Below are 260,163 nucleotides of genomic sequence, written 5' to 3'. Positions count from 1 at the left end.
ATAAAGCTTAAAAGACAACAATAACAATTTAACGGTTATTGAACAAGGGAGCTAAATTGAATGCATTTTTAATACTAATCAAATAATTGAGGGAAACCCCTTAATAGTCTTGTGATAACAAGCCAATAGTGTGTTACTCTCCAAATAAAAACGTTTTCGTTGTGAAAAGTGAAAACAAACCAGATAAATTTCTTTTTTTTAATCACTGAAATTCTTATTAAATTAGACCAGATTGTTCATCGGATGAAGCCTGCACAATTAAAATTTCATTGCTGTAAGTACAAATATGTTTGCTTCCAAATCATTTCACAGAAAATGAAATCCCCTTCCCACAGAAGCCTGCAGCTTTCAAGATTTCACGAAGTTCTTTCGGTATAGGAAAAAGGCATGCTGAGCCGAGGTAGTTTTTATTCTTCACAACTAACAGCTCCCCAGGCAAGGAAGAAAATGAAATCCTAATGAAGTTCGTTCTATCCAAAACTCCAAAAGTGGCCTTTTAGGACAAAACCGCTGATTTTATGTATGTAGATTTTATTGAAAAACCACACTGCTCTTTATACCAGTACTTAAGTGATCTTGTCAATTTCAGAACTGCCTCCTAAGGTTTTGAAAGGTCAAGTGCTTAAGTTTGGCTTATATGGTCTTCTACATTTAATGCCGTACAGAAGGAGCCCATATCAATGGGTTTTGTATAAGAGGCCCAGAAAAATTAACTGGCTTGTTCAAGGTTACACAGAGTCTTTGGCTGGAGATGGAACAATGGCTACTAAACTTGCTGGCTATTTTCTACCTTCACTGATCTCCATACGTCTGAATACTGCAGGAGAGGAGAGTGCTGTAGTGCTCAGGTCTTGATTTCAGGCTTCCCATGGGCATCTAGTTGGCCATCACGAGAACAAGGTGCTGAACCAGTGAAAAACATTTCTGTACCCACTTTCTCCATGCCAGGAATCATTTTATAAACCTGGATCATGCCACCTCTTACTTGCCTTTTCTCTTAAACTAAAAAGTCCCAAATGCTGCGACCTCTCTTCATAGGGGAGTCACTATATAACTATATTTGGTTGCAAGGAAGTGTCCCTTTGCGCTATCCCACTTCCCTCTTCTGCCAGCTCATTCATTCACTGATTAATTCATTCATATGCCACTTTTCCATCAATAAATCATGCTCAAAGCAGCTTACAACAAAGAAAAAAGGGAATGTATTCCAAGCAAGCATTACAAAAGATTACTTTAAAAACATGCACCACCCACGGGAAAAATAACAAGGGGGCTTCATAGTTTCACCTTAGTCCTAGAAACACCCCTTCCATGATGTTGCTCAGTTTCCCTCTCCTGCAGCTTTTTATAAGTCTCAGTAGTTTCCTTGTTCTCTAGGACCTTACACTTTTCATCAGTATAGCATTGCTGGCGGAAGGGGGAGTTATTTAACACGTTTCTCCAGTGCCATTTTCCTGATCTAACTTGCCCTCTAGCTGCTATTTGTCAGGTGGCAGGAAGCGGAAATCAAGAATTATGTGGGGAGCTTCCTGTTGCTGAACTTGATTGACATAGCCATTTTGGGACAAAAGGGCAGGAGCATAGTTAGACCCTCCAAGCCTCCCCATTTCGCCCGCAATACTGTTTTGGCCACACCCAACTGCCCTACTCCTGATGTCATGCATGATGTCAACTGTGGGACAGGTAAAGACATGACTGGGCCAAAGGAGGTTTGCAGCTGCTTCTAAGAGGCAAATCATCCCCCCAACTTGGACCATTGGTCTATCTTTGCCGGTGCCAGTTACTCTGTCTGGCAGGGATATTTCTCAGAACTTAAATCCGGTGTCCCTTAGCAGGAAATAGCAGGGACTGACCCAGAGGCCTTCTGCATTCAAAGCAAATGCTTTGCTACTAATGCTCCTCCTTTGGATGATGATGATTTATTACTTATACCCCACCCATTCAACTGTGTTGCCCCAGCCAGTCTGGGTGGCGTCCAACATAATATAAAATAAACACAGTGAAGTATCAAACATTAAAAACTTCCTTACACAGGGCTGTCTGCAGATGTCTTTGGAAAGTTGTGTCGTTGTTTATCTCCTTGACATCTGGTGGAAGGGCATTCCGCCACTACTGAGAAGGACCTTTGCCTGGTTCCTTGTAACTTCACTTCTTGCAGAGAGAATGCTTAGAAAATTTCCATTAGTGGATCTATCAGTGGCGGGAATCATGACTATTACTACAGTTGCATAGTGTTTGCCCTGTGGTCTCAGTTTCAGCCTTTTACTGTCCCAATGATCAGATCATAAAAAGATCGGAGCCACCAGGATATGACTCCAAAATCCTATAAAACAGAATAGGTGGGGCAGATGCAAATGAAATAGAAGTGTGTGTGTGTGTGTGTGAGAGAGAGAGAGAGAGAGAGAGAGAGAGCACACTTCTGGGAAACTGCTATGAAAGTGACAAGGCAACATTTTGGAGCAAAGAGTTTATACTGGAGGGAGTCCTTGAGGTCAAAGGTTATGTGAAGCAGCACACTCTGCAAATGCGTATTAGCAAATGAGGCCACAGAAGGTACAGTGGAGTCCTTTAGTTTTGGAGCAGCCTTCTCTGTGCAGGATGCAGCGGCAGCAGCAGGAAAGAGGCACGAAATGAAGATGTGTGGCTGCAATCAAATTGCCCCGTAAAAGGAATCACAATAAATTCTGCCCTTCCCGATTACAGGGGACAGGCAAACCTTCGAACCCATTAAGGGCTGCTCCTTTTCTTGATGAATTATCCAGGATGCACCAAGCTATTTGCTGAGCTCTACTGTATTACACTAATTATAAATTAATATATTGCTCATTACACACACTGAAGCTATGTAGTCAACTAATGCACTGCACCAAGGAGGCTATTTTGAAGCATCCTCTGGTGTTCCAGTGATCTAGAGGCTTCATTTATTCATGGATTGGTTGAAAGGCCACTGCTGAAGGACTGTTCCCCGCCCTCCAAAACTCTGAGCTGCCAGAAAGTGCATTACCACTCCAAAGGTAACGTTCTGTACATCGGGCTATAGCCTCCTCCTTTTGAAGCTTTTATAAGGCACTGCAGCAGGGAAATTTCTGTGTGGAAGTGGAGCAAATAACATTCTTTCATCTTCTTTATTCCGGGGTTTGAACTGACTTTCAGTTTTGTATGGTCTGCTTAAAACACACACACATACACACCAGTGTGTGCTGCATTTCTAAAGTAGGGCACTTACTCAAGCCAGGCATAACTAATCTGGATTAAGGGATCCTGAGTCTGCACTTGTACTTATGAACCACTTTCCTAGATCAGACTAAAATCTGCTACAGTAGAACCTCGGGTTACAGCGGGGATCCATCCTGGAGGACCCACCGCAACCCTAAAACGACACAATGCAAAGCATCGCATCTCCGCACGCACGCGATTTAGTGGTTCTGTACGTGCACAAACAGCGCAAACCCAGAAGTCACCCATTCCAATACTTCTGGGTTTGTGCCAATCTCAAGCCAAGGGTGACGTAACCTGAGGCTCCACTGTAATTCAACATTCTTTACAACAATCCCAGCTTCTAACAGGCACCACCAGGCAGTTCAATGGAATTGAGGGATCTGCTTTGTAGGCATCTCTCTTTGCCTCTGCTTATGCTCTGCTCATCAGAGGATCAGCATGGCTGGGCATTTGCTGAGGGCCCATAACCAGAAGGGGGCCCGCTGGCAGCCCACTCGTTCACACACCTCACATTCTGGCCTAGACAGATGGTGGTGGTAAGAACGAAGAGCAATAGATGGCACTACCTGCTTGCTCATCAGCTCTCTGCCAGGGAAGTAAGGAAGGGGTAGCAATGATGAGGAACAAGAGGGACAGGAAGTGATAATGGAGAAGAGGAGATAGTCAAACTGAGGAAGGGGATCCAAGGAGGATATCTTTCTTGCTCAAGGGCCCTCAAAATGCTGGCAGGAGCAAAAGAAGAGCCCTGCTGGGGAAGGAGCTAGAGAGACCCCCTTGGTCTAAGTGTGTCCATGAGGATGGCTTGCAACTGACATGACCTACTTAGCATGGCCCATTTAGCTGTCCACAAGGTGCTTTTCGAAGAAAAGTCAAACTGTCCACTTTCGACAGACTTTGTGGTTGGAAGTTTCCTGGTAGTGCTGGTGCCTTTTGGGAAACACAAACGTTCAGACTTTGTGGTTGAGGGGTTCCTGGCATTGTTGGAAAGGCAGTGTCCAGGAGGGAAGAGGTTCTGACAGAGAGTAACCACCGAATCTGCTAAAATGTTTTATTTAGGAACTAATCCCCTCAAGCCTTGAAGACTGGCCACAAGCCGTTTCCTGTGAGGCCCAACTAGGTATTACCTGCTTGACTTTAGCAAAGCATGTCTGTGATCACACATTCCTCATGTGTAATGATGTATAACTGTATAAATATGTGTCGTGAGCTCCTTAGAGTCAACAGATTTTTCAGGTATTAACCTATTCTGTGCCTTCTGCCACGGCTGAATAAACACTTTGGCTTTCCACCCCAGTGTGTTCCTTGATTATGCTCACCCTGCTCAATTGGACACTTGCCCACAATGCTGGATCAGGCCAAAGCCCTATCAAATCATATCATCCTGTTTCTGGAGTGACTGGTGCCTGTGAGAAGCCTGCAAGCAGGAGCTGGGTGCAGCAGCACTCTCCCCACTTGCGATTCTCAGTAACTGGTATTCAGAAGCAAGGTAAAAAAGAAAAAGGTAAAGAACCCCTGGACAGTTAAGTCCAGTCAAAGGCAACTATGGGGTTGCAGCACTCATCTTGCTTTCAGGCCGAGGGAGCCGGTGTTTGTCCACAGACGGCTTTCTGGGTCATGTGGCCAGCATGACTACACCACTTCTGGCACAATGGGACATGATGATGGAAACCAGAGCACACAGAAACACCATTTACCTTCCCGCTGCAGTGGTACCTATTTCTCTACTTGCACTGGCATGCTTTCGAACTGCTAGGTTGGCAGGAGCTGGGACAGAGCTCACCCCATCGCAGGGATTCGAACTGCTGACCTTCTGATCGGCAAGCCCAAGAGGCTCAGTGCTTTAGACCACAGCACCAGTGCCTCCGAGAGTGGATGCAGATCTGTAACTAAAGCGGAGATTACAAAGATAGCATCAATCTCCTGCACTGTCTTATTGCAAGGAAACTAGACCCCGTAGTACTGCCCTTGGAACTTCTCACTGCTCAGGGAAGGGGGCGGTGCATAACACTGTTTTCCAGGAAAGAAACATTGGCTTGTATTTAATGCAGCACTAAGTAACAGTCCCATCAATGCAAGGATGGATGCTTGTTCAACAGGACTTTCCCCTCTCCTTCCCCTGTGCATGTCCTGCACCCTCTTCAAATCTGATCCAGAGGTTTGGGGGGAAACCCAGAATAGAATTAGAGAGTATATGGGGGGGCTGTAAACCTTTTTGCTGATGACACCGTTGCTTAGTGGTGAATTGAATACAAGCCATTAATACCAATGTGAAGGGGAAGAAGGCACACTACTGTGGGGGAACGTAAGAGCAAATGTCTCTTTCTCTCAGGAAAACTGATAGACCAGACTTCTAGGTGCTAGTGCTGGCAATGAAAATGTGTCGTTCTAGATCCGTTGGACTGCTATTATGGCATGCCATCAACCTCCTCTTCAATCACAGTGACATCCGCACACTAAAGTTATTGTGCATTTTCTAACACAATTCTTAATGCCTGTATTCCAGAAAGCAAGATGTCCATCAGCCTAGCCTGTATCATCAGGTTGTTTGTCAGGAGAAAATGAGGTAGGGATAGATTTGACCTTGCAATGGTCCCAACCAAAAAGCCTACATGAAAAAATCTACAGACAGACGCACGTTCCGCGAACCCCTCAAAACAAAGCCTGAATACAAACAGTTTTGGGAAGCCCGTTTTTCTTCTTGAAATGCTTTTGCACTTTGATTAAAGGTCTGAGCAAACTCAGGAATAAATAAATAATGCTAAGAGCTCTGGCAGCCCTGCTTGCATGATCCTGGGATGTCAATAAACTAGCAAATGATACACAGGGCTGACAGGAAGAAAATGACCTGTGTCTGATATTGCATCGGTGTTTCTGTGTTTACTTTTACAAATTGCCCAGGAGAGCCTTGTGAAAAAGCAACAAAAAAAACCTGGGTGGGGGAGAGGAAGAGGAGCGCTGTAAGAATAGGCAAACTGGAGGCCATTAATCATATTTTCAGTCTGCTTGTCCACTTATGATCAGCCATATAAGAGCTCTGCTACTTCAGTAAAGCAACCTATATAATGCAGGTAGGAAAGCAGACAAGAATGATAAAGGGCATCAATGGATGCTCAGGAGGAAGGGTAGTTAATGGAGCTGGAACTTCACATTACAGGTGCTTCCAGGCTGCCACTATGTTTTCTGGTTGGATTCAGCCCCATCCCAGCAAATTATGGCTGTACAATTAAAGAATGGTTTGGAGCTCTTGTGAGGTAAACCTGCTTCCCTAATAGGATCTGGACTTTTTGCAATAAGAAAAGTGACTAGAAAAGGCACCATGAAGTGTAGGATATGCAACACTGCCTAATCTCTACACAAATCCAGGGGGATAATGGGTCACACTGCAGGATTCTGAATCATGTGCAGGATCACACTGCAAGTCTTTGGACTTTTAGTAGAGGGATCATTTTGGAGTTGCAGATCATGGAAATGCATATAATGACAAAGTGTGTCTATAAAATGGTCTGTTATAACAACTCTGCAAAACATGGACTACTTTTGTTATGATTTGGCATTATCATTACCAATATGCAAAGTTGGAAAGGCATATTGTTGTGCAAGTTGTTAATTGGGGTGTGTGTGTGTAAACTTAGGTGTCTTTTCTCACATCCATTCATCCATTTTCCAGAGTGCTTTCTTTCTTTGCTGCCTCTGCTGCAGTCTGCTCTACTACACAAAAACTTGTGCCATTATTAAATGTGTTAATCTTTAAGTCACTTGGTTATTTGTTCATCCAATTTCCTAAAGGTTTTTATTTGTTTTAATTTGATGATGAAATGCAAAGAAAGGGTGGAGAGTCTGTAGTCTGGTTTTGCTGTTAAACCAATCGCATTGGCACAAAACTCATTCTCTCTCTCTTTTCATTAAAAAAGATTTGTCATTACAGTGGTACCTCGGGTTACATACGCTTCAGGTTACAGACTCTGCTAACCCAGAAATAGTACCTCGGGTTAAGAACTTTGCTTCAGGATGAGAACAGAAATCGTGCTCCGGCCGCGCGGCAGCAGCAGGAGGCCCCACTAGCTAAAGTGGTGCTTCAGGTTAAGAACAGTTTCAGGTTAAGAATGGACCTCTAGAACGAATTAAGTACTTAACCCGAGGTACCACTGTACAAATACATTGTTATAAGCATGCAAACTCATGCATGGTGCTGCTCAGTATAGCTCTGTGACTTCAGAATGCCATTGCCAGAGGCCCCCTGGCTACCCTTGCAAGCCTCACAGCGCCAGCTCCCCCCCCCCTTCTCTTTTTTTTAACCAAGCCCTTTCCCCTTGTTTCACATTTGCCTGGGCTGTAAATAAAGAGGAATAATGAGCTGGATCTCTCAGTTCTCCTTAAACTGCTATTTAACCATAAAGAGGGAAGGAATGTGAGGCCCTCTAAGGATGCATTGATAGATTTATCCTGAGCCAACATGCGTGAAAGTGGGTCCAGCAGCCTGAATAAAATTAAACCCTCCAAATGACAGCAGAGCCAATAGGAAAAGATGGCGCGACTGATATGGGCTGCAGAGCATCAACACAGAAGCCAGGTCTAAGCTGAGGCCACAATTCATCACAGAGTTAAGTGCCCTTAAATTCATTCAAATCGGTGGGCTGACGTACATATAGCTCAAGGGGCAAGAGTCTAGAGCAGGGATGGGGAATCTACAGCTCTCCAGACATTGCTAGACTGCAGCTCCCACTATTCCCCATCATTGACCATGCTGTCTGGGGCGGGGCTGATGGGAACTGGAGTTCAACAGGGTCACATGTTGATATGGGCAAATGGCATCCATTATGGTTTCTCTCAAGTTGTCTAATCCTCTTTTCAAGCCATGAAAGTGGCCGGCCATATCAATACCATATCTTGTAGGAGCAAACTAAGGTAAAGGTAAAGGGACCCCTGACCATTAGGTCCAGTCGTGGCCGACTCTGGGGTTGCGGCATTCATCTCGTTTTATTGGCCAAGGGAGCCGGCGTACAGCTTCCGAGTCATGTGGCCAGCATGACTAAGCCACTTCTGGCGAACCAGAGTAGTGCACGGAAACACCGTTTACTTTCCCACCGGAGCAGTACCTATTTATCTACTTGCACTTTGATGTGCTTTTGAACTGCTAGGTTGGCAGGAGCAGGGACCGAGCAACAGGAGCTCACCCCGTTACGGGAATTCGAACCACCGACCTTCTGATCAGCAAGTCCTAGCTCTGTGGTTTAACCCACAGCGCCACCTGCGTCCCTTAGGAACAAACTATTGCACCGTAATAGTGCCATGCAAAATCCACACACAAAAATGTAACACAAGGAGGTTAGGTTCTTGCGCACTTTGATTGTGTATATGGTTGCTGAGAACACAGACTGGGCTGGGCTGTTTTAATTTCATTAGTTCTTCCATATTTCCAACATCCTGGTCTAGAGGAAATCAATAACGACGCTGCTTGCTTCTTCCACCCCTGCTTTTCTCCCCTGATGTGCAGAAGCATCAGTCTTTGCATCCATGCACAGTTGAAGCAAAGATTCTCTATTGTTATCAATTCACAGCAGCACTGTTTGTTTTTCATAAAGCTGATGCCCCAAGCAATTTTTTTTAAAAATCCTAATTTGCTTGGCCTTATCACTGGGGCCAGTTGCAGGAGCAGAGAATTCAATTAGTTCAACACAGCTGGAAACTTGGTGCATCTCGGACTCAGGAAGGCGACTGTGTTGCGTGTTCTTTTCAAACTGGAACTTTGTGGCTTTTCATGCTGGCATCGCAGGGGGTTGTATCAGCAGTAATTATCTGGATCTGCCTCTGTGTATTTTCATGCTAGTACTTTGACACTGCTTTGCTGTAGGAGGTGTACAGGAAATGCAGTCATCAGAACTTGTGAAAGCTCTCTTGCTTCCTCCCTCCCTCACACACCAGCAGCGAAGGAAGGGAGGCAGGTAAGGTAAGAAGGCATGGTTACTAACCATGATGGTTATGCCCCGAATACCAGTTGCTGGAGGGGAGAGTGCTCTCGTGCTCAGATCCTGTTTGCAGGTTTCCCACAGGCATCTGCTTGGTCATGGTGAAAACGGGGGCTGGCCTCACTGAGCCACTGGCGCAATCCAGCAGTCTCTCCATAGGCATGTGTATAGGTTTAGAAGAGATTAGATAGTTTCAGAATAGGCAGAAAAAGCACTCTGAGATAGTTGGACACCTTGTAAGTGCAGGGTTTTCTCTCTGTTTCTGATGCCAGACAGCAGATCTGCTGCTTTGTAAGAGGGCCTGCTAATGCCCTCCAGTGATGTACTATCTGTATATTTGTGAACCAAGCAAGTATTACAGAAATACCCAAGTCCCTAGAGTTTTGTCATATGAAGAAAGCCAAACCAGATGCAGCTTCTGCCTGCATCTATCTTCTGGAAGTGGTAGTGTGTGGTGACTGGCTCCATTGAGGGAGGGTAGATTCATCCTCTGCAGGCAGAAGCTGCAGGTCAGTTCCAGCCTTTTTCTTCTGCCTGTGTCTGTCTCTGTCTCCATCCAAGCTCTCTGGCCACCTTGCATGGAGAGAGATCTGTGGGTGTGGGGGACTGCTTTTGTGGCACGCCCTCAGCCCTCAAGATCTGCCCTGCTTGGCAAGGTCAGCTTGGCATGGGTCTTTTTATCTGCAGGGGAAATATCCCTTTTTTTGGCTTGTTGACCATTCTTGTTGTCATTGCTTTGTTAGCTTTTTACCGCTTTACCTCTTCCTTGTCCTTACCTGTTTGTCTTGTCATTTCAACACCCACCCTTCTTCCTTCATTGAAATAAGTAAATAAATGAATAATTCCTGAGTGCAGACCCTAATAAAATGTGCTGGGCATACCTATGACAGCAACCAATACCTGCCACCTATCTTAGTTGTAGCAGGAGTGCCTAGCCAAATAGTGAATCCAGCAATGCTCTGGCCAGGGTAGCATCAGGCAGCCTGACAGTGAACATGTCACTGTGGCTTTCCACAGATGTGTTGGCATCAGGCCTTTCCTATTCTGCTGTTGTTACAATACAATAACTGCAAATGCTGCCTCTGAGCAAAGAAGGCATTAAATACGGCAAATAAATAGGGATCAAGAGAGGGCCCCAGCACTGCAGGTGCCGGAACACTGATTGCAACTCACCAAACTTGGAGCAATTCTCACTCCTGGTTGCCTCATTAAAAAGCATTTCGGAGCCCAGCAGTCATCCCGGCTGCCTGATTACATTTGCACATATGCAGGGTTGTTAAAAAAAGAGAAAATATTTAGAGAACGCACCGGTTTGGCGCCTTTTGCAGTCTTGCATTTTAATCAGCATTCCCGTGCAGCCCCTGGGTGCTTTGCAGAGCTGGATGTAGCAATTCTTCACTACGAGAGACGGGCTTGTGAGAATTAGTGTTATGATTCAAACAGCCTGTGTGCCAGGCACCTACGGATTGGCTTAGGGAAGGGCAGGCTGAGAGAAGATCATTATTGGGAAGCAAAGAAGAGTGCACTGCTGCTTGGATTCCAAAGCACATGGTTAATTAAACTTCAAGGCATATGCCTTGCCATTAGAGAACCCACCAGGAGCCTGAACCTCAGTCCCACATCAGAGGCTGCAATCAGTGGCAACATTTAGGAACAGGCTATGAAGCACAGCAGCTGAGACTGCAGGCCAGGAAGGTGGGTTTAACATCTGAGAGAGAAAGTTAGGTGCTTGTTAAAGGGCAATGGTTCTCTTGGAAGCAAAGGGGGGGGAGGCAACTGGACATTTGATCCCTCCACTTGTCTAATAATATTAAAATGTATAAGACAATGTAACCCTGTCCTGCTAGTTTGCCTAGTGCTTCACCAACAGCAAGCAGTTGTGTGGGATGAAGCACCTTGCATTAAACAGGTGAGTGCTGAAAAATGGCACCTGCACATTTAATTCCATCCTCTAAACTGGGTGTGAGAACCCTTTGGCCCTCCAGATGTTGCTGAACTTCCATCAGCCCCAGCAAGGATGTCCAGAAGCCAAGGATGATGGGAGGTGCAGTTCAGCAATATCTGGAGAGCTAAAGGGTCCCCACCTGTGGTCTAAGACGGCCTCACCTGCTACTATCATCCTCAACTCCCTCCCTGCCCCATGCTGATCATTACAATGTACAAATGGTGCACAAATGTCTCAGGGAACCAATTGCTTGATGGTTTAGCAAGAGATTCTCTGCACAACAGTTTCTACTCAGGGGGAAAGACTTTCTTACACTTTGTTCCTGCGCTGTTTCCACGGTACATTGTTTTTATTTTATTGTTCTCCACCTTTGGAACTTGCTTTTTAGTTGCAAAGCAGGCTATAAATACACATGCACATACATGCATGCCTCTCAGCCTAGCCTGGCTCACAGGGTTGTTAGGAGGACAAATGCAGGGGGTGGGAGGTGGGGGGTAGAACTTGAGTGAAGGTTGAATATAAAGAGTGAATTCCATGTTGCACTGTTATGATTGTTCCATAGGACAAACATTTCTGCTTTCCAGAGAGTAATCTCTCCTCTCCCTCCCCCTCCCATGTTTCTGGGGGTTCCCCTGATCCCCCAGAGGTGATGGGGGTGTGGAGATGGAGTGAGGAGAAGGGGGGAAAGCCCCATTGTGCTAGCAGGACTTGTTGCCCTGGCTCCTGTTAGTGCAACAAATGAGCTGAAACCAGCCCAAAATGTGTCAACACACACACACAAATTACCAGTACATACAAATGCAGCCCATCTTACGCTCTAAGGAGAGCACTGCTGGGTCACACCAATGGTCCTGTTTCCCACAGTTGCATTTGGGAAGCCCACAAGCAGAGCACAAGCACAATAGCAACTGTCCTGCCCAAGTTCCCCAGCAACTGGTATTCAGAGAAGTCTGCTGTCTCAGATCTTGGGGGTAATAGAAATCTCATGACCATGACTAGCAGCTAATAACTCCCCTTTTAAAACCACCCGAGTTAGTGGCCATCTCTACATGTGATGCCAGCCAATTCCTCAAATTACAAAAGTGGGGAGGAGACAGGACATCCCTCTCTCTCTACTTCCTCCAGCACTGCCTTGCACTTCTTGTTCATCTATATGAGTGTTGCATCTAAAGTATGATGCGATGTGGAAGACGTACTTTGGACAAGTCAGAGGCATTCCTGGTTTTCACAGTATAAGCATCCCTCTCAGCATGTGCTTCCTATTGTGGCAGGGGAAGATGGCTAGATGGCTTAAGGCTGTCTTGTTTTTCTCTATTTATTTATTTAATCATATATCAGGAAAAGCTCTTCAGCTCCTTATTGTACTTGGCTACTCTGGTCAAATGATGTTTCCGCTCTCAATCTAGCAGTTCACCAAAATACTTTCCAAGAAGAAGACTACATACACAAGCCCCTTCTCTGATCATGTGAACATCCAATGTCCCAAGTCATTATTATTATTATTTGCTTTTGATTGCTTGAATTTGTCTATCACTCCTTTCCCTCACTCTTCAGAGAGATCTTCTGTCCCATTCAGTTTGCAACTTCATCACACATCCACAGAAATAGGCTGCAGGTGGATTTCTTCCCATTGCGTGCACAAAAATTCACAAATGCAAATACTCCCAAGGCTGTTCGTCTAATAGTAGAATATTGCTTAGTCTCCATCAAATGGTTCCCAAATCCCAAATAGGTAAGGATATTTGGAATAAATAGCCTCACCCTTCATTCCCTTCAGATCTCTTTGGCTGTCTGATCCTACTTCCAAATAACTGCTTCTGACAGCTGTAATCTAAACCATCCTGCCCTGTTTTGCTCTGGGACCCACTTTGGGTCTGCAGGGGATCATCCAAGTAAATTGCAAAGCAGAACAAAGCTAAACAATACAAATATCTGTCATCACATAGCTCAGATATCCACCTTGCCAGGAACAGCTCTGTATTGTCAGTGGAAGTAAAGGTAATATAGCAGCAGACTAATATAGGCTGACTAAATGCCCCAAGGCGTCACAAAGTGCATTTAAGTCCGTGCTTCGTGGCATATTGAGAGGCCAAATGACCACTGGTCTTCATGTGGGCATTGCTGAAAATCTAGCTAGAGAGCACCATGGCAGCAGCTGAGCAAGTTACAACAAATAACAAATAGATTTATGGGCATCCCATAATAACTAGTGGGCTTATTAAAGTCCTCATCAAAACTTGTCTGCCCTGGAATGCATAGTTTTCTCCAATGTACACAGTGCTATATGCAATCTTACCTAATGTACATATTGTTAACACTCCAATCTCCAAGTGCTGAGAGACTCTGGGGGTTCCGGGTGCTTTTCTGGGGTTTGGTTCCCTTGGAATGAAGGAGAGGGGAATACCTGCTCCTTTTCCTGGAGAGCACCATCACTTAGCTCATTTGTTGAGATGCTGATGAGCAGTCAACTGGCCAGCTAAGCTATTACCTTGGCAGAGGGGCTAGTTTGGCAGGCTTCCTCTTATACATTATGCCCTCACAGATATAGGATTAAAGGTTTGGAAGGGGCCACAGGTTTCCAGCCGGACTGACCCCCTGGAAAAATCATAACAATAGTTTTACAAGCACCCCACCCTAATATGATGCATTTTGCATGTTATGTTCATCCATACATGCATTTTTGCACACATTATTGGTTGGAGACCTGCATCACAAAATTCGGGAATGTGTGAATTTCGAAGGGCAGCTGTGTGTTCACTTTGTGTATTGTTCCAGGAAGTGCAAACTGGGTAGATTGGTTTTTAAATGTGCACTGAATCTAATCCCCCCCCCATGGTTAGTGGAGGATCCAAATGGGCTCATCTTCTGAGCACACGCAGCCCCAATGAAGACAAGCGTTTGGAAGTTTAGTTCTTTACTGGCAAAGCACTCAATTACATCAGTTCCTAAGGTGCAAGGGATAGATGCAGCAATCCTCCTAATTGCCTAGCTAGGCACCTCCTTCTTCAGACTTGTGCTCCAACCCAGATAGTTGCAGCAACAGCCCAACCACATTTAACACCCCCCCCCCCGTCTGACATAGTGCACCTAAGCAACGTGTGATTTTCCCTACGCGGCAGCTCTAGCTGCTACCATCACTTTAAGCCCCTCCATGTCATTGAAGAGTGGGGAAGGGGGAAGGGGACAGAGGAGATTCTAACTGCCCAACTCTCTCTAGGACTGCCTCTTCCACCTCTGCACCTTCCTGCAACTCTCCCCCACCTCCTCTTCTCCCATCTCTGACCACCCACACTTGTCCTCTTGCCCCTTACCTGCTCTGCCCACACTTCTGACTCCTGCCTGACAATGACATCTCACTCTCTTAATAGAGATTGACCAGAACTATATCATTATCATTATAAAAATTTGCATACTGCCCTTCATCCAAAAATCCCAAGAAAGTTCACAACAGAAAAATACAAAACGAGAATACAAAATACATAATAAAACAAAAACAAACCCAGGGCCGTCTTTTCCTTGGGGCTTAGTGGTGCCTTGCATCAGGGCGCCAGCCTCTCAGGGGCGCCCAGCGGGTGGGGGAGCCTCTCCTTTCCCTGCATGCGTGCCAGCTGCGCCCCACCAACCATAAGGCTGGTGGGTGTGCAGCTTCCCTCCCAAGCCTCCTCAGGAGAGGCTTAGGATGGAAGCTGCGTACCTGCCAGCCATATGGTTGGCGGGGCGCAACTTCCCTTCCAAGCCTCTGCAGGGAACGCTTTCCTGCAGCGGCATGGGGGAGAGTTGCAACACACACACACACACACACACACACCCGATGGGTGGCAGTGCACAGCTTTGCCTCCCCATACGTGGTAATTTGGGGGCGCTGGGCAGATATTTGCGCCCCGGTGCCGCATCTGCTAAAGATGGCCCTGAACAAACCCTCTCCAAAAAAAGCCATAGAATGTTAATCAGCTGAACACCTGGTTCAAGAGAAACAGTTTTGCCTGGCACTTAAATATATGTAATGAAGGCACCAGCCAAGCCTCCCTGGAAAGAGCATCCCACAAATGGGGAGCCACCGCAGAAAAGGCCCATTGAATTCTACACCAGCTGAAGTTTCCAAACTTTCTTCAGAGACAGCCTTGCATATAACGCATTGCAGTAATCTAACCTAGGGGTTACCAGAGCATAGACAACAGTAGTTAGGCTATCCCTGCTCAGATAGGGGTTTAGATGGGCCACCAGCCAAAGCTGATGGAAGGCATTCTGAGCCACTGACGCCACCTGAGCCTCAAGTGACAGCAATGGATTCAGAAATACTCCTTAACTGCATACTTGCTCCTACAAGATTTTATTTACAGTCAAGCAATATTATAGAATTGTAGAGTAGGAAGGAATGCCAAGGGTAATCTAATCCAAGCCTGTGCAATATGGGAATCTCAACACAAGTCCCCCAACCAATTTGAAATCATACTGGACCCTGCTTAGCTTTGCAAATGTGCTAGCAGTTTTATTGCTGTACCACTAGGATTCATACAAATAACAAAGACAAATAGGTGGTTAGGCACATAGATGGCATTGTATATGGAAAGGCAGGGGAAAGAGTTGTGAATTTTATGGACACAAAAATTAGGTTCTGATTTGCTCCTCTATTATCAGACAGTTCCTCCCTACTATACACTAGAGAGCTAGGCGGTGGTGGTTTTAAAAATCAATCTCTTGTTGCCGACTCTTCTGGCTCAAACTCTCCTAAATTACCAGCATGTTAATCATTGATGAACATGGCGCCATCTGCTGGGAACTTTGATTCATTGATGCTACAAAAGTTCTGGAACAGAATTGTCAAAGACATATTCAGAACATCATGGAGCTCAAGGATGGTTCTACTGCGAATTCTGGGTGCAGAAATAATCACCAAGATTAGATACTAACTTTTACGTGCATGGCCCCACACAGCTGCTTTGCAGTGGCTAGAACTCAAAATGCACTTAAATGGAAAAGCAATAGTCTGCCTTCATCTTTGGGTAGGTATAGAAAGCATCAGGAATATTTACTAGGAGTAATATATCGACTGAGCTAAAAGTGATACCAAGTCATAAATGTAATCACACTTTTATGCCCTGTGCAATTGACATGCAATTAAAAATATCTCAAAACAGGAGTGCCCCACCAGATTTGAGACGGCAGGCCGGGTTGGGTAGGGGGAGTCCTAGGATGGTGGTGTTCATGCATTGAGGGCTGCATCACCTCATTCAGGGGCTGATAGCATCGCTTCCCTGCCCCGAGCCCAGTGGACGTGTCCTTTCAGTCAGGGCACACCAGCCTTTCTGAAGGAGGCCAGAGAAGGGCCACCATAGCAGCTCTCTCAGGTGGATGGGGGTCAGTTCAGGAGTAGATGGCCTTTTCTCCCTGATGGCCTGGGCTTCCTGGGACATGAACACATGGCTGACAAGATCGTGCTGTGTGTTATTCTGCCCAGTCCCAACAGCTAATGGGGGGAGGACAGGAAGTAGGTACAGAGCAATAGGGAGAGAAACGGGCAAAACAGAGAAGTAGCAGCTTTGTGGGTTCATTTCTTTGTACCCAGTGAATGGAATAGTCTGCCTTTCCAAGTCTGCCTAAAATTGGGCTTGGAGGTAGCAGGGGCTTCCCTTCTTATAACAAGCTTGATGCATGGAGGCCATTTTCTCCCCCCTCCCCTCCCTCCACACCTTAATGGAGCATGAATCACCTAGCTTGTGAGGAATCACTCCTCTGTGCAAGCCGTTTGCAGGTGGTGGGAAGAAAATGGGGGGCACCGCCATTAAATACAGATGAAAATGGAGAGACATCTGCCCAAAAAGAACATAAAACAGGAAAAAATGAGCTCCTTGAGGCCCTTTGACTCCGTTCTTCCCCTTTTGAGAGAATGAAAGCTTCAAGTACTTTGGAGGAGTCAGCCTGGAAGGGAAAAATGAGTTAGCTGTTTCAGAGTTGGTGCGCAAAAACCTCTTGCTAGTTACAGGCCAAGGGTTCCTTGCCTGTGAGGGGTGGACTTGCCACGGGCAGTCTGGGGCACCTACCACAGCGTGATTGAGTGGTTCTGAAAGGAACTGCCTATTTTGCTTGTGGTAAATGGGTCTGGTGAACGCTTTGGCCCAAACAGGAAGCAGCCATTTAGAGCACACAGGGTGGACACTGGTCATCACATAGAGGTCTGCTCTGCATTGCCCCTGTGAGAGTGGGAGGTGCACACTCTGAAAACATCAGACACATCCCCATCATACCTTTGAAGTGCTTGCCTTCCACCCAAGAACCCTGTGAAATGCAACTTATTCCCAGTACTAATACGGCATACTATATTTCCCAGCATTCTTCGGGGGAAGCTGTGTGCTTTGAAGTGTGATGTGGTTGTGACCATACATCCCAGTTTTGTAGTTACTTCCACTACCCCAAGATCTCCCTAGTTTTGAAGCTAGATGTATTTTGACGTTGCTGGGTACTTCAAGTGCAAGGAAGTGATCTTCCTCAAATAATTCCTCCTCACCACCAGCTGGAGTCTAATTCTGTTACTTCCATGGTCCTCGCTTTACAAATCTGTGCCATGGTGCCCAAGGCCATGAACTTCAGCCTTCTGATTTTAAGAATTTTCTTTCACTAAACAGGAGAAAGAAATAGGCTCATATTATAGTTGGTTCTTTTTTCAGCACCTGAGTGATGGACAGCATTCTTCTAACAGGCACGGGTATCAGTTCCAGAGAGAAATAGGCAGAAGGAGAGAGAGAAATGCTCTTCCCAAACTCTTTTTTCAAGCTGAGTTCTCAGAGCACAGGCAAAGGGGTTCACTCAATCTGGCATGTAAGCAGGAAACAGTACTTAGCACTTGGCTAGGCTGGGGAAATCTCTGGAAAAGCTGTAAAGCTGTGGCTTCTCCCTTCTCCCTTGCCAGACAGGAGGAAAGACATGTCTGTCTCTTCAAGCAACAGCAACATGCAAAAGTTCGTGTGTTGTGGATAAAGAGAAGCTTCCTTGCCATGGAAAGAATTGGCCTTGACAAATGAGTTCCCAGTGTTGTTTTTTGTTTTGTTTTTAAGGAGGAAAGGGGTTAGGGTTCACTCTGTGATAGCTGCTTGCTTGAAAGTCAAAGAAACACATGCAGAAAATATATTTTTGGCTTCAATAGTTATATCAAGTGTTTTGGCATTCTCTAGTGTTCCTGTTCTTCTTTGGCTCTCTTCATTGGGTAAATTTTCCTCAAATTAGTGGGGAAGCTGGGTTTTTAAAAAAAAAAAACTAAAAAAAACCTACATGGAGATCTGCACACTCTGCAAAAAAAGTGTTATCTATAACACTGGAACCACTTAAGAATCAGATTGTTCCCCCTCCACACACAAAAAAAATGTTGGGAATCTGAGGTGAGATACCCAGGCAACAGAAGTTCTAGTCACAGAGGTAGCTTAAGGTCCAACAAGTTTACTGTTGCAGGAGATAAAAGCTTCAGCAATAAAGTTCCGGACATTGATATATACATACAGCTTGTAGCCTTTGCTGATGCAGATAATATACAAAGCACAAAGTGTTTCTGTTCCAGCAATTCCAAGACATAACACAGACTTTGACTCACTTTGCAAAACTCAGTGACTGTCTGATGAGCTGACATGATTCATTCACTTATATAGATGGCACTGGCCTGTTGCCATAGCTACTGGCTCAGCTGCCCCTGCCCCTGTTGCCTTATCTCATACATGGATTGATTTTTGCCCATGAGAAAAATTAACCTCCATGTCATGTTCTACAAAACGTCAGGGCCATATGTTGAAATGTCTTATCCCTGGGCCCATATTCAACAAAACTTCTTTTGTGGTTCCTTAAAATAAAGAGAATAGAAGTCCAGCTATGCACCACTTCGCTTGCATGAGGCACTGTTAGCAAACGTACAGGAATTCTAGCTTTTTACTGTAATAAAATCCCCTGCGGTTTGATTTCAATGCAAAATCCAATTCCTCTGGGGAGGACGGAGGCAGGACAGAGGAATTGGGGAAGCATGACGATTAGTTCTGGAAGAACGGGGGATGAGACTGACACAAGAGTGCTGACCCATGTAAGACATTTGAAGGGAACTAGGAAATTGGAGCTGACTCAAAGGCGCTTGCCAAAAAGGAGGCAATGGGAGGCATGGGAATGGGGTGGAAGATGAAGGCAGGGCTACAAAAGGGCTTGAAGAATGGGAAGGGATGGTGAGGGTGTTTGGTTTTTTTGCAATGTATGGGGGGGGGAGGAAGATTTGGTTTATCATGGGGAGGAGTTGTGTGCAAGGGGGAGTTGCACAAAAGGAGAGGAGGAGGCATGGACCTGAAGGTGAGAACAGGAGGGCAAAGCAGGGCTGCAGAATAGCAGAGAGAAGTAACTTCAGAAAGGGAGTTAGGAAGGTGAAAAGTGAGTTTATTGCTTTGAATACTACCCCCCCCCCAAATAAAAATATATTAAGAGCTTTTAACCTGCCCCAGAATTTAGTTATCCAGAACCCATTTATGCTGGGAAAACTTCTTTTCAAAAATTGAAATCTTTGATTTCCCGTAATCGATTTTTAGACAACTGTGTTTGACCCATGTCTAAAAGGTAAAGGTAAAGGGACCCCTGACCATTAGGTCCAGTCGTGACCGACTCTGGGGTTGCGGTGCTCATCTCGCTTTATTGGCCGAGGGAGCCGGCGTACAGCTTCCGGGTCATGTGGCCAGCATGACTAAGCCGCTTCTGGCGAACCTGAACAGCACACGGAAACGCCGTTTGCCTTCCCGCCAGAGCGGTACCTATTAATCTACTTGCACTTTGATGTGCTTTCGAACTGCTAGGTTGGCAGGAGCAGGGACCGAGCAATGGGAGCTCACCCCATTGCGGGGATTTGAACTGCCGACCTTCTGATCGGCAAGTCCTAAGCTCTGTGGTTTAACCCACAGCACCACCCGCCTCCCTTGACCCAGGTATAGAGTGGAATAAATAACTGTATCATCGGCATACATTAGGATACAGATTTTTTTATCTCCTAGTTTTGAAATGTGCCCTTCTGGGTCATTGAAGACATTTTCAAGATCATTTAGAAACAGACTGAACAAAGCAAGAGGAAATAGATTGAGAACACGGCATTGGAGGAGACAGGTTATCTACTCCTTATGGCATTTCTTCAACTTGAAGATCCACACACACCTACCTGATTTTTATCCCGGAGTGGAGAAAATACTGTATTACTGAGATCATCTAAGAACCCACTCAGAATTTATTTCTGTCCTGGGAATATACTCTCCAGTTAGGGAGAGAGTATCACGCCAGAAACAGTGGCATTCCTTCTTCTGGCCGCTAGATGGTAGCATACAGCAAGACTGGAGGTAAAGCTCTCCAAATAACACACTATCGTAAGGCTTTAGAAACCTGGTTGTGCCATCTCACACTAGGCAGTGGCAGTGAGTTCAGCAATATTATGTGCTGTTGAACAGCCTCTACTAAGCTTAAGCGCACACATAATAAAGAAGTAGGATACCTTGTGTTCTAAGTCTGAGGACTGCAAGGACAAGAACATGCAGACAGTTTGGCTTGCTCCCCCGCCTCTCATGCTCCATTCTATAGCGTTGTTATAGTGTTGTCTGCAGTGTGGTGCCCAGTGCAGCCAAACCGGTCATGCTACCCTTAAATCACCTCTGATGTAGATTAACAACGGGAGGCTCCCTGCAGACATCATTTTCATTGTGCATTCACAATAATTTGTATTCATAGTGGACTCCAACAATTCGGCCCCATCTAGCATGGCCAATGGTGAAGGAACCGATCCTGCCTTATATCCTGCTTGTCGGTTCAAGGGGGAAATTGGCATAAAAGGAGAATTCCTAGATGCCAAGATCCACATTTGAGGCAAGTACACTTCTGAAGTTTGCATACTGGATGTGCTTCCTTTGGTTTGTTAAAACCTTTGGGCTGTTCCATATAAATCTCTTTTGAGATCTAGTCATGCAAAAATGTGGTTTTAATGTCCATTTGTTTGGAAGCTGCTATGCTCAAAAGCATCCTAATGGTGGTGTAACTGCAAAGGTTTCATTGTAGTCTTTCCTATACTGTACTTTTGTGAGTAACCATTTGCCACAAGTCTTGCATTGTAGCACGCAATTTCCCCTTCTGCACGCTGCTTTACCTTAAACACCCACTGGCTTCCAATTGCCTGACTGCCAGGGGGCAGCTTGGTGAGGATCTGCTTCTGATGCAGTGCATCAATCTCTTCCTGTGCTGCATCCCTCTTACAGGCAAGCCTCAGCAGCTGGAATCTGCTCAATCTCTTCCCAAGTGGAAGGTTCTCGGGATTGCACTGACTTTGTGAGGTGGGGCAATTGTGGGGCTGGAACACCTTTGCTGAGCATTTGATGCTTCACTCTGGAGTCTCATCAGTCTCTTCATCACTCTCCAATGCAAGCATCTCATCATCAGTCTCCTCCCCTCTGGCTCTGCTGCTTCTTGGAATCTGTTCTCCTGCTTCTCCTTCCTGTTCAGCTTCTATGCTAGGTGGTGTGACAGTAGATCTGGACTGTTATATATCAATTCAGGAAAGTTTACGAGGGCTAGTGTTTCCTCCTCTGAGTCATCAGAAAAGCCTATCGCAGTTCCTCTCTTGTTAGCTTTCCTGTGTTCATCAAAATGAACCACACGTCTTGTGCTGACTTTCCCTGTCTTCAAGTTCATTACTTTGTATCCGTTGCTCCCTGCAGCATAGCCAAACATAAGTCTCTTCTGCTATGGAATCTAATTTGTGATTACTCCCCTTGGGTACATGTAACATGTAAAATTGGTTTACATAGAAACTCTTCAAAGGTTAGGTTCATGTGCTGTTCCATACATCGGTCAGAAAAGTCACAGAGTCAGTAAAACGCAGTTTAGTTCCAAAGTGGTGAAAGTTCCTAAATTATTGGTATAGGAACACAAGAGTAGTTGGCAAGAGCCATGCGGTCAGAGCTGGAGCAACCAGCTCAAAACCTCTTCACACATTGAGCGTCTCATGGAGACGGGGGAGGGGTGAACAATTGCCTTGACTTCCTATATCCTTCCAGGGTAGAGGAAGTGGACATAAGTAAGCCTGGCAGGACAACTTAGTATATAGTATTAACCCGTTCAGACTTAATCATGTTGGTTATGTGAGGCTGGTTCTCTGACACTACTCTCTGTCTCCCTGATTTCTAATTATAAACCACACCTCCAAAGTGAAGATGCAGAAGGTGTTTCATGCACTGCTCAGGGTTGTCATGGAAACCCAGATCTTCACACAGGTCCTAGACACAAAAGCGTCTTTTGCAGGAACATTGGGAGAAACTCCCAGTTATGCACAGTAAAATGTCCACTGGGAAAATATCACTACTGCCTTTTTAAAAATGTAACTCATGCCTTGGAGAGAGAGAGAGAAAGAGAGAGAGAGATACAAGTGTCACACAGATAACACTGACAATATTTAACCCAAGGGAGTGGGGCTTATGGCATGCACACACACACACACACACACACACACACAGAGGTGTGGCAATGAAATGACAAATTAATGGTCATTTCCTTGTGGCCTGTAAGGAAGAAATTTACAGCAGAATTGTTAACTGGTGTGCTAAATGCTAGTGATCTATCTGAAACCATCTATCTCCTATAAAACAAAAAGAAATACGTTATATGCATAAGGGTGCTAAATTTGCAGCAGTTGCACAGAAGCCAAAAAGGAAGTGTGTTGAAATATCTGTTATAAATTGCCAGCACGTCCATTTGCATCATTTTATTTATGTCTGTCGTTTGGCTGAAAGGAGTTACGCAGTAGCTTCTGCTTTTATCGTTATTGTCTTGTTTTAATCTTGCATACACATGATACTGCAGTGACCTTGCTGATTAAAAGCTATAAATCTGATTTGTAATTCATTGCCATAACACACACATTTGAGAATCCATAAATTCAAAATAAACGTTCTGTAACAACAAACAGGCAACAAAGCAAATGAAATCACCTCTCCCAGGACAAGCATTTCTCTTAGACTTATGAATTTGTTGGGTGAGTTGCACCCTGAGTGAGGATGGATCCAGGCATCAGGAGCGCCACCATTTTATTTTGGACTTTCTTTATTTGGGTGTGTTCCCCCCCCCCTTAAAAACACAAAAGATGAGGAATTATAAGGTGGGGTTGTGGAAGGAACAAAACGCTTTTTCATAAGGGGTGGGAATGTACTGTTGTGGGTACATTCTGGGATTGTGTTGTGGAAGAATATAAAAATAATGAACCAAAATAGTACTAAAGACCCACAATTACTATTTTTTTGGTCATAACTGCTTAACAGATAGTGTCAAAAAGGTGGCAGCCAGAAGAGCACTGTTTGAAAGCGGGGATTTGAAAGCATCTCCTTCTTTAAAAAGAGTAACTGTGCAAATGCGAAAAGCTAGAAATGAGGATATATTCTTATTATTTAATAAATTTCTGTATCGCCCTTCATCTGAACATCACAGGGCAGTTTACATATGCTTATAGACCTGGAGAATAAATGGCACCCTATTATTGACCCTGTGAATAGAGGAAACTAGCTGGATACCATCAAAGACTCATGGATAGCTATGGCATGATATTTTTCAGAAATGAGGTTTGATATTTTTAATTATTGGTTGTAATTTTTAACTTTTGTGTAGTTTTATACACAGACTGCAGACTAGATAATATATGACATGCGAAGTGTATCGCTTCTAGATAGGCCCTAAGCGCATATTATGTTCCACAACAGTGCAGCCCTAAAGACTGCACCAACTTTTTCATTACACACAAGGGGCAATTTACAAGGCAAAACACAAAGCAGCTCTTGAGAATACATGTTGGCCATCCCTAAGCATTCACAATCCAATCCATGTTTACTCAGAAGCAAGATGCACTGTTTTCAGTGGGGCTTACTTCCCAGCAAGAGTGTTTGGAATGGTAGTATAGCAACAGAATCATATACATATCCACACAGAGCTAAGTCCCATTTGCTTCAAAAGAGCTTACTCCTAGGAAGCATAGGATTGCTGCCATCTTCATCTTTTTTTAATGGAACTGAATGTGTACTTGCTGCAATGAATAGAATCATCTATCATCTTCAATGAAGGATGCCAGAAGAGGGTTGCATAACTGACAGTTGTAGTACTATTAGTCTGATAGTTATCATAGATCAAAGGATGTTCAAGTAATTATGATTATCATTGCTGTTGCAATAAATCGCTACTGAGGAGATGATGAGTTGTCTGCAGTAGTAACACAGCTGTAAGAAGAAGTAGCCCTCTGGGCATTGGGATTTTTATTATTTTTACTGCTGCTGTCCCTTAGCAATGTTTGGTCATACTGTCTGTCTGTCTGTCTGTCTGTCAGAAAGGGTCACCAATGAGGATGAACATGCCCTTTTCCTAGTCTGAGGGTGTGTGCTTTCCAGAGGCTTCCCTTGCAATCGTGGGATGTTAAACAGACACCCTATTAAGCATCCAGAGAATCCAGAAATATACTTGGAGTCCTGTAGTGATTTCATGCTCTTTATTGCAGCTTGTAAAACAGTGATTTAATTGCCCCCCAAACCACAGGCTTTTATATACATTATTTACACAATGAGTCCCATCTGATTGGCAGATTCTGCTTCCCTCCTGGAGCCTGATTGGTCTTTTTCTGCAAGCCAATCAGTTGTTGCATTCTACAATCCTACCAGCCTAATAGGCTGATTCTGCTTCCCTCCTGGAGTCTGATTGGTCTTCTCCTGCAATCCAATCAGTTGTTGCATTCTAGGATCCTACTTACCTATTGTTGTAGGATCTAAGCTTAGTACATAACATGCTCCAAAACCCTAACCTCGATTTGATGCCATTTCCTCTCTAGTTTCAGTTGCTTAAGAAAATCATATTCATTGGTAAAACTGAGAATTGTGCACACTAAATACAGTGGTACCTCAGGTTACATACGCTTCAGGTTACATACGCTTCAGGTTACAGACTCCGCTAACCCAGAAATAGTGCTTCCGGTTAAGAACTTTGCTTCAGGATAAGAACAGAAATTGGGCTCCGGCAGCGCGGCGGCAGCAGGAGGCCCCATGAGCTAAAATGGTGCTTCAGGTTAAGAACAGTTTCAGGTTAAGAACAGATCTCCAGAACAAATTAAGTACTTAACCCAAGGTACCACTGTAAATGCACATTAACTCAATTTTCGCAGTTCATTCAACATGTGTGTTTGTGGTGCACACACATACTGCACACTGGAGCAGCAGTGATCCTTGAGCCTTTTCTAAGAACTGGGACATGCAGAGTGCTAATGAATATGGAAGTGCCATTTCTTCCTTAAGATATGCAAGCAACTCCACCTCGTTTCCCTTGTTATGAAAATCCGTCTTCTCTATTTTGCAGAAGGACCACTAGAAATGGAAAGAGCCAATTCCATGCACGCTTCATTGGCTAATGTTTTAGTGGGCTGGAGCAACAGCTCAGATCCCTTTTGTAGCCGACTTCTCCTTTTTCTTACTGAAGACACTGGCCGTCATGTTCCCCACAACTTTCCTGTCTACCTCTTTTCTTAACTAGGCATTTTCATAGCCTTCTCCCATTACCCTGACTAGCCACCACTGTTTTGTTGTTCTGCAGGGTTTTCAATCCAAGAAAGGTGCTGCTTTAGCACATTTATCTCTGGGCAGGTACAGCAAGGGCATAAGCAGCACAAAAATGCTGAAGGATCAGAACTGGGCTTGGTAGGGAAACAAACGCCTCATCATTTTTCTTGCCTGCACTCACAAGAAGGATGCCAATTTGTTCAATAAAAACTTTGTATGCCTGTTTCACACCTAACAGGCACCAGTTCAAAGCAACTGGCCAGAAACCAGAGCTGCATATGAAAAGAGAATATGTCCAGTACTCTTCTCACCTTGAATGTACTATTTCCTCTCAGGTCTGGCAAGGAATTGAGTCATTCACCGTGTCCTTTACAGCGTGATTAATGGCAATTGAGGAAGCACAAACTAAAATGATTAAAAAACAAAAAACAAAACCCCTCCAAAGAGGTTCTCTGTGAAGGGAGACAGACGCGTTTTAAAACACTAGCACAGTATTTCTCCAGAACCATAAGAAAGCTTGGGTTATGGCTACCTTTCTCCTTCCTACTCCCTTCCTCCCAGGGTATAGGGCCATGTGCAGTTTTGCTGCAATCTGACAGCAACACAGGAAGGGATACATACACAAGCAAATTATCACCATGTACGTCAGGACCTTAACCACCATTTGAGTGCAGCAGCAAGCACACCTGCATTTCACTGTACAAAGCCTAGAAGCCCTATTGAGTTCAACAGATCTTGCTTATCTTAGCTGAGACGTCTTATTCCCAGCTAAGTGTATACAGGAATTATACCAGAAAGATATGGATGTCTCGTACACCCCAGGTAGTGTGGTTGCTGACCTTGAGCCAGACATCCTGGAAAGTGAAGTCAAATGGGCCTTAGAAAGCACTGCAAATAACAAGGCCAGTGGAAGTGATGGTATTCCAGCTGAACTATTTAAAATTTTAAAAGATGATGCTGTTAAGGTGCTACACTCAATATGCCAGCAAATTTGGAAAACTCAGCAGTGGCCAGAAGATTGGAGAAGATCAGTCTACATCCCAATCCCAAAGAAGGGCAGTGCCAAAGAATGCTCCAACTACCGCACAATTGCACTCATTTCACACGCTAGCAAGGTTATGCTTAAAATTCTACAAGGAAGGCTCAAACAGTATGTGGATCGAGAACTCCCAGAAGTGCAAGCTGGATTTAGAAGAGGCAGAGGAACCAGAGACCAAATTGCAAACATGCGCTGGATTATGGAGAAAGCTAGAGAGTTCCAGAAAGACATCTACTTCTGCTTCATTGACTATGCAAAAGCCTTTGACTGTGTCGACCACAGCAAACTATGGCAAGTTCTTAAAGAAATGGGAGTGCCTGATCACCTCATCTGTCTCCTGAGAAATCTCTATGTGGGACAAGAAGCTACAGTTAGAACTGGATATGGAACAACTGATTGGTTCAAAATTGGGAAAGGAGTACGACAAGGCTGTATTTTGTCTCCCTGCTTATTTAATTTATACGCAGAATACATCATGCGAATGGCTGGGCTGGATGAATCCCAAGCTGGAATTAAGATTGCCGGAAGAAATATCAACAACCTCAGATATGCAGATGACACAACCTTGATGGCAGAAAGTGAGGAGGAATTAAAGAACCTTTTAATGAGGGTGAAAGAGGAGAGCGCAAAATATGGTCTGAGGCTCAACATCAAAAAAACGAAGATCATGGCCACTGGTCCCATCACCTCCTGGCAAATAGAAGGGGAAGAAATGGAGGCAGTGAGAGATTTTACTTTCTTGGGCTCCATGATCACTGCAGATGGTGACAGCAGCCACGAAATTAAAAGACGCCTGCTTCTTGGGAGAAGGGCAATGACAGGCCTAGACAGCATCTTGAGAAGTAGAGACGTCACCTTGCCAACAAAGGTCCGTATAGTTAAAGCCATGGTTTTCCCAGTAGTGATGTATGGAAGTGAGAGCTGGACCATAAAGAAGGCTGATCGCCGAAGAATTGATGCTTTTGAATTATGGTGCTGGAGAAGACTCTTGAGAGTCCCATGGACTGCAAGAAGATCAAACGCATCCATTCTTAATGAAATCAGCCCTGAGTGCTCACTGGAAGGACAGATCGTGAAGCTGAGGCTCCAATACTTTGGCCACCTCATGAGAAGAGAAGACTCCCTGGAGAAGACACTGATGCTGGGAAAGATGGAGGGCACAAGGAGAAGGGGGCGACAGAGGATGAGATGGTTGGATAGTGTTCTCGAAACCACAAACATGAGTCTGACCAAACTGCGGGAGGTAGTGGAGAACAGAGGTGCCTGGCGTGCTCTGGTCCATGGGGTCACGAAGAGTCGGACACGACTAAACGACTAAACAACAACAACAAGTGTATACAGTACTACAATCTTAGCTTTTCAAAAACAACAGCAGGCATGCCCTGATCTCTTGTGCCTTTGGAATCTAATCTTCACCCTGACTGAATTTTGCAGAATTGCTGGGACTTCCCTTTTGTGTGTTGCCCACACATCATGACCTTTCCTCCAAGAATATCAGTGGCTGTCCTGCTTATCCCAACACGTCTCTAATGTAGGTTAGGTAGACACTAGGTCAGTCACTTATCAGGTGACTTGCCCAGGATCTTCCAATTATCTTCATGGCTCAACAGGAATTTCAACCCACACCTCCCTGGTCCACATCCCATATTCTTTTCACACCAGCTCTCACCAGTGAGAAAAGAATGGGAGTATTCACACCTCTCTAAAATGCATTAACCATTAATTCACTGGTCTTTTGTCAATGTTGCTTAGACAAACCAGAGTGATATGCAACTAAGCCAGACTCAGAGCAGAGTCACTGAAAGGGGTGAACATGACAGTTAGGTCCATTAATTTCAGCTGATCTACTCCAATTAAAGTTTAATGGAATACCACCCATAGTTATTGTCCTCAAATCTCTATCTCCACTTCTGGCTCCCAAAACTTGCTTGCTCTACCAAGCCACACTCCGGTCCGGCTGCTGACTTGGGTTTTGTAACCACAGCAAAACATGCTGTGTAGGCAGGAGATTTATGTGTCATGCTGAGCAACAAACCAACTAACAAGGTAGACCTACAAAGAGGACTCAGAAAATACTGCTCCTTTTAGATAAATCAAACAAGTACTCTTTCATGAATTCCTGAGCTACCAAATGACTCAGCTTCACAAGGGGAGCTTGCAATTATCCTTGTTCACTAGACTATCCCAAGATCCAGCAGCCAAAGACTCCTCTCTTCATCCCCTGCAGTTGAGCCCTCCATGTGAAACCCAGAGTCCCTTGTAAACCCAGAACAGAGCAAATACTACACACTCCCAATTAGACAACAACTCTGGCATAGGGAAAACAATAAAGAAAGGTGCTAAGAACACCGTCTGTGAGCGCATGTGCATGTTTCTTGACTAGGCAATGCAGTGCTAATGGAGGAGGAAGGTGACAATGTCACTCTATGGCAGTGACATCTTTGGAGCCAAGACAATAAGTATTATATAGAAAAGGTCTGGGGGGACAACATAAAATGGAACATGATGCAGTGGAGTCTGCAGAATAGTCATAAAGGAGTGTAGTAACATGGTGCTGAAAGCAAAGGAGAAATCATAGGGTCACTTCAGTAATGTACATTTCTGTTTCTAAGGATGCAACCTAAACTCATTTTGAGCATCCTTTGCTGTCTGAGATGACCAGTAGCTGCTGGGGGCCTGTGTGGTGACTCTAAAGCAGCGAAGAACTAGGATACCCTGTCTGGAGTAATAGTGATTTGGATGGTACAGTAGTGCTTACCAGAGGTGACGTGGTTGTGGGAGGGAGGCAGGTTCAAGACCTGTTACAATTTCTGCAACAGGGGCCCTGTTTCCAGCATCCTAGAGTTACCTAATCAGCATGAAAGGGTAGCTTTTTAGGAACTTAGAAATCTTCACACCTTTTGTATAGATGGGAGTCAATTGGCCCAAGAGGGAGTGAGTCTGTCACTGGGGACCGGCTCCTAGGATCACCCTAGGCCAGGGGTCAGCAACCTTTTTCAGCCATGGGCCGGTCCATCATCCCTCAGACCATGTGGTAGGCTGGACTATATTTTTTTTGGGGGGGGGAATGAATGAATTCCTATGCCCCACAAATAACCCAGAGATGTGTTTTAAATAAAAGCACACATTCTACACGTGTAAAAACACGCTGATTCCCGGACAGTCTGCGGGCCGGATTGAGAAGGTGATTGGGCCGTATCCAGCCCCTGGGCCTTAGGTTGCCTACCCCTGCCCTAGAGAGATAGTGTGTGGGGAAAATATTTGAGTCATTTTGTTTGGTCCAAAGCTAAACCTTTAGGAATAGTGAAAACCCAAGGTACTTCAGTGTCAAAAGAATGGTGTGCAAGTTCAGTTACATACAATGGAAGTTCAAGAAACAGAATCATAGAGTTCAAAACAAGATAGTGGAGCACTCCAAATCATTTGTCCATGTACAGTGGTACCTCGGGTTAAGTACTTAATTAGTTCCGGAGGTCTGTTCTTAACCTGAAACTATTCTTAACCTGAAGCACCACTTTAGCTAATGGGGCCTCCTACTGCTGCCGTGCCGCCGGAGCATGATTTCTGTTCTCATCCTGAAGCAAAGTTCTTAACCTGAAGCACTATTTCTGGGTTAGCGGAGTCTGTAACCTGAAGCGTATGTAACCTGAGGTACCACTGTACATGCACAAAAATAGTACTTGTAGAGAAAAGGCAACACATGGATAATGTATCCGTAGTTATAATCAATGTATATTCTCAGAAGCGACTATGCCTGTGACCTCACGAAGGGGCCCTGCACTTCTGAATTTGCTGCCACGCTACTGGCGCTCACCTTATTGAAAACTGAGGCAACAAAGGGCTTAGGGCAATTGGATTTGGTAGGCTGCAATAGTACACTGGCTTGTCCGACACAAAAAGGGAATCTTTTTGTAGCACCTCAGAGACCAGCAGCATTTCCCCCCCACATTCCTTGCATTTTTATATCACCCTCTAAATTGAGCTCAGGCCCTTACACTACAAAAACCTAAAGCAGTATAAAAGGTAAAGGTAAAGGGACCCCGATCATTAGGTTCAGTCACGGACGACTCTGGGGTTGCAGTATACATATGATCATATAGACATCACTTTCCCCTTAAAATAACTGTGGATTGCCTGAAGATCATCGATGCTGTGTGCACGAATGTAGCAGCAACGAGAGCCCGCAAACATTTGGTCCACTAAATCTCAGTCCACACAATAAGAAGCCAACGAGGGGCAGCCACTTTGCGGCGGGCGAGGCTCTCCAAAGCAGCCGGGTGGGGGGGAAAGGGCGCGCGCAAAAGGGACTCCTCCGAGGTGAGGTGCTAAGGAGTAGCTTTCGCCCCAGAGGCCACTGGGGTGGGGAGGACACCGAAGGACGGGGCTCTGAAGACGCCCGCGAAAGGGAGGCCCTCGCTCGGCTCGGGGCGCTCCGAGAGGATGCTGGAAGCTGGTTGGGGAGGGGGAAGGTGCTCGCTCGGAGATTCCCTGACTTGGCGGCGGAGCTGCAGCCCGAGCCGAGCGGGCGGAGGCGGAGGAGGGGAGCGGAGCCAGGCAGCGCGCCTCCCTCTCCCGCCTCCCCGAGCCCGCGGCGCCCGGCAGCGGCTCCTGCAGCATGTTGGGCAGGGTGCGCTCCGCGATGGCGCAACTCGTCGGGGGCCTGGGGGGCGGAGGAAGCCCCTCGAGCCCGCCGCCCGTCTCGGCCTCCTCCGGCTCGGCGGCGCCTCCGCCCCCTCCGCCGCCCGCTGCCCCCGGGCCCAGCTCCAGCGCCGCCGCCACCAGCACCGGTCCCTGCCGGGAACCGCCCCGAAGCAGCTTCTCCAGACCGGCTTTCCTACAGCTCACGCCCGAGGAGCTTCTGCGGGCGGATGACCACACGGGCCGAGCCGTCCAGAGCCCCCGCGAGAGCCGCCGCCGCCTGCCTTGGAGCACCGGCTACGCCGAGTAGGAGAGGGCGAGCGAGAGGGGAGGGCAGGCGGGGAGAGGGCTGCTTCGCGGGACCGCTGGGAAGCATACCCCACCCAAGAGATTATTATTTTTAAGTGGGGGGGGGTGCGTGCTTGTGAGTCTTGTAGTTATGTCTGTCTGTCTCTCCCTCTCTGCCCTCCGCAATCTCGGGCGTGTAGCGGGTGGTAAAGTGTCTCTGAGCATGTTCAGACAACTTTGGGATTTAAAGATAAGGGCTTTCAGAGCCAAGGCGAGCTTACTGTCTATGTATGGTTCGGAAAGCGATCCTCCAGCTACAGGGGCAGTCTACCACTGAATACCTGTTGGTGAGGGCGTGTTTTTTCTACCACAGTAGGGGCGCACGTGGTGCTTGCGGGCTTCCCGCATGCATCAAGATGGTCCTTGTGGAATAAGGATTCAGCACCAGAGCCCCTCCTATAATCTAATCTTTAACGTCGAGGTAGATTCCAGCCTTTCTTAATCATTCTAGCCATAGCTCCCTTAGTATGAGGGTGTCGAGAAGGGAGGGTGTATTCACGTGTAGATGAGGTAACGCGATGAGACTCGGGCTCTGGCCTTTCCAATCGGCTGATCAGTTGATACTGGCCCTTTCCTCAAACGCGATCAACCGCACCCCACATCCCCCACTCTTGCGCCGTGGGTTTTCGTGCAGCTGCGCCGCTCACCCTCTTGCAAGTTAGCCTGGCGCGCCCCGCTCTCTGAGGACTTGTGAGCTCAGGTAAACGGTCAGGTGGAGAAGCCCCGTCGCGTAGCCAGTCAGCTGTCCAAGATGCTTAACTCACCTTGGACGGTCTGAGGATGCTCTGCGGCCGCTCATGGAGAAGACGGGGCGGGGCTATGGGGCTGGGAGTAGTTCTTTAAGCTAACCAAGCCTAGTAGGGTGTTCTGTGTCCGGTTTCGCAGAGGACAGTCTTCGTTTGGTGGGCAGTGAAGAAGAGAAAGAAGATACAGAGGAGAAGGGAGGGTGTTTGAAGTTGCCCATCACCAGGAGAGTAGACAGAGCAGGCATACAGGTTAGCTCCTCGCTGTGCTTAAATTGTAGCAATTATTTTTAAAGTTTGTGTTTAGTTATATGCAACAACACATGCAAATTTTCTGCAGTTTTTATCCAGTATGTTTCTTCTTTTTGGGTGATGTGCAGGAGGGAAAACGTGGAACACTGCCTGTGTATCTATTTTCCGCTTCTGCTGTTAAAGGCATATTGAGACTGTTACCTGTTTACATGCAACCTGATCCTTATGAGGAAGTGAGCTCAGCTGTGTACAGCAGAGCTTTCCAAACTGTGTCGCGACACATTAGTGTGTCAGCTGCAGTGTGTAAGTGTTGCACAAATTCTTCCACGCTCCTCCCAGGGCTGGAAAGGTGTTAGTTTCACCCCCGGCTTGCTAGTCAAACTGATTAACTGTGTCGTGAAATGAAGCATGTTTAAAAAGTGTGTCACCAACATGAAAAGTTTGGAAAGCTCTGGTGCACAGTGACATTTTTATGTTCTAGGAACTGTGCATAGGCTTGCTGTGGGAGAATCTGTCTCTCTTGAATGATTTACATTAGGTGCAGCTGAGAGTCCAGGAAAGGCTTGAGTTCTTTGCCGCCTTCTTTAAAGGTAAGGCAGGCAGGTGTTGGATTAGTTGCTGGGAGAGGTCAGTGATGCTATCAGACTGAGTCTCCTAACCTTCTTTTCTTCAGAAAGTTTGTAAATGATCATTTCTTGCAACAACACCCACCCACCAAAATTTGTCATTACAAATGGACAGCTCCTGTCTTTTTCTTCAGCTTTGTTCATAATAAATACAATATAGAGAAGATTAGTATAGCTCGTGAGGGAGGATGACCTTCGAATTCATGAAATATTCCAGATTTTGCCATATACAAGATGATTAAACACTGAAAATCAGGATCTCTTGGGGTCAAGCCATCATGAGTTTAAAAATAAAGCTCTCCATGTTCCACAGTCCCCATCAAATTACCATCCCCACTTTGCTACTGTTAAAGGAAAAACAGACATTTTAAATGCAGTCTTGCATTTCATGTTAACCCACTTTTGGCTCTCATGCACACCCACACAAGCAGCTCTCTTGTCCTTGCAGTTGGAAGAAAAAGCTTGAAAATATGGCTAAATGTATTTTTGGAGAGAATCCAGAACATACAAAAATAGCAAACTACTTTAACAGAAAATACACCCTCTGATGTCTGGGGCTTGTGTGGGTGAATTTTTAATTTTTATTCTCACTAAGATCACCACACATTATTCTGAACAGGTTCCTGTGGATAGGAATTCAGCAGCTAAAGCTTTTATGGGGTATAGCAAGATGCAGTATTTGGGGAAATTTGGCATCTAGCTGGTGAAATACAGGAGTTTGGACAGACAAAGGTGCTCATGCTTGTTTTAGCTGGGTCTCTTTTTTAAAAAACATATGATTCATAAGGTTTATATAACAAAACACTGAAACTGCATAAAAGAGAGCTTTTATTCCTTCCCTCTTTTATTCTATTTTTATTCCTATGTACATTTCACATATCTACATAAAATTATAGTTTCGGTTTCCAGTAAGTGAAACGTTCCACTTTTCATAAAAGTGGATGACTCCTTGCCGCTCTGTCCCTGACCTTAGCTTGCCTTTGTTTGGCAGGAAAACACATCTTGGTTATAAGAAGGTTACTAGGGCTCAGCCCTGAGATAATGATACAGGTTCTAAAAATAATTATCTAGATAGGGGAGGTGCCCTTTGCTGATCTGGTTTTCTTTTCTTTCTGAACTTTTTATTTAGGGAAGGAGAGACCTTGACCATTGTTGTCAATTGAACACTTGGAACTGTTTCCTCTGGAGAAGCCCCATTAAAATTACTGGTTACTCTCAAAGTTGCAGGTTGTGTTTATGCAGTGAATATTTACTTAGATAAATGCTGCTGAATTCAGTAGGGCTTATTCTCAACTAAGCATACATAGGATCTCAGCCTGAGGCATAAGTGCACTTTAATGGAAGGCTGGATTAAAATATGCTTCAAAGTAAAAGTGTTTAAAACAGGGGTATTTGGCTGTAAATGGAAACATATATTTGTAGCTGTGTGGAAACTGTCTGGGCATTACCATTTGCAGGATTTGGAACTTCCTAGATGAAAGTGGTATATAAATGTAATAATTAATAATAATAAAAACCACCATCTTCTAACAGTTGCACATAACTGTTGTACATCGCTTCAGGATGCCTCATGAGAAGCGATTCAGAAATAAAATAAATAAGAAGTAAACAAATAACCAGGACTGACTCAAGGCATTTTGCTGCTTGAGGCAGAGGGCAAGGTGGCAAATCCCTCCATTCAATGCCCAAAACTGACTGGACTTCAACACTGGCAATGGGATGATTTCCTCCAGGGCACTTGAGGGCAGCAGGCTTGTTTAGGATGTGTGTGATAGGCCTGGGGAACATTTAGGTCTAATGTCAAACAGTGAGGAATAGCCACAGTGTTCTGGAGGAATAGCTGGGTGTGGGAAGGCTGCCATTGCTGCCCACGGCACCTGCCATCTGGGATTAGTGCCTCTCTCTGCACATAACTGTCCAATGGTGCCATGGCCCTGCTCAAAATGAGCCAACCTAATCCACTAATGCCTGTTTGTTTTACAGTGGTACCTCGGGTTAAGAACTTTGCTTCAGGATCAGAACAGAAATCGTGCTCTGGCGGTGCAGCAGCAGCAGGAGGAGGCTCCATTAGCTAAAGTGGAGCCTCAGGTTAAGAACAGTTTCAGGTTAAGAACGAACCTCCAGAACGAATTAAGTTCTTAACCCGAGGTACCACTGTACATACTTTCATCATGCATTGCTGGAGAATGTAGAAAGTTAAGGTTCTTTTAAGGGTAGAAATGTACCAAAGGACCACTTCATAGGTAACAAATTGTAAGAAACACAAATCTGGGTTTGATTCCCGCTTTCTTAAGAATCTTACCCATATAATGAACATGTTTGTTGCAGTTATGCTTTATCATTTGTAGATGCACATTTCTTTGTAATGTCTGAAGCTGCCCACAAATCTGTGAAGGCTGAGCTAAAACTCAACGCACTTGGGTGACATTATTTCTGAGAAGGAGTCTAGGTGTGCCATGTAAGCTGCAGTCTAAACTATGACTACTCAGAAGTACGTCCCATTGAATGCAGTGGGAGCTGCTTGCAGATAAGTGAGGTCAGGATTGCAGCTGTAGTCTTTATGGGATAACAGTAAGTTGAATCACATGATATGCACCAAATCACAGCACTGCCAAATTTCAAGCAGCATCTGCAGCAGTTTTTCTTACCCAGATATCAGGGATAATTTTGATTCAGTTCACAATTGGAGGACTTGCTTAATTCCCGCTTTCCCAAAACAAGACATGAACGGAAACAGCCCTCTTTTGAAATTCGCACTTCTCCAAATTTTGCTATGCAAGTTTGTCAGCCATGTAATGTGTATAAAAATATATATGCTAGTGCAATGTGTGCATAGAAATGCATATATTAGTGAAAAATAACGTACGAAAATGCATCATATTAGGAGAAACAGTTTTGCAAGATTTGATGTATTTGCCCATCCCTGCCCTTGACAGTGGCAAACAGCAGGGAACTCCCAGGAGAAGCTTTTCACAGCTTGGAAGTGATCTATCTCCAGCTTCAGGAGTTTGCTGTCTTGCAGTGGGGCCTGTACCAGCTGGCCCTGCTCCTGCCATTGTGTTCCTGCCCCCTGCTCTCGTTGGGGGAAGCTATCCAAACTCATGCAGTATCTCTGTGGGCTGGCATCCTAATCACCTCACTGGTAGATAATTTCCCAATGTGTGGCGGCATGATGGTGGGGGCAAAGCCAGCCAGGATAAGCCCACTCTCCCCCTCCATAATTGAAAGGAACTATTTTTTCCTGATGATTACAGCAGATCCACAGGCCAGTTGAAAAGTTGACAACCCCACTAGTTGTATGTCATGGACAAGCAGATATATGACAACTGAGCTGGATTTAGCCTGCAGGCAAAGAACACACCACCAGGATCCGTATGGTGATACCTGGAGCAGGTTCTGTGTGCTCCACTTCCTTCTCATTTTCTGAGGTACTATATATCTTCCAACTCTTCTTTCTGCTTCCTGCCTTTTCAGAAAAGCTTCAGGAGAAGGAGGCATTGTCTTAAAATATATTTAAGCAGATAAGCTATGGTCTGAAGGCACATGAAACACAGGCAGAGCATCTTTGCTAAAACAGGGGACTGAACTATGTGGGACACCATGTATATTAGTTTGATGGCAGGATATAAATGTATGAAATACATGATTTTCTTAATTATTTATTTTTGCTTTCTGTGTGTGGTTGGGCATTTGCAGTTTAGAATGATGACACTCCTTCAGTTTGTTTGTACTTCTAGTTCTTTTATGTGTTTAAAAATACATTGTTGCTTCAGAGGCACGTGGAGGGTTTTGCTAACCTCTTAGCTCTGGGAAAGTGTACGTGAGAGGAAGTTTGAGAGTTTTCAAGCTCTCAGACTCTGTTCAACCACACTCCTCAAACGTCGACCCATTTTTGCTCTGCAAACAGAATTTCTGCATGCTCTTGTCCAGGGAACGTTTCCTGTTTTATATTTCTACAATGTCCTCCCACAAAGATGGGTTGTTGTTTTTTTGCAACTGACGTTAGTATTGCCCTCATTTCTGTAGCCAGCACAAGGAAAAACTGAGAGATACCGCTTAACAACCGATGGGAAAGGTGAGGGATGAGGATGATTGCCATTGGTGGCAATCTCTTCTCTTTCACAGAGGGAGTAAACAACCAAGTGCTCTGAACTGATCCAAGGTTTCCAGAGTGCCTGCAGTAATAAAGAGCACTCAGGAAACATCAGCCCCAGATGAGAGCTCTTGACTGCCTACTTTCCCCATGGAGGAGGAAAGAAAACTGCTACCAACAGGTTCTGCCCAAATGGTTTCCCTCACTATTATTTTATTTTATTTTATATACTGGACTTCATCAAAAGAGCTCAGGGAGGTTCACAAGGTAAAAATACAAAATAAAAGCACAAATAAGTAGTTGAAACAGAAGCAACGAAACAATAATACCCCCTTCCCACAAACACATTTAAATGGCTGTAGAATTTTAATCAGCCAAAGGCCTGATCAAAGAGGAGTGTTCTTACCTGGCACCTAAAATATATATAATGGAGGCACCAGATGAACCTCTCTGGGGAGAGCTTTCCAGAAACAGGGCATCACTACATAAAAGGCCCATTCTCCAGACTTCATGTGGAGGAGGCACACAAAGAAGGGCCTCAGATGATGAACACAAAGTCCAGGACAGTATATATGGGGAGAGATGATCTTTCAGGTATTGCGATCCTGAGCCGTCACTAGACTCTGAGCTGTTTTTCTTTCTTCCAAGGACAATGCTGCCACTGATGCTGCTACCAACATTTTTAGTGGCAGTGCTGGTGCATGGACCACTAGAAATGGCTTAGTGGACCTGTTGATGCCCACAGACCACCAGTTCAACAAGCACTAAAGAAACCAGCAAAGTGGGATAAGTGTACACACCACACAATTCCAGGGCCAGGTCTTAGGCAAGGAGGGTTACCCAGTCAGCAGACAGCATACTGTGCAATGTGTGAAGCTGTGACTACCAAATATGCCCTCTTTCAGATTGTCTTCCACTTTCCTGCAAGAATTGACATGGCACTAAGTCAAAAAAGCTCTTCTTCTTCTTCTTCTTCTTCTTCTTCTTCTTCTTCTTCTTCTTCTTCTTCTTCTTTTTCGGTGACTACTTGTAGCTGAGTAAGATTGTCTTCCATGAACACAGTCTTAACAGTGAGTCCATAAGTGACTGTAGAGACCAGTTCTGGATCCACACGTCCTTCCACAGTGGGGACACCGGTTTCTGGGCCAGAGTGGGTTTGCCAAATGTGCGTTCCTCTTAGCTCGTTTCTCCTTTTCGCACTGAGTTTGTGCTTCTTCAAAGTCCATGGCACCTTTGGTAAAGGCTGTTCTCCAGTTGGAGCGCTCGCAGGCCAGTGTTTCCCAGTTATCAGTGCTTATGTTACATTTTTTAATATTTGCTTTGAGAGCGCCTTGACGCTGGGAAAAGGAAGTTCACTAATCTAATCAAACACTGTCTCATTGCATCTTTCTTTCTGCCCAGGGTGATAAATGCTGGCAAGAGCCAACACAACGAGGATCAAGCATGCTGTGAGGCAGTGTATGTGGAAAAGAGACGGGCTGTGAGGAATAACCCAGCCCCCAAGGAAACCTCTGGAGATCTAGAAGGGGTGAGCAACACAATGGCTAGAGTTCCTTCTAAATGTTTGCTCTCAGTCCTATATCTACCTTCTTGATCCTGGTTTGAGGAGAGGAGAAAGTGATTTCAGTCACAGCTGATGTATTGACACAAGATGTTTGGAACTTCAGAAGTTCCCTTGAGATTTGTTCCATTCTCCCCTGCAGTATTTATTGTCAATGTTGTTGTAAAAGGAATGAGTGGCACATGAATTTGCCATACGTGCCCTTCAAGCTTTTTTACTCCATAGCCTTTTACACACAGATCCTTCCCTCCGTTTTTCATTCTCCAGTTGCATTGCAGTAGATCAGGAGTCCAGGAAGAGGATGTCCTCTAAGCCTCTAAATTTGCACATTGTGATTTAAGTTAACCAGTGGTGCAGAAGGAGCTGAATGTTGCTTCAACAATTAAAGTTTATGGAATCGTGTAGTGTTACTACCTCATTTCTTTTGGTTTTTAACATGTGTTTTGTTTCCTTCGGCTCTTCGGGGCAATTCTATCTTATATTTGATTTGATTTGTACCTCATTTCCTGCAGGGCACCAAAGGCCTGACTTTTTACTACTGGGGCTTGTTTGATGGGCATGCTGGAAGCGGAGCTGCAGTCATGGCATCCAAGCTGCTTCACTTCCAAATCCGTGACCAACTCCGAGACTTGGTGGACATCTTGCAAGACTCATCCCTTCCTCCAATCTGCCTAGAAGATGGTCCCAGGACAGTTCTAAGAGAACCAAACAGGGTTCCTCTGGCTGAGGAAGACGCTGAGGTCCCAAACAATGCCCTGCCACGCTTCCATATGGAAAAGGCCGTTTCCCATGAGAGTTTGGTGGTGGGAGCTATTGAGAATGCATTCAAGCAGATGGTGAGTGTGCTAGGAAAAAATGGGGGGTATGCTGGAGAAGAAGGTCTGATTCAATGCTATAAAAACATTTTAAAATATTTTGCTGGACAGAAGTGGAGTGCAATACATAGAAAACTGAGTTTGCACACGGGAGATTCCAGGTAAAGAATTCTGCTTGACCTTGAAACTGACCAAGTGACCTTGGGTGAATTATTCACTCCCGAATTTTCCTAAATCTCAGATTTAAATTAGAAAAGTATAGCTCTGATACCCAGCTGGAATCATTTGAGGTCACAAATGAAAGAAACCTAAATTAATTGTTTTGTGTGGGGTTTTTTTTTAAAAAAAACAACACAATTTTTGAGGAGCCCACACAGTGACAGACATGGTATAAAGTGCAAGCTGCAGACAGTTCTAGGATCTGGAATGTGTTCCATTCCTGCCTGGCTGTCCTCCATCCAGAATGTGGATTCACTTCCTTTTGCAGCCAAGATGCTGACAGGGCAACCCATGACTATTTTGGTCTGACAGGGTATTTGCTTACCCAGCTTTCAGATCATGAGTCTGCTCTGCTTGGCTGTTCCTCTGCAGCTCAGCCTTGCGAAGTTAAGGCCCCCAGGCTCCATTGCTGCAGCACAGGAAGTAACAGAGTCAGAAGCTGCCTACACTATAAGCATATAATTTTTCATGGCTTCCCACATGACAAACTGGGTGTAGGTGTGGGGCCTGAGAAGTCGAATAGTGATCCCCAGACCTTCAGTGCACAGAGTAAATGTGCTGTTGCTACTGTTTCACCTCCACTTTTAAAATAAGTTAGCAATAGAAGCATGTAAATCTGCACTATAGAGATAATTTGTCCATCAGTGTTGTCTACACTGTCTGGTAGCAGCTTTCCAGGGTTTCAGACTTGGTACATTCCGGGTTCTACCTAGAGATGCCAGGAATTGAACATGGGACCTTCAGCATGAAATACAGATGTTCTATCAATGAGCTACAGCCCTTTCCCAAATGCCTTTAAAAATATTTACAAGTCTCTCCACCACATTCCTTTCTACCTTGCTGTAATAATTAATCATGTAAACACTATTGTTCCTTTTAATAGTCATTGTAAACAATACCTGCAGGATAGCTCAGTTGGTAGAGTATCAGACTCCTAATCTTAGGGTTATGGGTTCAAGCCCCATGTAGGGTAAAAGGATTCCTGCATTGCAGGGGATCAGACTAGATGACTCTTGTGGTCCCTTACAATGCTACAGTTCTTTGATTCTAATAACGAGGAAGTGAATAGCCCTACTGAACTGAGTGTGTGTGTGTGTATTCCCTGATCCTATCTTGGAGAAGTGCCCAGTGCATTCTGGGATTGATGTGTGGGCAGAAACTTCCTCAACAATGTTCACACACCATGATATTGACATCTTGTGATGAGAAGCCACCACACACAAACAAATTGCATCATTGGAACAGCATACAGTCCTTTGCAAGATTGCATATTAAAGCCATGCAAACTCAGATAAGGGAGCTACTTTAGGAGAAGATGGATGCACTGTTGCTGAAAAGCAAATATGTTCTGCCGGATTCCTAACTGCCGGTGACCTTGGGAGCAAAGGGAAGGGAAGTTTCTACAGATTTTTGTTGGTTTCATGGAGAAGGAGAAGGAGGAGGAGGAGGAGGACAGGTGTAACCCTCCCTCTTAATGTATTGCAGCCCCAATCTCATTCTTTTTCCTTTCTGTGGCAGCTATTTTTTTTTTAAAAAATGCATGTTAATTATTTGCATGCAGTTAAAATCCTCCTAGCTTGGTCTAAATTGGAAGAGGAAGGGAAGGACTAAAGGTCTAAAACAGCTTAGGAAAAATAGGCATTGATTGCCTTTAAAAGCAGATTAGGAGTTAATGTGGTTCCATTAGTAAAATAAGGAATGAGTCTGAGGGTTCTGCTGTTCTCCTTGACCCAAGAGGAAACCAAATGCTGTGAAGCCAATTTCAGAGATTTAGTAAGTTTAAAAGATAACCTCAAGTGAGTAGATCCATACACCAGAGTATAGAAATATCAGTATTATTATGTCAAGTATGTATTTATCTGCAAATGCTTCCCCATTCCTACCTAGGTAAGTGGGGATTGGAAAAATGTCTGCATTTTTTAAAGGGAAATGCTTCAATTTATACACACCCTTTAGAACAGAAGCAATACATGTCTATTTTGTTCTTGACTGAGGTATATGCGCTTCCCAAGAAACATGTTGGAAGTGCAGGTACCTATGTGGGAAGCTATTTGTGAGAGCGACAAAGTGGTGAGTGGGAAAGAATGAATCACTCTCTGCTCCTGATTGCTGCTTCCCCCACATGGCTTTTCCACATCTTAAAACAGATCATTGGGCTTCCTACCATTGCATGCATTTACACTTTGTGTAACATTTGGACCCAACTGCAAAAAATCTTGTAAGGAGCAGCTTGTATTGGCAGGGCACTGGGAGCTACCAGAGCTTTAATGTTAAAGCATTGAGGCAGCTTGGGTGATTGCTGTAAAAGATAATCCTAATTCAGGGATGGAGGACCTGCACTTGGGTTTTGTTGTTGGACCACATCAGCATGAGCTGCCATGGACCAATGGCCAAGGCCAGTGGGATTTTGGAGTCCAACAACATCTGGAGAGCCAAAGGTTTCCCCACCCCTGTCCACCTTGATGCATGTGTGTGCTTCCTGTCTTGTTGTGCTGCACCTCTCTTCAGAGAACTGCCTTCCACAAGTGAGTCTTTTCTTCTGTCTCCCCAGGACATTCAGATCGAGCAGGAACGGGTGGCTCGGCATGCATCAGGAGGCTGCTGTGCCCTGGCTGCGGTTTATCTCCTGGGGAAGTTCTACGTGGCCAATGCAGGTGACAGTAGGTAGGAGAGAGACGAGGGCGGGAAAGGCTACTCTGCTGCTTGCTGGGTCATGGCAGCCCAAGCCATGTCACCAGGAGAAGGATAAGATTCCTTGAGTGCCTAGTGGAAGTGAACCGAAGTCATTCCCAGCCATAGTTGCCCGTTGGTTACGGAATGGAATGCCCTCATGTAAGCAAATGAGCTTGGAAAGGTCATATGAGAGCCCAGGAGAAATATGTCTTTCAGGAGTGTTAGAGAGAAAGCCACTTACCCACCAAAGTTTATCTAGAAATATGCGCCCCTCCAGGTGCTTGCCTACGCCCTATGGTGGAGGCAGTAAAATACATAGGGTGGCACTAGGAAAGGAATAATATTCCCTGGCCTTTACGTAGTCATTATCTGAGTTACCAAACCACTTTGATGCCAAAAGGTGTTTGTACAACCCGCACCAAGCGCCTGCATTTTTTAAAAAAGATAATTTTGTTTTTCAAAAACTTAGCTTTTGAAAAATCATATATTGCCTGGTTGCTCCCATTAGTACCCAGCTGCTGATACTGTGAGGCCAAAGGTCCCATTTGGACCAGCCCATATCATTAAAAGAAAAGATTGGCCACACCAACTTTTACACTTTGAGCACACCCATTTTCACAAGTTGCCCTTGAAGGATGGACCATGAGTCAATGAAGCCTCAGTGTGGAAAAGGCTGTTCATCCTTTCTATACATAATAGAGGTGGGGGAACAAAATTGGGACTGCCAGCCCTGCTTGTGGTCTGCCTGTGTTTTCAGCAGGTATAATAGCATTAGGTATAGGGCTAACAAGTGTTTCCCCATTTTCCTCCCCACAGATGCAGGCTTTACTGTACAAGGGGAAGGGGGGAAGGGGTGCTGTGTCTTAGGCATGGAAAAATCAATGTTTGTTGATGCGTTCCAAAAAAATGTTTTTACTGCTTGTCTCTTTACCTTGGCCTTGCAGCAGCAATTTTAAAATAAATTTCTCTTTGATAATCAGGACATTCATCTAGTACTAATGCCAAATATGAAAACAGCTATATTTCAATGAGTAACTGTTTTCTTTATTTTTAACCCAAACTCTTTAGTAAACGTTGAAAATAAATGAAAGTATTTTGAGAGTACCAGCATCTGACAGATGCTTTTCATAGATTTAAAGCAAAAAACTAATATCTGATATTTTTTGGCCAAACACCCCCCCCCCCAGATTGTTGAAATCCTGCTCAAAATGCCCTTCTTTCACCTTTGGGTCACTGACACCCTTGTATCTCAGGTCTTATTGATTTTAGCATGCGAAGAGGGAAAGACAATATTAGAGGAGTCACCTCTCTCCCCCGCCCCCTTTAAGGCCATGCTGTACCTTTTGTTTGCATTTTCTGAGTCTTTTTATAGTCTCCTTTCAATCCTAATCAGTATGAGGAATAGGCTTTAGTGTGCAACAACCATTCTGTTATGTAGATTCCATCCTGATGAATGTGGGTGTGTTTTGAAACTGTTTTTGTCAATCTGTGGTCACTTTGGTAGGAAATTAGGTTAGAGAACAGGAGGTTTGCTGATGGTACCTATAAACTGCAAGGAAGCCATTCTCAAAGTCATAACCAGCTTGGATGCATGGTGTGTGTGTGGGGGGGAGTGTAATCAGCGAGATATTGTATTGTAATCCAAGTGTGGAGTTGTCTGGGTATATCTACGTTACAAACTTTCATTGGCAGTATACCAGTTTAGTAGAATCCTGAGAATGCAGTTTGGAGAAGGTGATGATTCTCCAATAGAGATTCTTAGCTCTTCTTCCTTACTGAACTGTAGTTTAGGGAGAATAGCCCCCATCATTCACAGGAAAAGGGTTCCATGAGTAGAATAGGCAGTGAGGCTGCATTTGTGGCCCTACTCCCAACACTGTGAGTATTCCTGGAACCAGCCCCAACATCTTGGCACTGGTGGGAATGTCTGAAGAGGAGGAGCCTATGCGCACAGAGTTCCATCTGCATAGGCTTCCACATGATCTGGAACCACAATTGTGTAGCACCCCCAATTTCATGGAGGCCAATGTGCGCACATTTTCCCTTTCAGGGGCATGGCAAAGATACCATACAACATTGGGGCAGGGACAGCAGTAGATAATACATAAAGTAGGCTAAGGAATAGTTGCTAGGCCACTTTTAGACTATAGAGCAGTGTAGATGTCTCCAGTTAATCTATAGTTGATACAGTGTCCATGGTTACAATTGCTGTTAGTGATTCATTTCTAAACGTGGAATACCCTTACTTTCTTGGTGTGTCATCTTTGACTTTTTTCTCATCAAATATCTTTTTGTTGCCTTAAGAACCTTTGGAATATAGATGAATGAAAGTGAAACAAGGATGCCAATTAGGGCAAGGGCTCCCAAACAAGGGGAACTGATTGCAGGTTGTTGTTGTTGTTGTTGTTGTTGTTGTTGTTGTTGTTGTTGTTGTTGTGTTTGAGTTGGCAAGTATTGGTTTTGTTTTCCCCACTGAGTCTTCTGCTTGTTCTGTTCCTCATTCTGATTTCTCTGTCGGTCTTCTTTGTGGTTTTGCATGCTCTGCTCTGTGCATGTTGAAAAAAACCAAGTAGGAAACAATGAATGGATAAAAAGATAGGAAGGGCAAATTTGTTGGTAATGTTTCGTATGCATCAGTTGGGAGCTCTGAGCATGTGTCTGTGGCACATCCTCTCTATCACTGTTGCAGACAAATGCAAGTTTTTCATCAAACCAGAATAATTATTTAAATATGTCATAGTCCATTCTTTAGTGCAGCAGAACCGGGATCCTGATGCAAGACTTAGACAAAATTAGAACTGCCACTGGAGGCTTTGGGAGTTAAGCACAGTTGTTGCCTACCATTGCAGTTCAGTTGAATTTTGTGTCTTCTTTTGTTCATAAAACCTTTTTTGTTTGAAAACAGCAGCACTCTGTTGCTGTTTTCAAACACAAAAAAATTGAGCACTCTTGCTCAATCTCAGTATGTTAGCAATCAATAGTGTTGGCTGGAGTGAGAATTGTGCATATTCAAATTTATGTATTGAGCACTTTGTATCTTATGGTTTTGTTGATGGTTACCGATTATGTTGGCCATGCTTTTCTTCTCATGATCACCCTTCATTCTTTCTGCTGTTTTCTAGATTGATTTTTCCTAATGCTCTGCTTCCTTTCATCATGTGTTTGTGTTGTCCAATGTCCCACTGTTCAGGGCTGGCCCACCCATGAAACAAGGTGAGGCAACCACCTTGGGCAGCAGGATCCACAGGGGCAGTGGGCCTTGGAGGGCTAAATCGGCCAGGATGCCCCGCCAGGAACCTGCTGGACTTAGGCAATCATGCCAAGAACATCCCAGGCCTTCCAGTCAACCGGGGACTTCTGCCCCGGACTACAGACAAGCTCTGCAGAGCCTGCTGATCGGAGTTGTACTCCAAAATATCTGGAAGGCATCAGGTTCGGGAAGGCTCTAATCCATTTTACAGAGAGGTTTTTTTGAAGTGGGAGACAAATCCCAAATACCTGTGCCTGCAACTTCCTGTACAGACAGAGAATTACTGGTACTGGGCTGAAATGTGACACTTGTGTTCAGATCTCTTCTCCATGGACCTCACTGAATGGCCTTGTGTAAGACAAGGCCTTTAGATTTAACCTTCCTTACGAAATAAGGAGCTACAGTAATCCTTAGAACACAGCAGGAATGAATTCTGCCTCTTTAGATTGAAAGGGGTGCAGCGAGCTAGAGGATTCTCTCTTCCTCCAATTGTGGTAGCGCAGTTGACAGGATGCTATCAGGGAGACTTTGACTGATAGGTCTCTGAGCTCCATGATGCAATTGCAAATGCCTCATAAGATGGCATTTTGGGAAGAGGAATCTGTGGGAGAGGGAGCCTCTTTAGGCTACTTAATGTGTGACAATGCATTGCATTTATCAGCTGCCTAGACCATTTTCTCATGCCACACTTCATGCTTATTCTTCTCCCCTAACCACCTGCACAGTAATCACCTTTCTGTATAGAAAATAAGCATACGCAAAGTGGACCTTAGCTAACACTGCTGCTTCCCTTTGCCCGCGGATGTCCTTTCTGCTTTCTCTTCCTATACTGTCTCTTTCTCTCACATGCTCTCTAATGTCCTCATTCCATGTTTCATTGCAGGGCCATTATCATCCGTAATGGGGAAATCATTCCAATGTCCAGGGAGTTTACTCCAGAGACAGAGAGGCAAAGGCTGCAGTTTTTAGTAAGAATTAACTTTTTTTCCCCCTATCTGATTTATTTTAACCCACTGCCCAACACTTAGCACTATCAACCAAACCCATCCAGGAATAAACGTGAGAAGGTGTTTCAGTACGAACAATGTCTTCAAGTGCCCCAATAGCTCACCAATAAATGTATGTCTAAACCTACATACTTACAGTCATATGTACATGTACAGCCTAACAAACCTCAAAATACTGTTTTGTAGTAATTGAAAATACTATTTTGTAGTACAAAATTATAAATGGAAATTTAATTTGAAAAACAGAATAGCAAAACATCATCCACTCAGGAACCAGTATTGATAATGGAAGCTGTACTGCAGTTATTGATGGAGGCGGGTATTAATTACCCTGCCTTGTGCTGAATATTCAGAACTCCAGTGCTTGGAGGTCAAGGACATTAAAAATAGTGCTAAAAATGAAAAGCAACCTGCGTGAACAGGATTGATGTTTTAAGTGATCTGGCAATAAACCTTTGGAGGTGGCAGATATTGTAGCTGATAAACATTCAGTCTCTTCCTTCCATATTTCCAGGCTCTCTTAGTGAAGGTACAATAAAGAGAGGACCCAACCTAGATGTGGTGTTAATTGCGTCCATCCACATAACGTGTGTTTTCCATCCACTGCCATGGTGCTAAAGAAAATGCACCACAAACTGCTCTTTGCATCAGGAGGGAAGCAATGGAGACTTTCCCTCCAGAGCACATAGCAGCTTTGAGGGGCAGTTCCTCTTGGGACCATCACAGGCAGGTGGTGGTGGTGAGGGTTAAACTCTTCCTGCTCACCCCGTGTGGTCATGATGCTGCTCAGACTTCCCTGTGGCTGCTGTTTTACTAATGTGTGTGTGAATTGCATTTATTTAACTAACGTCATCCCTAGTTTGGTCCAGAGGCTCTGGTGGTGCTGGGCTCCTGCCTTTCTGCTTCCAAAATGCTCTTGAGCACTGCACAATAAAAAGTACCGTATTTTTTGCTCTATAAGACACACCTTTTCCCTCCTAAAAAGTAAGGGGAAATTTGTGTGCATCTTATGGAGCGAATGCAGCCTGAGCGGCTATCCCAGAAGCCAGAACAGCAAGAGGGATCACTGGGCAGTGCTCCCTCTTGCTGTTCTAGCTTCTGGCTTAGCCCCTCTGTCCCTTCCCCCACCTCCTGCAAAAGCCCCCAAGAGTCGCACAGAGCATGTGTGTGGCTCTTGGGGGCTTTTCCCTGAGGAGGGAGAAAAGCCTGCAAGCGCCGCACACACGCTCCACATGGCTTGTGAAAGGGAGCTCTGAGCAGAGCCTGGGATGCATACAGGCTCTGCTCAGCGCTCCCTTTAAAGAATACTTTCTTTCTTGCATTCCCCCTCTAAAAACTGGGTGTGTCTTATGGTTAGGTGCATCTTATGGAGCGAAAAATACGGTAATACAGGCCCTGCTCACTTCCACCGTTTCACTTTGCTCCCCCTGCTGACCCCCCGATTCTAGAGTCAGGCTTGCAAGGTAAGGTTCAGCCCCCCCCCCCCCCACAGAGCTCTTTTCCCTAGAAGAGGAAGGAGCTGCCAGGGTTTTGTTAAAATTATTTGCATATTGCATGAGTTCTGCCCTGAGGCAGAGGAGGGGAAAGAATCCCTGGGAAGCACAGTGAGAGTGTCCAAAATGCAAGCAAGCAAGCAAGCAGAGGTGCTGCTGGCAGTGCTTCCTGGCTCAGAGTGGACCTCCTTGGCAAGACACCAGGTGGAATCTTATCTGCTGTTCTATATCCAAACAGCTTCCATGTCTTGGAAGGGAGGAAATTGCACCGAGTAATGGATCCTCTTCACTGGCTGCGATAAAGAAACTGAGCACTCAGAAAACCAATCTTACACTTCCCCCGTGGGCTTGAGCCGTTTGCTTTGAGCCAAAGCCCTTTTATAGCTTAAGCCCTTTTCTGTAAGTAGTGCCAGAGCAACGATCCTTTACACTGGGCCAGTGTGATCTGAAATGCCCCACTTAAATCATTGCAAGAGGGAAACTTGATGTATATAATCTTCTGTAGTTTGGCTTTTGTACCATAAAAAATAGAATTTGTTCTGCCCATTTCCTCTTTTCTCTGGATTAGTTACACTCAAAATACACAAGAGGGTGAGTAAAGGGGGATTCGCTGCATAATTTGCTGCCCATTTGAGTCCTGGGCCCCATTCTTGCGCGGTTTACCAGGTATGCTGAATGTAGATGCTGCCTTCTGAGCTTTTGTTGCTGGCTCTTTGGCTGAGGGTTTGCTTGTTGAGTAATGGCCTCTTTTTAAAGACGTTGGCAAGTCATGGAAATCACAGTGCCAGCTCTGAAAATTAAACCCTGATTAGGGCAGCAGTGCCAGGAGGACAAAGAAAGCCCTTTTCCTTTGCAGGATGAAAAGGCAATAATCTCAAAGCCACCTTTAATTTTCTCTGAGTGTATGTGTGGAAGAGAATGAATTGCTGAAGCAGGAGCATCTAACCTGGTATCAAAATGGGATTCTGACATCTCCAGACATAGCATAGGATTCAGTCTGTATAGGATCTAGTCTATCATGTTTCCCCCCCGTTTGCACAGAAATAGGATAGATTGTCTAGGGTAATGGAAAATTATTGCCTGTTCAGCTAAACTTTGGTGCTTGCACACTCACTGAGAGTGGTGCATTAGTCTCCCTTAAATATCTCTTAAATAATTTCAGCTTCTGTTTTCACTTTTGGATGTTTTTTGTGCCTGGAAGCTTTTTCTGCACAAGACTCAGTCTTGTTAATTCATGCTTCATCTAGCAATTAGGTAGCTGCTTGATAAAACCACTTCAACCAAATCCTTTGCAAGTCACAAAGGTCTAGTTGCTCTCTGCTGAGTGGCTTTTTATTAACCAAATGTGACTTTATAAGGTTTTTCAAAACATTTGTGGCTTGGGGGAGATCATTGTTAATTCTGCCATGAGCAGAAGATGCAAATGTGCCCTCAAGAGTCAACTGTAGTACTGAAAATAAAGTTTTGGCTCCAAACAAGATATTAATCAAGACTGGGCCTTGTGTTTTTTTCTTTATTGTATAATAGCTGCAGGAGTGGGGATCCAGATATGATATGTTGGGCAGAGTGGGGATTTAATCCATGGTCCCAATCTAGATTGCCTGTCCCTCGGAGCTGCTATTTGCTCAAGCAGTAAAACTGTCACTATTGCCAATTTCTAGGGCAAATAATTAAGCTGCTTAAAATTGTGGCTGATCTTTCAACGTGGCGGCACCTACACTTTTGAACTCCTTGCCTATTGACCCTCACAATACTGTTTTAGATGCCTACCAATAACTTTTTCATCTCAACAAGCCATCATTCCTGACCACTGGTCCTGTTAGCTAGGGATGATGGGAGTTGTTGTCCCAAAACATCTGGAGGGCTGAGTTTGCCTATGCCTGTCCTAGATGCTCCATCTGTGTGTGAGAGCGGGGATGGATAGGTGTGTGTTGGGGAGGGGGGTGGCAGGTTCTGCACTTTCAAATGTTCCCCAAATTACCTTCTTTGTAAGTGTAAGAGATACAAACATACAAACATATATCTATAGGAAAGCATGTGGAACAAATCATAGAAGGCTTTGTGAATGCTCAGTGCGCCCCCATGAGGGTTCTTTGAGATCTGGGACTTACAGATTCCTGTTGTTTGGGTGGAGAAGATCCAGGCAGTGTTCATCACTAAACTTGCTCTTCCTTTCCTCTCCCAGGCCTTTTTGAGACCTGAGCTGCTGGGGAATGAGTTCACTCACCTTGAGTTCCCTCGAAGAATCCAGCATAAGGAAGTGGGGAAAAAGATGCTGTACAGGGACCAAAACATGAATGGCTGGTAACTCTTTTCATCTGATCTAGATTACACTGATTGCCAGAATCAATCAGAAATGCAAGACGAAGGAACTTGGTGTTCAAGTGACAGCTAGTTACATCACCACTGCCCTACTCTGCTGGACTAGAAAAGTCTCTACTTCTCCCTTTTTTCTTTTTGTCATGTTACTAAAGCCGGAGACTGACAATGAAGGCATTTTTTAAAAAGGGAGTTTATTTTGGTATTATAGAGGCGTAGATGCTCACACTCATAAGGCTATTGCTTCTACTAAAGAGTTTCTGCAGATTTTTGTATGGCTTAAGTAATCCTGCTTGGTCAAAGATAACAGTGGGAGAAAAGCATATATTTTGTGAGTGTTTGTGCAAATCCATGCCTGTACACTCAGGGAAATTACCTAAGTGAACTGGTTCTGACCTGAGTTTGTTGCTTGCTTGCTTGCTTGCTTGCTTGGCATTGGGATGAGGATATTCAGTTGTGCTTTTCACAGCAGCCAGAGCTCAGTGGTAGAGCACAGGCTTTGCATGCAAAAGGTCCCAGATTCAATCCCCAGCATCACCTGGTAGGGCTGAGACAGTCTGTTGTCCGAAAACCTGGAGAGCTGTTGCCACGCAATAGCAACAGTACTGAGCTTGATGGACCAGCGGTCTTACTAGGGCAGCTTCCTATTCTAACTTTCTTTGTGTGATTTCTTTTTCTAACCAGGGCATATAAAAGGATAGAAGAAGATGACCTGAAGTTTCCACTTGTTTACGGAGAGGGTAAAAAGGTGAGGCACTGAGCACATTTGAAAATCATTGGAGAAGTGGAGAGAATTTTCATTAAACAAGGGCATGAGCCAATGCAATTCTGGGCTGCATCAATAGGAGTATAGCATCTAGATCAAGGGAAGTAATAGTGCCACTGTATTCTGCTCTGGTCAGACCTCACCTGGAGTACTGTGTCCAGTTCTGGGCACCACAGTTCAAGAAGGACACTGACAAACTGGAACGTGTCCAGAGGAGGGCAACCAAAATGGTCAAAGGCCTGGAAACGATGCCTTATGAGGAACGGCTAAGGGAGCTGGGCATGTTTAGCCTGAAGAAGAGGAGGTTAAGGGGTGATATGATAGCCATGTTCAAATATATAAAAGGATGTCACATAGAGGAGGGAGAAAGGTTGTTTTCTGCTGCTCCAGAGAAGCGGACATGGAGCAATGGATCCAAACTACAAGAAAGAAGATTCCACCTAAACATTAGGAAGAACTTCCTGACAGTAAGAGCTGTTCAACAGTGGAATTTGCTGCCAAGGAGTGTGGTGGAGTCTCCTTCTTTGGAGGTCTTTAAGCAGAGGCTTGACAACCATATGTCAGGAGTGCTCTGATGGTGTTTCCTGCTTGGCAGGGGGTTGGACTCGATGGCCCTTGTGGTCTCTTCCAACTCTAATATTCTATGATTCGGAGTAGACCTAATAATATAGGTTGAGGTATGCGATATTGGTGTCAGAAGTACACTTTGGCTTTGACAGAGACGGCTCATTGGTAAGTCTGCACCGAGCAATTTTTGTATGGTACCTACCTGCTTGTTCCCCCACTCCATAGTACACAATGCATGTTATGTTAAAAAAAATTAAACCATCTTTCATTCTGATGGGTTCTAGGGTGATACACAGCAATACAATGTAATGCAGTGCCCTATAAAATAAGAGAAAGCATAAAAACACTTCATACAACGCTAAAAACAGGATGACAACACATAATAAAACTAGAAAGCAAACAAAGCCCATAAAACCAATTTAAAACAAGGAAACAAGGCTCCACTTCCGGAGGCGGCGCGAAACAGCAATGGCGGTCCTCTTCAGTTGTTGAAGAGGGGCTCCGCGGAAAAGGGTCGTGCGCTGCGGCACAGCGACGACCCGTTTAGGAAAACCACGGGTAGAGTGAGCCCGTGGCCGTGGGATTCGGCGGGCACCAGGAGCGACCTCGGATACGCAGAAGGGACCCCGTAAGGGGCTCCGGAACGTGGAGGGGGTAGCGGTGCTGTGAATCCATCGCTCTTTCCGCGGAAGCGAAGCCGCGCGGCTGCTGCTGATGAGCGCTGACCTTTCTTCTTTGAACATTTGATTGGAAACAACAAACTCGTGAGTAAGAAATTTGAGGCTTTATTTGGACATCAAATTGGTGAATTTCGGCTGAAAGCGGGAGACGCTAAAAAGGAAGTCAGTCTTCCGTCCCTGTTTAAAGTACTGAGCAAAGTTTTTTTAAAGCGGAAGCGTTGAAAGGAGTTTAAAAGAAGTTGGAACTTACCCTGCAAGTTTGGATTTGATTGTGAGACTGTGCTATACCTCTCTATATTTTGTGGATTATAAAGTTATAAGCCCCAGCTCACGGGCTGCCTGGATACAAAGTAACATCAGACTGTGGCAACTGTGTATAGAGACATAAAGTTACATTGGGCTACTTTGCAGTTACAAAAAAGGAACTGTTGTTCACACCTTCGCAAAGAACCTTTATCATCTGCAGTTTAAAGTGAATTTAGAGGGTTTCCCCCCCTTATTTTGGATTTTACCATATTTGGGAATTAAATGGTGGAAACTTTTGGGGAGCTCCCCCTGCTGGATTGTGGAAATATAAACCTCTGAGAACTGCTGGTTGTTTTGGAAATCTTTTTGCCTGGATGATTGCTTTTCCCATGGGATTTACAATTTGACCTTGAAACCTAGACAGTTGTGGAATGAGTGTGGCAGGAAAAACAAGGGCTGCCAAGAAAGCAAAACAAACTGAACTATTGCAATCAACTTTGCCTGTGCAGCCACGTAGATCATCTGTTCCAATTGTGACAGGTCTGCAAGAAGGACAATTTAAACAGCCAGTTTTGGAGGATATGGCTGCAGGAGGATTAGACCCTATTTCTAAAGAAATATTGGATCAACTGGCAGCATTAAATAAGAAAGCTGATGAACAAGCGGCTAAATTTGACCAGGTTACAGCAACGATTAATAAGTTGACAGACCAAGTTGCTCAAAACACACAGGCGATAGGAAATTTTGAAAAGACTATATCAGAGAACCGAAAATTAGCTGAGGACGCAAACACGAAAGCAGACCAAAACAAAAAAAGGATTGAGGAATTAAGAGGGGAAGTAAGACCACTGAGTAGACAGGTCACTGAACAACAGGCCTATCTGTCTATGGCGGAGCTGAAAAACCGGGAAAGTAATCTTAGGATTAGAAATATTCCAGAACTAGAAAAGGAAGATTTGGCTGGCTTTTTGACTGCAGAAATATCCAAGTTCTGGGGTTTGGCAGAAGAGAAAGACTTCAAAATCGTCACCGCTTTTAGATTGGGAAGAGTGGCCAAGAAAGATAAACCAAGGGATTGCTTGATCATATTGAGATACAAGCAAGAAAAAGACAACATACTTGGCCTACATTTTAAAAACCCATTGGTGATACAGGGAAAGACAGCAGAAATCTTCAGAGACATACCAAAACAATTGTTGGACTTAAGAACTACATACAAGGATCTGGCAAGATTATTAAGAAACAACACAATCCCTTACAGGTGGGAATTCCCCCAAGGATTATCTTTTAATTTGAAAGGGAAGAAGGTGAGAATCAGAACAGCAGAAGAGCAAGAAAAATTCCTAAACGATCACGGGGAGGACCTTCGAAAAGGGACAGCAGGTACCTGGCCACCCCCCACGCCTGGTACAAAAGATCCACCTCCAGACATAGACGAGAAGGGAGACAACCCCATCGGCTAACAAGCTGATCCAGGATGTCTCTGCAGCTTTTTAGTTGGAATATCCATGGGGCAAATTCCCCTGAAAAAAGGAAAAGGATTTTTCACATTTTGAGGAAAGAACAACTAGACGTCATTTGTCTCCAGGAAACCCATGTGACTAGGCTCCACAGAAGAGTGCTAATAAACAAGCGACTAGGCCAAGAATTTATTTCATCAGCTAAAGAAAAGAAAAGGGGAGTCGTGATATATGCAAAGGAGAGCCTAGCACCAAAATTTGTGTTCAAAGATGAACAAGGAAGAATTTTGGCGATCGAAATACAATCACAAGGAGAAAAATTTTTGATAATTGGAATTTATGCACCAAATGAGGGGAAATCTGAATTTTATGGGAAGCTGCATGAGACAATGCTGGACCATATGGACTATAATAACATCATTTTGATGGGAGATATGAATGGGGTTGTCTCCACACACATGGATAAGTCACAAAATCAAAATGTGACTAAAGATGGCAGACTACCAAAGACTTTTTTTGAACTCACAGACAATATGGACTTGATTGATATCTGGAGGACAAAGAACCCCCTAGGTAGAGAGGGAACATTCTTTTCTGAGGCCCACCTATCCTGGACAAGAATCGACCAAATCTGGATATCTAGAGGACTGGCACCCAAGACCAAAAAAGTAGAGATCTGCCCTAAAACTTGCTCCGACCATAACCCCTTGAAAATGGACTTGAGACTTACACCAGCTGGATCCTTCAGATGGAGAATGAATGATGCATTGTTTAGAGACCAGGAGATAGTGAAGAAGGCCCAAAAGACGATGAAAGACTACTTTGAACTAAATTTGAACACTTCGGTGGAAAAAAAAACAATCTGGGACGCAAGCAAAGCTGTTATGAGAGGGTTTCTGATACAGCAGAATTCTATTAAGAAAAAACTCTGGAACGGTAAAAAGGACAAGATCTTGGAAAGGATAAAAGACGGAGAGAAAAAGTTGAGACTAAATCCAAAATCAAAAGAAGTTTTGAGAGAAATAAAATTCCATCAAGCACAATATGCAAAACTGATAAATCAAGAAGTTGAATGGAAAATCAAACAGATGAAACAAAGATCATTTGAATCGGCAAATAAATGTGGGAAGCTGCTATCATGGCAGCTGAAAAAGAGACAAAAACTGAACTTTGTTACCAATCTAGAGGTTGAAGGAGAATGTATTCAGAAACCAGAGGAAATTAGAAAGTGTTTCCAGAGATATTTTAAAAAATTGTTTTCCCAAGGACCCCAAGTGGAGACTGAAATAAATAAATTTTTAAAAAGCTATGGCCTACAAAAACTAACACAAGACAAACAAACTGACCTGAATTATAAAATAACCCAACAGGAAATCGAAAATGCCATTCAGAACATGCAACTAGGCAAATCCCCGGGCCCAGATGGACTTACCTCCAAATACTATAAGATATTGAAGGAATACCTGACTCAGCCATTGATGGAGGTATGTAATCAAATTATGGAAGGGAAGGGGGCACCAGAATCGTGGAAAGAGGCATTCATCACTTTGATACCAAAATTGGAATCTGAAAAGACTCAACTTAAGAACTACCGTCCCATCTCACTCCTAAACGTGGATTACAAGATTTTTGCTGACATTTTGGCAAATAGATTGAAAAAAGTCTTAAATGGAGTTATTCATAAAGACCAAGCAGGCTTTCTCCCTGGCAGGCATTTGTCAGATAATACTAGGAACATTGTTGACGTTCTGGAACTTCTACAGACAAATTTGAATACAAAAGCAGTTTTGATATTTATAGACGCGGAGAAGGCCTTTGACAATATATCTTGGAAATTTATGAAGAAGAATTTGGAAGGGATGGGAGTGGGAAGGGCGTTCCAAAATGGCATAGATGCAATATATTCAGAACAAAAGGCTAAATTGATAGTAAACAATGTGGTGACAGAAGAGTTTAAAATTGAAAAAGGAACACGACAGGGGTGCCCCCTATCACCCTTGCTATTTATTTCTGTCCTTGAGGTTTTGCTAAATTTGATCAGGAAGGATCAGCAGGTGGAAGGAATACAGGTCGGAGGAAAACAATATAAACTGAAGGCCTTTGCAGATGACTTGGTTTTGACATTACAGGAGCCGGTGTCCAGCACAAAAAGAGTATTGGAATTAATTTCTGAGTTTGGTCGGGTGGCGGGATTCAAGTTAAACAAACAAAAAACTAAGGTTTTGGCAAAAAACTTGACACCTTTAGAAATAGATGGGTTTCAGAAGGAAACAGAACTAAACGTTGTTAATAAAGTGAAATACCTGGGGGTCAACTTGACTGGGAAAAATTTGAATCTGTTTAAAGATAATTATGAAAAATGTTGGTCTGAAATTAAAAAGGATCTAGAAATCTGGTCAAGATTGAAACTTTCCTTGTTGGGAAGAATTGTAGCAGTAAAGATGAATGTATTGCCAAAAATGCTGTTTCTGTTCCAGACCCTACAGATCGTGGACAGAGTGGAATGTTTTGGAAAGTGGCAGAGGGACATTATGAAGTTTGTCTGGCAGGGCAAAAAGCCCCGAATAAAATTTAAAATATTAACAGATGCAAAGGAAAGAGGGGGTTTTGCCCTGCCGGACTTAAGGTTGTATTATGAAGCTGCATCCCTCTGCTGGCTGAAAGATTGGTTTTTGCTAGAAAACACTGATGTCCTAGATCTGGAAGGGTTCAACAATGCTTTTGGGTGGCATGCATATTTGTGGTACGACAAGGTAAAGTCTCATAAGTTGTTTAAAAACCATATTGTAAGGAAATCTCTGTTTTCTGTCTGGACTAAATACAAGGACTTATTTGAAAACAAGACTCCGAGGTGGTTATCACCGATGGAGGCTAAAGCCACAAAAATACTTAATATGGGGGGTGGCTGGGCAAAATACTGTGAAATAATAGAAAGAGTGGGTGACACTTGGAGGTTGCAGAGCTTTGAAAAATTGAAAGGGAAGGTGCGAGACTGGTTTCACTATGCCCAAATTTTAGAGATCTTTAAAAAAGATAAAAAAATTGGTTTCCAGGTGGAAAAATCAAAATTAGAACTAGAATTACTTGAACCTAAGACGAAAGTGCTTTCAAGAATGTACAACTTGCTGCTTAAATGGAATACTCAAGATGAGACAGTCAAATCAGCCATGATAAAATGGGCACAAGATATTGGATACAACATTATGTTTGAGGACTGGGAAAGGTTATGGACCACCGGTATGAAATTTACGGCATGTAGTGCCTTAAAGGAAAATATTATGAAAATGATGTACAGGTGGTACATGACCCCAGTCAAACTTGCAAAGATATACCATTTGTCTGATAATAAATGTTGGAAATGTAAGGAGGCTGAAGGAACTTTTTATCACCTCTGGTGGACATGCCCGAGGGTGAAGGCCTTCTGGGAAATGATTTATAACGAGTTGAAAAAGGTATTTAAGTATACCTTTCAGAAGAAACCAGAGGCCTTCCTCTTGGGCATTGTGGGCCAGAGGATACCTAAGAAAGACAGAACCTTCTTTCTATATGCAACGACTGCAGCAAGAATTCTCATAGCTAAATACTGGAAGGCACAGGAGCTACCCACACTGGAAGAATGGCACACACAACTGATGGACTATATGCAATTAGCCGAAATGACTGGCAGAATCCGAGACCTGGGAGAAGAGGCTGCGGAAGAGGATTGGAAAAAATTTAAGGACTATTTACAAAAACATTATAAGATATATGAATGTTAAAAATTTGCTAAGGTTTGAGGTAAATATGCTTCAGTATTGAAATTCGGAGTTGATAGAAACAAAGTTAATGATTGAGAAAAGTTTTAATTTCAGAGTGAATAATTAGATGAAAATACAAAAACACAGGAAACAAGGTATTAATTTGCTGTTTATATTTATTATAAAGAATGCAGGGATGGAGGAGATGGGGAAGTCCAGTGGATGATGAAAAAAAAAAAAAAAAAGACTTCGAAAAATGAATTTTTTCTTGTTTAATTTCTTTTTCTTTCTGTAAAACCGCTTTTGTTGTGTTATTGATGATGGATTTAGATTCTGGAAAAAAGCAATAAAAAAATTTATAAAAAAAAAAAAAATAAAACAAGGAAACAAGGAATGTCTTGGCCTGGTGCTGAAAGTGTTCTGAAGTCAGGGCACCACCACAGAAATGGCCCTCTCTTTTGTACATGCATAGTTCATCAATTGATAGCACCCAGGGAAAGGCTTCATCTGTAGATCTTAATGCATAGCCAGGCTGGTATGGGAGGAGGCATGTGGCATGCTCAAAAATTGAGACATCTCTTTTAATTGAGATCTGTATTCTGCTTTATGGCTGACTGCCTCTGATCCTTCTTTCCATACTTATGAACCTGGGACCTTCTGCATGCAAGGCAAGCCAGAGTGCTAGGAGCCTATCCGAGTTGCACAGATGCTCATTATGTTGCTATCCTATTAAAAGGCTCCCCCACCTTACTTTCCTCCTAGGCTCGAATGATGGCAACTATTGGGGTGACGCGGGGTTTGGGTGATCATGATCTCAAGGTGTACAGCTCCAACATCCACATCAAACCTTTCCTGTCCTGCACGCCAGAGGTGAGTTCATCAGAGCTCAGATTCTACTTCCTGGAATTACAGCTGCTCAGTAACAGCATATTTTTATTTTTCATCAAATATTCCAAAACGATGTTCCTGGAGCTTTTTGATCACCCTTAGCTCTCCAAACCAGGTTTGGCTGCAGGCAAGGTGCTTCTTTCTGTCACACTCCATTCTGATTTGCAGGATTGTCACACACACCTCCAGCACACACACACACACACACTCCACTCATGTGTCCAGGCTGTACAACACACACACATCCACACAGGTGGTGCTTCTAATTCAGGCTTGAGCGTTTGGACTGAGGTCTTGTCCACCACCATCAACAAATCTATACAGTAGTCCCTTTAGGACACTGGAGGGAGGGCTCACAAGGGATCAGATTCTGAGGCAGAAAAATTCTGGGGCTTTTGCGTGTGTGTGTGTGTTTGTGTGTGTGTGTGTGTGTGAGAGAGAGAGAGAGAGAGAGAGAGAGAGAGAGAGAGAGCGCATTATAGAAAGGTTTGAAACAGTGGGTAAGATTGGTGTAGCTGCAGAAGACAAGAGCTAGTTTTCAAGACAACAACAATTTATTTATATGCTGCCCATCTGACTGGGTTGCCCTGGCAACTCTGGGTGGCTTTCAACAAATAAAAACATCAAATATAATAAAACATCAAACATTTAAAACTTCCCTATACAGGGCTGCCTTAAGATGTCTTCTAAAAGCCAGATAGTTGTTTATTTCCTTGATACCTGATGGGACAGTGTTCCACAGGGCGGGCACCACTACCGAGAAGGCCCTTTGCTTGGTTCCCTGTAACTTCACTTCTCAAATGAGGGAACCACCAGAAGACCCTCGGAGCTGGACCTCAGTGTCCAGGATAATTCTACTGGGTAGCTATAGTGCTGCTGTTCCAAGATTCCTGTGCACGCTTATGAATGGGGTGTCTAAGCGCAGAATTTTTCCTCACCTCTGGGGAGTGACAGGACTCAGAAAGTGCTTCTCCTTGAGGAAAAGCATTTGCAGAACCTCGCCACCAGAGCAGTGAGGCTGCATCCCTTACGTTTTTCTGCAGGTTCGCGTTTATGACCTCACACAGTACGAGCACTGCCCTGACGATGTGCTGGTGCTGGGCACAGATGGCCTCTGGGATGTCACCAATGACCGAGAGGTTGCCAATGTGGTATTTGATGTCCTAATGGGCTATGAGCCCAATGACCCTTGCAGGTGAGTGGGGCAAGGTTTTGCACCTGTGTGCCGAGGAATACTTACACCAGAGTGGTTGAGCAGAGACTTTATTTCCTAAGATTCTGAGGTCCATTGTTTGCTCTCAGTCTGGGGTTGGATTATTCTCTTACCTCTTTTCTATTCTGGGACATGAATGCTTTTTGTTTCTCTTACCTTCAAGTCCCCTGGTGGTGTTAGGTCTTAGGGGCAAAGTATGTGTTTGTTGTTCATGTGTGTCTGTGTAATGAAGCACCAATTTCTTGGAAATTAAAAGCAGCCTTAAGAGGTTGCAATTTTGAGTAGTAGGTGTGGGGAGAAGGAGGGGTTTAACCTTTTAAACTGGTAGCTGTTTTTCCGTTCAAAATCCCATCTCTATGCTGCCCACTTTTTTGCTAATTTTTTTTGCTTTTTTTAAAGTTGGAACTTCATTACATACATTTGAATATAGGCAACCAACCGTTTGCACTTTACTGTTTTTAAAAATGGGTGGGGAACCTTTTCTGGCCAATGGGCCAGATCCTTATACCCCCACCTGCTGCCCGGCCAAATTTGAAAGGTGAGTGAGAGTAAATGAATGACTGGCCTACAATTTCCTAATTACTTGCACAGGGAATGAGGTGGGATGAGATCATTATTGTGAACACCATTCACACTTAAAAGAAGTACTTTTTTTAAAAAAACAACCCTGTACTCTACCACATCTCTTGCATTGTGGGTGTGCATTCTGATGGGCTGGTTCTGTTTCCCAGGTACACAATGGTGGCCCAGGAGTTGGTGGTGAGGTCCAGAGGGGTTCTGAAGGAACGTGGCTGGAGGCTGGCCAATGACAAGCTGGGCTCTGGAGATGACATCTCTGTCTTTGTTATTCCCCTTGGTGGTCCAGGAAACTACACCTGAACCTCAGGTGCCAGGGACACAGGGGTCATGATTCTAGACTTTACAAAGAAGAAGAAAAGCCAAGGGAAATAACCACCATCTTGCAGCAGAACTGGAGGCTGTCCCTACACCTGGAACATTCATAATGATGGAGTCTTCCGAAGAGGATTGGGGGTGGGGGAATGTATGACTGCACCTTGGGTTCTTGTCCCACTGTGTCTCAGCTTGCTGGGTTCCAGCTAGGGACATAAAGAGGTAGCCCTGGTCCACACTTCTGTTAACGACAAGAAAGTCAAGGCAGAGCCGTTCCTCTCAGGATTTACACCCATCAGCCCTGGAGACCTGTAGGAAATCTTGCATTCCAAGGGCTGCATTAAATTTGGGCTTTTGGTCACATGGAAATGTCCTCTAAATTGGGTAGCAGCACTGGAGGCTCCCTGCAGTGTTTAGCCATTTTGTGTGTTCTTATTCCGTCTGTCCCGTGGTTGCAAAGGAGCAGCTGAATTTTGCTTTGTCAGATGCCAAGGACACCTCACCGTCACGACAGTTATGCCTAATTGCCTAGAACACCACTTCCCTTCCCTTCTTGCTAAAGGGAGAACCAAGCAAGTACGGCTGATTGGTTTGTTACCCTTCCCCTGGCTTGCCATAAGGCGGCCCCTGAAGCTTTTGCTCCAAACCACTTGTTGTGTAGTACGGGGGGATGCATCCATAGGGGTTTCTTACACTAATCCTGGATATTGCTGTAACTCGGCCAAGTTGGTTGGTTCTTCATGAATGCATCTCCAAATGGCAATGAAGGAAAGGTGTGAAAATATTCATGCTGTAGAAAATGTCCCTGGGGAAAATCAGCTGTGCCTCACTTTCACCAGATGGGGGTGCACTTAGAAGAACAGACAGAAAGAAATGACTGTGGTGAGACATCTCTAGTTGGTTTAAACAACTGACCCTTAAACAACAAGATACAGAAATCTACTGCAGCATAGGGAGTAACCCCATCCCAAACTTACACCCCAGAGAGGTCACTTTGGTGCTGCAAACACAGCAGAAACATAGAAGACAGCAATTTCTACAAAGGGAAGAACTGTAGAACGGTCTGTTCACCTTCCATGAAAAGTAATATACTTCTTCTTGAGTTGAAGTTCTACCTCTGAAGCCCGAAGCATTGAGTTCTTTGTTCAATGAATAAGAAGCCTTCAAAATTTGTGATGGGGAAGAAATGGATTCATTTTTTTTCTTCATGGAACTGTTGTTTTCCACTAGCTGTGCTGTGCAAAAGCAAGACCATCCCTGGCCGGGGGAACTTGCACCTTAAATTTGCCCTTGTACTCTATCTAGCTGTGAGTTAACTGAGTTTTAAGAAGAAAATAATTTCAGGCTTCATGAAAATACCTGCCACCTCTTAAGCGCAGACAATATACAGTGGGACTTATTTCTGAGTAGACACGTGCAGGATCATTCTGTTGGGCTGCAGCCCTATGCACAATTACTTAGAAGTAAGCCCCTTGGAACTCAGCGGGACTTCTGAGTAAATGTGCTGTTATACAGTTTCTATTATGTAAAGGCAGATCCTGGAAGGTTGGGTCTCTTTGTAGAGTGTGGCATTAAGTACCTGAGAAAAGATTAAAGAACCAACTGAAAAACTGCAACTATTAAGTTGCCATTGTTAAGTAAAAGCTGGCTAAGGCTCTTTCTTGCTGGAAAGCATTTTGGTATTTCCTGATTGTCGTGCTGTCACTTTCTGGTGATTGTGATGTGTACCTTCTCACCAGTGAGAGATGAGTCAAGTGAACGCTTCTCTTGGGAACCAGAGGGGAGGGTGGGTTTTTAATTCAAGAAGAAAAAGAAGAAAGTTGTATCCAGATCCACACTGTATGCTAAAGAATCATAGGGTTGGAAGGGACCATGGGGATCATCTAATTCAACCCTCAGCAGTGCAGGAACACGCAGCTGTCTCTTACCAGGACTGAACCTACAACCTTGGTGCTATCAGCACCACACTATAACCGACTGAGCTATCCAGCTGATATATCCTGCTTCAAGCATTCAACAGATTTGGCAAGGAATGTGTATATTTTGTAAAGTATTAGTTGAGTACTATAGCCCTCTTTACGCGGGTGGCACTGTGGTCTAAACCACTGAGCCTCTTCGCCTTGCTGATCAGAAGGTTGGGGTTCGAATCCCCGTGACTGAGTGAGCTCCCATTGCTCTGTCCCAGCTCCTGCCAACCTAGCAGTTCAAAAGCATGCCAGTGCAAGTAGATAAATAGGTACCGCTGTGGTGGGAAGGTAAATGGCGTTTCCGTGCACTCTGGCTTCCATCATGGTGTTCTGTTGCACCAGAAGCGGTTTAATCATGCTGGCCACATGACCCGGAAAGCTGTCTGCGGACAAATGCTAGCTCCCTTGGCCTGAAAGTGAGATGAGCGCTGCAGCCCATAGTCGCCTTTGACTGGACTTAACCATCCAGGGGTTCTTTACTTTACTTTTTTACTTGTGCATAGAGGGCAAGCAAAGTGAATGGGGCTGTGAGGCCATGTTTTTGGTCCAAACCCCACATTCATTCTACTCCTATTATTCTTCCACTCCTGTGTTGAGCCCGATATCTACACCTGTCTATATAGATATATCTAGATCTTCTCCGTATATGGGGGCTTCCCATGGAACTGGAACTCTTGAGTGCTCAGGGTTCTAAATTATGTGAGGATCCTCCACACAGTGAATAGGTTAGAACAGAGATGTGGCCCTGCAGCCTTTCTTGCCACCCTTGTGAGATTGAGCACCTAATACTTGGGAAAGAGGTGCATCCTCCAAATGGAGCTAACTGAGTGTACCATGGAAGCAAATTGAGACTTGTTGCTGTGTAATGAATGATGATTCCCTGTCTTCCTTCCCCCAACTGCTAAGTGAAAAGAGTTTTCTCAGGTCTTTCTAACTCTAATCTGGTTCTGTGCCAGCTGAAATGTACAAGGTGTATATGCCCTGAGTAAATGCAAAGCAACCTATTCTCTTTGGAAAGGTTGCTGTGCCGCATGGTGGACTACAAGCTGAAAAAACGGAAGCTTGATTGATTTTCTGCCAACTCAAACAATATCCTCCAATCCCAATAAAATTCTGGGTGCAGATGCCATGTTGCAACCATGCTAATATTACCTTAGTTGCTAATGGGACTGCTAATGCAACCACATTGCTTCAGTTGTCAGATGTCAGGGCTGGGCCAAAGTGTTCATTCAAGCAGCAGTTCTGACTGCAAAAGTGGTAATCTTTAGACTAATCTTCCCCAGCTCTGTGCCTCTCAGGTGTTGGACTACGACTCCTATCATCCCATACCGTTTGCTAGGGCTGATAGGGACTGTAGTCCAACAACATCTGGAGTGCACTAGGTTGGGGGAGGCTGCTCTAAAAACTTCATGGTAGCCAGTCTTGCCATGCTGCCCAACAGAGGGCAGCAGTGTTGTTTTCCCTCCAAATTGTTCTGCCTACAAGTCCTTTCAAAGGCCCTACTATACTATCCAGTCCACATGTAATGATTAGTGGAAAACATATTGCCTGCAAGGGAGAGCCCTCTTGTTATTCCCCTTCTGCTGTTTCAGTATTTGCCCCAGTGAGTAATGGTGAGTGCATTCCCTCCCTGCAAAGGGGAAATTGCACAGGTGCTAAAGTGCCTGTGTTTTAAATCATATTCCAGAGAGGCCTTGCCAGTTTCACCTGGACAGCAAGTTCCACCTCAAGTCTCTTAAGCCTGAAAATTCCTATTGTGAGATGCGGATGTGAGGAGGAGCAATTGGCAAGACCCCAAACACAAAGGTCTTGAAATGAATCGATTTCTGCATCTGTATAAGTGCCTAAGTTGTAGACAGAGATCTGGGTCAGAATTCTGACTGGGGTGGGTGTGGGGATCACAAGACACAAGCACTATTGTGGAACAACACATAAAGATACTGTTATACAAATCCATCAGCAACTACTGAATGCAGTCTGCAGTCACTGATGGGATATAAATGAAGGTTGCTGAAAATGCTGCCACTTGAATAATTGGTTAATTGTCGAAAGCATGCAGAAGGCTCCCCTACATCCTCCCCTGAGGAGTATCTAATGCAACCACACAGCCCCACTCTGAAGGTAAGTGGTGCCGGAGAAGGGGGAATTGCATTCCCCCCCAGCAATAATGCTGTATATTTATGTTTACATCTGAATGTTAGGTATGATATCCTTCCCTCCTCTCAGATTCTGGAAGTAAGGTAGCTCTAGAAACATGGGTGCCCTGCAGATGTTTGACTACAGCCTCCATCCTCCTTGATGTTGACTGGCGCTGAAGTGAGTTGAACCACATCAGGAGGGCACCATGTTGGCTATCCCTGATCTAAAACCTGTGCAACAAATTGGCTACAGCTGTGCGTTTGTGCTATAAACTAGCATGATTTGTCTGGGGAAATCCTATGAAACATTGCTCTCGAGGGGGCTTTCTAAATTGAGAGCATGCATTGAAATCAATCAATGCTAATGATACTAAGTTTAATCTCAAAGTGAGCTGTGATCGATGGCCAGCTGATGAGCTGTTTTTTGTTCCTATAAGCTGCTTGGCAGAAGTTTTGCTAGCATCCCCATGGCATTTCAGCACCCAGTGCCAAGACTGTTCTTTCAAAACACTTCAGCTCAACAGAATGCCATGGAATGAGCAATCCAGTTCCACAGAATCCCTTCTGCTTGAAACAATCAGCCCAGATAAGAAAAAAAATATATGGTAGGAGAGTATTTCCATTCAAGGGTTTCTGAGAGCAGCCAAAAATGTTGGTTGCAAAGGCAAACAAACTGCTTGCAAATTGGCTGTGTCCTATCTCTGCTCTCGGAGGCAGCTTGCCTCTGAATATCAGTCACTGGAAATCACAAGTGAAGAAAGTGCTGTGGCATTCAGGCCGGGCTTGTGAGTTTCCCCTAGGACTCGACTGGCCTTTGGCCTGATCCAGCAGGGCTCTTCTTAAATTATAATTTTGCTAGATGGTAATGTTACACGGGGGAAGAAGGAATGTGACTCTGCCATCCTGTGTTTCAAAATCTGCAAAGGTTACGGTTTTAAATGTGCTTGAAAACCATATTTTTTTCAGAGCTGGAAGCTTGGTCCCATAACTCCCGATGTGCAGTGACAAGTTATTACTGTAGTAGCTTCACCGTGAGGCAAAGGTGCTCTGCTCTGCAGTCCCAGACACTTTTGGTTTTGCTGAAGCCAGAGTTGTCCACACTGTGATGCAGATTAAATATCTGCTGTTACCACCACAACCCCTGAGACCAGGCTTCCTCAGCCTTAGCCCTCCAGATGCTTTTGGCCTGCAACTCCCATGATCCCTAGCTAGCAGGACCAGTGGTCAGAGATTGTGGGAACTGTAGTCTCAAAACATCTGGAGAGTCAAGGTTGAGGAAGGCTGCCTGAGACCAAAAGTCCAGCCACTATCCACCATTGCCTAGTTGCAATGCTCACTACAGTGAGCTACTACTTGACTTACAAAATGAATGCCTTATTCTCCCCTGTTGGGACATCCAAATGTGAAGTATCTCAAAGCATTACTTGTTCTGTTTCAATGCTCATCTTGTCTCTAGATTCTAGAACCAGAAGTGCACACAGCAGCAGTGATGCTAGGAATATCGCAACAGTCCATGCTGTTGCTTTCTGTGAGGAGCTTGCGGCTGAGGCAAAAAAACTGGATTTACTGTTTTCCTCAGCAACTTGAGGCCCAGTGGCCACAGTCATAGCTGGCATGCAGACCCTAGATGGATGCCCAAGGATGAATGCAGCTTACTTGACTCCAACCCTACAAATAAGTCCCATTGAGCTCAATGGGTCTTATTTCTGAATAGACAAGAAAGTATTTTAGCAATTAATGTAAAAGAAAACAAAATACGGGCTACCCTGAGATGTGTGCCTTGCTGTATATATTTGACAAGGGATTTCTAGCACCATTTCCTCTTTAGAGGAAGAAGCCTCTGGGGTATTTATTTCCACTCTTCATGCCTCGAGAGAGAAGCATGTCATCATTTTTTCCTAAGGCTGATGAACATAATTGCTTTGCTCAATGTTAATAACAGCAGCCTGTGAGAATGGAAATACATAAAATAGTGACTTGGGCAGTTGCCACCTTTTCCCAAGATTTCTCCAGTGCTTTTGACAACTTCATGATGGGAGGAAGTCCAATGACTGTAGCTTTACCTATCGCAGCACATCCATGCCAGGGGAAACAACAGCACTGAATTTCAACCTCTCATGCACAGAACATGTGACAGAAAGAAAAGCGGATCAATGTGAGTTCAAGTCTACAACTAGGATCTGCACTTCATTCATCCTTCATGACAGTTAGAAGTTGTGAACTGGAGCAGAACATATTGGTTGGGAGAAAACCCCAATGAAATTAATGGTCTTCTTTCCAAGCAAACCTGACTAGGATCAGGCCACAAGAATATAGGTGCCAAATCAATCATTTTGATGAACCTCTCTCCATTTCAGAAAGCTGCATTTCCGTAAAATATATGTTTTACATTGTTTGACATGTAACCCAAATGCAGTAATTTAAAAACAAAAATTCAAAAGAATCATAAGTTTTCAAGAATCTTAAACAAAAATTAAAACATTTCCGTCCCCCTGTTCAGTAGCTAGAAAACACCTCTGCACGTTTACTCATTGGCAGAGGATTAGCATAAATGGCCTTTGAAGTCCCTTTCATTTTAAGGCGAGCCCACTGAATTCACCAGCACTGCCAAGTAAATGTTTATTAGGGTGTAATCCTGTGAACATTTACCTTGACAGAAATGCTGCTGAACACAATGGGACTTTGAAGCAAACATGCATAGGATTGGGACTGGGCTGTTAGTTAATAGTTTTTGTTTGTTACTATGCTATGCATTTTTGTGTTTTTATATTGTAAACTGCCTTGTGATCAGATAAAGAGTGGTATAGAAATCAAACAAACAAACAATAGTCCTGGGTGCTAGCAAGTTAGAACTGGTAAAGTGGCAAGGCAACATGATGGTAAAGGATGGCAGGTCTCCTGTATCTTTTGGAAAGCTGTTTATCTTTTCACTATGCATTTGGACACCTCTTAAGATATCATAACCAATTTTTTTTGCAGACTGGTTCCTAGATCAAGAATCAGCAGATAGGGGATAGTTTGGAGGCTTGGTATCAGCCATATCCACAGCTCATGCTCTTCTCCAGCTGGAAGGCTGGATGAGTAATTCCCAACTGGTTACAATCAATAGCAAGATTAGAACACGATTCATTGTACTGAGCAGCCAGCATTTTAATTCTGCAGAGCCTCCCAGCTGGTACACAAAACACATCATCTGAGCATTAGATACAACAGATCTCTTTGTTGTGGTAGAAGGAGATGGGGAATCTTCTCCCTCTTAGGAGTTAAGGATGACAGAAGACAGCTCCAAAAATGGAGCAAGGTTCAGGCTGAATATTAACAACGGACACAAGGGAGCAGCAGAACGATATATTGACCCATTTTAAAAAATCAGGAGGAATCAAGTGTACACTGCAAACAAGGGTTGAGCATTACATTTACTCTGCCCAGTGCTCGCATGTGAGAGTTCATAGGAGGTTACTAATCCTAAATATTTGGGAAAGGGAGGGGACTAGAGATTAGGCTGCAACCAAACATGAATCTAACTTCAGGCGAGGTGCAGAACATAATCATAAAGCACACCAGGAGTGGGGAACCTCCAGCCTGCTTGCCCAATTTGCCCCTCCACCACACCCACAAGTGATGGCAGGGGTGGGGCAGGTTAAGGACACAGCTACTAAGTAACCATCAGGAGCTTAAAGTGAGCAAAAATTTCAGCAGAAGTAAAAGAGAAGATGGAGAGGATTCCAGGGCAGCTTACAGCTACTGGTAGTAAGACAGTCCCATCCATCAGGATAATATAACAGATGCAGCACAAACAGAAAAGAGGAAGGGAGGTAGGAGAAAAGAAAGCAGATTCAGACATTAGTTCTGAGTCCCTGAAGTGAGCATCTGGAAAGGTAAGTGTTTAAGGAAAGGAGAGGACAATTTGCTGGCCTCTCAGCTGAGTCAATAGAGAAGCCTTTGCAGTCCTCTCTATGGCCTGATGGAATGGTTGCTCCTAGATAATGTTAAGGAGATCCCCCCTCAAGATTCCAGTTTTGCACAGGCCTCTGATACTGGCTGGGAGCTGCTACCGGAATGAAAGGACACATTGCTTGCAGCACACACAATTCCTTTCCTTTCTATGGGAGCACCTCCTTTGGAGTACATGAAACTAAGAAAAAGCACTGGATGCTGAACGCATTTGAAACAAATGGTTTTGAGGTCTGGCTGGGTTGAAGCCAGAGGCCTGGAGGGTGCTTTCTTTCCTGCCTGAGTCATGGGAGTTTAAGTCTATAGCTGGAAGGAGGATAAGCTTTGTTTCCCTAAATCCCCGTGTGAAACAGAAAGAGAGCCTTTCATCCAGATTTAGTAGGTTGGTGCAGGGCTTGTTGCTGCGGGCCATGTGAGTGTGTGTGGTTAGCCTCATCCTCTAGTATTTCTTCCTTTGCTTTTTGTATTTTAAACGCACTCACACTTTACTATTGAATTCTGGAGCTTCTCTGTTGGTTGTTTGGTGTTCAGTAAACTTTGATGTAGCCAATAAACCCAACAGCTATGAGGTGAATTAGATGAATGCATGTGGGATTTGAGCATGGAGGTGAGGGAAGCCTCTGGCACTCCAGAAGTTGTTGCACTTCAACTCCCCTAATCCCTGACCTATAATTGGCCATGGCTGCTGGGGCTGATAGGAAGTGGAGTCCAGCAACATCTGGAGGACCATCCCTGGATTAGAACAGGTTGGCCAACTTGGTGTCCTCCAGCTGTTTTGGACCTATCATTCTCAGCCCCAGGGCACAGTGGAAGTATTAAAAAGACATCACCATGCACCCTGGTCCCACAGTTTCCAGACTTGATGTCTTTCTCCCCGCTCTTGCCCTTTTGCCTGAACTCCAGAGAAGCCTTAATTATTCTGGCAATCAGCTACAAGGCCATGTTCCAAGATCTTCCCTAAACAACTCAGGACAAGGTTACCTGCAAGTCCGCCAGCCCTTTATACAGACCTAGAAGATAATTTGTATCAAGTCTTCCTCAACCTGGTGCCCTCTGGACATTTGGGACTACAACTCCCCTCGTTGGCTGGGGCCGATGGGAGTTGTAGTTTGAAACATCCAAAGAGCACCAGGTTGAGGCTGATTTAGATCACCTTGCAGGCAACCTACACTGCCATAGGGCGGTGACCCAAAACTTCTGTTGTTGCTCCTCTGCTGTGGAACGCCCTTTTCTCTGCTATACATGAAGGAGAAAAACCAGCCCCTTCAGAGAAAGACCCATCATATTGTCCAGCCTTTCCCTGACCCAGAAGATCAGACTGTGTTTATCTTAATGAATTCCGGTTTTTATATGCTTTTTATAGTACAGTTTTTAGGCTGCATTTTTGTTTTCATGGTAGTGTTAACTTTTATATTGCACACTGCTCCGAGGTGTTTTTGTTTTTTGAAGCAGTGCATTATAGAAATGTTCGAAACAAACCACTTTTTCCACACCGGTCAGCTGCCCCTGCTGTAGAAGTCTCTCGCTTACTCCAGCCCACACGCTCTTCTGTCCATCCGTTGCTGCTCGTGAGGGCTCCTAGCGGCGTCCTCCCCACCCTTCACCCCGGGCCCTGACCTACCCACACGCCTCCCTCCCATCATGTGCCCAAACGCTGACTCAGCCGTGGCTTGCCTCCCGAAACATGTGCGCCGCGCCTCCCATGTCCACTGGGGGAGCAAAGCCACATTCCGGCGGGAACTGGGCTTCCAGCGACTCCATGGGCGTAGCCGGCGGGGTAGGGGTGCGGCAGCTGCCCCCCTAATCAAGCCTATAAATAAAAATACTTAACTGACCAATGGCACTGCAGATAACTCAGTTCTGCCTCTCCCCCCCCCCCATAAATCCTGGCTACGCCCATGCGAGGCTCCCAGGGACTTCTCAGCAGCTGCGGAACTGAAGCGCGGTTCTCCCGCCAGCAATGGTTCACTTCTCCCCAAGAAGCGTCGCACCGAGTCCCCCCCCCCTGCTTGGGATCCACGTCCCCTCTCGAGTCCGCTATTACTCTAGAGATCGTGGGGTGGGGAAGCGCGCTCCACGTATGCTCAGAGGAGACGAGCTTCCGCGCGCCCTGATGCTCTTGCAACAGCGACCCCTCGAGAAGGCGCCTCTGCGCGCCCGTCCACTTGCAGCCGCGGCACCGGGCAGCGCGACCCTCTCCCGGCGGCCCCTCCCCGAGGCGGGCCGGGAGGCGGCCTCAGCGGCTGTGTCAGCCCCACCAAGCGAGCCCGGTCCCGCCTCTCCGCTCCCCGAAGGTTCGCGCTTAGTCAGGACGGACCGAGAGGCCAGGGAGCGCGGCGGCCGGAGCCCGACTCCGCTTTAAGGTAGCTGGCAAGGCGAGGAGGGAAGATCGGGATCGGTTTGGCGGCTCAGCCAGGAGCGCCTTTCCCGTAGGTTAGTGAGCGTGACCCTAAAGTAGCCTGGCTTGAATAGGAGTGGAGCTGAGGGGGGAAGGCGTGGTAGGAGTTGGCGGGGCTGGAGGAAGCGAGAGGAGCGCGCGTAAGAAAGCAGGGTGGGGTAGCAGGTTTTGGGAGTGCGGTATGTATCTCTCTATATCTGTAGATATATACATGGGGCAGGTTCAAGTCAGCCCTTGGAAGGGACCCAACCCAAATCGTTATGCATGCTTACTCAAAAGTAGACCCCGCTGTTGAATGGGGTTTCGTTTCGCGTGAATGCGGAGTGCGGGGGAGAGCGTCGTCGTCGTGAGGAAGTCCCACTGAGTTCGATGAGACTCACTCCTTAGTAACCGTGGCTAGCCTTGTAGCCTTAGTCATCCTTTAAAACTCTGCCGTGGTATTTGCTATCAGGGTGGTTAGCAGAGGTGGAGTGGAGCAAGTGAGGGTTGCCTAGTTATTTCAGGTTAATGCACGATCTGAATGCACGTGGGTGTGATACTGTGTCCTTTGCATGGGGGAGGAGGGCACATGCAGTTTCAGTGTACAGGATCCAGTGAGCAATGGGGAGAACTGGAGGCAGCTGCTGGGATTTTTTTCCTATGTGGGTTGGAAGGTGTGAAGTGACCTAGGCTTGTGCCGTGGAGAGGTAATTTATTTGAACGTAACTTAACAGATGAAACACATTTCTGATTCCCACAGAATCTTAAAAACAGTGGTGAGATGGACTGAACACCTTGTGTGTCCCCCCCCCCCCAATCCCTAAATGCCTGGAGGACTAAAAAGGCAGCTTCATTCAAAAGCTTACTTTCAAAAGCAATGGAAAGCAACACAAGTCTCTTGCTGGAGACCACTGAGCCATATAGGGGCCACCCCAGAAAATGCTCTGTTTGTACTACCTCACCTCACTTCTTAAGCATAAGGCAAAAATTGTGAAGTTATTTTTTGATGTCTAAAGGCAAGGTGTTGTGCCTTGAGCCTTGCTGGGAGCTGCTCTCTGCTCTGGCCTTGAAACTGGAGCCTTGAAGTAGATCCTGGAATTATGAAGACCTTTTCCCTGTCAAAGAGTCACATTAATCTTTGCATGCTGTAAGGCACTCTCTCTCTCTTTTTTTGTTTTGTTACTACTTCACAGATTTAGGCGCTGAACCCTGGCTCTGATTAATAATTCCATTTGATTGGTTGCCATTTTAATTCCATTATTTTGTCACGTTCCCAGAATGTTGTTTTAAAATGTGAATCCTGTTCGTCTTTCCTTGTGTTCAGTAGGTGAAGAATTTCTCTTCACTGATTTGGACAGGAATTGGGATGGGTTGAATCTGTTGGGAGGAAGTTGGAAAAGCACAACTGCTAGTGAGTAACTGAGGATGGGTGGGAGCTCTGATAAGCAAAAAAAGGTGAACTGTGTGTCAGAGAAGAAAAGTAGCACATTTTCTAACTGCTCCCTGCTTTTGTGTTATTATATACCCACCAATGGATGGTTTTTTAAAGGGTGCTTAATGGGAACAGCATATTCATATATGGAGAATTTGGTTTGAACCAAACAGGCACTGTGATTATTTCTTTTTCACCCCTGCTCCTCATTCCCTGTTTGCTGCATACCTTTCTGTGTGGCTGTTGCATTTCCTTGTTTGAGGATTCCTGTGAAACTGGCTTGCCATGTGATGTGGACAGTGATTCCCTGTGTCCTTTAAATGCTTGCTTAGCTCACTTTCGGACATTTATATTGGGGTGGGAAGGAGGTTGTGCTAATAGCTTAGGAGCAAGAAAGCATTCCAGAACCATGACTGAACAGTGCCTTTCTCTCTCTGTCTCTCTCTCTCTCCCCCATCCTCCCTCCCTCTCCTTGGAATTTGGCAGCCAAGTCCTTTCATTGCAAACCAGGCTCCCTAAATCCTGCCCCAGCCTTTTAGAAAACACCCACTGAAAATGGCAGTAGCATTGTCACGTTGCTTCACAGGGATATTTGTGACTGGCAGATGCTTTTGTGTCTGTTGTGGGATTCCAGCATATCTCTTAGTTAATGGATAAAAGGCAGCTTTTCACTCTGGAGTAAGGAATATATATATATATATATATATATATATATATATATATATATAACCATTAAATAGGTAACTTGTTTAAGTCTATAATTTTCTCTGTTTGAATATTATAGATGAGTCTTATTTTCACTGTGTGAAGAAGCATCTTGTATGTAGCTTCAGAAACGGGGTTCCAATAGTTTTTTAAACTATGGGTCATTCTTGCCAGCAGACTTTGGACATGCAAACCACCAGGGAAGTTTTGCTGGGCAAGCACTATTGAAACTACTTTGAACTGCATAAATAAATTCTCGTTCAACTCCTATTCACTTCTGGGGGATTGTGCTGCGAAAGAGAGATTAGAAAGCTCTTTATTGAAGCTGCTTCCAAACTGGCAGAACTTTGTGCTTCCCAATCATTGCTCTATGTGTAATTGTTGTTAACTTTCTATGCTTCAGGGAATACGGAGGATAACACTTTGTGTGTGTGCATCCCACTATGTTCCATCTGTTTGAGTTCGTGTGACATAACAGTTTGAGTAGGAAAGCAGCAACTCTGAGCATGCTTTTTTAAAAAATTGAATCAATTTTAATTTGTGCTAAAGCACTTTTTATTTAGGCATCGTCATTGTGTGCTTTCTTTGGATTGTTTTAAAGGTACTCTAAAATATTTGCAAAAGGAAAAAAAATAGCATGGTGCTAAAATAGCACTGACTGAAGGGCTTATTTGCTTTAAGTGCTTCTGCATGAACCTTTTAACTTTTTCTTTAAGACAGAAAGGCATTTTAATGCAAAAGAAAAAATTGATTTAGGGCCCAGTCCTATGGTTCCCTGGGAACATATAGACCAGGGGTCAGCTAACTTTTTTAGCAGGGGGCCGGTCCACTGTCCCTCAGACCTTGTGGGGGGCCGGGCTGTATTTTTTTGGGGTGGGGAATGATGCAAGAGCACCACGAGCCCCGGTGGCTGCTTACCTGTGTCTTGCGAGCGACAGGGGCTGGTGTTGGCGTCGGCAGAGGGACGATGGGCAGTGTGCGAAAGGGCTCCAGAGAGGGCCTGCTTAAAATGGTGCTGCTGCTGCTGCTGGCACCAACAAAGCCCAGCCCCCTTCCTCCTCTAGGCAGGGCAGGGAGAAGCCAGGTGGAGGGAGGGAGGAGGCGCCGCCACTGCCGCTGTGTGAGGGAGAGAGAGGGAGAGGGAAAGAACGCGTTTGCTGGCGATCCACGCAGCGATTCCCAGACCATCTGCGGGGTGTATCCAGAAGGCAATTGGACCTGATCCGGCCCACAGGCCTTAGTTTGCCTACCCATGATATAGACAAACCATGAGCTGTTGTAACCAAGGTTTATTCTTGGGTATACAGCTCTGTTTGTCTGGAGGAAACAAACCACAAGCCCGAATCATAACTCTCAACAGCAGAGGGAATAGGGAAGGAGTGACTGTGTTCTCTCCAGGAACCCTGCTTTGAAATTTGGGGAGGTGCAGAATTAAGAGTGTTCCTTTCCCAAAAGGTTTTCAATTTGACTGTTGCAAAATAAATATTGTTGCTTCTTGTAGAGAAATTTAAAGAAACATAATATTCGGCAAATATTGAATGACTGTCAGGCCAATAACAGTAAAGCACTCCACTTGAAACTCAGAATTATGCATTTGCTTTAAGTGGGAGAGATACATTTTAAATAAATTTCCAAGTTCACTTCTAGGACTTGAGTGTGTTCATTTGAAATGCAGATCGTATATCTCCTGAGTGGAATCAGAAAATTGAGGGGGGGGTTGCATGTTCCTTGGGTGTGTGTGTGGGAGTGTGTGCATTTAAGCCCAGTGGTCAGATCCCCACGATACATTGAAAATGCTGTTATACCACTTTAACAGTTGGATAATCCAGGTAACTTTATTTTGTTAAGATTGCTGGAAATTGTAGGTCTGTGACTTAACAAACTACAGTTCCTACGGCTATTGCAAGGAGACCATGATTGCTAAATAAGAGTGTGCTTTAGATATATGATGTGGCTATGACCAATGTTTCCCAAAATAGCAGTTTGCTTATCTGAATCTTGGAGGAATCACTATTTTGAAGGCTAAATTAAGTCTCTCAACTTTTCCCCCCACCCACAGCAGTGTGTCCTTTTGCATTCTGTACAGCAATCCCTTCAGCTTGTTCATAGGGAGGTGTCTATCATTGCAGTCCAGTGGACAGTGTCAAGCTTGAATGGGTTAACAGAGCTTAGACTGCATTTAGTCACACAGATATCGCAACAGAGGCAACCCTTCTTTCCAAAGATTTCATCACTTCTCAACAGAGGACTGGATCTAGAAAGATAAAAACCACTGCAAACCTGGGGAGGGAGGAATTCATTGTTTTCTGGATCTGACATTCAGATCTATTTATGTGAAGCTTAGGCAACAAGTGAAATACTCAGTAGCATCGCCGCCTTGCCAAAATGAATGAATGTGGGCATTGTCTTCATTGAAAGAGAAATTATTCCATAATCTTGACTGGAGTGTAAATCTGGGAGGGAAAAAGAGAGCGTTCATCTGAGTGTGTGTTTGTTTAACTTACTGTAGCTTGGCCTGCTACAAAAAAAAATTACTTCTAAAAAGTAAAGTATAGGATACAACAAAACAAATGCTTACTCAAAGCAATCTGACTGCACTGTAAATCTGAAGTCAGAACTGTGGGGCACATGTGATTTACTAACACATGCCCTTTCAGGCTTATACCTTGAGCAAAATGTGCAGAGTTTCGTGAATACTGATCCACCCCACTTCCTTTGCTGATTCACGTTTTAAACCTCCTCTCTGTAAGGGGTAATAATAATCTTTTGTGGATGCGCAGATGAGAATTGAGAATTCTTAACTCAAACAAACAAACAAACAAGCAAAATTCATAAACTCAGCCCTGCATGGTAATGTGTTGGTCAAGACCCATCCAAACCATAGTAGGGCCAACTTAAACATTTGGTAGAGACCTATGGCTGGGATCCTGTCTCTCTACTGAATGCCTGAAAAGCGTAGGTGCTTGCTCTTTCCTTCTAACCTATCACTTTTCATCTCCTCTCCCTCCCACTGCTGCTTTTCTGTTAGCCAGGGCAAAAGATGTACTTGGGGGCCACAGCTAGAGAAAAGAGTGCAATTTGGGGCTCCAGCTTGTCCTGCCACTTTCTCCGGGGAAAACCCAATCTTTTTCACTGAATCCAGTGGGATTTTCCATGGAGTGATGCTTGATCTGATTCAATGTTAAAGAGTGGGCTTTCCTGGGAAAAGCAGCAGGGCTGCAAACAGAAAACGTCTCCGCCCCATAGGTAGGACAAGCAGAAGTATGGACAAGACCTTAGAGTGGATAAAGGCTGATTTGGAAGCAGGGAAGGGCTCCTTAACATTTTCTGCACCTGAACAATTCTTCAGTTGATGCATCTCCCAGGGAGTAAGATGAAGTGGGATGCAGGAAAAGGTTTGAATCTTAAAGTTGGAAAGAGTGTGCTGGTGGTCATCTAGCCCAACCCCCCGTTTGATGCAGGAACTGTAATGCAGGGCATTACAAATCCCTGACAGGTGGCTCGCCAGCCTCACCACCAGTGAATCCCACCCCTTCCCAAGGCAGACTGTTGCACAGTTGTTGGAGATTAAATAGCCGCCTTCTCTCCAAATCTCATTTTCTCTTTCTGCCAGTTTTTAGGTGAGAGACAAAGACTCGGATTCCCAGGGCCAGCTGTCCTGCCAAATGACTAGCTTGGCCCTTAAATCCCAATTCCATTAGATCACTACTGTAGTTCTGAATTGTGTGCCATGGCACGCTTGTGTACTTGTAAGAATTATCTGTACACCAGGAGCAAATATATAAATAAATTGAGAGCCCGGAGAAACCAGCTCAGGAGAGAGGAGATGCCAGATACATCTATGCATGAATTGCTGATCTCTGGTCTTTTCTGCTTCTGTTTGGTTTTTGCTAGCTGGGTGAGTAATTTTGCTGCATTGCATGTGATGGTTAATCCTATCACTCTTGCTGCTGCAGCACAGCAGCCTGTCTCTTGCACCTTCATGTCAGGAGCAAGCTGTGCACCAGAATGTGGGTTGTGTGGATTTTCCTTCATGGGGGTGGGAGTGTTAAAGTCTAGCCCAAGGAAGAGTGGAACAGGGCACTTTACTTGCCCAAATTACATGTATCCTTCCCTCATTTTTGGGGTGAAATTGTTTTTCTCAAAAAGCGCGTGGTGGTGAAGGGTTCAGCATCCTCTCCTACCTGCCTTTACTACACTTAAAATTGCCCTTCGCCCCAGTTTATTGTGAAAAAAGGTGACAGGTTAGAGCCGTAGCTGGGGGGGGGGGCTTGCCAGGTGTTTTGCCCCAGGTGGAGCCTCCAGAGGGGTGCCACTGAGGCTTCTAGGCTGTGTGTGTGTGCGCGCGCAAATGTGCACGGGGATGCCAAAATAGGTCTTTGTCCTGGGTGAAATAAAGCCTATTTTCGCCCCTGCGACTAGTTACACATACAGGAGCATAGGATATTGGGCTCTTTAGAGCCTAGGCAAATCCTATATGTTTTTGTTTAGAATGCTTATAACACACGAGAGGCTCTCAAAGCATCTTACAAGAGATTCTTACAATACTAACACATTCAGATTTAATGAGGAGCAGAAATCACATGGCAGCATTTCCTGCCCTCCTCCTCACTTTGCCCTGGTGTTATAGTGCACAGTAGCTCCCACCAAAATCCTCTGAGGCAAGGAAGTGATTCTTAGTGGCTAGACCTTGCTCTGTATGTCATGGAATCTGAAGTATTGTTGTATTTTCTAAAAGTAAATCTGGGGGGGGGGTGAGAGTGAAGTGTGCTTCTTGGTTTTAATTGAGCAAAAAGTGTTCCTCAGTTTCCAGATGTTTGTGAAATGCATTCAGGTTATTTCAAAACACAGGTTTTTATGGGGTAGAGGGCACTTGCTTCCTCTGTTTGCTGCTTTTTCCTTGCCAGAAATGACAGACTGAATAGTCCCAAGAACTGCCGTAACAGGAAGGGTTTCCAGCCCCAGTAAGTGCATCACCTTTTACAAGGCTGCATCTCAAACTTTATGGGCTTTGATAAAGAACAGGCTTGTCAGTTTTGTACTTGTTTGAAAGCTCATGTCCGAATATATTTCCCAGTTCATCCTTTATGCCCCCGGTGCTATAAATGGTAGAAAGGAAATGTTCATGTTCAGGAAGTGTCTTTGTTTCTCTTGATGTGTGCTAAAATAAACTTTATAAAATGAAGATGAACGAAGCATAAACTTCTCCACTTTGTTGCTTGGGCTTCAACATCACGTGTGCTGCTTGGTGTTTTGCAACAGGAGGAGAGGAGTTTCGTGTTTGATTCTGCTAAATGGAATTTGGCAGCACAGATTTTTAAAGGATAGACCTATCTGGTTCACTTGACCCAATGATGGTTGATCTGCTCCAGGCTTCTCAGTGTGTTTCCTAGCTAGCAGAGGCATACACCCGATACCTGAAGCAGAGCTGTAGCTGGGAGGGGTAGCCAGTTTTTTTGCCCTGGGTGAAGTCTCCAGGGGTATTGAGGCTCCCAGCCTGTGTGCGTGTGTACACAAGTGTGCATGGGGGCAGGGAGTGTGCCAAACTGGGTATTTGACCTGGGTGGAAAAAAGCCAGGTTTCGCCCTTGCATGAAGAAAGGATGTGGCACGTTAATGGGAATAAATTTTATTGCATCATTTTACAATGTGGATGGCTTAAAAGCTACAGACTTTACTAAGGCTAGCGGAGGACAATGAAACAATATATATATAACTTCCATAGGTTGTGATATGTCAACCATGTTCAAAAACTGTCTGCTCAGATAACTTTAGATTGATCTCCAAAATGTCACTTGATAACTTTCAAAATGTCTCTTCCATCTGTCATGTCATGATGGAATTGCCTATTGCCACAGGAAGAGTATGTTTCCTGAACCTGTGTTTGCTGATGGAATGGTGATGGTAGGGAGAATCAGTGGGTGTTTCCCCCCTTTTCTATCCACTTATTGTCCCTTGCAGATGCCCTTAGTTTCTCTTTCTCCAGTTGAACTGGTTTCTTGTCTCACATCCTTCAGTTTGGTAGGGGAGGGGAGAGGAGTTTTAAGCAGCTGCAGGGGTGCCAACTAGAATAAAATATTGGAGGGTCCAGGTAAGCCCCACCCCACATAATCAGTCACATGACACAGTGCACAAACATTGTGTGAATGGCAATTCCCATCAGCTTTGGGGGCCCCTGGCCCCCTCAATTATTTTATTGGGGATGAAGACCTCTCAGCATCTAGGAGTTGGCTCCTATGAGCAGCTGGGCTTGGCAGGAGAGGGGGAATGGCATTTGAACCTTAAGCTGCTTCTGTGTGGTGACCGGCACTTGGGGCAACTTTCTCTACATGGGTATCTCACCCTAGATTCCCAACAGAAATCTTTGTTGATTTGTACAGAAACTAAGAGGGTTTCTGCTGAACTTGCATTTGATGTTGGGCTGAGTAGTTCAAAAGTAAGGAAACACTAAAAAAGGAAAAGGAAAACCTAAAAAGAGAATGATACATGTTCTGTGTGGGAACTGATGTGTTGCAGTCTTGTACATGGCTACTCAGAAATAAACTCCATTGTGTTCAATGGGACTTCTCTCCCACAAAATCGGACTGAACAATATGTACACAGTCCCCTTTGATTTTGGGTGGAACAAATACCCATGCAAACACGGGCCACAGATTTTTATCTTTTTGTGTATTGGGCAGCATTTTCTGCCCATTTACAAATGTACAGTTGCTTGCTTTGCCAAAAATCTCATCATCTGGATCAGATGTCAGGAAGCAGAGATCGATATAAAAGCTGTGGAAGATGTGAAGCGTAGTCTCCTGTGTCTGTTGCTTTTCTTGTCTGAGCCAGTTTGTCAAGCTTCCTGCTGACTGTATCTGAAATCCTAGATTGCAGTTCGATACCCAGTTCTTTTCTTCTTTTCCCTTCCTTGTTCTAACTTGGAGTGCTCAGTGCATGCAGCTTCCATTACCTGCAGGATTTTGTTGTTGTCTTGGGTCTCCTGGCTTGGCTTGGTCTGCTGTGTGTCACTGTTGGCTCCAGCTCTACAACCCATTTACTGCAAAGTTTACCTCTTGAGCATGTTCCTATATATTTTGTGCCTGCTCTGAAGAGATGCCTTGTTTGGTGCTTTCTCGTTTACTTCTTTCAGCTCCCTGAGCAGAGGTCTCTTTTCATTAATGGATTTTCTGTGTTGCTTCTGAAATTGCTTGTTTAAAATCCTTTTCTCAGTGCAAAATTTCTAAGCCTGTTTAGAACTCTATGCAGTGACCAAGACAAAGGAGAAAGTTTCTTTTTATAATTTTCCTGTTAGATTTACCAGGCAGCTTTTATACCACCCATCACCCTGGTTTTGGGCTCTGAGGCTGATTTGGCAGCTCTGCTGGTCTCAATTCCCTCCCTTTTCAAAAGCTGTTTGCCTAGTTCCAAATGACGTGCTCCCTTATGCAGCCTTGTACATTTTTCTATATAAATAGAAGTGTAAGGATGTTGTCAGGCTGCAGTCCACGTGAACTGCAACGTGGCAATGGCCTGAATGAACAGGTAGGCAGCTCACCTGAGTAGCCAGAACAAGCCAGAGCAGCTCTCTAGCAACTGTCCTTCTCTCTTGCCCCTCAAACTGACACCGCTATTTCGGCTTCAGCAATGCTGGAGGCAGAGAGAAGGGAAGTGGCAGCAGAGCAGAATGGTTACTGGAGAGCTAGCCCAGCCTCTGCTGCCTGATCCTCTGTGACTCGCCTGTGCCAGAGTTTGGGAGAATTGTAAGGTGAGCAGGCCCCACAGTTTGGGTGAGATGTAAGGGTGAGTTTGGCAAGGTTTAAAGGGAGGGTGTTGGGGAGGTGTAAATGGGAAGGAGAGGGGGTTGGTAGGAAGTAGGCAGGTTTGTGAGTGAAATGAGCAGAAGCTTTGTTCCTTATCTGCTTGACCACTGGGTTTCCATGCTGGTAGAGGAAGAAGAGGCTTTGCTTCTTCCACGGATAATATGGAAACCAAGTAGGTTGGTAGAGGAGGAATGGAGCAGTCCATCTTTCCTCTACCAGCCTGCTCACTTGGCTGCATGAAATTCCTAGTCACCTGTGGCTACCAGGTAAGTCATTAGGTTGTCATCATAGTTCTAACTAATGTGGGTCGTTGCTGACGTGTACACAGATTGCACAGATTTGAGATAAATGTTATATTAAAAAGTTGATCAAAACTGTTGCCATCTTCGCCTGTTTAATAGGTGTGGTCTTCTGTGACAATGCCGGTGGGCTGAAAAGAAAAGGTGGCAGGCCAGATTATGCTTATGGGCTGGAGGTTCTCCACTGCTGGACTACCAGTGCAAAATGTATTGGTAGTAGATTATTACCCTTCTTAGAATAAACCAGCATTCCCATAGCAGCATATGAGTATATTGCACAGAGTTCTTCATCATGCTAAATGTTTAATCTTGTAAAGATTTCTTCCTCTACTATGTTAGCAATGAAATAAACTGCAGGCAAGTGCTTAATCACATTCTCTACCACCGCTTGTCAAAAAAAGGTCTTGCTTAAGGGCGTCTCCTACTCTTTGTGAACCTTGGTTGGTTTCTATTACTGACCTGATGAACTCAACAAGTAGCTACTTGCATCACTGTCATGCATTAATGCTTCAGTGGGATGAGTAATCTTGCATTAAGTGTTTAATTATTGAGTGGAAACCTTTACAAGGCCATGTTGAGAAGCTCTTGATTTATAACTGGGGAAATATGGCTGGAATATAGAATGTGATATGTGTGTGTGTATGTCAGTAAACACTACTTTGTGGGACATTTCAGAGCAGTTATTATGAAATCATGCATTTAGGTACATTCTTAGGGTCAAACTAGATGCAATGGTAATTATTTGAATACAATTAATGTGAATATTTTTTAATGTCTAAACAGTTGTGTGTTTGAGCAGCAGGGGAGGCTTCACTTCCAATGTACCGTATTTTTCGCCCTATAGGACGCACTTTCCCCCCTCCCAAATTGAAGGGGAAATGTGTGTGCGTCCTATGGGGCAAGTGCAGGCTTTCGCTGAAGCCTGGAGAGTGAGAGGGGTCGGTGCGCACTGACCCCTCTCGCTCTCCAGGCTTCAGGAAGCTATCTGCAAGCCTGGGGAGCCTGCGGGAGTTCCCGCAGGGCTCCCTAGGCTTGCGGATAGCAGCCTGCTGCCCGAAGCCCGGGGCGCGCTGAAGCAGTGCGCTTTGGGCAGATATCCGCAAGCCTGCGGAGCTCCCGCCGGGCTCCCAAGGCTTGCGGATAGCAGCCTGTTCTGGGGGCTCGGGTCGTGCCTGAGGGGGGAAATATTTTTTTCCCTTTATTCCCCCCACCAAAAAAAAACTAGGTGCACCCTATGGGCCGGTGCGCCCTATGGGGTGAAAAATACGGTAAATAAAATTGGGCTGATTTTTGTTAGGACCACAACAGGCTGAGAAGGGTTAAAATTTTCCTCTCCCTCTGCCCCCAGCTGCTATTTTATAAGTTTTCAAAGGTGCAGCATAATGTCTAGACATTTTTTGCAGCATCATTTGAAATTCTGGTGAGTGAGCAAAAACAGAATTTGGCCAGTTGTAATTTTGAATTGAGAGCTGCATAATGCATGGCATATGAATAGGTGTGGTTTGCACAGCCTGGAATTCTTGGCTTTAGCAGCTGGCAAGTAAGTGGTGGGAGACTTTGATAAGAGAGCAGATAAACTTACACACTTTGCTACTGTGCTTGTGACTCTCCAGTGTGTTGGGTGGAATTCTTGTCTTTCTAGCGTGGCTTCCTGGTCCTTCAAATGAAGGTCTCTCCTTAAAATAACTTGCTGCTGGCTACTACCACTTCGGCAGGGGCTGATGGGAGTTGTTGTGCAATATATCTAGAGAGCACTAGGTTGGCAAAGAGTGTAGTCTACACCCTTCTCAAAGCACAGGGTGTGTTGCATGCAGATGGATTGCAATGCATGTCTCTCATAACTGGGCTCTTGACCTAGGTTGCATTCAGCCAGCTTTTTTGTTTTGTTTTGCAATTGCTGACCTTTTGTAAAATACGCAAAACCTTTTTTTCCTGACCTACCTCCCCGAATATATAGTTCCAAGTAACAGGCATACTGAAAGCATTGACTGCTCTTTCCAAATTTTCCTTTCCGGTGTTGCAAGAGAATGCTTCACATTCCCAAATTCCCTTTGCCCTGTGTTTAAGATAAGGTGACAGCAGTGAAAATGGGGCCTGCACTGACAGATGAAATACAAACATAGGCTGCTTCCCTTCAATAATAATATTAAAAGGAACAAAGAGTCCCAATAGCAGGGACCATCTTGACCTTAGAATGCCAGTTCCTCTCACTTGTTTTGCTATACCTTACTTTTATTTCCCTTTCCGCAGTTTGGGTCACACCTCCAAATGTCTGGCACACAAGTTAAGAACACTGTGCTGCTTATGCGGCTAACTGTGATAGTTCAGAGTTATTGTGATAATGTTGCAGGTTTTAATTGTTTTGAAACATGAACTGGTGTATGGCGCAGAGGTTAAGAGGCTGAGGCGTAAACCAGGTTATCCTTGGTTCAGATGGTATTGAGCTCAGGGCACTGGGCATAGTCCTCCTCAGCTTTAAGCTTTAACCCTGCAACACCCCCTGTGAGACAGGAGGGAGAGAGAGAGAGAGAGAGACTGCCCAAGGTCACCCAGAGAATTACACAGCAGGTCCTAGTGTGACACCCTAACCCTTACACAAAACAGCTTTCCTAGTTGCCTCCAGTATCATGAACTCCAGGTGAGCTTAGGTATACAGTACCACTTTCTCTCAGTCTCCATCTTAAATACACGGATGGCAATACAGTGGTACCTTGGTTCTCAAACGCCTTGGTACTCAAACAACTTGGAACCCAAACATTGCAAACCCAGAAGTGTTCCGGTTTGTGAACTTTTTTTGGAAGCCGAATGTGCTCCGATTTGAGTGTTACGCTTCCGATTTGAGTGTTACGCTGAGGTCTGTCTGTTTTTGCTATTTTTTTGCATTTTGTGCGGCTTTTTTGTTTCATTTTTGTGACTGCGTGGAACCCAGTTCAGCTCCTGATTGATTGTGTGACTGAAGTACATTGCTTATTGCTTTCATTTTATGGCTCAGTGGTCTCATTAGATAGTAAAATTCATGTTAAATTGCTGTTTTAGGGGTTGTTTTTAAAAGTCTGAAACAGATTAATCCATTTTGCATTACTTTCTATGGGAAAGTGCCTTGATTTTGGAATGCTTTGGTTTTGGAAAAGACTTCTGGAATGGATTAAGTTTGAGAACCAACGTACCACTGTATTTGTTTGAAATGGCTTTAGGTGCCATTACTGAAAAAGCCCTTCCACGCATTGCTTGCTGCACCACAGAAGGTGGAGAGACGCTTTGAAGATGATATTAACAGCCAGGGTGGTTAATATTTTGCATATCTTGAGGTAATAGCTGAGTGGCAGAGCACATCCTTTGTGGGTTCATTGACTCTCCATTATCACGTAGGGCTGGGTTTTGTGAAATCCCCCAAAGTTACTGCTAGATAATTGGCAATGCTGAGCCTATACTCAGAGCTTCCTCTGTTCCCAGGTCATTTTGATGTTGTAGACCAAACCAGGCACTTTGGAATTGTGCCCAGGAATGAATTGGTAGCTGCTCTATGTCTTTAAGCACTGTAAGGATGTACTGGGCTGTTGGAGTGTGATCTTATGTGTGCTTGCTTTGCTGATATGTTTTTGGACTAGTTGAAGTTTCTGGACAGTCTTCAAAACGTTCCTTCATGTGAGTAGCATGCAAAGGGGGTCCATGTGTAAAAAGGGTGAACCCATTGTCTCTCCCAAACATGCATGCGTTAGGTGTGGATTCGTGAGCTGGGATGTCCATACCTAATGTGCTGATGTCAGAGATGGGGTTGGGAGAAGCCACATTTGGGAGCAGGGCCAGCAGTACAGTCCTGCTGTTTCTTTCTTCAGGTGGAACCCCTTGAACACATGAAGCGAGCTAATGCCATGCTTCACAGGGTTGTCTGTAACAGTTATTGAAATTTAGTATATGATGAAGTATTTTGCATGCTGTAGAGTGCTATATAAAACGCTAAGTGTTGATAATGTTATTCAGATCTACTGTTTAATGCTCCTTAAGTGTGTTGAAAACCAACATATTGTGTCTGCAGGATATAAGGCAATGACAATTTAAGATATCAGCCTTGCAGAGTATCTTTATTATCTATCTTCAGTTATATATAACTGGGAATTCCTCTTTTGTAGATAAGGCCATCTCTTTATAAACAGAACCTAGGTAACAAAATCTCTAGGGGTGGAATTGTTCAAATTTGGCTTATCTCAAGGCTGGCTGGCATTTCACAATGCGTACAAGCGTACACAGTCAATTACAGTGTTGGAATCTGAGTTGGATTGTTTCCAGTTATCAACTTTGCAGCACTGAGTGAATGTGGCTTAGGCGCTCCTATATTAATCATTCCTGCTAGCAAACCCAAATCAATGTTCCCGAGTCCACTGTGATATGGGTGCCTTCTTCCATTTTTTAATAGATTCAACACAAAGTGAATAAAATCTTTTTTTTCTCCCTGAAGCATGATTTGTTAATTGCTGTACAATTTTTCTGCCTGCCTTTGGGGTGTATAAAACCATGAATCAATCATGAATGAATATTTATTTTCTTCCTGGTCATGGACTTGTGACCCCACTTATTTTTATTTTTATTTTGCTCTGATCCTTTCCCACCGGCATGTAGCCCTTGGAGAGGTGGTTAAGAGTGAATGTGACCCTTGCCTCCCCCCCCCCTTGAAAAAGTGTTAATGGTCTCTGGAGACACCAAGGGAGCTTTTCTATAGCAATTGTTGCATGTCCTGCAACATGATTATGTTGTCACTGATAGCATGAGGACAATAGTCTTGACTAAAGAATGTGACAGTGTTCTCAAAGCTACCAGCATGAGTTTGACCAAACTGCGGGAGGCAGTGGAAGACAGGAGTGCCTGGCGTGCTCTGGTCCATGGGGTCACGAAGAGTTGGACAACGACTAAACAACAACAACAAAGATGTGATTAGGTTTGAAAACCCATCAGGAAGATGAGTCAAGATTTGCCCAGTTTTTCTTTGGTCAAGGTTCATGTAATTCCTGCACTTGCTAACCTTTTGTTCATTGATTTCTTCTTTCTCACTGTGCCATGCTCTTTTATTGGCCTCTAATTAGATGCATGGGATGTGGGTTGCACTGTGGGTTAAACCACAGAGCCTAAGGCTTGCCAATCAGAAGGTTGGCAGTTCGAATCCCCGCGACAGGGTGAGCTCCCATTGCTCGGTCCCTGCTCCTGTCAACCTAGCAGTTCAAAAGCATGTCAAAGTGCAAGTAGATAAATGGGTACCGCTCTGGTGGTAAGGTAAATGGCGTTTCCGTGCGCTGCTCTGGTTCACCAGAAGCAGCTTAGTCATGCTGGCCACATGACCCGGAAGCTGTACTCCGACTCCCTGAGCCAATAAAGCGAGATGAGCGCTGCAAACCCAGAGTCGGCCACAACTGGACCTAATGGGCAGGGGTCCCTTTACCTTTACTAATTAGATGCATATTGCACTGTAGAACCCATATGTGATTAACTACATTTCTTATAATTCCATCTTTTGGCTGTGTCTTCTATTGGAGCACTCTGTCAGCAAGACAGGTCTTTAGCTCTTCACCCAGTTTGTCTCTCCCTTCCCCTAATACCAGGTATGGGGCTAAGGATGTGAGGGAACATATAAGTTATCAGTAACAAAGACATTTGTTTTATACCAAACCACCACAGAGATATGATTGCTGAAAAAGTCAAATAAATTTACATAAAGTTCATTCGAGATGACCCTTTGTTACCCCCTTAAGCCACCTCATACTCCAGCTTGAACAGACTCATAAATTCCCAATCCTAGATTTGTGTGCTTCCCTTCTGGTTCAGTCCCATAGCTGCTCTGAAGTAGTAGTCTTATGAGTGTGCCAGTCAAAGGCTCCAGTATCTTGGCTCCAAGTATTTTTATAAATGCTAACCTAAGGTTACCAGACGTCCCCATTTCCCGGGGACAGTCCCCGGATTTACAAACCAGTCCCCATACAAAATCCATTGAAGTTGAAAAGTGTCCCCGGATTCATTGAAAAAAATCTGGTAACCTTATGCTAACCAACAAAATGTTCAGACATGGTGGTTTCCCTTAGCAACCCAAGGGTGCTTCCCACATTCCATTCATGCAAAAAATATATTTTTTTTTTTTATAATATTTTTATTGAACAATTTTTTATATAACAGAAACAAAACATACATGAACAAACATTCAACAATAATAAAACATAGAACAAGTACCATTTCATAACCCAATTTCTAAAACCTTACTTCCTCGACCTCCTCTTACTTCCCGTTTCTGTATTCCAAAATCTTACAGTTGTTCAGCGAAATCTTGCCTTATTTTATTATAAATTTATGCTAATCACCCTTATTCTCTTTGTCATAACCATTACTGATAGTAACCATTTATTTTAATCCAACATCATTCTAACTGTCTCCAATTTTATAATATTTCTTTAAATAGTCCTTGAACTTTTTCCATTCTTCTTCCGCCGCTTCTCTTCCCTGGTCTCGGATTCTGCTCGTCATCTCTGCCAAGCTCATATAGTCCATCACCTTCATCTGCCATTCTTCCAGTGTGGGTAGATCCTGTGTCTTCCAGTACTTTGCAATAAGTATTCTAGCTGCTGTTGTAGCATACATGAAAAAAGTTGTATCTGTCTTTAACACCCCCAAAATTGAGAGTGCATTTAGTTCCGCTTCAGTAGTGTCACCAAATCCTTATAAGGACCTCTTGCATCCAAGATACTTTTAGGGATGTCTTTAAAAATCTCAATATAAGAATCCTCAATCCGAAGGGTTGTTTGATAATGCAGATTCAATATTTTATCCCTCTCTTCTTTGGATCTTAGAGTTATCAAGCAGTCTCTGGGTCTATTCTTCTTCTGCCTTGTTCCCAACCTAAATGCACTCTCAATTTTGAGCTCTTCTTCTTTCAAATCTTGCTTCCAAAAGTCAGAAAACTCTTTTGTCAAATAATCCACCAAGTTGTCTCCTTCTTTTTCCGGCACAAGTCTAATCCTTAGGTTTTTCTCCTTGCGTTGCATATCCTGCATTGAAAGTGTCAGATCATACTCATCCAATTTCCTGTACACCGGTGGAAGTTTCCCTTCAACAGCAGTGGCAATTTCCTTAGCTTCTTCGGCTATCTTTCGCGTTGTAGATGAATCTTCCAATAGTTTCCCAATTGCCTCTGCATTAGAGTTCACTTTATTTCCAAGGTCAGTTATACTTTTTGTATTCAGATCAATTTTCCCAGAGATTTCTTCAATTTTCTTATTTGTTTCAGCACCTTGCTTCTTTAATTCCTCTAAAGAATCACTTATTTTTCCCAAGGCCTTTGTAAACGCATCTTCTGAAGACATTGTTTTCACTCTTGCCTTTGTTGCAGCTGCAGTTCCCGGGGCCCCTGATACAGAGGCCCTTCTTTGCATAGAAGAGTCCACTTTGTATTGTCTACCAGATCTCAAAGTTGTTTCTTGTGGATCTTCTTTCTGTTTACCATCTGCCATAACAAAGTCTTTCGTTCAAGGTCATTCCCACAGTCTTAAACTGTCAACAATAAAAAGTTCTCAGGTTTTAAATTCCACTTAGTTCCTGAAGCTGACCAAATCCTCTAGAGGGCGCAAAATCAGTTTCTGAAATTTAAATTATTCCCACACTTTCAAAAAGCAAAAGCCCTCCAAGTCCCTTACTTTGTAAAAGATCCAAATTAAAAGTGTCCTGCAAATGACTTACTATGTAGCCAAATACGATGTTTCAAGTTGAGAGTAACCAAAGTCTATATGTCAGTTACTTCTAACCTTATTTGTAGCAACCGTCCTTAGCCGGTGTCTTTCCTCCGGCAGTCCGACCCCCAGGTAGATAAGCAGCGGTAATCAGTTCAATCTCCTTTAAATTAGGCAGGAAATCCCTTTAAAGCCTTCTTCCCCCCCTCCCCTGCCTTTTGGGGGGGAGTTCTTTGCTTGGTGTTGGGTTTCTTAGCTCATAAAAGCTCCTGTCAGAAGTTACAGCTTCACTGTCTTTCGCTTTAATCTTGCTGCAGGACGGTAAGCAGACTTCCTTTTTAGTACTTATCCGTCTCGGTGCCCAAATTCATTAATTTTGACGTCCAATTTGTAATGCAAACTCAATCCTACTCACGGAAAGTTGCTCTCTTTTAGTCCAAAATCTTCGGAAGAAGTCAGCGCTCTCCGCTGATGGCGACGCGGCTTCGCTTCGCAGGCTGGGTGAAAGCGACTCTCAGCACCGCTCCACGCACCCCTCCGCTGATCTATAGCCTTTAAAAAGGCTATTTCACAACGTCGGGGGGGGGGCAAAGGTGCCCGCCGAGTCTCCGGTTCACAGGCTACGCGCCTGTGACTTTTAAGGGTCTTTGCTCCGCCGTGAGCAACAAGACCCGAACCCGCGAAGCAGATCTCTCCCGGAGCTCCGGGAGAAATCCGCCATTCAGCGCTGGCGCTAACCCGGAAGTCCATTCATGCAAAAAATAAGCAGCAAGAGACCTACAAATACAACTTGCTTCATTTGCACTGTGGATCATGAGCTAAGAAAAAAGAGGCTAGCATATCAATGCCACTATATCACTATTTGGGGGATTTGTTATTTACCTCTAGGGAGGCCTAGTTCTGTTCTGTATGTACCTTAAAGGAGGTGCCAGGAAGATAGCAGCTCATTTTAGCAGTCGTAAGTAATTAATAAAATTTATATGGCTGCCCATATCCGCATACAGTGGTACCTCGGGTCACATACGCTTCAGGTTACAGACTCCGCTAACCCAGAAATATTACCTCGGGTTAAGAACTTTGCTTCAGAATGAGAACAGAAATTGTGCTCTGGTGGCGCGGCGGCAGCAGGAGGCCCCATTAGCTAAAGTGGTGCTTCAGGTTAAGAACAGTTTCAGGTTAAGAACGGACCTCCGGAACGAATTAAGTACTTAACCCGGGGTACCACTGTATATGGTTGGGTGAGTTGGATTGTAAAAAAGTGGGGTCAAACAAAATGAAGGAATGGAAGGAGATCTTTGTAATGTTTGCATGTGCACAAGTTGAGCATGGGTGGAAGCACAAAGCTCGAGCACTTCAGCACCCCTCTTCTCCCACACCAGATCTTGAAGGAGACTGCCAGCACCCTGTTTCTAGAATACAGAATTCCTAACTGCAGGCTGTGCTTACTTAAACACACACTTCAAAGCTGCTAGATGACATCCTCTGTAGCTAAGGGGTGAGGAGAGAGACATTCCTCTTGCCTGCTTTCAATTATTGCCTAGTTATTCAGGACAGTGATTTAACAATGAGTTCCTATGGCAACATATCACCTGTATTTGCCAGAGCTGTCCAACCCCCCCACCCCAAGCCACAAAAGGTAACCTCACAGTGTCAAGATGTATTCTGTTTGGCGCTCTCCCGCTTACCCTCTAAAAGGCAAGTTAAAACATTTTTGTCATTGCATCTACATTAGGTGTTTGATATGTGTTTCACTGCTAATATATATATATATATATATATATATATATATATATATATATATGGCACACTTTTTAAAATGAATAATAATAGAATAATTAGAATAATGAATAATAGGTCAACTATTCTAAACATCTTACCCCTTCCTATATCTCTAAAATTAGAATAAAAGAATTGTAGAGTTGTAAGGAACCCCAGGGGTCATCTAGTCCAATCCCTTGTAGGAAGCACAACTAAAGAATCCCTGGCACATGGCCATCCAACCTCTGCTTTAAAACCTCCAATAAATTGGATCACTGAAGATTCAGATTCGAGTCCCAAGGGTAGTCATAGATTCTCTGCTGTAGCCATGTCCATGTCCATAATTTCCCTTCGTATGCCTGCATTACAACGGACTACTGGTTTTTATGACTTTTTAAGAAGGCTTTATGTTGTGTGCTCCAAACTGTGCTTTTATTATTTTTATTATTGCAAAGACCAGTGGTTAAGCAATAAAGTTGCTTGCATTTTTAAACCATAAAATGTAAATAACCCCCCTGAAAGGCCAGCTGAGGACGAATGAAATGAGGTTTATAAAACACTTTGCTCAATAAAAGTGTTATATGGATGACAAATGTCAGACCCATCTCTGGCATAATTTCTTGCAGTAGGCTGGATGAAAAGGAATGATATTCAATTCTCCACATTTAACTGGCAGTATCTTAAGAGCGATGATCCCATCTGCTTTATCCACTGAGTGCAGGCTGAATGTGATGAATAAAATATTTAGCTCCTGTTGGCTTTGTCTCTGAGAACAAGCTGCTTATCAATATGGATATGTTCTGACTTTTTCAAGCCTTCCCTCTTTTAGCCAACCATCACACTTGGAAGTCTCCTCCTTCCATTCAATGTTTATGGGTTCAAAGTAGTCAGGTGAAGTGTTGTGAACAGTACCTGCATCTGCTTCCCCCCATTGCACCTCAGACGACTTCGTGAGATTTGGGAGGGGAGCATTCATGTTTGTATAGTTGTCTACATGCTAATTCTCCCCACCACATGCAGAAGCATGTATGTATGTATGTTTGTTTTAAAAAAGGACACAAGAGATTGTCCTAATTTGAAGCACATCAGTTAAAGTAAAGCCTGTTATGCAAGAATTATGGCAAAATGCTGTTATTTAGAACAAACACACAAAGTTCTGGTCTTTCCTGAGAGGGTTGTTTGTTGTTGTTTTTTTGCACCCTAGAACAACTTGTGTTGAATTGATTTGACAAGGCAAAATAGCATAAAGGCAGATATTAATATTCTGCACTGTGAAAGCAACATTACAGATCTATCCAGTCATGATACAGTAGATAACATGAATCAGGGCCAAGGTATGAATAGGGTGTTGCATAATCTAGGAATATCCCTGCTTGGAGGTACTTTATTTGGGTTTATGATATATTTATGAAAATTTGTATACCACTTGATTGTAGGAAAGCCATCTTGTGGTGGAGAGTTCCATTGTCTGGTTCTGTGCTGTGTGCCTCTCTTCTCTTGTCTTGAATCTCTCACCACTGAGCTTCATTGGTTCTAGTATTATCAAGTTCTAGTATTATGAGAGGGGAGAACAAAATGTCTATTCTCTGTGTGCTTTCTCCACACGATGCTTCCTTGGCTCACCCGACAGCTATGCTCTAGTCAGTGTTTCATCACCAGGTGAAGATCTTTCTATTTTATCAGGCTCTTAAACCTTTTTGGCTTCAGTGTCGATTTTATGACTCGATATTATCACACATTTTAAAACTCTCAGAATTATGGTATTGCTGTGAGTTTTTGTTACGTTGCTTTTATCCTCTGGCTGCTGGTTTTATGTTCTTAGATTTTATGGTTATTGGTTTCGTTTTTATTTTTATATGCATTTGTTTTTCCTTTATTGGAAGCCATCCAGAAAACATTTTGTTGTTGGGGAAAATATAAATGCAGTTAGTAAACTTAGAACATGTATATAAATGTCAAGCGTTCCTCCTCTTGTCTTTAAAAAAAACAAACAAAAACAAACAAACAAGACAACTAAAAAGCCTCAGATGTAACCTTTCCCACTCCCCAGGAATTAACTCTAGCTACAGAACATCTCTTGTCCTTTTCTGATTCTATAGCACCCTTTTTGAGATAAAGGACAACCAGAATTGTACACAATATTCCAAGTGTGGTGTCACCATAGATTTGTATAAAGGCATTGCGGCTCATCCTTGGATGCCTTCCCTATAAAGAGCACTGTGTTCTTGCCCCAACTCTCTTGGGCATATTCTTCTCCCTGTTACTCTCCTATGCCTTCAGCTTGACTGAAGATGGTGTGAACATCCATTCAAGGAGTGATGGGGGTCTGTTGAACCAGGCAGTGTCTCCATTCCAAGACAAAAGTGTGATAGGTTCCTACCCAAGAAATGTTGTTTGTAAATGACACGCACAAGAAACCTGGAGACAGTCATATCCATAGCAGTGACCAGAGGAGGAGGAATGACTGCTGGGAGGAGCACAGAGAGAAGAAATACCATGCCACATCTGCATCAGCACAACTGGAAGCCTTCATCTGCCCCAGCTGCAACAAAACATGTCTCTACAGCCACAGCAGGTGCTGTAGCTCTCCAACAGTTTGACTTCACCCCTGAAGGTGCACTCTTCCACTGTATCCTGAGACAGACAGATGCCATCCAACAATTACAGTATTAGCAGTTTCATGACTGGGGAGATGGATAAATGTCTCAGATAGTTAAATACTAGATTCAGCTTTAGTTTTATTTTTTAAACAACCTAGATTTGGATGTGTTTCCCCCCCTTCGTGTGGGTTGATGCTTCTGCCTTTGTGTAGATTATTACCTCTAGACTGTATAGTCTTGAGTTGGGCAGGGTTTGTTCCAAATTGGCAAGTCTTATGACAAGGCATTCACTCCTGACATCTTCTGTGTCTGCTGGCTGAATTGAGGTATTAATTCTGAAGAATTGGGGACTCTAGAAAGGCTTAAATTCAGCCCTGTTAACACTCCATCCTCTTTTTACTGTCAGAATGCTAAACAGCATAGCTGTCTTAACCCCAGAGATTATCAAAGTTATACAGCTGATGCCCCTGAGAAGTCTGGCAGCTGAGAAAGGAGTGCAATACTGCACGTATTCTGGAGGTCTAGGTTTATGGCAAAATGTTCCAGATGCAACCTTCTTGATAGTCAGCTTGGCTGCAGGCAGAGTAGGAGGAATGCTTATTGCTCACCTGCTGAACGAATGGATGAGGACTTCATCTTGCTTTTTGAAGCTGAATCTAATTAGTTAATCTATTTATGACACAAGTCTTGATTATACTTGGTGCTTTTCCCTGTGTTGTGGGAGTTTCTGTTGGGGTATGAGTGTGTAATTTCCAGGGGAGTACACTGGCTTCTGTTGCAAGAGTGTTTAATCCAGCAGACAAATCCAGACAAATCGAGCACTATAGTTCTTTGAACTTCAAATGCCGAGCCTCTGAAACATTCATATCCCAGGTGTTTTCGTCTTTTTTAACCTGATTTTTCATTACATGGCAGGTGTTCTGCTCCATCACTGATCTCCCTTCTGTTTACAGGTGCCTAATTTAGACACCTGTGTGATTTTCTTGGTTTGTAAGGCAAGAATGCGGGCAAAACTTTGTGCAGGACTTCCAGCCTTCAGAATGACTTCTGGCTATCCTTGTGCTCGGAGCCCACACCACCTCTATCTTGGAGCATTGCTTATATATGCAGGGTGAAATGTTGCTAGAGGAGATCTGGCTGCAGCTTCCTGTGCTGTGAATGTGCTTACACACATCCCTTGGAATTCCCCATGGAATCCCTTTGTTGGCTCTGCTCCAAACAGCAAAGTTCTCCTCTCTTCTCCCCTCACTCCCCAGCACAGTCCACCAGTGCCTTTAGCATAATACCCCAAGATCCAATAGGTGCAGATTTGGGGTTGAAACTACATATTAGAGCACCCCCTCCCCAAAAAAACCTCATGAATGAGGGCAGCCTCAAAAATTTGAAGCTGGGGAAGGGAAGGGCAGTAATATATATTATTCAGAATGTTTGTCCAGAAAAGGCAGTGATACATGTTATAAGTCATAAGGATAATTGTTTTTCCTTGCTTGCACAATATTGCCGTCTAAATATTTTGAAATTTTCAGCTGGACCTTTCTCGAGTATAAATGCTTATTCATGTTGAGTGTTGTTTCTGTTGCATCACTGTGCTCTCCAGGCGCACTTTATGGTTTCTAAAATAACTTCCGCTGGATTGAAACTCACAGAAAGTCTGGTGTGCAGTGACATTTTTGTGGTTTTTGTAGCTAATCTATACATCTGTTCTGAAATGTAGCCCAGCCATGTTCTTGCAAGTGAAGTCAGTGAGACAGTCAAAGAAAAGTGTGGCTTTTTTGAATTGTGAGGTGATCAGGAAAGTACTTGTGACATTTTAAAATGAACTTCCTTATGCTGCATGGTAGCAGGAGGGATTTTCAGGCCACTCTGAAATATAAGGGTGCTATAGCGCCTGATTACTTGTTTGCTTTTTCATAATTCATTGCGATTGCAGGATTTAGTTTTTCTTGATAAAGAGTTGCCCTATATTTGGCACAGAATATTCCTTGCCTGCAAGGAGGAGTTATCAGCTATCCAGTAGCATAAGGGTGAGCAGGCTTGGGGTTTGTCCAATCTTAGAATCATAGAATCATAGAATCATAGAGTTGGAAGAGACCACAAGGGCCATCGAGTCCAATCTGCTTTGGGTTTTTATTAGAGCCTTAAGATTTACCCATTAGAGCTAAGTGCAAAAGACAAACAGTTAGAATTAAAGAATAAGGTGCCTCTGAGCGCATTCTAAGCTGAGGAATTTGCCTCCAGTATTGGAACAGAATTGAGGCCGCCAACCCATCACATGAAAGTCCACTCCTGGTTAGTAGCTTATCTTTATTTTAGCAGCCTAATTTGGGCAGAAAAAGTTGTTTTGCTGTTGCTTATCATTAAAAAATCGGGAGTCAGAAACGTTTGCCAATACCCTACAAATCACCAAGAAATTTACTAGTAGATCCCAAACTACTTTTTGTCCATCCCTGTTGTAGGATTCCAGCGTCTTTGTGATCTGTGTTTCATATCTAGCCTTCTTTCTCTTTCTGCAGGCATGGCAGCGATTCGGAAAAAGCTGGTGATTGTTGGAGATGGTGCTTGCGGGAAGACCTGCCTGCTGATTGTGTTCAGTAAGGACCAATTCCCAGAGGTCTATGTGCCAACCGTCTTCGAAAACTACATTGCTGACATTGAAGTAGATGGGAAACAGGTAACTCTCTCTGCTAACAGGAGCACCTTTGAGCGTACATATGCTTTTAACCCCAACTAAATATCACATCAGTTTCTGTTGCAGTTCATCCCTGAGTGCTGAACTTCATGCTGCTCCTTCTGACACCAGTCCCTTTAAAATGTTCTTGCCTACCTCTGTCACCTGTTGCCAAAACCCTGATTTCATCCTATTCGTCTCCACTCCTGCCTCAAGTTAGGTTTTCCCTTTGGGCCAAGCTGTGTACTGTCCATATCATAAATACTCAATAAATGTTTACAGTAACTTCAGTAGAACTGTTCTAAAGTGCTATCAATGTCATACTGTTATCTCTGAGAGTCTGCACATCTTGTAACTGACTGTCCCACGTTGGTCAGGAGGGATGTTGCTGTGAGCTGTGTTTGGACCTGGCCTCTCCTGACAGCTTCATGATCATCTGACACCATTTGGTGGCACCCTTGAGGGTAGCGTTGCAGTCCTATAAAACACATTGGATAATGGCCATAATCAATTCCTGGGCTCAGGCAGTTTAATTAGGGTAGATGTTGTGCCAGGTTGCCTTTAAAGCTGCCTGTTAACCAAGATGTACTATGGGGAGAGAAAGAAAAAAGGGTCTGTGTTCCTGTTTGCTTTGATTTCTTATCCAGAGTGGTATTGATGCTGCTGCTCACTGATATAAACTTCCTTCTGTCTCTCCAGGTGGAGCTGGCCCTTTGGGATACGGCTGGGCAGGAAGACTATGACAGGCTACGGCCCCTCTCTTATCCAGACACAGATGTTATCCTCATGTGCTTTTCCATTGATAGTCCAGACAGCTTAGGTAAGGCTATGGCACTCTAGGCTTGAGGTAAGAGGCCGTGAGGACACAGTGCATGTGATACTGCCCATTTGGTGGCTCATGGTCACACCCACAGGATACAAGGGAACTCTGTGGGCGGGTGAGTTGGGAAAGCTGAAACACCTAATTTAGCTTTCAAAGTAGAGATTCTTCCAGTCCCTGCAAGATTCAGATAAGCAATGGCTATTTTGGGAAACAAATGTCACATTCACACCAGATATTTAAAGCACACTTTAAGGAGCATAGCCTCCTGCAAAGAATCACAGGAACTGTAGTTTATTAAGGGTGCATAGAGTTGTTAGGAGGTCATTTGCAGAGCTACATTTCCCAGCACCCTTAAACTACAGTTCCCAGGATTTTCCACAACTGTTGCAGTGGTCTAAGAATGTTAAGGGAAGTGCCATAGCTCAATGTAGAGCACATTTTTTTGAGTAGGTGACTGTAAGTCTAATTTCTGGCATCTTCAGTTAAAATGGTCAGTGGCAGTAGATGGAAAAGACATTGCTGGAGAGCCAGCAGACATTGAGCAAGATCAGTGGTGGGGAACCCCTGGCCTGTCTCCCCCCCCCCCTCCATGAAAGACCTGGATTCGAGTTTGGATCTCTGTAGAACAAACAAGGAAGAACAGAGGTTATACTGGCTGATTCATGTGTTAATAATTTTGTTGAAATTGTCGCTGGTTTTATTTTATATTGTTTGAGGTACCCCACCTTGTTTGGTCATGGACAAGTTAAAAATGAGATAAGTAGGTAATAAATAAAGGCCTACTGGTCTATACATGAAAGCAGCTGCCTTGCCCTGTTATCCAGGGGCTTTTCAAATGTTTGGCTGCTTGCCATATTTTTCTCACTTGAAAAAGGGGAAACCTTATTCCAGTAACCACTGCTTTCAAATGCACAATCGAGAATCAGGAGCACTATTTCTAACTAGGAATTTATTCATAGGACTTTATGGACCGCAGTATTGTCACATTTTAACAGATAACACTTCGCCTCTAAAACTGCAGGTAGTGACACTTTTAAACAGCCTCTACACATAGATATGTGTACAGGTTTGGCAGATGATGCAGGATATAACCAGCAAGGCCCATGTTAGAGCAGTTCTGTGTTAAACAGCATCTTGTTGGCTGGAGGATGATGATAGGATCCTGCCTCTGCATTTGAGGGCAAACAGTTAACTGGGCCTTACACAACTACTAAACTGTGTTGACTCCTTGGGCATCTGCTAGCACTATAGACTTAATAATGATGACAGTATTTGTCATAGCTGGATTCTGCAGGGAAGTGTGTGCGCTGGGAGATGCTTTGAACTTTTCTGCACAGCTCCTTCTGTGTGGTGTTCTGTCTCTCTGAAACTGATCTTTGCCCACGTCTCCAGGGATTTTTTTTTTTTTTTTGCTGTGGCTCTGGGATTTGTGTGGGGAGAGCTTTCCCATATTCCCAGTCACTTTATTTCTTTCATTGGCATAGGGAGTTCAGTGTTCCCTTTCAGCTGCTACAGGGTGTGGTAGGGAGAGCAGGCTCTCAGCCATACGCTGGCCAGGGCTCTGGAAATAGGACTCTCATTGTATCCAGTCTTGCTTTTGGCAACGAACTGGATCTGGGGGTGGCCTGTTTTGAAGAGGTCTCAAACAGCTTCCTTTTTAAGTGCCATGGGATTATTATACCTGTGAATCTGTCCTTCATTGGGAGGAGGGCTTTTATTTCATGGCCTGACCTGGTTCATGAGAATGTGATCGGCCTTTCCAGAAAACATCCCAGAGAAATGGACACCTGAAGTGAAACACTTCTGCCCTAATGTGCCCATCATCCTTGTGGGGAACAAGAAGGACTTGCGGAATGATGATCACACCCGGAGGGAACTGGCAAAGATGAAACAGGTAGGAGGAGCCTGTTGTATTTTTTTTGTTTAAAAAAGCTTGTTGAGTTTTTGTAGCAAGAAATAATTCACTTGCTTTACATAATGTTGTGTAATGTTGTCATTGTGATGTTTCTGGGAAGGCTTCAAACCAGCAGCCACTGTTGCCACAGCTTGGAGAACTCTTCATACCAGAATTACTGATGGCTGCTGCTATGCAGTAAAGTGCTCTTGGGGAGAATCTATATCCCTCCTATCCTTTTCTAAACAGCAAGTCATCCAATACCCCTTAAAATGGGTGAGATAACTGAAGATTTCCGGATAAAACAAGTGCCTTTTGTGTATTCTGAAACTCTGTAACTAGGAAGCATTATTCCAAGCAGGATCACATGAGAAATCTTCAAAAGTAAATAAAAAACTTAAAAGTGTGTAAAAAAAGAATTAGATAGTTAATGCAATTAAATAGTATACATGGATCTGTGCTCTACTCCATACAATGTGTGATGCAATATGCATCTTATTTAAAATATTACACTGAAGTATTAGGTGAAACTTGTAAATGCTCTGGATTTTTCACACAACAAATTTAGGGAATCACTTTTCTTTCTGGGAGATCAGAATATTATTTAAAAACTAAAATGATTTGTCAGTACTTGAATTGTTCTACTAACTTCAAACCCCCCCCAAGTTTCCCATCTCATATTATATTGGTAATTAAGAGAACAAAATGTCTTGTGAATAATCATTTGCTCTTTAGTGGAGCACTCCTAGAAAGATGATGGGTTGCTTTTAGGAGGTTGATACAAGCGTCTCGATTCTGGAATATTATGTATGGATTTAGTTGAGTTTCTACATTGCAGGGCGTTGGGACTAGATGACCCTCAGGGTAGCTTCCAACTCTACAACTCTGATACTACCATCTTTCATTATGATTTCATGTTACCTTATTTCTTGATATTGCAGCCATATACTCTAAATCTTTGGTCCACCTGGAAGATAGTGCCCTTCTCCAATGGTGCTCTTAATCAGCTCTGACATTCCTCATAATTCTTGGGTGGATGGCCACCCATATTTCTGCGAGGAGCTGTGCTGCTTTTCTCGGCCAGGATAGGGTGTTACACCTGTACTAACTCAAGTTCTTCCTTAAATCGAGCCTTGCAGAGGTTTCATTAATTTGGATTGCGTTTTTCTCTTTGTCTTCGCAAGGAGCCAGTGAAACCAGAGGAAGGGAGAGACATGGCAAACCGGATCAATGCTTTTGGCTACCTTGAGTGCTCAGCCAAGACGAAGGACGGCGTGCGGGAAGTGTTCGAAATGGCAACTCGAGCCGCCTTGCAAGTCAGGAAGAACAAAAAGCGCAAAGGTTGCCCCCTCCTGTAAAAGGGGTGCATTGGCAGATGATGTGACTGTGCTGTCTGAAGTGTATCTTTCCCTTTCCATGCACCCCACAGATGGGGTCAAGGTGGAGAGGTGGAGCTATTAGCTCTATCTAGAATAAAAAATTTAACATGCTGGCTATGTCCTTCATCCCTCTGCACAGTAAACTTCCTGGGATACACAATATACGGTCTCTTCCTGTGTTGCATGCCCAGGCTGCCTTTTCCAGCTCTCTCAAGGGCCAGAGGTGTCTTTCTGAATCTTCCTTATAAACAATGTCCTTTTTGTATGGGGCAGGCAGTGTACTTGAACTAACTCTGTATTGTTCTTTGCTCCCATTTTATACTAATCCTACTCTTCAGTGCTTTGTATAGATTCACCAGTGCTTACCCTTGTGTCTTCCTGTTCTTACAAATTACGGAAGCTAAATTTCTGAATATTGCAATCTGAGAATGTGGAGCCTGCCTCTGGTTTACAAATGAATGCACTGGCTTCTCTCCACAAATGTGCTAAAGCAAGCGGGGTAAGTCTTGCCAAAATGGCCTCCTGTATTTGCATTAAGGAGCTGCGCTCTGTAGTGGTCAGAAATAATATTTGCTTCTCTTTGGAGCAGCAGTGCCTTGTGTTTTTGGCAATACTGTATTCTCACTTCATTAAATTAATTCAAACTTGAGCTCGACTCTTTTTGTTGTGGATGCTATATGGCTGTCCATCTGCACACTGAACTGTATGAAGCTGTGTTGATTCTGCTGAGCATCACTAGGGCAGTCAACCTGTGTTGGAAGTTTCTCAGCCGTTTCATTGTATCTGTCTTGTTACCTTCTCCCTCACAATTCCATAAAGTGTAGCAACTCAGCTCCTTATCTTTGGGCAAATCTATTAATACAAGGGTATTGGTGGGTATTGGGACGCGGGTGGTGCTGTGGGTTAAACCAGAGCCTAGGACTTGCCGACCAGAAGGTCGGCGGTTCGAATCCCGCGACGGGGTGAGCTCCCATTGCTTGGTCCCTGCTCCTGCCAACTAGCAGTTCGAAAGCACGTCAAAGTGCAAGTAGATAAATAGGTACCGCTCCGGTGGGAAGATAAACTGTGTTTCCATGCGCTGCTCTGGTTCACCATTAGCTGCTTAGTCGTGCTGGCCACATGACCCGGAAGCTGTACGCTGGCTCCCTCAGCCAGTAAAGCGAGATGAGCGCCGCAACCTGAGTCGGCCACGACTGGACCTAACGGTCAGGGGATCCTTTATCTTTATTGGTGGGTATTAGGAATCCCAAGGTCATAGAATGATGAACTGCTTCGCTTCAGAGTCCAGATAGTTGGACTATTTTATAAAAAAGTAGGTGAAAAGCTAGCAGAGCAGGGGGGAAGGTGTTCCATTTAAGCTCTTTTCCCAGTGCTGGGATAGGAGCAGTGTTAGAAACTGAGATATGAAAGCTCGGAGCTAAATGGCACCTTAAACAGAGGTTATAGGCGCAACAACAGAATGTCTAGGCGTGCTTTTATAGTAACAAGAACACAAAGCTGAAAGTGAATGAACTGCAGCTAAAATATTATGTTCATTTTTCACATGGTCTAGTCCTCCCCCTTCCCACCCCCCTAATATTCTTAAGAGGGTCTCTTCTCCAGTCTTTCATAAGAGTAGTGGGGAGGCAGAAAAAGGTCCTCCTTTCCTTCCATTCTGCAGTTTTAATCTGAAATCTTTGAGCCCAGAGCTCAGAAACTGCTCACACTAATGAAATTCCCTGTCGCAAAATGCGCCTAGAATAATGGGAGTTTCAAACACTGGATAGGAGATTGCCCTGGACTCCCATGTGTACCACCTGCCATTGGGGAAAAAGGGAGGCTAGTAACTTACTACACTTTCTAAACATGTAAAGACTTTTTAAAAATTAAGAGTGATCAGTCCTGCGATCTGACACAATGGGGCAGCCTATTCTGATAGTGGTGGGCTGACAACTCTCTTATTACCTCACTACAACTGCTTTGTTTCTCATGTAGACTGACCTTGTGCATTCCTTTCAGAATGAGCGATTCTGTGGTTCACAGGTAAGAAGGGAGGAGCAAGGAGCAAATAGCAATAAGAATGAAGCATTGGTGGGAACATGGAAATGGTCCCCCCCCCCCCTCAATGCAGAAGGTGAGAAAGTTGGCAGGGTTATCCTACTTTAACGGCTTTGTCCCCCTGGCCTTCTAACTCCTACTGCTAAATAAAACAGTGGCCAGATTCTTTTTGCAGATAGAAAAAGCAGGCTCTGGGAAGAAGATGTGGGAGAAACGATTGATTTTATACACGTCAATCGGAACTCAAGTGCATTTTATACCTCTTGTCATGGGACAGGAACCCCCTTCATTAGCAACCCTCAAATACTATTGAGCATGTAACTGTAGATGGTGCCATCTGGTGGATGAATTTTGTGTTGCTTGAGAACAGCAATGGCATTCTCTTATTATTTTTTTAATCCCAATCAGAGAGAGAATTCATATAGAAGGCACTAGACTTTATATTTTTAAAATACAATTTTCCTAACTAATTGAAAACAACTCATGGGTTCTCTTGCCGTAACACAATAGGCTTCCAAAATCCATTGCTGTGGAACAAGCAATGCATTACTGCCTTTTAAAATGCCTTGCCTATGTTTACAGAAGATAAACCAAGTTATCTGCCTCTATGGGCATTAATGCAACAATATGTAATTTTAAAAGTAGAAAACAATCTATTGTAACTCTTCCTTGCTTTGCACACTGCTGTACTCCAAAGTGCTACAGATCACTCGTGTTTAATTTAATAGACTTGAAACTTGCCAAACATAGCTTCCCATAAACCATTTTTTTTTAGCTTGCAACATTCCTAGCAAGAGTCAGTACAGCAATGGTGGTCTCAGCATCAGAGTCCCAACATCCACTCAGCCACAAAGCTCCCCTTTAGGCCAGTTGCTATCTCTCAGTCTAACTTGTTGCACAGGTTTGCTGGGAGGATAAAATGGAGATAGAGCACCATGTGCCTTGCCTTGAGCTCCCTGAAGGAATGAGCTGGGTTGTCTATAAAGGTAAAGGACCCCTGGACGGTTAAGTTCAGTCAAAGGTGACTATGGGTTTGTGGCGCTCATCTCACTTTCAGGCCGAGGGAGCCGGCGTTTGTCCACAGCTTTCTGGGTCATATGGCCAGCATGACTAAACCACTTCTGGTGCAACAGGACACCATGATGGAAACCAGAGCGCATGGAAACACCGTTTACCTTCCTGCCACAGCGGTACTTGTTTTTTTATTTGCACTGGTGTGCTTTCGAACTGCTAGGTTGGCAGGAGCTGGGACAGAGCAACGGGAGCTCACTCCATTGCGGGCATTCGAACAACCGACCTTCTGATCAGCAAGCCCAAGAGGCTCAGTGGTTTAGACCACAGTGAAACTAAGGCTGCAGCCCTAAACCTTTATCTCAGAGTAAGCCCCACTGAATTCAGTAGGCCTTACTTCTGAGTAGACATTCTTAGGATTGCAGCTTCAGCCAGTTTGGCTGGCCTCTTTAGGCAAGGTGAGGCAACAGATAAGACCAAGTTCCTTGCATTTTGCTACTGTAAGATGGAGCTCTGCGAGCAGGATCCTCATATCAGATGTTAAACCATCATCCTGTGTTGAGAGTTTTTCTTTCGTATTCTCCTTTGCAGGCTTTACATTTGAAAAATTTTGAGTCGTCAGAGTTGGAGTGGCTTCTAAATCAATTAGAGGTAGGAAGCGATTTTGGGTTTCCACCGCAAAGCAATGCTCAGCATTGTCACTCCCTCTTCTATTCCGGTGAGGCACCAACCTTGATAGTTTTGGTTTAGGGGATGATAGGGGCTCGTCAAAGTCTCTCAAGCGTTTGTTCTGACCCATACTTTCCTCAGGCCAAGGATTATACGATTCTTAAAATAACATAATAACCCTCTCTCCAATTAGGATAATGGCGTTCTCTTCTCTTTTAGCAGCCGAGGCCGGCCCGCTGATAAGAGAGAAACAAGGAGCAGTCTGCAACAATCTGGAGCAGGGCCAAATCTCTCAGAAAGTTGCCATAGCATGTAGCTGCAGCAATTATAAAATGCTTCAAAGACTGACTGGGTCAGTTAAGATAAAATATAAAGGATTAAAAGAAGATTAAAAGAAATCCGAAGAGCACCGGTAAGCGCGTCTTACCTCGGCGCCATGTTGAAAGCTTCTCCTCCTCTCACTCTGGTGCATAGAGAAGGCTTGGAGAGGAAAATGTCATGGGTGGGAAGCCATGGACTTCCAGATGCATGTTGGAGGACCACTAGCAGCCCTGACCGTGCTACTGGTTTGTAATGGGTCACAGCTGTTCTGGATGTAAACTTGATTCTACTTTTGTACTTTGAAATTACCAATTATGGCAGCAGTTCACGATCCAAGGAAAGGAACTGCATATGTGCCGCCAGCACCAACAGCAGTAAGACTACACTAGAATGAAAGAAAACAGCCACAACCTTTAGGGAATTCTTCCTCAAGTAGGACTTCTGAGAGTTTACAGCTCTCCACAGAGCTGCACCACTTTGGTTATCCCCTAGTTGCAAATTCATTGTCAGTATTTATGGCCACAGTTGTGCCAGGAACTGCAGAAGAAACCAACGTTCTTACTCTTCTGTTTACTTCAGAGGCAGGCAAAGAGCCAAACATTGCTGCTCCAATCTGTGAACTGTACCAGCTGCTCCCTTAACATGCAGCTCTCCAAAGGCTTTGTGAATAATAGTTGCTATTTGTACCATTCACAGCGTCATCTCCTCAGCAGGCAGAAATAAAAAATGACACAATGGCAATAAAGCAGAATCTTGCCCCAGGGGAGGAAGAATGTCACTTTAGCTGAGCAGTGTTTTGAGATTAGGTTTTACTTATCCATGGGGCGAGAAAGAAAAAAGCATGTTTCCAAACTCCTGAAAGACTCCTGCAAGAAAAGGACCTCTGTTTGTCTAAACTACAGCATAACATCCTTCTACAATACATGTTGCTGTAGGAAAGTTATTTCTCCAAGGGGTTAAGTTTTATTTCCCTTTCAATACTCAAACATGGGGTAATCCAAAACCTTAGTTGCTGGAGATTCCAGATTCCAGCAGGCTGCATCAGAGGCAGAAGTTAGGAAAAGAGGATAACACAGGTGCAGGCTAAATTAATTCCTTGCATACACTGTTGTGACTCTGATCCAGACAGAGCCACAACAAGTTTTTTGTTTTGTTTTTTGTAAAGACGATGACAGGGGCAGTCCCAAGAACGTGCTAAAAAGACATGTATTTTGAAACTTAGAATAATGTGTACTTGACCTACTCTCCTTCTGCCCCTGTTCTCTCTTTTTTCCATCAGTACTACAACAGGAAGGTGGGTGGAAAGGGAAAGTAGGGCAGTGTCTCATTCAATAACATAATACACATAAATTCTAGAAGCTTTAATGACAATCCAGTAGAAAAAACACCTGATAAAATCTGATACAGTCTTGGAAATGGGAAGGGCTTAAGAGTTAAGGTTCATCTTCCCCCTGGTCCCCCAAAACAATTTCATGATAAACTTTAAATGCAGCTTGAAATAGAAATCTAGCTGTCAGTCTCTGAACCGCAAAAAGGGAGGGAGCGTTTCCTCCTGCCAGTTTCAAAAGGAGAGGTTAAGCCTCTGCACTCAGTGCCATTCCCCAGTCTTTTCTTATTTCTGATTGCTTTATAATCCAGCACATCTGTGTTTCAAACTAATACCAGTCTTTTCTCATACACCACTGGACACAAAAGGAAGGAATGCAGAGAAGTCTTGCGCAACAACAAAGTGAATTTACACTACATTAGGTGTATGCAGGTAACGGCACACTGCATTCCCTCTTGCACAATTAGGATTTCTTTATAAAATTCTGGCTTTAACCCCCTGAGATAAATAGTAATAGGGAGCTCAAACATGATTCATTTATAGTTGGGCCATCATCTGCTTTTTCAGTATGTAAACAGGAGAAATAACTTATTCAAGAATGCAGGCTGCAGTAGCAGTACCAAGATTTAAGACAGTACAGGTCCTCAGCGCTCATGTCGCCATTCTGGGTCCATTTGCTGCTGGACGTGACTCTCACCAGAATTGTTGCCTGCAGAGAAGGAAAACCAGATGAAGAGCAAAAGAAAGTGCTTCCTTAGTTTGCCCTTGCTTCCAAATTGATCTGACATGCTCCAGAGCTGCCAATTTATTGGTGGGGAATATGTTATAGCAGAAGGACCTGTGCTGCATTGTGATCACTTGCCAAGCTCCAGCTGCCAGGACTTTCCTCTGCGCTCAAGCACCCATCGCCTTGACAATGTGCAGCTCCTTGCACTGACAAGGCAGCATTCAGGGGTACTTAAAAGATAGGCACTTCTTTAAAATAAATACACAGGACTTTGTCCAACAAAAATCATTTATGCTATGTTATTTTGCAATCCTTATTCATCAAAATATATGAAGTGAGTTGCAGTGAAAGTCCACATTTGTGTGTGTGTGTGTGTGTGTGTGTGTGTGTGTGTGTGTGTGTTTAGAAAGAAAGCAGGATTTCTAAACAATCAACACCCCCCCCCAATCTGGATGAAAATTGATGTTGAGCCCTTGCAGAAAATGTGCAAAAATAAAATAAAATTGAACATTGGCTTTCGTCAAATGGGTTCATGGCTGGAAAAAAATGCTGATCTTTCTCTTTTTAAATAAAGCTGGGAGGTAGAAAGGGTGGCTTCTGCAACCCTATCCATTGTACAGCACACAGGAAATGAAAAAAAATACAGCCATGGAAGTATTTCATCAAGATTCAGATGGTTGCATTTATTTTGGTAACTGCTCATCCACTCTCCAAGTCACAGACGGAACCCAGCAGAGAATTACTAGAACTGTCAACTGAGCAGCCTCCTTGGGCTGCCCCAACTCTGAAAAGGCTTTTCAGGTTAGTTGCTATGCATTTAGGATTACTATACATCCATGAAATAACTGGAGTCCAATTTAGATCACTTTAGCCTCTTACCTTCTGCCAAGGAGAGAGAAGCGAGTTCTACCAGCACGTCATCCTCTTCATTCTCATCTGCCTCATACCAATATCCTCGGCATGCATTATTGTCCTTGCAATACTTGAGAAACCTAGGGGCGCCAATAAAATAGTAGTGTTAATGCCACCAGCCTGACCCATGAGCTTTAGAGGAAGTCAGAATAATTTTAAAAGGATATATTTGCGATAAGCACAATAGCCGAGGGGATTCTTGCTCAGACGTAGCTCACTGCTTCCTGAAATGGCCCATGTCCTAATTCTTAAGTAACCATTGGCTATGAAGTATATTTCAACATCAGTTCTTGCTTAAGCGTGTGGTGTGATTAGAATCGCATGTCCCCAGGACAGGGAGCCACAGAAGTAAGTGCCTACTTTGCAACCACAAGATCCCATGTTTAGTTCCTGGCATTTCAAATACCTGGGCTGGAAAAGATTTTACATCAAGGTCTTGGTAAGCTGAAGCCAGTCAGAGTAGACAACACCAGGCTATATGAACCAACAGTCTGATTCAAGATATGGCACATTCATGTTCATAAAGAACCAAAGGTCTATATAAATGCAACACCTTGACGGAGGCAGGATGCCCTGTCTATTCCCAGGGTACAGGCACAACTCTCTGCAGTCTGGATCACAATGCACCACTGTTAGAAAGTGAGAGGGAGGTGCTGGCAGAACCAAGGGCTCCGGGGTAACTCACTTCAGTTAGCCAAGCCACACAATACAACATTACACAACTGCTGTTGAATTAAGAACTGCTGCATGGCCCACACATTATGGAGAAACATCAAGGCTATGGGGTGAATTTGTTGCTACTGCCGGCAGGGTTTTGGTCCAAGAATGGTCATAAATGCACGGGTCAATAGCTGCACAGATGGAGCACCACATGCAGGCCAATCAACACAAACTCTCACGGAATCATCAGGGAATCCTTAGCTCTGCTTGCTCAAACCACAAAGGAACAAAGGGAGGGAAGACTGGGCTGAAATGGCTGAGGGGGGACGATGGACCGCCTCTCATGGTATGCCCCACAGAGGACCTTAAGGTCCATGAATAACCATAGTTTAGAGGTCCTGGGCCCTAAGGAAGTCAGACTATCCTCCACCAGGGCGAGGGCCTTTTCAGTGATGGCTCCGACCTGGTGGAATGCTCTGTCCCATGAGACTAAGGCCCTTCAGGATTTAACCTCCTTTCGTCGGGCCTGGAAGACAGAGCTACTCCACCTGGCCTTTAATTTGAACTCAGCCTGATCTTTTATTTCCCTTCTCTTCCCTCCCCCTCCCCTTTTATGAAGATTACCCGCTCTGAGACCCCACAACTAATTCTCCCCTGGCTTCCTCGCTGGCCCAAGTAGGACCAATTCAGCCAGCTAGCCCTGGGAATTATCTAATGCTTAAAAGGTAAAGGGACCCCTGACCATGTCCAGTCATGGCCGACTCTGGGGTTGCGGCGCTCATCTTGCTTTATTGGCCGAGGGAGCAGGCGTACAGCTTCCGGGTCATGTGGCCAGCATGACTAAGCCACTTTTGGTGAACCAGAGCAGCGCACGGAAACACCATTTACCTTCCCACCAGAGCGGTACCTATTTATCTACTTGCACTTTGACGTGCTTTTGAACTGCTAGGTTGGCAGAAGCAGGGACTGAGCAACGGGAGCTCACCCCGTCGTGGGGATTCGAACCACTGACCTTCCGATCGGCAAGGCCTAGGCTCTGTGGTTTAACCCACAGCGCCACCCGCATCATCTAATGCTTATTTCCCCTAAATTGATTTCTGAATTTTGAATTTTATTGTTATTCATGTTTTTATACTGTATTTTATGCTGCTTTTACAATTAAGTGTTTTAAATTTGTTGTTAGCTGCCCTGAGCCCAGTTTTTGAACCGGGAAGGGCAGGGTATAAATAAATTATTATTATTATTATTATTATTATTATTATTATTATTATTATAGGGTGTAGGAACTGGAGGGCAACACTTACTCGCTCCAGCATTGATCCTTGCTGAGAGTAGCCGGGTTTCCTACAATTATCAAGAGTGCCTTGGCTCTTGTAATGGCCACATTGAAGCGCTGAAAGTGGAGAGAGTAAAAAGAAGAAAAATTAATCCACCTGGCCTGGCAGTAAGTGACAATGCCATTCATAAACACACTATGACCAAGCCAAGCCACAAATACTGCTTCTCTCGCAATCTCTGGAGGGGAGGAACGCAGGTGTAGTGTGTTCTGGACCTGCCCTGGATCCCAAAGGAAAGGCGACAAGGGCCTTTCTGAAGATTATAGGATGATGTGCCCAGATTTGTACCTTGGGGTTCTGAAGGAAGCCTATACTGAACTCCTCATCTATATTGAAGTAATTGCTGCTGCTGCGCACTGTTGAGATGAGCACCACACGCCGCTCCTGGCCCTGGAACTCTTCAACACAGCCAACCTGGAGGGAGAGAAGCAGAATAGCCAGATAACAAGGATTAGGAAAACAAATCTTCAAATCCCAAACTCAGGAAAGGCAAGCAGCTTAGCTGGGGGCCTTCTTTCTCCTGGTACTGAGATGCTTGATCCTGCTGCCCTCCAGATGTTGCAGGACAACCGCTCCCATCAACATAGATAATTGGCAATGCTGTAGTTCTAAGTCAATCACCATCTGGAGGGCATCTTCAGGAAGGCTGAGGAAAACTCCTGCCTGAAAGCCAATCAGCGTAGACCAGGGTATTCCAATCTTGAGTCTCTAGCTGCTTTTGGACTACAATTTCCATCATCCCTGACCACTGGTCCTGCTAGCTAGGGATGTAGTCCAATAACAGCTGGAGAGCCAAATTTGGAAGGCCCTGGTGTAAACAATACTGAGTTAGATGAACCAATAGTCAGATTCCATATAAAGCAACTTATTGTGTTTCTGTCCTTGATGCAGTGCTTACTCTGTTCCCACAGCACTGTGATGTAAGAAGGCATACTTCATCATACAAAACCTCACTTGGAAACTTTTTTGGACCATATGATTAGCCACTGCTGGACACACAAGTAGCAGAACAGATGGATTTTTGGTTGGGTGCAACAAAGCTATTCTTATTTAAGATGAACCACGTCTGCTGTGGATACATATCCAAACCATTTCTCCCTTGGCACGACTGGCAGGAAAACTTAAGTCTCACCTTTAGTTCCTTGATATCATTCACACCCTTTAGTTCCAGACCAATGGCTTTTCTTATCTTCTCCACCTGGGAGAGAAAAGCAAAACCAGTTATTCGTGCACCCCCTCATTCTTATTGTCCGATTCAGTCTCTAGCAAGCAAGAATACTGCACGTCTGCTGTCTAATGCCCTCAGCAAATGGATGAATTCCTTTGGGCCACTAAATAGGGATGGTGGCTTCAGAAATCTTCCCTGCCGCAAATGGGCAGGGTAGCCTTTAATTCTCTGTTGATGCAATGGGAGTAACTGGTCTGATATTCCTGGTAGAGATGATGGGAGTGGTGCAGGAAGGATTCAGACCCTGGGCAAAGGCTATACTATATTGGCCCTGCAGTCACTGCTACCTTTAGCAGAAACCCAGGACATGATGGAGCCTTGAGGTTACACAGCACAACTATTCACAGCATCCACATGGAGAATGCAAGACATAGCCTGGGCCACACATGACTAGCTGCAACCACCCAAAAGCAAGTTATATGACTGCCACACCACATTTTTAGCTGCTCCAACCGTAACAGCCATGGCATCTGTCTACAGCAGAGTGCATCCTTCCACTGACCACATGCATGCATATAACTAGTTGCAACCACCTAAGTTGGAGGACAACTTGGCCAATGAAGAGGCTCCAAGTTTCCATGACTCCTGGAAGGGAATCTTGTTCAGTGAGCTGGGACCAGCAGAAGATCTCACCTGCTTCCTGTATGGAGTGATGACTCCAATCTCTTTGGGGGAAATGCGAGACATGCCTTTCTTGCCGTGCTCCTCCAGGAGCAGTTTTTTGAGGTAGTCAGTCAGCACTTTAACCTCGGCCGTGTTGAAAAACGAAGGGCTGTTCCCTTCACGCTGGTCTTCCCCGCAGACTCCGTGAAAGATGATGGGAAACCCCTGCAAGGAGAAAGCACGCCGACTCAGCTGTGCTCATGCCTATGGCAGAATTCCCAGGTGCCTACCGCTCCTCACCTGCTTCACCAGCTCCTTCCATTTGCAGTAGGACTCAGTGATGCCGTGGTCGCCATGCTCCTGCAGCTCCCCATCATAGAACTTATCATTGGGGAACTTGAGGATGGTAGCATGGGACCTGGGGGGCAAGGAAGACAATAATTTAGCACATACAAGATCCTTTGGACCATGGCAAGTCACTTTCCTCTTATGCTCATAATAATGCAATGCCACATTACACAAAATGGGCCCACTGGTGCTGCAGCAGTGTTTGATCCTTTTCACTTAGATACAAATGGTAAATGGGTGGCCTCCATGTCATGCCATTTGTAAATAACTTTCACAAGTTGGCAGGAGCTGAGTGTGTGAAGGTAAGCGAGTGCTTTTCTTTTTAGGAAATGGGCCAAGAGGCTGTGGGAGAGGCAAAACTTGCCTCTGTGTGAAGGCCATCCCTCTGAAAAGGAAAGGGTAGTAGTAGTTGTAAAACACGACGTTTACAGACTGCAATTTGTAAAAATGTGTTAGATGTCACTATTCTTTGAAGGCGGTGGCTTCCTTCCATGAAATGGGTCTATAAACATCTGGGATCCAGACCTGAATCTCTCATTCCAGTCCCTAGTTGAAGTCACTCTTCTGATATCTTACCCTCAAGTAAAATAAACATTTTGTCTGTGTTTTAGGGCAAGAAGATCATTGTTTAACAGTAACTGGCAACCTTTCTGCATTAGTATAAAGCATTGGCTGGCCCCACTTCTGCTATAGTCTCTTAAGAAGCTGGCCCAGTCCACTTATCAACCTGAATTGGGAAGACAGAACCCAGGAATACCACTCAAGTCAACTTAATGTAACCTGTGTTACATTAAATAGGCAAGATCCATACAGACACACTTGTGCGCCACCTGCTGGAATCCTGAGGCAGAGCAGTGAATGTACCTGTAGTTACGCAGCAGCTTAGTGACAAACTGTGGATTGTAGCTCCCATCCTTCTTTGCGTACAGTGAGTTTTCATGCATCAGCCGCTCCAGCAGGGAAAGTCCTATAAGAGCCGAGATGCTGCTCAGAGCTTCCAAATGAATGCAAGGGACTGGGGCTGGGAACTCTCTTATCTATCCTTTTCTAAACCCTTTTTCAGAACAGTGCTAAGGCCCAATTCATGCGCCTGTCCTGCAGCACAGTTGCTGCTAAGAACAAGAACGATGCGGGTGCAACCTCAAGAGGGGCAAGCCATTTGTGTGAAGCACGCTCACATAATTTGAGTCAACTTGCAAAAATCTCTCCGTTTCAGAATGTTTTGTTTATGCACTTAACATAATTGCCAGCTGTATGGTGCAGTTTTGCAGAAACAGCTCAAGAAGCACTGAGGAAGCTGCTTCTTACTGAGCCTGGACCAAGGGTCCATCTAGCTCAGCACTGTCTACACTGATTGGCAGCAGCTCTCCCACATTTCAGGCAAGCGTCTTTCCCAGCCCTAATCTGGAGATGCCAAGGATTGAACCTGGGACCTTCTGCAGGCAACCCCCATTCTCTTATCACTGAGCCTTGGCTCTTCCTCAACTTGCCACATGGGTTGCATCCGCTGCAACAACTGTATTGCTGGCATTGCATGAATTGAGCCTAGAAGCAGACTGTTCAACAAGGGAGGAGTCCGCACAGAGACTCCTTTGGTTGAATCAACCATTGCCCACTTAAAAACCCACTCGGAAGATTTCAGCACAGAGCTCAAATGATTTATGCTCCTCCTCCTCCTCCCAACCTTAAGAACAGATACCTCAACTTGCATGAAATGCCACGCAAAGCAAAATAAAATACATGTCAGTGGGTTTTTAAAAAATTGCTACCTGCTCCTTACTCACCTAAGCCATGCTCCTTAGCCAGAGGAGACCTCAGGATTGGTCCCAGTTGCTGGGGATCACCTGCCAAAACCAGCTGACCTCCTTTAGCATTAGTCCTTGGGTCCATCATGGCTAGGATGCCTAAAGGAGGAGCAGAAAAAGACAGGGTTCTAGCCATTTGCTCAGTCTGGTCCGTAAGCAGAGTCCTGGGGCTTGAACTTTAATCTGCTTTCCCCTAAAGCAGAATAAAGCTTAGAACTACAGAACTGACTAGACCTGGAATGTGTTTTGGGAAAGGCAGCCTGATCATCAACAGCGGAAGCAAATACAGAAAGCAAACAAGATAAGCTAAATGCTGTTTAAAATGAGTGAAGGACGTTTTAGGAAGAAACATTTTGATTCAGGGCCTTCTGGAACTCTGGGGGCTGAACATAGTGAAACATGCTAGCGAGAACATACATGACGAGGCAATTGCCCCACAATGAACCCTGTCAGTTTAGTGAATAAAATGAAAGTTTGCATTCTGTTCCATTAAAAACCAGCATGTTAAAAAAAAAAACGTTTCCCACAGAAATTACAATCCTTTTCAGGGTAGAAAACGCACCTGCAATGGCAATCAGGCTCTGAGGTTCCTCAGCATGACCACTCTCATCGATGAAGACGTGAGTAAAGTGTCCCGGAGGGAACTGAGCATAGACCACCCTAGCCAGGAGAAACAAAAGGGAGCACAGGGAGGATATCTGACTTCCCAGCTAGAGGACAACCACATCAAGTGGCCGTTTAACAGAGGAGTCACATGGAAGATGGAGGAAGAAGCTTGTTTTCTGATGTCCCAGAGGGTAGGAACAGAATCAGTGGGTTCAAATTGCAAGAAAGGAGATTCTGAATAAACATTAGGAAGAACTTTCTGATGGCAAGAGCTGTTCGCCAGTGGAATGGACTGCCTTGGAAAGTGGACTCTCCTTCATTGGAGGTTGTTAAGCAGAAGTTGGATGGCCATCTGTCACCGATTCTTTAGCTGTGATTCCTGCACTGCAGGGCAGACTAGATGACCCTTGGTGTCTCTTCCAAGTCTGTGATTCTATGTAACGTGGCTGCCATCAAAAATGCCATTTCTGTTTTGGTCTGGATTCCATTCACACGGTGGCAAACAGCAGTTATGTGGCGTCCTGAGTACTAAACCAGGGCCTTCAGTAGCAGCTGTGTCACTATGGTCTTAACTCTGGTTTTAGGTTTCACAGATAGCAATGTAACATGCCCAGAAGAAAGAATTGTGCTTCAGATTGGTGTCTTGGTGAATTGCATCAACTGACAACTAAAACATTTTCTCTCAAAAATAGCTAATAAAGACCATCTTGGCTGTGAGTCCTGGAATACCTGCTCCCTTCCTTGCAGACCATTTCCACCTGGCCTGGGAGGGCAAAGTCCTGACTTACACCAGCTGCAATATCTGAGGGCTGCTATTGATTATTTTTTCTATCTTTATTTTAGATCTTATTATGATTCATGTGGAAATGTTTAACGTGGTTGTGTATTTCTCAATGTTTTATTTATTGCTTAGGACTACTTTATGCTTGTAATTATGTAACTTTTTATGTTGTAAGCGGCCTTGAGCATGGTTTTAACTAAGGAAAGGCGGAACACAAATAAAATGATGCATGTATTTATGTATTTCATCTCCTTCAGTGGTGACTGGCAAAGAGAATGTGAAAGGGTTTATTTAAAATTTTGTGGCAACAATGGTAACAAAACAGTTTTCCATCTAAACATATTATGTCTTCCCCACTACATATGCAAACTCATACAGTTTTTCACTTCTCACCTATTCTCATTTGTCATTTTTGAATGATATCTGAGCCTTCTTACCTTCCTGCTGTTATCAGGGTGGTGATGATCACTCCGTAGTTTTCTAGAATCTCCCTGCTAGGAAAGACGGGAGAATCCAGTTTCTTGTCCCAGTTACAGACATGCTAGAAGCAAAAACAGGTATTAGACATAAACTGGGCTCTAGCAACATCCTTGTTCGCCTTGTATCCAAGGAGGAAGAGGGTACTACAAGCTTACTACCCTGAGAGGTGTGAATAAAGAACCCTAGGTAGGACAGAACATTTAGCTTGGACACATGGAACTAGTATATACCTTGATATCCTCAGGGATGGTGCGGTAATCCCTGCTGCTAGCATTCATCCTGTAGATCTTCCTGTGCTCCACATGTTTCAGAAGGTGCTGACAGAGCAGGTCAGAGGCACTGTTGGAGGGGGCGCAGGCAAGCACGTGGGAACCCTCAACATGCTTTAGTACCTGAGTAGGATAGGGAAATAATACTGGGGGACTGGTGGCCAGCCAAAGAAAACACTTCCAGGCTTTTAAGGAACGGTAGCATTCAGAGTGCTCAAGAGTTACCCTGAGACTGGTCCAGACTTACAGGATGCAAGATGGGGATGATAACAAACCAGTTAGGTGAGTATCCTGGTTCCATCATTTCAATACTCTTAATCAAGTCTATTTCTCTCCCGCATTTAATAGTACAGTGGTACCTCGGGTTAGGGATGCGGGTGGCGCTGTGGGTAAAACCACAGTGCATAGGACTTGCCGATCGTATGGTCGGCGGTTCGAATCCCCGCAGCGGGGTGAGCTCCCGTCTTCGGTCCCAGCTCCTGCCCACCTAGCAGTTCGAAAGCACCCTTAAAAGTGCAAGTAGATAAACAGGTACCGCTTTATAGCGGGAAGGTAAACGGCGTTCCGTGTGGTGCTCTGGTGCAGGCTCGCCAGAGCAGCGATGTCACACTGGCCACGTGACCCGGAAGTGTCTGCGGACGGCGCCGGCTCCCGGCCTCTAGAGTGAGATGAGCGCACAACCCTAGAGTCTGGCAAGACTGGCCTTCGGGCAGGGGTACCTTTACCTTTTACCTCGGGTTAAGTACTTAATTCGTTCCAGAGGTCCGTTCTTAACCTGAAACTGTTCTTAACTTGAAGCACCACTTTAGCTAATGGGGCCTCCTGCTGCTGCCACGCTGCCAGAGCATGACTTCTGTTCTCATCCTGAAGCAAAGTTCTTAACCCAAGGTACTATTTCTGGGTTAGCGGAGTCTGTAACCTGAAGCGTCTGTAACCCGAGGTACCACTGTATACTCAATGATAATCTAATCACAGTGATCAAGTTCTCTCCTCACCTGCTTAATGGCTTCCACCATAGTGACTGTCTTGCCCGTACCTGGTGGCCCAAATATAAGGTACGGGGCTGGTCTGGACATGCCTGCTACCACCTGATGGACAGCTTTCACCTGCTCTTGGTTGCTCTCCAGATTCCGGTCATGTAATCTGAAAGGTGGGAAGAGTGAGTGAGAAAAAAGAAGAGGTACCAAAGAGAAAGTAAAATGGCATGTTCATACCACATACTCATATGAACCCTCATCTCTAAGACCTCCATACAGTTAGGGCATTTCCACGGCAGAAAGGGACCTTTGTCCACTTCCAATCTCTCCCTGCTTCCTTTCCATACACTCACCTGAGCGGCTGACCGACAGTGAGTAGAGAATGTCCCAGTGAGAAAGTTGGGAATAGCAGGTTCTGAAGTTTCCTCTCTTGGGCAAGGTCAACGGCACGATGCTGGACTCGTAATGGCAGACGACAGAAGGTGAAATTCACATCAAACTTCATTTTATTGATGAAGCGAGATGTCAACCTGGGAAAAGGAAAGGGTGCTGAATAAATTACCAACAAGCTCTGGGCATCGCTGATCTCAGGTCACTTACGCAGGATACCAATTTCCACCAACCTTTCTAGCTCCAACTTGCATACCCTTCCCCCACACAATACCACCTGCTGAATCCATCCGCTTGAGAGCCACCTGCTGCCAATTCAGGCCAATCATAAAGTCAAACTATCCAACTACACTGCTTCTCTTTCCCTTTCAACTACTTCCATTTCCTCCTTAACCTTCAGGGCAATCCCACCCCCAACCCGCTTCAGCCATTCTTCAAAAGCCCACAGACCAAAACTGCTCCACTTCATCTGCTGGTCCCACCTGACCTGCTGGAACTAATGAATTTGCTTTCCAATACTGTCTACCAACCTCCTGGACTTTGCTTCCCCTTCTTTCTTTTGCCTGCCTACAATATTGCATCTCTTGAGTTTTGTCCATCTGATGGTGTCTCTAGCAAGTGAAAATCTAGGTTTGACAGCTCCTGACCCAAAGGATATCCCTTTGCTTTTAACAGCCAAGTGATGAAGAAAGGCAGAGCAGGTTCTGCAATGTTGTGAATTACATCTGCTACATGTCCACAAACACAAAATTACAAGTAACCACACCTGAGTTGGAAATCTTAATTCCATTTTCAATGGAAGGAGGTCTAAACAAAGCCTCAGGCTGGAGGACTCACCTTTCAGAGAAGCCCAGCTTGAGTTTATCCCATTCCACAGCATGGACATAGCCCTTGTATTGGACAATCGGGTGCCGATTGCGCTCTTCAGCCAATGTTACTAAAATATGATCCCCTTTCAGGACTGATGGGCGGTTCTCGGCCACACCAGGTGCCTAGAGCAGAAAACAGAGCCCAGTCTGAGAGGCAACCTTGCCCTTTTAACTTCATGCTCCCAATAACTACCTGAAGAGGAGAAGGCGGCATCTTGCACACAATCTGGTCCTCTCTGTTGGTGCCTCCTCAGCTGACTTCTACATTGACTTGCTTGCCCCCTTCCTGCTCTCCAACTTGTTCACCTCCAACACTCTCTTCACTGCTCAGCACTGATTTGGCATGTTCCTCCTCAGCACCAAAGGAAAGGGGCACCATGAAGTCCTTGAGATCTCCTCTCACCTCCCCAAGTACTGGAAACAGCTGAGGAGTGCACATTAGGGTGTACCTCAGCTGCTCCTAGTGTCCATCAGTGGAGAAGCACAGGAGAGGCGCTGGGATCTTAATGTGCTGGGAGGGGGAAGGTTGTGTGTTTTAGTGTGGATGGCAGGAGAGGGGAGCCCAGGCCTGCCAACAAGTGTCCCAACCCACACTACATTCAACCCAAAGCCCAATCCACATCCCTGATCTAACTGCTACATATGATTCCCACAATATGAGAAACTCTCTTCTCTAAGAGAACTCTTTGTCTGCTGCTTACCGTCAGGACAAGAAACTGACTATTCTTGTCTGCTTCCATGCAAACATCAGACTGATCGTATCGATGAATGTCCACCTCCATCTGGATCTCCTCTAGGTAAAGGAGCAGATGAAACTTCTTACTGTAGTTGTCAAACTGCAAGGCAGCTTTCAGGTCGCTCCTATGGAAATGAATCATAGTATCAAATCAAATTTAACCTTCTCAATTCATGAAGTTGGAAGGAACCTCACCGGTTACCTGGTCCAACTTCCTGTCAATACAGAAAATCGACTACTGCAGCAGCATCCCAAACCAGGAAATGCACTGAACCCCCAACAGGTAGCCATCCAACTTCTGCTTATAAACCTCTAAGGAAGGCGAGTCCACCACCTTCCAAGGGAGTTTGTTCCACTGTTTAACAGTTTGTAAAAATATAGCAATATGCGCTTAATAAGGGAAGAAACATTGGAGGAGGAGGGCGGTCTTACCGGAGCTGTGCAATCTTCTCACGGGTGCCATCTTTGGGCGCGTGACCTTTATTCATGCATTCTACCTGATACTTCAGGTCTCGTGGGTAGTTGTAGTGCTGCAGAGGTATGTTTTGCTTAAGGTCATAGTTCCAAGTGCTAGAGGGGTAAAAAGCAGTGCAAGGTTTTATTGATTAATGTCACGTGTAACAGGACAACCCCCAGTTGTAGCAATGCTAACTCCCGTATAGCATGTAAGCTGTCAATCTGAGCAGCAAGCAAACAATTCCAGTTACCACCGAGCAATACTTCACTTTCTCTCACAGGAGAATTAATTCAATGATACAAAATCAAAGGGCGTGGCACTCTCACCCTCTGGTGACCCACCACCTCCCTTTGGTGTTGACCCTTATATGTTTGGCCTGCTGTCCTGCAGAAGCCCTCTTATCTAGTCTGTGGGCTGGGAGGCAAGTCAATTAATTGCATCCGTTTGCACTTGTCTACTCCTCAGGAGTCTTCTGACTGCTAGAGCAACCAGTAAGTACATGTGTGCAGCTGCAGTGCTTGTGGCATGAGCAGCGGCTGTGACAGTTTCCTCAATTTGCAGATGTGCTCATAGGCCCCCAAAGGTTGCTGATTCCTGGTATAGAATGTTAGGTTCTGCACAGTCTCCCTGTAGGCAGTTTGCATCCTTTACTTGCAAGTTGAACAATGCCCCACAAATTCCCAGAATGGCCAGTTGCAAGGAAGATCCAGGAACCTCTCAAAGCTCTACATGGATGGCCAAATTCACAGAAGCATGTCAACCTCTTGATGATTACACCAAGTGGTTCCTAGCATTTGTGGAACAATAACCATAGATCAAACACTATAGACAGTGCTTTGATATGCAGTGATGCAGATAATTGGATGTGAGGTGGTATATTTACAAGCAGCAGCTCCTTTGACTCCCTCCCGTTGTAGGAAAAGCCTGGAATATGGACAATGCCATCAACTGACAGAAACTAGAAGAGATAGCCATAAAAATTTATCTGTATTATAATTGTACCTTTCTGTGCATTTTTGTTGTAAGCTGCTTTGAGAGCAAATATTGGTAAAAAAAATGTATCAATACACAAGTTAAAATTTCACCTGACATCTCAGACACAATATTATCCCTTTCTGTGGATGCCATTCACATGTTTGAGTCTCACTGGATGAGAAATGGCTGAGGCAGAGCTTTCCAAACTGTGTGTTGCAGCACATTAATGTGTCGGCTGCAGTGTGTAGGTGTGTCATGTGAACACTCCCCGCACTCCTCCCGGGGCTGGAAAGAAGTTAGTTTAACCTCTGGTTTGCTAGTAAAACTGAATTACTGTATTGTGAATGATGCATGTCTAAAAATTGTGTCACCAACATAAAAGTTTGGAAAGCTCTGAGCTGAGGTGTATATACACATGCATGAATCAATCCCCCACCTAGGTAGTTCATGAATGACTTATCTCAAGGAAAATTTAGGAGGAAGAATGAGGTGAAGACTTCGGAATGCTTATGGAAGGACATAAACAAGCAAGAGTTCTAACTCTATCTGAAGTCCAGCTCCACCCAACAGCTCAGACGTTGCCTATTACAGTCAGACTTTGGCTCCTGAATGCCTTGGTACTCATAAGTTTTGGCTCCCAAACCCGGAAGTGAGTGTTCCGGTTTGTGAACGTTCTTTGGAACCCAAACGTCTGATGCGGCTTCCGACTGGCTGCAGGAGCTTCCTGTAGCCAATCAAAAGCTGCACTTTGGTTTCTGAATGTTTTGGAAGTCGGACAGACTTCCAGTGTATTTATTTAGCACTGATGGAAAGCTAGGTGCTGTACAGCGTCAAGGTGAGAGTTTTAAGTATCTACATCAGCTGGGAAAGACATCAGAAAGGAAAACACTTAAGAAACTGAGTAATTCAAAGTAGGAAGGAAGGAAGGAGTGTTATATGGCAGGAGAAAAACAGCTAGGAGACAGCAAGACTGGTTAAGGACAGAGTTCTTAAAGAGTATAAATTTGAGAAGTGGTTTGACAAAGAAGGAAGCAAGAGAGAACGCAACACTAACAGAGAATCCCCACGTACTTTTTTGGTGCAATGCCTTCCACTATCTCAACTTCCTGTGGCTTGTGCAGTTTGGCTTGGTATGGCTTGTAAGGTGCTGAGGGAGCCAGCTGTTCTTCTAATTTACTGTGAGCAACAGCAGACATGAAACGTCCAATGATGAAGCGTCCAGTCTGCGCACTATCAAAATCAAACATCATGGTGACAGGAAAGTATCCGTAGTCCTTTGTCTGACAGCGCACTTGGATCCTATACGTTTCTCCTGAAAGTAACAAAGCCTCTTAACAGTACAAGCTATGAGGAGGGAGGAGGGTGCCTGTTTCTCAGTCTTTCTAGTGTAATTCCTAACAACAATATCTGAAATCAGGGGACTGAGATACATGCCCCTCCAGAATATGTAATGCAATTTATTAACTGTTAACAGATCATCTGGTTTTAAAATGTATCAAGTAAACAGAAAATGTTAATGGTTTGTGGTAACTTATTTTATATTTCATCTAGCAGAATATAAAATATTTGCTTTTTGAACACACACAAAACATGCTAGGAATTTTTTTGTGTGCTTTTATGTCTCATCTTAAAGGTAGTGATAGGAAACAATTTAATTTTTTAAAAAATTCTGGAGGAGGATGAGGGGCAGCCAATAGGGCTTCTCCACATAGTTTTGATCAGATTTTCCCTTTCACTACCATGGTGGTTTCAATTCCATGAAACTGAGGGAAAAATTGTTTCCAAAAAAGAACAAGACCCTTTTTGTTTCCCCCACCAATTTTAAAAAAGCACCTCCCCACCAACTTTAAAAAGTGCATAGCAAAAACCTTCAACCTATTTGGCTGCAATTTGGCAGGATTCTTACCTAGGGATACCTCTCATATCTGTTAATTTTCATAACAACTGCCCAAATAATGTTAGGAGAGAGTAACTCTTCCAAACAGTAAAGGCTGCCCTTATCCTTCTGTAATTTGGCAGGATTCATCCCCTCAGGAGGGAGAAAAATATATAAATTTTAAAATATGCCCAGCACAAAATCCCCATAATCTATATCTCTATTATCTGGTAGGCTTTCTCCACTCAGAAGGGTTACTATGCCTGCAAATTTCATCCACTTCTGTCAAAAGGTAAAAAAAGGGTGAAATCCATATAGTGAAAAGGGGGAAGAATTAAGCTTAGTTTTTCTGAAGTAGATTTTGCCTTGGACCCCAAGCCAAACCGCAGACTGCAGCAAACTGAATCAGGGTCTAACTCAAACTGACCCTCAATTCATCTTCAATGACATTTCAGACACTGCCCCACACCCACCAGCACCCATTTAGTGACATACTCTCAAATTTCCAAGAAAATATATAACAACAACAATACTGTTAATATATATCAATGACAATTCCGGATTTCTAGTAAAATAATAAATATAAAAGGCTTATATGCTTTTTGTGCTAGAGAAGTCCCTTCACAGTCCTTTCAGTTTGGGTGAGAAGTTGCTTGAATAATTTGTAAGTTGGTTGTCTCTGCACTGGCACTACTTTCCCTTGGAGGCTCACTAAAGTCCAAGTTTGAGCATATTCCACATGAATGGAAAAACTTTTTGAGCTGACTTTTGGGGTTTTAAGGGGTTTCAACAATATTTTTGCAACTATTTAATTGGACGGTAGTGAGATATTTTACATATCTCATGGTTACCCAATTTAATCCCCTTCAATGGGTTAACCAATACATTTCAACAAATAAGCACATAAGTTACCTGGCTGTAATTTCACAGGTAGCTGTTTATAAGCAAAGGTAAATTCACGATGTCCACGTAGTTTTCTGAAACTCGACAGCATCACTTCATTTTCTCCATTATTTTGTACCTCTATTACAATATTCTTTACTTCATTTCGAGACACATGCAAACTGATTTTACCATTCTCCCCATCACAACTCGAAACAATGTCCACTCCATGCTTCTTGGAGACCAATTCGGCTCTAGGGAATTGAAACAGCAGAGTAACAAGTTCCTAAAATATTCTATCCTATATACACATCTGCAATCGCTCCGAGATAATGCCCCATGTTCTGATGTGGAGTTATTCAGAGGGTGTCAATGATATTCTAACATTATTGTACAGCAGGAAGTAGATATAATGACCCAGTATCAAGAAGAGGAACTGAACCCATTACAGCAACACTTTTTAATGCCAACCAAATCTGCACTCAGCCCTGAAGCTCACTGGGTGACCTCAGGCCAGTCATTGGCTCTCAGCCTTAGCTACCCTCACAAGATTGTTGTGAGGACAAAATGGGGAAGAGCACTATGTATGCCACCTTGAGCTCCTTGCAGGAAGAGTGGGATAAAAATATAATAAACAAACAAACAAACAAATAGCAGCAGATAGTCTGACCTCACTTATCCATGCCAAAGTTTTCTCCAGGTTAGACTACGGTAGAGTGTTGTGCATGTCTCTGAAGGCTGCTCAAAAGTACAGTTAGTAATCTAACAACTTCATCCAGCACTAAGCAGGACTGGATATTATTATCATATTTTGCCTCAACAGCACAGTGGATCCAGTTTGAAGTACTGAGTCATTATTGGCTTTTTACATTCAAAGGCCTTGGAAGTTTAGGACCAGGATACTTGTGAAGGCCCTTCTGTCTTCATAAGACCTTCAGCTGAGGAGCCCCTGGGAATGCCCCTGCTATTGGCAATGTGACTGGCTTCTTGAGAATCTTGGATTTAAAATGTTGCTTTCAAATTTTATTTTCTTGCAAGACCGTATTGAGCTCCCTGCTCTGCCCAGCTTTTGTGAGAGTTAAGTTAAAGACCAGAATTATTTTTTCCACATCCCCAAGGCTGCATGTATACTATGACACACATACACAAATCCAAATTCCGTGCAAATATAAATAACTTAAAGGTAAAGGGACCCCGACCATTAGGTCCAGTCGTGACCGACTCTGGGGTTGCGGCGCTCATCTCGCTTTATTGGCCGAGGGAGCCAGCGTACAGCTTCCGGGTCATGTGGCCAGCATGACTAAGCCGCTTCTGGCGAACCAGAGCAGCGCACGGAAACGCCGTTTACCTTCCTGCCAGAGCGGTACCTATTTATCTACTTGTACTTTGACGTGCTTTCGAACGGCTAGGTGGGCAGGAGCAGGGACCGAGCAACGGGAGCTCAGCCTGTCGCGGGGATTCGAACCACCGACCTTCTGATCGGCAAGTCCTAGGCTTTGTGGTTTAACCCATAGCGCCACCCGCGTCCCTATAAATAACTTACCCTGCACTATGTAAATTAAGGACATTTGCATTTCCCATAATTTATTGCACTTGCTCTAGCCTTAAGCGAGGAATAAGGGGCTAGATGGCTTCTGATTATCTACCCCTAGTGAGCTAGTCAGAGTGAGCTCACAGTTTATGTTTTCAAGTTTATTTCGACAGCAAAGAGGGCTGAAAACCTTTTCTTAAATGAAGATGAAGATTCCAAAGTTTCTGAAAACAAGGGCCAACCCCAGCCCGATTTTCAGTTATGTGGTAGGACTGGGGACTCGGGAATGCAAAGACCTATCTCTGAAATGCAGAGTACTAGAAAGTTGTGCTCACACACAATCCCAGTCTTTTAAGTCTTCATCATCTCCTTCGTTACCTGTCCTTAGCACGTGACCTGCGAGGAGGTGGGGCAGCACCTGGGCTTTGGTCCTGGTCAGGCTGATCTCCAGCATCATAGCTTGGTCTCCAGTACTGATCAGTAAACTTTACTTTTTTCTTTACCTACACAAGGGGAACAAAGTGTAGTGACCATGAACAACTGGAAGACTCTGAGAATAAAGTTCATAGCAGGAAGCAGGGAGTTCATAATGGGTCATACTTTGGATTCAATACAATCCAACTTCAGAAGGAGCCTTCTCAAAGTGCCCCACCATTGGGGGATATTTTCAGTAGAACACATCTCTACATACTAGATGGAAACTTGTGTTCAGGGCTGCGTATCCTCTTTGGTTTAAAACAAACAAGAACAAATCCAAGACTTTTGCAGCAAGATTAACTCTGATTCCGTGTCAAATAATCTAAGTGCAGCTACTTGCATAAATTACTGATTTGCACATATTTTCTTTGTTCTGCTTTTGGCAGCTTCTTGCTCAATGGAAAAGGGTTTAGCACAGCAATTAAGGAAGAAGCAGACTCAAGAATGGAAAAAGTTGTTGGGCCAGCCAGCCTGTGTCCTGTATAGAAGGAATTGCCGGATGCCAAGTGAGAACAACAGTGCATTCGACTCAGCCCTGTCTACACTATTTGGTAGCTGCTTCCTGGTGTCTCAAGCAGAGGCTCTTTCCAAGTAACAGCCTTGAAATGTGTCAATGACAGGTGCCAGTAAATTAACTGTGTGAATTCTGTGTTTCCTTAGTTTTTATGGGCTTGTGGCTTCTGAGGCTTCCCTCTCACAGAAAATCTGGGTACAAGGTGGCTTGGTTTCTTCCTTCCCAAGAATGCAAAACGGAAGCATAATTTTTTGACATGGTACAGTCAAACAAGTTGATTTTGCTGTCTAAAGAGCTGAAATGGATGAATTAATAATATATGGGGACACCACTGTTATTGCTCAAGTAAACTGAGAAAGATTTACATTTTAAAAAATGTGTAAAGCAAAAGAGAGAGTGGGAGAGGGTAGACCCTAAAGATATACAGTACTGGGCCTCCATACCACCTCCCACTTTAACAGGCCTCAAGAGACCTATGCTTCAGTCTCTCTCAGGCCTAGTAGCTGCTCAAAACAATGTATCAGATGAGGAGTCAAAAATCAATAAGATAATCATCTCTCACCCTTCCAAACATCACGGAGTCCCGATGGAACCCAGCAAGGCCAAAGCGCCAGAGTGCATAGAGAACAGCCGAGAAGTTAGGTCCTCTAACATCCTCTCTGCCAACACAAGAAACAGAAAGAAGACCGTTATTCAACAAAGGAAGCTAAACTGAGCAGGACTATTCTGATGGATTAACATCTAATTCAGTACACATAGGAACTCCCCTTTTCCAATACAGTTGATAGAAAGGATTTTTTTTTTCTAGTAAGTTCTTGCATCACTGCAGCAGGAAAAACTACAAATCTTCTGCCTTCATTGTATTTTAAAGGCACAAGAGCCTTGCCTTGCCCTGAATATGCAGGCAGTCACAAATCTGCTGGCCAAATACATCTGCTGTGTATTTATGTGTGAAACTGTTTGACTTTCAGGGTTCATCCAACTGCTTTTTGTCCCCTTTTAAAGTTCCTCTTAATAAAGTTCCTTTGTTATCAAAGCAGAGAGAGTACTGTGGTAAACTAAAAGTCCAGCTAAATTTTTTGTAGAATAAGCTTTTGTGAACTTTCCTGATGAAGGGGACTCTAATCCACAATTAATGGGATCATAAATATGTTCATCTTTAAAGGTACCACAGCTCAATTGTTGCAGAAATCATTGTGCAATTGTTGAGTTTCTGTGCAACTTCTGAGTACCGTATTTGGCTTATTTTCTGAATCTGTTTATTTATAATGTTTGGTTGAGAAGCTTATACATTAAAAGCATGACATTCAAATCAATGAACAAAAACCACAAATTGGTAAACAGCATATGCATCTTGGTATACAGTTTATATTTTCTGGGATGACTGTCTACATATACCTGGTTAAACTACTTTCTGCTCTCCATTAGGATTTCAATAACAACTTAAAAGTTTGTAGCAGCAGCTTGGGCAGTTTTCATATAAACTGAGGGTAGAAGAGAACCATTATTGTTTTGTTTACTCATCTCCTTTGCCTCATGTCCTACTTGTAAATTTAGACAATTGTGTCTTACATACTTGGGACTTCCTGGGAAAGAAAGACAGGATTAACCAATTGTTTTAGAATGCCGATTTTGTTGTACTGTTACATTTGGGATAATTAAAAAGTTAGGTTTTCTTTTTTAAAAGACAGGGTGGGAAGAGAGGAGCTAACAGGCCTGGAGAACATGAACCAGACAGTTCCGGCAAATATTCAGAAATGTAAGAGTCGCTTCCCAGGCTCCTCAGAATAAAAACCTGGGAAAGTTCAATGTGACTTTTCCCTCTCCTTGTTCACTGAGCCTAGACAGAACTCCCTTGCAAATGACCTTGAAAAACGAGCCTTTTCCTATCAGACAAATTCCAAAGGAGCAGCCAAAACAAAAAAGCAATCTTGTGCCATTATGTGCTTGCTTTACTGTGCTGCGACTCCCTACCCCCCCCCCACTTTTTTTTAACATTCCAGGAATCTGAACTTAGCTACTCACTGAAAATCCTGTGCATACAAGTCTTGCCAGGAGCTAACCAAAGTACAGCCATACCTCGGGTTACAGATGCTTGAGGTTGCGTTTTTTCAGGTTACGGACCGCCGAAGCCCGGAAGTACCGGAACGGGTTACTTCCGGGTTTCGGCAGTCGCGCATGCGCAGAAGCACCGAATTGCAACCTGCGCGTGCACAGATGCAAGTTGCGAATGTGCATCCCGCACGGATCACGTTCGCAACCCGAGCGCCCACTGTATTTCTTTGAAGTGTATTTCATTTGGCACAGAACAGTTCAGGTAAATTAGGAGAAGCTGCTTGAAGCCATTAAAATATATGGGGAAGGCTAGCTCAGTGGCTGTCAGGGCTGTCTGAAGCATATGCGTCGCCGGGGTGCAAAGATCCACCTGGCGCCCCCCCCCCCAGTTGCTCAGTCCCAGGCATGCAGGAGGGTGGAGCCGGCCGGCCGTCTCAGTGTCTTGCTGGCTCAGTCACCCTGAAACTCGTGACGCAGAGCCACCCGCGGCAGAAGAGCCTGCCGCGGCACTCCAACCAATGGGTGGGCTCTTCCCCGACTCAACTCTCGGACCCCAGACTCTTGGTCTGGCACCCCTGAGAGCCCAGCACCCCACACCCCTAGCGCCTATGGGTAAGGCGGCCCTGGTAGCTGTAGTCCTCAACCTGAGCAGTACAGTATGGGAAAATTTTGTTGTTGTTTCTTACAAGCTCCGCTTCCCATGCTGCATCAGCAGCCCTGAATTTGAGTGCTAAAGTGCCTGTAACACTGAGGTGGGAAGGGGGGAGATTTCAGGGCTTGATGAGCCAGCTGGTCCCCAACTTGATGTGCAGGGAGGAAAGATTAATAAACACTCTGTATTCAAAAGTGAGGTGCAGGTTGTGCAGACAGCAAATAAATAAATAAATAATAGATTATTTCTACCCCAGCCACTCTAGGTGGCTTTCAACAGATCATTCAAAACAGAATAAAACTTCAAATATTAAAAACTTCCCTAAACAGGGCTGACTTCAGATGTCTTCTAAAAGCCAGATAGTTGTTTACGGTATTTCCTTGACATCAGAAAGCTACAGACGAGAAATATTTCTGGGTTAGCCCACGAAATAGAGCAAGGAACTCCTTGCAGAGCATCTCCTCCGTGTGCTGCCTGGGAAAGCTCTTGGGAGGAAGAGAAAATTTGCCCTCACATCTTTCTACTGTGAGCATACATTAAACAGAACAAACAATAAACTGTTTGCTAAGCAGCAGCTTGGTTCCTTGTTGTTACCTGATATTTTCATGCTGCTCTCTTCAATCAGGTTAACTGACAGGTTTCTCTGTCCTCTCTTCAGGATAAAATGGCTTTTCGCTAGCCTGTGATGGCAGTTTGGGGATTAAAAGGCTACCTCAGCTGGAGGTAGTGAGCAGGCTGTCTAGCTTTTCTCTTCTTACCTTAGAACTAGGTTGTTGCTCGGGAGATTTACTTTCCATTTTTCTAATGCTCTGCTTATAGGGGAGGATTTTGTGCATACACAATGCTCAGTGTAAGTCGTCCCATCCCCATCCCCCCATGAAGAGCCCTCCAAACATACAGAAACACCTATCTTGTCTGTGGATACCCCACTCCTTTTCATTTCCACATTGCTGAAAAGGAGAAGGGAGGTCACAATAACATTGCTGTCCTAGGCCCAGTTACCTCAGACTAGAATGGTCACATACTTTTAGCAGCTTAAACCTTGACCATTTATAACAGCCTTCCTACCAGTAAGACAAACAATGTTATTTGCACAGATAGGGTTCTGTTCTGAGGAACACTAATCATTAATCTTTTTAAGGCATGGCACAGCTTGGTCCCTTTTGCTCTTTTTCTACAATAAATTCCACCTTCTAGAAATTACAACATCTGAAAGTGACCCTTTGGGGTTCTCCTCCAACAAGTTCTCCAATTTCCAAACCAAACTCTAATTCTCCAGCCACATTCTTGTGCTCCCAGATTCTTAAAAACACCCTCTCAGGGGATGCCTACACTATCTTTTAAAACATTCTTCTCATTCCATTTTTTTTTCTTTTCAAAATTACAAATGTGAGCGCAGTAGAGAAATTCCTTTCCAACATCCAAAATGGTCATTTAAGAAAATCGTCCCAAAGAGGGGAAATTGCTTTTTTTAAAGCAGTTGTCAGCCTATGAGCAATAGTCCACTTCTATCTGATGCATATCAACACAACAGTCACTGTAAGGAGCTTCAAAGAGGAAGAAATTGGCTTGTATCCAATGAGCCAAACTATGCAGCTTCCCTATCCCACCTAACTCATCTATAAAATCTTTGAACAATCTTTCGCGTCTTCTGCCTTTTCACCATCCGAGACTGGGCCTCATTGTTACTGAGAACTCTTGTGTTGCCATTTCCACTTCCTATTTTGGTCATTTCCCGATGGCCTATTTATTGAGAATTTATCCCAATTTCTTTGAATAAAGTTTGTGGGGAGGTTAGATGATGCCAATGAATCGGGCTGTTGCATCAGAAAATTGTTAACCGCACACTTTCCAGTGCATTTTCCTGTCACTTTCCTATTGCAAAATGTCCTGTTTTGGTGGGGTAAGGACTCTGGTCACACGCAAGTGTCAAAGCCTGAATTTGCAAGTACTTTATTGGCTCCCATCCCCAAAAAGTGACTATCTGCAAGCGTCCAATAACTCCACCAGCTAGACTGCACCGCTAAACCACAAATGCACAATTTTCATAGGGAGTCCTGGGTGTTGTCGGGTTTGTTTGAGCACTTGTGTTCATTTCAGTTGCGTAATTTAGAGCCTGAGAACTGGGAGACTGAGGTGAACAGAACAAAGCTATGTATTGAGAGCTTTATTTTGGGAATATGGGAATAATTTATTTTACCCACCTTCCTAACCTCAACCTACCCAACCATAGCCACGTCAGACCATGAGAATCCTGGGAACTGTTGTTTAAGGTGTTGTGAATTACAGGCCTGGGATGGGCAAACTACAGTTCCCATAGTTCCCTTTTTTATTATTTTGGGTGGGGAAGGGAATGTGCTTTGAAGGTCTAGTGCTTTACAGAAAACATGGCTGTTGGCAGCTCTGAACCCACCAGAGGAGGCGATGTTTAAAGATCAACAGGAAAAGCTCGCCGTCCAACTTGCATGTTTCAACCAAACCATTCTGAAACCGGTCTACTTAACCTGGAGGCCAACCCATCCAATCTTCTCCTCGGGGCCCTTCCTTTCCTTCGCCTACTACCCTTCCTCTGAGCACCGTCTGACTCCCTCCCTTCGACCCCACATCCTTGCTCCATTTTTCTTGTGTTTCTCCTCAGAACCTCCTTCTCGAGCGCTAATATGTAAGGCTGAACAACTGAGAGAAGCCACCCCAGCCTTTTCCCTCCCCTCGAACACGGCCGTCTGCAGTACACCGACGTGCCCCATTTTGCGCCACGGATGCGCCTTTGCGCTGCGCCGAGAACGCAGCCGCTGCTGCTTGCCAAACTCAAAAAGGAAAGGCGTCGGGGCGCGCGAAGTTCCGCTCCACCGAGGAGACCCAGAGGCGAGTTTGAATGAAGCGAGAGGCCCGGGGGGGGGGTCCCACTCTGGGCAAGCCAGGGCTTGCTGCTCAGTAGGGATTCCAGCGCTTTCCCCTTCATTCCAAAGCCAGGAAGCCGAGAGGAAAAGCCTCCTGCGCGGCCGAGATGCTGGCCGCTCCGCCATCCTTGAACCTCTCCCGCCCCCCATCGCTCTCGTCTACTAACCTGTGCCGAAACTCCTGATTGTAGATCGCCGTCAACTCTTTTTTGTTGCTCACTTTTTCCTTGCCAGATTCCTTTAGGAACTGCAGGAACCGCTCTCCGATCTCCTTATTCTCCCTTACGGTGCGTTTAGGCATGGTGGTCGCTTCCTCGCCTCCGCTCCCACCAACAAGCTCCAGCAAATCCGCCTGGCCGGCTTCCCTCCGCCTGGGAAATGTCCCAGCCTGCAGCTTATCTGCTTGCAAGACTATCGGCTCTGAACCGGAAGAAACGAAACTGAAAGCTAATGGCCAGGCTGACTCAGGCTCCTCGTCGGCCTGGGAAGGGTGGAGACAAACCAATCGCCTCTTTCCCTGCCAATCCAAGGATTCAGGCTTGCTGATGGTTTTCCTTTTTTTTTTATCAGTCCACCCATGGGGTGGGGAAATAAATACGGAAGGGGAGAAAAAGCACAATTCTATAACCTGAGCTCAATGGTCGAACGCTTAGATGTGAAACAGATGAAGAAATAAGTAAGAACTGTGAACATGTACAAAATAACTTTTGCTAAGTCTTTAATAACGAGGATTATGACTGTTCCTCTTGTTAGGCAGGCTAAGGCTGCAAACCTCTATTCATTCAGTAGGGCTTGAGTAAGTAAGGATAGGATTGCACTGCGAAGCAGCAGATTTTAGGTACTATTAAAAGGCACCAAACATTCAGTTATTTTAATATATTTTTCACTGCCATCAGAGGAGGCAGATTTTAAATTTCTGCCTCAGGTATCAAAATGGCTTGGGACATTCTTTAATTTGGAGGCAGGAAGTTTGGCTCTCTCAGCAAGCTGACTTTCACCAACTTCCATTTTGGAAATTTATCCATACAATAGCGATTTAGCTCACAGAAGGGTGCATTTTCAGATTAAAAGTGCATTACATTGCAATTCTGTGCATTTCTACTCACAAGTAAGCCTCATGTATTTCAATGCAGGTTAAAAGGTAAAAGGTAAAGAGACCCCTGACCATTAGGTTCAGTCGTGGCCGACTCTGAGGTTGCGGCACTCATCTTGCTTTATTGGCGTACAGCTTCTGGGTCACGTGGCCAGCATGACTAAGCCGCTTCTGGCGAACCAGAGCAGCGCACGAAAACGCTGTTTACCTTCCTGTCGGAGTGGTACCTATTTATCTACTTGCACTTTGACGTGCTTTTGAACTGCTAGGTTGGCAGGAGCAAGAGACTGAGCAATGGGAGCTCACCCCGTCGCAGGGATTCGAACTGCCAACCTTCTGATCAGCAAGTCCTAGGCTCTGTGGTTTAACCCACAGCGCCAGTAAATAGGTGTAGAGTTGAATTTTCATTAAATATGCCCAATAACTCAGGGTGGCCCACAAGTGTTCTCAAAACCAGGTTTAGAACAGACACTAGTAGGTCCAAAGTGTATCTAATGTTGATTCAGTAACCTGAGTCCTTTTAGATGGCTTTGTCAGTTTATGCAGACCCTCCCTTGATAATTAAAAAAGTTTTGTTCCTGTGTCTCAGAGGATGATCAGCAGTAGCTAAACAAATACGTAGTCGGACAATTCCTCCTTATCAGCATTTCTCCAAAGTCAAATATCCTTCCAAAATTATCTCCATTGTGATTGAGGCATCCCAATATACTGATACAGACTTTGGCATTTGCTTTAGATCTCAAAACTGCATTGTTTAATCTTAAAAGCAAGACCTGTTAAAAAAAAAAGTAAGACCTCTTCCAACATACACTCCCATGCCATTTTCCCATTTCTCTCCCCATCCACCATTAGTTAGGAAGCATGAATTTTCTTGATTTCTCAGATGAACTTAAAATCAAGTGGATAGCAGACTTTTTATTATGTACTTCATTGCAGATTTCTAAACTTATGTGTAAGCTATTTTAATCTTAAACTTTATACCTACATTTTTATAATTATTGAAAAGGCTGCATATATGTGAGATGGGCCAATGCAAGATCCATTTTTATATGCATGAGCAAGACCAACTCCATCTTGTGTAGCCATCTCCATCTCAGTTATGCTTGCTAGCATCAAAAGCTTAAGGTGAAGCAGGACTACCTGGATGAATTTTACCCTTATGATTTCTATATAATCATATATCCATATATAACCATATATCTTTATGATGATTTCTATATATCCATGTATACGAAGGGTGTTTGAATCATGAAGGCTTCTGCAGAGCTAAATGCTTAGATTTTAGAAATCCAAAATGACCTCTGCCCCATTTCTCCCTCCCCCCCTGTTCTTCTAATGCACTCAATGGTTCGCCAACATAGTAGGAAGCAATAAATCTGATGTGCTGGTACTTTCCTCCGTCCAGGCAAGCCCCTCAGCGGCTAAAAACAGGAAAACGCTAACCACCATGTCCCTGTTTATAACAGATGGTGTGTAGGAGGGTTACCAACATTGTAATGGGCAAATAAGTTTCTTTTCTCCTTTCTTACTATAAATCAGGGGAAAGGTCAGGTTGATGTACCGTCTGAGGAAAGCAGAAGTTGGGGAGGATTCTTTACATGGTCAGGGGCAAGGTTTATGCATGCGCTCATTGGTTTGATTTTTGCTGCCATATGCGATTATATACGATTATGTCATGTTTTATTATGTATGTACTCAGGTATAAAGCCTTAGGGCGCTAGAGCTTCGGTGGCGCCCAGTCTTTGGAAATCTTTCCACTGGGTCATTATTGCTCAGCAATAAAATACCACTTTCTTTTTCTCCATTGCTGCGTCTGTCAATTCTTGGACACAATTTGAGTGGGCCACATGTACTTTAAAAATCCTTGCAACAAAGGCATGAGCCCAGATTGCTGTTGCATGTGTTTCATAATATGGTGTTGTGAGGAGGTTTGGTGCCCTGCGGGGGGAAACTGTCCACACAGCCCTAATTCTGTAGGATGTGGTTAAGTAGACATATACAGAGAATTTCTGGTGGTTACCTATTGTGGAAATATTATCTCATTTACTTGTATGTATAAAAGGATTTGGAAACCCATCTGAGGTTTTCCAGCTCTGAACAAGCTTTGCTGTTTGCTTGTCAAGCTGTTACCTTTCTTGCCTGTAGCTTGAAATAAAATCTGATTCTGCCTGTTTGAAAGAAGCACTTCCTGGACTCTCATCATTGCTGGGACAAAGTGACTCAGCCATGTCTGAACCTCGGATGTGCTTTCACCCACATCATATGGTATGTTAACATTTACAGCAAGTAATAACTTGGGGGGGGGGGGTAACACACCATACTCCAGCATTCTAACAATTTCAATTAAATGTGATATTCCTCAGAGGCTCCTGAATCCAAAAGGCAAAATATAAATCTTTTAAGTAACTGACTAAAATACAGGGAAAATAGCCTAGCTTTAGCCCAGAAAACCTTAGAACACCAAGTAGCCCAAACCAAAGACAGTTACTTAAAGGCAGTCTTTAGCAATTTCATTCAAACTAAGTAGACATAATGAACTATGAAAAGCTGTGGCCAGATCATCATTTTCCAGTGAAGTCCCTTCATTTATCCCATGATTGGTAACAAGATGGTAGCTGGTTGAAAACAGGCATCAGAGAATAATAATTAATGCACATTTTTCATTACAGTTGGAAGTACTATTGTATCAATATTGGCATTGCTATTAATTTAGGCATGAAAGTTTGGGAATCGGGTGAACGTCAAGGTAGCCAGTTGCAGTCACCAGATTATTTGAGAAGGTAAAATGCCACGTTGAATTATGTGAAACATTTCTTCAAACTGAATAAAGGGGATGTTTAACCTAAGTGAGAATGGACAGGGTACATGAGCAAGTTGTAGCAATGACACTCCAGAGGTTTTAGATGAAACTGATTATATGGTTCCATTCCAATTTAGATTCCGGACTGATTTTGGTACGTATTGCTCTAGTGGATTATCTACACTGAGGGAAGGTTAGATAGGGGGAGCACGTGACCGTGTGTGTTGCTATATTCATAGGATGTCTATCTCCATTATCAGGAAAACATGGTGGCTTGGAAATGGGCTTGAGGATCTTGATCTAGAGTTGGGCCAAAGAGACAGGTTGCAGATTGTTAGTGGTACATTGCTCATTTCACTAACCAGCAGCTTCCCCAACAGAGCTGGTGCAGATGGCTTCCAATGAGTTGTTGGAAGAACCCAGGAGACTTCAACATTCACAGGGAGGCCAGCTTGAGACTTCATGGCCTCCGTCACAACCATGGGGTTGTCCCAAATTGTCAGCCAAATGCACAGAGTGAGGCATACCCTCAACTTGGTATTTGGTCAAAGTGGCATCACTGGTGAAGTCTGGGCTTATGGTAGCACATTTCCCTCAATCAGAAAGTTCAGTGTGTAGCCTTGAGCTGCCCTCAAATCCATCTGCCATTGGAGTTGAAGGTGGCCATATTTGGCTTGTGCAATAGCTGCAGCCTTGCCTGGATAGGATAACTTAACAGCAATAGTCCAGACATCAATCACCTCTAGATTATATCACTGCAATGCACTCTATGTGGGGCGCTTCTCAATGTCTACTCGGAAGCTGCAGCTGTTGTAGAATGCTCCAGAAAGACTGTAGGCGATGCCCTAGTAACAGCATATAATACCTGTGCTGAAATTGCTGCTGCATTGGTTGCCAATATGCTACCAGGCCAAGTTTATTGTCTTGCTATTGGCATATACTGTACTGGCCAGAATAAGTTGGGACCAGGTTAGTTCCAGGAATGCCTTACTTTGTATACCATTGCCTTGTCATTTTGATCTTTGGGAGCGTTGCAACTGAAGCAAGACCACCTCCATCTTCGTCATAATTGAAGCAAGACAAATGCCAGCTTGTTGCAGGCTTACAACATAATCATGTATTCGCACTGTTATCACACTGAAATGCAAACTTAAAAGAGGAACAGAGAAAGTGCAAACCGTAAGGGTGTGTGTGTGTAAATTAAAGGTTCAAGAGTGTGCAAGGGCATGACATTTAAAACAAGGGTATAAACAGGAAATACATAGCTAGTGGAAACTTCTGTCTTTGTGGTCAAGCTGGCAGTAAGACTATTTCGGGATGTCTCGAATGTGCAACCTATATGACTATAAAAACTGTTGTGTAAACAGATCAGGGTTCACCCTCTGATTAATTTCCTGATCACTGCTGTAACCTTTCCTGCTCAAGCAAGAAATAAAAGTTTTGCTTTTAGTTAATTCTTGGGTGTCACTCATCACAGTTAATGAGTAAAGGACTCGGCTGGGCAACTGACCTCAGGTGCGGTTTTCCCACATCAGGATACACATTCTTAGTATAGACTTCTGAGGTTAGTCTTATGTCTGCCAATATCAAAATTGTTAGTCTTGCACTTTTGAATGTGATTCCAATGAAAAACAGGCAGACACCACAGTATTGGTATTTAGGTGCCTGCTTAAAATGTACCTTTTCACCCAGGCTTTTCCCAGAGGGTCATCTTGCTATGTTGATATAGCCATCTGATCTACTGATTCTGATCTACTGATGCATTGTATTTTATTTTATACTGTTCACTGCCATGAACTATACAGGATTCCTGCTCCCCCTCCTGCAAGCAGTGATGAACAAAAATAAAGAAAAAAGAAGTTTCCAGAAATATACTATGTGGAATGACAGGGCCTAGATTTGTTTTTAGTGACCCAGTATATAAAAAATGGGATCTTTGTAGCAAGCTTGCTATAAAGATCCAGCAATAATGATTACCCCTGACAAATACTGCAATCAGAGAAAATGTGTTGGGAATAAAACAACAAAGGATGGTTGGCGATCTGGTATCAGAATTGGCATTCAGGACTAAATGGCCTTTGGTCCAATTTAGCAAACATTCTCATGTTAGGAACCAATTCCCAGTATCTCCAAAGTTTTTAAGGATTTAAAATCTCAACAAATAGTCAACCAAGCAGTGTTTTCTGAGCATGTCAAAAGACTGGTGACACGAAGAAATGCGTTGGTGCAAATCTTTTATTGACCATTTAGACACGTCCATTCATACATCTCTGGGACAAATGCAATGAACTTGCCACAAAGCATTAAAGCACAAGAAACCCAAAGTTCATTAAACATTTACAGTTTTTCATTTCTGTAATTTCTTCCTCCATCTAAACAAAACATCTCTGCAGCAATCAGACAAGTATTAAAAAAGGAAAATGGAGAACCCATCCTGTAAAAATGCAGATGTCTAAATTAACCGTACTTCCAGGAAAGAACAAAGAAAAAAGTAGTTCACTTGAAGAGAATGTGGCTCAAGTCTTTGGATTTAAAAAACAAAAACAACTCCTCCCAAAAAACACCTTTCCAGAGGACCTGGCCTTCTTGGGATTTCTGGGAGAAATCTTGTAAACAACCTGCAAACATGAAAAGCTAAGCCTAGAGGATATTGCTAGGTGGTGATTGGCAGTTTTTTTTTGGGGGGGGGGGAGGAACAGGTCATGACAAGTTGTATCTGGTGCAGTGCAGCACCTTAAAGCTGCCAGCAGTCCCATTAAGCTGAATACAATACCTGGACTGGTGGCAAGGAAACAATATTTCCAGCACTACCCAGCCTGCATTTCTAGTAGGACTTCCTCAGCAAAGAAGTTTACCAACCAATATAAGGATCGATCGTGCTGATCCCAAAGTGGCCAAATGAAGAAAGCCTACTAGGAAATGCATGATTACTTTTACAAAGGAAATTTATGTTTACATGGCAGGGAAACGGAACACAAGACAATGCTGTGTGTTGACAGTCCTCCATAAGGCTAGAAAACCTGTTAAGTCTGAAAGCCCTAGACAAGTGCCAACATACTAGAGAACCCACCTACTTGGCATAGGACCACCTTTGCTTTGCTTTCTTTGCATGCTAACATTGCCTACACCACCTCTGCTCTGTCCTTAAGCATTCTGCATTTCCTTGCCGATCTTGTAGCTGAGGATTTTGTTCCAGTCAATCTTGGTGCGGGTGACAGGCAGTTGGCGACGTAAGGCTTTGAACGTGGTATCTGACATTGTCTGATAATTTTCACTGATTGCTGTCTGTAAACAAGTTAGTGAACTAGAGGTTAGAGCTTGATGCTACATAAACAAGTTCCCTTAAGACTGGTTATCTCTTGACATGTTTTAGCTACCCCTTGGTACACTCAGCCAACATGGCCAAACAAATGGTAGAAGTACAGTCATACCTTGGAAGTCGAACAGAATCTGTTCCAGAAGTCTGTTCCACTTCCGAAATGTTCGACTTACAATACACAGCTTCTGATTGATACGAAGCTCCTGCAGCCAATTGGAAGCCGTGGAAGCTCCATTCTTTCGAAAGAACGTTCGAAAACCAGAACACTTACTTCCGGTTTTCAATTGTTCGGGAGCCGAAATGTTCAACTCCCAAGGCGTTCAGGAGCCGAAGTACGACTGTACAGTATAGCCTTTTTATGTCACCTCAATGCAAGCTTCTGAGTGAAGGCTTAAACATGAAATTAGTACACTGTACAGCAAAGAAAGAAACATTAGGACTCCTTTCTTTGGGGAAAGGCCACACTTCTTTAGTAGTGTATCTGCATACAGGTTTCAGGTTCAATCTCAAGCACTTCCAGGTAGGGCTGGGAAAGTATCCTGCCTGAAACCCTACCAGTAAGTATAGACAGTGCAGAGTTAGATGAACCAATGATTTGACTCTGTACAAGGCAGCTTCCTTTGTTCCTTTAAAAAGAACCCCACATGAAATGTATATTTTCAGGACCCACACTATTTCTTACAATGGTAATTTTTGTAATTGTAAATTTTAAAACTGTTTTTCATGTTGTAGTTTAAAGTGTTGCAATCCACCTGGGACCTTAAGGTGAGCTGCATGGTTAACAATGACAACCAAGAGCCAGACTAGTGGTAACAGAAGATCCATATGCTTAAATCCAGAATTGTTGCAATCATGTAGAAAAAAAAAGAATGGGAGTGATTGGATTTCAAAAGCAAGAAATAGCCCCTTCCTACACAACAGATCTGCTGCCACACCCTACTTAACACGGTCTAAAGACTGTCAATACTATTGCCACATACTGATCTGGACAGGGCTTCAACACTCTACTGTGTACTTGGAGCCACTCTTAATTCTGAATGACAAGTGTATTGTTTCCTCCAGTTCTGCTATGATACTTCCCCCTCTCCTCCTGCATATGGAACGCTAACTGCACCAGTGCAGCAACCTTTGAACATCATATATGAGATCACTGAAATTCCTATAGCTCACACTGCTCATGACTGCAGACCTGGGCACAAAGTCCACAGGTAGAAGTGTTGCTGCCCATTGTAACAGCTGAAAGCTGGCTCTCCAAATCTGTGTTTCTCTGCAAACCAGAGATAAGTAGCTTATAACTTTCCTGATCATGATATAAATACACTGACAACTGTATGATGTCCCTGGAAATTGTAGATGTATCCAGTAGACATGTAAGGTAAGTGTCTGAATTTGTACCACTATATATAGAGGGTGCGGTATAGTGCAAGCACTAGGGGCCAGATTTAGAAGCCTGGCAGGCTAGAGGTTCCCTGTGCCTTACCTACAGGCTTATGTTCTGGAAATATAGACATTTGCAATTACGAATTATTCTGAAATAACTTAACCAACATAGTCATGCCCTACTGTCTACTTCATTGGGGGTGGGGAGGGAGCCAGGTCAGAAACCAGGCCCCTAGTGTACATTACCATGATGGGGAAAGTATCCATTTCCTGGAGTTATGAGTCAAATAATTAAGAATGGGAATGGGGAAAAGAATTGTTGCTCATGAGTTTCTGTTCTCAAGTCTACTCTTTATAGTTCTATTCTATCGTTATATTCACTTTTAAATCCTGCCCCAGATCTTTCTTTATTAGGCAATTTGCATAATTATATAAACCCTGTAATTATGCTTGCAGTGGAGGCTGGTCCATTAGGACAATTGAGGCACTGTCCCACCAACTAACATTTCCTCCTTAGCCACCCCCCTCCCATCTTACAACCAGTCCAGGAGGTGATAGCAGCTGTTGGCTTCTTACCCCTCAGTCTCAGTGTTGCCTTTGCAGAACTTAGCAAGGAGGTGGATGGGGAGCAAAACTAAGATCAGTTGGCTCTGCCTGTCATTGTCTCTGGCTCCACCTCCTGTTGGCTTCTTTGCCTTCTGTCCTACCAGACCCCATGGGCACCAGCCACATGTATGACTGTATAGAGAAGAAAAACTACATTCCTTATCAGTTATGGTGCATCCAGTAACTAAATAAATACATAAATGGGGAGATAATACACAGATTATCATAGGGCATTGCATGAAGGGCCTTGAACGTGGGAAACTTGCTGAAGTTCGGCAGGTCCAGGCAGTGCCTGGACGACAGACTGCATGGGAATCCAATGAAAGCCGCTACTGAGTTCTATTACAGAACAAAGTTGGGATATAAATGCAATAACTGGATGCAGCTTAGAATATAAAATGTTCTTTCCGTAATCTAAAAGTGTTAATTTAAAACAAATATTGATAAAGAGCAATACTCTTACCTGGTACTCATTTTCTGCATGCTCAATGATTTTAATAAACTCCTTGGCTGTTTGGACATCATTCTATAAAGATGAACAGGCAACAATTAGCATATCAACACATGGTCAACATCTTAAAGTTCCATGGGGAACTCACATTCCCACCCAAGCTTTGGAGTGAACATGAGTACCACAGCTCCCAATCCCTCAAGATATAGTCAGTTATGAACATTATATTTTGATTATTTTTAAACAGATTACTGACTAATGGAATTGGTTAGTGTACCTGTTAGTGTTTTGAAAACCACTACAGTGAATGTTTTAAAATTCCTTTGCTACATAGTTAAAAAAATCAGCAAGTTTTAGGCAGAGACTGCTGTCCTTTGTCTTAAGAGATCAAACATGTGACCTGATCTCTCTCTCCACCTCCCCCAGCAATACACTGAAGATTAAAATTTTGGGAACAGGGAACGATGATATGTAATCTGGAACTAGATTCAGGTAGGTAGCTGTGTTGGTCTGACAAAGTCAAAATAAACAAAAAAATTGTCCAGTAGCACCTTAGAGACTAACTAAGTTTGTTCTGGGTATAAGCTTTCGTGTGCATGTACTTCAGAAACACTGAAACAGAAGCCACCAGACCATTATATCAGATCACCCATCTCCTACCACCCTTCTGAGAAAAACCCCACCCCACCCTCCCACTATATATAATGGTCTGGTGACTTCTGTTTCAGTGTATCTGAAGAAGGGTGCATGCACACGAAAGCTTATACCCAGAACAAACTTGGTCTCTAAGGTGCTGCTGGACATTTTTTTAATTTTTTTTTATGTATTTTGGAAATTATTGTGCAAATTGGACAAGTATGCGTCAGCACTGTTCCAATAAAAACATGGTTTCTTTGCAATTCTGGGATTGTGATAAAATATATTGAGAGAAAGTATGAATGTGGTACAGCATGTAGATAAAGCTGTTGTTCCTGACATTAAGCCTGGAGAAAGAATACTTCCTGAAGCCTGGAGTGTTTCTTACAAATGCCCTGCTGCCCACAAACACTCATCAGCAACTGCTTGGATATTTGAGTTTGGCCTGAGTGATAGAAACAGTCCCACTCCCAAGGTCACACAGTTCTCCCGATATCCATGTGTTAGGCATGAATATCTGCAGGGCCTATGCATGTAAATTTCTAAGGGAACTGAAAATGTCATCCTAAGAAAGCATACACATGTAGGCTCCCCCCTGCAGATGCCAGGGATGAGACCAGAGAAAGCAGCATAGTCCTGCAGCCCCTTAATGGCAGAGCTCCCTCAGAGAAACACCCCCTCAAGCATAGAGTGGTTTTGGACATATGAATTCATCTATAGAGCATGCCTTCCTGCATTGCTCCTTCTAAATAAGCAGTTCATGGTACTAGTTTTCTACTTGAGAATGGTACTCACTTCAGTAAAAGCCTTCCCTCTCCCCCCCCACCCCAGGTTTGAAAGTAAAATTATATGTAGTACAACAGAAACTTGCTGCACTCACCGACACTGCTACAGAATCCTGTATGTCTTTGTGACTCACCAGCTGCACATTACCATCTTCATAGTAATGCACCTAGATTAAAATAAAACCCATATTTTTAAGTAGTATTTAAGCCTCTAGCACTGCCTGGGGGACTATGTTGTGCTAAGTACTGTATAGGCAGAAGGGAAAGCTCCACCTCCCAACCCCAAAGCTAAACATCTCAACAGCAGTTTAGCCTCTTCTCATAATATGCATCATTTCCCAAAAGTCTTTTAAAAAATGATCCAACCAATATCTTTCTTTTTGAACAGCCATTGTATCATGAAGAATCACTATGGCCAACTAGACAAAGACTTTGCCGCCGATAAGCTTTTAAAAAGGCTCAGTTAGTCTCAATTTCAATTGTATTGTAGATAAAGCAGAATACAGGGCTTTGTTGCCTTAAACACCAAAGTGGGGCTGCATCATGCTCCAGCACATTTCATCTTGGCTATGCAAATCAGTGAGAGCCTTTTTATGCAGTCAGGCATGTTAACTTGTAGCTTCGAAAGTTCTACTCTGGGAAGGTACCAACCGACAAAGCACTAATTTCATCAATCTAGACTAAACCGAAAGGTTTTCTTTAAGCCAAGACATGTAGAAATTGCTGAAGGAAGCCTCATTGCATTTGCTGGCATTGCTTCTGTATAACTGACCTGGATCTTGAGCACTGCAACCACCTGAGCTGTAGGTGGTGTGATGGTAAACTTCCATTCTGACCTCCAGCGCCCATTCCTACACAGAAACAGATCAGACACTTGCAGTGACCAAATAGCTCCTTAGAGCAAAAGTGAACTGGACAAGTCCTCCCTCCACCATAGGTTTATTGAAGCAGGCTAATTGTTTACTAGTCTCACTTGTTCAGGCAGATTTGCTTGGAATTTATATAGCTGACAACTCCTATGCAGATGAACACTACTTCACAGCTGAACTCTATCCACATTCTGAAAGCAGAGCTTCCAGTGAACTACTGCTTTTTTTAATTGTAATGAAATAGGCAAAATTAAGTTATACAAAAGAGCACTAGGAGTGTGCTCTTAGTCCAAAACACAAATGATTTGCCTGTGGTAATTTATTCTGACAGTAGATTAAAGCAACAGTTAAGGCCTTTGGGCTTTGAAACAAGTAAGGCTACTGCCTCTCTTCTGATTCAGCTAAATTAGATATTAAATGCCTCCTTGTATTTCACATGCAGGTTGGTTTTTTAAAAAATTCTGAGTCCATAGATGGGACCTGATTATCAGGATCACAGGCGACAAAGAAAGCCTTTCATCATGTGCTTTGGTTTTGAGGAAAATCCTTCCTTTTAAGGTGAGACTTGCTCTGGGTGGAAATCCCCTATTAATGCCAATGGGTGATTTCACACAAGCGCAAATGCCAGCTTCAAAGGATGGAAGGGTTAAATCCCCCCTCTACACCTGCTACGATTAAGATTATCAGCCCCCACCTGATGTTATTTGCATTTTTAATGTCCACATAGTTTGGTCCAAAGAAGAACAGGTCTGCCCCTGAGGAATTTAAACTTCCAGAGAAGATGGTCCATTAAGTCACAGCAGATAGTTCCCTTTTTCAAGCCATGAAGGATAATATGGACCAGTGTGGATTAATTTGTGCTGAATAAAGATTATGTATCAGAGACATGCTTACCAGAAGTTTTTGGGCTGAAACTGGTGACTCTCAATGCAAGCAATGACTGTTGGCTGCCCATCTATTGTCTTACTGTAAACCTATTTCCAGAAGAGAAGCTTACATAAGAGAACACAAAAACTTCAAACTCACCTGGCTTTAGATATTATAGCAGCAGAGTGGGATACACTTTTCTGTAGGTTTATTCCAGGCATGGCCCACCACCATGAGCAGCAGACAAATTGCTACCCAATTGTCATCTCAATTTCAGTCAGATGACAATTGTAAAGCAAGAGTTATGCAAATGCTCCTGTCCATGTGCTGACAGACTTGTAAATAGTGCATCAATACCATGTAATAAACCCATGGAAAAACAGTTCCCATGCAACAGCTGTAACATCCAAAGGGCACCCAATTTCTTGGTAAAACCAGTTCTAAAGAGCATCAGGCTGACACACAACAGCCTGCTTTCCTGACTAATGCTGTGTTACTTGGGTGCCAATTTGTTATCCTATACTCCCTTTTTGCCTGCATATCCAAATGGATTTCTCTTCCATTTTGTTTAAATGTCAAACATACACTGTATGTCATTTAAGCACAGCACCATTTTACACTTGTCCTTCTGTCAAGGGGGAAAGGGAGGGAATATTTTGGTTCCATTTTGTAGCCAGAATAGGGAAGATGCTGGAGTTGGTTGAAGCCTATAAAATACATTTCAAGGTTATTTAATTCAGCTTTCATATTTCTAGGCCATGTGTAAGTAGCACACACACTTTTTAAACCTCCCATTGCAACACAGAAAAAGCAAAGTGCTACTATTGTTAGCTAACGACATCTATGTCACTGGTAGAGTCAACTTTTTCTGTACTTTACATTAGTCAACATAAGAACAATGAGTCACCAGAGAAGAACATTGGATACTTAACAGTACAGAAGCCATGTGGATAGTGATCTTTCACATAGGCCCTTAGTGCACCATCACAGGCATCCCTCCAGGTCTTCAGCGCTGCATCTGTGTCCTCTGGCTGGGGATCACTTGCTTCTTTCCTTAAATGATCAAATTTAAAGGAAAGCTTGTTCCTTGGGTCTAGAAATCGACCATTACCAAGATCACCATGTTCCGTAATTAAAACCTTAAAAAGAAAAAAAACACCATTATAGTTAGAACACTAGCAAGCCATTGTGAGTGCACCTTCCTACAGGCTTCCTTGGCTCTTGTTTCAGGTACAGTGGTATCTCGGATTACGAACTTAATCCGTTCCGGAAGTCCATTCTTAAACCGAAATCGTTCTTAAACCGAGGCACACTTTCCCTAACGAGGCCTCCCACCACCGGTGCCCTTCCACCGTTTGGATTCCTTTCTTTCTGGTTTTGCAAAGTTCGTAAACAGGGCTGTTCTTAAACCGAGGTACCACTGTACATTAAAAAAAAAAAGATAGATCCTTCTCTGTTTGCAGGAGGGACCCTTGAGAAACATTAAGTAACCCAATTCTGAAAGGGACAAGTTAAGGAAAGGCAGAAGCACAAAACTGGATCATATCAGTGGCTAATGTGTAACCCTGCACCACCACTAGCTTCCTGGAAAGGTGGAAAACCCCTATGAGGCAAGCATCTTCCTCAAGGAAGAGACTACTCAACAGCTTTGCTGAACAGGAAGCCTTATATCTCTTTTCAAACTCAACATTAATTAGTATATTCTCCATAAAACTTGGTAAGCCCTCCCCCTCCCATCATTGTCACCCCACCTCAATGCCCTTGACAAAGCATTTTCTCCCTTTGCTCCAGCTGCCCTCTTCTTGCTTCACTACCTTGCTGGTATCATCTCTCAAGTCCACCTTCGGACCTGAAGTGCTTTTGAGGCTGTGCTGGATACCTACAGTTTGTTCAAGATGATACTGCCTTAAAGGCATTAAAGCCAGCCATGCTTAGTTGCTGCTTGACGATTCAGTCCTCTGGGGGAGTAAAGAAATAGCAAGAGGTATGGCGGGGGGGGGGAGGGAACATATGGTTGAAGCACATTTAAGGAAAGCTTGTGCACATGATGAATCACCTGCTTGCTTTCCCCAACATGTAGCCAGAAGTCACATTCCCCTTAGCTAGGGTGCAGTCTTGTCTTCACCCTATTCCACCCATCCTGAGACTATAGAGCTTCCTGTTCCTGCAGGGGGAGTTGGAGGAGGTTTTGGGCAATAAGCAGTGAAGCCAGCCATAATCTCTCCAGCTTCTCACCAAATTCAATACTTTAAATCAGTACTGCGCCACATTTTAAAACAGTACTACATTTTTTATATTGCTTTAAAATGCAGGCATGCTCAAAATTCTCTCCTTCACCAAACACATGATGTCCAGTGCCAATGTATGCAACCTGAATGACACCCCAAGATCTCTAACCGTTAATCATTCCCACAAGAACAAGCATTTTGCGAGCATAAAGGGGATGGGGGAGACCAGGCACAGAAGAGGTCTTAATATCTAGTTACACATGAAGTTCAATATGCAAACACCATGGAGAATCGAAAGGAGAATAATTTACCTGATCATCATATCCTTCTATCTTCACAGGAGTGAACTGATCCATGTTGTACTGGGCAAATGCACTGTAAGAGACAGAAAACAAGTAAGAAAATATTAGATCCTGACTCTGCAGAAAGAAAACACACATAGCCCTACTGTGTTCAAACATATTTGCAAATTATGGCCCTCTATTAATATTTCACCACTGCAGAAAGCATACAATTTCTATAGTTGGCAGGTTTATATTGAACAAACTCCCATCAGTATTGAAAACAATTATATACAACAATCCCTCCATCCTTCCTATTTCAAGCTTTACTGAAGTGGTTTATGAACAAATTGCATAGCTTGAGCTAACACAGATCCTAACATAAAATAAGGAGTACTTACTGTGCTGCCCCTTCCCTAAGAAGATTGTCATTGTTAAGCAGCAACCGGACATCTAAAAAAGAAGAAGAAAACATTCATACAGATGAGCAACAATTGCACTGCTTCAATATAATGTTTACTAGCACACAGATAAATGTTTGAACAACAAATTGTTTGGATTGGATACCAAAAAATTTGTTCACAAAAAATAGTTCTCATTTTTTAGGAATGTGAGAGCTTTTAGCAGAAAAATAAAGAAAGTGTGTTGCATTTAGAATATCTTCCGATATACTAAGTACTTCTGAAAGGTATTTCCTTTTGAGGCAGTATTTTTCTTAGTACAGTATATGTCAAAGAATTAGGTTTCAAAGAGTTAAAGAATTATTCAGACTGGAGTGGAGGGAAATCAATTATACGCCCATTTTTAGATGGTGCCTAAGCATATAGCTGACTACGTGGGTGGGAATCAGAACCCCCCCTTTATTTCTTAAACAAAAACCAGGCTAAAATTCTCTACTAGAGTGATAAAAGGTAAAGGTAAAGGGACTCCTGACCATTAGGTCCAGTCGTGACCAACTCTGGGGTTGCGGAGCTAATCTCGCTTTATTGGCCGAGGGAGCCGGCGTACAGCTTCTGGGTCATGTGGCCAGCATGACTAACCCGCTTCTGGAGAACCAGAGCAGCGCACGGAAACACCATTTACCTTCCTGCCGCAGCGGTACCTATTTATCTACTTGCACTTTGATGTGCTTTCGAACTACTAGGTTGGCAGGAGCAGGGACCGAGCAACGGGAGCTCACCCCGTTGCAGAGATTCGAACCACCGACCTTCTGATCAGAAAGTCCTAGGCTCTGTGGTTTAACCCACAGCACCACCTGCATCCCTGGATATCAAAAAGAAGCACACTGGAGGACAGATACCCTTTGTGTGTGAAATTTTGCATTTCCATGAATGGCTCCAGAGAAGACCAATAATCTTGAATGTTACTACGGAGGCAGTTGACAAAAATACAAGTGCTACTTGGACAGTTCAAGCACGGCTCCTGAACACCTTTTCTTTATGAACTACTGGAGGTAACTTTATGTTGTGAACTGCCCTGAGATCTACGGATGAAGTGCGGTATACAAATTTAATAAATAATAAGCAACAACAACTGAAGTTCCCACTTTACATGTATATTGGCACCATAAAAGCATTCATGTTCACTCAGCAGGAAGCAGCATATGTAGTTTTATCTTCCTTCCCAGCTACTTGAACCAGGCAGCAGCATAGCAGCTATTTGTTTGCATAGCCCCAATTGCCCTGTCACACAAAAAAATAAGATGTTGGGGAAAGGCCTACGTATATAAAATGCAAGACCACCAAAAGCCAAGACACTCACAAGCAATCTGCAATTTTTGGTACAGAAGACATTTTAAAAGCGAGTTATTTATTAAAAACACCAAATTCCCTATTTTTGAATGACAGTAACCCCAACAGCAAGAACTTTGGTCTTAAATAGTTCAGTATCGCCTCATAAGCATTCAGTGATTATTTTGTTAACTAATAAAATGGAGAACTTATATGAATCATTTCGGTTTTTTAACTTACCATTAAACACTTCATTGAATTCCCCAGGAGGTGCATGAGTGATGAATTTTGCAGCTATACGCACCTGCAAATAAATCAGATGGGCTTCAGTCTGTGCTCTTAAACAGATATTTAGCAGTGGCCGCAGTTGAAGCCACACAACATGCATGGTTGCAACAGGTGCAGCCACAGCAGTGTCATATTGCAATCCAGTTAACAGTGCAAACTGATGCCCTTGAAAGTCCCTGGTTATCCTATTTGATAAACCCCGAACTAATTAGTTATGTTCCTCTTTTGGGGGTGGGCAACAGCAAACTGCAACATGCATAAAACGGGCCACTGAAAGACTGTTAAATCACAGGGGACAATCAAAGTTAGAGCTTCTGTACCTTTCCCAGTCATGTATACAAGGTTCAGATTTTCCATTTTATGCAGGATTATGATGTTGAAACTTCCTCATCAACACAACTGCTACAGGTATAGATACCCTAAAGAAGAGAGATTGTCCCTTCTGGTATTAAAACAAATTTATTATGATCTGTTGTCATGTCCTCTCTTCCATATAAAGATACACAATGTAAAAATTTAACATCCCCAAAATTTGTGATCGAGATCCTAAGGTCCACGTTATATATCAACAGGCCTAGTTTTCACATCAAATGAACATCCAAGTAAATCGAGTCAAATGGCACTCAAAGTGAAAAAAATATTTTCAAGTAATAGTTCTTTTACTATTGATCATAAGATGACAGACTTTGGCAGAAGTAATAATAATACTCTCCTGTTGACTTCAGGAATATCTGCAGTTCTGTCAGACTGCCTCAAAGGTTTTTTTTTAAAAAAATGGGATTCAGACATCTATGTGCTTACTACATATCTCCCAGTCACCAGTTGCCTGTGATGCAATTCATTTGCTGAGGATGCCTGGTTAGGAAAGCAAATGCTCCAGGTCAGCATTAAATCAGAACAGTTATGAGGTGACTGAGGGACTTCAAATTCCTCCTAAAGTACAAAGGATACCAATCTATCTAAAGAGATATTAGGGATACCTAGATTAGAAATGAGTACAAGGGATTGAGATTGATATAGGATGAGTTTCATGTTTTCTAGGCTAGAAAAAGATGGTTGAATAAAAACTTCATTGAAAGCAATACATATACATAAAGCAACAAAACTTTCTCTGAGGGAAGCAAACATGGGATTACAGCCATAGATATTAAAGCCCACTTCATATACAGGCGGTGACCATTTTAGGCAGGTCCAACTGATATGCGATTGTGATGAGCAGGTCCTTTTGGACCCAGAAGACAGTGGAACGGGGTGTGGCGTGCTTATACATGCTCCACCGACATGCATGGAGGCTGGGAACAGAACCCCTGCATGAAATGATTACTGTAGGCTTCCTCAAATTCGGCCCCCCATATGTTTTTGGCCTACAATTCCCATGATCCCTGGCTAGCAGAACCAGTGGTCAGGGATGATGGGAATTGTAGTCTCAAAACATCTGGAGGGCCGAGTTTGAAGAAGCCTGGGTTACTGCCTGTATTCAATTGTCCTACACTGGTGAACAAGCTGATCTATGCGAGTTTCCCAAGTGGCATTTGCTCAGCAAAAATACACTCCCACCATCACACAAAGCTACTATCTATATGCTTTTTCCAAATTTTAACGCATGTCAGAGGGGGGAAAAAACACATGACGTGGATCCAAGGCAGATTTAATTGTATTTAAACATTGGCATGCCTAGTTAGATGATAAAAACAAGCTTTGTTGTTGTTGGCATTCGTCTGTCTCAAGAGAGAATGGTGTGTGCCTCCGGGAGTGAAGTCAAACCACTGTGTTACCAGCAGTGAAGTGACCTCCTGAGGGTGCAAGCCAGGGCAATGTGTATGGAGGTCCTGGGCTGCTCAGATGACAAGACACCCCCCCTCGCTGATGTGGTCCAAAGGAAAGCAAAACGATACATTTGGCACCAGCTTAGCTGTACAAGGTGCCATACAACCGACTCCATTCTGGATTTGTGGATGGTTTACCCCTTAGCATTTTCTTCTCCCAAAGATATCCCTCAAGGCAGCAGAGGTTTAGGCTCAGAGTACAGTGGAACTTGAGTTTTCGAGCATCTCGGAAGCCGAACGATTCGAAACCCGAATGCTGAAAACCCAGAAGTGAATGCTTCCATTTTCAAACGAGCCTCGGAAGTCAAACGGCTTACGAAGCCTGTTTCTCCATTTTCTCAATGGAATTTGCTGACCGCCCATTGCATCTCAGTTGTTGAACATTTCGGAAGTCGAATGGTCTTCCGGAACGGATTACGTTTGACAACCGATGTACCACTGTATTTCTTCTCCTATGGCTACCTTCCCAGGTAGGCAAGCCTCATCTGCCCCTCATTTCCCTTTACAACATGTGCAGAAACTACCTTCTTGACCACAAGACCCGCCATTTGCTCATTCCACCAGAGCTTGTCTTTGCATGTAGGGGAAGTCCATGTAGGGTTTGAAACTCATCAGTCACCCTCACCTGGTTTAGCCAGCCATTTGAAGCTGTTTCCTGGAGTGTGGCCGCTGTCTCATGCTGACAGCTTCTAGGTGAAAGCTGAGTGCAGGGCTGGGACCAAAGGTGGACAGACTACCCCAGAAGGAGCACAACGTGTCCCCCACTACAGGTACTTCCCCTCTCCCAACCCCCCATGTAAGCATCATTGGACCTGAAACAGATGCACAATTGTACTGTCATGATTCTAAGAGCACCGCACAAGTTGGCCTTATACATACTGCAGCACCATATTACCTAAAAGAAACCTGCTCCAATCCTCCTTCCCCCCCCAAACGCCACCCACATAGATGTAGCCCTGAGAGGCACATAGCTGGGAACAAAGCCTCCTCTGCCTTTTGGTGTATGTAACAGAACTAGAACACTGTGTCTATCATATCATAATGCCAAGGAAGAAAAGGGACTGCTATATTTTGATTCTGAAACATGAATCTGTATAAAAGAAGAATAAGGAATGGAGTATATCCTCCCACCACTCCCAAGCTGCCACCGCTGTTAACTGGGGGGCTGGGCATTAATAATTCCCTGGTGAAAATTACTGAAAAGCAACGTCTAGAAATAAGTTTACCCTGTAATTTCCCCCAAGACTTTCCAAAGCATTGCCCTAGATGGCTCCTTCAAACTATAGCATGTGCTTTTATTAGAAAGTGCATCTGTAAGCAGTAAGCATGACGCTCTGGTTGCATTAAAGCACTCCTACAAATACTGTGCTCAAAGAACATATTACTTTGTCTAACAAGCACCAGGATTCATTTCAATGGAGAGTATCGGATCCATTTCCCCTCATTTGACCATCTTCACCTACAATTATCTCTCGGGGTACCCAAAAAATAATAAGCAGTCAAAATGAGAAACTGAAAGCAAGGGGGGGGGAAATACAACCCTTTTGCGGTCTTTTATAATCCAACTAATAGCAATTTATTAAAACACAAATCTATTGTGGACACAGTCCTATCAAATTCATCACAGGTACTAAAACTTTTTTTGACTGTTTTCAGATTTCAGATCCAAACTCAACTAATCAAAAAGTGTGTGTTCATCAGTGTGCTGAAATCTATTTTCATTTCCATTCTCTCTGACAAGATACCTATATCAAGTTATGAATGTGTCCAAGCAGCAAGGGAAAAACAAACATATACATTAAATCACACAGCCTTATATTATTTCTTTAGAAAAATAAAGGCATAGCAGCTATGGCTAAGCTAAAAAATAATGCATTTGCCTTTGTTAAACTGAGCAAAGTTCTAGTTATTTGGTGTGGTAAGGACTATTTTCAAGCTTATCAACAACCTGCAATTTTGACTTCTGTTTTCTTAGTGTACTAATGCAGACAGGTCCCCATCTGCTTCAATTTCACATGAAAACAAAGCTGGAAGAAATTGATTTCCCTTCTCTGGAGCAGAAAATGCACCAAAATAAAGGTTACTGTATTTGGGTTGTCATGGGTACATGCAGACTCTACATATTCAGACAGACTGCAGTCAAATATTGTGACTACAGTAATTCTAGCCTTTGCTGAATTAGCAATTCATTGCCACGTCCTACAGCAATCTTACTAAATTTAAAGCTGAAATTCCCAATACATAACCTGCAGGTTTTAAACTATGCAATGTATCCAAATCAACACTTCCTTGTAATTTCTTACTATACAGATTCTAGGTTTCATGGTGCCCTCAGCCCAATTTTTTTTGCATCTCTTTACTATGTGAATAAGAGACGTGGGTGGCGCTGTGGTCTAAACCACAGAGCCTAGGGCTTGCCGATCAGAAGGTCGGCGGTTTGAATCACCGCAACAGGGTGAGCTCCCGTTCCTCAGTCCCTGCTCCGGCTAACCTAGCAGTTCAAAAGCACGTCAAAGTGCAAGTAGATAAATAGGTACCGCTCCGGCGGGAAGGTAAACAGCGTTTCTGTGCACTGCTCTGGTTCGCGAGAAGTGGCTTAGTCATGTTGGCCACATGACCCGGAAGCTGTACGCCGGCTCCCTCGGCCAGTAAAGCGAGATTAGTACCGCAACCCCAGAGTCGTCCACAACTGGACCTATAAGGGTCCCTTTACCTTACTATCCGAATACCGTAATTTTGCATAAAGAACTCTTTGCTGTGCACTTTGTGAACTGTTTTCACTCAGATTTAAATTAAGTACTATAAACTGAAAGGAATAGCGTTTGGACAGTGGAGAAATTAGCAGAACTCAATAAGTCATTAAGTGCCAAGACTGGGCCTACAGTATAAAAACAAGGTCTCATTTGCTGCTGTTCAGCTTTCTGTGTCATCTGCCATAGTAGCCAAAATAAGCTAAAGTAAGCAAAAATGCAACTTCTGCAGATTAGCAGCAATCACTGAATGGAGTGGATGTCTGTTTCCCTATCTTTCTGGCTAGCTTTAAGATGCTTGCCCATGACCAGAGAAGAGCTACAAAAATATGTGCATACTTACACGATTTGCTTATGTGCAACTGGAAAGAAGGGACAAGAAACTGCCTAGTTACCATATTCAATCTCAGACAAGTATTCACACACCTTGTTTCTCATATCCTGCTGTCAAGATGTCATAATCATGGATATTCCACCCCCCTCAAATTTGAACACTATAGGATAAAGCTCCAGGAGCAAAAGAGTCCATCAAATCTATCTGTAAAGCGATCAGCATTTTGCATTTCCACTTCCTTGCAAGTGACTTAGTTAGAAGAAAACTGATTAGAAACAGAAAGGTAGGTATATGCCCTGTATTAGCTGCAGTAGTCTGTACGGTATGCGCTCTCACACACATACACCCATCCCATTCTTTACCTGGCATGGTTCTCTCAGCTATGTTGCAGATCAAACAAGCATTTGCTTCCAAGTCACTAGCTAAACACTTGGGTGGAAAGCAAATAAGATTACCTTTATTAGAACACTAGAAGGTTTGATGATTGTATTTCCTCAGAAAGTGTCTAGGAGCCACAGGTAAGGCGAAAAAACTAACGTAACTACACTGAACTGTATGACACTGTTCCTGTCACTCAACTGCTTCCACCTCCTGCCTCTAGCACAGGACAATTATTTCCTTACACTTTTATAATTCATGTATAACCACACCTACTATTATTTGATCAAACAAATTCCATAGCCTGGATGTAGCACTCCTTTGTATTCCTTCCCATGCGAGAGGTGCTCTGATGGCATAGCAGAAATGCAAAAGAAAAAATTCCCTGGGTCAAAAGCATATTCAATTAAAGATCAAGAGACATGTTTGTAGACTGGACAGGCAATAGGATAGCTGAAAGTGATTGAGAAATATAGCTTCCTATATGGCACACACATTTCTTCTGCCCCAATGCCGACCCTGGCAAATTGCTTTGAAACGTGTAAAACCTGTTTCTCCAGGATCAACAATGAAATTTATACATAGGAGATAACAATCCTTTCAAACTGCTCCTCAGCTCTCCACAAAAATCGCTTACCTGTGATCCTGAGAGAACAAAATGAGTACTGTGGGTTCAATACTACATTTCTTAGCAAGGAATGTTATTTTGTTAGGCTAACAATGTTGGGATTTCTCCTACACTGGGGAATTCCTTCAAGGGACACTGCAACAGCTGAAGCGCAAAATAACGTTCATAAGGGTTGTCACTTCACAGGAACAGCACAATCCCCGCCACAGGTTGTCGTGACAATAAAACAGTCAAGATTAAGATGTAGTAAATAAATACCGGACCGGTAAAACAAATAAACCGGTAACTAACTATCAGGCGATCAGAGCGGCATCGTAGATGAGCGTATGCATTTTCCCATAAAGCAAAGGAAGATGTCAATAAAACGGGAAATCGGGGACAGCCTGTCATACAATTTAGTCCCCCATCAGTCGAAAGAGGCACTGGCGAATGTTCTTGCAGTTGAACTTATTAAAAGAGACACGGCAGGTGGGGGGGGGGAAAGCAGAGAAAACGAGTCTCTCGAAATCGAGGAAGTAAAAGGAACCTTCAGCTCACGAGGCTTCACACTTTCAGGAGCCTTAGAAACACCAGCAAGAAGAACCGAGAAGGAGGATACCGCTTCGCTATGTGCACAAAATAATCGTTTTGTGCCCGAAGAACACAGAAACAGCCCTCTGCTCTTCCCCGGACAACTTATTACCTTCTCTTCATCCGACACCCGATCCTCAAAGTCCGCCATTTTGGGTTCTCTAAACCCAGCCCCACCTGTCAGCCCAGCGCAAAGCGCGCTGGGAATGGGGGCGTGGCTGGAGGCGAGGCACCACCCAGCCCACATGTCAATGGTGAGCGATGCGCTTCTTTGCTTTTCAGGGGATCTTATTGAAGCGGACAGGCGCCATCTTAGGTTCGGGCAAGCCTGCCCTTTCAAGTCAAAGCAATGCAACTAGGCGGCCGCTACTCGCTGTGTAGAGCTGAGTGACGTTTACGCTCGCCATGATGGATAAGGGCAGAGCTACTGTAATGTGGAAAGAGTCGTCCGGCCACGCCCATTTAATGCCCCAGGGCGCAACCCTGCCCAGCGCTCAGATTATATCGGAGGCGGACACAGCGTACCGCAATTCAGCAGCCCAGTTCCGTTCGCCGGACAGCATGTGGATTTCGCAAGGCTTGCTAAAAAATGTCTCTCTGTCTGCCCCCCCCCAAAACACCCATCATCCTGAAAAAGAAAGGAAAGTGGGAGAGCGCCATTCGCCCAAATTCCTAATGGTTAAAAACAGGGACTATCAGGCTACATTCTTGTATCTGCGTGCTGTGCATTTCACATGTACAGAATGCATTCAGTGGAGCGCACTTAGTTATTAAAAATGTATATCCCATTTGTAAAAAAACCCAACCCTTAAAGACCACTTTACAATTCCAAGCAGAAATGCAATAATAAAATTTTAAAAAATTCCCACGGGGGGGAAATCAAAAATCGGAGCCGCGGCCCTTTTAATGAAAAAAACTGCACGGGATGGCAGCCCTAAAAAAAGGGAAAGAACAAAAGCGCCCCTTTTAAAGCAGGCCGGCGGTGGTGGTGTAGCCCCGAGGGGTCCCCGCGAAGGCGGCTAACAGGCACGTGCGCGAGGGACAAGAGACGGAGCAGCGGGCGCGCTCCCGCTTGTCTCAGAGTCAGGCGGCGGCGCGCCCGGCTAGTCCCTCCCTCCGTTCCTCCAGCCAGCCAGGCCTGAGCGAGCGAAGGGCGGGAGTCATGGCGGAGAGTGGTCCTTCTCCTGTGGATGGGGATGCGGCGCCTTCCTCCTCCTCCTCTTCCCAGCTGCCCAGCCACTGCCCTCGGCGGTGGGAGAGGCTGAGACTGGCGGGGGGGCCCTGGGCGCGGGCGCTGGCCCTGCTGGCGGCGCTCGGGCTCCTTTACTTCTTGCGAGGCCCGCTCCGGCTGCGGGATAACTTGGCGGCAGGTGAGGGGCTGCTCGGGGGGAGCGGGAGGGGAGAGCAGCTCTGTGGGCGCTGAGGGGAGTCCGCCGCCGGGGAGGGGCGCGGGCTTGCCCGCCTCCTTTCCCTCCGCTGCTATGGACGTGAGGGGTGGGGGGCTTTGGGGCGGCCGGTTAGGGGTCTGTTTGGTCTACTCGCTGCCCCACAACTCTTCAGCCCTAATCTCAGGTGCTTGAGGTGCCGTTTGTGGAAAGAACTCTGCACGTGCTCCGTGAAACTGGCTTTACGCCGTTCATTTCTGGGCTGAGCCCTGCGGGTGAAAACAGGCTTCTCTAGAGCTATGACTTTGCCTCACACTAAAATCTGGGGTGTGCTTACCTTGGGGTTGATTGCATACAAAGACAGGGTTCGTAAGAAGGGTCGTATTATCAGAAAGGATTGGTACTTGCAGGTCTCCTGGGCTCTGTTCTCCTTTGTGATTTGGTGTGTATTTAAGTGCTTCTATCCTTCGGGGGCCTTGTTATTTTTTGTCAGTTTGTTTGTAAGCCAAGTTGGTTTTAAATCTGATTCTCCACTTTTTCTTTGTGTCTGTTTATTTTAAAGATTGCAAAGCAATCTGTAGTCCCTGATGTCTTCCCTTTGTCAGCTTTTTTTTTTAAAAAAAGCTTTCTATCATCTGTTGCTGTCTGCAAGCCCTGAATGATGACAGCATCTATACTACCAGCTGTCAGATCCTCTGTGTCATCAAAACAGAAAGAAACTAGACCTGTTGTTTGAAAGCTGCAATTTACACACAGCCACTATTTTTTTATTAGAGCAGTGAGCTCCATACTCCCCTTTTGTTGCTTTTTAAATTGCGGGCCTTACATAGATGCAAAGTCTCATAATATTTTGTTGGTCTAAAGTTAATGGTTGGGGAGTTAAAAGCACACTCTTAAGTCTGCAGGCCAGCATACAGCATGACTTACAGCTCAATCCTGTCCCATGTTTATTTAAAAGTAAGTGCCATTATATTCAATGGGACTTACGTCATATGGTTACATCCTTAGTATCGGGTATTTTAATAAAACATCCCAAAGCATGATGATACATGCATAGGTAAAGGTGAGAAAGGTAAAGGGACCCCTGACGGTTAAGTCTAGTCATGAACAACTTGGGTTGCGGCGCTCATCTTGCTTTACTGGCTGAGGGAGCCGGCGTTTGTGCACAGACAGCTTCCGGGTCATGTGGTCAGCATGACTGAGCCGCTTCTGGCGAAACCAGAGCAGCGCACGGAAACACCGTTTACCGTCCCGCTGGAGCGGTACCTATTTATCTATTTGCACTTTGACATGCTTTCAAACTGCTAGGTGGGCAGGAGCAGGGACCGAACAACGGGAGCTCACCCTGTCGCGGGGATTCGAACCACCGACCTTCTGATCGGCAAGCCCTAGCCTCAGTGGTTTAGACCACAGCGCCACCCGTGTCCTCAATACATGCATAACTTTAGAACAATGTGTTCATGGGTTAAAGTTGCTAGGGAATGAAGGAGAGTCTGCTTATTTATTTGCCTGGTGGGCCTACTGAGTTTTGCCATACTCTACACATGAAGCACTACATCAAGTAAGTAATGGAGTAACCTTGACTTTTACCTTAGGATCCCCCTCAGGGCTTAATGTACATGCCCTGCTTTTAACTTGGTCTTACTTTGTGTGTTTAAGACTTTGTCTCTTGCATGCTGTGGTTTCAAAAGCCCAGGAAGGTAGACTTGTTCAGACAAAACTAGCTATACTGGTTAAATTGTGAGACTGACACTAATATAAGAGCTGTCAATTTCTCATTGTCAACATACCATATTCATTTTCTTTAGACTTTTTATCTACTAATCTCTTGCTAAGCAACAATCAGTAGGCCTAACCCACAAACAAGATTGAGTGTTGTAGGTTGGTTAATAAAATGCCTCAGGTAGTATCTGTCTGGATTTTATGAATCAGTCCTAAACATGCATATTCAAAAGTAAATCTTACAGAGTACAATGAGATTTACTTCCTGTTAACATGCAGCAGTGTTAGTTTACCTTTGAGCTGCTTCATATATGTTGTTCCTTAATTATTTTGAATACGTTGAACCCTTGTTACAAGCAGCACATTCTTTTCTCCATGCTAAGAGAAATGTTTGTGCCCATTCTAATAAAAAAAATGAAACTAGTGTCTATTGTTTTTTATTAAATTTCTACACCACCCTTCATCCTAGGATCACAGGGCAGTTTACAATGTAAGAACACAACTGCATAACATAGTAACAAACAAAAACAGTCCCCCCCCCTCACAGTTTTATAGGCTGTAGATGGCTTAATTAGCCAAAGGCTTAGAAGAGGGACGTTATCATCTGGTGCCTAAATATATGTAATGAAGGTGCCAGGCAAGCCTCCCCATGGAGAGCATTCCACAAATGGGGAGCCACTTGAAAAAAAGCCCATTCTTGTGTTGCCATCTTCTGGACCTCTCATGGAAACAGAAAGGACCTCTCATGTGGGCACAGAAAGAAGTGGTCCAGATGATGATCACAGGTTATGAGTCTGTTCATATGGGAAGAGGCAATCCTTGAGGTATTGCAGTCCTGAGCTGTTTATGGCTTTATGGGTAAAAACCAGCACTTTGAATTTGTCTCGGGAATTGATTGGCAGCCATTACAGTTAGACCAGGATTGGCATTATAGGCTCAAACTTTCTTGCTCCAGTGAGCAACCTGTCCGCTGACTTCTGCACCACTTGAAGTTTCCTGTTTTCAGAGGCTGCCCCACATATAATGCATTGTAGTAATCTAGGTCCTTATTTAAATATATCTATACTGCTCTTCACCATATGGTCACAAGGCAAGGTACAACACACCAATATGTATTTTCAAAAGTATTTAAAATTGAGCAAATATCCATAATTCCCCATATTTTACTCTTTACAGATTTAAGTTAAAGCTATTAAACTTGTGTTAAAACTGTGGTTTGCTGTTTTGGATCCTTGTCTTTGACTGTATCTAGGTTAAGAGAAAGCTAAAGTATCAGTTAAAACATTTAGGGTTAGCTGTTTGAACTCAAACTCATTGACTTCTTATGAAGCTAAACATTGAACAAAGATCCAGTTACAGATAGGTAGCCGTGTTGGTCTGCCATAGTCAAAACAAAAAATTTTTTTCCTTCCAGTAGCACCTTAAAGACCAACTAAGTTAGTTCTTGGTATGAGCTTTCGTGTGCATGCACACTTCTTCAGATACACTGAAACAGTATATAGAAGGATCTGGCAACTTCTGTTTCAGTGTATCTGAAGAAGTGTGCATGCACACGAAAGCTCATACCAAGAACTAACTTAGTTGGTCTTTAAGGTGCTACTGGAAGGAAAAAAATTTTTTGTTATTGAACAAAGAAACAAACAAAAAGTACTTAACACAGCACGTAGTGAAATTATGGTATTCTCTACCATGAACAGTGGTGATGCCTACCATGTTGGATGGCTTTCAATGGACTAGCCACAGTAGCTAGGTTTTAGCTCTACTGTTGGAAGCAGTACAGTATGTCTTTGAATAGCAGTTTCTGGGAATCACAGGTGGGAAGAGTGTTGTGTTGTGTTTGAGTCCTGTCCAGCACTTTCAGCTAAAAAGTCTACTTTAACATTAATGGTTCTCCTAACATTCAAAGCATAGCTTACCTGGGCGACATCATTTCTGGATTCAGACTTTCCAAAAAGTATCCACAACCAACGGAGGAATTGACACTGTGTGTGTGTAGGTGTGTGTGTGCGTTGCTTAAGTAATGTCATCTCAGACACTGAGAGGCAAATGTACTCATTGACAAAGCTTCCCTTTTTCTTTGACAGTGACCATTTTCTTGAGCACATTGACTCCAAAATTCTATGTTGCACTTACTGGGACATCTTCTCTGATATCCGGTCTGATATTTGTAAGTAATTTTCTCTATTTACTCATGCTGGAATTTTTGTTGATCCTACAGAACCAGAAATATAGTATGATCGTGTCTTGTGCAGGGATTGCATTCCAGGGATGGCACATACATGCAAAAATGCATATACTAAGCTCTCCATCTTGCTTACCAGGCTCTGGGAGGCTCTCATGATATTTTATCTGGCCACTCAAGTTCCTGCAATATCTAACGAGAGCCTCCCAAAGCCTGGTAAGCAAGTCTGAAGGACAAAGAAGTAAGAGATTAATGCATACTCGACCCTAAATTTTGGCCTGCTTTTAAGACTGTTATTAAAATGTCCAGGAAAATGTCTACAGCAACTAAGAATAGGTCATGTCTGCATCCACAGTACCTTTTTGGGATTTTTGGAAGATGAGGAATAGTTATTGTGAAATGTGATGCATCTGTGTTTACAGTGTTACAGATTAATTTTTAAAATTAGACTTTTGTAAACTGTGCCAGTCTGAAGATGAAAGTTACCGGTACCTTTGATATGCCAGCTGAACTCTAGGTGGCGCTCCTATACAGAAAAAGAAACCAACATTTTTATTCATTTTGATGTGATTCCTTGCTGGTAACCACAGCCTTCCAAGTAAAAAATGAAATGGTTTATAGCATTGTAAGGGGCAGCTGTGACAATAGTGTTGAGCCTTCTCTGGCAGTATTCTGAAGCACATTGCTTAGGCTGCCAAGTCATTTGTGGGACTCTACCTGCATTGCCTCATTATGGCTGTATGAGGGGGCCTTATGCATAGCCACTGTTGCACTATACAGTGGTACTTCAGGTAACGCTTCAGGTTACAGACTCTGCTAACCCAGAAATAGTACCTCAGGTTTAAGAATTTTGCTTCAGGATGAGAACAGAAATTGTGTGGTGGCAGCAGCAGAAGACCCCATTAGCTAAAGTGGTGCTTCAGGTTAAGAACAGTTTCAGGTTAAGAACAGACCTCCGGAACGAATTAAGTACGTAACCAGAGGTACCACTTTAATGCCATTCCATTGAACATAAAATATGCATATTAGGAGCAGTGTACAAACCAAAAAGATGATGAAAATATTATCATTTGCCTTCAGGCAGTTCTTGTTCATCTTGAGTCCACCAGCATATGATTTATGGCACCCCATGTTTTACCAGAGTTGCCCAGAGTAGCATTTAGTTTTTTTCTGGATCCTACTTGTTGGGGCCAAATCTCTGACATAGGACATGCCAGTTCTGAGACCCCTGTGCAGCACTGTGCTCAAAAGGTAAGATGAAACCTGTCTGTCTATTCCTAACCCTCATGCAGTGCCACAAATAAATGTACACAAGTGGTTGTAGGAGGGGTGTGCTATCACAGGGTAGTAAAATGACCTAAATCAAGTGCATAGCATTAGAAGAAAGACGGTTAAGTCTGCTTCCCTGGATTAGTTTTAATTTGAAAAACATAGGATACTATTTTTAAGCCAATATTTTCCATTGGAAGGGGGGCAGGAGCTCTGTGGTAAGAACCAATAGATTTCTTGGGCTATCTTATAGCTCCATTACACTTTTGTTTACAGAGAAACAGGAAGTGGCTGAAATTTGGGAGCATTGCTTACTACTTTGCTGGTGGCTGTGCCCTAAAAGGGCTTTGTTTAGAAACAATTCTTTTCTATCATATTATCTGTGGGCAAACTGTCAACCTTTGCAGAAAGGAACCATAAATATAATTGCGGGCAGCCTATTGTTTTGTGAGCAAGTGACGTGACTTGAGATTCTTGACCCAATGGTTTATTGTATGTTTTTCTGTTTCTCACTGCAGATATTTGAATGGTGGTATTTCAGGAAATATGGCACATCTTTCATTGAGCAGGTATCCGTGAGCCATTTACGACCACTTATTGGTGGAGCAGAGAATACTAATTCTCCACAGGCAACTTTCTCTGCCACTAGTGGAGAAAATGAGACAAGCAGGCAGAGTTTGTCAGGTGATTGCTTCTAACATCTGGCTTTGTGCAAATGTATTTCGTGATAGCTGGCCTTAGCCAAAGCCTGTAAATACAATTTATGTTTATTTTTGTAAATGGGCTTAGCTTTGCATCAGGTAATGCCTTTGTCTTGCTTAGGAAAAACAAGAGAGATAAAGTAAATCAGATTGGGCAAAGCCTTTTTTAGTGGGGGCAGGTGAGTTGTTGAGTTTAGTATTTTATTTTCCACAACCCCTTGCAATTTCCAAATCAATATGATTTTTAATATTTTATAATAGATATCGTGCCTTTATATATTTTGCTATATAGATCAATGTGACAAGTGGCTTTTGTTTTTGTTTTTGTTTCTTGGAAAATTGCTTGCTTTGCACCTCCGAGTGATAGAAAAACTGTTTTCTTGAAGTGGTATCTCAATTTAGACATTCATCCAAACTGTAATTTGGGCTATCAAAAACAAACCAGGGTTTCCTCTGTTTCCTCTCTTCTTACTTGGGGCTTTCCCTTTTTAAATTTTCTGTTTCACACCATTAACACTGGTAATTTGTCATGCCATCCACATTTTAATACTATGGTTAGGGCTTGCCATGCCTGCTTCAAACGATTGTTTATGAATCTAGTTTTGAAAGCAAGTGCTAGCCATCATTTCAGATTTGCATGCCATGGTAAATTATGACTACTGCAGACCAGAAAAGGGAGAAACCAGAATGTGAGCCCATGATTATTTCTGATTCTGTGGAGGAAACATTTTTTTAATATGTGGGCCAGTTCAGAAGTAGTGATTTCATATTTATTGAACCAAGATTCTTATGGTGAACCAGGCCTCAACACACAAGGCATATAGGTTAGAAATCTACAGTTCTGGCTTAATTTTGAGATTAAACTGTTTCCTTTTACAGAGTGCAAAGTATGGAGAAATCCCCTCAATCTCTTTAGAGGAGCAGAATATAGCAGGTATTTTTATCTTTGTGATATTAGTGTATAGCCATTTTTGTAAAATTAATTAAAATAGAACTAGAGCTTCTGGTTTGTCAGAACGTTGTAATCTTACTCTTTCCTGTAAATTCCCTATATAAAGACAAAGATGGATCTGTTTGGATAGATGATTCATTTCTAAATGCGTCCTTTAGGTTGGCATGTAGATACTTAAATGGGAGCGTATCCCACTGGCTTTCTTTTGAGTAGATATGCAAAGAATTCGGCTGTTAATGAAGCCTCTTTTCTTTTTCTTTCTTTTTTTAAAGATATACATGGGTGACTGGAAAGGAGCCACTTACATATTATGACATGAACTTATCTGCTCAGGATCACCAGACCTTTTTCACATGTGAAACGGACTCAGTTCGACCTTCAGATGCAGGTATCAAATGTATCTCTTGTATGAAAGATAAAAAGATGTCTGGCCATGAATAGTTTTTTATGTTGGGAATGTGTTATGTACTGAGTTGAATAGGATCCAAACTGCAGCAGTCTGATTGGTCCTAGAACAATAGGATCCAAAAGGCAGCAGTCTGATTGGTCCTAGAACAATAGGATTCAGAATGCAGCAGTCTGATTGGTCCTAGAACAATGCAGCAGTATGATTGGTTGGCAGGAACTACCCAATCATGCTCCAGATAGAAGTGAATCCACAACCTGATTGGCTTACAGTAGAATTCCGGAATTAGCCAATCATGTGCAGCCCATTGTGTAAATAATGTATATAAAGCAGATACTTTGAGGGGACATTCATTCATTCCTCCTCACCACTATGAGCTGAATAAAGAGCATGAAATCACTTCGCGACTCCGAGTATATTTCAGAATGCTTGTTCTAAATATCTTTTCTAAGTCTCTTTTATATTTGATGGATAATTTATGCCATTTTTCCTAATGTTTCTGATCTCTTGGGATGGAGAAACCAGGATGAGAAAAACAAACCTTAAGTCATTATTATTGCCAGAACTTTGCATGTCTGTGATACTATTTTTACATATGTCCTCTGCTCACCTGAGAGTCCTGTTCCAAGTCTACATAGCAGGAAAGAAAGGTGTATTGTGGTACCTTAAAGACTAAAATGTTTACCATGCACATGGACCTCATTGGATGCATTCAGCAGAATTTTTGTGACAGTTCAAGACCCTCACTGTTCTTGCTACAGCAAGATAGATATGGCTACCCCTCTTGAGTTTGTTACTCTCAATCATAAGACTTGCAAATGTTATGGACTTCTGAATGTTGAATTACTACTATAAAAAACCCCCGCCATGCCCCGAGATTATTATATTTCTTTGCTTTTGATTGCACCAAATTATATTGAGGGTTGCATATTGTCTATTCTATCTTTAAAGCAATGGCATTTGTCATACCTGGCCTTTGTCAGCTTATGTGTTAATTCTTACTAGTTCATCTAAATCGGCAAGAGTTAGCTGTCTACACATTAATCTGATGAGATGTTTAATGATATGAGAGCTGTAGTTTTTGTTTTATAAACATCGTATATTGTTTCATCATCAGAGCCAAAACTAACATTATGTTTTCAGAAAAATGCTCCAACATTTTCCACATTATTCTTGCTGGACAGTTGCAGGTTTAGTTCCAAAAGAAACATATATTGGTTCTCTCCCTTTCTTATAAAAACTGAGGACCATCAGATATATTCAAACTGCAATCCTGTACTTTCTCACCTGGGAGTCAGCTCAATTGAAATCAGTTGGATTTACTTCTGAGTAGACATGAGTAGGATTGTGCAATCAGTTCATGAATGTTGACTTTTTAGCCTTTGCTGGGATAAGGGTTTCATTTCCAAAAAATTGAACCCAGCCAAGTGAGTGGCAACGATGAGAATTTTATTCACTTAAAATGAATAGCATCTGGCAGAAGAGGAGGAAACAACAGCCAGGCCAATCCCACCAGCTTTGGCACTGTTCTCCATGTAGCCACACTCATTCCACCCAGAGACTATCAGTGACCAAACTTACCTTGCAGCCAGCAGGAGGGAAAACAACAAACTTTCATGAACCACCTGGGGCTAATTGCCACAAGCTCTGCCCCCCTCTTCTGTCGGTCACCTTATGAATTTTTCTCTCTTTTAAAAATAAAGATCAAGAATAATATACATTTATGATAGGGCAGGGGTCGGCAAGGATTACCTTGCCTGGGCCAGTTCACTCTAGCAGAGATCCCTCCGTGGGTCAGATCATGCGTACGCGTGATTTCCGGCGTCTGCGCAGACGTGATTTCTGGTGCCGTGGAAGTGAGTCCATGCGCTGTGCTGCACCAGCTTAGCACAGCGCATGAGGACTCGCTGAGCAGGCAGCTCAGTTTGGGGGCAGCTCGTGGGTTAATTAAATGACCCCCATGGGTCGCTTGTGGCCCATGGGCCTTAGGTTGCCAACCCCTGTATTCAGTTTGGTAGTGGCTTTATTCTTAGAAAGAGAGATGTTTGTTTGTTTGTTTCTCCATGAATACTTACAGTCATGACTTGCCTGTAAATAAATCCTATTTTCCCCCAACAGTTATGCAGAAGGCATGGCGGGAGAGGAACCCTCAGGCCCGAATAAAAGCAGCATATCAAGCTTTAGAATTAAATAATGAGTAAGTTTGATAACAAGTCTCACCCTAATTTTATGAACGAAAATTAAAGCTATACAGCATTGTTAAGTAATTTCTTAGGGCCTATTCATATTGTTGTAGACTTAGGATAAACATAGAAATTAATAATTTCTAGGATTGTGATTATTTGGGGGTGGAAGATATAAGCTGCAAAAGAATTTCTGACTGGCTGGGGGGAAGAGCAGACCTGTTAGGATTAGAAAAAGATGCTGATGGGACATAGAAGGATCCTTTGGCCTGAGGAGTCAGATGTCACAAAGCTTGCCGGGGTAACTGTGTGTTTGAGGGGACAGGAAAAGGGAGGTTTGAAGCAAGGGTTTCTGGGTAGAAGAAGAAGGAAGTAAGGCTGAGATCCATCTTGGCGCGGGGGAGAAGGAAAGGTTGCCTGCAATGGTTTGGGCCAAGCTGTAAGATCTGGAATTCCTCCATGCAAACTGAATGTGTAAATAGGCGAATAAACCCTATTTCTCAAAGCATGACAGTCTCCAATGTTTCTTCTGTTCTCCAAAGGGACCCAGACCCTGTGTGTGTGCATGTGGCCCCATGCGCTTGTGCCACTGCTTGGTGAAAAGAGGGGCGAGCACTGGGTTTTTGTAACAATATGATTGACATGTTCAAGTGATGTGACCTTTGGTGGGCTGTAACACTATCCCATATTAAGTTTTTAACCCTTGACATATAAAGCTAACATGTAAGACGTTTTTGTAATGGTTGGACATTGAGATGTTACAATTTTCCCAACCTACAGTCTGAAGTGGATACTTCACACAAGTTTGAATTGATGCCGAACCATAGAAATGAAGTAAAGAATCTCATCTTTTTCAGTGCAACTGAACTAAGGGTCCATTTTAATAGGACTCAAAATTCTTATGTTTGGCTCAGTTGTGTCCAAAATTAGCATGCGCCTTTTAGAAAATGAGATCTTCAAGTAGCAGGGGTATTTTTCAACTCAAAATAAACACAATTGTTATAAAAATCTTCATAGTTAAGTCATTTAAAAAAATGTTCTGGGAATTCTCTCTTTTTCTTTTTCTTTTCCTAACATTTCCCCTTCTGTATCTCACACAATGTTCCACTTAAGAGAGAGAAAGCAGAGCAAAAGTTTCCATACCTTTTTAAACAATACACCACTTTGCAAATCTATTTTGTACATTTGATTATCCCAAGTGCACTTTTATATGTGGGGGCTGGTATTTTTATATGACTCATCATGGATATCTGAAACACTGCTTTATAGAAATTCAGAATATTTGAGCACAGTTGTTGTTTATGAAACTACCAGTATTTCCATTTTAAGACCCTGCTCCCCAAGTTTATTAATTTCAAGGTCAAAAGTAATGGGTGGGATGCACCTAACACTCCCCGTCAGCAGAAGCCCTTAACAAGGACATCTACTTGTGCAATGGAGCTTTCCCTCCTTCTACTTTGCTCACGTGCCCCTCAAAATGAACTTGGGGTTGGGACAATCCCAAGAACAATGTTGGGGGGGGGGACATCATTCCATGTGGCAAGCTGTAATGCTCACACAGATGAGTAGTTCATAATAACACACCATTAAATTCCACCCAATATTTTGATCTTCTACATAGAATGAACTGCAGTCCTTTTTTAAAAAACTTCATTTTTGTAGTTTAACAGATATTGAAATTTACCTTTTACTTAGTGCATTTTGTAGTCATCTTGATCGTAAAATAGCCACCCTCAATGAAAATTAGTAGTCCCCCTCCTGCCTGGGGTCAGTGTCACAGAGCCTGTTTTCCTTTTAATGTGTACTGAAACATTTTACATGTATTGTTTGGATGAAAATAGTTTTGTTCCACATCTTTGATTGGAGTTTATTTGTAAGTATGTTCAGCTACTGTACTGTATACATTGTTAATCTTTTCACTGTGTCAACATACATCTTTTGAATACCTGGTTTCATTTTTTCTCTTTCTCAGTTGTGCCACAGCATATGTTCTTTTGGCCGAGGAAGAAGCAACTACTATTGTGGATGCTGAGAAATATTTTAAGCAGGCTCTGAAAGCAGGAGAAACCATTTATAGAAAGTCTCAGCACTGCAGTTCCCAGAGTCCACAGCATGAAGCACAGTTTAGTAAGTATCCTTTCACAAATCATTCAAAATGGTCAATAGTGCTGTGCTTGGTCATGCTCGAATCTACAGAAGCACTAGAAAAGTTTAATGCTGAAGGATTAAAATCTACATGAACACAAAAATTAAAAGTACACACACTGTAAGTACAGGCAGCAGTTGTACAAGCTGCATTTTAATTTCAGAAAGTGCTGAATCTTTTGCACTGCAATTCTATATGTGTCAAAACAGAAGTAAGCTGAACTGAATACAATGGGACTCACTTTCAGTTAAGTGTGTAAAGGATAAGGCTTTAGCCTTATTTTAAAATATTATGAGAATATTTTAAAATATGCTGGTCACAGAAGGAGAGTTGCACTCTAAGAAAGAGGTCATTCTATTCACAGAGCAGCAACACGATACAGTTCTATATTAACTACATTGCAGTTAGCAGGGCTGTGGGAAATAATATTTTACCTTTGGTATTTTACCTTTGGTGGGTTCATCCCTCTACCAACAGCTCATCCTTTTTGCTTTTTCTAGCAAGTCTCTGTCAATAGCTCAAGGTTACAATATCATTCTCCCTCTTTGTATTTCTCTCTCTCTTGCTGCCTTGTGCCATGGAATGTGGTGTCTTAATTTTGAGGCCACAAACAAGTTGTCAAACTTCAGTTTTTTATTACAATGGAACAGCAAATATGTGCTGAAGCTATGAATATGTTGTTTGGATGAAAGGGTGTTAGAGGGTTTCTTGTCCCACATCCTTGGATGTGGTGGCTTGAGGAAATAGTTGGATTCCTTGTGCTTCATATTAAGTCAGTGTTTGGCACATCGCATTGTCTGTGCCCCTCCCTTTCTATTTTCTCAGGATATAATGTTCCCTCCATTTTGCAGACTCAGATGGATAAATGTTGATTGACTCATGTGTTGTTGTTTTTTTAAAAAGTCACTTTGTGATTTTATGGGTGTGTTCTGTGGTTTAACTCTCAACCTTCTCAATATATTTGTGGACAGGGAGAGCAGGATGGATCTCCTACAACATATGCAGAAATGAATGCCTGGTTTAGAAAATGTGTGATAACTTAGTTTTTATGTAGCCTCTCTTTTTCCCTAGGAAGAGACACCAATGTACTGGTTTATGTGAAAAGAAGACTAGCTATGTGTGCAAGGAAGCTTGGAAGAATTAAAGAAGCAGTAAAAATGATGAGAGATGTAAGTTATCCAGACGTCAATCCTATACCCACTTACCTGGGAGGACATAAGAAGAACTTGCTGGATCAGGCCAATGGCCCAACTAGTCCAGTAACTTCTTCTCACAGTAGCCAGCCAGATGCCTCTGGGAAACTGGCAGGCAGGATTTGAGCACAAGAGCATTCTCTCATCCTGTAGTTTCCAGTAGCTAGTATTCAGAATCGGCATTGCTGCTTCCAGTTGTAGCTCATCATAGCTAGTGGCTGAATTTAAGTCAACAGCACTTACTTCTGAGTAGACGTGTATAGCAGTGATGAGGAACATCCAGCCTGAGAGGCTATTTTCCCCGTGTCATGCCATATGCCCCCCCCCCCATATCATATATGATGTCAGGTCCAGAGCAGGAATGATCAGGAGTCTTAAAAGGGGTGCTGATTGTTCCATGACTTGTTTTCAGTGCCTGTTAAATTTGGCAGCAGATGGAAGTCCCACTGGGATTGGTTCCACTTGGAAGCTACTGAATGGATCTGAACCCTTTCCAAAGTGAGGTTTGAAATCAGTGCTCTTTGGCTGTTTCGGTCAACTGAGCAATTCCGTTGCAGAATGGCTTGAGTTCAATCTGTGCTGCAAAGGAAAAATGGGTCAGTTTCACTTTGTATAGGAAAAGCAGCACCTGTGATTTCAAGATATGAGTGGAATGTACAATCCTTTGTGTTTGGTTCTGCTAACCATGAGTTTGCTACCAAGTCTGTTGACCTAGACTGTAAACTTAGGTACATTTACTTGGAGGTAGATCTCATTTGGGACGTGGGTGGCGCTGTGGTCTAAAACCACTGAGCTTCTTGGGCTTGCCGATTGGAAGGTCAGCAGTTTGAATCCCTGTGACGGGGTGAGCTCCCATTTCTTGGTCCCAGCTCCTGCCAACCTAGCAGTTCGAAAGCACATCAAAGTGCAAGTAGATAAATAGGTACAGCTCTGGCGGGAAGGTAAATGGTGTTTCCATGCGCTGCTCTGGCCACATGACCCGGAAAAACTGTCTGCGGACAAACGCCGGCTCCCTCAGCCTGTAAAGCGAGATGAGCGCCACAACCCCAGAGTCGTCTGCGACTGGACTTAACTGTCAGGGGTCCTTTACCTTTACCTTTTTAGATCTCATTGAGTTCATTGGGTTAGTGTGCATAATTCATTTTATTCTTAAAATCAGATTTAATGCATTTTTACTTAGTGGAGTAAACATGCATAAGACTTGGCTGCAAGATAGAAACTTGTGTTGCCTAATTTATTCTCTCCTCCCTGCTTCTATTTACAGTTAATGAAAGAGTTTCCTCTCCTAAGTGTATTGAATATACATGAAAACCTCCTAGAATCACTTCTGGAACTACAGGCTTATGCTGATGTCCAGGCAGTTCTAGCAAAGTATGATGGTAAGAATATATAAATGTCATTGTGTGTTAGATGCAAGTTGCAGTGTGTGCTTGAATAATATTTTCATGAATAACTAGGCCCCTTCCCTCTTGGGGTCCAAGGCCTTCCATGAATAGCAGTCATTTTTCAAATAACTCAGCAGAGTAGATAGGTGGTGCCTGAAAATCAACACAGACATCTGCTCACCTTGATTTGTATCTTATCTTGGACCTTGGGCAGTTGATATAAATTGGATGAAATTATTTTATTTGTTCAACTTTTAAATTGTGCTTTATCCAATCAAAATCCCACGGTTGTTTGCAAAATACTAATTGTTTTTAAGTTATTGTGTTGTTTGGATTTTATTATGCTAGTTAGGTTGTAATCCAGCTGGTGAAAGGCTCTCTCTCTCTCTATCTATAATTCATTTAAAAAATAGTAACACTTCCCCCAAAATTTAAAGAAGATATCATTTAAGCAGGACATATAGGAATGACAGTTCTATCCCACTTATTTTTTTCTAGTGGCTCTTTTCACTCCAGAGAGCCTAGGGCTTGCTGATCAGCAGGTTAGTGGTTCGAATCCCCGCGACTGGGTGAGCTCCTGTTGCTCGGTCCCTGCTCCTGCCAACCTAGCAGTTCGAAAGCACGTCAAAGTGCAAGTAGATAAATAGGTACCGCTCCGGCGGGAAGGTAAATGGCATTTCCATGCACTGCTCTGGTTCTCCAGAAGCAGCTTAGTCATGCTGGCCACATGACCTGGAAGCTGTACGCCGGCTTCCTCGACCAATAAAGCAAGATGAGCGCCTCAACCCCAGAGTCATCCGCGACTGGACCTAATGGTCAGGGGTCCCTTTACCTTTTTATGTTAACTTTTTACGTTATAATTGAATAATGTATCCTGTCACTAGTATGTTATATTGATGTTTATATATAGATCAGTTAGCAGAAGAGACTAATTACTTCTGTATGTTCTCAAAGTTACACTGCTTTTTTCGTGGTGCATCTCTCTGCAAATGATTTCAGGTCAAAAAACTATAATGCACTTCAAATTCAGTGCCAGATTTACCACATTTTCTGTGAGAGGTGCTCCAAAGGAGTTTTTCCTAACAGTTCTTCCTCTAGGACTGCATAGTGCTTAGCTGCTTTTCAGCATACCATGAAACACATATATAAAATGTAAGAAGAGTTTCATGTAAACTCTGAACAGTGATATTAAAACTAATTATCAAGTTTCTGATGAAGTTAAGGGTAGGAACACCGTTCAGTGGGTGTCAGATTCACTCCTTGTCCCCTCCAGCAATGGGTGTTCAAGATTCAAGATGCTGAAAAGCTGCTGTTATTCAGATGCAATGCTGGAGCTAGATGGAGCCATTGCTTTAACTCAGAATATATTGCAGATTCTTACACTTGATAGCTAAGTATTTTTTTAAAAGTTAAAAAGTAGATAGTGGCTAAAACTGCCCATTAACATGGAATTAGGGGGCGGGGGATTTGAAGGTGGCTGGAGGCATTTTAAAATGTGTTAATAGATTGCTTTAACCTGGTTTCATGACATTAGTGATGTTGAAGACTTGCCAGAAACAATACATGATTCTGAACATTGCTGTGTGGCAACCAGCCCAAAATTTTGATCCTCTCATTTGGGAAAAGGAGGAAGAGAAGTAGTAGCTAGGAAGAGTAACTTCGTGGGAAGTTGTGGTGATGACAGTAAGGAAAGAGGTGATTAGGAGAAAAGAGGAAGGAATGGGACCTAGGGTTGAGATTGTACAGGAAAGAAAGATGAATGACAGAGAATATATGGAACAGAAGAGGTTATCCCACATTCTGTTGCTGTGGGCACACGGGTGTTGGGGGCATATGTTTTTATGAGCCACATCAATGGCCATGGGCCTTTAGTCAACTTGGAATTCTTAGAAAAAAGAAGCTACAGACAATTTGGAGCCATGATCCAAAGCAGCAAACATTTGGCACATGTACAAGAGAGTAAGATGCATAGCCATGTCTTTCTCTGTAGTTTCCTCCCCTTAGTTCTCACACAAGGCAAGTAAACTTAGTCTGAAACACTGCCTTTTCCTCTGTGGTAGCTTTAAAACACCTCCCTCTTCTTGGAGGGTATGGTTTTGAAATGTTTCTCACTTTAGAATCTAAATACAACAATTTGTTGTTTCATAGACATCAGCCTTCCAAAATCAGCAGCGATATGTTACACAGCAGCACTCTTAAAGGCCAGAGCAGTTTCAGATAGGTAAGTGAAATATTTCAGATTCAGATGTAAAGTGATAAACTCTTCATTCTTCCTGCAAGCAAATAATTTTGCATCTTGCAACTGCAAGTAGTGCTTTTGTTTTGTTGGATTAAGCTCTGGCCCAGCTAATTTGAGCTTTTACTTAAAAAAAATTATTTTCAATCAGCTCAGCTTAAAAAAGCTAGATTATCCTTTGCCTCAGTTTGAGTAACTTGACAAACTTTTGAATGTTGCTGCAGATTCTCTCCAGAAACAGCCTCTAGAAGAGGACTTAGTACAGCAGAGATTAATGCTGTAGAGGCAATTCACAGAGCAGTTGAATTTAATCCTCATGTTCCAAAGGTAAGTGTCCGCGTGCACGCGCACACACACACACACACACACACAAAGCAAAAGGCAAGCCAACTAAAACAGGTGATTATTTTAAGAACTTCTCTACATACACCATATTGAGTGTAGAACTACACAGTATGACCAGCATTCTGTCTTATGAGGCAGATATAGCAGGCACTTGGGTAAAATCACTTTTAAACAAATGGGCTCTGAAACAAGGGGTAAACTCAGTTGGGAGAATAGTGATCTCTGGAGTGGGAGTGTCTTCATGGAGGCACTTCCTGCGCTGATTTCCACCCCCATCTCCAGCATTCACATTTTCTCGGGCACACATAGGTTTGAGAGCATACATTTGCTAAAATATCATAAGACAGAAGTACAGGTTTGTTGTTTTTAGCTCTTCAGAGTTCTGTCACACATTGACACCATGTTTTTCTGCAACACCTAACAATTCATAATTGTTAATCTCAAATGCTTGTAGCCCAAAAGCATTTTTGCATGACTGAGTCTCAGAGAGATTAGTGTCCTTATAATTGGTTTGATGCTGAGAGATTACGTAGTTTGTATGTTTGTTGGCAAATTTGTTGTTCCTGGTGCTACTGTTTGATTGTGATCTTCAAATAGGAACAGTGCATTTTCCATTCATTGGTGGTTCTGGTGCTATCAAATGCTCTCTCCATTGCCTGTTTTTGTTTTAAGATAGGAATCGCAACCTGCAGCCTGCCACAATATTCTCCCTCTCTCCTATATGTCTCCTAACTAGAGCCATCCCATTTGAATTATTTGTTTATATTTGACGAAAGCAGACTATTTCCTAATCCAGGCATAGGGAAACTCAGCCCTCCAGATGTTTTGAGACTACAGTTCCCATCATCCCTGACCACTGGTCCTGTTAGCTAGGGATGATGGGAGTTGCAGTCCCAAAACATCTGGAGGGCCGAATTTGCCTGTGGCCTGTCCTAATCCTTCCTTCACCATTCAATGAATTCTTTACTTTAGCCATCACTGAGAAGGACCCTGTTTTTTTATTGGTTTCTCACAGCACTTCTGAGGTCCTCGGCCTCAGTCAGATGTGCTCATGCACTTCTTGACTTGCGTGTTCAGATCTCAGCTGTTCTTGTTGGTTTTCTGAAATCACAGTTGCTGGTAAAGTTCTGCAAATGCTGTTAATACTGGTAGGAGGATCCTAATCACTCTGTCCTGAAGTGAATAATGGAGCCCTTGGGGATGGTAGGGTTAGGAAGAACACATGGGGAGGGTATAATGCCACAAGACTGGCAGGGAGAGTGGGGGAATCAGAGAAGGGGGTAACAGAAGAGGGAGCAGTTGTATTGCACTGCTGGCAAAGAGATAAACAATGGTGTGTAAAGTGTGGTGTGTGTGTTTTTCTGCAGAGTTGTCTTGAGTTAAGGATGTGTGGCTGAGCTAGGTGTATGTACAAGAAAGAGCGAGTGTGGGGTAGCTATGCCTGATTTGCTTTTGACCATGCTGGTATGTGGTCCTCAGAGGGTGGATTAAGAGGCAGTATGGCCCTCAGATTGAAAATAAAGTTCACCACCTCTGATCTAGGGAGACTAGAAATCTAATGTTTTCCTCTAGCCCTTTTTAAAAAGGATTTTATGGTTCTGAGCTCACTGTCTTTCTAGTTCAGTGTCTTTTCACACACCCCCCCCGTTATTATTTATTTTCAATTTTATTTGTTTTAAAGATGTATGGAAATTGTTATCTGATTTAATTGTTCTGTTTGTAAAACCACTTTGTGTTCTGTTTTGAAAGGTACCATAAATCTAAATAGAAATATATAAACCATTTCAGCTTCTGTAATACCAAGCATTCACCTCTGCATTTCTGCTGGCTGCTTTTGAGCTTCTGAGTTGATAAATAGGTTGGCTGATCAAGGCAGTCCTTAGGATCTCCTGCTAAACAGACTCTACCTGCTTCCCCAGCCATAATTTTCCATACAGAGGGAGATAATATATGTTAACCTCCATAGGGTGGGCACTTGTTTACCTTAATGAAACATTCAAAGGCCATGAAATAGTATGCTGTCCTAGAGCATGATTTTGTTTTCTGATTGGTAGAAGCATGTTGACTGAATTTCCAACCTAATACAATTCCCTCCTAAATAGGGTAGTGAATGTGGTGACCTCCATATGTTGTTGGACTCCATATGAGTTGTACTCTCATCATTCCAGACAATTGACCATGCTGGCTGGGGCTGATGGGAGTTGTAGTTCAAAAACATCTAAGAAGCACCATGTTGGCTACCCCTGTCCTAAGATAAGAGACAATGTTTGAGCTTGTTTAAACATAACTAAGAAAAAGCAACGAGTTGGTGCCGCTTGTTGTCAAGGCATGATTTAATATGAGCTCAAAGGGTCATTTAAGGTCCCTGTTTAGATATGGATTCCAGAAAAATAGAACACAGTGGACCCCTCTGTTTATTCTTGAATTCACGCAATGCATACAAATGTATATCGCTATTACTTTGACTTCCAAGTAAACATTGTGCAAGTTGACACTATATAGATTAATAAAAATAAGAAGAAAATCGGGGGAAATGTGGGGTAAACAGGACCACTAATACTCCCACGGATTGCAAGCCTTCTTAGGGAGATTCACCTACCACTTTGAGAACCATGGGAACAGAACAACTATCCAGGAAATAATGATCGTATCAGCATTTTTTGGGACAATTTCATCTGTAGACAGTCAGAACTATAGTATATTGTACTAGAACTAAGTTAAAAATAACTCCTCTAGGGAAGAACTTGTTTTTTGCATGCTTTTATTTGTTTTTTTCCAAAGAGTCAATTGTTAATGGACCACTTTCTTTGTCTAATAGGAAGTGAAAGCTTTTTCTAAATGGCTGAAATTTAGGATTTTGTCCAGTTGAAAACTAGATGTATCAGATAAGTGAGACAATAAGAAACAGATGGGTTCTCAGAAAGATATTTGAGTAAGTGTTTTAGTTCCATCCTTTTGTTTGTGACTATGGCTAGCTCTAAATGAACCTGTAAACCATTCTACATACAGTGGGTTTGATCCTTCTCTGTTTGAATATAGTGATTTCCCATGCAGGAATACCCATAGGATAAGCATGGTTTCTGCTTTGAAGAAAGATGCTGTCCTTTAATGGGGACCATTTTTTCTTAGAAGCAGGGCCTATTGGGGCTTGAAACTGTTCCTATGGAAGGCATTTCTTTGGTCTTGTGCAAACTAATTGGAGGAGACTGGAAGGATATCTTACTGCTCCTCCAGAGACCTTGTTTTCATCCCTGAACCTTGCTCCTCACACTTCCCTGGGGATCCGCCCTCCTGTCAAAAGTGGCCCACAAAGGGGTGGCCACTTTAGAATCTGGCCTGCTGAGCCAAAGTTGTTCTCAACCCCTGAACTACAGCATCTCTTGACAGATGGTTGACAGCTTCTGAGCAGATGCCTCCAGTGAAGCTAGTGCCTACCAGCTGCCCAGACAGCCTATTCCACTGTCAAATAGCTTGTAACAGTTAGGAAGTTTCTTCTAACGTTTAGCTGAAATTGGTTTCCCAGCAGTTTCCAGACTTTTATTACGTCTGACTTCTAGTATTCAGATCTTTCAACTGCTCTTCATAGAGCTTGGTTTCCAGACCACCTCACCATGCTGGCTGGACATTCACCAGTCCTTTTTAAATGTGGCACCCAGAACTGAACCCACGACTCTAGATGTGGCCTGACTAGCAAAGAGTGGAACTATTTTCCCATGTGGTCTGGACTCTGTATAGTGCAGTTGCAGCACACACACATTTTACTTAAGCAAATTCAATTATGCACTCTTGGCTTTTGAGGAAGCACCAGCCTTCCCAACCGTGGTTGCATCAGAGGTGGCAGCTCCAAAATGAGTGAAATGAGTGGAGAAGCTGTAGAGGCAGATGGAAGAATAAGAAGAAATGTTGAGCTGCTGGCTGGACAGAGAGAGGCTGACAGAGCTGCAGGCAAAACAAACCCCCAAATCTGGAATTGAGCCACATTTCTGCCTGCCTCTCTCCCTGTCTGCTTTTCTCTCCCTTTTTGCATCTGAAGGAACCAAGCTTCCCCCCACCTTTCTTGCAGCCTAGGGAGCCAGTGCACAAGATTTCCCCCACTTCCTGCAGGCAGCTTTTGTCTGTGTGCGATTTTGTGTATGTGCTGTGTAGAACGTAGTGCTCACATGAGTGCTCTGGAACGTAGTGCTCACAAGAGTTGCAGTCTTACTGTACTGTTAATGAAATGTAAGACTGTCTTACAGTTGCATGCACTACCAGCTCATTTTACTGTAAACTTGGCAGGATAATTGTAAATCCTGACAGCAAAATTGAACCTCATACACTGAAAAAGAGCTTTTTGTCATGCCTTTCTGAGCTTCCATAAGTGCCTCTTCATGCAACATTGAGGACTGATTTTTGCCCTTAGTCTTTTTGCAGACAATATACATGACCTTTATGAACATATTCTTTTGCAGAACATGTGGCTTACTGGGCACATTGGTGCTGATCAGTGTTAAGGGATTATATTTTGAATTTGTTCTGCTGGCAAAATATAAACTTTAATATAATATTGTACAAATGCTTCACTGTTCTAGATAGTGCAATTTGTGTATTTCAATTGAACTGTTCATTATAACAAATTTTAAGTGTTCTCAATATCTGAGACTAGGATGACCAACATGGTCCCCTCCATAAATTGTACTCTACCTCCCATCACTCACAGCCAATATGACCGGTGGTTAGCAATGATGAGAGTTCTAGTTCACAGCATCTGGAGGTCGCCACATAAATATTATCTCTTAGCTATGTTGTCTAGTATTTCTAATATTAGAAACTTACAATGATTATGTTTAATTTGCTTGTGTAGCTACACAAGTGCTAGGTAAAAGAGTGACTTAAAAAGAAAATTAAAACATCCATGAGGTTAATTCGGATAACCTGAAACATAAATGTTTAAGCTGATGTAATTGACTAATTTCTTATCCCAACCAAATTCTGTTTCCAAGACAGATTTTAAAAGCATTTTATTTTCATGTCATATGGAACAATTAAAGCCTTCCTACCACACTCGTAAAGTGTATATCACCCAATGGGATGAGCCTAGATGGTAGACTCCCCTCCCCCCAGTCCAACTTTCCTCTAAATGAGTGTATACAGTTGGAATTTCAACCAGCTCTATACATTCCTGACACTGATGATATATGGCCCTTGCAGTCTTGATAGTGGAAGGATGGCTTATCCCCAGACCTAATCCTCCTCTGATAATCGGGACGTCCAAATGGTTCTTTCCTTGAAGGTCTGAATTTATCCACCCAGTCTTCTGTCTGCCTGTCCAATCTGATAGAATGTGCACTGAGAGAGCTAATTGCTGAGAAAATTTGCTGCTTGCCTGCATGACTGATCAAGAGCACAGCAAGTTCATTTCAGACAGTCTCAGACAGATTTTGCTTCATCCTTTGCCTTTAGGGGGAGAAGATTATGATGTCTTATCATTATCTAAGAGTTAGGTGTCTCTTCAATTGCTTCAGAACTGCTGTATCCTTAAGGAGTTTAATATGTCTGTACCATCTTTTTGTGTTGTCCTGACTAGCTCTGTGTGTTGTCAAGAAAATTAGCGCTTCGTGTTATCCATAATTCTATCTTCCTTTCTGGTCATGCTTTCTTTCAGATTTCATTATTTGTATTGGTGCAACTTCCAGCTGACAAGGAGCTGGGGAGAATGGTGTGCCAGCAGTGTTAGATACAGGCACAGCTTCTTTAGATTAAGAAAGAGTCAAGTTCTGGAATATATTGTGTCTATGGTTTTCAATTTAAGCGATAACAGGCTTGCTTGACTGCTTGGTTTATGTGTGTGTGTGTGTGTGTGTGTGTGTGTGTGTGCATTCCCACCTCTGCTACCCGAGTTTCCAGGGAATGTATGTTCAATCTTATAGTTAAGCATGAATCTGAAATAACAAATGCTTGTTTTAGATGTGCATTTTTTCTTGGTCAAAACTAAAGTTTCAAGATGAGTGGTCCTGTGCATATCTACTCAGAAATAAATCTCATTGGTTCAAATGGATCTTTCCTCTGGAATTCCAAAACTTCTTTTATCAAACCTTAGTTGCCTTATAAAATTTGTATAGCACTTTTCACCAGACACTCTCAAAGTGTTTTCCAACAGTACTGAAAGCTACAGTAATCCAACTGGGAGATTACTAGAACATGTAAAACTAGCTGGGATATTTTGATCCAGGAATCTAGAAGAGGCAAAATACACATTTTCCCAGCACAAGGACCACCCACCAACAGTGTTTTCACCAAGTTAGGATTGCAGAACTTGGGGCTAAGCCAAACTCTTTTTTTTTTTTTATAATATTTTTTATTAAACAATTTTTATATTAACACAAACAAAACATACATAAACAAGCAACAAACAATAACAGAACAAAAAACAAGTACCATTTCATGTCCTAATTTCTTAAACCTTACTTCCTCGACTTCCTCTTGCTTCCCGTTTCTGTATTCCAAGTTCTTACAATTATTCAGCGAATCTTCCCTTATTTTACTATAAATTTATGTTAATCATCCTTATTCTCTTTATCTTAACCATTACTAATAGTAACCATTTATTTTAAACCCAACATCATTCTAGTTGTCATTAATTTTATAGTATCTCTTTAAGTAGTCCTTAAACTTCTTCCATTCCTCTTCCGCCGCTTCTCTTCCCTGGTCTCGGATTCTGCTCGTCATTTCTGCCAAGCCCATGTAGTCCATCACCTTCATCTGCCATTCTTCCAGTGTGGGTAGATCCTGTGTCTTCCAGTACTTTGCGATAAGTATTCTAGCTGCTGTTGTAGCATACATAAAAAAAATTGTATCTGTCTTTAACACCCCCTGGCCGACAATACCCAAGAGAAAGGCCTCTGGTTTCTTGGGGAAAGTATATTTAAATACCTTTTTCAGTTCATTGTAAATCATTTCCCAGAATGCCTTAATCTTCGGGCACGTCCACCAGAGGTGAAAGAATGTACCTTCCTTTTCTTTACATTTCCAACATTTATTATCAGGCAAGTGGTAGATCTTTGCAAGCTTGACTGGGGTTATGTACCACCTATAAATCATTTTCATTATATTTTCTCTTAAGGCGTTACACGCCGTAAACTTCAACCCGGTGGTCCACAACTTTTCCCAATCAGCAAACATGATGTTATGACCAATGTCCTAAGCCCATTTAATCATACTTGATTTTACCATTTCATCTTGTGTATTCCATTTCAGCAGCAGATCATACATTTTTGACAAATTCTTAGTACTGGATTCTAACAGTTCAGTCTCTAATTTTGATTTTTCCACCTGGAAGCCTATTTTACTGTCTAATTTAAACACTTCATTTATTTGATGATAATGTAACCAATCTCTCACCTTCCCTTTTAGTTTTTCAAAACTCTGCAATCTCAATTTGTCCCCTTCCTTTTCCAAGATTTCCCAATATCTTGGCCATTTCGACTCCATATTTAGCTTTTTAACTGCCTTAGCTTCCATTGGTGATAACCATCTTGGAGTCTTATTTTCCAGCAAGTCCTTATATCTAACCCAGACAGGGGCTAAGCCAAACTCAGCTCTTTGGAAGCAGCCCTATAGGTAGGTCTGGGATTGCTGTAACACTGTGATCCTAACCCACCAAGTTACTCCAGGTTGATGGTATCAAAATCCACTAAGAGTTGAAGGAGAAGCAACAGTGTAACCCTTCCATTTCTCTCCTAAAACAAGTTATCAGCCACAACCGTCTCTGTGCCAAAACCAGACCTGGGACTCAGCTACATTTGTAAAGATAAAGCACTTCACAGTGGTACCTCGGGTTAAGTACTTAATTTGTTCTGGAGGTCCGTTCTTAACCTGAAACTGTTCTTAACCTGAAGCACCACTTTAGCTAATGCTGCCGCCGCACCACCAGAGCATGATTTCTGTTCTTATCCTGAAGCAAAGTTCTTAACCTGAAGCACTATTTCTGGGTTAGCGGAGTCTGTAACCTGAAGCATATGTAACCTGAAGCGTATGTAACCCGAGGTACCACTGTATATGCATTATAACTCTGTGACACCAGATGGCGATGTGGAGTCCTGTCTTTCGCCAATGGGATTCCCTTGTATGAAGTTTACAACAAGTTTAACTGAAACACTTTTTCGATGTGTCTAGATTCAGCCCTGGTGCTGAATTAAATGGGTCAAGATAATCGCTTTTCCTTTTAGTATGTCTGAAGTTGCATGGCCACAAGTCTCTTGAGCACCTTGCTCAGAAAGGGATATTAGTGACTGAGTAGTAGTTTAGATCCTCATGATCTAGGCGTGATGATGTACCCCTTCCTTTCAATATGACAAGGAATACTCCCTGCTACAAGGAGGCATCTACCACACTTGAGATTACCTCAACCATCTTTGACAGAAAGGCTGTTGAGCAGTAGGTGGTACACCAACATGATCACTGTTCTGTTTCTCTGGCAGTACAAACCCTCCAAACTGGCACCCAAGTACACTTGCTTTTGGGGGGAAATGGGTGGCTTTTTTTTTGAAATGACAGCAACACAACAACCTCTGTGTGTGTGTGAGAGAGAGAGAGAGAGAGAGAGAGAAAGAGAGAGAGAGAGAGAGAAACCGGTTCTGCATGCCAAATTTGCAACTAAAATACTTTCAGCAAGCCATCTCCCGCTCCCCCCCATACAAAAGCAAATAGCTAAACAAGGGATTTAGAACTAGCTATTTTTCTGCAGTTTCCACTTATTTATCTTATGTGTCTGCATGGCATAATGTAGAAAGACAGGCAGATTTAACCCCCTGAGCTGGAGAGTTCACAATTAGTGATTGAGAGGCTAATATAGTCGAAGCTTGACCATTGTTGCAACTTTCCCCCTGCCTTATTTAAGAAATCTATCTCAACACCAAACTAGTTACTGAAGACCATCAGGGGTCATGTCAGAGGTCAGATATTTGAGACCATTTTCCCACAATGGCTCTCTACAAGTGATCCCTTACTGTGTTAAAAAAAAATTGTCAAAGAGGATTAAATGGGATTAGTAAGAATATTACCCTCCCAGAAGTAGCCCCAAGACACAAAATGAAGAACCTAGTGAAGCAGTAAATGCACTATATTTGACCAGGGCACAACCTTGGCTACATTCCTTCAAGAATCTGAATGGGAAAAGTTAAGTCCTCTAAACTGGATTAGTAAATAATCTCATGGTTTGTGGCATCTGCTGAAAAATCATTAAGTTCACTGCATTCTTACAGTTTTGGGGAGAACTGACAGTGTTATTGACTGCAGTGATCAAGGATGTGATTAGCTTTGGCCATTATTGTGTGGATCAGGCCAGTTCATAAGTGACTTCATCAAAGTCATTCATTTAATGTTCTCTAAACGTTCTCTGATTTGTTTTCATCAATGAAATTTTAAACCTGCAATTCTTAGTACTCTTTTTCAAATAGAATTTCTAAAAGGGGGGGAATACTCAAGTAATTATACACTAACAAGAGCATTTAAAGTAACCATTTGCATTTTGTGGAAGAGTATACCTGTAGAACAGGAATGGTGAACCTGTGGCCCTCCGGATTCTGTTGAACCCAACTCACATAAGCCCCTGCCAGCATTGTCAAGGATCATGGATGATGGGAGTATACTCCAATAGCAATTTGAGAGCCACACCTATCCCTGTGGAATGCCCTGCCTTCAGATGTCAAGGAGATAAAGAACTACATAACTTTTAGAAGACATCTGAAGGCAGCCTTGTATCGGGAAGTTTGTAATGTTTGATGTTTTACTGTGTTTTATACATGCTGTAAGCCGCCCAGAGTGGCTGGGGAAACCCAGCCAGACGGGCGGAGTATAAATAAAATTATTATCACCATCCCATCCCTGGTATAGAATAGACTCAGTAGATTGCTTTGTGAATGGCACGTGAATACAGTTCTCTGTCTGGTTGAGGACACAAGTCAATTTGGTAAGGCTAATAGCCTCCATCGCCTTTTGTTTTACTGGGAGACAAAGCAGTGAAGGCAGAGCCATACCGTAACAATTGCCAGACTTATTTATTTATTTTAAGAGACCTATTAATGGAGTTTCTTGTGTCACTGTTTGGCACCTACCTATCAGTGTGAAACCCTAACAAAGACAAACTCCCTGGGCTCCTCAAAATTTTGTTTTCAACAGGCCCTGCTGGCAGTTGAGCACATCACCTTTATTACTTCTATAATTTACTGTTGTATCCTCTTCCACTTCTTGGGAGTCATTTCCTTATAAATCACATTGATTGTGGTTATTTGTTTCTACTTCCCTAATCCTGTTGTTCTTGCACGTAAATGTGGAAGTTCATTGCTCTGTAAAAGGAACAGGCACCCCCCCCCCTTTGGCGCATTTAGCAGTGCAAACTAAGCTGCATTTTTGAAGAAAGCAGTAAACAAAAACAACCCATGTTAGTAGTAGCATGTTGCTTTTCCAAATGCATTGTCTGCATCTAGATAGTGGGCCTTCTTCAATGGAGAAAAGAGTGCCTGTGATTGAAGGGGTTGGGAAGGGGGCTTTGGAGTATACATGGTGCTTTTAATGGCTTTTACTGGACTGCAGAGTTGCCTAATCCCTGGCTACCACTTCAGTTTTCATTATAATTTGTGTTCAGCCAGTGCTGTCTGTTGCTGAAGGGTGTCTTCTGTTTGATAAATTCTCCAAGAACTGGGGTTTAGTATTAGCACCTAATATAATGATTGCATCACGTGGACTGAAGATTTTCACTGATGTTCTGTCTCCTAGTCTGTCTAGAAAGGCAATTACATGTATGTTCCTGGAACCACTTTGCGTACTGCAATCTGAAGTCTGAATGTGTTTGTAAAATATGAACACTTATCTGATTTAGTCTTTCCCCATTGAGTGGTGTCTGTATATGCCTGTACATAAGGCGCTTCTCAAATTTGCATTTGCCAAATAATCCACATTTTGTTCCAGTCAGCAACTTTTATCTCTAATGTAATATATGGATCAAGCTAAAAGTAATTTTGAAATATTTGAAAGTCTGTGTATACGAAAAACTAACCTCAATAGCCTGTGTAGCTTCACGTCACTTTACACATTTCCTTCCAGTACTTGCTAGAAATGAAAAGCTTAATTTTGCCTCCGGAGCATATCCTGAAACGTGGAGACAGTGAAGCAGTGGCATATGCTTTCTTCCATCTCCAGCACTGGAAGCGAATTGAAGGGGCGCTTAATCTGTTGCACTGCACATGGGAAGGCAGTAAGTATTCTTTGCTAGTGGCATGAGCTAATATTTCTCTCTCTCTCTTTTGGATCATTATTTTTAAATGTGCAGCTGGAGCTCAACTGTGAGGCTGTCCTGACTCATTATTGAGGTTCCCTCTGCACTTTAGTTAGTTTTGGTATTAGTTCTTGTCCAGATTTCAGTCACATTGAAGGTGCAATTAAGATGACACAGGTGTTCAGCTTGTGCTCTCTTTCTGCTCCAGGATCTAAAAATACATGCATGTAGGTGTTCTCTTCTGCAGTGAACACTAAAAGATCTATTGTGCATGCATATTTCTTTTCCTTGTCCACCCCACCCATTCCTTCCAAAAGCCAGTTCATGGAGTTACTTCAGTGTAACTGAATGCACAACCAGAGTACTTCAGGGTGGGGGGGGGAACAAAATAGCTGATATGTAGAAGAGCATGTGCTGCTAATATTTCATTCTTATGAAAGAAACCCCTGTTGCACCACTTTGCCAGTTTTCTAAGAAAGTTTTCTAAGCTAGATGGGGTGTTTCAAACTAAAAATGTCAAGAAGTATCTTGGATCGTATTCATATTGTCTTAGAATCATAGAGTTGGAAGGGACTCCATGGATCATCTAGTCTTGTTCTTTGATGCCAACAAGATGTATGCAACATGCTATGTGAATATTGAATTCCTATCCTATTTGATTTGTGAAAGAAGACTGGATGGCTTGGGAGGTGATTGTCAGTGAGTCTGAGGGTAGCTAGAATGGTGCTAATTTAATAAAAGGAATCTGATCACAAGTGGTATACAGAACACAGATATGACTTTGTTTCCAGGCAACTCTAATAAAGTGAATTTTGCATGGGTCTGATGTTGATGATTTTTTTTTTACCTCCTCAGCCTTTAGAATGATCCCATATCCATTAGAAAAGGGCCATCTATTTTATCCTTATCCCAGCTGCACAGAGACAGCAGACAGAGAGTTATTACCAAGTAAGAAAATGTTCCATTTCTCACATTTTATTTTTTCCATCTACAGTTAATCACAAAAGTCTGTTCTCTTTCTGTGTGGCATTGTGCTCAACTGGAATACCTGTGTGTCTATACATGCATACAATAAATATTCCATACACTTGTACACTGAATGCAGTTAGCTTTTAAATAAATGAAGCAGCTATCCAACAATGTAAATTAGCCCCCTTTTGTATCTTATATTTGAAGTGGTGGTGGGATTGTGGTCCAACTCCTTCCCATTCTGCAAAGAAAATGTCAATACCTCACACTATGGGAGAGACCACCTCAGTATGACTTCTCCCCACAGCAGCATTGCCTCTGGTGGCCAGGAGGTGAGACGCTGGTGTGGGGAAGAGCTGTGGCTTGTTCTCTTTTCCACATGACTTGGGGTTTCTAGTACAAGATCTTATGGCATTTGTATTTATTACACACACACACACACACACATATAAAATACCTTGCTGTATACAGCAATATATATATACAGATACAATAGAACATAAAATACCATAAAAATAGTACAAAATAATCATAAAGATGACTGGTATGGAATGGAGTTGTGCTGTGGTGAGTTCTGTGCTGTGAAGATAACCTGAGGAGGGGATTTTTTCTAAAAGGAGTGGCATTAAAATATCATTGTCCCCTTTTGTGTCTTTAGTCAGTCTCTCTCAGTGTTACTTGACAATATTGCCCCTCGGCTTTGTGGTTGTTGAGTTTCTTTCTCTACTTGTTTGACTGGAGCAGCATTCTCTGCATTCTAGGTTAGTTCTATCAAAAGGGAAGAGCATTTTAAATGGCCTGTGTTCTCCTTCATGCACCCCAGGCCAGAATGACAATTTCTTTCAGGTGGGAAAATATTGAATGAGTGCTTCCCTTGTGGGAATGTCAATTTGATCAGCACTCTTGTGGACATTTCCACTGTGAAGAAAATGCTCAATATCCAGGTTTCAGAATGGTCACCGTGCAATTTTAGACACCATCACATCAGCGAGAAGCTGCCGCACTCCTTCAGTAAGCAACCTGCACGGCTTGATTGAAGACCTACATTTGTGGGTGGTATAGAGGTCTTTATCTGAATTGTCTTGTATATTTATGTTGGTCACCTTGGAGACTGTACTATAAAAAGGCAAGGTATAAATATTTAATAATTAGACTTGCATACATTTGCTTAACCTGCAGTTTCAGATAACACTTTGGAGCTTTAACTCAACGTTTTAAATAAAAAAAGGCTATTTTCTTTCTGGCTTCTAAATGGCCATACTCAAATGAGGAGAGAAACTGGCCCAAGGTCAACTTGTTCAGCACAGACCTAAGCTGGAAATGTGCCATACCTAAAGATTCCAGCTAGTATGGCTGTTTTAAGCACATATATTGCCATGACACAAGCACATAGCTTGGCATGCTGTGTACTTTTGTATTTTTCTGTATGTTGCGAGAGTTGCTCAGCTCTCAGATGTTTGGAGATAGATGTAAAGTAAAGTGAATTTTAAAGATAGGTGAACATGAAAGTTACGCAATGAAATACCTTACTCGAAAATATGTTCTGTTAGATAGGTAAAAATGAGTTACACTCACAGAGAAATTCTTGGTGTGCTAGGAAGGGTGCCATTCACTTAAATAACTGAATCCTGTAGTCAGATCAGGAATGTTTCATATGTTCAATATTTTCTGTAGGGAAAAAATACGTTAATGACATAGATTGTTCTATAGGAATATTACAGAATGGGGAGTGAAATAGATCCATGTGCAACTGTTGCTTGTGATGATCCCCCCTTTTCAAAAATTATTTTTTCATGCATAAACACTTCCTACAAGAAATGTGCATGGTCTTCAAAGGATTCCTAAGATGTTTCAGGTCTGGTATGATAAACAATTGCAATTAAAAAACATGATTTTTGAAATATTTTGGTATAAAGCCCTAATAAATGTGAGGTTGTTTTGGCCTTCTGAATGTCAAACCCTTAGGAGGCATGGCTGTCACAATTGATTTAACCAGAAAGTGGTCAAAACAGCATTGGTTAACCAGCAACCAGCCCTTATAAAATGGCAAACCTGCCTTACTCATACCAGACCACCATAGAGCTTCCTAACCACTAGAGTTTCCTAATCACATGTACTTGACTTGTACTAGAATCTATGCAAAAATAGAGGTTCTTTGCCACACTGGTAAATTCTAACCTTGAGTTAGGCTCTTGATAGTAGCCCATGAACGATGCTTTGTAAAGTGATTTGAAAATATACTTCTCAGTTGCTAAGTGCGAGAATTTTGGTGCCCCTTTATTTTATAATGAGGGTTTTGTTTCATGCTAGGTGCTGGTGAGATTCTGATAAGTGTTAACTTATCCTTCTTGGGAGAACTTTGTTTATAAAGTATATGGCATACTTATAACTAAAGCAGCCAAGGGGCACATCTGCCACAAGTGCACTTGCATATTTTTGCAATTCAATAAAAAAATTAAATCTTGAAAAGCTCTGTTTAAAAACTAATTAAAATCTGCCCCCAGACTGCTCTAAATTACTCATTTCTCACTCATGCAGGATATTGCTCAAGGAATGCCTCTGCTAGTGACGAACCCTAAGCCATCGGCTTCCCGGTATAATTAAACTCCAGTGCATGAAGACATTTCAGCACAATCACTCACGCATTCCTGTTAAGTTTTTAAATACAAAACTATCCATAAATAAAATCATCTTAACACTTTTTATGCTGCTACTCTCCAGCAGGTTTCAGGTTTTAAAAATTCTGTTGCTTTGGTCAATTCTTAAAAGGAAAGAACGTTTTACTCCATTGAGGCTTTCACTGATGTATATCTTAACTGCAAAGGGTATATTTTAAAATAATTCTTAATTTAATCAGTGTTGCAGATTCCTCCCCTCTATTTAAAGTTAGATCATAGTTCATCTCAGATAGGTCTTTCTTCTTTGCAAAATCACGACCTTTATCTAACCATCCCTAAAATACCTGGAATATCAAATAACTATTGCCATTTCCCCCTTCCTTCCAGCATTTCATGATGTGTCTGTGTACCCGCAGAAGGAACTTCCTTTTTTCATCCACTTTACTGCAGGGCTGTGCTCTTTCACAGCAATGTTAGCGCTCCTCACACACCAGTTCCCGGAACTTATGGTCATTTTTGCTAAAGCTGTAAGTATTGACTCAACTTACTTAATGTATTTATATGACATGCAGAAACCATCTCTGGAACACTATAAACTAATTCAGAACAATGGGCATCTAAAAACCTGATTCAGCATAGCTCAGTGTTTCTCTTTTTTTAAGAGGGGATTTTTCAGAGGTGATACATGACGATCTTGGTTTTCTTTCAGCAGCTGGACTGTATCTCATTATGGGGAAACATCTGATGTACCACAATTTCCAGTTTTAAAGCAGGACAGGGGAGCTCTTAAGCCATTTCAAACCACATGCAGTTTTTCTTTGACTGTAAGGATTTGCTAATAATTACAGTAGGGTTGCCATACTTCTGGAATACTGTTTTTTGCCCAAAAATCTCAACTACTTGTTTGCCCAAAAAAGCTCAAAAACTTTCCAGATTTTTTCACTGTTTGAAATATGGCAACCCTAACTTACAGTGTTTGAATTATTAGCATGAAAATATTGAGACTATCTCCCAGTATCCTGTTACATATTAAGTCCATATACAAATAATAAATAAACGGTTGCATTCTTTCTTTCTGTACCCTGGGAGCTAGTGGCTGACCAAAGAAAACTTCTTTTATATGGTTTGAATGAAAGCATTGCTTGTCTATTTACCCTAATACTGTTTAGTTTCCATTCCATGTATGGCAAATATGGCAAGTTAAGTCTCTGGAGCCTAAAAGGATTTTACTTTATGCTTTTAAAACACTATGTTTCTGTAAGCTTTTTTGATTATATAGATAGCTTACTCTGGCAGGAAGGCGGTCAATTTTCACTATGTGATTTTCTCTTTGTATTGATAGCACAAGGCAAACACAATTATCAAAGGGATAAGTGGACTTTATAACAACAAGAAGTACAAGTAGCATTGTTCAAACTGCAGAATAAAATTATATGGTAAAATAAAAATAATTTGAGATATGTCACATGGGAGAGGCAGAATGGGGCCCATAACAAATACAACTTCAATAACAAATGCCCTCATTGACAAGAATTCCTAAAGAGGGTTGTAAAGGTAAAGAAAGCACTATCTTTGGCCAGTTTTCAGTGGTTATATCAGATCAGGATGATTGGCTAATATTTTGTAGAGATAATCTTCAACATATTTTCTTGATAGTCAGTAATCATTCTAATATGCTTAGAAGCTTGAGTCATGAGGGCTTTTGTTACCTAAACTGGTATTCTTAAAAGGGATCAGGTAGACGTTTGAATGAACTCTTCTTCAAGCTGACTGCTTTGATTAATAGCCTGAATTATGCAAATGTTACTTATTTACTTACTGGCTATTTCTTGTCCATCATTCATCCCAAAGGCTTCCAGGGCAGGATACCAGCTAAAACGCATACACTTAGCTACAGTGTCACAAAATGTTGTATAGACTTGGTTCAAATACACTAAAACAACAGGAACAACTAAAACAATTATTAAGACCACAAAGCAGACTAAGTACTACTCCACTCAACCCCTTAAAATTGCATGAGCAAACAAACATATCCGTCCTTGGCACTGAAACAACTAACATATCAGCACAAAGCATACTTCTAAGGCCAGAGAAGGATAGGAAGATGCTTCCAGGATCCTAATGAATACTGTACAGTAAACACACCATGCATTCCATATTCACAGGGCACCAGCATTGTCTGGTAGATCTTCAATTTACCCTCCTTTTCGAAGCAAGCATCCTACCTCTTATCAGATTTGTTTTGAAGGTCCATTGAACCACACATGTAAACAGATGATGTCACATGTACCATCTGCTGAACTGTCATTTCTTTTCTTTTCTGATGTACTACATGCCTGTTAAGGGTCTTCCACTTCGTTACTATTTTATTTTACTTGCTTACTTTGAGTATTTATACCACCTATTCTAAACATATTGAAGATGCTTGTAATATATTTAAATAGGCAAGAGTTACAAGGGAGGTGCAGGATGTGTATACAGGTTTTTCCCAGTCCCCAGGTATTTCAGTTGCTATTGTCCTTCTGGATCTCCAGCTCACAGCATATCTCAGAAGAAATGACCTTGGCCAGGAAACAGTTGTCACAGCAGCCTGATGTTAGTCCAGGGGCAGCCAGTGTAGTGCCCTCCAGATTTTGTTGGGAGTCTTCCATCATCCCCAGACAACATGGCCAGTGGGCAGGGATGATGTGAGCTGCTGTTCAACAACACCTGGTGGTACCACGAGGTGGAGTTTCTTCATCCAAGCAGCTGTTTCAGATGTCTCTTGTAGCTTCTGTGGTTAAGGTAGTGCAGATCTAGGCTGAAAGTGGTCTTAATTATTGACTTTCAGAAATTGGGTCATGAGGACAACATGACCCCCAACCCCCCTTTTGTATTGTGTGTATTACCCAAAACAAAATGCTGATCTATGTAGTTTGACCGACTATGGTATTAGATAGCAGCAACAACCTCTCTGTAAAATACCAAATTGCCCTCAATTTTAGCTCCTGTGAAACATTGTTTAGTACTGTGATTCCGAGTACCTACCCTTGAACTTTTGAACCGGGCATACACCAGATCATTGATTTTGCTATTGTATAGCCTTGGATGGAGAGTGTGTGCTGAATATGTGTATTACAACAAGTGGAGATCAGAAATAGAGCATAGTTACTAATTTTTGAATGTCAAAGTTGCATGAAATCCATATTCTAGTTTCTTTTCATTAAGCAGTGTTCAAAATATGTAGGTCTGATAACAGGGGCCTCATTTCTACCAAATTTAGTTACTCATTATGTGGGAAAATGTTGCTGGACATGCCAGTAACACTTTTGTGTGTGGTACATAATTGGCTAACTTTTAAGGAATGAAATATAACTATCTGCTTGATTAATTCAAGGACTGCGCTAGCAAAATTGTATGATTTCCAACAAGATACAAGGTCAAATGTTACACTAACAAAGAATAGCTCAGTGAAGTTCTATGCTGGATTTCTTTATTGTTGCTTCCTAATTTACATATAGAACAATTGCAGTGTTAAACCTGAAAACAATTCTAGCATGCACACATATAAAACTTTCTTTTGAAATAATGCTTGATGGGAAGTACTGTACATAGTTTCAAATATGTTAAACAACATGGTCATTACTAGCTCTGTTCTTACGAGTTTCCTTAAGCAGAGGGAGCTTGCACTGACTTGTGTATGCTTTTGGACTTTGTCATTTTGTCTGGATGAGTACCACTCCAGAACACCAAGAAAGACTTCTCCGGTAAAGCTGATCATCAGTGCTTGAATTATTGGGAAGAAGGAGAAGGTTCCCACTCCACCCTTCATTCATGCACTAACAGTAAGCCCATATAGAAATATGGTTCCTCCATTAATGCGCAAACTATTGCCTTGTTGTTTCTTTTACTACAATGCGAATCTTGCTCTGTGATACTAGAAAACACTTTATGAATGGAGCATCTCTATCACAGTTAAGGAAGTCTTCATTGATAGATGGAATCTGCAGATCTTCTCGTATGAACAAAGTGAATACTTTTTATTTTTAGATAATATTCATACATAACTCAGCAGGCATAGTCATAGAATCATAGAATCATAGAGTCGGAAGAGACCACAAGGGCCATCGAGTCCAACCCCCTGCCAAGCAGGAAACACCATCAGAGCACTCCTGACATATGGTTGTCAAGCCTCTGCTTAAAGACCTCCAAAGAAGGAGACTCCACCACACTCCTTGGCAGCAAATTCCACTGTCAAACAGCTCTTACTGTCAGGAAGTTCTTCCTAATGTTTAGGTGGAATCTTCTTTTTTGTAGTTTGGATCCATTGCTCCGTGTCCGCTTCTCTGGAGCAGCAGAAAACAACCTTTCTCCCTCCTCTATGTGACATCCTTTTTATATTTGAACATGGCTATCATATCACCCCTTAACCTCCTCTTCTCCAGGCTAAACATGGCCAGCTCCCTTAGCCGTTCCTCATAAGGCATCATTTCCAGGCCTTTGACCATTTTGGTTGCCCTCCTCTGGACACGTTCCAGTTTGTCAGTGTCCTTCTTGAACTGTGGTGCCCAGAACTGGACACAGTACTCCAGGTGAGGTTTGACCAGAGCAGAATACAGTGGCACTATTACTTCCCTTGATCTAGATGCTATGGTCTTGGAGGCACTGTGTGAGAAAAAGGTAGAACCCCCTTCTAAAATACCTGCCCCTCATGTTTTTGTAAGTACTTACTAAATCTGCCCAGTTAAACAAGGATAGGTCTGTAACTGACTGAATATTTCAACCTTAGTGAGCAGTTAAATGGGAATAGCAGGGTTTTTGTTCATGCCATATGCTAAGTTAGAAACTATCTTTTTCCAAAATGATTTGTTTCCTTAAAAGTAATTTTTAATAAGCTGACAGTGTTCAAATCAGTGTTGTTTTTATAGTGAACTGGTTCATATGTCACATCAAACTGTAGTTACAATAAACAATGGCTTAATTTGAAATCCTAGACCGGGGTGCCCAAAGTTTTTACCAAGAGGGCCAGATTTGATGAAGTGAACATGCATGAGGGTTGGTCAGTTTAGGATTTAACCCCAAGGTTGTTGAGCTTTTTTAAGGATTTTACCCTAGGACATATACTGCAATGAAGGCCAGATTAAATCGACTGGCAGGCCCCAAAAACAGGCTTTCGACATGCCTGTCTTAGACGCTTCACTTTTCCGCAGGTCCTACTGCTGTCATACTGCTGGGAAACAAACCATTTAAAACTATGGTTTAATGTGACTTGCAAACATTGCCACTATTTGTCCGCTATAGTGATAGCACAAAATCTTGTTAGTGCAGGTTTTTCTTGCATACTAACATTGGCCTCAATTTTATTTGGAGACCAAATTTCAGTTTGGTCTTTACAAACATTATAAATGTACTTTGAATTGCATCTGAAACATGCTTAGTCTTGTAAAATGTTATATCTGGAAACAATTATGTGCTTCAATATGAACAAATCTAAAAAGATAAACATTGTAATACCTGTATTTTCTAATTTGCTGATATACCCAGAATATCATTCTATCATAGTAAAAAATGAATACCTACATTTAGTCCTCTTGTTTCATCTGTCTATAATGCATTTGTCCTTGCTTTTCAATGTTTAACTCTACGTTTTTTTCTTTCAATGCAAATTTTGAAAGGTTTCAAACTTAATGAAAGCAATGATACTAACAGTGCAATCCTGTGCATGTCCTTTCAGTCCCATGAATTTCAGTCAGACTTACTTCCAGGTATAGGATTGCTGCCATGTATAATATGAGGCTGTGATTTTAATTGCCACTTCACTGTGACCCAATAAAGTTAACAAGCCTCCACCAAATATCTGCTTTGAGTATTATTGTAATAGAAGACAAGATATAAATATTAAATCTAACAGAAAGTGGTCATTTGAACTGCCCATGAGCAATGCTGTAAGAGCCTGGCTTTATTCCAGTTCTTTTCCCCTCTTAATTTTGGGACCATAATTATTTAAAGTATACGGAATTTGCCTGTCATGACCCTGGAGCCCATCACCATTCCTTCTTTCAGTGTTCAGACTTGCAGAATATTATGTATATAGCCAAAACACTAGACACACACAAAACAACAATAGCACACAGGAAATATTGGAGGAACCCTGAAGTTTTTACAGGGGGGGGGGAGAAAGTGGGTGGGAATTAAACAGCCCTTCAGAAAAGGATGAATGATTGGAACAGTAAACAAACACTCCGCACTACAACACCTTGTTGTTGGTCCTACTTGTTTCTTGCTAATAGTCATGTTTCTGTGTCTTCTTGACTCAGCTGATACCAAGTTATAATACAACATTCCTTCTGAAGATTGAGAGAGTTCCTTTTTTCTGCTGACAGCTGTAAGCTTTATTCGCAAATGACTGAGTCACTCATTCCTTAACCCATTTTCACTACTGTAGCCAGTTTGCTCCTACTAAATTAATTATTGGACTATTTGGTTATTTATTTAAATTTATATCCTTCTCTTTCCTGAGAACTTAGGGCAGGTAGCAATTAAAACATGCACATGTGCAGTCTTTCCTAAATTATAATTACCCTACGTTTCCTTAAGCTTAGAATGTTTTACATTCAGGTTCTGAATTTGATGGACCTCCAGGTGAAGTGAGACCTTCAGTTATGAGGACATCCACGGAACATCTGTGTCCTGGCGGTGTAAACTTGGCATGTGGATTTATACAGCCATGAAGGCCATAGTCAATTGAAATTAATGCTTATGACAGCACAAGGAAAGGAAGTTGGTCTCAGGGATGTAGGGCTCAAGCTAAGCACTTTATAGGTTAAAAAACAGCACTTAGGCTCTCATTTGAATGACTCTTTTATTTAGATTACATTATTTGCCTTGTTTACTAAACAGATTGCATTCAGATTTCAAGAAAGTGAGTGTGGCTAATTCGTTTTCTACATTTACGAGATAAAAAACAGAGCTTCATGCTCTAGTAAGTTAGAGATTTTTTTTTTTTAAGAATCTTATTATTAACATGTCCTGCAACAAATTGGTAAGTCCTAGGGCTAAACACTGCCCCCCACCAAAGCTCTTGCTCTTTTAAGCTATGAAAGTAGATCAGTAATAACACCTGGTGGTAGAAGCGCATAAGATTTGTTCCCTACTTTCATGTTTAAAATTTGGACTACATGAGGTTATCTTTGAGCAGTTTTTATGCTTTTAAAAGACAGCCTTCCTTCATATCCCCCAACTCTTCCATGTATTCCACAGAGGAGATATTGGATGTTCTCAGCTGTCTAATCTGTTCTGTCAGCTATGTACTTCTGTAAAAGAACAAAACTTAATATCTTTTATTTAACAGAATAACATTGACTTATGCATTTTCACTGGATAATATTTCACTTGTTTCCTCTACAATCAAATCGCCAGACAAGCCTCTTGCCAAGCTACAACAAAAATTGTTGAGAGGCCAAAAACCACAGCCAGTCTTTTAATAGCTGCATCGTATACACAAAGGAATATGCCAACAGTGAAAGCTCAAAATTGGCTCATAGCTGCTAAATTGAAGTGAATGGAAGCTTTCCATTGGGTCCAGTGGGGCACAGCGATCTTGATTGGCTTTTGTTAGCAGCTGGAATGGGTTACAGGGCCTGCTTTCCAGAAGCTTTGAATGTGCCAGTGAGAAACAGGATTACTATTATTTGAACTTGTTTATGTGGTTGCTTAACCTGAAGAGATAGAAGCTAGTTGAATGGCAATCTTAGATTTCTTTGCAAAAACCAGAAGTCATTAGCAATATGCAAGGAAAAGAGCCTGTGTAGAATTGGGTGCTCTGTTCTCATCTCTGTTCCCTTTTCACTGCCAACATAAGCAGGAAGCAAGAGGAATGTGCCCTCTGTGTCTCCATCCCTCCAATGTTCATATGATGGAGTCTTGCTGATGGCACTTCCTTAGATCTGAAGTAACAATACAAAGATCCTTCGATCTGAAACAATACAAAGCAATCACCTTAGGTGGCAGCTCTAATTCACATATCACAAAATACCAGTGTAACAAATTGTCATCCTATCATCAGCTACTCCATGTGTTCTTGCATATTTATTTTGAAGCACTGGGTTCATTTGGAGATTATACTGGTAGGGCAGCTAGACCTCTGAATTCCAACAAATGAATTCACATAATTGCATGACAACTGCTTTTGTAACAGGAATAAATCCCTTTACTGTTTTGTCGAAGGCTCATTAAGTTACACAAGAATTAAATTAATACACAGCTGCTGAGCATCTCAAATTTATAAACACTAGAAGCTTCTGCTTATCTGTGAGAAAATGTATATGGCTTGGAGATGTGTAATGAATAATAGCCTACATTTGAACTATGTGAAATAGTCTCCCACAAGTTGGATGTGCAGAGATGAAAGGTACTGTTTTCTTGCCTTACTAACCTACATCTTAATCTGTAATATTAATTTGAGAGACGACACTTGTAATTTACAGGTTAGCTTCTGTGTGTAATTCCTGGATATGAAGAATGAGGCTTTGATTAAAAGTATCATTAATATAGTAGTGGAGCTGTGAAGTTACTTGGAATGAGAGCTAACTTTAGAGTTAGCTGAGTCAAACTGTTCTATGTCAAGGCAATTGAAGATAGCATGGCTGTCTCCCTCAACATTAATCCATTTGCATAGCTAAAATACTATTTCAAATGGCAACTTTCTAGACTGTATTTTCTGATGTGAAGAATGGCAAAAGGTCCCAGTGGATTATAGAAGGCAATTAGGAGAAAGGATGGTCCATTGTGTAAAATAGTATCTGTGCTGAATATGAGAAGGTTGAACGGGGTCACCAGGGCCTACAGTTTTTTTCTCGTAAAGTCGAAGCAAAGATTAAGGCACTATTAAGTGAATATAGCTAATGGCTTGAAAACCTTTGTTTCTGCACTAGCTCTGCCTCGCTTCCATATTTAAGTTAGTTATTTTTGCTTTCATTGAAGCCTTATTCCATGATTTGCCTATCTCTAATAAGGGTAGTCCTGAAGTACAGAATGCCTAAGACTGACTGAACTGTTTAAAGACAAAACTGTAAAAAGGCTAGCATTCTTAACAAGCCAGTGTTTCATAGAAATGTATTTCTTTGTGTACCTTTCCCCCATCAGCTCCTCAGCTGAATTTTTCTTCTAGGCATATTTTGGTGAATCCAGCCATTTCTCTTCACAATCTTTTATTTTTAAAGCATCTGCATCTTTCTGGAGAATTCAGATTCCCCCCCCCCATTGTCACTATGTATACCTTTTTTGCATATTTAAAGTTCAGAGTTTCTCTTCTTTTGAAAAAAAAATTAGAAATGTATTTAGAAAGTTTAACAATAAAAAGAACTATATTGTGCATCTGTTTTTTCCCCTGCCAAGCCTAATCTGTTTTGATTCCTAAATTATTCCACTTATATTCAATGAAGGCCAGTCAAATATGTCAGCAGAATACATCTTGAATGAGTGTGTTAACTTTAGCATTAAGCTTAATTGTAGCTTTTTCTTTTCTTTCAGTTCTTTGGAACTCTTTTGTCACCCTTGAGCTTCATGATGGAGAAGATTGAGCGCCTCATGCCTACTGGTCTTTGGCATCAGCTGACCCAAATCTGAGTGAACTCAGTCCTTGGGTCAGTGTTCTCAGGAACTCCACCACCAACACCCTCTCTAGCACAAAAGCATCTGCAGCTGTGGGTGTCAAGGAAGACAAACTCCGTGACTTAGTTTTGTTTTGCATCCTATTACTGGTGCTTAAAATTGCTGTACCTCTTTTTAAGCCTTAGAATCTATAACGATTTAAGAACACCATGTTTGGTGGGACGGGGAGGGCAAGAGTGTTACGCTCACTTTAGCTGTACAATTTGAGATTACTGCTTTCTTTCCAGAAATTCCAGAAAGCAATAAATCTGATAGACTGTGTGTTGAAATTGCCTTCTGCGCGTAAATGTTTTTTTAACAAAAAATAAAACCTGCAGGAGTGGTGTTGGAATCACTGGGCATTTGCTGAGGCCCACACCCAAGTAGCCCACGGACAACAGCCAGAGAATCCTAGTCCTGCTGCTCCTGCATCTTGCTGTCGCTGCTTGTTCACCTGTCCTCTCCCGAGCAAATGATAAATTACAGGAGCAGCCATTCACCTTGTCATTCTCCTATTATATTGCCCTAACTGTGCAGGTTAGGCCCAAAGCAAGAAAGCAGGTGGATGGATAGCAGCACAGAGGAGGTGGAACCACTGAGGATTTCTGCTCATGCAACAAAATCTTCCTGCTTTCCTCCTCCTGTGTGCCCCCTAAATCTATTCTGAGGCTTCCCCCAAACCTCTGGAGCAGATTGAAGGAGGGCACAAGGTATGCACAGGGAAAGTGGGAGTTCAGTACCACAAGCAGAAATCCCAGTGCTGGTGGGACAAATTACTGGTTTCCGCCCCATGTTCTAAAACACCCTGAGTATATGACCTCTCAGATTGTTCACCATATTCTTGTGATACTGATTTTTAACGAGCTTACAGCTACCTTGCAGAGTACATGGATTCATGACCCATGATGCTACCTCACCCTTCAAGATGGGGCAGGGTAGAAATTCATGATCATCACATTGCTGTGGTCACTTACATGTTCTTCAAGCCAAATTATATTCTATTACAAACATGTCCACCCCAGCAACTGGTCCAGGTCCTCCCTCTTCTAAGGGATTAAATTAGCTGAATTGTTTTTTTCACATTTACCATTCAGTGAGTCATAAATCAGAGCTTAACAAGTGGGCTTTGTCACTTGTGCTTTCAACTGTTTCTGGGATTGCTTAACTTTGTAGTGCTTGATGGAGACTGATACCTTGGGAGGAATTTATTCTAATTGCAGCAGACAAAATTGATGCTTGCCTTGACCTATGATCATACAGAAGCATTAACACAGCTCAGATCTGATATCCCAACCCCCTGTTCTGACTTTGTTCCAAATGGCAGCTTTGTGGGGGTAAACTGTGAAACCTAAACTTTTAAATGATGGCTCTGTGACTTTGGATGGCACATGCGTTTCTCAGTTTGCAATTAGAGGCATTGTCAAAGCACACTCCCATCTATTCTAATGAGGGAACAATGCTTCAGCAAAAGATGCATAGCCCCCACAATGGAAAGAAACATGTATATCTGTCTTCAGTGAGTCCTTGCACAGAGGTTGGCTGTTGATCTTGAAGCATGAGATAGTACCACTTCCCAGATGATTTATAGATCATGGGTCCCCTGCCTGTTGAGACATTGATTTTAAATGTTGCCAACACTTATGGTCTCACCCCATTCCATATATTAATTTTGAAAGGCCGGGAACAGCTCAAAATCCGGAAGCCCATTCTCAGTTACTTTTTATGCTTTCCCCCCATTTTAGAGATACATATATTTTCAATAGAAGGCACATGGCAACCTTATCACCTACCACCCCATCTATACTGATACTTGCATTCATATATGACAACACAGGAAAGCAAGAGATACAAATTGCTGGAACTATTCAGCTACCAGGAGGTAACTCTCTACATTTTCTTCCAAGTGAACGTAAGCCACAGGGGCTGTTTCTCACGCTGGTATCGCTGTGATGATTAATAGACATGTTGTGCTCATGCAGTTTCACTTCACCATCCACAGGGGCCCATAAGGTAAGCGATATAATGCTCTTTAAAGTTGAACCTTTTCCAGCATATGTGTGGGGTTATAAATGAAGCACAGCCTCCCATGTATCACTCCCTAGAGCTGGTTTTTCTCACTGTCTCTTCTTTGACATGAGTGTACTAGAGTAGGATGAGCTTGTGGTGAATGTAGTCCTGGCAGCAATTCTTAGCCTATGTGGCTCCCATAAGACACTGTGTGTGTGTGTGTGTGTGTGTGTGTGTGTGTGTGTTACTCTTCTGTTATCTGGTAAAACGCGTTGCCATGTTTATCCACATTGTTCTATGACATACTCAGAGTTGTGCGCACTGAAATGTGGAGCAACTGGCCCAGCTGAGAATGGTGCTAAAAAGCCAGAGATCATTTTAACCAATGTGTAAGCCTTCTTTATTAATGTTCCAAAACTACATTCCAGTGTGTGCATTCCAGTTCCAATGCAATTCTCTGTGCCCTGGGGTAGCTTTTAGCTCTCAACTGCTTGATCTGACATATATTTACTTGGAATTAAACCCCAAAAAGTTTGATGTGACTTGCCCCCAGTTAAGTGTGCACAGAATTGTAGCTTTTCTTCTTTCTGGAGTCTTAGTTCCTTCTACCATTTCATGTTGCTTTGGCAATGCCTTTCAATTGCAACTTAGAAATGTATGCATAGCATTCACATTGTGCTCCTTGCTGAGAGTAGAATTGGCTTTAAAAAAAAAGTCTTTGCTTAATTTTGCAGTCCTTGCTTTTTGATATGTAAGTTTCTGAGAGCCAGTGTGGTATAGTGGTTAAGAGCGGTAGTCTCGTAATCTGGGGAACCAGGTTTGCGTCTCCGCTACTCCACATGCAGCTGCTGGGTGACCTTGGGCCAGTCACACTTCTTTGAAGTCTCTCAGCCCCACTCACCTCACAGAGTGTTTGTTGTGGGGGAGGAAGGGAAAGGAGAATGTTAGCTGCTTTGAGACTTCTTAAAGGGAGTGAAAGGCGGGATATCAAATCCAAACTCCTCTTCCTCCTCCTCTTCTTCTCCTCCTCCTCCTCCTCCTCCTCCTCCTCCTCCTAACCTTCACCAGTAAATTCTAGCATTTGGTAAGGTGCTTTGCCATGATGTATTTCAAGTGGCTCATGCTACCTACATAAACACACATGGTTAAGATTTACTTCCTGGTGATGTGTGTTACTGTACAAGTGTTTACCTTGATTCTTGTTGTTCTTCTGGTGAAGATGCTGAAGCTCTGAGTTGGCAATATAAGGAAAAGGAGTTCCACCATTTTGCAGGACAGCTTCTGAAAGTGCCTTTCCGCTTCACTTTGATAGTCAGACTTAGCACACCATAAAGGCAAAGGCATACTTTGGGTTGACACTGGAAGTACCGGTAGCTAAGAAATATAAGGGGGTAAAGCAGCCTGTAAGTATGCAGGGTTCAGAAGTTTAGGACTTGTAAGTTTAAAACAGCACCCTGTATAATGCCTGGAAGATACTAGGGAACCATGGTTAATGCCACAACACTGATGCCATTAGCTCTCAGCAACCCTATTTGAATGCCTGCCAGGTGGTTTTATCAGCACACGCAGGGTCAAAGATACAAAGGGTTGCTAAAGGATCTAATGGGCCATGCAGCACCAACTCCCATACCGTGAACAGCAATCGGAAAATGGGGATCAGGTTGTTCTCTGCTGGTTACTCTTAACCCATAGTATTCTTCCCTTACCCTACTCAGTATAGTGGCCAATTCAGATAATACCAAGAATGTTCTTTCTTTTAAAATAAATTGATAACCAAATAATCCAAGCCAACTGGGCTGTTTTTTTGCAGTGTTTTCAGGCAGCCAGTCATCTCTGGATGAAGTTCCTCCATGAAAGAGCTTCATGATGCAGTTTTGCTTGAAACTAAATTCTGTTTTATTGGATCTAATTTAAAGTTGGACAGTTTTATTTATTCTTCTCCTGCATTTAGGAATTATTGCAAAGGTGCCAAGACTTGCGGATTCGTGACTCCAAGCAAGGCTGGGTTCAGAGGTCACAGTCAAGACCATTAATAACAAGGTGCAAACGGCTGGTTTATATGTAATGTGAAGCTTTTTACTTATTTCATTTATGCACTTCGGGGGCTCTGTTTGCTTACGGAGCACTTGGTGTCTGGTACTTATTTAGGAGATTGGGTTCATACAGGCCTTTGAAGGAATGCAGCAAATTGTTCTCTAGTGTTGTAATTCTGCGGTGGTAGCTGAACTTATTTGTCTCTGCTTATTACATATGTGCTGAGCCTGAAGGTTATTCTTCACTTAAGAAGCAATTGTTGAATCCACAGAATTGCAAGCTGGAAGGGGTGTTTTACATGTCCGCCGATCATATGGAGGATAGCAGGCCTTTAGCTGGGAAGCCTGAAGAACTCAAATTAGTAGAGTGCCCTCCAGTGATGAGATATTTACATGGTTCTCATGACTATCAATAAACATTACTTATCATTTCAAGGATGGGATGGAATCAAGGAGTTGTAGACTGTGATTTGCTGATAGAAAAAGAATTGTAACCACTGTGTTCACAGAGCTTTATTGTATGCTGTACATACAATGGTGCATACATACTTCTGGTTACGAATGCTTCAGGTTACGAGCTCCGCTAAACCAGAAGTAGCTGCTCCTGGTTGCGAACTTTGCCCTAGGTTGCAAACGGAAATCGTGTGATGGAGGCGCACGCGCAGCGGGAGACCCCATTAGCGAAATTGCGCCTCATGATAAGAACGGTTTCAGCTTAAGAACAGACCTCCAGAACGAATTAAGTTTGTAACCAGAGGTACCACTGTACACATAATATGACAACAGTATTCCAGCGGGTCCTGCATTGTAGGTTCTACGTGGAGTGAGAGTCTTGGGCATGTGCTCAGTGGGCCTTGCATCAATGTTGGTAGGCGATCAATTTGAAAATCTCACATCCTCCACTGCACCAGAGGGCATCAGGCTTACTTGGAAGAACAGAGCCATATGGCAAATACAGCTCTGTCCTCCAAACACCTTGCTTTCACTTCCTGCTCCCCACTCCTGCCACCTGAAGCTGCTGCCTCAGTCTGCATAATAGTGGGACTAGGCCTGCTGCTTTACTCATTTTCTCAAAGTAGCACCAAAACTCAGCTTGCCTCAAGAAAGCACCTTGGAAGAATTCAGCTGCTGGCAGTTTCTCAACACAGGCAGCAGTGGCCCTGGTGTAAATTGTCCATTGCACCAAACCTGAATTAAAGAGGTGAAATAGTTTTCTCATACTCTGCTCTCTTTTTCAAAAATTTCCACCACCTTGCCCAGCGGTACTTCAAGAAAGAAGCAAGCTAACATTAATTTACCTCACAATGACCAACTGATGGGAGTTGTCGTTCAAAACTTCTGGAGGACACTCTCCCACTTACATTCTTCTGTGGGACTTGCCAGTCACACTAGGAATTGTACTGTACTGCCCTTTGAAAAATAGTCGATACCAATACTGTATTCTTTTTCATTTCTTTGTGAGAATGCAAAAGGTTTCTCACACAGAGGCCTCATGGATATTTCTGCGTGTAATAGTATCCTCGTGCATTTGCCAGCACCAGCCAATGTGTCCAAATTGAAATTCCTGAATCTGTAGACTCTGCTTATGCAATCTGTTTTCTCTCATAGGCTATTTATAAATGAATACAAGTTAACTGCATAAAAAACAACAACATGCTAGCTTACCTGAAGCTATTGCTGATTAACAAATTAAGTACTGGTTTACTGTCTACAGGTTTGATGTCTGCATTGACTGTTTTCCCCACCCCCTTTCAGTCTTGCTGCAGCCAACTGGGGGACTGTCACATTTCCCTGCCTTGAATCATCAGCCAAGATTTTAAGACAACAATTCCATCCCCCTCTTTCCACAGCAGTCACCGCCCCTGGCTGCTGCTGGCTGGGTCAGTCTGGCCTGTCTCCTGTGCAGTAATAATGCACTTGAAGGCTGTGTCTAAAAATCCTCTCCCACACAGGTCGTGGCAGGTTAGACAAATATTAGTTCAAATGTCCCATAAATTGTCCCCAAGGGGCTGGACCAGCAGCCATCCCTTTTCATTGCACAGATCTAACCCCCCTCAAGGGGAAAATTAGCAACTATTAGCCTGTGTGAAGCAGAATTCCTGCTGTGGGTGGAAAGCTGTTAAGAAATGCTTAAGAGAGCGGGCTGTTAATATGTACACCGCACTGATGTGGTGATTTAGTAGTAGCAACCCTCGCAAAGGCAGAGACTTAGTCACTTTTTAAAATTATTATTTGAACAAGGACCCAAGGGTTTATGTGCACATTCCAGTAGCAATGGACACATGTTAAGAAAATTCCAGAAGGATTGTTTTATTTTTACTCAGAGGTTCCCTGTACACACACACACACACACAGTCACTGTCTCCCTCTAATAGTGACTAATTCAGAGGGTGAATGTCAACAGGATTGTAGCTAAAACAGGCACACACTGAAAAAGAAAAGGGAGGTAGCAAAGTGATTGGTAAAGCCCTAGGGTTTGCAGAAATAAAAAAAACGGGGGTGGGCAAAGATGGCACCCTTCAAAAAAAAAGTCTAGCCCAATAATGACAGAGCTTATAAGTGACCATGGAATGCTGACTGGAGTGGGGAGGCAAAAATCGGGGAAGAATAGGCAAATGGAATGGAGATTCCTAGAAGGCGTGGCTGGCAAGAGCCCTCCATGCTGCAACTTTTTTTGTAGTTTCTACTTCTGACTGTTCCTCGAACATGGTATGTTGACAGCTCACTAATTCCCCAGTTGAACGGTTGTAAACAGTTAAATGGACTGCATGATGCCAAAGGCACTAAATAACTTCCTGTTTTAAAATTAAAAAAGGATGGCAGTTTGTCATTGCTATAGTAAATTACTATGAGAAATAAAAATTAGCAGCATCAAATGTTCTTAACGTGGATTTTATTCCCCCTTTTTATTTTATTCCTCCTTTTGTAATTTTAATCTTGAATATATCCAGGTGTGAGCCTTTAAACTTTGCTGAGAATTTCTCATCCCTCTCTTCCATTTGATCCCGTACTTCTGCAAACGGTCTAGCACAGAGAATTTTTGTAGGTTAAACTTTTTTGCTGGCACACTTCATTGCTAACTTTATGGCACAGGAGAAGAGTTGATCATCTCCATTTACTGAACCAGTCAGAAAGTCCTTTTCCCCCTCTGTAACATGAAATGGCTTCATTTCTCTTCTTCACTGTTAGCTCCTGCAGAATGAAAGGGTGATTAGAAAGATAGGACTAAATGATTATCACAGTTCATAAAACTGTAGAGTTGGAAGGGATACCGGGGGGGGGGTCATATAGTCCAACCCCCTGCAATGCAGGAATCTCAGCTAAAGCATTCATGACAAATGGCCATCCAGCTTTCTGCTTAAAAACCTCCAAGGAAGGAGAGCCCACAACCTCTTGTGGGAGTTTCTTCCATTGTCGAACAGCTCTTACTGTCAGAAAGTTCTTACTGATGTTTCGTTGGACTCTCCTTTCTTGTAACTTGGATCCATTGGCTTGGGTCCTAGCCTCAGGAGCAGGAGAAAACAAGCTTGCTCCATCCTGCATGTGGCAACCCTTTAGATATTCGAAGATGACTACCATATCTCCTCTCAATCTCCTCATTACCAGGATAAGTAAACATAGCTAATTCCTTCAACCGTTCCTCATAAGGCTTGGATTCCAGACTGTTGATCATCTCAGTCACGCTCCTCTGCACACACTCCAGCTTGCCAATATACTTCTTAAATGGTGGTGTCCAGAACTGGACACAGCAAAAGTACAACAGGAATGAAGGACACACCAAAGGTTTTGCAAGGAGCATAATCTAATATCCTTATCCAGCAAGGAAGATACGGTATCCAGCAACATAAATTGCTAATGCAGATATAGACTAATGAAATAATCCCCATCTTCATCATACTGTTCATCTGAGACTTAATGAGCTGGTCTGATGAATTATTGGATACATATTTACATGTTTGTCTACCACTGGACTCAACAGTTGTTTATGAGACTAGCTGCCCATGACAACAGTGGGATAGGAGCCATAATTTATGTTTAGGCTTACTACTACTCTGCAGAAAATCAAATCAATAAGCTTTTCCTAGCATGCAGAGAAGCAACAGTGAGGAAAGCTTCTGCTTCTAATTCAGCGTCTAATTTTTGTCTGCCGGGCCCTGTGCTTTAAACAGCTGCACATGTTTATAAAGAAGCTGGCAACTTTATCAAGAGGTGCCCATGCTGTGGCCCACGTTTGGCTTCACTCATCTTCTGCTCTGAAAGACTGCATCTGCATCTTCCTGACTTGTATCCCACACGTTCTGTTTCAGATGGAATTGGTGTAATTCACTGCAACTGTTCCATCCCAGTTCTCTGTGATCCATTCTTAAACCAATTAACTCTCCCGCTAGCCTTCTATATCATACATGGCAGATTTAAAGATTATTAGAACATGATCTTCTGTGGAGATTCTTCTAGACACAATACACATCACTTAGGAAGGGTTTGTGAGTGGAACAGAATCCTTGACAAGGCTCATCCCCTTTTAAAAGCTCCACTAGATAGAAAACATCTGCTTTTTAAAAGAGAAATGTGCACGTTCAGTGGAAAATTGAGTACAGCAGATACATTATGTAAGAGAGCACGTAGGGAGTTCTGAATGTTATTAGATTTACCAATTAAGGGAGTCCTTTTAAAAGGGATGGCTAATTTGTCCCTTCTGCCTCCCCCTTCCAATAGTAGAAGCAAATTTATTGGACAAAGTTAGCATTTGAATATACAAACCTGCCTTGTGTGGGGAGACCATTAGCCTGTCTACTTTCAGTTTTCTGAGAGCCCAACTTGGCAGGATGTTGAAGATCTGTGACTGGATTTCCTATCTCATTATCAGTGCTGTTTTTCTAGAAAAAGAAGTGCTGGAACTCACCATGAACACCTTCCTCATTCTCTCAGAATGGCAATTGTGCCCACCAGAGAGGTGCTGGAAGTGAGTTCTGGCTGAAAGAAAGCCCTGTTCATCATTATTATTTGTAAAAATCAGCTGGCTGGGGAGGGACAACTGATCAGGATTGTATATTAGGGCAATGGTGAGTTTAACTATTCCCCTGCTGTGTAATAGAAACCACTCTTCCCACCCACCTGATTAAGGAAGTTGTATGGTACACATGAGCACAATTTGACACTGATTGGCCAACAAGGACATTCCTTGGCCTGCTCCCTGTGATTCTTTTCCTGGAATTTTTGGGAAATCGAGCAGAGTTTTCCATATACAAATTGTGGGCCCTATCACAAAGTGATGGCCCTTCCCCTTCCTGAAGGTTGCTACTTCTAAATTGGATTAACACTTTCTGTTGCTTTGAGGAAGTGCTCAGCAGCCATAAAAAATGGACTTAATCAAATGCCTGTGAAGCACTTGGCAACTGCATTCCACACATCATTTACAAGCACAGTAGGAGCATGGTGTTGGATAATTGCATTTTCCTAGTTTTGTTTGGAAAATGCAATTTTCTTTCCCTTGCAACAGAAGCATGAAGTGTTTTGGAGGCAGTGGCGTAGCGTGGGTTGTCAGCACCCGGGGCAAGGCAAGTAATTTGCGCCCCCTAACCCGTGGATTTGCGCCCCCTAACCCTAACCCCCAGATATTGCGCCAGGTGCGGCTGGCCCCCCTGCACCCCCCACGCTACGCCACTGCTGAGGCGTTATTTCGCTTCCTCTTTTTCTCCCTGCAATACGCACGAATTTCCAGTTTTTGACCCGTCAGGCTTGGTGCTTTCCAGGCTTCCACAGTTGGCAGAGAATGGCGAATCGATGAAGAAAGAAAGAAAGAGAAGGAAAGAGAAGGAAAGGGAAGAAAAGGGAAGAAAGAAAGAAAGAAAGAAAGAAAGAAAGAAAGAAAGAAAGAAAGAGGGAAAACGTGATAGGAAAAAGCGCCAGAAAACCAATGAGAACGAAGGGCAAGCCAAGTTGAAAGCGGTGAAGGGGTTATCCTCTCTCCGCGCTCAGACAGAGGGGGGGGGGCAGCCTTGCATCCTGAATTAAGCATCTACAAAGTCCCGTTGAGTTCAATGGAAGCACCGGAGCACGTGCTGGAACCGCTCTCCTTTGCCATGCCTGAGATCCATGAGGCTGATGCTCTTTTGAAACTTTGAAAAGCTGCTATTTCCTTGATCGCCGGCACCACCGAGCAGGGCTGGCCTAGGGGTGTCAGCGCCTCCACAGGGCAGACAGTCAGCAATCCCAGCCAAGCTTACCTGAGAGTAGCCCCCCCATTGAATTCAATAGGACTTGCTTCTTTTGCGTTAGGCAGGCACCGTCAGGCTCGCTGGGTGTGACTCCTGCGTTAGGATCGCGCGACTGAGCCGAAGCCCTGGGTCCAGGCTTGCAGAGCTCACCAGGGTGCGCGGAAGGGCGACCCCCCCCCTCTTCCCCTTTTGGGTGTTTGGTTTTGATCGACGTTTCGGCCTCTGAACAACCGCTCCCTTCCCCCCCCCCCGCCCCCCGAACAGGGATTCAGGGCTCGCCTGTTTGGGTTGCTTTTGCAGAGATTGTTGTATCTCACGTCTGTCTTCGCCAGGGAAGCGTGCGCAGTCCAGCCGCTTTTGGGAAGGAAGAAGCCACGCGCCCTTTTCTCCCGACCCCCACGCGCAAAAAAAGTTGTCCCCGAATCCTCCCACTCCCGGGGAACCCGATTTGCTTCGCGATGGGGTGGGGGCTGGGGGCTGGGAGAAGAGAAGCCTTCAGATCTCAGCCCTGGGCCGTGTCCCTTCCATAACCCTCCGATGCCTCGCTCGGGGCTGTTTACACAGCTTTACCTGCGCTGCGCTGCTTTCCCTGTCAAATCCCAGCCCAGTAAACGTAACATAATCCTATTCCAGTCGATTGTATGCGGGCTAAAAGCAGTTCGGCGACGGGATGAAGTGTGTGTGTGTGTGTGTGTGTGTGTGTGTGTTGCATGTGTGCGGCGGAGGAAGGAACTTGTCCCTTCCCTCTGGACTCGCGCCCCCCCCAGACGTTGCGCCCGGTGCGGCCGGCACCCCTGGCACCCCCCACGCTACGCCACTGTTTGGAGGACTTCAGGATTCCTTGCAACAAACAACTGCATATTTATTGTACCAAAAATCACTTATGTGTGAAGACTCTGACTATGACTCTGTTTTCATAGTTGCTCCATGATAACAAAATCTTCACCTTATCTCTTCACCTTACCCTCTGCTTTTAAAAAACCCTTTAACTGCTGCCATCACTGGAAGCATTAAGGGACAGCAACCTTATTTTCCCCGCTTTCTCAGTCAACTTATTACCAGCATTGCATCTTTTTGCATGATGGGCTTTGAGGAACACATTGTCCCTGAATGAGTCCTCCTTCAGTGTTAATGCTCCTGGAATTACCAAAATTGGCAGCTGCTAGAGAGAACTACTGCCCTCCCTCACACCATTGCAGAGACAGGCTGTATTGGATGAGGCCTTAGGCACTCTTAACTACCTCTGCTGCTTACTGAACACACACACACACAGAGGCTCAGAAGAAGTAGTCCAGGACTGTTTATGAAGCAAGGCATCTTAAAACCCCACCCCACCCCACTTTCCCAAATTCTCTGTCACTCATCAAGTAGGTCTGGAAGCCTCCTCAGCACTGGTATTCCTGCCAGAGGGGAGCTCCTAAGCAGTTTTGCAAGGACGAATAAGTGTTCATCAACGGCTGTTGCCCCTCAGCACTTTTTTCTTTCTTTCTTTTTTAGCACTGAGGTCCTTTCCAGACCACTGAGCGAGCATTACCCTCCGGGAAGGGGGGGGGTGAGGCTTGTTTTGTTGTGAAGGTTTAAGTCTTAAATTGATGGCAGGTGAGGCAATAATGAAGATAAATGAAGGGAGCTCTTCCCGGCAGATTAGATCTTGGTGCTGATGAACATGTCTGTTAGGGCAAGCTTGAAAGGCTCTGGGCTGAGTTCAACTTCTCGTCTCCCCTTTCACCTTCAAAAATTCTAGTAATGCCATTTGCAGAGGGGAGCAGCAAACCTGAGTACAAGCAACGTAATCTGTAGATGCTGGAGGGATTTGGACGGTCTGAACTGAAGGCACCTGCCTGCAGCTGGCCAAAATTTAAATACGAACTTGACCGGGTTTTTGGAGCTGCTGCAAAATCTTAATACCATGATAGTGGAATCCTTGGCATTCATATTACACTTTCCGGATGTTAGAGAAACTGCACATACACTATCTTGGTCTGTATAGCAAGTTCATGTTATACCCATATTACAGATGAGCAGGTTGAGGCTAAAAGAGTAGCTTCATTAGATACTGTGTGTTCATGGCATTTGATCCAGGGACTTTCTTGTTCACTGAAATATATTTCAGAATTTTAATTTTAAAAATGTTTGTATATATAATTTAGTAATTTCCATGGTCGTGGATGGCAGTAGGCTTGTCAGGTGGCCTATATTTTAAGGGCAGTCCCTGTTCCCAGATCACTGATGGAAAACGTAAGCAGAATGGCAGTGTACTGAGTATAAAGTCCACAAGTAGTTATCAGTTCTTTGCCTCTTCCCTTTGGATATTGTGGTCTGCCTGTTGTCCTCCTTGGCAGTGAGACTTGACTAAGCAATAGCACGGCTGTCTATGGTTGAAAATAAAGTATTTAATATTTGGGTTTTGTTCAAAAGCAGCATATGAAAATGCAGTGTGGATCAACTGGGACCAACTAGCGTGAATTTACATTGAAATCTGTCAACTGTTCTAGAAATTGCACTGTGACCACAGACATGCCTGACTTTGGCAACTCATTTTGCTAATGCAGCAGCAAATAGGATGGGGAAGGCCATGAGCATACAAGTGTCACTGGTGATGGGATGGATGACCTGACAAAGTCCAAGTCTGGTGCAGAACCAGCCATCAGTGCAGAGCTTCTTTTGCAACAATGACTCCTTGCTGTGACCTGTAGGACTCTTGTGAAATCTTAGAGCATAAGAGGGAGCTGATGCAGACCAGCTCTTCCCCCACATTTTCAGTAACGTTTAGTAGGGCACTTGCCACAATATGATTGTTCTTGTATTTTTGGCTCTGGTCTCAATTAGAATCAGAAATTCTATATGACAAGATTTGAAACAATGACTTTTTGATGAACTAGAATTTGGATCCCCTGGATTTCTGAGCTGAGTTAAGATTTTTCTCCAGCATAACTTTATGAAAAAGGAGCAATTAAATTTCTAATTAATCTTAAGGATGGACTCTAGTATAAATTGGGTGTTTCCCATCAAAATCTCTGTTGCACATAAGCCAAAGTGGTACTGAATAGGAATAGAGACGCTGCACAGGATGCTCTTCCAAATCCTGTAGAAGCACATGACGTTAGAGCAAAAGCACATTATGACTAGAGACGAGAACGAAAACATCCCACAAGGTATTCTAACCAATACCCAGGCAATAGATGTTGCTTCAGATGAAATCATAAGAGAATCCATTTCTCTGAGTCACATAATAACAAAATTCAAAGTAGTGATGGAATGTAAACCTTCACCTAGAAATTATTCTTGCTCTGTTGAAAGTTATTCTAGGATTGCTATAATCCTGGTAAAGGTGAGCAATATGTGACAACATATTTCTCAAGTAGATCTTGATTGCCAAGAGAAATTTCTGATCATGCGCCTGCATGCATAGATTGGTCTGCATCAGCCTCTTTATACAAAGTACCGCACGTTGATATTGTTTGAGAGATCTACACATGTGATTAGGGACATGAGGTTATGCAGAAACTGCAGAAATACTTCTTTTTAAGTACTCATCTGAAGTAGATTGACAGATTGTGTGGGGTGCCAGAAAAGCATTTTTTGTCCAGGCATTCTTTTATTCAGTTATCAGCTTTGCTGAATAAAAGACAAAATAAGATCAAGCAATAACTAGCACAAGAGATAACTTTAAACCCTTTAATGCATAAGAATCATTTTTAATTCCAAAGTATTGAATGAATTAGACCTTCACAGAAATCAGTTAGACTGAATAATCACTCTCGGAGCTGTGAGTGTGCTGAGTTTTGCACCCCCCCCCTAATAAATGGATACACATCTGATGAACAAATGTAAGAAGCAATATCATTCCAAATGTGGATGTCAGAAATTTCCTATAGAATGTAGATAATTTGAGGCTATCAGAAGTCCCATGTCCAAATGGACTGCCAGTGGAATATTGCAAACCCAAACTTCAATAAACCTTTAACAATTTAAAATTGTAGCCAAGTCTTCAAAATAGGTTAGAAATGGGATTGTGAGATATCAAGGAATGATGGCTGAAGGAGGATATGAATGGGCTTTCACTGTTTTCAATTTGGAATGATTAGGTGATCAGAACAGGAAGAGCCAGTACACTGAGTAGTAACTTAACTGATTTTGAGAAACTGTTCTATTGTAGCAACTCCCATAACCCCCGATTATTGACCATGCTGGCTGGGACTGATGGTGGTTGTGTCTCGTCAGCCGCAGTCAACTTAGCCAATGCCCAGGAATGATAATAGTTGCAGACAAGTACTATCTGGAGGGTCACAGATTACCCCTGGGGTAACCCTGACTGTGATGTAAGAGCTAATTTAAAACAAGATTGGGAGAAAATGCTTAAAATTGCAATAAGTGATGCAGATTGATATAAAGGGCGGGTTTCAGCTAACAAGTCTTATCAGCAGAAGCGTCCAATTGTGCAATGTGGCTCCCCCCTCTCCCTTCCCCCATGTGCCCACCACAAATTGGCTCTGGGGGCAAGTTGAGAGATTTCCCCGGAACACTGCATGGGGCGGGGGTTGTTCCATCTAGCAAGATGATACGCTTGTGCAGATGGAAAATTTGTAATAATACTATGTTCAATTCCACCCAAAACCCTTACCAAAAGCAATTCTCCTTTGTTTTATATTCCCATGAAAGAAGATTCTATGTGTTTGGTATCTTATTTCTCCCTAAATTAATCTAATACATGAGGAGTTTGAGATGCAACTGCTCTTGTACATACTTCATTCATAGGTGGTGGAAGTGCTCTAAGATGCAGGCATATTGAGATAACATTCTGAAAGAAACAATGTGAACAACATTTCATAGGCTCTGAACTGCTGCTGTTTGTTATGTAAGATAGTTAGAAAGATGAGAGGGGAATCCTAATGGTTATGGTTTGCCTAACTTCTGGTTTTTCTGATGGCTGCTAAAATTGTAACTGCAAAAAAAGGGTGAAGTGCATAAAATATATTCTATGAAAGAGTTGATTACTAAAATTTGGCCCCCTGCCTAAATGCCAAGTTACATAAACTGTGACACTGAGAGAGAAAACAAAAGACAGGGGAAAAGTTTATTGTGGCGCCGATTTATTAATTTCTCTGCTTAAATATAACATTGACATAAATATTTATAACTGCTTTTCAGTTTTGTAATACCAATTCAAGCTTATTTTGATTTTTTTAAAAAATGTAATTGCAATTTAAACATAGCCTGCAATTGCAACGGAAAGCATACTTTGTATTATTTTTCTTTATAATAAAAAGACATTTTTAAAGACTGTGAAACAGGAAGTTAATGCTTTGAATCTTACCACTGCCTTGAACTTGTTGGGTCAGTGGTGGGAAACCTGTGGCCATCTAGATGTTATTGAAGTCTAACTCCCATAAGCTCCAGCCAGCGTGGCCGACTTTCAGGGATGATGGGAAATGTAGTGCAGCAACATCTGGAGGGCCAAATGTTCCTCACCATTGCACTAAGTCAGGCGTGACCAAACTTGGCCCTCCAGCTGTTTTGGGACTACAACTCCCATCATCCCTAGCTAACAGGACCAGTGGTCAGGGATGATGGGAATTGTAGTCCCCAAACAGCTGGAGGGCCAGGTTTGGTCATGCCTGCACTAAGTGGTCTTAAGCAAGCTACTGTGTTCCAGCCTTAGTCCTTCAACTGTGCTATAGAGATGATAATACTGACCTACCTTGTAGAGTTGGAGTAAGGAATACTGAAAAAATGTATGTGTATGTCTATTGGTAAGCAGGCCAATGAGAAGAAATCTGGTTGGGTGAAACAAGGGTTTTAGAAGTCTTTCAAGTGTCAGATTGGAATGCAAATAATAGGATCCAATTAAAACAATGGTGAAAACGGTGGGGGGATTTTAAAAAGGTATATATTGCTTATTTTGTTGAAACAAATGAGGAAAACATTTGGATTTGTAATGCAACATTTGACATTGCCCATGCTTTCATAATGTTCTTCCTCTTTCTTTCCTTAAGTTGAGCTCCCTGCTGTTCATGTTGCCTGGTACTGAGTGTATAGCTCTCATCAAAGCTTCTGTAGGCCAGCAGCAAACTGTGTCAATGCCACACCAGAAAGAATAGGAGATGTGACCTTCTTGTGAAGGTGGGGAAGTTTCAAAGGTGAGCTGCTTGTTGCCATGGCAGCAGAGGAGCATGTTCCCAGGTTTGTGTTCTCTCCCCAACCAGACAATGGGAAAGCTAGGTGTCATTTGTTCTCAATATTTCTTGGACTCATTCTGTTCTTATGAACATACCCCTTTCAGGCACACAATAGCCTTGGGAGACTTTCACCATAACGTTTGATAAGGGATGATCTAATGACGATCCAGTTTTGCTTAACCATTAAAATACTTCCTTAAAGGTGTGAATGCAATTTAGGAAGCCTGCTTTATGTAGCATTGCAATTCAGTCACTATTAGTTGGCAAGAGCTTATCAAATCTTTTTTTCCTCTTCCTATTTGAGCAATGAGAACTTAGACGTTCTGCAGCAACAGCACCCTGAAAGGTGCAGGCTAGTAATTTTCTGCAGTGTCAATTCTGCATCATCTATTTTGGAACATATATCTGAACATTGGAAAGCACCTTTTGAATTTGTAAAAAGCCAGGAATGAAATGGGATCTTGCTGCTGACCCCCAATAAAATTATTAGGTACACCACTGTCTAAGCTAGCAATTTCTGGCATGTGGCCCTCAGAAGGTTTCCCAGAAGGCAATGTGGCCCTTGGGTTAAAACTCCCCACAAACATTTCCCAGCCATACATTAAGATTCTCTCAACACATCTTTGGTCTTAGAAAAAGGCTACTATGTTGTCTGAAATCTGCAGGTCCAGTTGCCATGGTCTCCATCCCTGATCCTGCATCAGAGAAAGGGAGCTGGTACACAGGAAGCTGACATATGCAGAGTCAAATTATTGATCTGCCTAGCTCAGAAATGTCAACACCCACTGACTGGCCCATGGCTTTCCAGAGATTCAGCTTGGGTCTTTCCTAACTCTATCTAGATATGCTGGACATTGGACCTGAGACTTCCTAAAAGGTAATATGCATTAGGTGAAATATTTGGTTTGGACATGGACTGTGTAGGATTATCAGGCGCTTTGTAGCATCAAAAGTTCTGTAGAGGTTATTAACAGGGGTTTTGTTGGTGTGTTTGTTTGTTTAAGTTGCCTAAGCTGCAAACATCTGCACATTTACTTGGGAGTAAGTCCCACCAAACAAGGTGAGATTTGTGTTTAAGGAGAATGTGTACAGGTTCAGTAAATTAATATGGTTCTGACACTGCTGTGGCCTGTCTGGGCAGACACGTGCAATGCAGCTATTGCATAACAGTGAGGACAATATGCTGATTGCAGATGCGAAGCTCCCATAGTTGGGTATTTGCATTTATTCAACAAAACTGGATCATCCCCTGTGGCGTGGGTGTGCCATGTGGCTTTAGACTGATTCATTGGCTTCTGCTGAGCTCGCAAAAGCTATAACAACACTGTGAACCTAAACAAGCTTAACAGTCCTGGCTTCATCCTAAGGAGTTATGTTCCAGAGACAAAGCCCACACAGTCGCCGTGAAACTGTGAAATGATGTCGCACAAAAGACTGACACTTGGGTTTGTATTGCCAAACAGCTTTTATATTCGTGGTTTTGAAAATGATCCTTATAGGACCCTTTTAATGCTTGCAGGTCTCTACTGGTGCAAGGGGCCAAACAGTGGCTCTGCATCCTAAAGGATTCATTTACAGAGCTTGGCTTAATGATTTGATTCACAAGATGGGGGTCAAACCCTGCACTAGATTTCAGGTGATCAAAGCTATGGCTTAGGAGCTGCATGTGACTCCATGAGACCATGACCCAAGTCATCCCTGATGGGACCCAAAGGGTCATCTGGTCCAACCCCCACAAGGCAAGAATCACAACATAAGAGATTTGTGTTTGCCTGTCCCGCCCTGGAAGGAGTGGAAAACTGATACAGCAATGGCTGCATTTTTGTAATCTCAGCGGAGGCGCAAACTGAAGCACCTACAACAGTTGCATATGAGGCTATGGAAGAAGATGGGCATTTAACACTGTGGCCAGGGAACGTAGAATGACAGAAAAGAGGAATATGCAAGGATTGTGGGAGGTGGCGATGAAAGTTTTCAGAGATGCAGAGACAAAAGAGAAGTGTTAGCTTGGTGATCTGATAGCACTGTTATGCTGCCTTTAGCCTCAAGAACTTTGCCTTGACCTTATAGTCTAGAAGTGCCACAGTTGTGGAGTGCAGCAAGAACAGAGGGCAAGAACCTGCCCATTACTCACCTTGCTAGCCATGATTGTAGAAAGCCACAAAGCAAAGAACACCGTTTTCTGATACAGGTTTATAAGGGATTTTGATTTAAAGTATTTAAAGCAGTCTACATGATGTACAAGTGCATTTGTACCAAAAAGTCACCTTTATATTAGTTTCCTTTAGAACCTACCAGAGCATCCAGACATACACATGTACTCTCAACTTTCATACTTTTCCCCCTCTGCATGTAGATACTGGTTTTCTTTCGGCTGCCAACTTTGTAACTCCACAGTTTGCTTTCCATTAGAAAGGAAAAGGTAACAAAGTCCCTTTACACAATGTTGCTGTTGTTCAGCTAATGTCCATAGTGCAGCCATGGTGGCCTCTGTATGAGTGGAGATCCATAGCAGAACATGTAGTTCCTTAGGACTATACAGCCATCTTCTTTTGGGAAATAGAGTACTTTCTTCCAGGGTAGATGGAGGGATTTCTGCAGGTTAGGCAACATTTTATAATATACTGCTGAACATTCCCTGGAGAGAGGCAAGGTTCTCCAGCTAATTGTAACCTGCTCCTCACTCTCTTGTGCTCCTATGTAGCTGCATTGTTCCCTCTTTTTATTTATTTGTTCTTTGGACAATATCGCCAGGCAAAGGAAGCTTCACAGTTCCGTGTCATTTGAAAATTCCTTTTTAAAGTTAGAGGAATGAGTTCTACTGGGTGAGCAGAAGAGCTCGCTATCCCCATGGGAAATGTAGTCTTCTCTGTAGTGCTTTGCAGAATTAATTAAATAAAAGCCATGCAGTTGAACTACAATTCCCAGAATGCCCAAGCCCTGGGGCACTGTGCCAGTTTTGCTTTCCCCCCTCTGGCTCACATTGTCTCAGGTTTGGTCCACCCACTCTGCCCTCTTGGGTGCTTTGCATGTGTGAATGTCCACGGTGTCCTCGCACTCCTTGCAGCGGACTGCACAGCACCAGTGGAATTTGCACTCGCATTTGGTGACTCGCCGCACGCGGGTGGTGTCATAGCCTCGGCCGCAGCACATGACCTCGCATCCATCGGTCCCACGCGAGACCTTGTTGCACACTCGTCCGGCTGTCCCTAACGAACCTGTAAAAATAGAAGAATACTTACATTGGATTTTGCATTAGATTTGCTGATGAAGAGCGAAAATCTGGAAACCTTATACACTCGGCTTATGTCAACTTGAGTTATGGGTTCCCTTCCACAGTGTACATGGCAGCAAATTCTACAAGCACTTATCTGAAGCATTGCAACCTAAAGCATCTGAAAAATGCCTTTGACTTGTATAGGTTGCCCTTGACTGATAGGGAAGGGCTATAGATCAGTGCCAGAGCATCTGCATTGCATGCAGAAGGTCTCTGCTTCAGTCCCTGACATCTGTGGGTGGGGCTAGGAAAGCCCCCTGTCTGAAACTCTGGAGAGCCTCTCCCATTCATTGTAGACAATACTGGGCTAGCTAGATCCAGTGGTGTTGGCTTAGCATAAGGCAGTTTCCTATATTCCTGGGAATGAATATATGCCCAGTCTTAATAATGTGCTACAACAACAATAAACTGGCTTGGGCAAGGCAGGAAATGTATCAGGGACAGCTTTAACATTAGGCAGAGTGAGGCAGCTGTCCCAAGTGGCAGATGCCACGGGCCATGAGGGGACACTGACAAGAGACACCAGATACTCCTCCTGAACCCCTACCTGCCATTCTGCTGTGTGTGCTATTCACCCATAACCCTGTGCACTCCCTAAACTAGCCTGCTGTCATGAAATGTGGGGGAGCATGCTGTTCACCCCAATGTTGAAGATGTCCTGGGCATTTATGATTAGAATAAAATTGCTGGTCCCCATGAGAGAAGGATAGCTAGCGAGTAAGGGCACAGAAAGCCTGCTGTTTGGTCAAAGGAGCCATTTACCTGCAGACTTGTCCATCACACAGTAATCGGGTGAATTCTCAAAATATACAAGGTCCGTTTTGGTGGGTTTGCGGAAGTTTTTATTGGCCACAGTGAACCCAGTGCCATCCTGGTTCATAGTTACTTGGATGGCACCATTATATTTCTTCCGGAGGTAGTCTCCTGTTTTGCGGAAGTCCGACATTGCCAGCCAGCAAGTCCTTAAAGTGCAGGAGCCACTGACACCATGGCATTTGCATTCGAGTTTCAGGAAACGCTTCACAGCCTGAAACAGAAGAGACAGCATCAACCCTATAAATGACCCTACATGTTCCCATTATGGACAAAAACTGCTTTAATAATGCTCCTGTGTTGGTGATCACTGCCTCGGACACTTTTGCTTTGCTTACCTCTCCTATGTTTCCATTTAGGGCATTTTCACTAGTTATAGAAAAGACCTGCCAGCCCTATGAACAATACCTGCAGCTCTTCTTTTGTCAAAATCCTTGGGCTAGTCTATTAGAGCCAAGATTCATCCCAACTGGAAGCAAATCTAAGGAACCTTTAATGACCTGATTGAAAATGCTTGTGCTGAAATGGATAACTATCACTGCATGAATGGAGGCAAATTTTCTGTAATGATGCTACAGAGGCACGCCTTTCTGACTAAAAAGACTGCCAGCTTGACAGAACAGAAATTGATTGTATTTATATGCAGGCATGGAAGGGATTCAACTAATGAAAGCCATCAGTGGAAGCCAATGCAAGGACTTCCACTTGTGCAACAGGGCTTCTCCCCTTCCTCTGCATGCCCCCTGAAATTGGTGTGTGTGTGTGTGTGTGTGTGTGTGTGTGTGTGTGTGTGTAGAATCCCCCAGAACAGCATCACAATGGGGAGGAGAGGGGGGGTCATTTTGTCAGGCAAGCTGAAATGCTTGCACCGGCAGAATGTTTGACACAGCTCAATGCCAAATCTCTCCTTGGGTCTGTGGCTGAGTATGGCATGATTTCCCCTTCCCTACCTTCTGCCAGCTGGCTGGGACTGATAGAAGTCCAACAACAGGTTAACAACCCCTGGTTTAAACTCTTCTTAGGCCAGGGATGGAGCACCTGTGGCCCTCCAGATGTTATTGGACTGTGGTTCTCATCAGCCATAGCCAGCAAAGTCAATGGCCAGGAGTGATGGCAGCTAGTCTCACAACAGAGGGCCACAGACTCCCATCCATTGGCTTATTTTGATTAGGAAGCCTGGTCTAAATGAGGGGAAGGGAGTTCCTGTTGAATGAGGCCTTGTTTTTGTCCAAAGGACTAGAGCCTCACTAACAAAACTCCAGGTCTCTCTCTCCAACAATTAAATCTGAGATGTCAGTGTTTTCCATGGGCTGAGATCTGTAGCACAGAAAGGGCTCTGGGTGGTTTTATTCAAAATTATTAGCTGGCACAATCAGTGGGGTGACACAGGCAGGGTAGGGTTGCTCACCTGCCTTCCCGTCACTACATCTTGTTGCCAGTTCCTGAGAGGGTGAGTTGTGGGGTGCTCAGCACCATGTGCCTGAGGTGGTAGAACCAATCTTATGCTCTTGCCGCTGCACCCAAACCATGCTGAGCTCCCCTTCAGCTTGCCCTCCGGCTGTCAGGAACTGGCAGCAATGCTCCATGTTAGGAAGGCAGATAAGCAACCCCCCCCCATCACGCCCCCCCCACCAACCACAACTGAATTGAACCATACAGGACGACTCATATCAGCCACTGCCAAGCTGCTAAGAATTCATGCTACTAACCGTTCTGCCACAGCGGTTGTTGTGCAGATTCATCAGGGCCCGGGCATCCTTCACTGTTTTCTCTTTGGCATCCACAAAGTCCTTTGCAAATTTGATCCCATAGTTGATGTTGTCACTGCAGCCCCCCCAGTCAAACTCCCCTCTTTCATCCTTCGAGCGGCCCCGCTTGTGGGGATCACAACTGCAGGCCTTGAGCTCACCTTGGCTGCAAGCCCTAGTGATGGCGTATACAACTCCAGCGGAGGAGATTGCATAGACGAAGGCAGCTTCCCTGCTACCTGCCAAATGGGTGGGAAACAAGAAACAAGAATAGTGAGCCAGGAGTCAGAAGCTAAGTGGTTTTGTACACTGCCCGGAGATCTTTGGATAAAAGGCGGAATATAAATTACAATAGCAACACTGATTCAGATCAGTTTCCAAGTACTTTTGCTTAAGATCAAAGTCTTTGATATACCCTTTCTTTTCTTTTTAAAATACACTTAGAATAGTGCAGTCAACCGAGCACAATGAGATCATTACTTCCAGGTTTTTTCCTTACGAAATCTTACAAATTGGATTCCTACATTTGCCATTGTTCTCATAAGAAAAACCACTGGAACTAACTTTCAATGTGAAGTTGAAGTATATATATTTGGAACCCCTTGCCTTCTCTTTCTCCATTCTGAACTGATTTTGTAATCTAATTTTAATCTAGTCTATGTGCATTCATGATATTTAGCAATCTTCACTAATCACAGCTATCTCTTCAACATTTTTTCTCCCTTCTTATTTTCCACATCTGTACATATTTAGCAATTTAGAGAGAGTATGCAAATATTTCATAATTGAAGTAAAGCATTAAATCATAGAGAACAGTCTACTTATTATGAAGAAAGTCTGGGCTTTTTACTATAGAGGCATTCCAAGCCATAAGGTTTGTGGAACTCCTAGAGGTCTGTTGCATGGGGAGCAGTGCTGACCATTTGAGCAGCCAAAACATCATTGATCTATTGGTAATTACATGCATTATTGTTATTTAAAATGAAATTAAGCAAATAAAGCATGCATAGTAGTAACCATGAAAGACAAAAGCCAGACTTTACATTCAGTTATGGTAATAACTGTGAGACTCTGGGGCTTTTGTGAGCTGTGCTGCTCTTTCTATGGATGTTTTTTTCTTTTTTCAGCTCTACTAGTTCTTCTTTGAAGAGCAAATCGCCTATAGGAGAAGCTGCTGTATACAAGGGTTTTAGTTTATCCTTTAGCACAGAACAGTCCCAGCTGCTTCTTTTGGGGTAGAAGAAAAAGAAGAGTTTGGATTTCATATCCCGCCTTTCACCTCCTTAAGGAGTCTCAAAGCAGCTAACAATCTCCTTTTCCCTTCCTCCCCCACAACAAACACTCTGTGAGGTGAGTGGGGCTGAGAGACTTCAAAGGAGTGTGACTAGCCCAAGGTCACCCAGCAGCTGCATGTGGAGGAGCAGAGACGCGAACCCGGTTCACCAGATTACGAGTCCACGACTCTTAACCACTACACCACACTGACTCTCATTTGGGGTAGGGATATAACAGGGAAGATTATGGAAGCTATCAGGAAGGGGATGTTTGTGGTCAGTGTGATCCAATAAAAAGTACACGCCATTACCTACAGAAGAACATTTTGGACTTCATGGGATAGTTGGCAATATGTGATAACAGTAAAATATCAGATGCTTATTTCATCGGCTATTTGATTGGCACCCCAAGCCTAGCAAGGATAACAATGAAACTATGTTAACCATTGTAGAGGAGATATTCTGGGGGGTGCAACACAAGTTGATGAGACACAAAGGACACAAAGACACAAAGGTAAGGCTCACTTGCTACCTTGATGAGCCATGGATTCACTATGCTGATGATGCACAAAACAAGGCATACAAAGTCAGGCGTCCAAGATCCTTAGATTATTTTCTGGTTTTGAGCAGGGATTGGAGTTGGGTAAATTCAATGATCAAGCAACAGTGAAGGTCCTGCTGAAGAGGATGCCATGAAAATGGACTTCTTGGAGGTAAATTGCCTTTGAGATGCAGCCTGGAAGACAAGGGTGTAGGGCCCTAATGAAGAAAGGTCTGCTGACAGAAGATGAGCAATTTCAATATTGTTTTTAATTTTCTTTGGAGAGTCTGTCTGATCCTCTGTCTGCCTGCCTTCATCTCCACAATGTGCCAAGCTTCAGATATCTTGGGACTTCTTTGTTCACATGTTTGCATGCATCTGTAGAAATTATTCTTTCTGGTTCCACACCTCTCTCCTTGTACCCCCTGAGTCTGAACAGCACGATCCTCCCATCATATCTGGGTGGCTGTTGTCTTTTTTTGGATAAATGCATATATAGTACCGCTCCTTCCAGAAGCTGTAAATCGCCTGGCAAGTCCCCACGCAGTGCAGGATGCTGCCTGGTATTTTATAGTTCTGCTTTGAGTTCGCATCTGTTTTTATAATGGCCATAAAAACAGCTGCAAATCAAAACCACACTGTTGCGTTCCTCAGACGCAGCCTTCGGATAGCAGCTTCAAAGCCAGTGGTGCAATCTAGCATCCTTCAGCAGAAGCTGGAGAAGCAAATGGCAGGTCTGCTTTCTAGAAATAGGGACCGAAGGTAAGATCAGCCAGACAGTGCTTGGCTTTTATTGATTTAACTTAAGACAAGGTTCCATTAAACATATTCACATGCATAACTTGTCCTAAAGCAGCGTGCCTATCATCAAAAAGATTCCCTGCTAGTGACTATGTGAGATGTATGGCATATCCCATAACATCTTGTACCACAATGTTAAAGGGAGTGGGAAAACAACTATACTATATTCAATCTGCCAAGCAAAAAGAAAGATCAGCTCAAACGTGGAAGCAAAATAGACTACCACAGATGAAAAACTGTTTTGTTAATGGACTACCTGACTACAATCAAATTTGCAAAGAGAAGGCAGGCTCCTGCCAAATATTATGGCAGGAGCCAAATAAATGTAAGTAGGCTGAGATGCTTATCTGGTAGGCAAACGTACTGATTTGGTGTTAGCCTATATCAGTCTGACATTGCACAACATTATGGTAAAAGGCATTATGGAGATGTGAATCCTGTCCCTGCATTATTTTCTTTGTAAAAATCAAGGACAAAGAGGTGTCTATGCACTTTCCTATACTTGTATGCAGACTGAGAAGAACATTGGGGTAGTGCACAAAACCACTTCTATACACACTAAACACTGACTTTCTGCCCCTGCATGCTTCCCTGTGTATCATTTAAAGCAAGTGTTTGTAACATTTGGGGCAGGGCTGAAACACATTATAATGGTTATGGGGTTGCTCGTGCGTAAGTTGCCGCCACTCCTGGCTAGGTGGCCTGGTTAAACCTTTCCTGACTGGACAGCCCCTCACTTCGTGGCTGTTCAGTCGCTGGCAGAATCCGACAGTGGGCGTTTCTTCAACCTTTTCCAACATAAAAGTTCTTTGACGCCCAGTCTCCTCCTAGCCTCCCTGCGCGGAAGCCTTCTGCGCAGGGTGGGCGTGGGTAGCGGAGGACCTGTGCTCTCTCCGCTGGTGTCCAGTGAAGAGTCTCTGAGCCTGCTCTCCGCTTCCCCCATTGGCCCCCCTCCATCCCTGGTGTCGCGCTGATTTTCTTCCCCAACAGGAGACCTGCCTCTCTCCCTACTTGGCCCCTCTCCAGCATCGTCGTGGAGCCCCTCCTCCTCCTCTCGTTCCGATGGCAGTTCCCTGACACACATTTATCGGCACAGCCAGTGCAGGGCACACTGGAGCTTTTAGACACTGATGTGTGAGGCCTTCCACAGGGGTGCGTTTTACTCCCTGACCACAGTCCCTCTTTGAGAGGAAGGTCAAAGCTGTGGCTTGGCCTTTTGCACTATGTAGGGTGACTACAAACTTTGCCCCAGCAGCTGATTCCCAGCCAGCTCCCGCTAGCCAAATATTTATATATCCTGTTACAGTTTACTTTCAAGCTCATGCTTCCAGAGGTGTTCTCTACCATTCTGAAGTGGCTACTTCCCAGCACAGTGACATATCCTATTACTGTTTGCTTAGTATACAGGGGAAGCCAAGACATCATGCAGGGTAATTTAGGCCTTGCTCTGTCCACAGCGATTAGCAAAAGATTCTTCCTTCCTGGACAAAGCTAAATGCTATGCCTGCAGACTTGTCTCGTAAATGTGAGTCTGTCCCAGTCAGGTATTAAGCCGGATCTGAGAGTTCCAGATCCCAAACTCCCAAACTCTCTCTCTCTGCCTCTCCACCCCATTCTCTCTGTACACATTTACATGTATGTGTGCATGTATGTGTGCATGTCGTCACACCTCAAAAAGGATATTGTTGAGTTGGAAAAGGTTCAGAAAACAGCAACCAAAATGATCCAGGAGATGGAGCGACACAGAAAGGCTCCTGGCCGTGATGGACGCAATAACAGTTGGAGGCAATATTATTTCTGAATATTATTATTATTATTATGAATATTATTATTATTTGCTGGAAATCACAGGTGGGGAGAGCGCTCTTGTGCTTGGGTCCTGTTTGAGTGGTTGGCCACTGTGAGAACAGGATGCTGGACTTGATGGGCCATTGGCCTAATCCAGAAGGATCTTCTTATGTTCTCATGTTCATAAGGACTACTTCCATGTGGGGATCTTTCTTTCTGAATTGGCGCACATAAGCCGTGAAATTATACTAAGGATATTGCCAACCTCAAGTCCTTGTAAAGTTGTACCTGCTTCCATAAATCTTAAATTCAAAATAATAAGTAAGTGGTCCATTTTATTTGCTTCTGTTTCCTGAAGCCTGGAAAGGTGCTAAAGCCACAGCATTCAAGATTTTCAATAACATTATTTCACAGTGAACCCACCTAGACAATAAACAGCTTGGTAAAAACTTGTTGCAGATCTCTTATTAAATGACAGCAGGGGGGAACTATGGCAGCCAGCCAAGTGATTAAGATGAGCAGCATCGTGCCTGCCAGTTTCCCTCCATACTTGTGTTCACCAGAAATGTATTCAGAGGCATACTCCCTCCAAAAGTGGAGATATACCATAGCCATCATAGCTAGCAGACCTGATAGCCTTATCCTTCAGGAATTTGTCTAATACTCTTTTAAAAGGCTAAGGAGCAAACCCTACACAAATCCAGAGTGGAGTCCCTAAAACAGTTTGATGGCACCTTGTATGCCTCCTTCCAGCAACCCCTGCAGCCACGTTGGTGCCAAACATGTTGTTCTCCTTTCCTTTGGACCACATCAGCGAGGCCAAGAGGGGAGTCTTGTCGTCTAAGCAGACCAGGACCTCCATACACACTGCCCAAGCTTGCGGCCTGGAGAGATAAGTTTGGCTTCACCCCTGGAGTAGGGTTGCCATACATCCAGAATTTCCCAGACATACCCAGGATTCAGCCATCGGGAACAGCATCTGGGCAGAAATTGCTGAAACGTCCAGGAAAATCCGGATGTACGGCAACCCATGTCGGAGGTGCCGATTTTGGCAGGTTCTCAAAAAGTAGCTCCGAAACTTTATTCATATGAGATTTTGCAAAAGAAGCTCAATAATCTTTGGGTTTGGATTGTCACTTTCTGAAATATGGCAGCCCTACACTGGAGGCAGCCTCCATTGTCTCTCGAGACAGGCGGATGCCAGCAACATGCAGGAAGTCGGTTTGAGATGCCTCATAGGAATAATAATAATAATAATAATAATAATAATAATAATAATAATAATAATAAAATTTATTATTTATACCCCGCCCATCTGGCTGAGTTTCCCCAGCCACTCTGGGTGGCTCCCAATCAAGTGCTAAAAACAGCACAGCATTAAATATTAAAAACTTCCCTGAATAGGGCTGCCTTCAGATGTCTTTTAAAGATAGGATAGCTGCTTATTTCCTTCACATCTGAAGGGAGGGTGTTCCACAGGGTGGGTGCCACTATCGAGAAGGCCCTCTGTCTGTAACCTCACTTCTCACAATGAGGGAACCGCCAGAAGGCCCTCGGCGCTGGATCTCAGTGTCTGGGCTGAACAATGGGGGGGGGGGGGAGACGCTCCTTCGGGTATACAGGACGGAGGCTGTTAATTAATAATAATTAATAATTAATTAATTAATTAATTAATTAAGCACGGAGAGACAGGCAACATTGACTTTTCTCAAACGAGAACATCATAATCGCAGGTCAAAGATTCCTATGCTGCACCATTCAGTGGGGCTCTCTGCAAAAAGGCGAGCTGCTCTGGGGACTTACTTCGTAGCATGACCCTGCCAAAGACTGTGTGGTCTCTGTCCAAAGTGCTGCAGTTCCAGCGGTGGTGACGGAATTGGTGCTGGCATTCCCGGATCCACTCTTTTGCTCCTTCCCCAACGGACTGCATAATGTCTGGGTAACTCTGGCACAGCTGTCGCTGCTTGTTGACCAATCCAGGGATGTTATCGCAGATCACCCTTGCCCCCAGGGCCCCAATGTACCTGCAGGGAGAGAGAAAGTGACCCTGTAAAAAGAGCAGGACACAACTGCCAACTGGTTCAAAGTCTAGCAGCTCCTGGTGGATAGAATGAAGGGGGGCAGCTGAGTCAATGATACATTTCCTCCAAGTGGCAGTTTCCTATTTCCTGACTTTGGCCCAAGCACTTACTTAGGGCTGCTTCACACTGTTAATTTATGTATTTGTTTCTAATTATTGATATCCCGTTTAAACAAATGGATTCTATATATATAAAAGAAATTAAAATATACTAAGAATAAAAATAAAATGTTTGTTATAAATTATTATATTTTCATTTTAAAAAAAATAAAAACCCAGGTTGTATAGACTGCTTAATCATCCATAACCTCTATGCAATTTACAGAGAATATAAAATATTCAGTAAAAAAGTGTTCGTAAAAATTGAACGTTAAAAGCAATCTAACTTAAATATTTGTCAAAATCTAAGTAAAACCAGCAGTTGCTAAAAATGTACATCACCATAATATAGATACATAAGATAATAAAGATACATATTCAGATGGGCTTGCCTAAACAAAGAAGTATTTAGCAGGCACCAGAAACAAAGCAGTGAATATTGATAGTTATTAATTAAATAATCATTTTTATTTTTTATTTTAATCCATATCCCACCCTGCTTCAACAAAGCTCAGTGTGGCACACATGATTTTCCTCGTCCCCATTTTATATTCACAACAACCCTGTGAGGTAGGTTAAGCTAAGAGACAGTGACTAGCCCAAGATGAGCTGCATAACTGATTTGAACCCTTGTCTCCCCGGTCCTACTCCAACTCTGCCGGTTGTAGAGTAACGTATGACAATCTTGAAAGATAGTCTATTGTTATCCTGGGTGTTACCTTTTTAAGTGAAATGCAGTGGGATGGGGCTGTGAAGCCAATTATGGCAGCAATGCAATTAATTAAGGGCTGGTGTAAATGGAGGTAAAAGGATCCAGGGGGAGAACTGAAGGGAAGACATTGTCTTCATGCCAGGTCCACCTGCAGATGGACAGCCACTCTACCCATTGAGAAACAACAGAGAGTAGATAGATCTGGCCTCTCCAGGCTTCATTAAATTACCACATCTACCAGCAACAATAGACCTGTTTTCTTAGGTTAGTTAGGTTTTCTTATGTTAGTTAGTTAGGGGGATTTCTTTCCCCCACTGAAAAAACCTGACACCAAGGCCAGTCAGCATGGCCAATAGTCAAGGATGTTGGAAGCAGAACATCTGAAGGGCCACAGGTTCTTCACCCTTGGCCTATGTCTAATGATCTGGATGAATGGAGACTGGTTAGGAAATACTGACCCGGTGCGAATTACAGATGCACACTGAACAAAGGTGTGTGGTTTTTTCTATGCCTTTGGGGTGGGCTTTCGGGCAATTTCAGGGCACTGTAAATGCACTGCGATTATTTGTTTGTTTGGGGGAAGTAGTTCTGCTGTAGGGCAGTAGCATTTTTCCATCTCTCCAACTGCAATATTTTCTCATTGGGAAAATGCAGTCTCTCCCCCCTGCCCGCTTCATGCCTCTGCCATTTTGGGACCTTTTATATGAGCTTACTGTTCTGAAATCCAGCATTGACAGTCTGGATTTTTTTAAAAATAAAAAAATACTTCTCTGAGAATATATAATTCATGATATCCTGATGTTAGCCGTATTCCAACTGCCCCCCTTTTTGGCTGCGTCTGAAGCTGATAGAACAAGGCAGACCTTTTTATTATTATTTAATCCTTCTGTACAAGTTTTTCTCCCCGAGGGAAGAGAATTTTGTAGGAGTAAAAACTGCACCACGTTCCAACTTGGATTTGAGTTGCCAACATGCCGGTCTTACACTAAAACTCCAGACAGACCTGGGGGTGGGGGTGCAGTCAATACAGGGACAGGGCATTGCTGAGCCATCAGGGTGCTGCTTTGGGTCTAACAAAATTATCCCTAGCCAATGCCCTGGCTCAAAAGAACCTGCAACGTTTTGCTGAATTAATAGTGTTAGGAGCCAGGCAAGTCGAAGAGCAAGATTTCGCAGCAGCACTAAAAGGAAGAGCAGCAAGGTGTATATTTCAGAGATGTCATTTGGTGTTTGAGGATTCCTGGTACATTCTGCAAGTGCAGTGCTGTTGCCAGCTTGAGGAATTCCAAACCCATGAACCATTCATACCAAAACAAAACACTTTAAAGCACTTTCTTGTACAAGAACTTGTTTTTAGCTGGAGCCTGTAGGACAAAAGGCTAATTTTTAAAAAAAGTTATTGTATGATTCCAGAAAGTGAAACACCAACTATCATGAGACTCACTGCAGATTATTATTGTACTACTCAATTACATTTGCCTAGTCAGAATTTTGTAGATGGTGATAATTATTACAGTATTGGCCCAAATATAAGACACACCCGCAAATAAGTCGCACCTTTAAAATTCAAGGCTTATTTGTGGGTCCCAGCACTACTGCCCTGAACGGAGGGTGGGGGCGGCTGTCACCAGCGCTCAGTGCCCTGCTCCCCAAGTTGGCACTGGCGCTCACTTTTGAGTGCGCTGTGTGCCGGCCTCCTGGTACTACTGCCTTCTGGCACTCCCAGCATACCTCCCCAAGCTGGCGCTGAGGGAGGCTTGGGAGCAGCGGGTTGCCCCACGCTCCTGGGCTGCTCTGGGGGGGGGGGTTTGAGCTACATGGCTTTGCTGGAGGCCTCCCCCCCTTCCGCCTTCCTTAGGCGGCTAGGGGAGGCTTGGGAGTGGTGGGCGGGCTGCTTCCTGGGGGGGGGGGAGCCATAAGGCTCACAAATATAAGTCACACTTTAACTTTTTACAGCCCGAATTTGGGGGGGGGGAAGGTGTGGCTTATGTTCAGGCCAATACGGTATCATTTATATAGTGTTGAGGACACCTTTCCTACTCTTTTCCAGCAATCCTTACAAGCAGCCCTGAAAGACTAGGATAGTATTGTCTGAGGATGAACTAAGTGGGTTCACCTCTATGAACCCTGTGGCTGTGCTTGACAAATGAGACTGCCAACTAGGTCTAACAGGGTGGACAAGCTTAGCGTGATTCCCTTTTGTTGGGAGGCTGAACTGAAGAATAGCCAAGTACAGGTGATGTGTTGCCACAGAAACTTGAGACCCCTCTGCAAAGGGGCATACCTTTCTTCTCCCTTGGCTTGAGGTGACGTCATCAAGAAGTCTCTGTGGAAAGACAGCTATAGGGCGGTCTTGGAACTGAGTCTGAGAACTGCAGAGGCATGGCTTGCTTTTTGTGAGAATCAGAGCTGTGGCATTAGGGACAACCCCTAGAAAACCAGTGGGGAAGCAGGACCTGCTAGAGTGTTCATGCTATGAAATTTCCCTCTTATGCTCAGCCGGTGTATTTGTGTAAATAAAGCCTTATATCACAGAAGTGCCATAAGCTTCCAGTGAAATCCACTCCAAGGAAACCAGACTTAAGATACATGGCCAGAACCCAGAAACCTTCCACCATTTAGAGATCAGGGTGCAAACATATACTGTATTTTTCGCTCTATAACACGCACCCGACCATAACACGCACATAGTTTTTAGAGGAGGAAAACAAGGAAAAAAATATTCTAAACGAAACAGTGGGTGTATGATTTTTGTGGTTCATGCTGTGGCCCCAGACATGTGATCTGATGGTGAGTTTGGGGTAGCCCAATGCAAAAATCCTGAGGATCCATGTGGATCCATGCTTTGTAACCATGTTTTTGCACCACTGCGGCCCCAGGCAACAGTGGGTGCGTGATTTTTTTGGTGCAAGCTGTAGCCATGGACATGCTATGTGATCTGATGGTGAATTTGGGGTGACCCAGTGCAAAAATCCTGAGGATCCATGTGGATCCGTGCTTTGTAACCAGGCTCTCTGTCCCTCTCTTCTCCCCACTAAGCGGCTCTTCTCCCGCTTTGCTGTTTCAAAGCGAGCAAAGCGAGCCACGGAGGAGGGAAGGAAGCGGAACCATGGATCCTCTGCTCACGACTGCAGCAGACCCCCCCCCGCCATCCGTAGGCATTCGCTCCGTAACACGCACAGACATTTCCCCTTACTTTCTAGGAGGAAAAAAGTGAGTGTTAGGGAGCAAAAAATACGGTATTTCATATATTCTATATTTCCATTTCTAGATAGGAGGCTGGACTCATAGGAGAAAAATGACTTTCCTAGGGTCAACCTGTCATTTTGCGACGAGTGAAATTTGAACCAAGGTCTTCCTGGGTACAATTTCACCCACTGCATTATTTCTATCATGATCAAATATAGTCAGGCATGCTGCATCTGATCCTCTGCAGAACTCTCTGTGTGTTTACTCCAATCTTAGTCCCACTAAGTTCAATGGGACTTAGATCCAAGATAAAATGGATAGGATTCCTGCCTTAGATGAACAAATCACATTGGCTGTTGTTAATATTCTCAAGGCTTCATTTTCAGGGCCCTGAAGGCATCCCTTCAGATCTTAAAGTAACCCAGACAGTTGAGTCAAGCATGGAATTTTCCATATCCATCAAACAGCATCATTTCATTCATTCTAGAAAGAAAGCAATCCTTCTCTCTCTCTCTCTCTCTCTCTCTCTCTCTCTCTCTCTAGGCTAGAGAATTCAGAGAATACCTCTGAAGCTGCATTTCTGGCTGAAAAGGGAAAGGTTTGGGTAAGGTTCCAGTGTTTCAAGTTCCCAGACTGGAATTAAGACCCTCCCTTTAATAATAACGAAAAAGGCAATACGCCTGGGCAATATTTCACTGTCCACCTCACCATATGCTATCATTTGTATTAGTCACGGAGATAGCTCGCAGCTCTGCGGATAAAGACAAGGGCCCATTATTTTTCTCCTTTTTAAAATATTTGGTTTAAACTCTGGTGAGAAGTTGAGGTCATCTAGGGCTGGCGTGGTGGATAATAAACACTGCTCCCCACAGCCTTTGCAAGGGAGGGCTGTTTTGGCTAACACATATTATTTTCACAAGCTGGCTCATCAACCTTTCAGCAGCCAGAAAACACACAGAAAAGGTGGGGGTGGGGGGAGAAGATGAGGCACTGGAAAACAGCCCCTGGTCAAGTGTGAGGAGACATGGGATGGATGAGGAAGGGGACAGGGATTCAATTGAGGAACTCTATTCAGGCCCGTGGCTGGTTTTCGGATCCAAGCTTGGTGTCGAATGTTTTCTTGACCCTCAGACTGAAGAACATAAAAAGTCTAGGATGATCAGCCCACTCCACCATTTGCCTAGTGGCCATTCACCACACTGTGTGTGCAACCACTTGAAGAGCTGTCTGTCTGTGATGTCCTGCCAAGTGGTAGAGAGAGTTTTATGACTCCCTCACTTCCTGACTGGGTGTAGATGTGTGGTAAAATCTTCACCACTTAGCAGGATGTTAGAGGCAAGTGGTTGCATGCACAGTGTGGCGAACCTATTGGGGTGAATGGTTGCCTATGTTCAGCCAAGGTTGCAGTGGACAGCTAAGGCTGCATCGCCACCAGATGTTATCCTTCTTCAGAGTTTCTCAGTAATCTTTACTGAATCTTCCAGCTCCGGACGCACCAGAGGAAGGGCATGGGTTTCATAGAGGCAAATGAAAGATCTCTTCACTCAGTATCTTAGCTTTATTAACAATTTAGGACATAGAATCATAGCACTGGAAGGGCCCAAGACGGTCTTCTAGTCCAACACCCTGCAATGCAGGAATATTTTTGTTCATTGTGGGGCTATAACTCATGAACCTGAGATTAAGAGTCTCATAGATATATTCCACTTGGGGATTGTTGGCAGGGGGAGGGAACCTGGGGACCTCCAGATGGTATTAGACTACAACTTCCATCATCCCTGACCATAACCCTTGAAGATTGGATGATGAAAATTGGAGTCCAACATCACCTTAAGAGACTCAGCTTCCCCACCCCTGTTCCGATACAACCATACAGTTCTTATCAAAATCTTTGCCTTATTAATTTTATCCAGCTTTCCCACTTCAAATTCAATAAACTGGAATTCTGTCATTAAAGAACACAAACTCCATGTCTTGATATTATGGCAACAACTACGCTGTGAGGAGAAAACAGCTTCAGAAACTTCTAAGCAGTAGCACAAACACCATACATTTAAAGCTTGCTGCCAAAGTATCCTGGGAGTTGTAGTTGGTTCTTTACAGAGCTACAGTTCCCAGCACCCTTAGCAAACTACAGTCCCCAATATTCTTTGGGGGGAGGTAATATGCTTTAAATGTGCACCTATACACTGGTGTGATTGTTGCCAGTGCTTTTTTCATATTGCCTGTAGCAAACTGGACTTACGCACATTTGAGAACTACAGTGGTACCTTGGGTTACAGACGCTTCAGGTTACAGACTCCGCTAACCCAGAAATAGTACCTCGGGTTAAGAACTTTGCTTCAGGATGAGAACAGAAATCGAACGGCGGTGGTGCGGCAGCGGTGGGAGGCCCCATTAGCTAAAGTGGTGCTTCAGGTTAAGAACAGTTTCAGGTTCAGAATGGACCTCCAGAATGAATTAAGTTTTTAACCCGAAGCACCACTGTATTTAGATGTTAATTCACTTTCCGTCTGTTTGAACTGTAGCCTTAAAAAAACAGCCCTTACAAACAACTGTCTCTCCCTCCCTCTCTCAACGTTAAGTGCATCCTCATGACACTGAAGGGAGGCTCCCCCCCCTCCTGAAACAGGATCAGGGGTAGTTCCACCAGAGTGTTAAGGGGGAAGTTGCTTGGCTCCCATTGCGCCACACTGTTTGTCCACAAGCTCAGAGATCTTCAGCCAAAAATTTCATGGTTCGTTTAACTCAATATGTGAAATTCGGTCCCCCTTTTGGCCTCTCCGTTGCCTCGGCTTTCTCACTTTTGAGCTAGTTTCCTTCCTGTCCAAGCTCTTCCAGCCTCACCCTCCAGTCCTTAGGCCCCACGAGAATCTCTAGCTCCCCCTGACCCGTTCCTTGTGGCCCTTCCTTTGCTCGGCAATTTGCCCCTTTGTGTTGCTTTCTGCCTCATCTTCCCCCACATTCCCCCTTTGGGTTCCTGCTTTTCATCCTACTGCCTAATGGCTCTGGTCTGTGCCACCTTTTTCAACTAATTTGCCACCTGATCCTCTTTCAAAAGGGACTTGGCTCAGTTGGTAAAGCACCCGCTTTTCATGCAGAAGGTCCTGGGTTCGATCCCCAGCCTCTCCAGTTAGGGCTGGGGAGAGAAACTGGTCTGAAACCTTGGAGAGCTTTTGCCACTCAGTATAGACAATACTGAGCTGGGTGCCCTGATGGTCTGGCTCAGTGTAAGTTAGTTTCCTCTGTTCCCAATTCCTTATGTAGCCTTCCTGTTTGTCTACCACCACTTTCTCACCAGTTTCCCAGCACCAAGTTCATGCTCCAATTTCTCTCAAAATTGTTAATGTGCATTGCCGTTCAAATGGTGTGTGTGCACTGTGTCATGTGATGTGGGGCAGGGCTTACCTGGTTCCCCCAATATTTTATTCAAGTGGGCACCCCTGCCCCTTGTTCTCTTAGAATGGCAATGGTGCCCACCTGAGAGGTGCAGGAACTGAGTTCTGGCAAGTTCTGACTGAAAAAAGCCCTGCTCTTGAGCTGAAAATCTGTTGTCCCAAAATTCCAAGATAATGACCAGATTTTAGATATCTTATTCCTTGTCATTTTTTAATGGGGAGGTTAATGACTGGCCAGTGAAAAACTTATGGTTGTACCTTCTGTTTTAATGCCATTGTTCAAATGATCCCTAATGCAGAAATGTGTCCTATGATTTTCCATTTTTGGCACCGTCACTTGATATTTCAATAGCCTACCCACAATTAAATCTTTGCTCAATTATCCATTTAAATAAAAAGGAATAAAATATGAAATATAATATTATCAATGTGGTTTTGATTACATGTCTAGTTATTGTGCACTGCTACCACATTACATTGGGCTTAATAGCATAACATTTATTGTTTTCGCATATGAAATTGTTTTAATTTGTTTTTATATGTGGAATTGATTTCAGTTGGTTGTATATATGATGTTAGTTTCTGTGCTGTATCTTAACTGTTCTTGGCTGGGTTTTTTTATTGCATTTGTGCGTTGCCTTGAGACATGTGTGGAAGGCAATTAATTAAATAAGGATAAAAGGAATTGCTTTCATATGTGGAACTGTTTAAATAGTTTTTACATATTTTTTACATGCCTTGTTTTTATTGTTGATATTTTTATTTTGAAAACGCTTCAAAATTTATTCTGGGAAGTGATTCATAAATGGAAATGAATATCAGACAGACAGACAGACAGAGATCTGGTTCCTTTATCTCTGAGCCAGGGCAGGGCAGTGGTTAAGAATTTTGGACTAGGGAAGCACAGGCTCAAATCCCTTCTTAGCCATGAAAATTGAGGCAGCCTACCTTACAGGGTTGTTACTTGGATAAAATGGGTTGTTGCATGCAAGCTTCCTAAAGAAAAGAGAGACTATATATGAAGGGCCACTAAAAAGTGACAGGCAACAGAGAGAGGGAGACACACAGATAAGATATGGCAGAAAGAATAAACTGCTCCACTCACTTTTACAATTTTCGATCTGTAGTATGGAATTGCATTGTAAGGCAGGGGTGGGGACCTGAAGCTTTTGGGACAAATGTGACTCATCAAGCTTCTCTAGCTCATCCTTTGGACTCTCCCCAGGCCACAGCACTCACCAGCTCTGCTCTGGCCCTCTTTGAGTGCTTTTGCCTGGCTGGATTTGGCTTTGACTATGATCGACCTTCTTGCTTGCCTTGATGTAGCACTGTCTGGGTAGAAACCTCTGACTTTTGCGTGACTGCAACGTAGCTTACTGTACAGAGGTGGGCTTCACATCCATTGCTCCACCAACTTTTTCTGCTGCCCCTCATCACCTGGAAAGCTGCCCATGGAGGAATACAGGTTGAATAAATTTTCCCCTCCCTGCCATTGAAAAAGATGCTGTTCTAGCACCCCACCAAGACAGATCTACGATTTACCAAACTACAGGGTTAAAATCACTGGTTGACATTGCAGTAATTCAACCATGAGCTCACTCACAATAGGCAAGGAACATTTGAGTTTTTTTCTGGCATGTGTTTCTCAGTCCATATCCTGCTCCCATTTGATGGATTAAAGTTGTACTACACTTTCTCCCTGAAAAGGAATTTTAGGAAGAGTTGCTTAATTTGACGACGGCAGCCCAGATACTCTTAGTCCAAAGATGGAAGGAAGAGAAAACACCTGCAAGAGAAGAGTGGACAACAAAACTGATGGACTCTGCTGAGATGGCTAAAATGACTGAAAAAAATCAGGAACCAGGATGATAAAAACTTTAACAAGGACTGGGGGGAAATTGTAACTTACTTGAGAGAACACTATAAACAGTTAAAAACATTTAGCAGGATTGAAATAATACTTGCAATGCAAAAATAACTATAGATACAAATAGAGTTTTATGGACAAATAGAGGGCGATATGATATGCAGTCAAAAATTGTTACCAGCGGACTCTATGGAGGGAAGGGGGACACAGGTGGTGCTGTGGGTTAAACCACAGAGCCTAGGACTTGCCGATCAGAAGGTCGGCAGTTCGAATCCCCATGACGGGGTGAGCTCCCGTTGCTTGGTCCCTGCTCCTGCCAACCTAGCAGTTCAAAAGCACATCAAAGTGCAAGTAGATAAATAGGTACTGCTCTGGCAGGAAGGGAAATGGTGTTTCTGTGCGCTGCTCTGGTTTGGCAGAAGCAGCATAGTCATGATGGCCACATGACCTGGAAGCTGTACGCCGGCTCCCTCGGCCAATAAAGCAAGATGAGCGCCGCAACCCCAGAGTCAGTCACGACTGGAGCTAATGGTCAGGGGGTCCCTTTACCTTTTTACCTTTATGGAGGGAAGGAAGGAAGTCCAAGAATTAGGGGAATTCTACACTTTTTATTTTATTTGTGAATGTAAAATTAAATTGTAAAACTAATAAAAAATTATTACAAAAAATAAAAACATGCAGATAAAAAAGGAGTTGCTTTATTCATTTTTATTTTTGCATATCAGGAACCTTATTAAAATGTTCTGTGACTATTTTCTCCACAGTGTATATCAGGAGTTTGGAAATTGCCATACAGTGATGAAGTGAAAGGCTCCCTGATACATAGGAAGGTTGTGTAAGAGCTATTTGTTTTAAGAAAGATGCAAATTCTTCTGGTGCTGTTGATCAAACGTTCTTCCAGACCAATGATGTTAGGATCCCAAGGCTGACTATCTTTCCTTGAAGGAACTTCCAAGGATGCATAATAAACCACTAGTAGCCATAGGTCTCTTGTCCTTGCTGTGAGAAATTTCAAAAATCTCTGTTGAATTTTCGCACTGAGAAAATGCCAGATGCAATTAGCACAGAGGGTGGAATCCAATGTTGTACAATTGAATGGGGGCAGTTATTATGATTATTTTATCATTAACCTGTGCACTAATACGCTGTGTATTATGTTTTTATTATTATGCTTCCTAAATTATGTTCTTAATGTTGTACACCACCCTGGGATATTTGGATAAAGGGTGGTATATAAATCAAATAAATACATAAATATCATCTTCTTCTCCTCCTTCCTCCAGCATGCCTGCAAAATCTGTTCTGGAAGGTCCCCTAAGTCCTTCTGGAGCAGATTTTGAGGATGTGTGGAAGGCTGAAGAGGTGAGGCGAGGAGAGTGAAGTCCATGAGGAGATGACCCTCATGGTCCCTTCCACCTGTACAATTCTATGATTCTAATTCTGTTCCACCCTTGTACAGACAGCATTGGTTATATCCCATAAGCATGAACTGAGAATTTGACGCATAGCCCACTCTTATACTAGGGCCCATTCTTCCTGTCTTCTCTGCCCAGACTGCATGGGACAGGACAAAGGTAATCACCAGTGTGGTACAATGCCTGTAAATAACTGTTGTTATTATTTATTAAATATATATACTGCCCTTCATCCGAGGATGAAGAGAACCATCTTCTCCAGCACCTTGTCCCATGAATGTATACTCCACGCACTAACCCATTGCCACACTTCATTTTATAGGACCCTTCCCCTGACTGGTGTCTTTCAGATGTGGTTGGACTCCAACTCCCATCAACCTTAGGTGGCAGAGCAAATCTTAGGTGGCAGAGCAAAGTGGTGGTTATAGTCCTAGGCATCTGAAGGTTGGAGAAAGCTGTTCAAGAGTGCGTACGAAGCAGAAGCGGGAGGCAATGAAGGGCCAAGAAGTGTCAGTGTGATTCAAAAAGGGTTTAGCAAAGCCATGACACAAGCGAAGGAGCCAAGAGCAGACGTTAGAAGATAGCAGAGCTCCACCACTCATGGTTGTTTGCCAGTCTTTTATGGAGGAAGCTCCTTCCTGACCCCAAACATGTTCCTGCAGAGCCATCAGGTAGAGCCTCCCTAAGGCAAATTTTCAAGTCATGTTATTGTCCGCAACTCACAGAGGGAGCCAATGATTTACACTCTTGTCCACTTTTTCTGCCAAGGGTCTTGACTGAGGCAAATATTATTTTAAGGATAAAGCCAGAGGGAGAGAGCATAGGAAGGTCACTAATTGCTCTTTTCCCCCTGCGGTCCACCTTGCCAACAAAAGTCCCACTTCCAAAGCGCCAGCGTCATGCTGTGTGAGGTGATTACTGTCTGCGGTGATAGGCCAAGAAACTTCGGAGACCTACTTTGCATGCAATGTTAGCTAGCAGGCGTGCTCTGTATCTAGTTCGCACAGGCATAAATAAATTAGGGCCACTAAAGAACTGGAACCGACACCAACTGCTTACATTGTGCAGAAATGCACCAAATGGGAAAGTAGCAACAACTTTACAAAGCCTCTGATCAGGCTGAAGTTAGGCCTTTCTTTTCATGTACCATTAATAACCTGAGCTGGACTATAATGGGACCTATGCAACGTAAGCTGATTGGGGGAATCTTTCTAAAACCTCTTGTTTGTTTGCCCTTTCCCATCTCTTTGTGGGCAAGTTAGTTCAAGCCCACTATAAAGAAAGGTGGGGATGAAAGGATGCTATCTGGGTGGGCACATCTTCAAGGCTTCTCTTTCTCCATGGATTCAGAAGATTGTGATGGAGTTGGCACCACTTTGTCCTCCTGCCCATCTGACACTCTCTCCCTCAGTGTGTGGATTACGGGGAGCAGGGCCAGCTCCCTTATGAAGCAAGGTGAGGCAATCACCTCAGGTGGCAGGATCCACAGGGGCAGCGGATCCCAGTGTAAATCTTTATTCCACACACACACACACACACACACACACACACCCATTCTTCCTTGACAGGGAGCTGGGAACCATTTTGTGGTTTGCCTCAGATGCCAAAATGTATTGGGCTGGCCCTGGCTGGGAGAGTAAAAGACTTGTGTGCTGTGTTCAGTGAGAAGGAATGTAAGGATTGATGGATGGATGAAGAAACAGATGGGGGGGACTGTAGAAAGAAAAAGAGGAGGGCAGACACACCCTGTGGGGTATGCAAAGGGGCAAAGAAGAAGGTATAACTGGGGTTTTTTTGAGGGGGGGAACCTTTCCATAGTCCAGAGTGAAAAGAGAGCTTGTGTTATGAGATGCAAGAGGGGGAAGGACTAACAAAAGCAGGTTAAAGAGAAAACAATTAAAATCATAAAAAAATGATGTACTTAACATACTGATGAGTTAACTCAAGCCCTCTTGAGTTAATAAAAATGTAAACAGGATCTTTCAATGGTGAGTACAAAAATGAGCCTTCTGACATGAGTTTTTTAGCCAGCATTTGTTGCTAAGATGTATCTGTGGGCAGGCCTTTTGGTGAAATGTCAGAACCCAAGATGTGGGGGATGTTTGAGACTCCTGCATACTCCACAGACTCTTCCTGCAGCCACAGCCATGACTGCCATATATTCTAACATGGCATCTCTTATTTCGGCAGAGAATGCTACAGACCCAAAGAACATAATGGATATCCCATTCTAGGCAGCATAGTCCATTTTAAAACAGGCGTGCACCATTATTCCTCCAGATGAATCGCAATGATCACAAATTGTAACAGCGTGACAGATGAATTATATTTTTCTCTGTATCTCCTTCATTGTGTGTAACATTTAAGGTCTTTGTGTACTAAATGGAAGGGGCCACCAGCTAACTTCCAAGTGGAGTCTGCCTGCCAGTTGCTTAAAATAAGATTAAAAACTGCTTAGATTCAGCCACTTTGTTCAGTCCCATGCAGATTCTCTTTGTGCTTTTAAAAAGTGATGCTCTGCAAAGCCAAACAAAATAATTAGCAGTAGCATTTTTAAAACTTGAGCTGAACCTTCCAGCCAAGTGAGGAACCTCACTATCTGAGCTAAGCTGGCACATTAACCAGGGTTTGCAGGGAAACAATAATTTTTAAGAACATTGAAAGTGGTTTGAAAGAAGTTTCTCTCCCCATGTTGTACACATTTCTTTGTTTCACTATTGCCTCTTTCTGAAACACCTGTTTACTGGAGTAGCAAGGAGAAATGAATATATTTACACTGGCTATGCGATGGGTGAGAGTTTGGATGTGTGGGAGATGGCTTTGGTTACTTACTCATTTGAGCAAGCCGAGGGAAAAGGTATTCTGTACATGTTCAGAAATGCTCTCCCTCTCCATTGTTATGCCTTCACATTTTTAGACTGGACTCGGTCACTGAAAGGTTTCAGGCCGGAATTCCAAGTAAATCTCCATTTCAAACCATGAACTGTACTTCCAGCGAATACCACATCATTGACACAACTCCCATTTAACCTGCGAATCAGGCAAAGGCCATGGTTACAGTACATATTAGAAGTGGCATTCTGCCCTGCCGCCACTGCTGCCACTCTCACCACCATACCTACTGCTGCCACCACCACTGCCACCGCTCTGCCAGTGTTGTGCACCCTGCCAGGCAGTGCCAACTTCAAGCAAGATCGCACCAATTTTGACTGAGATCTCACCAAAATAGTCTGTGATCTTGCAGCGTGTGTGATTTTGGGCAAGATCTCACCCAAAATTGGTGTGATCCGGCCTGAAATCAGCGCCACTAGCAGCATTGCTTCTCTGCTTCTGGCAGAGGTGGTGGAGCAAGCAGGGCAAATCTACCTAATTTGCAGTTTCTGAAACAATGCACAAACCAAAACACAGCCTCCTTTTGAAATCTTCTCTGAACTTTGCAATGCAGTTTGGAAGCCAAGCAAAATGTACAGAAATGCATTGTTGAAAATAGAATATGGAAATGCATTATATAAGGGGAAAGTGGTTTGAAAAAATGTGTATGCTAAGCAAAACACAAAGATGTGTGTAGTAAGGATGAATTTTCACTAAAATGCTCTTGAAATTTCATGAGAACTCTTTTTTTTTAAAAGCAAACTGGTGTGGAAATGTGGAAAACTTGTTAACGATGGGAGAATGAGAAACAGACAAGCCAGAATAGTCATATTCCCCCAACCCTCTTCATCACCCCTCTCCTTACACCACAGTCCCAATCCTGATTGCACATCTCTCCCCATCACTGCTATTTAAATAAGAAAAATCAGACACGATATGCTTTTAATGCATCAACTAGTTTGGTCCTAACTTTACTCTTCTGATGAAGCCTAAGAGGTTTCAGAATAAGTCGCTACTCTCTCCTCCCTCTTCCTTTCTCCCACTCTGAATCTGCTTGGCACTTCGCAGAAGAATTCACATTAGATGGGCTGGGAGAAGTGAAATTTTATTATGCGGCTTTCTCTCTCCCTCTCCCCCACCCCCCGCCTGCCTTTATTTTCCATGAGTGAATCTGTTATCAACACAGATCTAGATCTGCAACTGCCAAGTGCTCGTTCTCTTCCTGGCCCCTTAATGCAGCCTGCCCTTGACGCAGCCCTCAAGACAACAGAAGAAAACTGTCACATATCGCCTCCCAGTTGTTGTGCTCCCCCCTCCCTTGTTGTAATAATCCTTTGGCTCTTCTTCCAATAAACAAGGAGAATCCTAAATTGCTTCTTGGATAAACACAACAATCAGAGGCAGCCCTGTCTATTTACTCAGCAACATACGTTTTGTTTTAAACCCCAACAAGCGTGTATTCCCGGTGAGCACATGCTCCCATGAGGGAAGTGGGTAGCCAGAATCTCAGGGGAATCCAGATGCGCATCTTACTTGTTATCCTACCCTGTTCATGTGGCCAAGCTGATGATTTTCTGCTCTGCTCTCAACTGAAAAGAGAGCTCGCCCAGTACAATGGGTTGAAAATTGAACAGAAGATTTGCCTGGGGGTGGGAATGCAAAGTTGTTAAAATGTTTTTCTGTGGAAGAGGGATATATCCTTTCCCTCAGAGCACAAGGAGCCTCTGCTCCTGACCTTGGGAACCAAAAGAGTCACTGGCGTGCTTTGAGGCAGGGTTGGGAATGTGTCTCTCCATATAGTGTTGGAGTCCAGCTCCCATCATTCTCAGCCAGCGTGGCCAATTTCTTCCAGTCAGCAGTTACAATGGGGAGCAGGGGGGGACGGATGACTTTCCACTAAGACTTGCAGTTTAACATCCCATGGAGCACCCATCCCTGATCTATATGGCAACCAGTGCGTATGGATATGATTTCATGATTCCACTAATGATAATGACACATTGTGTCAGTCCTGTTTCAGGTAAGCTTATAGGTGCCTTCTTGGTTCAATGTATTGCCTGGAACAAGATGATAATTTACCCCTCTTCAAAATGTAAGTCAGAATTTTATAATTTACTCCTTTCAAAATGTCTGTATTGTTGTTGTTTGCCTGTGTTGGGACTGAAGGCTGACTGCTGGTAATATTTAGCAGGTCTATAGTTTGGCTTACTACTCACAGTATCATTTGGAAGAAATGCTAAACATGTAATCCCTTCACGGCTCAACAGTGGATACCATCACAGCTTTCTCAATTGAATTAGAATTTCAGAGTGAAGCCTGAGTTATAGATATACAGGATGTTTTTCTAAGGAGTGGGGAGAGGGGGTAGGTGGGTGTATGAATGGGTTGGCAGTTGGTTATTTAAAGACTACACTTTAGATGTGTAGCACGGGATGTTGTCTGACTCATTAAGCACAATGCATTATGGTACATGATACTGCATTCTGCAAAGCTCAGGAGCCACCTGTCATTTGTGACTTGGATACAAGTTCCTGTGATGGGTGAGTCTGACAGTTTTGGTTTCTGTCACTTCCCCCCCTCCCCAATCTTAAGTTCAGTCGTGCACATTTCTATATAGTTTTGTTATATATTTTTAAAGGCTTCATGAAAATTCATCAGCATTTGAGTGTGAATTTCTCCTAATGTGCACATTCTGCCTGATATACACATTTTTGCAATCAAAAATTAACATTTTTTTACATTCGTTTCATTAATATGTGCATTTTTTTATCCACACTTTGGTACATCCATTTTTGTAACACTTATTTGGTTGTAGAACAGCATGGCACCATTTGGACATGCATGAATTTCGAAGGATGTCTGTGTTTCAGTTTATGTATTATTTTAGGACATGCAAATTAGGTAGATTCACCGTTCCATGCAAACTGAAACAAATTTGTCCCTCAACTCTACCTGAGATCAATGCTGCCCTTCAATATTTTCACATCTCAGGCAACAAGCCAAAACTGACTTTCCCACAATCCACTCAGGATTTTTAATGTATAAAATAGTATACAAAATGAGAGTAGAGATTACACCTTTAAAGAAAGAGGCATGCCATTTTATTTTTTATAAATTTATATACCACTTAATAATAATTTAAAATTTAGCAGTTTTATGTAAAATAGTATAAATACATTCAGGGAGTGTGAGAAAGCATACCTTAAAAACAGTACCTACCATAAAAACATCAAAATATAGATAAAATCAGTAGTTTCAAAATCTGTTTTGATAGTATTTAGTACGTACACAAAACAGTACAATAAAATTGCCTGCCTGGTAGAAATAGGCAGGGAGTCACAGAAAATAGATGTTGCCATGCTAAAAAACATGTATGGTGCTTGGTCCTTTTCAGTGTGACATTATTCCACTCCTTTAACCTTGCTAAGGATTCTCCAAGAAGTGCAAAGGGAGTGTCAACTTTTTATGTGCCCACATTGCACATGGATACTGAAGACTTCAAAGTTGATATGAGGCCTCTTTGGCCAGACAGGGGAGAATTGTGGAAAAGACCCAAGCAATTGCTAGGCAATGGGCCACATATTTTTCTCAGTTTCCCTGTCTGCTGATCTGGAAAGGGCATCGTGTTATCTTGACAGTGGTGCAGTCTTGGGCAGCTGTTTGGGTCACTCAACTGCCAGTGCTGGCTTGTCTAGAGGAAAGACTTGGTGTACTTTGCACTCTGCAGCAGATCCAGCTATAGGCTGCATGCCCCTTTTTCCAAAAAATCATATCTTCAGCCATTGATATCAGTTTTGCAATGGGTTGCAAAGCACCTTGGAATGCAAAGTGTTGCATAAAAGCAAGATTTTTTCTTCTTCTTAAAAAAGTAATATTATTATAAACTCTTACTACTTCGTTAAACCCTGTTGGAAATGAGGTTATCCTGGCCTGTTAAAATAAGTTGACGTTGTGGAATGATTAATAGTCCTCATTTCCTCACGTACAGTCACAGGACTGAATTGACACCGTTGGTCACACACAGCTACCTCTTATCCCGACTTAATTTTGGTGGCTTTATTTTTATTTCCCTGTCCTCATTCTATAATAATTTTAAACATATTTTGGGCAATGTACTTTCATACCACTGAAAGCACTTCAAATCAGCCCATCAATGGATTTCCTCCAAATGTATGTTGTGGGTATTCTATACAGGATGGATGGGGTTGGGATGGATATGGGAGGCTGTTAATTTCCAAAGGAGAGATGTTGAAGTTTAAATTTCCTAGAAGCCATTATCTTCAGACCTGCTTCCTATTTTTAGCCACCTAAGGATTAAGACACTCTGTACATCCTTAGAGACATTCTGGCCTCCCTTTCACTTCTTTTATTGAAACAAGCCAGCTTCATAACCTATGTCAGGGGTCAGCAAACTTTTTCAGCAGGGGGCCGGTCCACTGTCCCTCAGACCTTGTGGGGGGCCGGACTATATTTTGAAGAGGGGAAAAAAATGAACGAATTCCTATGCACCACAAATAACCCAGAGATCCATTTTAAATAAAAGCACACATTCTACTCATGCAAAAACACACTGATTCCCGGACCGTCCGCAGGCTGGATTTAGAAGGCGATTGGGCCAGATCCGGTCCCCTGGCCTTAGTTTGCCTACCCATGACCTATGCTTCGAAGTTGTCTTGTTTTGTACAAACCACTGTTAGTATTAACCAGAGTTTGTTGGGTTTAATTAATCACATGACAAACTCTGGTTAATTAAAATAAAGGTTTTTTTTGGGTGATTTCCAAATTCAGCCTATGTGTTCCACTGCCAAAACTCAACATGAATGAGTTCTGTGTTCTACAGCCGATCCATGATGAGATCAGGCTCATCATGAAGTTCATGAACTTTGGGTGTGAGCCCCATTATCTTTAAAGTCTAGACCAATTTGGAAACCTCCACATACCAATCTGTGCCATTGCAGCACATATTTGTGAAAGGTGCCACAGGGGCCAGGAATGTAAAGTGCAGGAAAGTAGATTTAGATTGGTTGTATAATGCTAGCACGTTTTTGTCAAAGTCATAAAATGAATGACCTTCACATTGTCTTATTTTATGTTTCCTCTGAAAAGCAAATGCCTGCAGAAGAACTATAGTTGCAGAAGGCTCTTAATGCTTGCAATTTTAAATGACCAGTTGGCTCCAAGAAAGGATATTTGCTTAGTTTAGACTGTGACAAAGCACAATCTTTGCATGCACAATGGCCCAGGTTCAATCCCTGGCATCTTCAGGTAAAAGGATCGGCTTACTAGGTGATAGGAAATATCTCTGCTACAAAAGAAACCTACAAAACTATTTAGAAAAGAAGTCCAATGAGGACTAAGTATGCTCAGTGGTCATGGGATGCTGACTGACAGATAGTTGGGGGTGAAAAAGACTGGAGGGGGGGGAGGGTGCTGTTGGTAGATAAGAGGGGAAGTGGCTGGAAACCTGAAGAGGGAGAATGCAACACGGCAGCACTTTTGTTGCAGATCCAATTCAACCCAAGAAATTCTAGGTTTTGTCTGAAATACTGGGTTGTATGCGGGTGGCGCTGTGGGTTAAACCACAGAGCCTAGGACTTGCCGATCAGCAGGTCGGCGGTTCGAATCCCCGCGACGGGGTGAGCTCCCGTTGCTTGGTCCCTGCTCCTGCCAACCTAGCAGTTCAAAAGCACGTCAAAGTGCAAGTAGATAAATAGGTGGGAAGGTAAACGGTGTTTCTGTGCACTGCTCTAGTTTGCCAGAAGCGGCTTAGTCATGCTGGCCACATGACCCGGAAGCTGTACGCCAGCTCCCTCGGCCAATAAAGCGAGATGAGCACCGCAACCCCAGAGTCGGTCACGACTGGATCTAATGGTCAGGGGTCCCTTTACCTTTACCTTATCCAAGTATATACTTGCAGATTCAATACAGTGACTGAAATCCGCTCCCCGCTCCCCTTCGCCATGCTCCTCCTTTCTGCTCTGAGCTTTCCTCCAATGCTGCAGTGTAGATTGGAGGCGTACAGGTTGGAGGAGAAGGAAGGGAAGTTCCATTGCACTCACAGAAGTCTTTCTGCACATGCAAGTATGGCATTGGGTGCCTCTGACAGTTTTGTATTATCTGTGTCCTAGTCAACAACTACCCACACATAGCTGCCCTTACTGCTATCACTTTTCCCCCTTCAGTCAGTTGCTTGGAATGCCTCTGCTAACTGAAGATTCACTTTCATTGCTGTGCTGGTACCCTCTTCAAAATTCTGTTTCTGTACTAATTCCATATTTAAGCCTGACTGCTCCTCCATCACTGGCATTAGCTATTTCCCCCCAGCTTGCCCTCATCTGTGAGAGACTCCCCACCTGTCTTTTATACTTCTGCATCAAAAGCTATTTCTTCTGCTAAAAGGTAGGATACAGCAGGAAAGCAATTTCAACAACACACACACACTTCTATCTCTGGCGACATCAAAAGGCAGCTTGACAATGGGGTAGCAAATAAATAGAGGAATAAAAACCCTAAAGGTGTGGAAGCAGTGAGGCCAGTAAAACAGAACTTTCATGGGAATTCAGTCACAAGAATCTGTACCTCAAGATTTAGTTGACATCATCAAATATGACAGTAATAGTTTCCAAAAAAAGGAAAGGGAAAAGGAAATTGTAGAATAGACATAACATGACTATGGCATCTGCACAGCATTTATATAAACACAGGGAAACTAATATTCATTGCATGAGCAATGATGAGATGCAAATTACATGCAGCCCTAGAAGCCAAAGACATACTTCTAAAGTTCTCAACCCCTGTTTTGAGGGGGGAACTCTCCAATGAATGAAACATGAACCAGAGAATATAATTAGATGAAATAATTGTGAACAGAACAAACCCATCTGCTCTCATACTTGGGGTGGGGTGGGGGGAATTCTAGAACTATAACAGCACAATCCTATACATGTTACTCAGAACTAAAACCATTGAATTCAATAAGACTTACTCTCAGTTAAGTGAGTATGCAAATGAGAAAATATTTAACGTGGTGACAGCTTCACTGGAGATTTTAATACTGCCACTAGTTTGGTGGCTTTCAGCTCAAGCCCTGCAGAACATTTACTTTTATCAGTTTGGGATGTCTGAGGTAGAAGCTGTTGGGGCGTTGTGCCCTTCGATATTTATTAGCTTCTATTTCCATCTAGCGTGTCTTTGTCTCTCCATATTATGAATTAACAGATGAACCAAACTATGACAATTTGCTGAAAGTGAACTTGGATTTGTATACTCATTTGATCCATGTTGGCACCAGTCATCTTCCTCATCCATGGCAGACTGTCCAGTGTTTGTTGCTGGGTCAAGCATACTCACACTGCTGTAAAGATATATCTCTTGGATTGCATGTGGCTTCATTAGCACCCTTAAACCATGATTGCTGGCCTTGTTTATACATTGCAGATTGCATACTGGTTTCACAATGTGTTAGCATTTAATTTGCTACTCTTGTACGCATCATGTAACTAATTATTCACATGATGAGCCAATTCACACATGCATTAGTTATGGAGCTTAGAGTCTGAGACTGAGTCACACTCCTTTCCTGCTTCTGATGCAATGTCAGATACTAGTGAGAAACACAAACCATTAACCCTGGATCCAAGAGTCCCCTTCTGGACACTGTTATTTGATAGACCAGAGTTCTGAAAATGAAGGCCTATGAAACCCCTCACAGCTATGGGATGTGGAAATCTGCACTGCAACACAGAGTAGCTGTGGTCTCTACCAATCCCATCCTCTCTTGGTTGCAAATATTCTTGTGCTTCCTCCCCAAATCATCTTCTGGAATGGAATCTGAGCAAACCCAGACAACATATTTTTGAGGTAGGATGCAGACAGAAGTAGAAGAAGCCAAAACCTAGACAATGAGGCCAAGACACTTTCAACAGCTTCCAAAAATGAAAAAGACAAAAGAAGGAAAATGGGAACATAGAAGGAACATCAGAGGGAATAATAACAACACTTAACATTTGTACTACATGGTGAAGAGTTCAAAGCAAGTGATCTGGTTCTAATCCTTATAACAGGCTGGGCTGAGGAACCTTTGGCCCTCCAGATGTTGCTGGACTCCAATTCCTATCAGGCCTGGCCAGGGATGAAGGAAGATGTAGTCCAGCAGCATCTGGAGGGCCTTACAACAGCTCTTCAAGGCAACTCTGTATTGTTGTTTCCATATTGCAAGTTGCATGAGAGAAATGAATCTAAGAGAGAGTGATTTGCCTAAGACTGCCGTGAGTTCACAGCAGAAATGTTATTTGAAGCAGGGTCTTCCTGGTTTGTAACTCAGTCTTTTATCTAGAAAGGTAGCAGGAGAGGAATAAACAGCAGGGAGGAGTTAGAAGAATGGGAGGAGTCTAGGGGAAATGGACTCAAAAGAAGGAGACAACCTGACAAGTTGTGTGTGTGTGTGTGTGTGTGTGTGTGTGTGTGTGTGTTAATGAAGACCCAGATGGGATCAAGTTGACATTGTGAACCCCAATATCTTCAGAAAGGAAGGAGAGAGAGAACCTGCAGCTTGAAGTGAGAAGGAAGGAAAACTCACTTGCACAGTCTCAACTAATTGAAAGGAGGAAATAAATAAACCACAATCTGGTTGTCCTCGCTGGAGATGTTGCACCTGGAAGAAGTAGATCCTGTGTATTTCTACAGACACCATATGCAAGGGGTGGGAACCTCTGTGACCCCCAGGTCTTGGCACTTGTCCCAGGCCACTCCCCTCAATACTCCCACTCTGTGGCCTCCTTGAGTGCTTTTGCCTGCCTGGAATGTGTCCTTGAATTTCTTGTTTGCCTGGATGGAGGATGGGGGGGTGTATGTAGAAGCTTCTGACTTCTGACTGTACAAAGGTCTCTGGCTCCACCCACCACTGACAGGTGGCATCCAGAAGGTTGTCTATGAGGGAATGGGGCCTTCAGGCTGAAAAATGTTTCCTATCCTTACTTTGTATCAAGTGGAAGGGGGTTCTGTGGCTGAAATATTGCCCTCACTCATGAACACACTGAGTAGATCTATAGAATATATTTGGTGCACATGCAGTGCACATGACTTCCCCCCAAAGAATCCTGGGAAATGTAGGTTGTTAAGGTTATGGGGAAAGGTAACTGAAAACTACAGTTCCCAGGATTCTTTGGGGGAAGTCATGTGCTTAAAAAGTGTGGTGAATATGCTTTGTATGTTATAGTGTGGATCTGTCCTCATTCTCTTTCCCTCCTTGCTGCAAGCAGACATACTAAATAGATTTAAAAATCTCCCTTTCCACGTTTATGGAGAAGCGATATCAAAATGGGAACTTGGACGTCTGACCTGTTCTGATGCTGGATGGTGTGTGTGTGTGTGTATGACTACTTTAGAAACAGCAGCTTCAGTTAAACAGATTAGCTAATGGTGCATGTGAACGAGAGTTTACAAGAGACAGGGAAATGTGTCTGTGTGGCTTTTTGCGTGTGGTGTCAGTGTGTTGCAAACACATGTGCTTGTGTACAGTTCGCTTAAACTCAACTTCCAGCTTTAAAATGGAATCCCGCTCTCTGACTGCTAACCCCCATCTCAGCAATGAGTAAACTCTACTTAGATATTTACACCAAGATTGTTTATTGCACCGATTATGTTTAGAAGCCACATGCCTCTAATCCGCTCCAAATAGCTCTGAAGCAAGGCTGGTGGCCAAGGTTTAGGGCCAGATCCTGAGTGTGTCTCTTGGCTGGTTTGAACATATGCTGCTGTTTCAACTCCAACTCCTTCAATATTGGCCCCTCTGATCAGTGTGGTGTAGTGGTTAGAGTGCTGGACTTGGGAGACCTGGGTTCAAGTCCCCATTCAGCCATGAATTTCACTGGGTGATTGTGGTCCAGTCACCATCTCTCAGTCTAACCTATTTCAAAGTGTTCTTGTGGGGATAAAAATGGGGGAAACTGAGAACTATGTATATACAGCCTTGAGCTCCTTGGTGGAAAGCTGGGTTATAATTGTAATGAATAAATAAAAATATATGCAGTGGGTAGTCACAAGGGAAAGTAGAGGATTCCTCAGGCATAAGATTCCACAGACCTCTGGACTGCGGCCTGCTTTCCAAGCCTGGGAGGCTGCCTTTGGTGAGACAATGCAGGCTGTGCTGGCCCTACCGTGAGGCAAAATGTGGTATCTGCTTCAAGTAACAACTTTTTGGGTGCTGTTCAAAGAGTGTCAGTTACTGGCAGCCTCTTACTCAGTGTTGCCTGGGAATTCTAATAAACAAAAAATTAGAGCAGTTTTGAAATCCGTAATTAAAATCAGTGGTTTTAAAATATTCATCAAAATGGTGTCCAGTTGTATCCAAATATAGACTAAACCGCTCTTTGATCTCAGGAACCATAAAGAAAAAGAAAACATTTCATGTTTTGAGAGAGTGCCGGTGGGCACTGGTCAACCATGATGATGATCGATTACATACACTGTATGGGAGGTATTCAGCTAAATTTCACTCATTGTAGACCCATTGAAATTAACAGACCTAACTTAATCATGTTCATTAAGCTCTGTGAATTCACTCTGAGTAAAACTTTGTTGACGATCATGCTATGGATTTTCCAACTTGGGAATAAAAATGTCTTGGGCCAGTTCTGCTGTCTGTCTGTGTTGCTGCAACAGTTAGTTAACTGGCAAAGTAAGGCTGGAGCTCTGGGAGGCTTGACAGATACTTGCTGTCTGAGAGAAGTTTTATGAGAACGCTTTGGATGGGTTGGAGAAGGCAAAGACTGAATTTATTTATGCCCCAATTAATTTTTTTATTTAGGAATGTATTATTGTTTTTTGCAATGCAAGCCTTTGTTGTTTTGGTTTATTCTAATTAAAAAAACATGAGGCCCCCCCCCAAGAGTTGTGTATATAAATGGATTTTGCATCCAAGCTTGGACTCACAGAGGGACTATACTCACAGTGGATCACTTGTGCTGTAAATTCAGGAGGATTTGCTTTCAGTTAAGTGTGTGTAGGATTATGGCCTAACAACACAATCCTATGCATACTTGCTCTGAAGTAAGTATCGCTGAGTTCAATGAGACTCCTTCTAGGTAAGTGTGTATAGCAGCAGGGATCTTGTTCCATCAGAAGGAAGTATTGATATCAGAGATACCAACATGATTCCATTTCAGAATCTGGTCTTTGATCAAGGAATATTTGTAAGGCATTATAAATGTCATCTCTATATAGACCACTCTCTTCCCGTTGAGTAATCACAGTATTCAGAAGGCTGTGAAGTTCTCCAACCACAACCACAATACTGAGAGAGGATCCGCCAGTTAAAGCTGCTGCAACCACCTTATGGAGCCCATCTGCCACAGTTTTGAGCTTCTGTTGTATTGCAAATAACATTTATTTAGAGTTACAAGTTTTTTATATACACATCCATTTGCAAGCCACCATGCTGGTGTTCCAAGAATTCCTGGGGGCTGGTTTGTGAAGCAATCTGTGCTGTCCCTGACATCACTGAAAATTCATAACTCCTTGCTGTTTAGAAGAAGCATTTGGTTGAGAATTCCTTTTCAAGCACAGCGGAGAGCAGAACTGACTCAATACTTTCTATGATTCTGCCTCGGGGAAAAATGGCAGGAGAAAACGCTGAGCATTTCCTCTAGGCGCAAGTTTGGAGATCATCCATCTCCCCAAGAATTTGGCAGTCTAGATCAGATAATATGCTACCCATTCTTAGTGCTGCAATATCAGTGATACTGCCTTTCTTTTTAAAGGTCTGAAAGGCTAAGGAAAGAGTTTTGTGGAAGTCACACTCTCCACATAAGAGACCATCTTTGCCCCACTCAGCAGAAGCATTCGTCAATGAGGGTTGAAACACTGAATCCAGCCAGCTAAACAGGGAAAGTGCTGGAAGATTAAAAGGCAAAATGTCAAAAACCAGATAAGTATGAATACAACTGACAGGTCTTCCTCCACCTCTCTGAGGATGGAGTGTGTTTGTGTGTGTAACCTCTGATTATCTGGAGCAGTTGCTGGAGAACTTCAGAAAATATCCTCCTCCATTATTTCACTCCACCTTTTGTATTGATATGTTGATTTAGTGAAATGTGTCTTATGCTGCCAAGTTGAAGTTGAAGCTCCAGGAGGCTTGAAAGAAAAGTGAAATTTTATAAGAAAGTTTCAGAAGGGTTAGAAAAGGCAAATATTAGATTCATGATGCTCTAATTTATTATTTATGTATGAATTTGTTTGTTTTTAATGCAAGCTTTGGTTATTTTGTTTTAATTAATAAGAAACATTGTCTTTTCTTTTTTTTAAAGTCAAAGTCTTCATAAATGGCAGCTCCAGATTTTGGATCCAAGTTTAGCATCTCCATACATGCTTGCAATATAGCTATATCCCCAAGAGAAGATACTTTGTTGATGAAATATTGTTTGGAAGCAGTTTTAGAAAAGGATGGAAGGCTGAAGAGAAAACAGCCAGGGTACCTGGAATCAAGGGCTCCGAAATCTTCCAACCATTGGTTTGTTTTCTCAAGTACGTCAACTAAAATGTTGTCTCTAAGAATTCACTAAGAACATACAATAAAGAACCTGCCTGGAGTAACTTTAATAAAAAGTTTACATCACAAGGAATATATTATATTTGTTCTTTGTAAAAGCACCATGTATGTATTAATGGCATTAGATATATAACTGTTCAGGCAGTCGTCTGGGATAAAATGAATCAGCTGATTGAGAAAGAAAAGTTATGAAAACACAATAGGTGCTCAGTACCCAGATTTCAATGAACTATAGCTTGAATTCCTAAAAGAGCTATGAATAGAGGGCTTCCATCCCACCTCTGTTCTTTCCTATGTAGGGAAGTCATACAGATATCCACCTGAGCTGAGAGATTTGAAGCTTTTCATTCTTAAAGACCTGATTAGCCTTGTCTCAGTATCTTTGAATGGTGTGTGTTGGGGTGTGTGTGGAATGAGGCAATAAGTAGTGAGGTTTTCTGCTGATGACCTGTAACCAAGCAGTTGTATCTATTTTGTGGATGGGAGATATAGAAATCTATGAACTGGTTTGTTAGCCAGTGTGGTGTGCTGGTTAGAGTGTCAGACTAAGATCTGGGAGACCAGGATTCAATCCCCACTTGGCCATGAAGCTCACTGGGTGGCTTGGGGCCAGTCACCAACTCTCAGCCCAACCAACCTCACAGGATTGTTGTGAAGATAATGGAAGAGGAGGAGAGAACTATTGCGCTCTTTGGAGGAATGGTGGGATATAAATGCAATAATACACACAATAAAATATATGTAGAGATTTGTAAACCATTTTCCTTCACAGGTGACCACAAAGCAGTTTGCATGTAAGAGTCAAACAATATCAGTACCAGTTATAAAATACAATTATGATGTTGACCATAATGCTAATCAATTCAACAATACACAAATGCTAAATGTGATCCAAACATATTCAAGCAAGTAACATAAGCTTTTAAGAGAACTTTACTCTGTATGAAATCCCATCAGTGTTGCCTCAACTATGCCTCTAGGGTGGAGGCAGTTCAGTAACTGGAATGCAACTGCAGAGAAGTCCAAGTCGCCATACATACAAGAGGCTTTATCCATTGGTGGGAAAGTAAGTTGGACACTGATGTTTACAGTGCAGTCCTATTTTGGGGAGAATGGCCATAACTCAATGGGAGAACATCTGCTTCCTGACATCTCCTTGATGGGGTTGGGCACCCTTGCCAGAAATCCTGGAGAGCTGCTAAGCTAGAAGGATCAGTGGTCTGATTGACCAATAGTTGAAGGCAGCTTCCTAATTTCCTACAATTGCCTATTTAGAAGGAAGTCTCCTCTAGCCTGCAGGGGTAGTTTTGCAGCCCAGTTATAGCAGATGTTTCAGCGATAGCTGCTTCTGAAGACAAGCTAAGAGCATCACCTTCAGATTGGCAAGGTGCTTTTAGTTCTGCGGTGGGGAACCTATAGCCTCATGGGGAAACAACCGTAGCCACAAAGACTTCAGGGGAGGGAAATCTCTGAGGCTGCTATATCGAGGGGTGGGTGTGGGGCTAGACTTACTAGATCAGCTGAGTCACTGGGACTTATGGTTGGCCGACGCTCCCTATTAGGTTTCACACCACGCAAAAACTGAGAGGATCGCATCAGAACAGGCATTGCAAAGTTAGAAGCTAGCGCTTTGGGTTGCACATGGGACTTACTCCTCGGTAAATTTACAGCCTCGGTCTCAACACTTGCTATTCAGGGTGTTGGAAATCGGCTAATATGGTGCATTCCGAACCGTCTTTTAAATTGCCAGAATAAGAATAAGAGAGTATTTGGGGCGCTGCAGCTGCGATTTTCTTCTTTGTGTTAAATGTATGGCCTTCACACTTCAGGATGGATTTTGGAATTGTCTCGTGGCCCGATCTTGCATTCCAGTGTCCTCTCACCCAAATCCCCTCCTGTGAGTGACGCTACGGATTTCCCTCCTAAATTTTGCAGCACTGCCTTAAACACCGTTTGGGTTTCAGAATCCAAAAACGGCGCATAGAAGCAGATACAATCCGGAGTCGGATTTCTAAAATCAAAATGTCTCTAGATCATGAAAGAATTAAACAAAAAATATTGCCTATAAATATAAAATAAAGAAACACCCTAATGTAACCCGGTCCTATGGATGCTTTCTAGAGAATAAATATATACCATTTAGCTCAATTCCAGTAAGGCTGCAACCTCTGCACGCTTACCTGGGAGAAAACCCCATTGGACACAGTGGGATTTACTTCTGAGTATAGGACTGCCTTGTTAGACCACTAACCAGATGACTCCAGCTGAATAAAACCTCGAATATATGCTGCAGTTAGGTGTTTATATTCGTTCTGCCTTCAAATCTGCACTCCTATTTATTCAACATTTTGTTTTCCTTGCTAAGTATGTGCTAAGCGCAGATGATTCCAAGGAAGCAAACAGATGTCTTTATTTGGCTCCCATCATCTAACCATCGTAAATGTCTCTCTCTCTCTCCCACCCCCTGAATAGGGTATTTATTTGGCATGTCGCTATCGCTGGGAAATGTAGAGCCATCTTGCGTTTACCGCTTAAGGTGAAAGGACCGCGCATCACTGACGGTACTGTACTCTGGAGTTGTGGATGAATGTGTGAACCAGACGCCTGGAAAAGCAGCGTGTTTGGCAAGTTGTGCCTGTCACCAGACACTCAAGCGGCACTCATCGGAACACACACGTGTGAACTGGACCTTGATCTCTGACAGTGGAAGGTGCATATCTAGTTCCACGGAGAAAGTCTGGGGTTTGAGAGGGGATGAGGGGCAGTGATTGGTTGGGCGTCCTGACCTGCTTTGAACACGCAAGTCATCACTTGATGCTGTAGTCCTCAAGTGATGAGCATGCACGTGTGAACCCGCTCAACCCTCAGCAAATTTAATAATTTTAATCCCGTGGTCTTTGAGTGTTGTTCTGGAGAGACCTAGGTTCAAATTCCGATTCAACTACGGACCTCAGTGGGTGATCTTGGGCCAGTCACTATCTCTCTGTCGTCGAGTCCTAACCTACCTAGCGCGCAGGGTTGTTGTGGAAGATAATTAAGAGGGTTGCATGTATCTGTGTGGGGAACAATGGGGGCTCCCCAGGACCCTGGAAGAAGGGCGAGATACGAATGTGAAAAGAAGGAATCAGATGCGCGGAAGTCATCCCTTCATGCTGTGGTCCTCAAGCGACGATTCGGTCCTTGTGAACCTGCCCCGCGTCTCCGCAACTGCAGAAACAACCCGCTTTCTGCAGCTTCGCACCTGGGAGCAGACTGACAGCTGTTCCCATTTAAGAAGGAGCTCTTGTTTAACTCCCAAGTATGAACAATAAAAACAGTTTTAAATTAAAGCGGCTCTGTCATCAACAAGGCTCAAGTCATGTTTACGCCGGCCGCAGCGGCTCTAACAATAACAGGCTGTAGGCTTGGCTTACGTCGTGGGAGTCAGACCCACAGCTTGGAAAGGGGCCGCGTTGCCCATCACCGGCCCGGCCCGACGGGAATGTGCCCTTCCGCCTGGAGGAATCGCCCCCACTCCTCCCCGTCGAGGACAATGGTGGCCGGGCCCAATAAAGCGCTCCCTCAAACCCAAGCCCGGGGCGAACTTTAAAGCTGGGCGAGTGAGTGGGCAAGTCGAAATGACAGCAATGGCGCACCACGTCGGGGGAGTAAGAGAGTTCAAGGTAGCTAAGGATGAATAGGAGGGTGAATTAAAACAGACAGACACACTACTCAGGCAGTGAGGAAATAAAGGGCAGTGGCTCCCCATGCCTGACGGAGAGGAAATATCTAGGGACATTTTACAGATCGATTGATGGGATGACTAGAGTGAGATAGCTAACATCCCAGAAATGGGGATGGAAAGGAGTACGAGATGGTGAATCGATAAGCCTGTAATCCAAACACCCATTGTCTTGGGGTCGCCCCCACGGGATGAAACAGTGCTGCGCTGCCAATCAGACATGGTGGGCATTGAGCTGGGACGCCACGTTCGGCTCATTTGGGTCTGGGCAGAGGTTGGGTTAGGAGGTTGGGTTAGATGACCCTTTTCCCCTCTTGCCATTCTACGATTCTAAGCCTTTCCTTTCCCAATTAACTCAGCTTTTTCAGAGGCTTTTGCACACACCACACATCTAAAGCACATTGTTTACGCCAAAGAATCCGGGGAACTGTAGCTTACCCTTCGCGATGTTAAAATTTTCAGCACCCTTAGCAAACCACAGTCCCCAAGATTCTTTGGGGGAAATGACCCCCCCCCCCACGCGCGCGCTTCTTGCGCACACATTCTAGCTCGCTGTAGCAAAGTTACTCTCTGCGCTTTCTTGCATTTCATTTACCGCTTCCAGGTATATTTATATTCCATTTTACATCTGACGAAGCGGACTTTCTAGCACCTGCAAGCTTACGCCGGAATAAAAGGTGTGAGCCTTTATGGTGCCACGAGACTCTTGACTGAGTCCACAGGCAGGTGGGTAAATAGAGGAGGCCCCATAGAGAAGGAGACGATCGAGAGAAGGAACCCATAGGAGAGCAGCCCATCATAATGCCATGCCCGCGCAACTGCTGTCACTTGCCGGCCAAATAGCTCAGTGGCAAGGTATCTGCCTTGCGTGCGGAAGGTCCCGCTTTCGATCCCCCTGCATCGCCAGGTACGCGCTGGAAGGGACCTCCGTCTCTACCCCTCTCTTCCGGCACGTCCCCCCCCCCCCACAAGGCAGTTCTCGAAACCTCAGATCTGCCTTAGCTGCTGGAGCAGGCAGGTAGATCCAAGCTAGAACGACAGACTCAGGATTTGACAGCCAGACTGTAGAAAGGCTCCCAGGTTTAGGACGTGGTCTCTGATTTAATGGACGGCGTCGCTTTTGAGACTAGGAGAAGGATGCGTCCAAAGCCCATCAAAACCGAAGCCCATTGATTCCCAAGGGGAGGACGTACAGAATCCGTCGGTTGAAAGAAACGGCCTGGAAGGCTCCCCCGGTGGGACTTACTCCGGAGTAAGGATGGGGCTGCACGCGGGCTTAGCTTAGGCTGGATCCAGCTCTCGTGCGCGTGTTTAAAGCAGGGCATTTGTCGGTGCGCAAGGGGCTTATAGCACCTGCTCTGCAGCCACCTATCCTATGGAGGAGGAGGAGAATAATTCGAATCCTAAAACTTATCTCCGCCTTTCCCAGAGTGGCTTACAATCAAACGATTAAGAAAACAAAGAACTCTATAAAATTACGCGGTGAGCGGGCATTTCCCCATCCCCGTCCTCATCAAATCGCGCCATCAATGAGCAGGATTCCCATCTGACAGCGCCATCCCGTCCGCCTCCCTTCTCGGTTCTGTCCACTGACGCCTCGCACTCCGGCTTCCCGAGCAGCGCAACCGCCCCCACTCCCAATAAATAAACCCCAACTTCTCTAACAAGCCCGCCTGGTTGTTTTATGAAAAACCAGCGCTGCCCTCTGTGCTTGTCCAAAGAAGGAGCCAAGGACAAGCCGAAACCCTTAGAGAGAGAAACTGGACCCCGATATCGCCCCCTCCAAGCTCTGCCCCTCTCGGCACCGCGGGCTTCTCCGGAGCGAGGAGCCCCCATCACCAACTGCGTTTGTGGCGTGTGGGGCTCTCTGGCCTGCTTGTACGTCGAAAGGGGGGGCCAGGCCATCGGGCACTTCGCGGTAAAAGTCCAGGGACCCACCTAGCAGACCTCAAAAGCAGCAGGACTGGGGCTGACTAAACCTCATTTTGAAAAAAGTGAAATGCTACGCATTAGTACCGTCTGGGTAATAACCTTAAGTAAACCTCTTTGTGAGGTCCGCCTGAAAAGCGGAATATAAATACTATAAGCAATACATATTAAATCCAGAGTTTAAAATGACCCAACGACATCACTGGTAAGTAGTTTGAACAAGCCCCTCTGACTCTCCCGTCTCTTCCCCAACTCCTACAGGTCCTGGCGCTTGCTGCCGCTGCACCGTGCGCTTTGCACATGCTCAGGAGCACTGCGTCACCGTGGCACGCTTTGAGAGTTCCAGCCTCGAGCAGCGCGCAGCCCAGAGCAGCGCACCACCAAGCTAATCGGAACCTTGAGCAGCCACCGCTGCTTCGCGGTGCCTCGTTGTTAGACGTCGGGGAGAGACAAGTTTCCTCCCCGGCAGCCGCCGTCTAACCTCGAAGGAGAGCGCGAGCGAGCCCCGGCGTCGGGCCGACTTACCACCAAGAGGAGTCCGCCCGCGGCGTGAGAGTCAGCAGCATCAGGACCAAGGGCAAGCAGAGGCGCGAGGGCGCACGGGGGACCACGGACGCCCGTCGAGTGTCCCCGGGCGCGCAGGCAATCCGAGCCCAGCGGCTGGAGCCCAGCATAATTCCCCGGCCGAGGGAAGGTAGTCGCGAGAAGGACAAGTCCTCGGGTCTCTACAACCGGGCGCGAAGGAGAAAGCGAGGCTGACGACGACCGGGGCCGGATCGATCCGCTCAGCGCAGCCCAGACCTGGACGGCTGCTGCTGCTGTTGCTGCTGCTGCTCTGGGCACGGCTGGGGAAGGCGGCGCCGTCAAACGCCCTGCACCCGCGGGCGGCTGTCCGCTGGCCGGCCGATTCCCTGGCAAGATGCACTGCTGGTTGTGGTCGGGGCTGGAAGAAGCCTTTCGCAAGCAGCCCCATGGACGGGCATCTGCTGGGAAGGGGGATGAGGATGACACGCCGGAGGGCTGGGCTCGGGGGCAGGCGGGGAAGACGGACACCTCCGGTGGACTCTCATTGGGCAAAAACGCCCCGGCACGAAGGCAAGGCTGGGGCCAGAGCAGGCACAGCCACGCAGTTGGGACGCCTCTTCCTCTCTTCCTCTCACTTTCTGTCCCCCCCACCCCCGCACGCCCAGCCTTTCCTTTCTCCCTCCCTCGCTCGCTGAAAGCTCGCTCACCTTTTCCCTCCCAGGCACCACCTGCTGCTGAGAGCCAGAGCCAGAAGAGATCAGAGACGGCGCTGCTGAACTCTCCCTAACTGGGCAATAGGCAGGCGCAGGCAAGCATCCACCTCCCCTCCCCCGGAGGTCCTAGCGCCTCTCCTGTCGCTGCCCATTCAGCCTGCGCTCCTGATCCAAGTCCCCGAGGGAGAAAACAGGCTGGGAGGCTGGAGCTTTTGATACTAGACGTGGGGCTTTGCAGCGGTGTAGCTGGATAATTTTAGATCAGGGATTGAATGGGGCCCCGCCTTGATCCCCTTGCTTTGCTTAGACTGCTGCTGAGGGGCACCCTGGACTTCTGGCGCATAATCTCCCCCCCCCCCCGGCCAAGCAAACAGGGGAGTAGCCAGAAATCTTAACATCTTCCAGTACATAACTCCTTTCTCCCCTACCCACATCCCTGCCACATAAGCACAGGGCTTGTTTAATAATACAGAGGGTGTTCACCCCAAGGGTTCAGGGACATAAGCATAGCATACTGTGTCAGATCTTTCCTCCATCTATTTCAGTAAGATCTACACTGACTGGCAGCAACTGTTCAGGGTTTCAGACAGGCACTGTCTTAACTGTATCTGGAGATATGGGGGATTGAGCCTGCAAAGTTATACCACTGCGCTGTTCAGGTCTCACCACTGCCATACATTCATGGTGAAAAGGGGTGGGTGGGTGGAGCACTTACAGGAGTTCCTGGAGAATACCAGTTATCTGGATCTGTTTCAGTCTATCAAGAACAAGACAGGAGGAGTGTGGCTCTATTTCTGCTTCTCCATCTCCATCTCTCAGCAGCTCTCAATACCATTTGATATCATCCATGAAATTAGTATTGAGGGGTGATGTTTTTCAATGGTTCTAC

At 43.5% G+C, this 260,163-nt stretch overlaps 6 protein-coding genes, 1 long non-coding RNA gene and 1 other non-coding gene across 12 annotated transcripts; 5 read left to right on the top strand and 3 right to left on the bottom strand.

Moving 5' to 3' along the window:
* The first annotated feature begins 31,104 nt into the window (after window positions 1-31,104).
* PPM1J (protein phosphatase, Mg2+/Mn2+ dependent 1J) lies at window positions 31,105-61,587 on the top strand. The gene is made up of 10 exons (XM_053393506.1): window positions 31,105-31,683; window positions 38,841-38,967; window positions 39,513-39,836; window positions 42,586-42,698; window positions 46,841-46,925; window positions 50,643-50,761; window positions 51,461-51,524; window positions 58,995-59,102; window positions 60,164-60,315; window positions 61,065-61,587. Exons 1-10 carry the CDS (start codon window positions 31,355-31,357, stop codon window positions 61,210-61,212), a joined length of 1,569 nt encoding a protein of 522 aa, XP_053249481.1. The 5' UTR covers window positions 31,105-31,354; the 3' UTR covers window positions 61,213-61,587.
* On the top strand, window positions 33,465-33,569 carry LOC128416789 (U6 spliceosomal RNA). The gene has a single exon (XR_008331303.1). It is a non-coding gene; the product is annotated as a U6 spliceosomal RNA (small nuclear RNA).
* A 9,705-nt stretch (window positions 61,588-71,292) lies between the features above and the next one.
* On the top strand, window positions 71,293-101,371 carry RHOC (ras homolog family member C). Of its 3 annotated transcripts, none has more exons than XM_053393504.1 (5): window positions 71,293-71,646; window positions 96,472-96,629; window positions 97,326-97,446; window positions 99,213-99,343; window positions 100,528-101,371. In XM_053393504.1, the coding sequence occupies exons 2-5, from the start codon at window positions 96,474-96,476 to the stop codon at window positions 100,699-100,701; spliced, it is 582 nt and encodes a 193-aa protein (XP_053249479.1). In that variant the 5' UTR covers window positions 71,293-71,646; window positions 96,472-96,473; the 3' UTR covers window positions 100,702-101,371. The 3 variants fall into 3 exon arrangements, with proteins under 3 accessions (XP_053249479.1, XP_053249478.1, XP_053249480.1); XM_053393503.1 differs by having other exon boundaries at window positions 71,293-71,716; XM_053393505.1 differs by lacking the exon at window positions 71,293-71,646 and adding an exon at window positions 73,052-73,071.
* Window positions 101,372-106,106: 4,735 nt separating this feature from the next.
* Window positions 106,107-131,644, bottom strand: MOV10 (Mov10 RISC complex RNA helicase). Of its 2 annotated transcripts, none has more exons than XM_053393501.1 (21): window positions 131,302-131,644; window positions 126,090-126,186; window positions 124,915-125,039; window positions 123,036-123,259; window positions 121,319-121,559; window positions 119,248-119,385; window positions 118,781-118,940; window positions 118,048-118,202; window positions 117,174-117,350; window positions 116,839-116,986; window positions 115,805-115,966; window positions 115,532-115,635; window positions 114,270-114,367; window positions 113,687-113,806; window positions 112,767-112,869; window positions 111,855-111,972; window positions 111,585-111,779; window positions 110,856-110,921; window positions 110,012-110,137; window positions 109,691-109,779; window positions 106,107-107,806 (listed from the first exon to the last, which is right to left on the bottom strand). In XM_053393501.1, exons 1-21 carry the CDS (start codon window positions 131,433-131,435, stop codon window positions 107,677-107,679), a joined length of 2,910 nt encoding a protein of 969 aa, XP_053249476.1. In that variant the 5' UTR covers window positions 131,436-131,644; the 3' UTR covers window positions 106,107-107,676. The 2 variants fall into 2 exon arrangements, with proteins under 2 accessions (XP_053249476.1, XP_053249477.1); XM_053393502.1 differs by lacking the exon at window positions 131,302-131,644 and adding an exon at window positions 126,926-127,119.
* A 5,600-nt stretch (window positions 131,645-137,244) lies between these two features.
* CAPZA1 (capping actin protein of muscle Z-line subunit alpha 1) lies at window positions 137,245-155,176 on the bottom strand. Of its 2 annotated transcripts, none has more exons than XM_053393499.1 (10): window positions 155,066-155,176; window positions 148,420-148,483; window positions 146,851-146,902; window positions 146,480-146,543; window positions 144,873-145,079; window positions 143,968-144,047; window positions 142,977-143,055; window positions 142,300-142,371; window positions 140,796-140,858; window positions 137,245-138,312 (listed from the first exon to the last, which is right to left on the bottom strand). In XM_053393499.1, exons 1-10 carry the CDS (start codon window positions 155,102-155,104, stop codon window positions 138,172-138,174), a joined length of 861 nt encoding a protein of 286 aa, XP_053249474.1. In that variant the 5' UTR covers window positions 155,105-155,176; the 3' UTR covers window positions 137,245-138,171. The 2 variants fall into 2 exon arrangements, with proteins under 2 accessions (XP_053249474.1, XP_053249475.1); XM_053393500.1 differs by lacking the exon at window positions 137,245-138,312 and adding an exon at window positions 139,273-139,996.
* An 874-nt stretch (window positions 155,177-156,050) lies between these two features.
* On the top strand, window positions 156,051-197,819 carry ST7L (suppression of tumorigenicity 7 like). The gene is made up of 15 exons (XM_053393497.1): window positions 156,051-156,323; window positions 160,145-160,227; window positions 162,030-162,195; window positions 163,092-163,146; window positions 163,437-163,552; window positions 165,689-165,767; window positions 167,726-167,880; window positions 168,971-169,068; window positions 170,357-170,471; window positions 172,626-172,698; window positions 172,938-173,040; window positions 184,141-184,291; window positions 185,168-185,260; window positions 188,287-188,426; window positions 197,410-197,819. Exons 1-15 carry the CDS (start codon window positions 156,116-156,118, stop codon window positions 197,503-197,505), a joined length of 1,731 nt encoding a protein of 576 aa, XP_053249472.1. The 5' UTR covers window positions 156,051-156,115; the 3' UTR covers window positions 197,506-197,819.
* Window positions 192,535-193,732, top strand: LOC128416182 (uncharacterized). The gene is made up of 2 exons (XR_008331164.1): window positions 192,535-192,878; window positions 192,933-193,732. It is a non-coding gene; the product is annotated as an uncharacterized LOC128416182 (long non-coding RNA).
* Window positions 197,820-216,144: 18,325 nt separating the features above from the next.
* Window positions 216,145-259,205, bottom strand: WNT2B (Wnt family member 2B). Its single transcript, XM_053393496.1, has 5 exons — window positions 258,562-259,205; window positions 226,012-226,232; window positions 219,766-220,043; window positions 218,006-218,270; window positions 216,145-217,184 (listed from the first exon to the last, which is right to left on the bottom strand). The coding sequence occupies exons 1-5, from the start codon at window positions 258,708-258,710 to the stop codon at window positions 216,955-216,957; spliced, it is 1,143 nt and encodes a 380-aa protein (XP_053249471.1). The 5' UTR covers window positions 258,711-259,205; the 3' UTR covers window positions 216,145-216,954.
* Between the last annotated feature and the right edge of the window lie 958 nt (window positions 259,206-260,163).

Source organism: Podarcis raffonei, chromosome 6, assembly GCF_027172205.1.
Source record: "Podarcis raffonei isolate rPodRaf1 chromosome 6, rPodRaf1.pri, whole genome shotgun sequence".
In the NCBI taxonomy this organism is placed as follows: Eukaryota; Metazoa; Chordata; class Lepidosauria; order Squamata; family Lacertidae; genus Podarcis; species Podarcis raffonei.
This window is presented reverse-complemented; position numbering and strand designations above follow the sequence as displayed.

What these genes read in the sequence shown, in the direction of transcription:
- PPM1J (XM_053393506.1), top strand. Translation starts at nt 31,355, where the DNA reads ATGTTGGGCAGGGTGCGCTCCGCGATGGCGCAACTCGTCGGGGGCCTG. An exon ending in GCCAATGCAGGTGACAGTAG is followed by an intron (nt 42,699 to 46,840) that starts GTAGGAGAGAGA and finishes GTTTCATTGCAG; the next exon opens with GGCCATTATCATCCGTAATG. An exon ending in GAGCCCAATGACCCTTGCAG is followed by an intron (nt 60,316 to 61,064) that starts GTGAGTGGGGCA and finishes TCTGTTTCCCAG; the next exon opens with GTACACAATGGTGGCCCAGG.
- RHOC (XM_053393504.1), top strand. Translation starts at nt 96,474, where the DNA reads ATGGCAGCGATTCGGAAAAAGCTGGTGATTGTTGGAGATGGTGCTTGC. An exon ending in TTGAAGTAGATGGGAAACAG is followed by an intron (nt 96,630 to 97,325) that starts GTAACTCTCTCT and finishes CTGTCTCTCCAG; the next exon opens with GTGGAGCTGGCCCTTTGGGA. An exon ending in TGATAGTCCAGACAGCTTAG is followed by an intron (nt 97,447 to 99,212) that starts GTAAGGCTATGG and finishes CGGCCTTTCCAG; the next exon opens with AAAACATCCCAGAGAAATGG.
- MOV10 (XM_053393501.1), bottom strand. Translation starts at nt 131,435, where the DNA reads ATGCCTAAACGCACCGTAAGGGAGAATAAGGAGATCGGAGAGCGGTTC. An exon ending in ACCCTGATAACAGCAGGAAG is followed by an intron (nt 114,368 to 115,531) that starts GTAAGAAGGCTC and finishes TCTCCTGGCTAG; the next exon opens with GGTGGTCTATGCTCAGTTCC. An exon ending in TCACTCCATACAGGAAGCAG is followed by an intron (nt 110,922 to 111,584) that starts GTGAGATCTTCT and finishes TTTCTCTCCCAG; the next exon opens with GTGGAGAAGATAAGAAAAGC.
- CAPZA1 (XM_053393499.1), bottom strand. Translation starts at nt 155,104, where the DNA reads ATGGCGGACTTTGAGGATCGGGTGTCGGATGAAGAGAAG. An exon ending in ATCCACATGGCTTCTGTACT is followed by an intron (nt 144,048 to 144,872) that starts GTTAAGTATCCA and finishes TTCTGGAAATAG; the next exon opens with GTTTACAGTAAGACAATAGA. An exon ending in TTGCAGTGCTCAAGATCCAG is followed by an intron (nt 142,372 to 142,976) that starts GTCAGTTATACA and finishes ATTTTAATCTAG; the next exon opens with GTGCATTACTATGAAGATGG.
- ST7L (XM_053393497.1), top strand. Translation starts at nt 156,116, where the DNA reads ATGGCGGAGAGTGGTCCTTCTCCTGTGGATGGGGATGCGGCGCCTTCC. An exon ending in AGAGGAGCAGAATATAGCAG is followed by an intron (nt 163,147 to 163,436) that starts GTATTTTTATCT and finishes CTTTTTTTAAAG; the next exon opens with ATATACATGGGTGACTGGAA. An exon ending in AGTTCGACCTTCAGATGCAG is followed by an intron (nt 163,553 to 165,688) that starts GTATCAAATGTA and finishes TTCCCCCAACAG; the next exon opens with TTATGCAGAAGGCATGGCGG.
- WNT2B (XM_053393496.1), bottom strand. Translation starts at nt 258,710, where the DNA reads ATGCTGGGCTCCAGCCGCTGGGCTCGGATTGCCTGCGCGCCCGGGGAC. An exon ending in TGGCAGGGTCATGCTACGAA is followed by an intron (nt 220,044 to 226,011) that starts GTAAGTCCCCAG and finishes CCCATTTGGCAG; the next exon opens with GTAGCAGGGAAGCTGCCTTC. An exon ending in TGTGATGGACAAGTCTGCAG is followed by an intron (nt 217,185 to 218,005) that starts GTAAATGGCTCC and finishes CTATTTTTACAG; the next exon opens with GTTCGTTAGGGACAGCCGGA.